General features: G+C 39.6%; 9 protein-coding genes, 2 long non-coding RNA genes and 1 pseudogene across 32 annotated transcripts in view; 7 read left to right on the top strand and 5 right to left on the bottom strand.

The window, feature by feature from the left end:
- Window positions 1–5,021: 5,021 nt before the first annotated feature.
- Window positions 5,022–9,228, bottom strand: DPY30 (dpy-30 histone methyltransferase complex regulatory subunit). Of its 2 annotated transcripts, none has more exons than XM_031593004.2 (5): window positions 9,069–9,228; window positions 8,845–8,917; window positions 8,711–8,758; window positions 7,429–7,571; window positions 5,022–5,256 (listed from the first exon to the last, which is right to left on the bottom strand). In XM_031593004.2, exons 2-5 carry the CDS (start codon window positions 8,878–8,880, stop codon window positions 5,184–5,186), a joined length of 300 nt encoding a protein of 99 aa, XP_031448864.1. In that variant the 5' UTR covers window positions 8,881–8,917; window positions 9,069–9,228; the 3' UTR covers window positions 5,022–5,183. The 2 variants fall into 2 exon arrangements, with proteins under 2 accessions (XP_031448864.1, XP_089991435.1); XM_090135309.1 differs by having other exon boundaries at window positions 9,073–9,206.
- Window positions 9,229–11,248: 2,020 nt separating this feature from the next.
- SPAST (spastin) lies at window positions 11,249–45,245 on the top strand. Of its 4 annotated transcripts, none has more exons than XM_031593024.2 (17): window positions 11,250–11,876; window positions 15,768–15,851; window positions 17,076–17,159; window positions 22,132–22,227; window positions 26,993–27,180; window positions 28,003–28,136; window positions 28,426–28,519; window positions 29,346–29,420; window positions 31,046–31,117; window positions 31,606–31,681; window positions 32,246–32,337; window positions 34,138–34,217; window positions 34,966–35,008; window positions 35,617–35,696; window positions 38,061–38,131; window positions 38,935–38,975; window positions 40,246–45,245. In XM_031593024.2, exons 1-17 carry the CDS (start codon window positions 11,480–11,482, stop codon window positions 40,366–40,368), a joined length of 1,830 nt encoding a protein of 609 aa, XP_031448884.2. In that variant the 5' UTR covers window positions 11,250–11,479; the 3' UTR covers window positions 40,369–45,245. The 4 variants fall into 4 exon arrangements, with proteins under 4 accessions (XP_031448900.2, XP_031448884.2, XP_031448893.2 ...); XM_031593016.2 differs by having other exon boundaries at window positions 11,251–11,876; window positions 15,765–15,851; XM_031593040.2 differs by lacking the exon at window positions 22,132–22,227 and having other exon boundaries at window positions 11,249–11,876.
- A 1,320-nt stretch (window positions 45,246–46,565) lies between these two features.
- SLC30A6 (solute carrier family 30 member 6) lies at window positions 46,566–61,285 on the top strand. Of its 4 annotated transcripts, none has more exons than XM_090135296.1 (14): window positions 46,566–46,869; window positions 47,651–47,737; window positions 48,562–48,646; window positions 49,567–49,609; window positions 50,409–50,474; window positions 50,882–50,962; window positions 52,167–52,202; window positions 53,248–53,342; window positions 54,161–54,209; window positions 55,054–55,173; window positions 55,447–55,549; window positions 55,812–55,859; window positions 56,432–56,500; window positions 61,022–61,285. In XM_090135296.1, exons 1-14 carry the CDS (start codon window positions 46,867–46,869, stop codon window positions 61,166–61,168), a joined length of 1,032 nt encoding a protein of 343 aa, XP_089991422.1. In that variant the 5' UTR covers window positions 46,566–46,866; the 3' UTR covers window positions 61,169–61,285. The 4 variants fall into 4 exon arrangements, with proteins under 4 accessions (XP_089991422.1, XP_031448913.1, XP_089991421.1 ...); XM_031593053.2 differs by lacking the exon at window positions 61,022–61,285 and adding an exon at window positions 57,819–60,986 and having other exon boundaries at window positions 46,631–46,869; XM_090135295.1 differs by lacking the exons at window positions 46,566–46,869; window positions 61,022–61,285 and adding exons at window positions 46,876–47,137; window positions 57,819–60,986.
- A 93-nt stretch (window positions 61,286–61,378) lies between these two features.
- Window positions 61,379–80,379, bottom strand: QPCT (glutaminyl-peptide cyclotransferase). Of its 5 annotated transcripts, none has more exons than XM_090135299.1 (9): window positions 80,282–80,379; window positions 77,649–78,808; window positions 75,391–76,179; window positions 71,901–72,047; window positions 69,720–70,001; window positions 67,069–67,245; window positions 66,142–66,241; window positions 65,553–65,669; window positions 61,379–63,543 (listed from the first exon to the last, which is right to left on the bottom strand). In XM_090135299.1, exons 3-9 carry the CDS (start codon window positions 75,724–75,726, stop codon window positions 63,398–63,400), a joined length of 1,305 nt encoding a protein of 434 aa, XP_089991425.1. In that variant the 5' UTR covers window positions 75,727–76,179; window positions 77,649–78,808; window positions 80,282–80,379; the 3' UTR covers window positions 61,379–63,397. The 5 variants fall into 5 exon arrangements, with proteins under 5 accessions (XP_089991425.1, XP_089991426.1, XP_089991427.1 ...); XM_090135300.1 differs by lacking the exon at window positions 80,282–80,379 and having other exon boundaries at window positions 77,649–77,785; window positions 78,697–79,934; XM_090135301.1 differs by lacking the exons at window positions 65,553–65,669; window positions 80,282–80,379 and having other exon boundaries at window positions 77,649–79,934.
- On the top strand, window positions 80,299–124,851 carry PRKD3 (protein kinase D3). 5 transcript variants are annotated; one of them, XR_004166896.2, is made up of 20 exons: window positions 80,878–80,963; window positions 83,932–84,969; window positions 94,919–95,057; window positions 96,729–96,860; window positions 97,541–97,698; window positions 99,838–100,027; window positions 102,756–102,833; window positions 103,985–104,168; window positions 105,694–105,817; window positions 108,740–108,817; window positions 110,217–110,493; window positions 114,483–114,535; window positions 114,904–114,976; window positions 117,975–118,081; window positions 118,665–118,826; window positions 119,268–119,366; window positions 119,562–119,829; window positions 120,775–120,860; window positions 121,634–123,310; window positions 124,288–124,851. XR_004166896.2 is itself a non-coding variant. In XM_090135293.1 (19 exons), exons 2-19 carry the CDS (start codon window positions 84,679–84,681, stop codon window positions 121,805–121,807), a joined length of 2,673 nt encoding a protein of 890 aa, XP_089991419.1. In that variant the 5' UTR covers window positions 80,299–80,437; window positions 83,932–84,678; the 3' UTR covers window positions 121,808–124,288. The 5 variants fall into 5 exon arrangements, 4 of the variants coding, with proteins under 4 accessions (XP_089991419.1, XP_089991418.1, XP_089991417.1 ...); XM_090135293.1 differs by lacking the exon at window positions 80,878–80,963 and adding an exon at window positions 80,299–80,437 and having other exon boundaries at window positions 121,634–124,288; XM_090135292.1 differs by lacking the exon at window positions 80,878–80,963 and adding an exon at window positions 80,495–80,618 and having other exon boundaries at window positions 121,634–124,288.
- Window positions 111,656–113,475, bottom strand: LOC149918954 (uncharacterized; annotated as a pseudogene).
- A 96-nt stretch (window positions 124,852–124,947) lies between the features above and the next one.
- On the bottom strand, window positions 124,948–131,341 carry NDUFAF7 (NADH:ubiquinone oxidoreductase complex assembly factor 7). 2 transcript variants are annotated; one of them, XM_031599883.2, is made up of 9 exons: window positions 131,088–131,341; window positions 130,943–131,017; window positions 130,083–130,193; window positions 128,932–129,142; window positions 128,377–128,435; window positions 127,561–127,674; window positions 126,640–126,783; window positions 126,192–126,365; window positions 124,948–125,807 (listed from the first exon to the last, which is right to left on the bottom strand). In XM_031599883.2, exons 1-9 carry the CDS (start codon window positions 131,316–131,318, stop codon window positions 125,595–125,597), a joined length of 1,332 nt encoding a protein of 443 aa, XP_031455743.2. In that variant the 5' UTR covers window positions 131,319–131,341; the 3' UTR covers window positions 124,948–125,594. The 2 variants fall into 2 exon arrangements, with proteins under 2 accessions (XP_031455743.2, XP_089991424.1); XM_090135298.1 differs by lacking the exons at window positions 130,943–131,017; window positions 131,088–131,341 and adding an exon at window positions 130,306–130,936.
- Window positions 131,342–131,358: 17 nt separating this feature from the next.
- Window positions 131,359–146,909, top strand: CEBPZ (CCAAT enhancer binding protein zeta). Its single transcript, XM_031593086.2, has 16 exons — window positions 131,359–131,547; window positions 131,627–133,167; window positions 134,098–134,329; window positions 134,429–134,600; window positions 135,750–135,838; window positions 136,332–136,385; window positions 137,086–137,188; window positions 138,243–138,311; window positions 140,513–140,579; window positions 141,609–141,709; window positions 142,487–142,547; window positions 143,480–143,688; window positions 144,693–144,776; window positions 145,287–145,348; window positions 145,444–145,525; window positions 146,330–146,909. Exons 1-16 carry the CDS (start codon window positions 131,404–131,406, stop codon window positions 146,467–146,469), a joined length of 3,210 nt encoding a protein of 1,069 aa, XP_031448946.2. The 5' UTR covers window positions 131,359–131,403; the 3' UTR covers window positions 146,470–146,909.
- On the bottom strand, window positions 146,545–148,291 carry CEBPZOS (CEBPZ opposite strand). The gene is made up of 3 exons (XM_090135308.1): window positions 148,133–148,291; window positions 146,865–146,909; window positions 146,545–146,628 (listed from the first exon to the last, which is right to left on the bottom strand). Exons 1-3 carry the CDS (start codon window positions 148,224–148,226, stop codon window positions 146,546–146,548), a joined length of 222 nt encoding a protein of 73 aa, XP_089991434.1. The 5' UTR covers window positions 148,227–148,291; the 3' UTR covers window position 146,545.
- Window positions 146,917–158,098, top strand: SULT6B1 (sulfotransferase family 6B member 1). 5 transcript variants are annotated; one of them, XM_090135307.1, is made up of 9 exons: window positions 146,917–147,484; window positions 147,756–148,018; window positions 150,098–150,180; window positions 153,420–153,532; window positions 153,776–153,865; window positions 154,802–154,928; window positions 155,580–155,674; window positions 155,959–156,115; window positions 156,959–158,098. In XM_090135307.1, the coding sequence occupies exons 3-9, from the start codon at window positions 150,105–150,107 to the stop codon at window positions 157,087–157,089; spliced, it is 789 nt and encodes a 262-aa protein (XP_089991433.1). In that variant the 5' UTR covers window positions 146,917–147,484; window positions 147,756–148,018; window positions 150,098–150,104; the 3' UTR covers window positions 157,090–158,098. The 5 variants fall into 5 exon arrangements, 4 of the variants coding, with proteins under 4 accessions (XP_089991433.1, XP_089991431.1, XP_089991430.1 ...); XM_090135305.1 differs by having other exon boundaries at window positions 146,917–148,018; XR_016464160.1 differs by lacking the exons at window positions 146,917–147,484; window positions 147,756–148,018 and having other exon boundaries at window positions 150,150–150,542; window positions 156,959–157,226; window positions 157,940–158,098.
- A 2,957-nt stretch (window positions 158,099–161,055) lies between these two features.
- Window positions 161,056–232,132, top strand: LOC116228936 (uncharacterized). Of its 2 annotated transcripts, none has more exons than XR_004166903.2 (3): window positions 161,056–161,371; window positions 230,644–230,712; window positions 231,696–232,132. It is a non-coding gene; the product is annotated as an uncharacterized LOC116228936 (long non-coding RNA). The 2 variants fall into 2 exon arrangements; XR_016464676.1 differs by lacking the exon at window positions 161,056–161,371 and adding an exon at window positions 181,713–181,777.
- Window positions 232,133–237,692: 5,560 nt separating this feature from the next.
- Window positions 237,693–248,610, top strand: part of LOC149918952 (uncharacterized) — a 12,114-nt gene continuing 1,196 nt past the window's right edge. The window contains exons 1-2 of the long non-coding RNA XR_016464677.1: window positions 237,693–237,765; window positions 246,968–247,107. This is a non-coding gene — a long non-coding RNA (uncharacterized LOC149918952). The remainder of the gene's footprint in view (window positions 237,766–246,967; window positions 247,108–248,610) is intronic.

Below are 248,610 nucleotides of genomic sequence, written 5' to 3'. Positions count from 1 at the left end.
TCCGCGACGGTCGGTTCGTTGCGCTGCCGCTTTGTTCTGCGCTTAGCGAGGACGTGCCGGGCTCCGCGCTGCTTCCGCCGAGGGTGCCCCGGGGTGTCTGTCAGTGTTCTTCTGCGGACGGCCTGTATGGCTTCTCCATCGGGGACGTCAGATCCCGGCGGCAGCGGTTGCAGGCTGACGGAGCGGAGGTCTCCGGAGGACCTTCGGCCGAAGCTCCCCGCTCGGAGGCAGCGCGGTTTCCCACCCGCTCCCGTCCGTACGGCTTTGCCGCTGTGGCACGCAGCGCAGGCTGCGGGAGTAGTGTGTAGAAGTGTCTAATTCTCGGCTTAGTCCTTCCCACCCCCTTAATGGTGAACGGACTGCTGCTATGGAGACGCCAAGCTTAGCTCAAAATGGCTAATAAGGCGAATTGGAAAGAGAAACGTGGCCAGTACGAACGGGGGAAGGGAAGAGGTCCTTTTTGCCACTGCTATATGAGATGGAGCCAGGAGAGAGGGAAGGGCGGCAGCCATCCAGATGCAGAGGTACGCTGATGCGCTGTGAGGTGGGAAATGCCTGGGTCGGCTCAGGAGATGCATTCTCCTCCTCCCCCCGTGCCATTTTGTTCTTTGAAAAATCTTGCAGCCGAAGCTATAAACGCAGGCAGAACGCACAACTTATTGGTGTTTTGAAGGGCGGAACAAAAGAAACACGGGGATAAAGGCACCGCTCGAGATGCGTCCTGAGGATCAAAAAGGCCAGCGCCGCGGCTCAGTGCTTCAGGTCATTTCCGTCAGCACCTCTGACACCGGCCTCACCACGAGGGGCTGTCATACTTGGGGCCTGCACTGAAAACAGTGTTGGTAAGGGGTGGTCATGAGGAGGTGGGCACTGACCATCCCAGCAAACACCTTATGTTTTCAAGGAGCCGTTACTGCTCGATCCCTTCAGTATGCAGTTGATATTTTAAAAACAAAGGTTGACGTGGGCTGTAACTGCTGGGTAGACTAGGAGTATTATCCCACCAAACTACTGTAACATAAAAATACCTTGGCAGTTAAACATTTTGTCTTTATAAATGGGAATTATATGACAAATCTTTTACACAGAGTTCAGTGCTGGGAATATTTCCTGAACTGACTATCAGTAACGTAAACCAACTGCATCAGAAGATAAAATAAGGGGGCAAAAATCAGAGTTGTGATTACATGCTTACAACAAAGGCTATGCTGGTGTATAGCTAAAGCATTCAGTGCGTTGTTGTCCCACAGTCCAGCAGAGGAATTATAGGTTAATTGTTCTTTTTTTTTTAAATATCTAGTATTTGTCTCTATGGTTTAGAGGAAGAGCTTTCATCTCCCTAAGCACAAAGCAAGTAAAATATAAAAACTTCCAAGTGACAGTCTAGACTATTTAATGAATAAACATTGCTATAAGATTACCATTTATAAGAGGTATCAATGCCATGTAACCCAGTGCCTTGATTATTTCTAGACATGCAGGCACACCCACACACAGTCCCGAGTGACACCATTCATATGACCACAGCAAGTGAGCTATTTGCTTTTTCAATACAATAGGTCATAGGTCGTTATCACAGCTCTAGCTCTTTCTCTACCCTATTCTTAAAGTTATATTAGAATTCTAGAATTTTCATAAGAAGATTAACTTCTCACACCATTCTTAGTTTGTTTTATAAGCATGCTAGGTTTTGTAAGTTTTTTGTTTGTTTTATTGCTTTTCTTTATCATTTTTGATTTCTTTCCTTTTTCCTCTTCAGCTTGCCTTTATAAATTTCTTCAGTATTTCTCAGCTTTGTTGTTGAATTCCCCTTGGGATGAATCCCTTTTTTCCTTGTGCTTACATTTTTAAACCTCCTTTGCTTTTTGCATTGACAGTTATTTCTTTGAATAGACGTTAGGTATAGATTAAGTCCTGTGTGGCACAAATATATTATCAACATAGATGCAAAGAACGACTGTAGCTCAGTGTTAACAGGTCATAGAAGACAAAGGCTTTTTCTGCTATCTAGATTGTGGCATATGCCACCACTTGCAAGAGCCTATTTGTTGGGGAATCTCTGTCCTTTGTTACCAAGTAGCACTACAAATCCAAAGCCCAGTAAAACTGGAGGATATCCTCCTCAATTTCTACCTTTTCCTGTCAAAGCTTGTCATCCACAGTGCTATAGGAGAAATTTCCACTGGTAAGGGTGACAGAGGTTAGTTTCTTTCATCGTTCCTCATCCCAGGTAGACATAAGCAGTAGTCAGTGATTTGTGGGTTTTTCTTTGTGAACTTTTAATCACCGCCTCCTGATCATAAATAGTTTCTTTGTGTAAGGGCTGGTAAAGAGGCAGAAATAAAAGCAGGCAGCTCTTCAGTTAAACAGGAGAAGGTGGTGCTGGGGTTCCTGGTGCTCAGCACACACAGGAATGGAAATGCTCTAGCCACAGGCTGAGGAACTGGACTCAGTGAGTGTTGTTGGAGCATGAGCGAGGTCAAGAGCTTCTCCTGCTTTGTAATTATTCTGAACATCACTTGTACAGGAACACTTACCTGTTCAGCTCAATTTCAGTCATGCTTTCTGTGATGTGCAGGGCAGGGCTGAGTCAATGCATAGACAGATCCCTCAAGTCAGCATTCTCTTAAGCACAGACCCTCACCGCACATGTATTTTTGCTGGCAGTTTTGTCCCTGCCTGGAAGCATGAAGGCAGACTGTGGCAAGAATGACTTGCTGTTTGGTGTGTACTCAGCAGCAGGGTTTTCCTGAAGTACATCCTATGCTTTGCTTGGGTGACACAGGTCTTCAGCTGGCCCAGTTTTCTAGCTCTTTTGTTTGCCTGTCTTTTGCTCTTGTCCTCTTACATGTGATTTATTTTGAGTTCTTCCCTATCTTGCTTTCCACATTGTCCATTTCCAGTTTACACCCTTCTCAGAAACTTGTTCTCTGCCGTTGGTATTCTGATTTTTTTCTCTTCACAAACTGTCATTCCCAGCTGTCATTTACCACATGAGGAACCTGTTGTTAGTAGCAGTCCTTCCTCCTAGCGTTAAAAGCAAGAAAAGCAGCTCCCCCCCCTCCCCCCCCCCAGCTTCATATTTCTTAAGAGAAATGTTACCACTTTCTCTGCAGTGTAATAGCATCTCAGATCATTTAAGAGGATAATGTATTTTTTTCTGGTTACTGAATGGTAACTTTTGCATATTGGATCTGAAATGGTCATCTGGGAAACTGTACTGTACCACTAATCAAGAACTGTTTTATTTTCTGCCTAATTTTACTGCTCTTTCAAGGGTATACTAATTCAGTTACCCAGGGGACTTCAAAGAAAGTGAAAAAACAGTTGTTCAAGAGATATGGCTTTCATCTATTTAGCAATGTTACTAAACTTACTGTTTTCCTTTATTTCTTTAAGCATTTATTTTAATCATTTGCAATGCCTTACATCTATTCTCCATTTTATTAATTAGTTCCTATTTTTATAAAAAATAACATCATTGGCAAATAGTTTGTATTTCAAAATTAAATACATTTTATCTTGAAGCCTTCAGAACTGGTGTTTTTTGTGAAAAAAAATAATACTCCTTTCTTTCTGAATTAAAATGGGACACGTGTCATACCTCTTCATATATATTTTTTTTCTTTCTTTGTTGCTGGGAAGAGCTTAAACAGGTAAATGCTTTAAAAATTTATCATTACTTTCTTCACTTTGAAAACTGGAATAATCAGACATGATCTGATAATAGTAACTCACTATCTTCCTCCTGTTATGGGATGTTTCCCATGTGGGTAGTCCTAGTTGCCAAAGACCAGTTCACAAGTAAAGGAATATGGTTGCACTTTCTTACTGATGTGTCATACCCTTCTATAAGTTGGTAAAATACCTTAAGAGCTCCTACATTCACTGCTGCTGGTAATATTTCACCTTATTTTCTTGGAGGAAGCTTCCCCATGGAGCAGCTATAGTAAATATATTTATACTATTATCTTGTGAGCATGGCTTTTTCATTCTCTTTATCTAGTCTCATTGTGAAAACAACAGCAGGTTATATACCATGTCCCAAACAGTAGTGGTGACAGGTGAGTAGCTGGCATGCTGCTGGAGAAGTAGCTCACCTGAAAGCTTGTACTGATGCTTTGAGACTTTAGGGTGATCCAAGAGCTGTTTTTAAGCTTTTGTGCAGCTACCTGAAGGAGTCCAATGTAGTCTAGCTGTCTAGTCCCTGCACACATTGTCAGTAACTTAGTGAGCCTGTTCTCCAGCTACAGTATTCAGATTTTCATGATTTTGATGGTATTTTTAAATGCTTTTTTACTCTCTTAATTCTGTCTTCCCCCTCCCCCCCCCATTCTTCTGCCACACCTTTCTAATATTGTACACTGAACCCTGTAGCCTTCACCTCTTTTGAGGGGAATAAAGGAAAATAAAAAAGCAGGAAAAGATGTTAAGAATAGAAAACAAAAAAAAGTTGTTAGCAGACCTAAGGGGGCAAAAAAACAAGGTTCAGTCTTTCACTGAGTTAGATCAGAATTATGCTTGACAGGGAAAGAATGCACAGCTAGGATTAGCAGAACAGAGAACTAAATTACCAAACTGTTAAAGTCCCTTTTAACTTTCTGTCAGCTAAATCTAGCACACCAGCCACAAGAGATCAACAACTAATGCTTAACAGCTCACTATTAATAAAAGCATCTGAAATGTTGGACACTGTCTGCAGGTGAACTTAGTTGTGTTTTAAACTGAAAACTTCCCAGTGTTCTGAATTAAGTTCTCTACTTAATTCATCCTCAAAATAAATTCTAACTACTCTTAATTTACATTGTGTTTAGATACCTTGCACAGGAAGGGTTCAAAATAAAATCAAATTAAGTTACAGACATTGCGACCACTGTGATCCCATAATAAATTGTATTCCTTTGTTTCTTGCATAGAGGTGACGTATCCCCAGTGAATTATTCAGCCTTTCATCCAGTAGTGCAGTGTCAGTATTTTATTTTGAAAGACTCTGACTAGCTAGTTAAAAACAAATGAACAAATAAAATGTCAAGTGTTCTTTATTAAATAACTCAAAAGGTAAAGCATATTGTGTGATTAAGAGAGACAATACTACTACTTCCAAAGGATTTTTACAGCAGAAAACAAGTTGCGACAAATAAGCATTTCGGCCTAGCAGCCAAATTGTCCTCATTATAATGGAGTTAATTTCGGTCCTCAAATTGTGACTTGTTTTTTAAGAGATACGCTGCTAGAAATTCAATGGGATTTGGCGGTCTGTAAAAAAAAAAAGTGTAAATCAAAAGCAATTAATTTTTGTTATATGGAACCGGGTAGGTGAAGAACTAATCACCTTCTCTGAAAAGCAACATAACTCCTCTCAAACACCTGGAGGCACTGCCTTAGGGACAACCAACTACCTAGACCAACTCAGTAAGTTTCCACTTTGCATCTGGTCAGTCAGTTTTTAAATAAGGAATCCTGGTGACCATTAGTTCCATGCTATTAAATTGCTAAAACAGTTACATACCTAAAATTAGGGTATACAGTATTTATGCTCACAGTGTACCTCACTGTAAGTTGTATGCATTTATCCATTTCTTTAATTCATACTGCATCAAAGAACAGTTTATCAGTTTTCACTTCTTTTTCCTCAAATGATTCTTGTGTCATTTGTGCATTACAAGTGTTTGCGTCGTTTCTGGCAACTACTGGGCCCTTTAGCCCAAATAAAGCACTAAAAAGTTACATAGCTTAATTATGTGACTTATGAAAAATCATCTCCTTTTTTTCCAATTATGAATTTTCTACCTAGCTCAATTTCATTATTGTATCAGAAGAGATGGAAAATGCAATCCATTATTTCCTTGCTATTCATGATTAATCATATTCCTAATATAATTTCTCTCAGGCTGCAGTACTATCTATTCAGTCACACCCTGCACAGATGGCATTCCATACTTAATGACCACCTTGTCACTCCTTTCTCTACTTTTTTGCATTGTACCAGAATATAGGGGAACTGGAATTACACAAAACATTCAAGAACATTAAAGGTTTAAATAATGACGTGTTTTTATCCCTTCAATTTCTAAATCACAGCATTCCAACTCTTTATTTACTCAGAAGATATTTTTGTAAGGATAATGGTCACCTTCTAAAGTTCATGTGCTATTATTTACAGGCTGATCTCCAAAACAAAACAGCAAAAAACCCCAAGCTATTCTGTAAAACCCAGTATCATTAACAAACTGGCACTCATTTTTTCAAATTGTTACAAATGATCCTTTCCATGATTATAGTGTTGAGCTTTGTTCACCACAGAAGTTCACCATTTACTTCCACTCTATGTCTTGCATCATCCAACCAGTTCCTCCCATATAAAAGCTTTTCTTTTTGTCTCACAGCAACTTAACTCTAATTAACAGCCCTTAGTGACAGACTGCCAGAAGCTTTTTGGAGATTTAAACTGACTCTGTCATCTGGATTTCTGTTTCCATGTGTTTGTTGATTCCTTCAATTAACACCAAGAGACTTAAAAAAGTTGTGCTGATTCCTCCCCAGATGACATTCAGTCTGCAGCAGAAATCCCACCGATGGGAACTGAAGATCAGCGTGCTGCCTTGGGAGCAGGGTGTACCTTCCTACATGCTCTTTTGTTTTGCTAGCAGCCTGTACAATCAGTTCAAATTCACAGTTCCTTCTGAGATTAAGGCACTGCTGATGGTTGTTCTGGCTATAGGTACAGTGAGGTCACTCATCCATACCAGCTTCTGAAATGTTATTTCAGCAAAACTGAGAAATGGTTTATATGCAGTGTGACTCACCAGTAGTTGAGATAGAAATTCATTTGGACAAGGTGAACTACTTTATTATTGTTAAAGAATATGCTTCTGTGTTGCCTGATAAGAGATTTGACGCACCTTGACAGAACAGTCTTTACTCAAAGGATGAACTATCATTTGTATTACTGTGTTAACACTGCAGGGTCAACCTCATCCATTAGAAAGTGTTTCAGATTTCTTAGGAAGAGCTATGTCAGGCCTGATCTGCATTTGTTTCTTTCTTTTGAATGGCAAGCAGAACTCTTTATAATCCCACACTATAGAAATTTTGTTCAAAATTAGAACAGCTTTTTCCCTTGTTTTTATCAAGTAAATTATGTGATAAAATTAATGAAAAATAGTCTTCTCCCTACAAAAACTTTGCAGTAGTAAGCCACATTGTGAACCAAGAAATTAGTTAAATAACTTTAACCATGCCATATGCAGCTAAGTGAGGATCACATCCTGCTACAATTACAGCATTTTATGAACTTGTAATGACTTACTTACATCTATCAAGCTAACAACACCATATCTGCTGTGTGACATCAAAAAAGGTGACAAACTACTGAAGTTTGAGACCTACTTTTTTCCTAAGGACAGAAGGAACATTTCAGTATCTTACCTCTCTTTTGCAAGAACAGCAAGTCCCTGTAGCAAGATAGGTACAACAGTCTGATCCAAGTAGGCACGTGTGGGTAATGATTGAAGATCCACCTTCTGCTTCGAAGTTTTCTCTGCGTTTAACTTCTCATTTTCCACTATCCTCTGAAGGAAAAGTGAATGAGTATTGGTAATAGCAGTCAGATCTACTTTGAGGTAATAGCAGTCAGATCTACTTTGAGGTAATAGCAGTCAGATCTACTTTGAAGTATGTGGGCAAATAAAGTACCCGTTTCTCTGCAAGCTCACTGAAAATAACTTCTTTACATCTTTTAAGAAAATTTAAGCGTGCATTTTTCCTTGGACAAGCTTAAACCAGAGGAGTGTCTGTTCAGAGAAAACAGTCTAGGAAGGCATAACTTTAACATGAGCAGTTCCAACTGAATGGTTCCCGCATGCCTGCACTTCCAACACAAAAGGGACTCTGTTAATGCCAAGCACTTAGAGACCATAGTAAAGTGTAGGATACTTTAAGAAAAGATACACAGAATGGTTCCAGGTGCCTGAAACATCTTGAAACTATTAACTCCAGTTAAAGAAAGGACACACTACTGCTGCCAGCATACAAAACACATTCAAAACCATCTACAGAGATCTATAGCTATACAACCTATGTGCTATGACTGCAGTGGAAATGGAGGTGTGCAGGCAGTTTTCAGGAAACTTGGCCACTCAGGATGTTTGAGAAGTTTCTGCAAAGTCTTCACATACAGCTTCAGCTTACACAGAGATGAAAGCTCACAAAGAGCAGAAAACAAACATCTCAGAGTTGTTATTCTAACCCACGCTGTTACCTGCGGCAGAGGCAGACTGGACTCTGTCTGTTCTATCAGCATAAGTAATTACAGCTAGCTTAGACTACTGTGATCCCATGTTCCCATTTACAAGGATATTAAAAAATCCCTCCCTTTGATACATTTACAGAAATGCCATTGACTCCTATTCTCTTCTCTCTAATGAAAGCCTGTCTGCCTTTTAGCAGCATGGTCTGTTACTGGCACAGACAGCCATCACAGGACACTTCTCAAAGGAATCTCATCAAAACGTTCATTACTTACTTCAGCAGCATTCTGTCCCACAGAAGCAACACAAGACAACGCACTAACAGCTGACAGTGCAAGGCAATCTGCTGGTGCAGATCCCAACTCACTTTCTTGGGAACACTGGCTATTAAGTTCAGACCCAACATTTAACCTCAGGACTGTGACCCCTGCCACACTTGAAAGCAATAAAGTCTGCCTTACCTCTACGTTTTCAGTGAGCCCATATTCAGAATGGGGGTTTTCTGGAACCTGTAAAACGAACGCATGGTCAGCAACGCACAAACGCGTATTTTACACACGTACCGACAACGCACACCAAACGTTCCTTGCCGTACCTGCGGCTGTCCCTCCATGATCTGTTCTGCCTCCATGGTTTCCAACGTGGGATTTGCTGGATTTACGGGAATCCTGGAAAGCAACAACACAAACCAGTCAGTAGGCTGAGATCGAGACGAGACAAGCGTTTCCTTTCCCTTCCCTCTTCCGCTCGCGTGTCCGCTTTACTGTGCCAGTACGCAGTGACCCCCCGCCCCGTGCTGCTGCACCGCACCGCTCTCACCCGCCTGGGTTCCGCTGCACGCTGCTTCGCCACGGGACGGCAGAGCCCGCCCGTAGCAACCACAGCCGCCGGCGCAGGTGTCGTAAATTGTTTGGACGTAAGCGAAACTGTCGCGCTGTAGCCGTCGTGCTCCGGCAATCTGCGCCTGCGCAGAGTGAAGCCCCGCCCACCTCGGCCTTCCGGGCGAGGGGAAGCGGGAGAACGGCGGCAGTCCCCGCGCCCACAGCAGTGACGTCACTTGGGCGGGGCTTATCCCGCCACAGCCCTGCTGTTGGTGGTTGGTTGGGCGGCGGGCCGCTTTGACCGCGCGCCGCGAGGGGAGGTGGGTCGGGCGGCCTGGATGCTGGGAGGTGCTCGGCCTTAAGGCAAGCAGCTCTGAGGGTAGCATTATGTTTTGCTATTATGTTATATCAGAGAGAAAAAGTTTCCTAACGGTACCTTCTATGCAGTGGCGTTTGGTGTTGAGGTAGTTGCACCATTCTGATTCCTATGACTGCAGTGACTTGCCTGCCCCAGTTCTTGGACCTTCTGCTGAAGTGCCGTGTTCTAAGTCGGGTATTTTGAGTCCCCGATCTGCAGGCTGAGCTCTGCTTTTTCACAGTAAAGTCCCGTCAGGCAGACAAGCTGATGTAGCCACTGCCCACTCCTCAATGCATGTCTCACGTCTTCACTGGTGCTCCTCAGGGCTTTTTTGCCCATCTCAGCCAGCAGCAGAAAGCCATCTGTTGCTCTCACTTGGGTTGGCTTCATTTGTTTGTCTACGGCTTTTATTTACAAAAAATACACACCAAAACTATTACTTTTATGGCAGATTATCAATTTAAGTAGTTCATGGATAGGTCCAGTGAATATCACAGCCAGCTTTAAGCAGGAAGGCAATTAAACTGACTCACAGGTGACTGAAATATTTAATAGTTATAATAACGAACTGAGTTTTCTAGGTTCTCACTAGAAGCATTATCACAATTTCTGACACGTCTACTTCTTGAACTGTGCTTTGGCTTAAAAAATGATTCCCTTAACAGGTGCACTGTTTAGTGGTGTGTAATGCTATAAACCACGACAGTCAGATGCCTTACAGAATTTACATTCTCAATGTTTTTAATAACAGTAGCTGAAGAGTCTGAGTCATTGGGTTTGTTGGAGACTCACTGTCCACACACTCTTCCCCTTGCCATTCAAGCTGTCCTTCAGTTTGTTAATAATTTATTCAGCTACTGGCTCTCCTATTGTTTTGCATAGGAATGGGATGATGCTGTACATAACAGATGGACAGTAGAGATGGTACATGGGTGGTCTGTCACATGGCTTATTATACTTGACTTCTTTGTGTACTACGTAATATCAACGCTGCTTGAAGTTTCTGGAAACTTGTTGGTATTCCAAAATCTGTCAAATTTTTAGGTAATTCAGCTTGTTAATGTATAGTTCAACTAATAATTTCACAAAATAAGAGGGTTTTTTTTTAGGTTGTTAAGCACATCATCTTTCTTAACAAACAAAGAAAAAATAGTTAATGAACATTACTGCATTTTTGGGGCGCTGATAGGTATACTAGCTCCATCTAATAATCATTCTAGTTCACAAATATCTATTTTGTTATATATTATTATGTAATTCATTCTGTAGTTTAGACATTAATAAAAACTAATACTCTGGGGACAGTGTAGATTATTGTATACAGTTGTGTAGTAGACAGATGGTCAGTCGTGATGCAGAATCACTGCCTCTGTGCTGGATGTGCGTAAGGTGCGCTGGGGATGGGATCGGAGCACAGAGGAAAGGATGTGCGATGGCATTGCACGTGGCAGGAGCAGATGCCCGAGCAGAACGTGGTGATGTATGGCTGTCTGCCATAGGTGCCAGACTCGATGTGCCAAAGCACTTGGAGGACTTGAGGTAACAAAGGCACTAAGCAGCTGGGGGGGATCTGTCTCAGTGGGAAAGACCCGTCAGGCAATAAATATTGCTGCTGCTAAATAATTGATAAGGGTGACTGGGCCAGCGAGGCATTCATCCTCGCAACGAGAGTAGAAGGCGCTGAGGTTTATTCCCAGCGTGACGTATCTGTACTTGACGTCCGCGCCCAGCTCCATTCGTCTTCCCCGGGACTACATTTCCCAGCGTGCATCGCGGCCGGCCTACGTCCGCGCAGCACCGCCGCGCCGAGCGCGTTGTGCCCGCCCCGCCCCGCCCCGCGCCGCTCTCCGCGAGCTGGAGGAGCCCCGCGGCGCCGACCCCGCCTCCTATTGTCGCTGCGGCTGCAGCGCCTCGACAATAGCGGCGCTGGGAGCGCTACGCCTGACCGCTGTCAGCGCTCCTCCCCCGGGGCCGAGCGAAAGGGGCGTCGCCGCCGCCGCCATGGCCGGTTGTTGTCAGTCGCTGGCAGCGGGTTATGGCGACGGCGGTGAATGAATTCTCCGGGAGGCAGAGGGAAGAAGAAGGGCTCAGCCGGCTCCAGCTCCGCGCCTCCCGCCGCCGGGGCCTCTCCCTCCGCGCCGTCCGGGCCGGCTCCCCCCGCGCCGCCGGCGGGGGCGGCAGCGGCGTCCCCGCACAAGCGGAACCTGTACTACTTCTCGTACCCGCTGTTCGCCGCCTTCGCCCTGCTCCGCTTCGTCGCCTTCCAGCTCGGGCTGCTGGTCGCCTGGCTCTGCGAGCGCCTCTCCCGCGGCGCGCTCATGGCCGCCAAGAGCAGCAGGGCCGGCGACGCGCCCGAGCCCGGCGGGGCGGCCGAGCGGGTGCGGGCGTGCCATAAACGGGCCTTCGAGTGCATCTCCATGGCGCTGCGCATCGACGAGGACGAGAGAGGTAGGGGCGGCGGCAGCGCCCGCGGCCGCTCTGCGTCCCGGCCGGTGCGGGGCTGCGGGTCGGGAGCGGCCCTGGGGAAGGGCGGCCCCGTAACTTTAATTACGGCCTTCGGTTCGTAGCTCTGCGGGTGCGGGTGGAGCTGGCTCCGGGTTTAACCCGACCGCCTGGGCCGGCGAGGTGGGGGCAGCCCTCGAAGTACGGCTGAGGAGCGGTGGGTGCGTTGGAGACTCGCTCCGACAAACAGGTGCCGTAAGCGGCCCGTTCGGAGTCGCTGGGAAAAGGCTCATGGTCGGGCGACTGCTTGTCTGCTTTTATTTCTACGTTTGACGGGCTTTCTCTGGTAAAAAACACTTCTCACAGCGTGACTGATAAGTTGGGCTTCAGGAAGTTGAATGCGGGGGGGAGGGTGCTGCACCTGTCTTTTGTGCTTGTTTTTGTCTGGAAGGGTAAAACAACCCAACCAAACCACAATTCTGCTTGTGTTTTTGATTTAGCTACATGAATAACAGAATCACAGAATAGTTTGGGTTGGGAGGGATCTTGAAGCCCACTAGTCCTAACCCCCTGCCATGGCGGGGCTGCCCCCCACCAGCTCAGGCTGCCCAGGGTCCATCCAGTCTTGCCCTTTGCCCCTCCAAGGATGGGGCATCCACAGCTTCTCTGGGTAGCTGTGCCAGGGCCTCACCACCCTATGAGCAAGGATTTTTCCCTTTGACATCTAACCTAAATCTTCCCTCTTTTCATTTAAATCCATTCTCCCTTGTGCTACCCCTATCTATCCGTGTAAGTGGTTGATTTTCCCTTCTGCTTTATAAGCTCCTTTTAGAAGGTCACCTTCCATCAGGTCTCCGCTGAGCCTTCACTTCTCCAGACTGAATGTTTGGCTTAAATGCAGCAGCACAACTGTCAGCACCCAGAGGCAGCCCTGCTGGTTGTGCATGTTCTAAAATCCTCAGGGAGTGTCAGCAGACCTCACTTTACCCTTTTGGCTGGGCTGTCAGTGCAGCATCCTAAAGCAGCAGTAACACTGAAACCCTTGCACTAGGCCTCTGCTGGAAGTGGCCTGCTGAGCACACTGCCTGAGCACCGCTGCACTGAGGGTTTGGGAGTGGCAGCATTAAGCTCTGGGGAGAGGAAAGCACTGTGTGTGCATTGAGGTCAGCTCAGAACAGATGTAAGGAGCTCAGTGGTGCTGATAGCAGCTCTGTGCAGTGGCCAAGGCTGAATTGCTGATATAAGATGTAGCTGTAGAACAGGTGGCTTGCTGGTTGGGAGGGGGAACCTGCAGATCTTTATTTGTCACTGACTTGTTTATAGGTATTCTTAGAGTTGTCATATTTGAATTAGCTGTGCAAGATGTATACTTAGTAGGAAAGCAGTCTTTACAGCTAATACAGCAATCACAAGTGTATTAACTATGTCACTGAGAAGGAGCTCGGTTTGCTTTAATACACAGATTGACTATCTGCTCACCTGTTTTGCTCATACCACTGTTGTATGTTGTACCTTCTAACTTGTTTGTTGTTTAAATAGCTTTTTGTAACTTTTAGTAAAAAACTGTGTTAGGTGTAGTACATGAAATGGTTGAAATTTCTGGATTAGTTAACGTCGTGTCAGTTCTGTGGAGTTCTTGCTGTTCTGGAAGCTCAGTAATTATGGTGTCACTTCTGACAGTTTCTATGTTTGTATATTTTTTGGGAAATTAGTGCTAATGTTTTGGTATTTTCAAACTCCAGCTCAGTGCTGTGTATTTCTCTGGGCAATCCCTCCCACAAAGAATGGTGTGGTGGCTACCAGCCAGAGGAGAGGGGTGGGTAGAGAGCAGGAGGGGTAGGAGTGACAACTGGTGGGCAGAGAATACAAGGACTGAGGGGGAGGGGAGCACATGGCAGAAAGGCACTCCCTCAGTAACTCCCCACAAGCAGACCTGTACCCAGCCAGGTTCTGAACAATGAAAGCCAGCTCCCACACACATACACCTGCCCTCTTCTTCCTCTACCTAAGTTTTTATTTCTGGGTGTGATGTTACACGATACGTGGTATGGCCAGTTTGGGTCAATTGTCCTGTTCTGTGTGCATTCCAGCCTTCTCGCTGGGGGAGAGGAGTGAGCAGAAGAAATCTTTGAGGCTGTGCAAGTGTTGCTCAGTGACAGTCAAAACGAATGGGTGTCTTATCAAGACTTCAGATGAAAACACAGCAGCACAGGCTACTGTGAAGAACACTATCTCGTTACAGTGAATCAATGACTTCTGAGGAGGGTGGCTTTCTTCATGCCTTAGCCCCTGGGAATGCATAAGTGGTTCTGTGTGGGTGCAGTGCTGCCCTTGCAAGCAGCTGGGTTGGTGCTTTGCTTTCAGAACTTCCTTCCCTTAGAAAGTGGAGGTGAGATTTAATGATGTGCTTGGCACACCTGGGACTGCTCCTCAGAGGAGCAAAGTGACTCAAGCAATAGCAAGGGTGGCTGGAATCACTTCACATTTCTTTTCTAATGGCTTTAAGCAGCTTTAAACTTGCACTGCAGTTGACACTATTTCTATAGGTGAGAAGGAAAAATGGGAAGAAAAAAGGCTGCAGGAGAGATGGTAGCCACACAGCTTTTGTTGTTTCACTTTCATAACTTTTCTTAACAGTCAGAGTGTGTGAGGCTGGTGGAAAAAGAGCAGAAATTAAATGATTCTCAAGGTGTGCGATGCATGCAGCTGTAGAAAGGTGCTGCTCCTGCATTCTGTGCTGGTAAGGAGGGTGAAATATGTGGTTAGCTGCACAAGAAAACCTGCCAAAAGCTAATAAAAGAGCTTCTATCTGGACAGGGAGAAGGAGTCATCTTATGGTTTTTCTCTAGAAATGTATTGAAATATTTTCCTGGCACTGAAATTTGTAGAAAATACAGCTGGGACTGAAGTTACAGAAAGGTTTGAATAAAGAGTCAACACAATCATTGCTAGCTGGCATCAATGAATACTTTTGTTATCTCTTCTGAAACCAAGGTAATAATATCTGAAGACTTTGTTCTAGGTATGTTCTTCTAGTCATCACTAAGAATATAAGAATATAACTTAAGTCTGTATTCCTTGCTGGAAAGGTATGCTTAGTTATGGCACTGCTAACTTGAAAAAGCACCTATCAGTATGCAGCAAGACAGTTTTTGACTACAGGATATCTGTAGGAAAGGAAGAATTATGCAGATCTGAGTTTCTTTCAATAGATCATTTGTTTTCATGATGCTGGATAAAACAGGCAAGGTGTAGGCATGCTGATGGACTTGTTCTTTTCAAGACTGTGTATTTTACTTCACGTACAAGTTGACATACACCTGCAGTACAGCAATTTAATGATAGAGTGAAAAAAAAAAAACCAAAAAAAAAACAAATATACCCATGGCAAATGAACTGCTCTGGACAAAACTGAACCAGAATTATCTGATATCATGTAGGTGGTACCTCAGGCTCATGGCTTTTCTTCTTGAATTTCAATACTTCTAGTGTTACTTTCGTATTAGCTATCCCTGGAAGATTAACATGCATGTCTTGTTTTGATGTTTCAGAAGGGAGAAAAATCCACACTTCACCATTTCTGTTGTGATTCTATTTCTGTGTAGGTTTTTTTCTTTCTCTTCCCCCCCCACAAGGAAAGCAATCTCATTGAGCTAGATGACATATCTTCTAAAACAGGTGAAAGTGATTTGAGGCTGGTGTAATACCTGTTGTTAATAGAGAAGCTTATTTGGAACTAGAAGTAGATATGAAGTTGACAGTGTCCCTTTAAGCGTTTCCTAGAATTTTGTCCAAATAAATCTTCACTCATTTTACTTGTTTTGTGGCATTATATGGAAGCATTCCTGAACTTTAATCCGTTACATAAAATAATGGGTTCACTTCCTTTTTAAGCAGGACAAAAGGAACAAGCTGTTGAATGGTATAAGAAAGGAATTGAAGAACTGGAAAGAGGAATAGCTGTCTTAGTTGTTGGTCAAGGTAAGCCAGTTTTGAGTCTTGTGAAAAAGATTTGCTTTGTTGATCAGTACTGCTTTATGGCTTCCTCAAAATGAGATATAATTGCTAAATGTGGTAGGTGCTAGGAATGGTTTGCTGTTTCTCATTCTTGTTTAAGCTGTGAGTGAGCACTGGTCCATTTCTCTGTTCTGCCTTAATGTTCTGGTCTGTAATGGAACTCTTGCTCCAGATATTACAAAATAATCAGTTCTTTAAAAAGAAAAAAAAAGTTTTGAGTAAAATACTCAGCTCCTTAATATTTTGGTGTTTCCTTTATGTGTTTTGATTTGGTTTGCCAAAGCTGGCAATCATGCATTAGTTCATGTTCTCACTTATTCAGAATTTTGTAATCTCTGCAGTATAAACAAGGAAGAAACAGTAAAAGCCCCACTGATTTGAATTAGTCTAAAATTGTCTTTCTGGATAGCTTATGCCAAAATAACTGAGCACTTCCAACTAAGGAGGAAGTAAGCTATCTGTGTATATGGAAACATTTTGAGCTGTAGCATAGGAGCCTATATGTAACACAGAAATAGTTGCAGTGAAGGGTTAACTAAGGATCTCTGTCTTCAAAATAATTTAAAAACAAACAAACAAAACCTCTGGGGCTGCTTCAGCAGACTGCTGGTTCCTCAGATGTGTTCAGAAATGTTTGTGAACACTGTATGCTGATGTTTCACCTGTGCAACATCACCATTGGCATTTGATACAGCCTAAATTGTGTACTTAAAAAGTTCAGCTTGAACAGATGTTATTTTAAAGTAGTAGTAATATGAATATCTCTAACTCTGAGTATTTTGAAATGTAAAGGGACACAGTCAACTGAATTTAAATTTCTTCATATTATCATAGTGATGATTTTTAGATTGTATTTGCCTCTCAGTCACTTCTCAAGCTTCTTAAAAGCCTATTTTATTTGACTGCTTTTTAGAAAAATGTTGTGGAAAGGAGCGTATATTAGGTCAGTGTGACACATAGGAGAATAGATATCCACCTCTCTGTGAGCAGTATTGTGAAACATTGCAGCAACAAACTTGAAAATCTTGATTAAATAGGAAACTTCGTTAGTTATGTGATGACATTTCTTAGTGGAGGGGGTAGCAGGTAGCTAAGGAGTGGGAGGAAGAAGGTGGATGGCTGAATGTCAGTGTTTTGCAGCTTAAAAAGTTAATTTGCCAAGTTTTAACATTGATTTTTCTTTGTAAGGTGATCAGTGTGATCGGGCTCGACGTCTGCAGTCTAAAATGATGACAAATTTGGCAATGGCCAAGGATCGCTTGCAGCTTTTAGGTACCAGTTAAAATTCATGACTTTGGAAAGTTTCTTATTATTTGCACAACTTGATGGAATCTATTTTTCTAAAATGTCTTTGTGATATTTATAGTGAAGGAGTCATTGTCTGTAGGATCTCCAAAATAAGTAATATTTTTCAATGCTGTTGAGTTTTGAAATTTCCTGCCCTAAAACTAGGTGTAAAAGCTACTGAGAAGTCTTTGTAGCTTAGCATTCCGAACTTGTAAACTGGGGAAATGTCAATGTTGGAGTTGGTTTAGCTTTTCTGTATTAGAACTGTAGTAAACTCGTGATGTGTTGCTGATCACAATCAGCCCTAATAATGCACCTTCTGTAAGTGCAACTTTTTCCTGAAATTTTGCTGTCACATAATTCTGATTATTGGTATGTACTATAGTAATAATTCTTTAGTAATATGAAGATCATAAGCTTGTGAAATACTAATTCTTGTAACCTAGTAGTGTTCTATTTTAAGTCTAGTAGGTAAGATCACTTCTTTTTAGAAGGATAATATTGCATAATTTTGGCTTTATTAAAATTGAGTGTTTGTATAAGCTGTTAATGGTCAGAGTAAACAGGGAGGGTTGGAAATGGCATCTTACTGTGCATGATATAAAGTCAAAATTAATTCCCTCAGCCTACAAATCCACAGCTTTTTGTAGAGTATCCTCTAACCTGAGAATTTTGGAAATGTGTTCAGTCAATGAAGTGGAAATAAGGATATTTAGTGTTCTTTTTAGGGAGAACTAAGAAATGAATGTACTTGAGCTTAACTTGCATGTCTGTAGCTTTTGTCTTGCACTGTGGTGTTTCCAGTTCCATTAACTCGCTCTCCTAGGAGCATGTAGAGCAGCTGGAAAACTAATGTTCTTTCTTCTGCTTATGCTTTCTGATTCTGTTGTTGTAAATGATGACTGCTGGGGGTGTTATGACAGCCACAAGAAAGAGAATCCTTTTTGTTTCCCTTGTATTCCAGGTGTCTTCTTGCCCTTTTCCTCAAAATGTGGAGGGAACATGTAGTCAAGTTTCCAGCTTCTTTGCTTTGCTGTAGGTTTTTATCTGTAGAACCTTTGTATGTCCAGGAAAGTGGCTGTGTTATTTTGTTGGGTTTTTCTTGTACTCAGGTGAGGTCAAGCTGGTATCTTCATCTTTTCTACCATAATGTGGGATCACATGATACTTGAATTCTTCATTCAGAGTGCAGGTTGAAAAGTAAATGCGTAGAATAGTGTTTACTGCTTAAGTTGGTGTCATATATGTTTTTTTGAATTATCCCAAGCTTAGTACTTAGTTCAACTTTGAGACTCTTGTTCAGTTTGCACTATCTGCTTCCAGCAGTATATGTGAGAGCTTAGGAAAGAGCAAGTGAAGACATTTGCCCTCTGTGAAGGAAAAGATGTTTTGAGAGATTTTCCAACTGTTACATCCTACAAGCTTCATCATTATAGATCTATTTAAGGAATATTTATAACATGTAACCTACTTTGAAATATTTTAAAGCTTTTTAAAATTACATTTAAATGTAAATAAGTCCATGTAAATATCATTTTACATGGACTTGGAAATTTAAGGTAGTGTAGAGTTGAATTGTATGTATTATTCTAAATGTAGCTCGTTACTTTTAGTAACAGATACCTGGAAGTTTTCTGGTGGCTTGTGGATATTTTTGCAACTGAACTGAACCTGAGGCTGTTGGAGCTGTTAGGATTCAGTGAGGTCATTTGTCCATGAATTGAACTCTGAAGATCAAGGAGTAAACTTTTTCTCTTGCTCTTGAGAGTTTTCTCTTTCATAATGGTACTTTATTGCATTAGCTAGCAAGATAAAACAGGCTTAAAGTAGACAAATGTCAAATAATTTGTTCTGTTTGACAGACAAAGATGCAAATGCAGATTGCTAAACTGAAATTTTATTTAGTCTAAGTGATGCCAGTAATATAACTCAATTTTCCGTATTTGGGTTTTAACTGTCACTTAGAAGTACTCAGTGTTTGTCTTTCAAAGTGTTGGGGCATCAGTGAAAGGTGAAGGTGATGCTATTGGTCTTTTAACATTTGAACAAGAGGATGTAGCTACTTACCTGTTTTGATCCCTGTTGCATCTGGAGTGTAAATTACTGTATTGAATTCTGTTTAAAGTTTTATTGTGACACAGTTTGGAAGTTACTCCAGGTATGCTTTAGAGAACCTCAAGGTGACTCAGTTTCTTAGCCAGCAGAACTCGCTATTGCAATTGGTTTGCCCATCAGGGGGCTATCAAATTTGACTACTTGGTGTTGGTGGATGTCCCATTTTTTTGATAGGGATTTAGTGCACTGTAGTTTAGGGAATGTTAGCTGTGCAGCTGCTAAGGTGAGTGAATAAATCCTGCTCTGATAACCTTCACAGACCTGATCTCTCCGGGATGGCTGATCACTCAAGTTAGGATCATTATATTTGATACATTTAAGAGTTACAGGAGGTTATTTGTTTTCTACAATCAATACATGAAACTTGTCATTTTTCTGTTGTTAAAAATGGATAACTGCAATGTCTGGCGTAATGTAAGTCAATTCTAATGCTGAAAGTGATTTATAAGGATATATATTCTCCCATTTTGGAGAGATTTCTGTGTGTGGAATAAGTAATTTTGGTTGAAAGGTGTATATAGAACATAATTTAGATGCTTTTCATCAGTCTCCTATCGGGTAATAATTCTGGCCAGGTATGGACATGAACTTTAACAGACACCTTTTGTGACAACCTCGCTTTCTTGGAGGTGATGGTGCTTTTGCTTTGGGGCTGTGTTATGTGGTAACTGATTTCTAGTAAAAGAAAACATTACTTGGAATGCTACGTAGATAAAAGGACAGCTGCAGCAGTGTTTATTTGGTAGGTTTATGCCAGTGTTGTATCATTAAGGAGAAATAATGAGATTCTATAAACTGTTGTTAGCCTTCCCAATTTCTAGGAAGAAAACACTGAAATGAACAGTGATAGAGTCCTCTGAATTTCCCGAGATAATGTTTAATAGCTCGATTTATTTTTGTCTTTATTCTGGAGGTCTCTGCAGCTATTCTGCCTTTGAAGAAAAGTGATTGTTTGCATTATGTAATTTCATGTGCCGTATTCAAATTGCGTGTTAACATGTAACATGCTGGGAGGAATTGTGTGAATTGAAGGTGGACAGCAGTTGGGTTGCTTGGTGGTTGTTGCAGTTCTGGAGCTCTTGAAGAGATGGAACTGTTCTGGAAGTGTAGCAATTGATAAGTATGGTAAAACCCCAATCTGAAACTGTAGTACCGAAGCAAATAGGGCTTACTGAATTCCTGCCCAAGCCAGTTGGTTTTACATTTACTCATTAGAGGCTTTTTTGTGTTTGTGTTTTGTGAAGCTGAGAAATGTTATCCAAAACTTAACTGGTTATCTAGTATCTTGCTGTGTCTTTGAGTACTAATTTTGTTTCCCAAAGTTTTGTGTGTGCTTCCCACTTAGACTGCGTCGTTGGGAAAGGAGTAGACTATTCTGCCTTTTCCTTCAGTTGTGCTGTGCCCTTTGTGTTTACAGTCAGTCATACTCAGGGAGCTTTACTGAGAAATGAAGTTTCAAAGCATGTGCTGGTTGGCAGCTGTTCTTGTGCAGCCGGCATTCTTGGTTTTACTCTACCCAACTCTTGAATGCTTTCAGCTTGCAACAAAATAAACTCTGGGTGCATGTACTAATCTGAACTTTGTATTTTCACACTTCCCTACGATTACTGACTCTTCACTCTATACTACTTCTCATTCCGTTTGGATGTTATTCTATGGATGTTAACACTTTACATCTTTACACTTAATAGTTTTAAAGATACTTCTTGGGGAAGCTAAGGTGTAAGTGGCTGTGAGCAGGCACAAGAAGAAAAGAAGTGGAAAAAGAACTGTAATAGATGAAATTTTGGAAATGATTTTGCTTATTGATTATATGATCTGCAAGCTCTGAATGGTGATTCTCCCTCTATCCAGCATGAGTGCTTTCAGTAGAATTCAGCTTCTTTTGTTAAGTTCCTATATGTTGTCAGAAGACCTCTATCCTCTGCTTAGCTGCCTGTTTTCCTACAGCTTCTTTGTGATGTGTGCCTTGCAGCCTCACTGATGGTTGTTTGCTTTTACAAAAAGGGGCAGAGTTGGGTGCAAGATAGAGGTGGGAGAGCTTATAAAGGGGCTGCTAAGTGAGAGCAGTGGTAAAAGCAGTATTGGTGAGCTGCACTGAATTAATGATCCTGAGACATAATTCTTGATTAGTGTAGGCTGTAGCCTTGCAACTCTTTGCTTTGTGCTTTGGATAGTTTATTGTGACTGGGAGTTCTTTTCTTTCTCCTTAATCTTTAATCTTATAAATCTTGAATTTGGATATTTCTGAAGCTATACTCTTAGAGAACTCAGCTTGCATGATAATTTTGTTGACTTTCAGGACAACAATAATTCTAAATCTTGAAAGACATCTTAATGATATCTGTGTGGTGTTTTCCTTGAATCAGTGAAGTTTTTGTAAAATGGTGGATGTTACTGATTCAGCAAAACATTTAATATGCAGAAAATTGAAGACTCCTTGCAGTTGGTCAAAAGTAAGGCCTTGGGGAGGACTTGCAGAAATGGGTTATCAGCACAAATCTTAGTAGATGAAATTAAATTAATCCTGACCATCGCTTTTGGCAAGTAACTGCAATCACTAAACTGGAAAGATTGCTTTAATGAACTCAGCCAGAAGTGGCTAGTTTTTAAGCAGTTTTCAGTCATGTATGCACTGACAGCATTTTCTTACTAGCTTGCTAACTGTGTAGAATAGATAGAAATACTCCTTTTATTTTTAACCTGATATTGAATATAACAAAGCCAAAGTTGACGTTTGTGTGTTCAACATACATGAGTTTTCTTGGTTCATTTTTTTTTGTTGTTTTTTTGTTTGTTTGTTTTGTCCTTTTTTCTCCCTCTCCCTCTTTCTACTGTGTAGAGAAGCTGCAGGCAGATTTGCAAATTTCCAAGCCGCAAATGGAGGTCTATAATGACAGTACTAACCTGGCATGCCGCAATGGACATCTCCAGTCAGGTGGGTTTGGCTTTACCAACACCTAACTATTCAGGGGATATTTTCCAGTTTCTGGTATGTTACAAGGAAAAAATATGCAATGCTATGTTCTGGCCCCACAAACCTTTTAAAAAACCGTGCCATATTTCTGTCTTTAAAGACTATGTAAATACATTTCATTCTATTGGTGTCTGTGACAAAATTGTTTTATTTTGTAGTATGCAGTTCTGTCTTTAAAACGACTGTCCTTGCATCCTCTCCATTAAATCAAATATTAGAGTCTGAAACTACTTATGAATACTGCATTTCAGAAAATAATTTTGATGTTATTAACCTAATAGAATTAAACCTGTTTTTGAAAGTGTTAAAAAATAAATGTAGTTCATATATTGTGCCTACATAAGCAGCTCTTCGGTTAGGATATAGTACAAATTCATGTGCATTTGCATTAAGTTCCTTTAAAATATAGGGATTTATAATCTGCAAAAGCAATATGCAGTTAGGATGGGGAGGGGGAGAGATGAGGGAAAACTGTTGTAGAAGGATGGTTTTATCCTTTGCCAGAAGACTGCACTAGGAATACTAAGCTCTCAGAAGCAAACATCTGTTTGTGTAGAAATAGAGTTGCTGTGAGGCTTGTGAATTGTCTGAGGAGTGTTTTAATCCAGCAGTCATAATCATGATTGTCATAATCATGATCTCAAATGAAAATTTATACAGTAGACCATGATGAGGTTGGGTAAAATAGTGAGCTAAGAAGCGAAATAATTCACAAGGCTTGCCTACTAGAGTAAAGAGCAATTAATTAAGCTTAATCATGTGGTTTACAGTAAGTTTTGTTTTCTTTCATTCCATTTCTGGTTCTGAAGTCTTTTTCCAGCTTATTTTTGTACCTTCTGATGTATGAGGAGTTAAATTAGTAGAACTGTTTTGTTCAGCACTTCTAGCCTATGGTATGGGGTGTTTTTGTTAAATGGCATTTGTCAAAAAAGATTTAGTAAAAACGGCTCTCAGGTATAATTTCTTACTTAAATAGAATTTGAGAACACAATCTTAAATGATCCAGTACGTCTCCTGTATTTTTAGCTGACTGGCAGAAGGTTGAATGAATGAATGCATACATGTGTATATCCACATGAAAGTAGATAGCATGTTCCATCTGATTCCGTATGAACAGTTTTTTTCTTAAAACCCATTCCTTCTAATTTTTTTGTACCTTTTTGTTAACATCTCAGAATTGAATGGTGCAGGAGAAGAAGGTTAGCCTGAGCTTTCTTCTATTACTTAAATGTGTTAGTACAACAGCATTGGTGCCTCCTGGAGAGAAGCATTTTGCCTGTTTTGCGACAGGTGTCTTCATTTACAGAAACTTCTTCAACAGAATGTTGTTCTGTAGCAGTCATTGTTAATAAATATATGGAAAATGGTATTAGTGAATTGACCTATTTGGAGTCATACTTAGGGTGATTTATGTAAGTTGGATGAGTGAAACACTTGTTCAAAACTGCTCTGCAAGGAGTAGAGAAACAGCTAGGAAGGGCCCTGTGAAGGGCATTTTCCGTTGTTTTTGTTCAGTGTCTCTCTTCCACTGTTTGAAAAGATTTCCTTCCCATTCCTCCAAGGCTGCTGCTGGGGTTGGAGAAGCTGCAGGCTGTCAGATTGGGTGTGCAGTGGAACCCTGTGCAGTAGCCTGTCTTAGAGGTGTCAGCCTTCATGCAAAACTTTTTGTCCATCTCTCTTGTTCTCATAGTGGTCTTTAATTAGATTTAAGAAGATTTAGCTGGATCTCTTTTTTTTTTTTTTTCCAGGCATGTATTTTCCATGAGTAGTTGGGTTGTTTTTTGATTTCAGTTGTCATGGTCTTATTTCAAAATCTGTGTCTGTGACAGGGGGACCGCAGGCCCACTGGCCTAAAAAGGGAGGAAACAGAACGGAAGGGGAAAAAAAACAGCAGCAATGATTTGAAGAGGAAAACAAACTTAGTTTAGTAATTATAATAGCAAAAATACAAGTTAATTGGGATTGAAACTAATAAATCAAATAAATGAGAGAGTTTTCTGAAAACTGAAGTTCTTTCTCTGATCTGCCAGGGAGCAGAAAGAAAGAGTCTTGTGACTTGCAGTCAGTTTTATCTTTCCCCCTGACCAGAAGATGGAAATGGAGCAGTGATGTCTTCTAGAAGCTATACTGTATTTCTGTTTACCTGTCCCAGAAGAACTGTCAACCATCCATGGAACTGCAGCATTAACTCTTCAATTCCTGTGCACTGCATGATGTTATAACAACAGAAATTGTAAAATCATGACATCAAGCTAGATGGGGAAGATAACTAATCTTACAAAAGACAGCACAATATTGTTATTAGAGTAACTCTGATTACCATCTTTACATTTGATCTGTTATTAGTCAGTGAGATATGCCTTCACAAAGGCATTATATTTCTTGTTCTTACCATAATATTAGTACTGCATAAGTAGCTTGTATTTTATTTATTTTCACTTGGTGAGTTTTGCTTACATGTCTTTAATCATAGGCATGGATTGGCAACATTTTCTGAGTTGCAAAAATTACATTCCTTAAAAAACCTTTATTATGAGGGAGGATCCCAAAATAGAAGAATAAATAGCAAGAAAATTGTTTTTAACACCATAATGTGGCCATAGCAGCTGTTTGACTAACATGGTCCTACTTGGAAAGCATCCCTGCATTGGCATAGTTGTGCTGCCATCCAGGATATGGAGCATGGGTATGGAGGTTCTTGTTAGCCACTGAAGTTTTCTGTTCGGTGTCTTTTATTACTTGATTGTACATAGTTGAAAAAATTGAGTATAATCTTTGAAGAAATTATTAGTAGGGGGATTACCGTGGTTGTCAAATCTGAATACTTTTTTCTTACAATTGCTGTGTATATTTTGCTGTGCAGTATTTGCAGAAAATTTATAGCTATGCATCTTTAAGATTTTCATTTGTGTAAAACTATGTAACATTTCTAGACCAGTGGATTTTTTACAATATTTATTATTATTTTGAATTTGAGGTCCAGAGACCACAAAGTACGTTTTCTTAGTTACTTTATAAAGAAATTCTTGATAGTGTATATAAGGAAAGCCTCCTTATGAAGGTGAAACTGAAGAACTATATTCAGAACTGTTTCTGCAGCACTTTGTATTACCCAGTAGGACTGACCACAGAATGTCTGTAAGTTTAGTGCTTCTGATTTCTGAAGGGGTGCAGGTAGTGTAAATAATAATGTGTTCTTAAACTTTCTTTTCTTTTTTGAAGTAACAAATTGTGATTTGTTTTAAATGTTTCTCTTTTCCATGTTTTGATCTCCCTGTGCTTCCAGATTCCTGAAATAGTCCTTACCTGTGCAATTTGTATGGTGCTAAAAATTGCAGTGTGTATGTATTGCCCTTTATAGATAGGGAAAGTTTTGGAAAAGCGTGAGGATTGAGCAGCATGTTAGAGTGAAGGAGCTGGAGAAAAATTACTGTAGCTTCTTGAAACTGTCCCATATTGACTTCAAAACCAGCTGTGCAAATGAAGCTGAGAAATTAAAATTTGAGTGTAATCTTCTGATTAAATTGGAAAAGTTAAAATGTTGAGTAGGATTTCTAACAGGTTGAGCTGTTTTTTGAACTTGAGCTTTGAAGTATGCCTCACTTGAAGAGCTTTTGACTCGAAGTTATCGTGCAGGAATGACTAAGTGAAAACTCACTTCGATCAGCTCTGGATCTTTGTGTGATTTAGTCAGGAAGCATCTTATAGATACAGTTAATTGTATTCTTCAAGTTCCCTTGTATTCTGCATGTGCATTTTTCAATACTGTATTACCCCCACACAAGAAGACAGATGCTGTGCCCAGATTTTTAGCAGTTAGCCTGGTCAGTCTTTGTGCCTGCTTCTCACCTCTTAGTCTGTGTCTGATGTTCTACACCTGTCAGTTCTGAGCCAATGGACCCTCTTTCATCCCATATCCCACAGAGAGAGTGTAGAAATAAAGAGATGTTTGTTTACTCTGGATAGGAAACGTCTTTTTAGAGTTTAATCACTTGTGGCCAAGATGTTAAGATAAGTTAAATATGTTACCAGATGCAAGACCTTTCTGCTCCATCATGGAGGTGAATTGGAGCACGTGTAGATGAAACGTGCAATGATATTTCAGTTCAGTGGTGTAATATTTTAAGATTTAATTTGGACTATGGGAAGCTGTTTCAGTGCTGTCCATTCAGAATTTATTTACCCCTTGAGATTTCTGAAGTGCAACAAAGTTGTAAGCAGAAGGCTTTAAGAGTTTATTTCAGGTATAACTATTTTAGTTTTCCCAATTTAAAGTGCTTCAGTAAAGGTATGTGGGAAGTGCTAGACGAGGCCTGATAACATCACTTAAAAATGAATGCTCTGAATCTAATGGCTTGAAATTCAATGTTTTCTTACAATGATTGTCTGTAGAAGTTTCAGGGAAGAAAAGTATTCTGAATGGTATTCTGTTGACTTGTGTCTTAGGAAATTGATGGTGTTTTTCCCTTACTATAGGACCTAGGTGTCTTCAGCTTTTATAATACGGCAAGGTAGTGTTGATACTGAGAGCTCCTGAAAACTTGAAGTTTAACTTTAGAAGAAAGCTACAGCTAATATCTCTTTAAAAGTATTAAACCTCTTTAAAAACTCCTGTTAACATAATACGATACTGTATTATGCATCAACAATACTATCTTTGAATTAGGGTTCTTACTGAAGTTATAGTTGCTAAAAATGTTCCCATGACATTTGGTTTTCTTCATAGAAAGTGGAGCAGTTCCAAAAAAGAAGGATCCCTTAACACACTCAAGTAATTCCCTTCCACGTTCAAAAACAGTTGCAAAAACTGGATCCACAGGCCTTTCAGGCCACCATAGAACACCTAGCTACAGTGGGATATCAAGTGCTTCTGTGTCTAGACCAGCAACAAACACTGCAAGTTCAACTCACAAGGTATGGTGACAACAGGTACAGTGATGTTTGCTACGCAGATCAATGTAAAATCCAGAATGAACTCTTCATTTGCTACTTTTATTGAAGTATTGTGGTATGATTGCAACAGGGTTTTGAGGAAAACAAATTGAAAAAAAAAACACACCAAGGAAAAAAAAAAAAAACAAAACTGAGCAAAAAATAAAACAACAACAACAACCCAACACCTAAACTAAATCATAAACATTGAATTTTTGGCTAAGCCTCTTAAGCTAGGCTTCAGAGTGAATTTTTAAGAGCAGGAGTCTTGGAGAGTCTACAGAGTCTTGGAGAGCAAGGGGATTTTAGTTGTAACAAATGATAATACTTTGTTTTGAAATCACATGGGACACTGAGGAAAACTGAACTGGCATAAAAACCAACTTTACTGACAGTATGTAAAAGACTGGGGGGAGTGCCTACTCCAGAACTATAGATTTTATCCCTACGTTTTCCTTCTCTTAAACATACATATGTGGTTGCATTAAATCATAAAATGGATTGGAAGGAACCTTAAAGATTCTAGTTCCATATTGCAACCAGACTGAAAAGCAAATTATTTTTAAATTGTGATTGGGATACAAAAGTAAGTTCTGTACTATTAAGGCAGGAAAATGCTGTGTTTCTTTTGTGCTATCTCTTTCCTTTCCCTCCTTATTCGTCATGCAACCCTCAAGTAAAAGAGTAGAACACATTATGACATATATGTTTAAGTATGACAGCACTATTGTTTGTAGATATTTAGTACCTATAACAGTGTGCTTAAAATGTATCAAGGCGTTTTATATTCTTCTTTCTCTCTAGGTTGCTCCTAAAAATAGCAGAACAAATAAGCCTTCTACTCCTACCCCTGCTGCTCGAAAGAAGAAAGACATGAAAATATTTAGAAATGTGGACAGTAATCTTGCTAATCTTATCCTGAATGAAATAGTTGATAGGTAAGTTTGAAGAGAAGTAGGCTTTTTGCTGCAAAAAGCCAATTTTTCACTCAAAAACCTTTATGCTCTCAGAATGAAAATTAGTAATACGTGTTTGTTGGTTTTTTTGTTACCTTAGCAAAACAAGGAATACTCAACTAAGAAATGTCTATTTCTCGAAATGTGTAGCAGTATAAGTTGTAGATTTCCTCAAAGTAGTTCTCTATAGTCGAGTACATTTAATTAGTCAGCTGCAGTTGAAGAAGAATCTCTCATTGTTAAACTAATTAGTATTCTATTTCTTTGTTAGTGGGCCAGCTGTCAAATTTGATGACATTGCAGGGCAGGAACTGGCTAAACAAGCTTTGCAAGAAATTGTTATCCTTCCCTCTCTTAGACCTGAGGTAAGCAGTTTGGTGTTATCACTGTGGCAGAGTCAGAGAAAAGAATTGTGCTTCACACGTGGAGCAGGGATTCTGATATTTTGTCTGTGTTGATTATGATAGTTATCAATAGCTATTTGACAGTCTTCCTGGAAAAAGTGTGTGTATGGAAAAAGTTGTTCTTCCATATGTAGTTAATAGGAACACTGCTTTAACTCTCCTACAGTGCATATGCTTGTGCACACATCCACGTGTTTTTAAATGGAAATTGATTGATAAGTTGCTCTGTCTCAAATAATATGTTTCTTTTATATTAATTTCATGGTATGTCTATACATGGAATGATTGTGGTGTAGTTTGACTGTTGTGTGAGCAAGTAGTGAGGTGCACTAGGGCAAGGTATTAATGAAATGGAACTTCTCTAAAAATCTGTACAGTTGTAGCACTGTTACTATTGCTACCAGTCCTATCTAGTGAGCCATTCCTGAATTTTTGACCATTTTCTTATAGAGGTAAATCATCACATCTTTTTTCCTGTATTTCCTCTTCACCCTGCCCAAGATTGAATGGCTTATGTTTCCTTTGTCGTCACAGTTAGTTAAAAGCAGTGTGTAACTCTAGGAGTTAAGCTTAATTGGTGGCTGTTAATGCTGGCAAGACAATGGAACATCTTTTGGTGTTTAATAAAATTATGGGGGGGGGGAAAAAACCACAAACAATCCTCATTCAGAGTTTAAAGAGATTACTCTCTTGAGTCCATGTAATGATCTAACCAAGTGTATATTTACTGTTTGTAACACTTCAGTTCTTTTTGATGTTAAATGATGATGATGATGTATTTTTCAAGTTATTTACAGGACTTAGAGCTCCTGCACGTGGATTGTTGCTCTTTGGACCACCAGGAAATGGGAAGACAATGTTGGTGAGGAAAAATTCTGCATATGTGGGTTGGTGGGCTTCAAATATAGCCACTGGGGTGGCTGGTGTTCAGATTTTGTGAACTTGGATGTTTCTGTGGCCTTTTACATTGCATTAGTTTGTACTATTCTTAAAGCAGTATTTTTTTGTGTAAGTTAGTTAATTTCTGCTTTACTGGGAAGCTAAGGGGTGTAATGTCTGGATGTTATGCTGTCAGTGCAGTTGGAACTTGAACCAGAACTTCTCCAACTGTATGTGCAGTAGAAATGCAATGTGTGTACATGCATCTAAGTCTCTTGAACTTTTTTGGTACATTTTACTTTCTGAAAGTTTTAAAACTCACTGCGACACTGGGGAGTTTTGTTGATGTTGAGGGGCTCAGATTAAGATCACTGTGGTTTACACCAGGGTGTTCCTGACTGGAGAGGAGTGTTGGTGAGGTTGAAATGGTTGTGCTCAGTGGGTAGTAAAATAGTATTCCTTAACTGGGTACTTCCAGATTTGTAGTAGCAAAGGGGTTTTGACGATAAACACAAGTTTGTTACTACAGAACAATACAATGTCCCTGGATGTGTGCTTGCAGTATTGCCTAAATATGGAAATGCGAAATGATGCATTTGTGGGGAAGGCCAAACTGTTCTCAACTGAATTCTCTTCAGTATCACAAGTAATATCTTAAATTAATGAGTCCAAGTTTTGTTTTCTGAGAGAGGAAAAATAATGTGGTTAATCGTGTAGCAGCAATTAAAACACTGTGTGCTCTCTATCAAAATATACAAGAAATGCAGACAGTTGTTTGAACTGGAGAAGAAGTATAGTAACAAGTTTTTTGCCTTCCATGCCATGTGAGAAAGAACAATTGCTTGAGAACTGCCTGGCACCTTGTTTTATGGTGTGCTAGGTTCAGGGGACTGGAGAGATGGCTGTGCATCAGCCAGGGAACATCGTGACAGTGCAGCTGAGCTTGGCGCGTCCTCCCTCATCACATGGCTTGCTGCAGATGCACGCTGCCTTTGCTGATTATGAAGCTGGATCTGCTCTAAAGCCCTTAGTGGAAATACGGGGCACTTTTCTTGGGCTCTTCTGTTGTGTTTTACCTATATGAACATAATTGCTAATCAATTTAAAAGAAAAAAACAGAATTAAGCAATACCGCTCTCACCCCACTCACGCACAAAAAGCTTGTATAACCAAGTAATAGTAACTTCTTGAATATGGTTATACTGTTAACAAAGAAGGTACTTTGAGTATGGTAAAAATGCAATTTTAATGAGACTTGACTCATGCTACTCTAAATTGCTTCTCTAAATGAGTTTAAGTTGTTGTCAGTGCTTGCTTATGATACACTAAAAGGAGCAGGAGACTGCTGCTCTTTGGTGAGCAAACTGTAGATGGCTGTGGAGATACTGTGATTAGAGAAGTATTAGGAAGTCTGGAAACTTCTGTAGTGATTTTGCTGCTTCCCTGTTCTGATTTGTAAGCGTGTTAGTTGTCTTTAGCATTTACATGGTAGTCCCTCTGAATGAATAAGGGTTTTCAAATCACTATGGAAAACATCAGTAATAGCTGCAGAAGTAAAGAGGCATCTTCAGTGTGATGTTATAAAAAGCGTAATTTTTTCTGTCCTAGGCCAAAGCAGTTGCTGCAGAATCAAATGCTACTTTCTTCAATATCAGTGCAGCAAGCCTAACTTCAAAATATGTAAGTAGTAGCTGTAAGCTGCTGTAATGAGAATGCAAGGGCTGTGATTGGGCCAGGATTCTGATAACTCTTAGGTGAACTGGTTCCCTATAGAAAATATGTCTTCAGAGAAATGATTTGCCCATTAAGGAAAAAAAAAATTTCTGCCTGTGATAACTCAATGTCACTGGATATTTCCTGTTTTTTTTCCTGTCACTGACTGTGATAGAGATGAGTGGTAGTTGTTTTCTCCTCCTTTAAAAAGAAGTGAAGGAAGCTTTTATAACTTAAGCACCAAAATCTGTCTTAATTGTGATCATAAGTTTGAACCTTTCTTTTAAAACAGAAAGAACATGACTGTATGTAATACTAAACTAGTAATAATAATAGAATACATACCAGTGGATTGTGTGACTTCATCAGCATTTTTTCCTGTAAGCCCTTATCTTAGGGGTCTTGTAATAAATGCTTTCTACATTCCTTCCAAAAACAGTTTATTGTCGTTTCAGGTGGGTGAAGGTGAGAAATTGGTGCGTGCTCTATTTGCAGTAGCCAGAGAACTGCAGCCTTCTATAATTTTTATTGGTAAGACCTTAAATGTTATTGACCTTTTTTACTCTTTTTAAACATACTGACTTTTTAAAATTTGAATTACCAGTCAAAATATGTTGGGTAATTCTATAGTGTAGAGCAGATGTCTTGATTATGACCTGCTGACTAACCAGTAGTTCCAAACACAACATGTTAAATTTATTGTTACTGTTGTGCTAGTAATAGGAATTAGTGCCATCAAAACCATAACAGGCTGTACAACCCTTACAGAGCAAGCCCTCTTTGGTATTAAACTTCAAGCATGAAAACAGGTTTTGCTTATCCTGAAGTACAGTTCATTATCCAGCAGAATTTTTTTCTCATTTGTGTGTAGTATTACATGTTTAAATAGCAACACATAGCATGGTAAACCTAGTCAGAAAAATAAACAAGCTTTTAATGTCTGCTTATACATTAAAGATAAAAGATCTGTCTGTCTCCTAAGGAAGAAAAAAGATTTGATCTTTCTTGCTGGAGTCCTATATTAGTAAAAGAATTTAAGCAAACATGAAGGCTTTAATGTATGTTTAACTAAGGCATATTTCCCTTTTTTTTTAGATGAAGTTGATAGCCTTTTGTGTGAAAGACGAGAAGGTGAACACGATGCTAGCAGGCGTCTAAAAACAGAATTTTTAATAGAATTTGATGGTGTAAGTATCTAGTCTAAGTATTGCGTGATTTTAGGTGAGTCGGCTAATGTCATGGGTGCCAGTAGAAGCTGCAGATGAAACATGAATAGGATTTGGCTGCTAGGACTAAGCTTGACAGACTGTGTGTGGTGTTTCTTTTTTTCTTGCTGTTAATTCTCTTTTATTTTTTACCTACATACTATAGTACTTTAGGAAATTGAGTCTGGCAGTAATAAAGGAGCTGTGAGAACAAAATTGTTACCAGGAAAGAGTGATATTTCAGGATCAGGTAGTGTTGAATCTTTGTTTGCAACTGCATGTTTTGGTGTAATGCATTTCTGGCAAAGTAAGAGGATTCAGTGGGTTTTAAGAAGAGTTGTTGCATTGGTTGTTTTTTTGTTGGAGGTTTTTTTGCTTTTCTTTACGAATTCTAACTCACCAAAGTGTGTACTTTGTCAAAAAGTAAGGTGAGATTTGAGAGATGATAATTTCAGAGAGTACTTTGGATCATTGGTATACACAGCTCTGACAAATCAGAAATACTCATTTTTGTGTTAGTGTGCTTTTTATTAAATTGTTTGGTTTTTGTTTGTATCATAACCTAGAGATGACAAGATGCATTTAAATATATTTAGCCTGCATGTAATATCACAGAATCACAGAATGGCCAGGGTTGGAAGGGACCTCAAAGATCATGAATCTCCAACCCTCCTGACACAGACAGGGCTACCAACCTCCACATTTAATGCTAGACCAGATTGCCCAGGGCCCCATCCAATCTGGCCTTGAAACCTCCAGGGACGGGGCATCCATGGCCTCTCTGGGCAGCCTGTTCCAGCACCTCGCCACTGTCTCTGTAAAGAACTTTCCCCTGACATCCAACCCAAATCTCCCCTCCCTCAATTTAAAACCATTTCCCCTCATCCTGCTGTTATCAACCCTTTCAAAGAGTTGGTTCCCCTCCCCTCTGTAGGCTTCCTTTAGGTATTGAAAGGCTGCAATGAGGTCACCCTATAGCCTTCTTTCCTCCAGGCTGAACAAGCCCAGCTCCATCAGCCCGTCTTTGTAGGGGAGGTGCTCCAGTCCCCTGATCATCTTTGTAGCTCTCCTCTGGACCCTCTCCAACAGCCCCCAATACAAGAAAGACAGGGAGCTCCAGAGCTGGACACAGTACTCCAGATGGGGCCTTACAAGAGCAGAATAGAGGGAAACAAAATGGATATTTCATTACTGTGGGGGGGAACCCACAAATGAACATCAGAATGCTTTTCTGTCACACAGCACTGATATTTGTATGGAAAAATCTTGCTCCATTTTTTCATAATATAGTGGAATACTGTTGCAGCTGTGTAGCAGTGATAATGAAGTACAGGAGGAGAAGATAATTGTGTAGAGAGACATAATAAGATGAGGAGAAACTTGTCCAGAGTGTGGTGAATCAGGACAAATAGTACAATGTGGCAATAATATATAGAAATTACTGCTCACATGTGTTCAAACAGGATTTTCTTTTAAAATAAGGCGAAGAAAATCAAATGGAATTTTCAAGTTAGGGACTTGAGATCAAGGTGGAGCTTTATTACACAATACTTTGGTGGATTGTTTTGGGCTCACTTCGACAGCAGTGAACTTGAGCACTGTGTCTTGTGCTAACTTTTTTTTCCTTGAATTTAAAGCATTCTTTAGATAAATCTGAAGCTAACTGCCTTAAAAAAAAAAAAGGCATACAGCAGAATCCTTTTGGTGCACTGAATCAGTGGCAAGTTTTTATAACTTAAATGCTGTGTACTGAAAACAGTCTTGCTTGTCTATGTTATATAGGTGCAGTCTTCTGGAGAGGACAGAATACTTGTGATGGGAGCAACAAACAGGCCACAGGAGCTTGATGATGCTGTTCTCAGGTATCAGAATGTCTCTTTTATGAGCGTGATCATGTGATGCTTGTTATGAACGGCTGGTTTTGCTGCTTAGTTTCTTGATTGTAAGTTTTTACTAATTAGGCAAAGCTGTTTGGCAAGAATAAATTTAGCTTCTCAGAGGTGCCTTTTCTCTTTTGGGATACATGTGTACAAGCATGACAGAGTTGTCTAAAGCAGCAGTGCCTTTTAAAACCAGGTCACTATTTTATAACTCTTTTGCATCTCTCATCCTGCTTTTTTTTAATTTGGAACTTGAAGTTGTTTGAATGAAATCTAGTTCTTACTCTCTGTGAATATTTGACTTCTGATGTTCCCTGCGGTTGAAGATATTGCTGTAGATTTGCCATAGGCCTTTTTTAGTTAAAAGCTTTCATGTTTGCTTCTTCATTCTTGACGAGGAAAATAAGGTGTCAGCACTGTCTAAACAAATGAATTGCATTTTTAAAAATTCCAAAGACCTCTTGTGTACAGTGAAGAGATGCATTGTTGTTAGTGAGAGTCAGTGATGTTTTTACTTCTTGAGTGTCTCCTCTTTGAGAGGAGTTTCATGACCTCAGCAAGAGTAAGGTGACACCAGCAGCTCATGCATGTTGATTTTCTTTAAACCTAGAGTTCTGCTTCCTAGAATTAGATGATGGAAGTGAAATCTTTATCAAGCTAAGTGCTAGATCTGTATGCACTAGAAAACCAGAAAAGTGTATGTGTATTTATACATGTGTGTTTTTTCTAGACGGTTCACCAAACGGGTATATGTATCTTTACCAAATGAGGAAGTAAGTACTGGTTTCCATGATTTTCTTTGATTTGAGATAAATTTTCTTTGAATCAAAAACAGAAGCCTCAAAAAACTAACTAGCCCTGGATGATTGCAGTTTGGTGATTTAATTTCTGGCCTGGCCAGATGAACTGTGTTTTAATTCTGGCAACTATCTAAAGCTGTTGCATTTTTTTTTATGCTTGCTACCAGCAAATTTAGTAGTAGTTACTCAGTATTAATGAGATGTTGCTTACATACTGGCAGGCATGGACAAGCCTGCATTAGGACTTACAGGAGCAGGTTTGGTTGGCAGGAGAGAGTATTTATTGCAGAAGGTAAAGGTAACTTTCTTAATGTGTTTTTTTTCAGTTGTACAGCAGATTAGGACTTTTGATGAGGATTCTAACGTTATTCTGTGCCTGTTTAGGTCCTTGTTCTCATTATTAGCAAATCTCTCTATGAAGAGATTATTTTGTACACTCTGATCACAAAAGCACTACAGGCAAATTTAAGTCAGTGAAGCACGAAAGCTAGCCCAATGAACACACAGTTCTATTACTGTAATAAAATTTTAGTGTACCATGAAAACCAGTTTTACATATGATAAACGTATCATCTTTTCAGACGAGATTGATTTTGCTAAAGAATCTTCTAAGCAAACAAGGAAGTCCATTGACCCAAAAAGAGTTGGCACAGCTAGCAAGGTAAGTATTTTGTAACTATACTGAATAAATATACTTATCTACTAAATTCACTCATGCTGTTTTATTCCCTCTAAATTTATCTGACACTGATCTTCGGAAAGTGACAGTACTAACTGAGAATGCAGTGTATGCATTCTGGGAAGATGTTCTACAGTCAGTATAGGAAACCAAATATGCACCAAATTACAAATGTAAATGAAGTGCTCTTTTTTTTATAAGAGTTTAGTCTTTTATAAAGAGTGCCCTCTTTGTTCCAATTGCCATATATTTTTCTTTCAGAAGAAATTAGAATTAAAACTCCTTCATGTTTCCTTACCTGATCTTTATTTTTTTAATAACCAGAACAGTTCTCTCCAGAAGGCTCAACTGTGAAGCTTATTGTAGACTACCCTGAGTTGGAAATGACCCATAAGGGTCAAGTCAGCTCCTGACTCCTCACACACCTAAGAGTTGCACCAGAAATGGGTGTTGTCCAAGTGCTTCTTGACCACTGACAGGTTTATGGAGCCATGACCACTGTCCTGAACTAATCCTCAACTTGACCCTCCCCCGATGCAGATCCATGCTGTTTCTTGGGTCCTGTTGCTGTCACAGCTCCTGCCCTGCTGCTCCCTTGTGAGGAACTGTAGGCTGCTGTGTGACCACCCCTTGATCTCCTCTAGGCTGAAAAAACAGGACTTTAGCTGCTTCTCATCCTCCCTTTTAGACCCTTCACTGTCTTTGTTTCCTTCAGATGCATCGTAATACCTTTTTTAGGTTGTGACACTGAAACCGCACCTCATACTTGAAATAGTGACTGTTTCACTTATACTCACACTACTTTTGTACTGTGCAAACACTCAGAATACAGTTGGTCCTTTTGGCTGTCAAGGTATACTGTTGACTCATACTGTGTTTACTAATAACCTCCCCCCACCAAAGAATTTCTGCACGTCTGTACTTCAGTCACTTGGCCCTGAATGTATTCAGGATTGTGCTGTCCCAGGTGCTGAATCCAGGATTTGCTCTTGTTCAGTTTCATATATCCCTTAAATTAAAGTGGCTCTAAGGTCTCCCTACTCAGAAAGGAATGAGTGGCTCCTCCTATTTTAGTATTGTCTGCAGTCAACTCCAGTGTCCAGAAATTGAGTAGTCCAGGTTACTGATTTAAAAAGTAAGTAGACAAAAAACCTCAAACCATTAAGAAGTACAAGCCATAAAATTAAGCTCAAGGAACCCCACTAGGGACTGGCAACTAGCCTGATGGTACCTTATTTACTAAACACTTTGAGCACATCCTGTGCCAGTTATTCATTCCTTGTCTTGTGTACTTGTATGGTATACAGCTAGACATTTTGTCCAGAACGATACTGTGAGACACGGTATCAAAAACTATTATTTGTAATAAAAAAAATCCTGTTTGTGGCTTTCCCTCCATTCATAAAAGTGGATAAAGTTGTCATAAAAGGATATTAAGTTAGTGAGATATGACTTTCTGTTCATGAACCCATATTGGTTTTGGTTTCTTGTTATAGCCAGCTTTAATTCTACAGTTGGGTGAGCTTTTCATATTAAAATCACTTTTAGGTAACATCTTACTTATGTTAGCAGTATCTGTGACTTCCCAGTTCAGTGGGGAGCTTTATTCTTTGAGATATTAAATGGTGAAAATAAAACTGCAAATTCTCAGAGTTACTTGCCAATTATTTCTAGAGTATAGTCTCAAACATAAGAAAAAGGTACTCCACCAGAAATAACTCTGACTGTAACTTGCTAAACAAAGACATATTGCTTTAAAGACTTGGAGTTCCTCTACTGAATTAGTAGATTGATTTAGTCCCTGGTATCCACTAGTCAGCTGTTCCTGAGGCTTTTCATAAAGAGCATACTGTGAAACTGTCACTTTCAAAACCAAATACTGCAATTAGATTTTTAGAAGTATCTGCTTTTGCCATTTGTTTGGCACCAGTATTAACTAAAAATACATACTGTTTTACTCAGAAGGTTAGTTATCAAATCATAGATTTTATGTGATATTGGATTCTCATTATGTTGGGTTATGAGACAGTTGAATTAAATGATGACAAACTAGCAGTAAGATGTTGATGAAAACAGAAGTCAAGCTTCTGTTACGAGAACAAGTCTTAAGTGGTTGCTGTCGTCTTGCTTCTCCTTACATTTTAGGCAGGATTTGAATATCTGTCCCTAAAATTTATCTGGAAGAGACTTGCATATAATCAGTTACATTGAATGCGCTACTAGTTTATTAAATTTGGAGAACAAAATAATGTCTTAAACATGTGTAATTAAAAACAAGATGATTTGAAGCACTCTTTCTCCTCTTCCCTTCCTCTCCTCTTCCTCCCCCCCTTTTTCTTCTTAAAGAATGACAGATGGATACTCTGGAAGTGATTTAACTGCATTAGCAAAGGATGCAGCACTGGGTCCTATCCGAGGTAAGCTTGCATAGCTTTTATGTTTAGGCTTCTAAAAAATTGCACTACCCTTGAAGACATTGAAGATGTTTATGTAGAGTGGTTAAATTAGTGTATGCATTTAGATATACAAATTTTACTTTGGCAGATCACTTCACATGCAAGTCCATGTTGAGAAGAGATCATAGAAATTACCCACCTGATCCTGGCTTCCAAATAAAATATAAAAAAACCATAACTTAATGTCAGCCTTGCTGATCTCACCTACATTCTTTGTACCCTCAGAGCAAAATGTTTGCTGTACTATGTTGATACCGTAATAGTACTTCAAGAAGAAAACTGTAAAATGAGAAGGGCTACTGAGTTGATGAGTTCCCACTAGAACTGTATGCAGTGAGATGCAGTCTTAGGTGTCTACCTGATTTATTTCTGTATTCTTGGCTGATAGTACTTTTGTTTGCTGAGAACTGTGCATGTTCTGCTGGTAGAGAAGGTTGTAGGTCCTAAGAATAAAATGGTGGAGGGCAGCTTTTATACTTGGATGCTTCCATTTGTGAGGAAGGATGTAGTTCTGCTAACATCTTGTACTGTATCTGTAATGAGTCACTTTGGGAGCAGCATGAATGGGAGGGTTTAATGGGAAGAAAAGGAAGGAAGAGAAAAACACCACCATGTATTTTTCTTAAGGAAGATTATGTTGTGGCAGATAGACAAGTATCTTGTTTATAGTGTTGTTCCAAATAAAAGTACATTTAGCATGTTTTAATTGTCAGAAGGAGTAGGCTTTCCTACAGAATTCAGTGATCTCTCTTTTATTTTCACAGAATTAAAACCAGAGCAAGTGAAGAACATGTCTGCCAGTGAGGTATGCTGTTCCAGCAATTGTTTTCCTTTTTGAATGGAACACAAGCTCAGCAGAATCTTTTAATGTCTCTTTACTTATGCCTAGTATCACACAGAACACAAGTTTGTTTTTTCTTGGCTGTTACATCTTTGTGATTACTTCCTTACTTAAGAAGGCTCTTTAAAACTGTGATTGGAAAGGAACATCTACCCTGAGATATCAGAGGTTCTTTGTATAGTTTGGTTGTCAAGTTTGAGTGCCTCTTTTTCTCATAGTTGATCTCCAATATTGTTAGTTTCATCTGACTATCCTGTTTTTTCCCTTATACTGAGCTGGAACTTCATGATACCTCTCAGATGACATTGGAGACCCGGCTTTTGTTTTTTTTTCAGTGTTGCTCTCTCCAAAACTTCCCAGAAGTATTGTATGAAATGTTTTTTTGTCTTTACATGAAACAAGTCTCTTAAGAAGAACCTCTGAGCAATTTTAAATCGCTAAACCTAGATGAAAAGAAATCGGCTCTTTAAAAAGTCTTCTACTCAAAAGTACTTAGAAATCAGTTTCATGTAGGGAAAACTATGAAACACCTGTTGCTTGCTATTTTGGCCTTAGATCAGAGCTACAGTCAGTTGAAAATATTTTTTTCTAGGAACTAGAGAACATCAGTGTGACTTTACTGTAAGTGCAAGTTTACTTCCAGTAGCCTATAAACTCTAGTCCCAGTGAAACCTGGCGGATCAGCACCACTTGTAACATTAATACTTATTTGATGATGCGACTGCTCTTACACACTCTTTGCCTACCTACCACTGTGTCTGAACATATCTCTGTATGAGGAAGGGCCTACTTATAATCATGTTCTCAGCAAACTGAAAGGCATGTGTTGAATCAAAGAAGTGAGATAAGATTTCCTTGGCTGACAGCCTACTGTGATCTTGAATACATTTGTTGTTTATCTTGTTTTGGGCGTGGAGGACCTTTAGTGCCTTAAGGTACGCTTTGAATGTTTTAAAAATCTCACATTGTACTTTAATCAGATTTGTGTCCTAATGTGTGCTGGCTTGCACCACCTAGTGGAATAGGAAGCAGTAACACGCACTCATGGGCTATCAAGTAACAAAGCTAACGTAGTTATCAAACATAATAAAGAAAATACTGATAATCTTAAATGACACGAGACTATTGCATCAGATTATATGAAGTATGTTAGAAGTAAATATGGAAGTACTTTTTGAATAAACTGAAGCATTTTAACTGCTCGTGATCCTAATGTCTTTTGCTTTTCTTTTAGATGAGAAATATTAAATTATCAGATTTCACTGAGTCTTTGAAGAAGATAAAGCGTAGTTTGAGTCCTCAGACACTGGAAGCATACATTCGTTGGAACAAGGACTTTGGAGATACCACGGTGTGAAACACTACTTTAAGTGGAATAAAGTGCTGCCTAAGGAGCAGGAGTGCAGACTACTGGAAAGCAGCCAAAGTTTACAGGACTTGGCAGATCTTTGAGTATCTGCGTTAAAACTTGAGAATATGAAAAAATTATACAATGTGAAATAAATCCATCAAAACCTCCTTGCCGTTTAGTGAGGATTTACACACTGTAAGTAAGAGCACAATAGGACTTTGGATAAGATTCCTACCAATCTGATCATAGTTTGAACAGTATGCATATTCTGTTTCAGTTGGAAGGCTCTGATGATATTGATCATTGGAAGACCTTTTCCCTATGTTGTGTGTTATTTTTGTTTTTAATTCTGCCATGACATTGATGTCTGGCTTCCTGATAACTACTAATAGTTGGATTTTTTTGTAACCTTTGGTTCTGCTTTTGTGTTTTTTATTTTACCTTTAATGTGCCAAATAAAACAAATTCCCTGTGCAAAGATGAAGAACAGCATTGGGGGATTACAGTTATTAAAATGTAAAATGCAGCTGGTCTGTTATTATTTGTCTTTTTGTTTAGTTTTATGTGAGTGCATTGTTCACGGAACAGTTCTAAAAAAGACCTTTGATAGCAGAACAGCAAAAAAGAAAAACTACAAAACCAATTCAAACTGCTTTTTTAAGAAAATGACTAAATAAAAAGTAGACTAAGACGTTCATTTACTGGCAGTATTTTCTCTTAATGCAATTTGTAACGCTTCCATTGGTAGAATGTTAGCTTATGCTTATGGTGTGCAACTTGAAGACCAGCTGTTTGAGAGAGTAAGTGATGCTAATTGTCAAGTTTCAGAAATGTGTTTCTACTTTGTATTTTGGTCTGGCTACAGTCATTGAAAGTGAAATTTCCATTGTGTAATTTTTTTAATCTACACATTTAACCTTTAAACATAAGGCTACATGTTTAATACATTGCGAACATTAATGTTTTTATAGCTTTCATATGTTTTGGTTTATATATTAAAGTATGAAACACTCAACTGATCTGCTTTTTTTGAAAGAAACTGCATCTTTGTACAAATACTTGGATTTTTATTATATAAATGACAAGCTATTAAAAAAATGTGAGCCTTTAAATACTGTAATAAAACATCTCTGCCTTTACTTCTAAAGGCCTGACAGCGTTTACGAATTCTGCATCAAACACTGAGATGTTTGTAAGGCAGAATGCTAGTTTCTTGTTAGAACAGTTTTAAAATTAAAAAGACAACTCTCCCAACTTAATGATATTGCAAAGTTGTGTATTGTTTACAGTTGTTTTAACTAAATTCATTTATCTGTTTCATTTTCTTTTGGTTTGAATGGCACATTTTGTCCTTTTAACTTTATTGGAAGGAGTGAGTCTTAAATATTTCTGGGACTACTCATTTGAAAATTGACTGTATTTTTGTATATGTGAAGAAACATAACTGATGCTGTGCAAATATAGTAATACCAAGAGAGGGCTGGGTGTTCCAAATACCATGCAGTGAACTAGGCAGCTGAAGCTGTGTAAAGCTTTTGAGGTGTGTGTGCAGTATGCTTGGGATTTGTATGTTTTTTTTAAACCAGGGATGCTTTTAACTTTTTAAATTGCTTTTTATTTTAATATAAGAAAAGATTGTGTTACACTAGTATGCCTTTTGAAACTACTTCTAACCAAACCACTTCTAGCCTTCTAAGGGTATTACTCTATCAAATGTGTGTCTGATATAAATGAAATGTGATTTCTGTTACCCTGAACAACCTTCCCAGAGAAGAAATGCTGAAAGAGTTTAGTTTTTCAGATCTTAGTCTTGCTTGCTTTGCCTCAATTCCACCTTCACTTGATTGTCCTTGTCTGAGATTTCTGGCTAGTGTAATATGTAATTCTCACAGACTTTGTTAAACACAGGTATTACTGTTTTATTACCATGTGCCAAATAACTAAACAGATAAGAAATGCCCTTGGTCTTCCTGTTGATCAAGCTTGCAATTTTTTCCTTGAGTTCCTTTGCAAATGGGAACTCTGAGATAACACTTCTGTGGTTGTAAGGGTTCTTAAGTATTTTCTATCAAACTCAATTTTGCTTCATTAAATTTTGAGGAATATAGTGGTATTAATTTGGTATTAATTTCAAATGAGTATTGGCAGGTGGCATTTACCTAAAATGTAAAGGTAGAACATCGCATCTGCTAAAACACCACAAGCAAGCAGCACAAAAGGTCAGAAGCCTGAGCTGCTACCTCAGAAAGGAAAAGAAAAACTGTTCAACTAGAGAGTGTCCAGTAATGATTTTTGGTATCTATCCTGCCTTAATTGTTTTCTATGTAATGGCTGAATTGAAGCTCTGTGAATGACTTCTGGAACACAGTAAAAAGAGCTTGATTTTGTTCATCTGTTTGCCCCAACAGTTGCTGTATTTTTTTAGTCCATAACCAAGTGCCATTTGGTTCATAAATTACCTTTACATCTCATTTACATTTACAGTATTTCCTGAATAGTCTCTCTTAATAATAATTCTGTTCCTCTCAGAATATTTAATCATGTCTTCTGTTTTCTGATGTTACATACACTGAGTAATTTCCAGCTCAGTGGTTTTCATCTGTGTGCTAGATTAACTGTGTATAAAAGCAAATCTAAAAACAAAGCAGGGAGAGGGGAACCCACAACGCTCATATTTTGTACAGAACATTGCAACTGTATATGTCATAAAATCAGATTATGTTCTAATACAGTATCTTGAGTTAGGATAAGCAGAACAACAGCTTGGATGCTTTTAACCTTTGTAAAGGTTACGTTTGCATTAACTCTCTAAACTGACTTTTTTTTCCCTCCCTGGATGAATCTGTCCACTGCTAATGAATGACTTGACCCACTTCTTAGAGATGATTAGGAAGCAGCTTGTCTAGCTTGCTGCACATGTTTTTTACTGGCTTAAAGTTAAACTCTTACTGGAGGGAAGGAAAAAAAGTGTTGAGACTGCTTTTTAAAACTATCTTTTCTTGTGCATCTTTGCCTGTTTTATTAAGCAGGAAATACCTGTTCTGTCTTTCTTTCTGTTGGAGGAGCAATGTCTTTTAAGGCAGCAGGTTGCTTGAAGTAGTATATTTATGCACTTGCAAGTCTTACCAGTTCTCTTACTTTGTCAGAATTATAGAATTTAATGCATTAGGAACAGGCAAAGCTCCCCAAAGCTGCTTATCAACTGTACTAAAGAAAGTCGGTCAGTGATAGTTTTGTTGAATATGGCCTTGCAACTTGTATTATTTAGATTCCAAATGTAATAGTAACACTTGATAACTGGAACGGAATCTGAAGTGGGAAGTCCTCACTTCACTAATTAGAAGCAGATGCTGATTTCCCTGTTGGATTCTTTTGAATATGATTAAAATGACAGGTTTTTACACATACAACTTCTGTGACCATTCAACTTACCTTCCAGTATAGAATAAATTGGTAGCTTTTTCTCCTGTTCTTAACAAGCAAGTTCTAGCTGGCACAGCTGTTAAGTAGTACATCTTGTGAAATTTAAGTATGGGGAAGTCAGATACGTTGGCAAATTTAACTGAAGTGTCTGCAACCGATATGGAAAGCAGCATTCTGCTTAGGACTTCCTTATCCACATATGGTGAAATTTCTTGTGTGCTAGAGTCTTCTATTGCTTTCCTACAGGACATGGATAATCGCATAGTTGTGCTTAAGTTTAGCTATTCTAATGCTTTAGTGATGTTTCTGCATGTGGCAGCTGTGGGAGATGGCAAGCACTATTGTAGGTTACAGATCTTCATTCAGTGATAGTCTTAAGCTCCTGTATTTTTAGTTCTAGGGACTTCTATTTCTGACAACTGGTAGAAAGGTAACAAGCAGGCAGTAGAGAACAGTTCCCTTAGTTGTGCTTCTTAGAGGCAGTTACCTGTTTCGCTGTTAGGCTCTTTTGAGCTGCTGGTTGGTGTTGAAGGATGTTGTTTTGCTTGCCTACTTAAGTCTCCATGGTCATCCTAAGAGATGACCAGATGACCAATAGATAAAATTTTATAAAATATTTTCTTTTAAATACTGTAACTATAATTCAAGAGGACCTGGAAGTAAACTAGTTTCCTGCAAAGACAGAATCATCTAAAGTACAGGGAAATGTGTATTATATTCTTCCTACTTCTCTTGTAAATTACAAACTGTCTTGGTGTAAACTGTTTACTTTGTCAATAACTACCTCCTGAGTTCAGCAATAATTGACAAGGTAGACATTCCTCCAGTGGATTAAATGTATTGGTTAAATGCTGCGAGTTCTGTCAGTACCCTTCAGTTTCATCTTTTTGATTTGTAAGTTCTTGACATGATGTCTGGAAACAGGTGATTAGTTATAAGACTTTGTCTTCATAAGAAAACATTTGTGAAAGTTCTGTTTCAGAGACTGGCTTTGAAGAAGATTAACTTCATAGTTGATTAATGCAGATTTATTCTTTCAGGAATGCTAAAGGCCTAGTCTTGGTTCTGCAGGGGTTGTTTTGTTTTTACCATTTGAAGTGAGAAGTACTTGATCTAATGTTTGCGTAACTATCAAAGGAGCTGAGAATATAGAAACTGTCTTTGTCACAATTCAAATTTTTATTCATGTGAATTCATTCAATGGTTTCAAAAATCTGAATTTAAGTGACAAAAGTGAAAGGTGGAGGTGAATTGCTATGCCCTACCATGTTAAATACAGCGAATAACTCCAGTTTGGGATGGGGTTTATTCTTGTCTTTTGTTGTGTTGAGGGATTTATGCTTCAGTGTTCCCTAAAGAACGTTTTCTGAAATGTTGAACACCGCTTTATTAATAAGCAATGTAAGACAGCATGATGAGCAGTCACATAGCATTAGCTTCACAATAAAATGTTGCATTCATCCTTTTCTTACTGTTCTTGTCTGTTTATCAGATAAAATGTCCAAAGCTGTGAGCCTTCTCATTAAACCTGAATCTGATTAAGTTATTACTGCTTTAATAAATAAGTAAAATCAGGTGTTGTATGCCTACTGGGTGATGGAACAATAAATACGTAAATACCTCATTTGCTTTCTGATGTAAGCAAGGGCTGCTTCCGACATTAATTTACTGAAAATATGCTTATCCTACTCTTGCTAAATCACAGTGGAAAATAGGAGCTGTTACACTAATTGTGGTCATCATGGTGAACAGTCCTGAAAACAGCAATTTGCACCAATTTACTTTGCTTCAAAATGCATAGAGGTTACAAATATCCAGACTCTGATTCTTTGAGAGAAGGTGCATAGTTAAACTTAATGAAGAGCCAAGAAGCTGAAAACAATATCCTAGTACTTGCTATATTGGGATCTACAGAGATTGTGGACTTGGCAGTGTATCCTGATCTAAGTGTGCCAGACTCATTAAAAGATGAATCTTCTCTCATTCTAGCCAAGATAGTGTGAGACGAGACTCAATGCCTATTATCAGATGCAGACATTGCAGATGGAAATCTGTTTGTTTCTGTATCTCAATGCCTTAGGGTTGCCAGAAAATGTAAGGGGAAAAAAATTATATATTTTTTTTCACTGATGCTATTTCAGGAAGTTTCCAAATAGTTTATCAACTGTGAAATCCAGTATTTTTTTCTGCAAGAGCACGTGTGGCTTGGGAACAGGCAAGAGTTACGCAACCCTCTGTAAGTCATTTTTCATTGTGTAATAGTAATGGAGAAAATATTACTTGGAATTTAACGAAAATTCACCACAGCTCATGTAAATGATTTGTTGCAGGTGCTGTGGTGTAGCAAGAGAAAAAGGCAGTGGGAGTTTAAGAAAGCTGGGACTGCTCTCACAAGCTAAGTGTGTTGTTTCACCCAAATATTGTTAAGGTCTGTTTTTATTTCTGTGAATGTATGTTGTAGGCAAAATATGTTCTTACACTGTAACGTTATCATTGTCAGATCTCACTGATTTCTAAAAGGCCTCAAACTTGCCTTAGCTGTGCAATATCATGGCAGGCCGTTGGTTCTGTTATGTGTAAAAAAATGCTGGTATCTGCTGTGCCAGTAGGTGCTGTGTGTATCTTCTGAGTTGTGTGACACGCAGTTTCTCACAATTAGCAAACAAGTTTCTGTGGTGTGTACCATACATCCGCAGTGTCACCCCAATCGTTTTTGGGGCTACGAATTTGCGGTTTTTAACTCCACGACCCGTCATAAAAAAAATATCGCCTATGCCGGCTTTAGGTATATTTTCGTTCGGAGCATTAACTGAGCGAGGGGGCGGAGAAACAAAGCTGCCCGCCCACTTTGAAGTCGCCGTGGAGCGCGGTTCCCCGCAGCGAAAGTGGCGCCGACGGTCGAAGGGACGGAGCGGCTCGGGCACGTGAGGAGCTCGTGCCGCGCCCAGGCGGCGCTGCCGTTATACGTCACTTCCGGTTCCGCGCCCGCCTGTAAGGGTCCGCTCGTTACCACAGCGACGGAAGCCCCCTCCGCCTCTTCCGGCCTCGCATGGCGCCGTCTCTTCCGGTGCGGGGAGTACTATGGTGAGCTGGACGCGTCACGGAGAGACGGGACGGGCGCCGCGGGTCGCAGCGGGATGCTGAAGGGGCTGGGCCGCCGCTCCCGGGCAGGCCGGGGGGGTTCCGGCTCCGAGCCCGGAGCGCGTCGTCTCTCAGCACCTCTTGCGGCGCCTCTCTCCCGTCCCGCTCCCGGGGCAGCCCCGCCGGGCCCGCGGTGACGTGGCCGCCCGGGTCCGCCCCGCTGCGTCGGGTCGGATCTCCATGGGCACGGGCCGGAGCGTCCCCGCCGCAGGTGGCTTCTCCGGGGCCGCCAGGGCGGCAGGTGGGGGTGATCCTTGGTGTGCTGGGGAGGGCTCGGGAACGATTTGCCCGGAGAGAGGACAGTAAGTGCTGGGCTTTTGCCCCGGGGAGCGTACGTTTGCAGTCTGTGATACTGCTTGATACTCGTGGTACCGAACAAAACGTGGGTGTGCCTGCAGATACTGAGAGCGGCGTGAAACACAGCTGTGTTGACAGGTGTGTCTGTAAGCTGATTGTGTGTGGTTAGGTAACCGGCTTGGAAGCGCCTCTCCTGTCGTGAATTCTGGTCTGTGTCAACGTGAAGTCAGTCATCGTTTTGTAGTAACAGGACGTGTATTGTTATAAACAAAACTGTTATTGAGAGGTACTGTTGAATTTAATGTTAATTTTATCAACAAATTGGAATGAGCTTTTGTTGTGGAAATAGTTCACTTTTTTTTTTTCTTTTTTTTAATTTAAACCAGGGTTTGGGTAAAATATTTCATTAAACTTTAACTTTTTTAAGGGGACAATACATCTGTTCCGCAAATCACAGAGGTCATTGGTTGGAAAGTTAACACATGAATTTAGGCTGGTTGCAGCAGATAGAAGGGTGAGTATTTCTTTTGGAAATAAATAATAAAGATATTAGTCGTGATAAGTTGAGATATGCTATTAATTTAAGCAAATTATGGGAAGTATATTAAAAAAATATAGCTGTACTTTTAAAAAGTGATTATTTTTTAAATTTAGTTTCACAGTGAGCTTATGCATTAGACAGTAAGATTATCACAGTAATGCTGTTTGCTATAAATACGCTTGTATGCCAAAGTATACAGATACTGCATGATTATTAGTGCTATGAATAGTAAGGATGCTTTTCTATTCTTAAATTGAGTTGAACTTTCTGTGAAGTTTGAGTTCTGTGGCCTGTCCCTGATAATTAGTTTTCCCCAGAACTGTGCTTATGTTTAATGCATTAGGTAGAACTGTAAGCTGAAGCTGCATGGGTGTTCTTGGGACCAAATTTCTAGCATAAAGAATGGAACCTGCTTAGGTCTTTTGACTGTAATTTTCCCTCAGAACTGAGGGTAGGAAATAGAAAGCTGTCACAGTTCTGTCTTGAAAAATCAGGTAGAAATGTGCTACAATTAGATGCAAATGCTGTGAAGGGGTGTTTTTTCAGATAAAAAAAAAATATTTTAAGTGTAGTACATAATGCTGTTTGAAAATGACTTTGGGGACAATCTGTAAAATTAAACTAGCATGTGAGATTGTTGCCCTAAAGTCAGTTGTATGTTTCTGGGAGAAACAGAGTTCTGCTTGCATGATGAAATGCTACAGTATTGTGTTTTTGTTTTTTTTTTAATATGATAGGTATATTTTTGTCTTGTATTTTACATCTTCCAAAATTTACATGTTTATTCTCCTCAACAGTCCTGGAAGATCTTGCTGTTTGGTGCTATAAATTTAATATGTATTGGCTTCCTGCTAATGTGGTGCAGCTCTACAAACAGCATAGGTAGGTGGCTCTCTTGCAATGAAACTTTTCTAACAGCTACACTGTGTTTCTGCACTCATGAAGCTCCAGAGTACTACAAATCAAAGCTCTGCAAGGAGCTGTAAAGGAGTTGAGTGACTGAGAAGCCAGGTTTGGAAGGTGCCTCCTTTTCATTTGCCATGGTTGTTGTGGAAGCATTTCTTGCAGAGGGGTGTGCAAGGATTTCCAGACTTCTTGTTTTTTTTTTTTCCATGTAGCATCCTCTTACTGTAAGACTACAAAAAACAGAATTCTAAATTAGTCCTCAAAGCTAAGCTGTTACTTAGAGAAGTAATACTGGCAACATGGAGAGCTCCTCATTTGCAGTTGGTTGAAGGCAGCTGTAATGTGGCAAAAACATTCTCTAATTTCAGGAATGCCTCTTTTAAAAGCTTTGTATTTTACCTGTTTTTGTACAGGGGCTCCAAGATGCTCTCTATCAGCAGTACTGAAAGTAGAATGCCCCATATTTTCAGTTTGTGACATAAGTTTTCTTGCTATTTTAGATGAGTTAGAGAAGCAAAACTAGTGAACCTACTTTTTCCTGTAGTAATGTATGTAAGAGATCTCTTGCTTTGGTGAAGTGCATTACAAGAAGGTCTCCCAACTTCTCTGTGTTTAAGACCTTAGTTGCAACTATTTATTCCTGGTAGCTGAATACTTCATGTAGCTGGGCATTTAGTAGAATTTGGATGGCCAAAATCAACCTGTTCATGAAGTGAGAGATGCTGGTGTTTTCAAAACATTCATATTACATGCACATACAAAAAAGAGAGTACTCTGCAGTATCAGCAGAGATCATTTGTTTAAATAGAAAATGGCATAGAGATGCAGTAGAGGGATTTAGCAGAAGAATACAAGTGACTGAAAAATTAAGATTTAAATATTTGCTTTTTTTGCAGCTTTAACTGCTTACACGTATTTGACAATCTTTGATCTTTTCAGGTGAGTTTTTTCCATTTAATCTTACAGTTCATTTGTGCCTGGTTTTGTTTATTTATTTACATAGAAAATGCATTTACAAACACAAACCAGTGAATCACCAGTGATGGAACACCAGCTGGTTTAAATGAATGTAAAATTGTACATCACAATAAATAGATGAGAAATGCTATAGCTGTGTTGACAACGATCAGATTCCTTTGTTAATTTCTTAAACTTTTGCTTTGTACTCTTCATTTGTAAGTGTGATATCAGACAATATAAAGAAGATTTTCTTAAAATACCTTTCTCTGTTAGACAGATTCAGGTCTGACCTCACGTTGCCTCTGGTAGCCCTTCAGAGGAACTCAGTTTGCATGCAAAATAAACACTATTTGTGCCTATCAAGATGTCAGTGGAAAATGCATTATATTTGGGGTTGTGACAAACTTGATTTAGGCTGAGCGATGTTCTGCATTGGATGTTGATGGTAGCCTTTGAAAGTGCAGCATGTTGTAAGTATGATGTTGGCTGTCTCTTGATATAAGCATTTTGACTGGCTGCCTGTATGGTTCTTTGCTGTCCATTTTCTGGGGACAGCTTAGATGTCTTTGCAACATCCCTTCTGTTTCCAAACAGTCTTTTCTGGATTCACTGGAAACCTCATTGGGATAGTGATGGAAGGGTTGAGTTCATGGTAAAATGTTACATTTGATAATTCAGTTCTGATGGCTGAAGCGTATGTGTGTATACTTTGGAGTTTGTGAAGGCCATACTTGTTTATTAGAGTCTAATTCTCCCCCCCCCTTTTTTTTTTCTTCAGTTTGATAACATGTCTAATAAGCTACTGGGTAATGGTGAAGAAACCCAGTCCAGTCTATTCATTTGGGTGAGTACTGTTAACAAGATTCAGTGTTTGATAATACAGCATTTGATTCATTGTTGAATATCCTTGCTTATGTTCTGTAACAGCCACCACAGAGAACTGATATGTGTAAAGACTGGTTCTCTAAAGAACAGGCACAGTATACAGGAGGAGAGGAAAGGGAAGAAACAAGAAAAAGAACTAAGAAATGTGTAACTTTAAGCTGGAAATTGTAGTCTTTCTTCTGTCAGAAAAAGGTTTGTTTGTGGTAATTGGAATTCTGGCTTAATTAATAATTGTTTCCGGTTTCTTCTCCTCTATCTCCACTTGAAAGAATTAGAAGTAGTAGGTCTATTCCACTTGCTTCTCTACAGACTGCAATGCATTCAGTGAGTTGCTGAAAGTTCTATAACTTAATTCTTAAATTTCAGGTTTGAGAGGTTTGAAGTTCTAGCTGTATTTGCTTCTACGGTTCTGGCGCAGCTTGGTGCTCTTTTTATACTGAAAGAAAGGTAGGGATCTGTTCGTTTTTCTTTTGATTTTTCTTGTATAAGAAGATAGTCCACTTTGAGCAAAAGCATATGCATTCTACAAATGCTATCTGTAGTGATAAATTGTAGAAAAAATATTGGTAAACCTAATCTCTAATTTATATTGATTACTCTGCATGGGGACTTTAAAATGATAGGAACTGGTAATTGGAATTTAACAACTGTCAGGGAAAAGACTGTGTTTTTAGGAATGATATTTTCCAAGCACTGTTAGGAATTTGATGTAATGTGTCTCCCTATGCATCTTGACTCATTAAGTTAATTACTAAAGAAAACTTTTTTCTGTAAGTTGCACCATGAAGTGAAGCAACTTCTTAATATGTTAAGGATCTGTATGTTTAAGCTAGCAATTTCATCAATCCCACAAAATTTGCTTTAGCTTTAATTTGATGTACAAGAGGTTCCAGGTGTAGGTGGTGTTTCAGGTGTTTAGCCTCAAAAATTATTTAATTCTTAAAAAATGAAAAGGCTTTTGTTGACACATAGAATGGAGGCGACTTATCTTCCTTTTTCCTTTTGGAAGGTTTTATTTTCTCTGTCAAGGTGTGTATTAACAACGCAGAAATGTTACAATGTTAGTTGATCTCTTGTCCCAAAATGCACTGGAACAGATTTTAATAATGAGACACCATGAAAGCCTCCAACTTTTCTGGCACTGATTTTAGGAAATTCCCAAAACTTATCCTAGGTTTTTCTTTGTTACAGCTGAAGGTTATTTCTTATCTCACTGGTGGATAAAAACACAACAACTTTGTATCCCCACCACAGAATGCCTGCTTTATTTGACCTTACTTAGTGAGAAGCTGTCAGGGATTTCAAACTCTCTTTGTTCTGATTACCTGTAGTAACAGTGGAGAGAGTAGCAGTATTTTCTGACATGTTCATTTACAAGCATCTTTTTAATGTGTAGACAATGCCTATGATAGCTGTTGTGTACATGGCACAGTGTGGAAATAATTGGAAAGAATCTATCCTGCTTCATCTCAGTGATACATATTTTCATAATTTCAAAAACGGATGTGCTTGCTTAAGTAATTTGTTTTTCCCAATATTATATCTGTTAGTTTTGTGTATGGATGGCAGCTATTTTTTCAGAACATAAGTATGCTTCAGTTGTCAAGTCTTTATTGTACAATGTAACTCAAATTTTCCATTGTTTTTGTAGTGCAGAGCGATTTCTGGAACAGCCTGAGATACACACGTAAGAAATTATTTTGATATATGAATACGATTCCCTTTGTATTCCTAATTCTTAGTCTGGCATGTTGTAGCAGAAATGCTGAGTCATGGCCTGAACCAGTGCTTGAGCACCTGGTAGGAAGGCAGGGCCAACCCAGGGCGAGCTTAGGTGCTTATAATACATCTGAGTGACTGGAAGAGGTGCATCCTGGCTCCTCCCCTCCCCAGACCTCATTTAAGGGAAGACATTAGGCATTTGCTATTGATTGTTCTTTGTCTCCCTATAATTTTACAAAATTTTATTAGAGGTAGGCAGTTAATGTGGCTTTTTTTTTTTTTTTTGATATTTGGAAGCTGGGGTGCAGAAGAGGAAGCCAGGTTTGTGCTCACATTGTAGGAAAGACTCTGTGTGAGCATACAAGTCTGCTGACTGGCCTCAGTGCATTTATAGTTTGCAAAGTGTTGTAGTATCTGCTGCCTCTTGCTAAATCATGCATTAGGAGGCCTGGTATGTTGGAGGGAAAGATGCTGTAATCATTAGGGAACTGGATTTATTACAAAGACGGTGATGACTGCAAAGAACATGGGAAAGGGAAAAGAAAGGGTGGAAGATGTGATGAAATAATAGTTCTAGTAAAGAGTAGGGGCATTGTGCCCTTTCTGTAGGAAAACAAATATTATTTCTGCTAAAGGAACAATATATTTATTAAACTTCAAAGGACAGTGTGTGTAAATATACAACTGCAGTTATACATATGTATACGTGTGTATATGTGTATATGTGCATGTGTACATACACACGTGTGCAATTACTCAACATTATGAACATTGTGTTCAGTGTGTTGTGATAATGTTAATGCATGATATTTAGAGATTTCATTTTTTCCTCCTGGAATGCTAATATGCTGTCAGTTATTAGACAGTATGGTAACTTATCTTACTTTCACTTTTGATTTCAATGAAAGCTGCTAAGAGAAGTGGGTATGACACTGTTAGCAGTAATTACAGCTTATTTCATGCATATTGTTGATAATATGAAATAGCTATCTTTTTTTTTCTTTCCTTAGGGGGCGACTGCTAGTTGGTACTTTTGTGGCTCTTTTTTTCAACTTATTTACAATGCTTTCTGTGAGGAATAAGCCTTTTGCTTATGTCTCTGAAGGTATGTGATTAAAATATACTAAGAATTAAGAAAAGGTTTCAATGTTTCTTTTTTTATGACAGAATAACTTGTCTGGTTAACTTCCTTAGCCTACCTGGTCCACGTTACTATTACTTCTGAGCTTAATGCAGTTCAGAATTGCATTCCAGATTTCATCACTGATTTGCTTATGTGGCTCTCAGAATTTCTATGTAGCTGTTGCTGAAAACTGAGTATCGCCATAATACTGAAGCACCCTTTATTTTTTATCTTGTAAACTCAAGGTCATATTTCAAATTTTACTTTTAAAACATTTTATTGATTTATTCATGGATTGAAAATAGATGATTATAGTAATTTCTTCTTAACAGTACTTTTACCTCCCACTTTTCCACTGTGAAATAATCTTGCAGACACTCTCACTAGCTGCTGAGACACTGAGTATTTTGAATACTAATCAAGTGGGAGAAATTGTTTTTTCCATGCTTTTCTGTATATTTTGCCATACACAATGCTTCATTTCAGTGAATGTAATTTTGTGTAAATTATGTAGTTATAATTGCTATGTATGCATTATACTTTATGTAATGTGGAGATAACTACGTTGAACGTAACCTGAAATTATGTTTGTATTTAGTCAGTTCAGGTTGTTACATGAAACAAGCATTTTACTTACTGCCTAGAAAAGCCAGACTTTGTGTTGTTAATGTGACAGTGATTCTGCTGAGATGCATTTATTTATTCACAGTGTAATGGGTTCTTCCCTTAAAATAAAACTTGAAGTATTTTCTAAAATGGATTACTTTACTTGTAGTCATTTCATTAACTTTCTTTTGAAGCTGCAAGCACGAGCTGGCTTCAGGAGCACGTTGCAGATCTCAGTAGAAGGTAAAGCTCTGTTTTTTTTAGCAGCTAACTTCTGGGAAGCAGTGTTGTTTTTGTGCATAATAGCAATTTTGAAAGATGCTGAGATGAGCTGTTGCGTTTTAGAGGTTTTTAAAGCAGCGTTATTTACTGATCCAACGTGTGGACTCCAGCCAAAGCATTATCTTTCATATTTCCAAGATGTGTCAATCTCATAGGAATACATCTTTCTGTATAACCTTCCTTTTGAATGCATTCAGTACATTGTATATAATTCTGCTTGGAAGGGGTGAGGTAAACTAGCTTTGTTTGGTACAGACCTGAATTGTGTTTCTCAACAGCTATTATCTATCTGGTCAATATATCTTAGAGTGATTTTTTTTTTTTTTTTTTTAGTTACTCTGTATAATAAGCAAGCAGCTGGAATGATTGCAGTTTAAGTGTAATATGTGAAACTGGCTATGGAATCTCCTCACCTATCCAGCAGAAAACTGGAGAGCCTGTGTCTTCCAGGCACTGATTCAAAGTTTCTTATTCATTTTAGCTTTTAACTCTCCTGCTGTACTGTTACCTGAATGCAAGACAAAATCATTTTCAGATATTTTTGTCAAGTATCAAAGTGTTTACTTTTAGTTATACTTACCTTTTTGAGTACTTACGCTGTTGATACGAAAATCTGAATGTCAAACTATTGTAAAATGTTAAGTATGAGCAGAGTTAGAAGGGCTTTTAGGGTTCTTGGAGGTATCGTTTGCTGTGACTGCAGGGTGCCACATTCTGAAGTAGTGGGTCTAACTCTTATGGTTTTTGTAGTTAGGAAGTAGTAATGAACAACTAGCTAACAACTGCTTGTTTGGTTTTGTTTCAGTATTTGTGGAATCATCCCAGGACTGAGTAGCATCTTTCTACCACGGATGAACCCTTTTGTCTTGATTGATATTGCTGGAGCTCTAGCTCTTTGCATTACGTATATGCTCATTGAAATCAAGTATGTATAGTTGTTGTTTAATGAAATTCATTTTATATTCGTTCTGTGGGAAGTTGCTTTTTCTTATGTGAAAAGACTGTTCTTGTCAAAAGCTGTATTATGTATGAATGAATTTGCAGTTGCATTAATGTATTTGCCATTTCTCAAAGATACATAGTTAAAATCTTCTCAATTTGTACGTAGTTTCTCCTGATATTTTTTCTTTCTTTTAAAGTCCTCATGCCTTTCAATAATAGCACTCCCCTTTTTCCCTTATTTTTTTTTCTTCTTCAGCAATTACTATGCTGTAGACACAGCATCAGCTATAGCAATAGCTTTGATGACATTTGGTACAATGTACCCCATGAGTGTCTACAGTGGGAAAGTACTGCTACAGGTAAGGCAATATTGCAAAGGAATTTGGGGGGGATTTCAGTTTTGTTAAACGTCCTTATCTGTTTTAAGGTTGTAAATGGGAAATGTTCCAAGAGGAATGTTTGATAAAGGGCCAGAGTACTGACAGTAGAGTGTTCAGCATGAAATAATAAGAACATATTGTGTCATATCATTGGTCTTGTGTAGGTATACTAGTTTTAAAGGCTCTGTTATTGAATCAGAGCCAGTTAATCTTTAGTGTGACTTTTTTTTTTCTTTTCAAGACAACCCCACCACATGTGTTTGGCCAGTTGGATAAACTTCTTAGAGAGGTAAGTCAGTGTATAATACATGGCATGTCATGCACAGCCAGTGTTAAGTAAGCATTCAGGAGTATAAAGAGTTTTTATGACTAATCCAAGATGATCCCTCAGGGATTTCTTAAATTTTTTTTTCTGAATGTAGAATATATGGAGTTTATTATCTAAGACAAATAGTGTCACAGAGGTATCTGGCACTTGCCTTTTCTAGCAGTGTGTGTAGTTGGTCAGTTGATTCTTCTAAGTTTTAACCTACTGTGGAAGAGGCTTACCAATGTAAGTTGAGGGAAAGAGGAGTAAAGAATGCTGTTTACAGACAGCATATCAGGTTTAGACGATGTTTCTGTTTCACAGTGAGAGCTACTCTAAGCTGAGCTACTTATATCTACTTTTCTGATGGATTTGGATGTTTAGAGAAAGTGGTAGATAAATGTTTATGTTACAATTAACAGATCTATTCCATTTTGTAGTCTGGAAGCTGTTTCATTAATGGTGTTCAGCTGTGTGAATAAGTATTCTAAATATTCTAAGAAGATCTGAACATTTCTAACTTCTCACATTTCTGGATATTTGTGGAAAATTAGGTTTCAACTTTGGATGGTGTCTTGGAAGTTCGAAATGAGCATTTTTGGACATTAGGTTTTGGCACTTTGGTAAGTGATGTCTTTATTGTCTTTAAAAAAAAGTGTATTTATTTAAATAAAAGTAGTAAGATATTTATTTTAAAGAAAAAAGAAAAATGCATTGAGTCAATGCTCAGTCTTTTTCTGTGATCTATAAAAAAAAAAAAAACTAACTTATTTTCTCCCATCTTATGTTTTTTAAAGCATTGTTGGTTAATACTATTCGTGTATGTAGCAGCTCTGAATTAAAGCATTTCAGACCTTATCCTATATTTTGGCACTCCACACAATAGTAAAGACATTTTTCAAAATGTGTTAGTGTAAAACCTCTCTATGAGGAGAAAAAACCTGTAGTCCTCTATGTACAAAATATCAGCATTTATATGTAATAGGAAAAAAAAGTGCAACACAACTACAGATGTACACTGATGTTCTACTGAAAGAAAGAAAGCCTTTTTAGTGATCTAGAATGATCATGAACAACTCAGTTATTCTTGAATTGATGTTGTGACAGACAGAAAATTAGGACCGTTAGATTTCTTCTTATTATTTCTACTTCTTAATCCTTCCATTAAGCTACTTTTTGGAGGGAGAAGGGCTTGGTCAGACCTTTGCTTGTACATTTTCTACTGGCACCTTCCAGATTGCAGTAGATTCCAGAGATCTGGGTACACTCTAAACTGCTCCATCTGACATAAAAATACCCCAAACTAGCAGTGGCTGTGAACCATCTTTTATTAAGTATGAACTGAAAAAGGATGTGAGGGGTTCATTTTGTGTACTTTTTCATTAGTAGTTCAAGGTGAGCAATGCAGCATTACTGAGAGGTAGGCAGGGATAGCTCACAGACATGTACGCTTTAAGGAGAAAGTCAGTCTGAGTTCCCTGAGGGGCAGTGCCTTTCCTTTATTCTTGCTAGTGGTTTCATTTTGAGCATCTGCCATGCACTTTGTTGACTTTGTCTTCTGTCTGCTCCAGCAGCTTAGTGATGATACGTTTTCTTGAGTGTGATATTGAAATTTCTGTGCTTGCTTCTTTGCTTGGGCATTTTTTGTTATTGCCTTTTGTTTTCGTGCCATCTCATGTTGTATTTTATAGTTCAGTTTGAAGACTCAACTTTTCCTGCATAAGGATCTTGATGTTGTTCTTGAGGTCAACACATTAGCAAAGATCAAAATCTGTTCTTGTAATGGAATTCTTGGATATGCTTCCCAGTTTAGTCAGTAATCTCCATTGAGAAAGGTCTTTGTGTGATTCTCTGCATGCTAACTTTGCTTCTTCTTGAATGCATGTGGAGAATCTTATGAAGGTGACAGTTATCACCAACTTATTCTTATTGGTTTTTTAGGCTGGATCAGTACATGTCCGAATTCGAAGAGATGCGAATGAGCAAATGGTACTTGCCCATGTCACTAACAGATTATACACATTGGTCTCAACCTTGACTGTTCAGATTTTCAAAGATGACTGGATCAGACCTACCTTATCATCTGTGCCTATTGCAAACAATATGCTGAACCTTTCGGATCATCATGTTATTACAATGCCGTCTTTGAAAGCTGCTGACAACTTGAACCCTATTACATCTACTCCAGCAAAGCCCAGCAGCCCGCCACCAGAATTTTCTTTCAATACACCAGGCAAAAATGTGAATCCAGTTATCCTTTTAAACACTCAAACAAGGCCCTATGGATTAGGCCTTAATCATGGATCCACACCTTACAACAGTGTACTCAATCAAGGATTTGGAATACCGGGAATGGGAGCGACTCAAGGATTCAGAACTGGGTTTACAAATGTCCCAAGCAGATATGGAACAAACATTCGTGGTCAATCCCGACCATAATAAACAGCATTATTTATTGTACTTAAGGGTATTGACTTAATTATTTTATTACCCAATTTTTATGAACATTTGGAATGTCAGAGCATTCTAAATGGCTGGGAACAAGTGCATTGTTCATATTTGTGAAATGGTTAAATTGCTTTTTTTTTCTTTATGTTAACAGTAGCCTGTGTAATGCCACAAATGTTTTCCAGACTTAGATACTTTACAGGTAGTTTTTATAGCGTCTACTTTTATTCGGCTTTCTACTCACTCTCCTTTTTTTCCCCAAGAATGTATCAAGATTACAGCACAACTACATAAGAAAGTAAATTTGTGACTAAGTAATGCTTTTAACTAATGAGAACAGCTTACTGAGTGCTGAATGGTTGAGAGAAAAGGAAACCGCAGATGTGCAAGACTCTGTTTTTGAGGATGTTTTGATTGCTATATTAAGCCACATTTTGGCAAAGTCACAATTAGTTTTTCCAGGGTTGCAGAAGTCCATCAGTACTCATATCGTGGCCATTGTAAGGACAATCTGGCATTTCAGATTCTAATTAATTTTATGAGGCATAGTTTTTAACACTTTTGTTGATGCCTTTATAGAAACTCAGATGGCTCAGCAACCATTTTCTAGATGTAAGTTTTCCACATCCATCTCTGATATTTCTTTTTGATATAATTTCAGAATAAGCAATATACTGGGAAATAAAGGATTTCAAACTTAAGATTTTACAAGCACCTCTTTTTTACAGTTAACCCTGTTTAAGATACAGAACAGATGTCTGTTTTGTTTCTGAAGCCAGTATTTCATTTTTCACTATGGAAAGTGTTCTCCGATTTGATTGTGACTTTGTATTTTGCCTCTTTGTATTTTTCCTGTAGTTTCAGGAGAAAAAGATTACCTACTTCTCTGCCTAAGTTTCTGTCCAGAATACTGTCAGTTCTTACAGTCAGTGCTGGAGTGCTTAACATTCAGAGCACGCTGAGAACAAGACTGCCCAACTGTCTCTGCTTTTGCATTATTGTTCTACTGTGCATATAGAAGGCCCTATTTCTTCACGGCCTTTCTCAGAAAAATTTTCCCTCTGCTTGTTTTTTCTGCTCTGCACTGATGGTGACAGGGAAAGGCTTTGTAGAAATGCATCAGCTTTTTTTTTTTCTGTCCTCTCTTGCAGTACACATCTTTTAATTCCCCAGCCAGTACCTCCTTTGCATTTTCTTCTGCATCTCTTGGCTGTTCAGGAATGGGTTGCCCATTCGTATCGTTTCACTTGCAACTCAGGGTGCTGTGTCTTGGCTTGCACCTCATTATTGTGTATCCAAAGTCTCTCCATTTGTCCCAGGTAGAGAGCTGTAGTATCTCAGGGACTCCAAGTTTAATAATGTTTGTTACCTGAAGCTAACGAGTTCGATAGAGAGAAAGATCTTGTTCTCCTGTAGAGCTGAGTTGAGAAGCAGCTGCCTTCATTTGAATTTTCAAGATCTGTGGCCTCAACATTGGCTGAGGATTTTTTATTTTTTTCATATGTGTTTTTTCTCTGCTGCCTCTGACACATGGAGAAGGGTGCCACTCCTGTGAACAAAGCAAGGTGACATTCTGCACAGAGGCCCCTTGCTGGGATTTTGTAGGCTGAAGGTAGTGTCCAGACTGCCACTGGCATACAGTAATGTAAGTTACACACGGGGGATCTAACTCTGTACTTTATTTGCAGCAACAATAATGATTTCACTGCTGTCTTTGAATATGTAACCATCAGGAAAGCATCATTTCAAAATCACTGCGCTCCGAGGTCGGCGTTAGCTCTGTAACCAGCATCCTCTCACTGCTCTGTGTTTATGCGTAGTCCATTGGATATGCCATTGCTGCATGGAGACTCACAGAAGTACAGAATGCTTCAACAGATTTCCTGTACCTCCTGGGTGCTGAACTGGGCTGCACTCTGCACCACCTGCAACAGCATAGTGCCAGCAGAATGTTTACATTTACTACTCTCACGTGGCCTATTGCAGAATTGTTCCTTACTCCAGTTTCATAAGCAACTTTTCCTTTTTGGTGACATTTGAAATATATTGTATTATATTGATTGCATGCCTACTTGTTTTTAGTAGAAAGTTAAAGCTTCATTTTATTAAAGAATAAATAAAAAATGAAGCTGATCTTTGATTTAAAATGCGAAGGGAGAATGGAATTCCAGAATTCTGAGTGCAATATAATCACTTGAACAAAATTATTTTTTTGAGTGATTGTTTATATATATATATCACATGTGCAGATGATAAAGGTTCTTTTAGAGATTAGAACAGCTTTTTAGCTGCTTTATTGTAATGAATATAATTCAGAATATTTGTTAAATCAACAGAGAGTAAAATGTCTCCTTTTATAAGAGGAAAATAAAATCAGTGTCATCCATGAATGACAAGGAAAAAAAATGGTAATTTGTGTGCAGAATGTTGTAGTTATCTTTCACTTAGGGAAATAGATGTGGTTTATGGGATATACTCTGAAGTGGCACCCATCTACTCATTGAACTGTAGTTTTTGCTGGGCCTACTACCGATGTAGATTGGTCTTGTAATATTTCTATCAAAAGCATTTTTACTGCGCCTTATCTTTTCTAATTTTATTTTATTTTATTTGTTGCTAGGTGTTCACAATCAAAACAGTTATATGGAATGTGACTATGAATTGCTAATTTCTTTTGTCTTCATTCCTGGCAATAGGATTGCTATTCCAGCGAGAGGAGGAAGAGGACTCGCTCTTGCCATCATTTCTGCCTAGAGAACAGTCTGCATTGTTACTTCCTTAGCCAGTTCTTGCTGCGTATGCTTAGGATCGCTTCACTTGTAGCTAAATGTAGAAAGTGCTGAAGAATGAGGATTGTGCATCGTTACTTTTCTTGTGATGAACTTACAAGAGGAGTTAAAGCTTGTGTTACAGCACATGTAACTAGTGTAAACCCAAACTAAAAACCTGTTGAGCTCTGACTCTTGAGTTTGTTCCCTTCCCCCTTGTTAATAACTTCATACACCTTGAGGAGGACTGTGACAAGGCAGTGACAGCTTCCCAGGAATGGTGGATTCATTTTTTACTTGACAGAAATGTGACTAACCCTATTCAAGGGAAAGTCCTTTGCTGATTTCTTTAGTTTTAAGATTACTTAAAATTCCTCCTGGTGGTTTCTGTCCCCTGGTGCAGACATTCGACAGGGAAGGAGAAACCAAACCAGGGAAATGAACTTCAACATGAAGCTGGGCTCTGAATTCTGAACTGATTGTCTGTACTGCACTGCCAGTCCTGGTCTTGTCACTAGTATTTTCCCTGGCATTTTACCAGACTCGAGTTGGTACAGACTGTCTCCTACCTGCTTGTTCTGCTTTGGCTTAGAAGCAGTGAGGACCCGTCTTGTATCATGTCTTTACTGACAATTTTTTGGGCTTTAGATCCATAGTCATGTGGCTGCTGGGCTGATATACATTTTCCATCAGCAGTTTTCAAATGAATGACAGGTCATTTAAGCTGCCAGGATGTTTAAGTTGCCCTCCTCTTCTAAAAATGACAGTTGTGTGCCTCTTGAAGGAAACCCTTTCTGGGCCTCACATGCAGTTAGTGAGGAAAGAAAATAATCCCTCTTTGTGTTGAACAACAGAGCAATCTCTGTGTCATTTCTTTGAACCAAGTGAACTTAAGAGAATGGCACACTCAAGGACAATTGCTTTCAACTGCATAATTATAATGCTGTTTCAACTCCCTGTAATAGATTTTTTTAAAAACTAGGCTTTGTCCATTTTCCAGTTACAACAACCCTCTGCTCCCATGTTTCTTAATGAGGTCTGTTTTAGGTTAACCTTCACGTTCTTGAAGAACCAGAGTAGCAGTGTGCATTGCACACATTTCTGTGTCCAGTATAAAACTTTGTAATGATGGAAGTTCAAAACGGGCAAATACTGACTTCATCTTCTACCAGCTTAATTAATTAATATGCTGTTTGATTTTCTTTTTCAGATGTCCTGCTTCTTCTGTTAACTGATGTCATTGCAGGTAGATTTGTGCTGCCATAGTGCTACACTAAATGTATTGAACAATTCCAGTAAGAAATGTACAAGTGCAGGGTTGTTAGAATGGTGAGTATCTTCTTCTGATAGAGGTTCCTGGCTGAGAAGATGTTGTCTTCTCACTCCTCTACTTAGTTCAGTCTGTATAGATAGCATATTGCTTTTAAAATGATAGCTACATAAAACTGCAGTTTCCAAAATGATCACATTCATAGTATGGCTACTTCTGACGTAATCTTTCTTACAAACAGTTTTCCTATTACTTTGGATCAAATTTTGAATGATTCTGAGGTGCACAAACACTGTGTTTGGTCATTGCTCCCACATAGCGCCTGTTCTGTGTGCAGCTGAAGCACAGTGGAAGTCCCCACAGTCCTTCCCGCTGCTCTCACTCCTCACCAGTTTCTCCATCAAAAAGTATCCAGAAACAACTGGGAGAAAATTGATTTTCGTGCTATGTTCTTATTTCCTGGTGGCCCTGCAGCCTCCCTCTTAAGGAAAGGAGGGAAGAGAACAGAGAGAGTAACAAATCCCTATTGTGTGTCAGGAGTTCTTGGAGCTGATTTCATGATCATGTGATTTGGTTCAGCCCAGAGCAAAGTTTGTTTTAATGTGATTTTTGCCTTTTTTGGTAATGCGTTAAAAAATTTCCATTGCTGAAGGCTGCTAAAGTTGGTAACACCTTGTAAAAAAAAAAAATTTAGCTGAACGCATCTGAAGGCATCCCCTACTGGAATCTTAATGTGTGACATAAAAATGGTGATAACAATGTGGGAAAACTCTGGAATTTTATTTTGGTCTATTCAGAGGTAAGATATTGAAAGATCAAATTATTTCTGGACTGAAACTAATTTTTATTTAATGCCATCTTTTATTTCTTTATATGGAACATTGAGCTGGGAACAACAGAATCAGTAATCAGTGTAACAAGAACTATCGCCGTATTTTGCTTTGCTTCAGTGCACTCTGATGTAATTAAATAACAGAAGTGAAGGTGAGCAAACAACATTTAAAATGAAGTAAGATTTGCAGCCAATGTTTCTGTCACAGGTTTAGATATTCCAGTACGAACACCTGGAGGATTTTGCTGAGGTTCTCAATAGTGGTTTGGTCAAGGTTTTCTTCAGTGTCCTCCATAGTGTGCCATACTTCAGGAAAAGGGGATGGGATCAGATGTAGGACTGGAACCCCTATGAGGAACAAAGTGAAATTTGGAAACAACATTGGAGAACTTCTGTTAAGTAAGTTGATACATCACTGCTTATTGACAGTCAGATAACTACTCAATTCACTTTCTAGAGGAAAGTGAATACCACTGCAGTCCTACAGTCTTTTTTCTTTTTTTTAAAGTCTGTGGCTACAACCCATCCGTTTCACTATTTGCTTCCTAAAGTTGATACCCTCCTTCAAGCACTTTCTTTTATAAAGTATCTGCAGCTAGTAGTTGTACTGTGATACCTGCCCTCTTTGCTTGTTTTTCCTGGATTCCATGCATTGTAGTGGTTCAAGTTGTGTTTAAGAGCTAGAGAAGGGCAGAGAAACCACTGCAGCCCCCAGTTACTATGTTCTTATGCCAGTGTTAGGATTCAGCACTTTTTTGAAGCAGTTTCGAGTCCTCTCCTTAAGTGGTAAATTAGAATGCCTGTATTTTTCTCCCAGAAAACAGAACCACTGTTATCCTCAGATAAAAGGATTTACACTTTTAAGGGACTTCATTACTGTGTGTGTGTGTAGATTGATAGATATGAGCCACCAGTATGTGGATACATGATGCAACTTCTAGATAAAAGAATTTAACTCGTTTGGCTGTTTCTTGATCCTTCTTTCAGGACGGTGGTAGAGCATTGTTTCTCTTCAACATCTTTCCTGTTTTGCTGTTTTTCCTCATTTTTCAGCCAGCTACCACAAAGAGGAATCTTTATTTTCACTGGGTGTTGCTTATGTCATTAGAAAAGGTTTTGAGGTATAGTTCTTGACCAGTTTCTCCCATGTAGATTTTCTTATGTCCCTGGATATGTATGTGGTAGCTGCATGTATTTCATTGGACCTGAGTCCTGCCTTGCAGAAATGACGGACTCATGGAGCTGAAAGTCCATTGAACAAGAGACTGTAAGTGCAGCTCAGTTAAAGGAGTGCTTGCTTAGTGGAGAGGTATGACTGCACTCGTCTGCTTCAGACCTGTGTACTGATTCAGCATTACTCAGTTGTTGTAGACCACAAGCAGATGTAAACATAGGATGTGGATATGGAAGTATCTGCCTTATTTCCTATGTAGATTTCCTATGTAGCAGCTTTGAACTCGTCTTACTTTCCTTTCGACCTTGTCCTTCTCTAGCATGCAACTAGTGTAGTCCTATGTATGGTGGATAGCTTCAACTAGAAGAATGTTCTATATTTGCTATTCTTCTGTGGCTCACCTTTGTTTAGAAGGTGCCATACCTAGTACTTGAACATCAAACCCACATCTTGCACCTGGGCAAAAGCTTTAATCACCAACCTGTAGCTGTGCAAGTTGGGTAGCATTAATGTAACCACTTTCCCTTTCTTTGTCTGCTTCCCGAAAGAAAAGAATTAACATGGTGCCAGTGGTGTAGGTGTCTGCTGGGTAGGGAAAATTTCAGGTATGCACTTAATGCACATTAGGCATATTTGTCCTTTGCTATACTTATTGATTACTATATACACCTTTTCCATCTCTGCTCTAGTAAATGAGAGTCTAACTTGAATATTTTAGCTTTTGCAGGAATTAGTGCCATCAAATTTCAACAGGTAATTGTGAGCATTACTGTAAGTTTGCCAGAAGGTCTTCAGAGACTTTTGTAATCTTTGCAAATGCAGCCCTTTTGTGTGTCTCGCTGCTTCTAGAAATAGTAAGCAGCAGGCTGGTGTGGTGTGTAGCAATAGCCCATTGGGTCAGTTACTTGTCCTTGAGGAACACTGTACTGCTGGCAGAAATTTCCATTATTTCTGTGCCATTGGAGCTGTGCACATACAAAATGATGGTAAGGATGGTTCTATCTCTGCTTTTCCTCTATGTTTTTCAAAGCTATGACTCGGCCTGTATAACATTGGAGTTTGAAGCCACAACCTGGGGCAAATAAGCTGGAAAAAAACAAGTTCATATGCATCTGTTTATTTACTAAATGGAGCTTTCGTTATTGAACTTGTATTTTTAAAGCAATATTAGAACTACCAGTACCTCTCAATAGAAATGGAACGTGGTCATCCTCAACCAAGCCTCGATGTACATTATTCTGGAAATACTGTGTTTCATCAAGGTGATTCTTCAACAGATTCATACCGTGTAGCTTCTGCTCTGTAATTCATGATGGAAGTGACTGTTACACTTTTGGACAGCTTTTGGACAATATGAGGCATGTTAGCACAAATGAATTTTTCCTCTTTGTGGAAGCTTTTTCCATTAAGCAAGAAAAAGAAGCTGGTGACCGTCTTTTGCATTTGTTTAGTACTTGGAAGACCCCAAAACTGATGCTATTACCATTGATTTACAGAAGTGAGAACTAAAACACAAAAGTGAAGCAGAGCTCAAGAGTCACAAAGTGGCCATCAGAATCATGTTTTCCAAGCGTCTGTGAATCATAGTTATTTTATTAATTAAATCTGTATGAAGATATCAATATTGAAGATGCACCAAATTTAACATTTGCATTATTAAATATTAGAACTGTAAACCTGAAAAGTAATGTAAAAATCTGATTTACATGGCTTTCTCCTTTGAAAACTATATCCTAAATCTTTAAATTAAGAGCCCATGCCCCTCTCCTTACCAATTGCTTGAAGCCTCTGAAACCATCGGCTAGTGTTTGGAAAATAATTGGGAAAGACAGGATTTGGTGCACCAATTAAATCCAGTAGTACCAGCAGGTCCTATAGAAGAAAGAATCTTTAGCAGAGTATTCTTAAAGTTACCCACCATCACACCAGCAGCAGTGAAACCTCATGACATTCATTGACAGCTCCTGACAAAGATCTGGCTTTTCTACCACAGCGCCTGATTCTCCATTAGCAGAACCCTACTCAGACCCAGAGCATCTTGCTGCCTTTCCAAGGAGGAGGGACAGACTGTCCAGTCCTCTTTCTGAAAAAGGCTGTGTTCCTTCGTTTACAGTCTCTGTGTTATATCCCTTTAAAAGAATATGTTACGTGGGGAGAAAAAAGAGAAAATTACTTCTTCCCTGGAGAACAGCATCTGTCAAGGGAAAGACATTTTATGAGTCACAAGATAGAATGACAGAAGGAAAGTGGCTGAGCAATGAGTTGGGAAACCAGAAGGGAGAAGATGACAAAATGTTTGTAGGAATCAAAGGGCAACCCAGAGAGCTTGCTATGACTCTGAGATGTCTGACACCAAGGCTGAGCTGGGGGGCTTTTTTTTTTTTCTTCAAATCATCTTATTAGTTCTGTGCTCTTTACTGATCATGTTGAAGAATCTCTATTGAAGGAGGTAGATGCCCTAGTTTATACTGTAGAAAAAAATGTAATATTCAGATTTACTACAAATTCTGATACTTGCATCGAGATTTGTGCAGGTCCGCCTGAAATGCTCTTGCCAGCTCTGTATTTTAGCATGTCTGAATTTTTCACAAGCTTGCCTCAATTAGTTTAGGAGAGATTCTTGGTTTCTTGGGTATTTGGCTTAATTAATTAAACAATTGCAACTTGCTATTACTCATTATGGAGATGAAGACACTTACCATGCCCTGGAGTTGATTTGTGGTGGTTGAACCTGGTGGATGTGGAGTAGATACCATTTTTTGAGCCAAGTGTTGAGACCCATAGAGGGAATCAGAGGGGGACCACCGAACAAAAGCTTCTTCTCCATCAAAAAAAATAAGCTGAAGTGAAAGGTCTGGTCTTGATGTTGAGCTTGTCTGTTGGAAGAAGTAAAAGGTGACAGAACTGATTCTGGCCAGAGCATTGTGTAAAGAAAGAATATTGTAGTCAGATAAGCCCTTTAGGTATGGGCGTATCTTCAGGGTACTGTATGCAAGTCTTCCTATGGCCATTAATCTCAAACATGTCATGATGACATAGTGATCAATTATTATTATTTACTAATCTAGCACAATGACACATCCCCCACCCTTGCATGATTTTTGGTTCTGGTTGAAAGTTTTATTTTTGGCTTCAGCGGATGTGAGCTGAGTATTTTGAGAAACGTCTACAAAACCAGGCAGCCAGGACATCATTTCAAGCAACAAGAGGAGACATGTCAGCAACAGCATCTGAGGTGAATGCTAATACTGTCACAGTGCCTCAAAGGAATAGTATTCCTGCTACAGTTCTGCATCAGTGGAGATAAATTATGAAAGGTGTATGGTTCGTTGAGGGACAAAGAGCAGTCGTGACAGCGATCGTTTCTTCTTCAGGGATACTTGCAGTCATTCAGGTAAATTTACCCTGAAACCAAAGAGAGAGGAATAGATACACTCTTCCTCTTTGGCCACCAACAATATCACAACAGTGAAACTGTTGAAAATATATACATGATTATTGTGTTTAAGGTCACAAAGGAGACATCTGTGTGAAATTCCTTCTCGAGGCAGAAGAAGCCTTTTTTTTTCTGTTTACTAACTGAAGCCTTGTTTGCTCTGGCAGCGCTTCCTAATAACTTACAGCATGGCTCAGCTCCACTATATGAACAGTGCTGGGAACTGTGATGTTGGCAGTTGCTGTGAATATTTTAACCCCTCTATGAATAATTTTTTCTTCAAATGGGATTGCGCGATGTGGTTAAAAAGGTGGGGTCACTGGCAGCAGTCACGTCCTGTATGGGCCACAATTCCCAACTGTCTGGAGCTGATCCAATGCAAACAATAGAGGAAAACCTCTATAGAATGTTGCTCACGTAGGCAAGATGACTATTGATTATGCCCACAGCAATGTATGGATTTTTCTAATGGCACTGCCTTGCTGTCCTTTGTCCTTTTCACGGAACAGAGCTCTCTGATAGTAGTTGTTTTCATTACATTTTGGAGGAAATGGCATTAGCAGCATCTGAATTTTAGAAAGCAGTATTTGCCGTCATTATTAGTGCTAAACATGTTCCTAGATCTGGATAATGTAAAGAGATCTCCTTGCCCTTTTAGTTTTAAAACTTACTTTTGTATAACTGAAGAAACATCAAGATAAAGATCAAGTTTCAAGTATAAATAGATTTGGCTGAAAGCATACCAAAGTCTGTTATGCTGCTGTGAGCAGAGCAAAAAGGTCACTGCTAATGGATTAAGCAGATGGGTCCCAAAGTATATTTTGTTAATGGGCTGTATGAGTGATGGTCTGTGCGAAGTGATTGGATTGCTTTTCTGTCAAATGCTGTCACCTTAATGAAAACTTAAACAAGAAATAATGTATTACCTGCAAAAAAAAAAAAAAAAATTCCAATTTTTAAATCGGCATACTGGTTGTTCCATAAGTAATAGGCAGACTTATTCTAAATGAAGCTTGTAAATGGAATCTGCATGTGTTCACACAAGTGCTTCATTTTGTAGCTAAAACCTGTGGCATATCCTTAGCATTTAAATCTTCTGATGTCAGAAGGCACCAAATCAGTTCTGGAGACAACTGCAAACAGCTGATCTCAATACCTGAACTGAGTGCATTCCGGTAGTTAGCAAAACGTTTGAGGAAGCTTCCTGTGGAAATTTGTTGGTGTTTGGCGAGCGTTCTATCAGTAGTAAATACCGAGCCAGTAGATGGCACTCGTAAGTCTGTGAAATAGCTCTGAGAGATTTTTATGCCCAGCAGTGGCAGTGCTGGAAAGCTAATTTTCCAGAGACTGATAATGTGATCATATTACTTGTCTGCATTCCTCCGCTCAGATTGCTGTTGCTCATCTAATAAATAAACGATTCAAACTGATAAAGGAAAACAGGAAGAAAATGTTGAAGTTGTTATGGGCTGGGGGCATGTGACAGTGTAACTCCTGCACAGCAATCAGTTCAGCTGTCTCCCAGTACAACAGGGAGACTTTTAAAAAATGCATCATTCAGAAAGAAATATGGTGCTTTACTTAAAAGGGTAGGAATGGCTAGATAGGATTCTGTGCTTTTTATGCATAACGAAGAATTATATCTCATTAAGTCTATTAAGTGTGTTTTCCATGGGTAAATTGCTTTCATATAGTGTATATAAGATACTCACATTTTGCATGTGAGTTTGTAATGTTATCATGTACTAAAGCACACGTGTACAGGTCTCTGTTCAGTTCCTCTGGAATACGATGGGAATTTTCCTATAGGTGCAGTGACCAGAGAATCAGACACAGACCAAAAGGGAGAGCATGGAAGTGCCCTTAGGTCTATTGCTATTGCAAAACCATATGAGAAGGAACCAAGCCAACTACCTGGATGGACTGAAGCTTGTTGTCCAGGGCACGTGCCAGCTCCAACATCATGGCACAGGGCACAGCTGAGTCGGTTGCTCCCACAAACACTCTTCCATGCCACTGTGGGCCAAAGAACTTTGAGTCGTAGTGACAAGCGAGGACCAGGTGGCGCTTTGCAGAGGGGTTGAGAGTGCTGATGATATTTGAAAATGTTTGATACCCATAGGGTGTGTACTTTTGAAAGGTATCTTCTTCAATTTCCCAACCAGCCTGGAGTCTTTGAAGGCGCTGCTTGATGTGCTGCAATTAAATATATGTATGTATATATAGCAGATCAATATTGCTGAAGAAAAGATATTGCAGACAAATTCATCAGCGTGACGTGTTGAGGTGTTGACCTCCTAAAGTCTTCAAGCCAGACTTTTCCAGAGGTAATTAGGATCGATACGTTCAAATATAAACTCAGTTGTGTCCATAAGTGTCAAAACTGGCTGCAGAGAACTTGCAGCTATTTTGGCAATTGCTATGTATAGTCTCCATAAGTAAAATATTGGGGTTTTAAAAAATATTGGTATTTTTACTTTCTAAGAGAAATTTGCCTTTCAAGTGGTGTAAGTTGCTTATGAGGCTATAAAAGACAGTCTGATGCCTGTCAATTACGGAACGAACGAAGCATTTCAGAATGTCTTAAAAATGAGACCCTTAATAAAAATTGATACAGCGAACCTAAGTAAAGGATGATTCATTTTTAGGTAGCTTCATGTTAAAGAGAATAAATCTAACTACCCAGGCTGTACTTAGTACAGGATTCTGACTGACTCTTATTAGAGGGCCATCTCTGTTGAGCAACTGATTTTTATGTGTCCCTAGAGTGCATCTTCAAGGCAGATTCCTCTCTCTCTAAATAAACATTAGCAAAAGCCTCTAAGGGAAAAAAGAAAATAGACTTTAAGGACTTGTACTGCTTTCAGTGAAGTCAGTGCAAATGCTGCCATAAATTCTGTGTTAGAAGAAATTTCCATTTTGCTTGTGGTCACCTTCTGGAAGCTTTTATGGCATCATATGGCCTACCCACCATCTGTAGGACTACATCAACAGAGCAAAGGACTTCTGTTATAGATTAAGAGGAGTGTGTAAGCCTGGGTGAAGTTCCCAGAATACCCTGTCTGTGAGTGGAACTTCTCTTCCAGGAGTCTGATGTCTTTCCCTGTCTCGGGAGGATTTTTTCTCTTCCGTGGGAGTCTACTGCAATATATGCTGTTACCTTGTAACAAAATGATCCTTTTTTTTTGAATGTAATTTGTGGTTTTCTATTCCAGGCTGTGCTGTTGTTTGTTTGTTTTTCTTACTTTTTTTCCCTTCCAGTTGGCTTTCTTCTAGTGTATGACTAAGGAAACCACAAAACTAAATCTATAGAAACAACCAGTATAAAAAAGCTACATTTTCCTCACCTACCATTTGTAGAGTGGCATCTGAGCTTATTGGAGTTAAGGGTATCTTGGAGCTGTTGAGTTGCTTCCTAAAAGGTAGATGGTTCTTGAGATGTTGCAGATGCCTTCTAAGTAAACTGGGCCATGCCGGTGCTTCAGTCTCTGGGCTGGCTGATGTAAGTAGGAGTGAGTGTGGCACACGGCCTTGGAGATGCCTGCACTGTGAGAGCCTACTCGTGCTGAATACTTGTTGCTGAAGCACAACATGCTGGAGCTCTCACCAGCCTGGGGCCAAGTATGATGTGGCTGTATTAGCCCAGCACTATCATGCTGCTGTGCTGCCTATCCAGGCTGCCCACCTGCGTGGACCTCTCTGATCCCTGCTAGTCTCACCTGGCTGGATGAATCAAGTCTAACAGGACCTCTCCAGGACAAAGAGTGGGGATGTGTAGGATTCCAGATGTTTGAACCATCAAAATCTTTCTCATGTGAGGAAATGGACAAGCACTGTGTTATACTTCAGTTACCAGACCCGGGGTCAGCTTCTTAGTTTGAAACCTGAAGCTAATGTTTCCTCTTGCCGTGCAGCCCTGGGAAGTAATGCTAGCTGAAGTGAAGCTGTGTCTTGTAGGCACTGTACGGTCTGCACCAACACAGTGATCAGGTTCATCTACCACGTGAGAGGAACTTGTCCCTTTGTGGTTCCTGAAGGCTTTACCAGCATATAAAGAATAGGTGTGCTTAGAGGTTTGCAGAACTATTTCCTTACCTGTCGTACGGCGTGATTTCCTGGTGACCCTGGGTATCTTTCTATCAGGATGGGGCGCAAATCATTCTCCCACATTTCAGAAACATCTGTTTTTTCTGCAACATTTTGGATAGCATCAGGATGCAAAATACTTGGTTGGTGAGAATACTGGAGAGAAAAAGGAAAGATTGCTGGAACTGTTACTGAATTTTTTTTAACCATAGTCTTCTTCAGAATTATGGTAAATGATGTTTCAGTATATGGGGCTATTTTGGTTTGCTGACAGTTATTTTAAGAAAGGTTTTCTGACAAAAATTTAGAAAAAAAGACATTTTTAGGCTCTGTGGCTTTTCTAGATCTGATCTCCATGTAAAATAAACTAATACTAAGAACATGGGAGAAATGTCTACCTACTAACAAAACTCTGCCTTTTATTGGGTTCTCTTTTCTGATATCTTAATTATATGTATTCTACAGTCATGTCCTCAACAGTGCCTCCTTCGAGTAAAGATTTCTTTGTGACAAACCCCACAAGCCTTATTTTGGCAGCAGTAATATTTAGCTTTATGGTCTGTGCACATTACAGGGCACAGCACTGCATCAGCCAGCTCAGTCCTAGAAGAGTGGTGCTATCGTGGCTCTACCCACAGGGGTGGAGTTGGTGTGACTGCACAGTGCAATGTAGCTCTTTCAGAGTGTGCTCAGGTCCATATCAGTGTTGTTAGCCTTGAGTTAACCTCAGAAGTGGCAACTTCTCTCCTGTGATGACAGCCAGTAGTGCTAGCTACTTCCCAAGTGCTTCTTTTCTCTTGCCTGGGGCTAGCAAATCCATCAGGGATGAGCCTTATGATGTCCTGGAGCAACAGCTGAATGCCAGGTGGGAAATCCAAGGACATCCTAAGTGTTCCTTGGGCACCAGGTTTGAACCTACTCAGACTCCAGCGGTTGTCTTCTCAGGAACTTCTCGAGCCACTTTTGGTTTTATAGATAAACATGATAGGTACTATGATAGGATATTTATATCCTACCCATTCTGTGTTTCTGTCACAGGGAATTCCTTCTGATCTCCCCTCCCATTGATATACCTTGCTGTGTTTGCTCATGCTTTGCTCAGAACTGCCGTACGAGGTTGATGAAACTTGTTATTCTTCAGTCTGCCCTGTGTTTCTTTTTTTCAGAAAATGAAAGACAGAGAAACAGGAGCAGGAGAGAACCACAGTTTATAGTGCAGGAGAATGGTATTTTCTATTTTATTCTTTTCCTGTCTTACAAATGCTTAACTGTGGAGTTGTTTTTGGGCTGCTGGTGCATTGAGCTGATGTATTCTTAGATGCACTTACTCTCACTTCAGCACTGAATGTGTTAACAACAAAAATATTAAAAAATCACTCTTTCTTCCCTGCTTCCTCACATACGTTGTTTAATCTCTGTCTAAAATGACTGCAGAAAATCATTCCTTACCTGGTCAGCAACCATGCTGACCTTGGGACCTTCTGCAGTTCCTGTAATTACCTTTTATCTTAATTACCGTGATAGACAAATATAGTTTAAAAAAAAAAGTTGCTGTCTCTCAACTTGTCACCTTTCCTCCTTCATTAGTTTGTGCTGAGCAAAGCAGGTACCAGCACAGACGTTTTCTGGACTTGACTATACATTAAGCATTTAATTCTCCTCATTCCAATTTCCCAGCTGTTATTTGTGTGAGGACCATTCCACATACATAGAAAAGGCAAAGACAAGAGAAATGTTGTCAGAACTGATCTGCTTAGGAGGAAAGAGGGAATGTAGAACTGCATGCTTTAGGAGTGGGAAGGACATCTGAAGAAGTGAAGGGCTCAGTGAGCATGCTGAATAGCAGCAGAGCTTCCCTGGTAGCTGGGGACATGGAAACGCTTTGCAAAGAAATGTTTTTGTTATAGTACAAGTGTGTGAAAATGCTTCAGAAGAAAGGAATATATTCCCACTCATAATAGTGAAAATATGTTCAAATCTGGGAAGTGAAAGGCGTTACAAAGGCATTCGTGAAGTAAAAGAAGAATGGAGCAAAGTGTGCTGGTGGCTCATTCCTTGGGATTGCTCAGCCTTTTGCTGCAGGGTGGCAGCAGAGCAGTGTGTTCATGGTAGGGCTGCCATTGAGCCATCTGCACTAAGCTGTACAAATGGCAGCTTCTACCAGCAGCCTGTACTTATCCTGCTGATTTGAGTACCTTCCCGCTTAGTGCCAATGGAAGCTTTCTTCTTCTGAGAGCTGGTAAGTTTAGGATCTGGTTTCTCCTCCCTGTGTAAGCAGGAGGGAGTGGGCTGTGCACTTCTGAGATGTCCAGCTTTTGGCTCATGCTTCCCTTCAGGGGAGAAAGAGCAGAAGGGATGAGAATCTGATGAGAAAGAGGAAGTGGTTCCTGGTGGGCGCCTGCTGGGGCCGAGGAGTTCGAGTGCCGTGGTTCTGTGGTTAGTGGGGTTACATCATGAGGAAGCAGCTCAGAGGGTTGGAGTGAGATGAGGTGCAGAGAGTGTCACTGTGGCTGAGGGGGCTGCAAAGGGTGCACTAGGGCTGCACAGCTATGTGCTCACTGCCACAGCTGAAGGTCTACCTCACACAGTTTTAAATGCATTCTTGATATGTGATAGATGTATATGTATACTGTGTATATAAATATGTACACACAGATAACAGGAGTAGAACAGAATGACAACATTTCTCCTGATTTTCAAAATTAAAACCCATAACCTCTGTTGAATGGGCAGTGAATGATATCAAGGGGAAAGCAAACAAGGACTGAATGGGAGTGATGGGGAATGCATGAAGGTTCTAGCTCTGGCTGAGGGGTGCAGAGAGTAGTGCATGGGATCAGTGGAGCTCCGTGGTTCCAGGTGAGCATCTGCAGCCACCCAGCAGCGGGGACTAAAGGAATATGATTCTGTGATTCTATCATTTTCCTTTTTGAAATCCGTGAATGCTTTAATTCAATGAAAGTCACTGTTCTGCGATCAGCTGTGTTCCATGTGATTTGGTTCATTAAGAAGCTATGCTGGCATTTTGTAATCAGCCACTGAGAGCTGCACAGAGAAACAGAGGCTTTACCATGTGTTGTTTCCTTAAGCGTTATCTCAAGAGTTTTTTTTTTCCCCCCCCACAACTTCACACAGCGTTTTAAATGAAGAAAAATACAGTATGGCCCCTACAAGATGTTAAAATACTGTATCCGTTCAAAATCCCTACGTAGTTGCCATCATCTCATCCTCTTTTTCCTAGCTCAACGTGCATCCCCTCGGGAAGAGCTGCTCGTTGTCTCCATAGCGGCGTTAAGCCTGACGGGGCTCTGGGAGCGCAGCGCGGGCTGCAGCCCCTACCACGCTGCTCCCGCCCGGCCGTCGGTACCCGGAGCGGAGGCAGCCACGGCCCCTCACCTGTGCTCGTCCCGGCGCAGCGCCCCCGGCAGCGGGCCGAGGGACAAAGGACAGACCCGCGAGGCGGCGGAAGACCACGGCTGCCCGGCCCGGCCCGACCCACCTTCTGTTGAGTCCATCCCGCGTCGCTCTCCCGCCCTTGCGCCGGGAGCAGGCAGGCGGCGGCGGCGGCGAGGCAGAGCGCCCCGGCCAGCCCCGCCATCCCCAGCTCTGCTGCGGGGAGGCAGCGCCGGACGCTGGGCGGGAAGGAAAGAGGGAGGGAGGGAGGCGGCCGCGGCGGCACCGGGCTCCTCCCGGCCGCGGCCCCGCCGGGAGGCTCGGAGGGGTCGGGCTGGACTGGGCTCTGAGCGGCCTGACCTAGCTGTAGGCGTCCCTGTTTGTTGTGGGAGAGCTGGACCAGGTGGCTTTTAAGGGTCTCTTCTGATTCAAACGGTTCCATGATGCTGTGAAAATACGTGCTGAAGCGAAATGTTGCAGCAGGTCAATTAAAATGCTGAAAACAAGCAGGCAAGCTTCTCAGCCCATGAGTCCTTTAGGTCAGGCGGTATCACTGTCCTTGGTCTGCGCTTTTGTACAGAACATCTGACCTTTGCATTGCAGAAATTCCACGGAAAGTCTCCAATTATTACACTATTCTTAGTGCTCGGGCTAACCTCAGAGGACATTCAGGTTGGCTACCAGGGAAAGGTTCTTCACCAGAAGGTGGGCAGGCACTGGCGCAGGCTCCCCAGGGTAGCGGGCACGGCCCCAGTCCTGCAGCAGTACAGGGACTGTCTGCACAACGCTCAGTTCTATGGGCTCCTTTTTAGATGGTTCTGTGTGCAGCCAGGAGTTGGACTCGATGATCCTTATGGGTCCCTTCCAACTCCGGATATTCTATGATTCTGTGCAACTGAAAGGAAAAAAGATTAAAATGAGGGCAGAAATAAAGGAGGGGAGAGGATCCTCTTGCTGCTCTCCAGCCTCACCCTGAGACACTGCGTTCTGAAAGTGCAGCGTGGCAAGTATTCAAAGCGCCTGTGAGGCTAATAGCAGAGAAGCAGAGCCATTTGTCCATTTGCAGATCTTTGAAACAGATCCACAGATTTCCTAGAAAAGCTGGTGGCTCTGCTGCCCAGTGGACAGATGGGCTCTCTGCAGCTGACATTCTTACTGCTGAGTCAGCGTCCTTATAAGTGGATACCAAGAATGTGGCTGTAACCAAGATTTCACAGATGGGGAAATAACAAGTTAGTGTATAGGAATGCCATTTTTCTGACATAATTTGTTAGTAAATCATTCCAAACGTAAAACCAAGCCACCACAACGTAGGGAGAAATGGTCAATCATTTGATCACCATGAAAGAGCAGCGTGGACTACAAAGAGTGGCAGCAGCCTCTCAGACAAAAGCCCACTGACCCAAGTGACAGCGATCTGAGGGCGGTTCAGGTTGGGTATCAGGAAAAATCTCTTCTCTGAAAGAGTGGTCAGGTGCTGGAATGTGCTCCCACAGAGGTGGTGGAGTCACTGTCCTTGGAGGTATCCAAGGAACGTTCAGATGTGTGGTGCTAAGGGATGTGGCTTAGTGGGGAAATATTGGTGGTAGTTTCATAAAGGGGTCAAACAGGATATTCTTAGGCTTCTTTTCTCCCTTCTCTCCTACTCCAATTGTTCAAACAGTCCTGTGCTCACTGCTGGTAGGAACAGAGGCATATGTATAACTGCAACGGCAGTGGGGGGGAGGAAGGGAAGCAGAAGCCCTTCCTATGCTTTCAGAGCAGCACTATAAAGAGTGACATGAGGAGAATTTGTACCAAAGTATTTAGGCAGGGGGCATGGGATGGTGGCAGCTGAGAAACTGGTTTTTGTTAAAATACGAGTGGAATTGTTTGAGGTAATTGATCTGGATGTCTCAGCATGGAGGCTGAGAAGGAATAAGGACAGTACTCAGTGATTCTGCTGCCAGTTCACCTATTAACACTTCTGAAGACCTCTCTGCTCTCTCATTTGATTCTCCAAAGAGTTTCCCATCTAACAGTACATAGAAGACTAAGGAGACAAAGAGCAATAATAAATAAAAACATAGCATAAATCAGAGCAGGTCACAGCTGCAAAAAGAATTATGTAACTACTTTAGAAAATAGTTTAAAAAAAGTTAAAACAAGCAAACAAATTTTTTTGTTTTCCAGTGATTTGTAAAGGAGAAATGCATTGTTTAATCCTACTCCATACTTCCAAATTGGTAAGGTATCAGTGGTTAGCTGCTCTTTTATCTTATTCATTTGGTTTATTAAATTAACTAACTGAAATTCAAATAGATATAGCTAGGTACCAATTAGAGAATATATATATGTATATATAGGAAGAAAAACAAGCATTACCTGTGAAAACACAATCTGTGTGCTCCTCTTTCCTATGCCCAGGCTGATGTGACAGTGCCATCTGCTGAGGTCCGGGAGCACAGCTGGCAGCAGCAGTACAAATGGAGCCTGCGCTTTCTGATGCTCGGCTCTTGCAGCTAATAGGAAAGGAGAGGAGATTCGATGTCCCTCGTTGTGCTTTCAGTCCAGCTAATATTTAGTGCTCGAAGTGGGTTCTGTGGGCTGAGATTTCCAGGCAGCCTAACCAGTGGGGCACCAGCACAAGCTGCAGCAAAGGGCGGCATGGCCGGTGTCACAAGGAGCCCAAACACCTGGGGGCATCCTAAGAGCCTGAGCTGCTGTGATGATCAAAGGCGTGATTCCATGTTTTTGAAGCCTGTACTGAACTTTTCACTGTTTCTCCAGAGGTGGATTTTAGGACAAAGTTCAGCTGAGGGCTCAAACTGAGACGATGAGGTAATTCAGAGGCACATCCACATTTCAGGATTTTATCCAAACCAAACGTGAGCCCCTAATTCTTTTTCAGTTCTGCTATAATAGAGGATTATGGGGAAAAGAGACCATGAACTGCAACAGCAATTAAATATACAGGGTGTGGGGTGGTGGGAGGAGGGGGGAATGGGAGGGGGGGGGGAAAGAACAGCTCCTTCTGCAGGCATTTCTGGTAGCTTTTGCGGATCTTGCACAGGCACATTTGCTGTGCAAGCTCAGTGTCAAAAGTAGTGAAAAATAATCATGGCACTATAGGCTTATGGAATTTCTCAGACAAATGGCCCAGTCAGCTATCCTAGGACATTGCCTTCTTTGTAACCAAGACAGATGATACACAAACGTTCCACACATCAGATTGGTGCACAGAAATGAATATATTCAGTTTCCATGTGCTGACACGGTGCTATAGAAGTAATCTCAAACTGGGATAAAAAGGATGTGTTTTCAGAGTTAAAAATCAGTTGTTCCAAATGCAGCTTTTCTACATTACAGACAATGACCCATCTAGAATGAAAACATGGGGTTTGAAAAAGTAAATAAATACTGTGTAAGTTACCCGTATTTCCTGTCATCTTGCACCTAGAGGAGATAGCAATTAGCAAAGTGCAGCTGGCTTCAGCAGGGAAAGCTCTATGCAGCGAGAACGAGCTCTGAGACTGATGTGGGCTCTGAAAGAGATGAAGGACTTCAATGAATTCCACAGGAAATCACTAATTACGAGAGTCACAAATATTTCAAAACATAACAGTTGTGTCAGTTGGCACAGCCAGGGCCAGTGCTGCTGTAATGCTGCGCTGCGTGAGCACACAGACTCCACTGGGCATATGCACAGCTGTATGTGCTTCTCTATATATAGCTGCTGACATGCAGAGCTGCTTTCAGACATGTTTTGCTCAGAGATCTTTGCAAACTGAACATTTTTGGATGCTTCAGGAATGCTCATTTAGCAGACAGTACCGCTGCATGAATATTTAGAACTGTTTGCTTTGTTTTGATGGATGCTTTCCCGTGTTCTATAATAAATCGATTTCAACTAATCCATCTTCTGTTCTCATTTCTGAAAAAGCAGATATTATGGCTTAGGGCAGCAAATTGAATGGCTCCAGCCTGGTTGGATAATACAAAGCTGAGCTTCTTTGCAAAGAAGTATAATCTCTGCGCAGCGACTGCGGTAATTCCTAATGTCCATCTGGTAGTGTCCATAAATGGCCGTTGTGGGGCTGTTACTCAGATTGTGAGAAGCTTTAAGCACTGTGCAGTGTGACTCCTTGCTGTGCTACACATAGGAACTCAGGGTGGTGGGGGTGAGCTCTGTTTGTAGTGCTGGTGCGTGGGAGACCCACTTCAGGAGGAAAAGGGAAATGAAGATTGCTCAGTTATCTGGTGCAGAACTTTGGCAAGAACATCCTCTATTCATGGAATAGCCTCCATTAAAAAGTCCCAGGGTGTTTTTTAGCATTTGAAACCAGTTAAAAGCAGAATGGGCGCTTAGCTGCTACAGTTTGGGTTAAAAGTAGTTCCAGATTTCAGCGAGAGGCTTCAGGCTAATTTTTTATCAAGTGAACTCTTTCCAGTGGGAACACAGGCTTCGTTACAAGCTGTGTCAGCTGCACTGCGTGAAGCAAGCAGAAAGCCTCTGCTGAGCTGCAGCGGGTCTTGGGTCAGGCCCCAGGAGCATAAGATGAAGGAAATGAAAAACGTTCGTTACAAACAGTGTAAGTGACAAAGCACTAATCAGCTTCTTCATCTTCTGCACGCCAAGCACAGAGCTAGAGTTCTGTCAAGTTCTGTTAGCGGCTTCCCTGCCACGCGTGCATCATTTAAACTTCAGCAAATGATGATGATAGTGGATATTGTGTTAAGGGCTGTACACAGAAACGCAACCGAAGCGAGAAGGGAGACGATGGGTTGTCTCTAGCAGGGAGCTTTGGGGCTGGAGCGCAGCTTTGATTTGGAACCAGTTTCACGCAGCGTTTGCTCCGGATACACGCATTGGAGATGCACAACCGCTAACACAGAGCAGGAATACGGGATTTGGGTGAAGGACTCGGACGGCTGAGGCGCGGCGGCGGGCCCGGCCACTCGCCGAGGCGAGGTAACAGCGCCCTACCGGGGGCACGGAGCGCGGTGAGCGGCCTCACCCGCTCGGAGCCGCCAGGTCAGCGCGGCGGCGGCGAGGCCGGCGCGATCCGGTGACACACTCGGTCAAGCATTTCCTGTGCGGAGCCGAAGGGCCGCGTCCGAGGCCGCGGAGACATCGCGGCGGCGCTGCGCCGCGCCACCCGCCGCCCGGAAAGGTGAACCGAAAGCGGCGCGGACGGAGGGCCGGGGGAGGGCGGAGGGGGGGGGGGGGCGGACCGCGGGAGGGAGGCGCGGGGCGCAGCTCGAGCTGCGGCGGGAGGAGCCGTGAGAACGCCACGGGGGCCGGACGGCGCGGGGCCGTACTCCGGCACGGCGGGAGCCGAGGGGGCTGCGGAGGTGAGGCGAGGCGAGGCGCGGGGGGCGAGCCGTCCCGTTAGCGACTCCGGGCTGCCACCGCCACGGGCGAGGAAAGTAACGGAAACTCCGTCGGGCAGGAGCGCGCACGCGCCGTCTCGCCGGCTGCGCCCCGCCGTCGGGGGGCGCGCCGGGGGCTGTAGTTCGCCTCCTCGCGGCGCCCCGGACCGCGGCGGGGTCGCGGGACTACAGCTCCCGGCAGCCCCCGCGCCGCAGCCCGGCCCGGGCGGCTCTGGTGCGTGCGGGGAGCCGCGGGGCTGCGCGGCGGGGGAGATGCGCGCGGGGCGGCTGCGGCCCTCGGGCGGGCGGCGTGCGGCGGCGCGGCAGGTGAGGGCGGGGGGCGCGAGGCGCCGGGAGCAGCGGGCGGGCGGGGAAGCCGGGAGCGGGGCCGCCGTGCCGGGGAAGGGCGGAGGCGGACTCGGAAAGTTCCTGTCGCCGCGGGAGCGGCGCCGCCGCCGGCACGGCCCTGCCCGGGGGCTGCGGGCGGCCCCAGGCGGGACGGCGCCGCGTGCGGGGTCGAGGCCGCATCATCTCCGAGCGGCGGATCGCGCGGCGCCCTGTCGGTGCGCTGCGGAACGCGTCTGCGTTGGCGTCCCGGAGCGGCTCCGTGCTTCGCTTCTACCGAGCGGGCAGCGCCTGCGGGTTTCCTTCCTTCGAAGGATCCATCCCGTCCTGTGCGGTAGCGGAATGAGCTCCGTGACAGGCTTAGCGCCAGTGAGCGCCGTGTGGAAGGGCTTTGTGCGTGCAAATGCATCGCGCTTGTGGTAAATATAGGTAGCGTTCCAGCGAGGCAGGTATAGCTGAGCTTTGGCTGCGCGTTTGCACTGATTTCCCAGAGCAGATCCTCTCACGTCGTACAGCTTTCCCGTTTCCTATGATGTTGGTTAGCCATTGCTCGTTTTCGGTTCTACCCCTAAGGCTTGGCGTTTTCTGTCTTTGGTGTCTGCGAACACAAAAGTAAGTCATCTTCAAGCAAAACTGAAGGCTTGTGAAGCTGCTTTGTTGAGAAAAGCACTTCGGTGTTACAGCTGCTGCCCTTATTCTCTTCCTGTTTATGTCCTTCGTGGGTACCCTAGTTAGCGTACTCCGTAGGGCAGAAGTGGCCCTTTCAGGTGTTTTTGCCAACAGTCCAGCAGCTCCCAGGTGTTTGTAGGTCTTACTTTGTAGATACCTGTGCTGGAAATCCAAAAGGTAGCAATTTATTCTCTCTTTTGTAGCCCCATTAGGAATTTTGATCATCGTCTCCTTCCAGTACGGCAGTTTGTGTAGCCCTGCTTCCTTACGCACCTATTAGAAAGCAGAGGCAGTGAGTTGTTGAGCTGTTATGTTGGTGAATAGGAGGAGTACATCATCTGTTGAATGAAGTCCTTTACCAGTTATCAGCCATAAGTCTAGTGAGAATAGAACCACAGAATAGTTGCAGTAGGAAGGAGCCTCATGGCCCAGCCAGCCCCACCCCGAGCCATGGGCAGGGCTGCCCCCCACCAGCTGCCCAAAGCCCCATCCAAGCCAGCCTTGAACACCTCCAGGGATGGGGTACCCACAGCTTCTCTGGGCAGCTGTGCCAGGGCCTCACCAACCTCTAAGTGAACAATTTCTGTCCGACATCTAATTACTAAATCTCCCCTCGTCTAGTTTAAAACCATTTCCTCTCGTCCTATCGCTATCACCCTGTGTAAAAAGTTGGTTTTCCTTCTGAGATAGTTTATATTGCATGTGATAAACTGGCACTCCTATTCAAAAATTTCATTTAATTCTAGTAAAAATGTCTCTGATTTATTTATTTTTGTTAATTAGTTTTTGTACTTGAGGGAATGAAAAATATCTAAGCTTACTAATTTTTGAGTCCCATATGGTTCTGTGCTTCTTTAAAAACTGAGTGCTACATAATGTCTATGTATTTGGACCATATACAGATAATTTTTTCTCTTGAAGACGTTGCATGGGCAATCTGAGGCTGCTTACTTTCAAGCATCTCGGTCACATTTGGCTAGAATAAAGTTAATAAGTGTGATTCACAGTCCTGGTTAATTAACCTGTTTTGACTCAACTCTGCAAAAATAATTGAGAACAGAGAGTAGTTAGAAACATCTAACATGACCTCGCACTAAAGGGTAAATATGATGGTGTTTAAATAGTTGATCCTATAGCTAAAAATCAATGCACTGCCAGATGTATTGAAGTGCAAATGTGACTCACTTCATTCTGTAATACAGGAGATCTGCTTGGGTCCAGATATGGTTGCATGCAGATGTTTTAGCACTGGACTTGCCAGTGCTCAAAGCGCTGAATCAGATGGTACAGCGTCCTGTAGCGAGTAGTTGCTGTCTGTGGTCATGAAAAATCACAAAAATCCAGGATTCAGTCATAAAGTGATTGACTTTAAAAGGTTGTGGCAGAATTCCATTGTAATCACACATGTAGGCATTAAGTGTTATTTTTCAAATGAACTGATGTTCTATTGCGTACTATGCAAATTCTCCTGTAGTTAGAGTTTGTGTAGGATGTTTTGAAGTTGTTTTGAATAGAAGTATAAGAATGTATCCTGAGTACATTCTACATACAGGTTTTCGGAGCCTTGGCATTACATTTTTTGGATGTTTCTATGCATTTAACAAATTTGCTTTCCTACCTACCAGCGGCTCTGCATATGCTACAGAGCAGAGCTTTGGTTTACTCTCCCCATCCCCCTTCTTTTTTTATTTAGTTCTTTTCTGCTCTGCTAAATTTCAGTACCTGAAGGGGCCTACAGAAAAGCTGGGGAGGGACTTTTTATAAGGGCATGTAGTGATACGACAAGGGGAAATGGTTTTAAGCTGAAAGAGGGTAGATTTAGACTAGATATTAGGAATAAATTCTTTATTCCTGTGAGAGTGATGAGACACTGGAACAGGTTGCCCAGAGAGGTTGTGGATGCCCCTTTCCTGGAAGCATTCAAGAGCAGACTGGATGGGGCTGTGAGCAACCTGGACTAGAGGGAGGTGTCCCTGCCTATAGCAGGGGGGCTGGAACTAAGTGATTTTAAAAGTCCTTCCAACCCAAACCATTCTATGGTTTTAAATTGCTGTTTATTAAAAGATGTAGCAATGTATTGGACAGCATGAAATCTGGTTTGTTTTGCATATCACACAGTATAAAAAGACTTGAAATCAAGTTTTAAGTAGAAAATGTTACTAATTTACCCTGTATTTGAGCAAATGGAATCAGTGATTCTTCTGCTTGAAAGCAGAGTTGAGTTAATGGCAAAGCAACTGTCTGCATTTTATGTGAAATAACTGTATCTTTTTCCCCACAGGCAGAGTGCAGCGTTTCAAAATGCTGGAGGTTATCTGGGTGAATTTAGAGATTACATTTAATGTGTTTGTGTCTTCAGAAATTCTGCTCCTGTGTTTCATGAGCTAAAATATTTTATGAAGATGAAGTTGGATACCTTTGCTGGTCTCCGAGTTGACCACGTCCTGTGAATTCAGACATCTTCTGAAGAAGGAGGAGATTTGTCAGACACGTGGACTTCTGTTGTTGCCTAAGGATACCCTTCTCTTTTTCTTTTTTTCATTCTAAAGGACTATCTGCATGAAGATGGATTTGCATTTAGCATACAGGCTGTGGGGTTAGATGAGAGAGAACGCTGTTAATGAATGACCAACATTTATTTCCATCTGCGTTTCCAGCTTTTTTTTTACTTTTTATTTTTAACACAAAAATGAAGGACAAGTATAAAACAACAGAGCTGGTGTATTTCTCTGCAGCCTTTATGTAAGCCCCTGTTGTCTGGACCTGGTGCTAAAGGAAAGCAGTCTGCTTCTGATCAGCTGATTGTGGCTGATCTGTGGAAAGAGAACCTTTAAATTGAAGCAACTTCCAGCTTCTGGCTTGCACATAATGAAAGGGAAGATGAACAAGTTTTACTGGTCAGGGGCATTTTACTGAACGAAGAAAGGGAAGGTTAGATTATCCTTGTTTTAATTTCAAACCAAGAACTGACCACATTTTTCTTAGAATTTGACTACTAGGGAGATCTCGGCAGTTTAAATCAAGTCAGATGTCAGCAAACGACTCTTCTCCCCCATCCTTACAGAAGTTTTCCCCGCCCACATGTCATGCTGCTGCACCACAAACCCCAAGTTTGTCTTCGAGTCCCCTGTCGGGACTCTCCAGCCGCCTCTCCAATGGCAGTTTCAGCACACAGAGCCTCACCAACTCCCGGGGCTCTATGCATGGGGTCTCATTCCTTCTGCAGATTGGTCTCACGCGGGAGACTGTCACCATTGAAGCTCAGGACCTGTCCCTCTCTGCTGTTAAAGACCTCGTGTGCTCTATAGTTTACCAGAAGGTATGATATAACAGCACCACATTCTGCTGATGGCAGTGGTTGTTTTCTAACAAACTGCTAGGAATATCAGTGTGAAATGCACGGCGGGTCTGATACAAAGATCCCTGGTAGATGTCTGCAGTTGCACACAAAGAGATGTAGCTGACTCCCAGGATAGAAGCTTTCAATTTGAACAGAGTAAACCTTTCTGTTGCATTCTTGCTTGTGAAATCCGATAAAAGAAGCATAGTTGTATACTCCTTTCAAGGATTGGTTTTCACAGTATGGTGAATGTGTTTTTTGCTTTCAGTGACTGTCATCAGTTTCACTAACTCTGTCATCAGGTTTTTACTAAAGTTTGTCTTTCCTACTGCTGTTATTAGGCATTCTTGGTACAGTATAGCCAGCTGTAATCAGAGGACCAATTGTGGCTACAGAAATGCACTGTGAGCCTGCAGACTTGCGTGATGCTAGCTTTTGTTGTTGTTGTTTCTAGTTGGTAATTAAAAAAACAAACAACCCCCCCCAGAAAACAACAAACAAAAAAACCCACTGAACAGCTTACACTGCCCTGGCATCGTTCTTCCTTATACCAAATACGTGCTCTGCTCTTTTATGAGAAGTCTGTTAACATAATGCCTGTTAAGAGATGGTTGACCAAAAAAAAAAAAGAAATCTTATCATACTTTTGAAATATTGGCCAGGCTGTTGCAAAATTCTGTCTCTCTGAGAATGAAATAACGTTGATATCATTTTATATCCAGGTTTTATCCTTATTTACGTTAGGCAGGTTTGATACTACTAACCAACCTGAGAAACAGGTAACATTATTTCATGCAGTTAATTATGAAATAATTGCTTTTGTCCCTAAAGGAAGTTGAGGGTAGGTTATTTTGTAGGGAATTGCTTTCTCCATGTCTTTCATTGTAATGGTTGGCATCTTTTGTTGATTAGTCTTATTAGGTAGTTGTTTTTCCATTAATAATTTGAGAGAAACTGAATGCAAATATTATATGAACTCTTGTTTGCATATACTCGCATATCTTTTTCCCCATCTCACAATCCATTGCATCTTCCAAATGTTTACAAATTAGTTGGCAGGCAAGTTGATTTCATAATAATTTTATGGCTTACCACAATGTGCTTCATCATGTTAGTGCCTTTCTAAACAGACAAGTTATGTGGGTCAACTTTTTTTTTTCTTCTTTATTTTTTTTTTCCCCTGTACTATGTGCGCTAGGTGCAATTTTTGCAGCCATTTTAGGGCCTTTTTCTTTCTTGTAACTCCTTCTTGTGTGTGCATATATCCTGTCTTCTCTCTTGAAGAAAGATAAAAACAAATACATTCACACTTACTTTTCCTTTCAGTTCTCTAGCTCAATTTCTTGGTATGGCTTAAGGAGCTTATTACATGCTGAGCCTAATCTACTGCAAAACTGGTAAAGATTTTGGGATCAGAGTTTGCCTTTTCCCATCTGGCTTTGTTTTAGTGCATGCTCTGCAGCTGATGCTACCAGTACTCAATGAGTGCCTGCTTGCAAGCAGCAAACTCATCAGGAAATGTACAGTGGATTCATCTTTCATGAGTTGCTCTGCACCCAGAGCACAAGTGGCAATATCCTCCCTCCACCCTCTGTCTGACAGTAATATATCCTGCCTGCATTTTATTCATAGATCTGGTGGCTGTTGCAAGCATATTGAATGTGTTAGTGCTAATATAAAAATCCCTGATTTGTGTAAAAAGTTGTAAACAGTGTTTTTCTTCTTTGCATATGGCTGTCTGTGAAGCTGTTGGGCATGCCTTTGAAATTCAGTGGTGTTAAAGCTTCCCTTTGCTCTGGCATTTTGCAGCTAGCTTTTACTGTCTTTTCTTGACCAATTCCTGGTTATCAGCTTTAGGATACTGTAGTTTGTTCTTGTGATAATTCTGCAATTAGCCTGCAATTTACTGCTGCACTTCTTTAATGAAAAAGAATTTTTATATTTGGAATTGTTCATAGCTTGTCTTCTTATTTGAATGGTATCTTACTCTACTAGGATTAAACAGAAGTTTCCTTACTCATTTAAATCATATCTCAGACTCGTATTTCTCTGCCTATCTTGAACAAAGCTTATTTGAGGGAGCAGTTTGGTTAGGAACTAAGCGCTGTGTTTACCTAATGCATTTTCACAGTGTTTTCTGTCTTGCCTATCTTTCTGTGTTGGTGATGATCAGTTGTGCTTCCTGTTTCAGATGCTGCTGTTCTGTGCAGCTTGTTCAGTGTTTGCAGAAGAGTGCTTAAAAGTAGCATCAGCAGAACTGAAACTAAAGAAGCAGCAGGCATGTATTTGCAGGAGAGAGTGATGAGCAATGCAAAGATTTGATGTGTCTCACAGCTCTGTTAAATATGGCCTAAACATCAGGAGAGGAGCAAAACTACTTTTTCAAGTTGAATTTGAGGATTGCTAAGTTAATGATGTTGCATATTGGAATGCTTAAAAGAAGTCCTCAGCAAAGCCTGGCTTTAAACACAATAGGGGTGCTTCAGAAGATTATTAATCATAGTCTTAATCCATCTTTTCTGTTCATTCCTTATGTGGATTGCTGTATATTGAAGTACCAGACGTACAGTTGTCAGAGAGAGTCTGAAGAAGAACCAAAGCAAGAACAGATGGGAATAGAAAGTGTGTTTAAAAGCAGAGAGCCGTCTGTAGAAGTTATAGATGGGCAGAATTTGTCCTTGCACCGTGATAAAGTGTTACAGAGACAAGTTCTCATTCTTGCGTTTAAACACTGTTTGTTCCGGATATGAAGAAGCAGAGCATGCTGCTTGCTAGTCTAAAACTAGAAGCTTACATGTGGTGATGCACCGCTGTCTGCAAGCTGAGAATTATGTAAGACAGCATATGGTGTTATAAGTGCTTTATTCCAGTTTATTTATTTCTCCTAGTTAAAGTAAAAACTGTAAATGAAAAACATTTTATTGTTCCGTTATTACTTTAGTAGCTTGAGTATTTGCAAGGCAAGTTTTTCTTAAACATGTCTTTACTTTTGCGACTTTGAAACTTCTCTTATCTACCCTTTTTGTCGATTAACCTATACTTCACACTTTTCATCCGCGGTCATATGCAGCATCCTCTTTTACATACCTTTCTTCCAATGGCCTTGCTACGTTTTGCTCTGAAGTAGGCCACTTGTTCTCCTATCTTAGGGTGTTTGCACAAAATTGTCATCGCTCTTTCTAACCGTTGCCTTCCCTTTGACTTGAGTGCTGATACGCTGCCAACCTCTACAATCTGTTTCTAATCTTCCAATCTAGTTTTTCTTTTTTTCCACTTCACTGCACCCTCTTACAGTCAAGGGGGGGCACTTCTTCTGTCCTACTGATTAATAAACCTCCCTCTGTATTTTCATAACATCTTGTGGCTATACTTCCTAACTCAAAAGTTAAAAATAAAACCAAAGCCAACCCAAATTTACTTTGTCACTCTTTTGCTTATCTTTCTCTGCCTTTATATTTCTAGTTTTCCATTCATGCTTGCTACCCTTGTTTCTTGTCTTTTATCTTTTTCATACTGAATTTGATCCCGCCTTGTATTTTTTGTGCCTGTGTTGGATCTTATCTTTCTGAGTTCACCTCCAAGAGTAATTTTTTCTTCTATGGTCTCTCTGTTTCAGATTGTTCTTAAATCATCTCCACTAATAATGTTTGCAATTCTGCTATCATCAAACCATCTCTTCCATATGTTTTTTTCACTTTTATCTTTGTAGTGGCCTCAAGATTCTCTCCTTTGCTAATATAGATGTTTGAAATGCATATTTTGCATCTGTTGCTTTTATCTCAATTCCTGTTACTTCTATATTTGGTGTCTTTGAATTGCTGTGAATAACATTTTTGTTGTCCTAATTTTCAGTCATCCCAACTTGATCACTTTTTCAAATACGTAAGTAATTTTCTGTTTCACAGCATCAAATTTGTTTTTGTATTCTTATGACTACCTGGATTTCTAGCTTTCATCATGTTTCTTTGTACTTTAATCTTTTCCACTTATCAAGTTTTTTTTTTTGTCATCTTTCTCTTTCTCTACAGTCTTAAGGTGACATTGGTTACATTAAATTTCTTCTTATCAATGCTTTCTTATTATTAGTGTTAATTTCCTCATTATTTAGTGCTGCAATATGTCATTTTCCCTTGCCTAAATTCAGGTTTTGAATTGTTAATAGCTACTTACAGTGTTTAGCATGTACTCATTTACTTAATCAGTGCTCTAAATTGTGTAAGGTGTGGAGAACACAGTCACAGCAAGTACAGTTGCATTCAAAAGGAGCTAAATTCTGCATGTTACAAATGTCTGAGAGTCTTTCTACTACTTTTGTGGTTTTGTACTTCAACTGCATTTGTAAGTGTCTAGGTCCTGGTATTCCTTGGTTGAAAATTTAAACCAACTGAGTTGCATGTGATCGTTAGTATGTATGTCTATGCTTTCTTGATTGTTCTGCCTCTCATTTTAATTAGTCTAAGTGAGATTTCATTTTTGATAATTGAGTTACGACTGAAGTCTGTGGATTCTTTGGAAAAGAAGCCAGTTTTCTTTGAAGATGAACTACACTTGGGGGAAGGGGACAAAAGCTGAGATGTGTCCAAACGTTTTGCTTTGAAAATGAGAGGAAAAAGAGCCTGACGTGTAAAACATACAAATAATGCTGTAGTCTTTTCTAACCAAGTGACAATTAACAGTTAGCTTGTATTATTTGTATACCAAAGAACTTCAGTTTTAATGAAACTGAACTGCAGTGGTTTAGATAGATAGTTCTTCTTTAATGGCTGCTGAAGAGGGTAAAAAATGTTGTGAAAAGACCAAAACATGTGGAATGACTATGAGATGTCTTCTGAAGGTTTGGACACTGTCGTAATAGTGGGGAACTATCTAACCCGTTTGTGGCAGAGGTGTTGACTTGAAGCTTAAAATGATTTCTAAACTGTTAACAGATGTTTTACTAATAAAATACTGAGAAGTAAAAGAATCCCATTGCAAGGATCATGTTACAATTGATCGACATTTCTCTCAGAGTTATAGAGATCCATTTTTAGTAATTTGATGTACTAAGAAGGTAGTGATACTGCAACCACTTTTTTTTTTTTTTTTGCACCTCCGAATTAATATTGTAATGGTTCACTGTGCTTATTTTTGAGTGGCTCTAAAATTAATCCAAACCATGCTTTGTACTCATGAGCGGTATTTGAATGTTTTTCCCTGTAGGTCTGCCTTCTTGACTTGCCATCTGCTTTCCTTGTAGGAGCTAAATAAGGCAGCGGAGTTAGAGAGCTGGGGCACAAGAAGCAAACAGGCCTTCAATAAGATGGAAGGGGCGAGGGGGGGGGTTGGGGGCACGGAGATGAAATATGTGCGGGGCAGTGGAGCATCTGCAGTGTGTTAATAGGTTTCTGTGCTGGAAAACCTAGCCAAGCAGTAGTCCAAGTGTGTCTGTACTGAGGCATCCGGAGAGGGAAGTATCTCATGCACCATGCTTAAAGCCTAGTTCTCTGTGTGATAATGTGATTTGGCACACGATTTTAGAGTGGGAGTGGATAGCTGCATAAGCATGCAGGAGAATGGATGAGAGTGATTTCAGTGAACGAAGAGACTTTCCAAGGTAATGGATGTTTTGCACCATTAGACTTGGGGATTAACTTCCAGTGATTTGAAGCATTTGTTTTGAGTTATGATGGGTCATGAGATACTGGATCTTGAAACAATATCCGCCTACGCTTTTCCCCAGTGTGAATTTTTGGCAACTGGTCCAGAACTTCGTAAAGTAAGTCCTGGAACTTGAACTAGAAGGATTTTTCAGTTACTGCCAAGATAGAAAGAAACCCAGTTGTGTTTTGCTCCAGCAATACTGGCCGTTGTATGTTGCATTCGTCTGGGGAAAAGGAACGGTGTAATGCGCTATCAATTAAAACTAGACGTGTTGTAATACTTACTTTAAGCATTCGAGTGATGCCAGTCGTTTTTCCCAGCATAGCCCTAATAATGCAGTAGTGATAACTGTGCTAGTACTGCCCCAGTACAAAGGACCACATATATTCTTCATGCACGTTAATATTCGTGTACCAGAGATGAACTTGGCACAGCCCATTGCATATGTAGACTTCCTGCAAGTGATTTCCTGTAGTTAGATGCTCTTTTGGAACTGCTAGCACTGGGAACAGTCTCCCTTTTGCTTTTAGGAAACACAGTGATATTGGGATTAGCAGTTTGTTTTCTGAGTGACTGTGCAGATGGTTTGGGCTTTTAGGCAGGAAAGTAATAGCTACATAATCCTGTAAAATAAAACAGGCTTTAAAAAAAATTCTGCTTTGAGTTTTGTCTTCAAGTTTACGTTATGAGCTCTTAACGCATCAAAGGAGCTTGATAGTGTTCCTCCTTAACAGCTTCACGTAATTGAGCGTAAGGACAGCTATAAAAGCTGTGCTGTGCTACAAGAGAGAAAAATTCAGTAGTGTGCATCTTGAGTATAGTTTAAGGTTGTGTAAACATTCTGTTAAGAGATATACTTGAGGGGGGAAGAAACACCTCAACAAAAAAATCCCCGTGTTAATTGATGAGGTTGTTCTTGGCCAGCAGTCCACACACATCCTGGCTGAGGTGCCAGCAGGGAATGCTGTATTCCTGATGGTGCTGGGAAGCAGAGCAAGGCACTGCAGGCCTGCCAGGAGCCCCAAAGCCAAGCCAAGCATGTTAGGTGGGCTATGGTGGGCCACCTGTGCTGCTCGGGGCCGGCTGTGCAGAGGGCAGCCAGCCTGGGGCATGCGGGCCTGTGTGCGGTCTGATAAGTGTGGTCTGAGCTCAGGCATATGGAAGGGAATGCTCAGGGGCTCTGTGCTTTAGGGTCTGTTCTTTTCTTACAGGGGAATGCAAGGGAAGGGCAGGACTTGTTTATCAGACGTGAAAGGTGTGGTTAGGGAGGACTGAATCCGGCAGCCTGCAGACAGCTGCAGGCCCAGGCAGTAGCAATGCTGTGTGTTCCCAGTTGGCACAAGCACAGGGGTGCCACAGGCACAGCTGTGTTTCTGCACTAAGCACTTGTGGGTGCACAAGCAGTACTAACTGCCTCATCCTGCTCCCTCTGGCAGTTCAGGATGAAGCTCTGGTAGTGGCATTGTATGCATATAAACATGCTGGGCTCAGGTGCACTGCCAAGCAGTGTCTGCTGGATCCCAGTTTCCCCAGTTGCTGGCACCTAAAATACATAAGCTGCTGAGGCTGCAGTCCCACTCTAGTTGTTGGTGCTTGGTTTCACTCACTCTGGTCTTTCTATTTGCTGGCGATATGGATACGGAGGTATTCCAACAATTTGGCTGTACAAAATGTATAGAAATGTGTTCTGAATGAAGTCTGTCACATGCATCTGCAGTAGCTGTATGCAGACAACTTGCAATACCTGTTAGCACAGAATTCTGCTAGTCTTGTTTTGGCCTGGGATTGTAATTCTGCTGTTTACCAGGATGGTGTTTGTAAATAGAGGTATTATCTTTTATGGGGTTCAATATTATGGTTGTGAAAGCAGACAAGTCATTTCATCCATGTGTAGGTGTACTCTTTTTTGAGAGATGAGGGCAGTAAAACATGTAGCCACAGTATCATAAGCACTCCCAACAAACAGCTCAAAAGGTCAATTTAATTAATGTAGAGAATGTTTGAGAATGTTGTTGCCAACTGTTCTAGCAGTGTTTAGTGGATGATTTTGCTTTTTCTCTTACAGTGCTTTTATTCCATAAAAATAAACTGAGTTTAAGTGTGCAATTTACATGAAACCCAGACCTTAGCTACAGGTGCTACAGTGTTGTTTACAAAATTTGGAATTAATGTTGATGCTGCTTTTGAAGGAATGTAACAGTAAATTGTGTTTTTAATAATTACACTTTCTGTCACAAAGAGGATTTGATTATCCATCTGTAGCTTACACAAGAAATGCTTTTTTGTATGTGATTGTGATCTCTAGTTACTGGAGTGGGATACCCTACACCCAGTGTGTAGGGATGCTCTGGCAGCTGCATGATAGATTTATGGGCTTGAGGAATGAAAAGAAGAGATGTATCTTTCTCAGCAGGAAGGGTCTTAAATTTGTGAAATATCATAGATGGTCCATAACATTTGTGGTTTGTAGGTGAGTTTGTGAACTGAGAACAAAGAGGCAATTGTTCAGACCACCTCTAAATCATCAGTTGTCCCTCCTGACAGCTGAAGTTGACTGCCAGTGTGAGTAAGAAGTATCACATTTATCTGCAGGCTGATAGCTTCTGTCTGTGCTTTCTCTCCCTTTTGTTGTAGTTGTTAGTCAGCAAGGTGATGCAGTTGATATGCTGTAATTAGAAGTTGTCTTGAGGAATAAAACTGAATGCAGCATGGATGTGTTAACTTTCTGTTATTGATGCTAACATTAAATGTGATTCATGGCTGAACAGTACGTATGAGATCGAGGAGTAATACCTCAGAGCATATATTCAAATTCTGTAAATATAACATACTTCCTTAGTAATTGAACACGGAAGGCTTTGTAGCCTTACAGAAGGAAGGGCCAGATTCACAAATATGTGGGACTGGAGGAAAATCTGTTGTGATTTGGTATAAGGGGCCATCGGAGTCCAGGCAGTAGTTGGACAGTGAGCAACCCTTTTACCTTCTGTGAGGAATGAAAAATAGCCCCTCAAGGCCTCTGCATCCCACAGAAGCCTATTGTGAAAGTTTATAAACGTACAGGACGTGCACACCAAAACAGAGAGGGCCACTTTAATATTTTGGATGAAACTGCTGCCGGAAAGAGGAAATTATTTTCTCTCTGAGTGGGAAGGGAGTGTGAAAACAATGGGCAGGACGGATACCTTCATTATGTGTTTGATTTGGTAGAAACAAATCTTTGGCTACTTTAGCTAAAGACAATTGATACACCACAGGTTTCGTGCAGTTTAGGCCCTGTTACTGATATGCAAGCTCTAAATTACCAAACTGTAGTCTGTTTGCTATCTAATCAATCGAAAGTTTGTCATATGCTATTCCATGCTTTTTCCCACACTTCCTGTCATCTGTCAAGCACTCCTGTGTGTTTATTCACACCTTGGGTTTGATTGAGTTCTGCATTAAATAAAAGGGCTGAAGAAGCTGATTGATTGATACTCATTGCTCTCCAGGGTCTACTCCTTCCCCTTTTCTCTGTGAACTGTCTGTTAATTTTTAAACTGTTCATTTTAATAAGCTAATAACATTCACCAGTATTTTAGAGAGTGGAGCAAATACAGAATAAGAAAACTATATTCAGTGAAATGTCCTGAAAATATAGCATGCTATGTACTATTTAGAGTCATAGAATAGTTGGGGTTGGAAGAAACTTTTAGGATCATCTAGTTTCAACCCTCTTGCTGTAGGAAGGACATCTCCCACTAGACCAGATTGCTCAAAGCCTCATCCAGCCTGGCCCTGAACACCTCCAGGGTGGGACCATATCTGTTTCCTATACAAATTTGGAATATTACTCTCTGTCACTGGGATGAATTTAGTTCATGCATCTGCAAATCTAATCTGCTGTGGAATGCCATCATGGAGACTTTTTTGCTTGCCTCTCTAAGGAAATGTGGCAGGTGCTCCTGGGGTGTCTGGAGCAGACTGCCTGGCTGCTCAGAATGTCTGCAAAGTGAGGCTTGTAGGTGGTGATAAGCCGAGTTAAAGATCTGTGTTGGTTTTCAGGTTGGCCAGACTGATTACGCATGTCAGAGATTAAAAACCCAAAGAAAAACCCCAAATGCTTAATTTCCTCAAAAATAAGTCAAGCAGATCAGGCTTTTTTTTTTTTCTTTTTTCTCCCCGCCCCTCCTTAGGACACTTAAAACACAGAAGTTCTGTAGCTATTATTAAAAAGAAAAAGAAGTTCAGTTTGTGAATAGGATTAGCAAAAATCATTTGTTAATTTGGAGTTTACTTTTTGTTACAGTTCCCAGAGTGTGGTTTCTTTGGCATGTATGACAAAATTCTCCTCTTCCGGCATGACCTGAACTCAGATAATATTTTGCAACGGATTACATCAGCAGAAGAGATACATGAGGGTGATCTTGTTGAGGTTGTTCTCTCTGGTAGGTATCATTCTAACAGTGGAACAGTATTTTATTCAATTACTTATAAGAAAATGGGCCCTTATGGATTATTAGTATCATGCTTGACTTGAACTGTTTTGATTAAGTAGTCTCACACAGGGTCAGTGTTTTGGGGTGATGATTTCCAGGAAAATCTGAGTGGTACTGATGCATCAGTACTAAGTTTCGTTGTTGTTTTATTGTCGTGTTTTAATCTTCTTTGAGTTTATTAATTGTAGAAGGTGAAATACAGGTAGTATTCAAGATTTGCTTTTCCAATGGTGTTGTTGGTTTTCTTTTGCTTAGATCCAGCAGTTTTTTCAGTTTGTAGCTTTTGCATTGATGGTTTGTATTGCTAGAAGCTTCATATTAATGCAGTTGCTGAATCATACCTGTAAGAACACAGTCTTAAGTTACTGCAGTGTTTGAAAAACAGTTTCTTTGAAGTCTGTAGCAGCAATGGTATTGACATGTAGTATTCTAACTAACCTGGATTGTACATGATTCAGAAATACTCCATTGAAGTCAAGTAAAAGTCAGCTGTAGACTACTTGCTAGTTAAATTGCAAATAGAAGCTGGACCAGTATTGAGCAGTTCTTCAAGGCATTAAGGAGTGAGACAGGCTGCATTCTAGAAAGACAGAAGTCTTGGCTGTATTGGGATTTATTACTTGGGTCAATAAAGTGTGATTTTCAGAGTCATAAGGCTGAGTTTCTTGGCTGCAATTCAGAACCCACTGTTTTAGGCAAGTTTAGGATGTTCAGTAATTGATCATCTTGGTTTGAACTTTTCATTGCTTCTGGTTAATGGCACATTGGGGAAACTTTTGTGTGTCTCTTCATGACAATTTCTGACAGTTTCCTTATAAATAGAGACAGACCACGAGGATCTGAGGCATTTTGAAGACAAATAAATCTCTTTCAATAGGATTTTTTAAATTGAGACATGGAAATCTGAATATTAAGTGTTATTATATATTGTAATCAAAGAATAATAGCCATTAGGGGAACATAATGTTGCCATAAGTTCAGTTTTTCTCATTCCAGAGAAAGAGGACAAAAACTCATTTTAAATGTATTAGTGCTTGTTTAAGAAACAGAAGAGGTCTAGTGAAGTTTCCAGTGTTCCATGGAAACTCTATCCATAGTTCTGTTTGGACAAATTCAATCTAATAACTTTTTACTGAGAAAGTCCTGTAGAAGATAAAAATCTAACCTGACCTTGGATTGAAAATTTTGTAAATTACTAAACAGCTTGAAAATTTACTTTTTAACAGTTATTTACCTTTAAGCTGATTTTAATAAAGCTTGTATTTTTTTTTCTTTCCTTCTTAACTTAATGAAGGAGGTTTCCCTTTAAACATGAAATGGAAAAAAAAAAAAACCAAACCAACAAACTCTGAAAATTGCATATTTTATTCCAACTCAGACTGTTGATTAGTTGTGGCTGTCAGCCTACAAAGTCTGATGGATTTTTTCCTTAATAAACAAGCTTTCTGAAAATAGAGTATTCCACACAAAATGTGTATTTAAATGTTGTACAGCATAATACTGATATGTAAACAGCTCATTAGTGTTCTTTGAGTCTGCCATTTTTTAACAAGAGTATGTGGAAATAATATATTGTTGATCTTATGACAAGAACCATAACTTTCTGCAATTTTTTAAAAGCTTTGGCTACAGTTGAAGATTTCCAGATTCGTCCTCATGCGCTTTATGTGCATTCCTACAAGGCTCCTACTTTTTGTGACTACTGTGGAGAGATGCTTTGGGGTTTGGTACGACAAGGACTGAAATGTGAAGGTAAGTCTGTGATTTTTTTTGTTGTATTTTTGTTGTGGATATTTGCATCCACATTTGCATGGAAGAGGAAAATGCATCGTCTTCAAAATGGAAGCACGTAATGTTTAGTAGTGTTGGAAGTCTGCATCTGGAAACCCGAATTCTGATCCTGACTTTAATGCAAATTGTGTGTGACCTTGGGCAAACAATTGAAGAATTGTACTTGTTTCTCACTTAGAATAAATATCTAGCTGACAAACTTGTTCCTTGCACAAGGAGCACATTCTTTGGAGAGACTCCTGAAGGGAAATCCCATTGCTTATGGCCTTCATCCAGCTGGCTGCAGAACGTTCTGCAGCCTGCTGACAGGTACCAACACTGCTCCTTGGCTCCTGTTCTTCAGAGCAAAAGAGTGATGAAAGCCTCCTGGTGGGAGGAGAAGAGAGAAGGGATATCAGCTGCTTCAGAGTCTTATACCTTGTTTCTAGAGCTGCACTTACTGGAAATCAATAAATAAAGCCAGCAGTGCCAAAAAAGCTGCTTCCGTGAATCACATCAAGAACACTGAAATAAGAGAGTTTAACAGAACAGTGTGTTTCTTTACCATTCGTTTGGATTGCATTTTTCAACTGCTTTATCAAATACAGATACTATTTTTGTTACTTTAATTTTTTTTTTGTCTGAAAAATCATTTATTTCAGGTTGTGGATTAAACTACCATAAGCGGTGTGCCTTCAAGATCCCAAATAACTGTAGTGGAGTGAGAAAAAGGCGTCTGTCTAACGTGTCTTTACCAGGAGCAGGGCTTTCAGTTCCAAGACCAGCACAAGCTGAATACACATCCTCTGCTTCTGAAGAGGTATGTAATGTGAAAGGGGAAACAATTCCTGGTTTTAAAACTTTTTATCTTTGGGGAAGTAGCTAGTGTTGTACGTGGTTAAGAATGAGTATGAGAGAGCTGGACTTAACCGCTATGATTGGTTTTACTTCATTTTTAAATCTCTGTTGAGTCCTAGACTGAGATGACTACTATTATTGTGAGAAATGGAAGGAAATGATACGTTGTGTGTTACTTTGTTCTTATTCTGTCACTAGTGGTTATGTGAGCTATGAGAACCTTGAATTTGGGAATGATAAAATACCTTGTTGCCTTTGTAATACACATTTATTCTGTAATTGCTGTATCAGTATAGAATAATTGTTTGGCTAAATCAGAACAAATTGTAAGCTTTTGTGTGGGGAGAGGTGAGAATGTTCCTGGTACACTGTTAAGCTTTCTGCAGAGAAAATCTTAAGAAACCAACCTTACCAAGGAAGGGTGCAGGGGATTAATAGCATACAGTAAGACCATCACCCATAATAGTTACTTGTTATGATGGGGTATTCCGATTGCTGACAGTTAGTCATAGAATCATAGAATTACTCAGGTTGGAAGGGACCTCAAGGAGTTCATTGGATATACTCATGAGATAGGGCAGACTGTTATTAGATGCACCTGTTTCATTGCCACTTTCACTAAAAGGTAAAAGGGGTCTTTCCCACTTAACTAAATTACGTCATGGTGGTCAGGTGAAGTCCTTGGTGACTGGAGAAAAGGCAGTACAGCACCCATTTTTAAGAAGAGTAAAAAGGATGACCCAGAGAACTACAGTTATATTAGCCTCACCTAAGTGTTGGGGAAGGTCATGGAGCAGATCCTCTTGGAAGCTGTGCTAAGGTATATGAAGAGTGGAAGGTGATAGGGATGCTTGGTTTCCAAGGGCAGGCCCTGTCTGACCAACCTGGTTGCTTTTTGTAATGATGTAACTGCATCAGTGGACAAGGGGGGAGCCACTAATGCCATTTACCTGGACTTCAGTAAGGCCTTTGACACAGTCACACATAACATCCTTCTCTCCAAATTGGAAAGGTATGGATTTGATGAGTGGACTGATCAGTGGATGAGATACTCTTTGTGAGATTGTACCCAGAGAATGGTGATCAATGGCTGAACGTCTTGATGGAGATCAGTGACAAGTGATGTCCCTCAGGGGTCAGTACTGGGATTGGTGCTATTTAACTTCATAAGTGGTATTGGCAGTGGGATTGAGTGCACTCTCAGCAAGTTTTTGGATGACACCGAGCTGAGTGGTGCAGTCAACACACCAGAGTGAGAGGAAGCCATTCATAGAGACCTAGGAAGTATGAACAGCGAGCCCAGGTGAACCTTATGAGGTTCAGCAAATCCAAGTGCAAGGTCCTGCACCTGGCTCTTAGCAACCCCTGATGTTAGTGCAAGCTGGGGGATGTAAGGATGGAGCACAGCCCTGCCAAAAAGGACTTGAGGGTACTAGTGGGTGGTAAGTTGGACATGAGCCAGCAGTGTGCACTTGCAGCCCAGAAAACTGTATCTGCATCAAAAGAAGCATAGCCAGCAGGTCAAGGGAGGTGATCCTGCCCCTCTGCTCTGTGCTGGTGAGACTTCATCTGGAATACTGTGTCTAGATGTGGAGTCTTCGAGTACAGATGTAGACCTGGTGGAGTGCATCCAGAAGAGGGACACAGAAATGATCCAAGGGATGGAACATCTCCCCTGCAAGGACAGACTGAGAGAGCTGAGGCTATTCACCTCGAAGAAGAGGAGGCTCTGGGGAGTCTTAATAGTGGCTTTTTAGTATCTACGTGGGTTCTGTATATGCTGATCCATATATGCTATTTGTGAACCTTACCAGGTTGCTCTAAAAAGCAAAAAAACTCTGTCATCAATGAATTTTAACCTTGTTTGGGAGTTATGTTCCTGTGGAAATAAATGCTCATACAAACTTTCCTGCACTTCGCAAGGCTTTTCTGTCCTTTTTTTTTTTTTTTTTTTTTTTTTAATATTGTTGGTGGCCTCATGGCCAAATTTTGCTTTCTCATCTGGTCACTATCTACTCCATCTTTTTTTTTTTTTTTTTTTTTTTTAATGAGGTGGAATTCTTTTGGTGCAAGACCTATGTGTATACCTTCTTTATTCTAGCGCTGCTGTCCAGAACCTAGTAAAAGGATTCCCTCCTGGAGTGGCCGTCCCATCTGGATGGAAAAGATGGTGCTTTGCAGAGTGAAGGTTCCCCACACCTTTGCTGTTCATTCTTATACTCGTCCCACCATATGCCAGTATTGCAAACGGCTGCTCAAGGGCCTTTTTCGTCAAGGAATGCAATGTAAAGGTATGCACTTATTTTTCTGCCACAGATATGAATCAGAGCGGTTATAATATATGAAAAAATACATTTTTTGGAAAGGATTGTGGCTCCCCTATTTTCAGTGTAGTAAACTATGCCTTATATATTTTTATGAAAACTGAGATCTAGTCACATGTGGAATGGAAATACCATAATTCAATGATAATTCTAAGCTATTAATAAAAACAGGAAATCCTTCCCTTTGTTAAATGTCTGTCTTCTACAGTCATCACTAAAGACTTCAGTATCTTTTGTTGCATTATTTTAATACAGGATAGTGATTATTATCTTTTGGAAAAAATTACAAGGATGGTACCTTTCCTGAACTAGATTAGGTCCATCAGGTGGTTTTTATTGAGCATATGTTCATGTGCATGACTTCAGCTCTCAGATTCCTCCATGCCTATCCCAGGACATAACTATGGCATTGTGCTTTTCTTCTGCCTCTTCATGATTGGATCGTACAGATCTGTTAGCTTTGTTGCAGGAAAGAAAACCGTAGTGGAGAATCCTAAAAGTTAGTATGGTAAGGATTTTTCATTTCTCTCACACAAGTTTATCACAGGTGAGTACCAAAGATCAACACATTGGAAGAGGTTACTTAGAGCAAAAACTGTAGGCTTATATCTGTGATAACTCTCTGCTGACTAAAAATATTACTGATGGGGAGTAGTTCCATTTTCCATTTTACTACTTCTTAATTTGCAGTTTTTATAGCCTGCTCAAAGTCTGCATCCCTAACTGCTTGACTTTTCAGTCACCATCTCTCCTGTATACTTGCAATAAATAAATAATGAAGCCTACAGAAGATGTTTTGCAGTTTCAAATTACTGACCATTCCCAGTGGTTGTGATTGCATATCTAACTGAACAAATGGGGTTGCCACTTCATTGTCAGGAAACTCTTCATAGAAAATAGTGTGTAGGTATATAGAAAATGACCTTAGGAAAAAATATTATGTTTGAACACAGAAGAAAAATAGGTATATTAAGAGAGATTCATTTAAGCAGCATGGTGCTATATATATATATATATCAGCAATTGATGTCAAACTGCCAACACATTTTCATACTGCTTTTTCCTATATTTTTTTTTACTGTTTTCCACTGACTTTTATTGCTCACATTCCCAAAGCTTGAGGTCTTTCAGCAGTCTTGTATTCCTGAGTATCTCAGAGCCTTGGATTTCTTAATTCCTCCAGGCTTGAATTTGAACTCTGAGTTGATCTTTGGGGCTAATGCTATAACTATATTAATAAATGAAGTCAACTGGGACAAAGTGGCCTGTACTCACATACAGATTTTCTTAGCCTCCCAGCCCTCAGTGGCTGTATGCAAACTACCTCTTGGGAACAGTGTCATGGAATGCTCTAATCTATGAACTAGACCTGGGAACTGTTTGAGATTGTGTTTTTATGGACCTTACGAGTGAGTCAATCCTAATAAGTTAGTCTTTTTAGTAGTTTCCTGGTAGGATCTGAACCATCTTGTTTGTTCTAGCACCCTTCAGGCTAGTGAAATAACCACATTTCATAATACAGACTGAAAACACTGCTATGGAAAGGACGGTTAGTTGGTTTTCTTGAATGCTTCCTCTTAGCACTTGGAAACTAAACAGGACTGTAGCTGGCCTCAGGGTTTGGCTACTCAGCTACTTAAAATGAGAAGACAATAATTTCTTTGTTTTTAAAAGGAAAGTACAACGAGCTTCTGATTAGCAAGTCAGATCTAGATCCTGTATTTTGTAATTTGGTTACTGTGATTTAATACAGATGCCACATCCCAGGGAGTTCTCAAGACCAGGTTGGATGGGACTTTGAGCAAACTGATCTAGTGAGAGATGTCCCTGCTTGTGGCTGGTGAGGGTGGTAGAACTGTATGATCTTTAAAGTTCCTTCTAGCCTAAACTGTTCCATGATTCTATGATAGCAGAAAGGGACTAAATTATCAGTTTCAAAACAGCAGTGAGGACAGTAGAGAGTTTAAAATTCATGATGCGGATATGTGGTTGGAAATTATGGTGATGCTACTAACAAAGGAAATTCCTGTAATGCTATTAATGTGTGCTGGACTGTTGGATATCAAATACTGCCTACTCAAACGCAGAAATGGCACATATCCAAGTTAGTGTTCTCTCTCCACATTTGACTTGATGTATCTTACTCTGTTAGCTTGCTGTCCAAGGAAATTAGGGCAGGCAGAAATGGAACTTCATTGTTGCCTGGCCAAATCTATGATCTGAATGACAGGGGAGCTGAACTTTGAGATTTACTGCAAAGCATTCTTGCTCTGTGGTTTAGGATTGTGATCCTAGTGCTGTGATGGCTGCAAATCTTAGGCAGCAGGTGGGGAAAAATGATAGAGATTAAAGATTTGAAACAAATAGCAATGGAAAAAAGGGTGTGGAGCAGACTAGAGGATGGGAAAAATTGCATCATAACAGAAAAAAATAGCTAGAAAGAAAGCCAGAGATTAGAAAACTTTTGTCCAGGAAGGGAAAGTGCTGACATAGTGCACTGGTCTGGCAAATGATCATAAGACATTGGGACAAGATTGTCCATTTCCTTCTGGAGGTGATCTCATCAGTACTGTCTTCTCATATGTGCAAATGTATGCATCTGAACTGAAGCTTGTGATGGAAGTTGTGATAGAATGCATCTACTTGAGTAGGAGTAAAATTCTGGTATTGCGGGCTTATTTGTCTTTTGTTTTAGATTGCAGATTCAATTGTCACAAACGCTGTGCATCTAAAGTACCTAAAGACTGTCTTGGAGAGGTGGTTTTCAATGGAGGTAAGATGAGAAACATGCTTTCAAGTACTGGCAAGTCTTTGGAGGCTTGAAAAGATCCTTCAGCTTTAGATGTCCTCAACTTTGACTGTTTTACATGTTTCTATTTTACCTTTAAGTTCCTTCACTTGAGATTGCTGAGAATTAAGATTTTACTGTGAAATTTATTTTGGTGACTTCAGTTTTACTTCATCAGCGTTGGCAAGTGAAGTATGGTACAAGAGAGGCATGAGCATTCTGGAGAGAGTTCACCTGAAGACTGTGAAGTTGATGAGGGTATTGGAGCATCTCTGTGAAGAAAGGCTGGGATTGCTTGAGCAGGGACACCTAGCACAGGCTGCTTAAGATTGTGTCCAGATGGCTTTGAGTATCTCCAGTGTCAGAGACTGTACAACCTCTCTGGGGCAGCCTGTGCCAGTGCTCAGACACCCTCACAGTTAAAAAGTGTTCCCTGATATTCAGGTAGAGGCTCAGGTGCTCTGTTTCTAGTCATGTCACTGGTTACCACTGAAAAGAGTCTGGCTCTGACGTCTTTGTACCCGTCCTGCATTGATTCCTATCCGTTAATGAGATCCTCCTGAGCCTTCTCTTTCCAGGTTGAACAATCCTAGTCTTCTCAGACTTTCCTCATAGGAGAGATGCTCCAGTCTCTTTGTCATTTCAGTCGTGCTTTGCTGAAAAGGAGGTGTTTCCCCTCTACTCAGCCCTGTTGAGGCCACACCTGAAGTAGTGTCTCCATCTGGGCTCCCCAGCGAAAGAGATATGGACATACTGGAGAGAGCCCAGCAAACCAGAAAATAACTTTCAACCTTTATGTTTATATTTTCATTTATATTTTAGAAGGAATAATATTGATGGGCTGATCACTTGTGGAGCAGAGTTGCTTAGTGAAATGCAAGTTCAGGCCTTTGAGAATTTTACTATGAATCTTTCAGTATGAGTGTTGTTTTGGTTGTGTTTGGTATTAAACAAAATCAAATTGATAATGTTGATTAACACACTCTGAATCATTTAGCAAAATCTTGAGGATTTTTTATATTCTGATTGCACTATGATGTTTATTTGTGTAAATGTGAACTGGAGAACAGTTTTTTGCCTTTTTTTTTTTTTAAATTATGCTCTAAAATAATATCTGCATCCTGTGTTGCTCCCAGAACCTGCTAGCCCAGGCCAGGATTTGGACCTGCCAATGGAGGTTGATAGCAGTGAAATGAATAGTGATGGTAGTCGGGGTCTGGATGATACTGAGGAGTCCTCAACTCCTGAAGACAAAATCTTTTTCATGGATCCATCTGACCTTGATACAGACAAAGATGAAGAAGCTGTCAAAACCATCAGGTAAGTCATAATGTGAGCTTTTGTGCTCTGGATGTATCTTCCTCAGTATTCTAAAGGAAAATTTCAAGTAAAGTGTTTCTGAGTAGCCCAGCTTTAAACTGTGTGTTTTTTCTTTTTTTACACAAATCTGAAACATAAGTAAATTAAAATAATATGTTCTCTTTAATTAGGAAAGTGCTGTGCTATGAATGTTATCAAATAAATAAAATGAAATTATTGAACCATGGTTAAAAGTATGGCTAAAGGCAAAGATGTGAGAAAGATCTTTGTGACTTCAGCCTAATTTAATTACTAGTGTACAAGTGTTGATCTAAAAATAATTACTCTAGTGACACTTTAATACTTATATTTTAATTTATTCTAGGCAGCCAATTGCTTTAACTAGGATGTGATTCTCTGAAGTCTTTCATCAGATAACTGTTCCATAGAATCACAGAATGGTTAGAGCTGGAAGGGGTGTTTAAACATCATCTAGTCCCCCTGCCCCTTGCTGTGGGTTGAGACATCTTTCACTGTATCAGGTTGCTCAAAGCCCTGTCCAAACTGACTTTGAACACTTCCAGTGATAGTTCCTTTAATCAAGTTTAGCCTTTTTAATTTTTGTATTATCATAGAATCATAGAGCTGGCCATGTTGGAAGGGACCCCAGAAGATCCAAAGTTTATGGGAAAAGGTAGCCTAGATGTGATTATCTTCAATTGCATCTTGAAAGCCTCCACCATGTCCCTGGGGAAATTCTTATTCTGAATAGCATCCTGATTTTCTTAGTGTCATTCTTAAAAATAAAAGAGCAATTGTAATAGTTCAAACAAAGGTAATTTTTACCCAGTGTCTCATGGCAAATATGTAAGGAAGAGTATGAGAACAGGAAGAACATATAGTTCAGGAAGAAGAACTTTCAATGATTTATAGCTTAAGGACTTCCTAAGTTGGAAGTAGCATCTTTTTGTGTTCTACTTCTAGGTAGAATTTTTCCATTTATTAATAGCATCTGAAGCAATTCTTTTCTGGCATGTGACAGAAAACTAGTGATTGTCAAAATGTTAGATTATCAAATCCTTGTCAAGGAACCTTGCAAGAAAGTTAATTTAATTCGATGTGATTTGTATTTTCAGGTATCATTTGAATTAAACTTCTGTTTTCATAAATTGAAAGTGTGCTTTATTAGTGTAATATTATGAAATAATTAACTTGACTTAGGCAAGAGAAAATAGTAAAAATGCCAATGTTAATTACTTTAATGCTGGATTAAGATTCAAGCAGTAAATTGTTTCAAAAGGATTATTTGTGTAGATGTCTCATTTCAGTGTGTTTCCTTTGCCTTCTGTAATGTAATGAAAGTACTGCAGTACTTGCATTAAGAGAGCTAGTGGGAGCTCAAATTTCTTATCATCTATCAGTGAAATAAGTTCTAAGAGAAGAGTAAGTGCCTGTTCTTGAAAATTTTGGGCTAGATGTATAGTACCATTATCATTGTAGTACTCTTATATTTTAGCTTAAATATTAACTGTTTTCTCTTTTTTAGTCCCTCAACAAGCAATAATATTCCTCTCATGAGGGTTGTACAGTCCATCAAGCATACGAAGAGGAAGAGCAGTACGATGGTGAAGGAAGGATGGATGGTCCACTATACTAGTAGAGACAATCTGGTCAGTGACTTTGGTTTCTTCCTACCATAACTTAAACTATTTCTCTAAACCATTGCATTTTATTTCTGTTATCTAGATAATCTGATTTACAGTATCATTTGAAATAACTTAGCAATAGTGTTTGTTAAGAGGAGGTATGATGCAGTGGAGACATCTTTGAGGTGACGATCTATCAGCACTTTTCAATTTAGAAAAAGAAGCATCTCTAATCAGTCTCAAATGAATAGCATGTTCAAGATTTCAGCTGGACTTATCTTCTTCCCGTTTGGAGGTTTTCTTCACTTACCTGAAAACATTAATTCTGTTATAAAGTGACAAGTATTGAAACAGTCAATGCTATTCCAATGATAGAGATATTTAGTAAATTTGTGTAGATATTGTGTAGAAATTTAGTAAATATGTGTAGATATGAAAGCCTGTTATTCCTCTAGCATTTTGTTCTATCTCATAGTAAACATTATTGAACACTATTCCCCATTCCAAAACCACTATTTCTCTTCATGTTAGTGGAATAAAGATCCTGGTGTAGGGGATCCTGCTACCTGGTGTAGGGATCCTGCTTTGGCAGGGGGGTTGGACTCGATGATCTCTGGAGGTCCCTTCCAACCCCTACGATTCTGTGATTCTGTGATCTGTGGCTTGGTTGTATTAACTTGGGTTTGTAAGTGTTTTCCACAAAGCCAGCACTGTTTGTTTGCAGTGCTACTAGTAATGATCTCTTAATTAATTGAACCTTCTAAGGCAAGTTCCTTGTGAGGTTTTGTTTTGTTTTTGTCTTGTGAAAGAAGATAAGAAAAACTGGATTCCAGAGAATTATCTAATGCATGAAAGTGAATTGACTTTTCCTGATAGATGAAAGAAAAGAATGAAGTTGAGAAGTTCCCACAGCTCATGGAGCCCAGTTTGTCACATTGAAACTGTGAAAGGTAGCATAAATATTCCTGAATTATTTGTCCCTACGAAGGGCTTTGTCAGAAGAAGGAATTTGGGAGTTTAGTTTATTTCAGTTGTGTTGAAATCATAGACAGCTCAGGGTACTCCAGTATTTTCACTTTCTGTGTTTGTCAACTAAACAATTGCATGTGGTCTTTAAAGTACAGTTTTGTATTAACTAGTTGTATTTATCACAAATCCAAGTAAATATCTAACATTTTAGGTGTGATTTCAGTCTAGGCTCCTTAATAGCCACAACTATCATCTGCTTGCTATGAAAAAATTAGAGCCAGATAATAGTTAGAAGATAAGTAGTTCTAAGCAGTGCTCAGGGCAGCCCTGATGTTTGGCTCTGCTTTTGTCTTTCAGCACAACCAGTACATTTTTCCATGGAATTTTATTTTTATTTTTTGGCATTGTCTTGGACAACACCTTAGCATAGGTGTTTTTTTTTTTCCATCTATCAGTTAAGCTGCTACCTAGAAGATAGCTACCAAAAGGAGGAGCAAATAAAGTTTTCTGTTCCAAAGCAAGATACTTGCAGCCAAGCAAGATTTCAGAGAGCTTCCTAGTGGCTGGAAGCTTCTGTATTATGTGTTACAGAATCAGCTGTATGCCTTGTCCACTCTCTTTCAGCAGTGTCAAACTCTTTCTTGTTCCTGTCACAACTTCAACTTTCCATTAGTTCCAAAGAGGTTTATTCTAACAGCATATCAGCATACTTTTGTTGAGCCTGGATAACAAGGTATTTCACCCATTATAGGGAGAAATTGTTGTCGTCATCTGTATTCTTGTTTTTCTCATTCTGAGCCCTTCCTTTCTCAGTATTATAGGCATATTTAGTGTTCCTGAATATCTACCAATGTGTTCCTTAAACACTCCAAGCCTTCCTTGATTTATGATTTTTTAAAAAGCATGTATGTTAAAACAATGAGTTCACCCTAATACTTTCACCCAATTTCCATTTGGTGCTGGCTTGAACTTTCATTTAGTTAAATCACCTAGCTCCATCCTAAGATGGTCTTAGCTTCCCTATGACTGAAATCATTTAAGCTCTGTATTAGATATAATATAAGGGTGTTATTTTTCTAAGCATTGTCATTCTTTGTCCAGAGCTAAGGACCTTTGATTTTTCTTGGGGAAAAAAAAACTTTCTGACTATATGAGGTTGGTGCAAGCAATTCAATTAGATCCATATAGCCATATAGCTTTTCAAGTCCAAATATCTTTCAGATGATTCTCTATTTTTAGGAATACACCTATGCTTAAGGTTATTAGGCAGTTGTGTATCAGAATGTATATGCATATTATTCTCTGATGGAAAATATTTCATTGATGGAAACTTCTCAAAAGTGGCTACATAATCTGTCTTGATTTTTATCTTAATTTTTCATCTTTTCCCTAAGACTCTCATAATCTGCCTATTTTTTTTTTTTGCCACTGTGCACTTCAACCACCTAGAATTGCAGACTTGTAGGGCTTGGGAGGGACTTCTAGAGATCACTGTGTCCAACCTCCAGAATTTTCTGTTTACAAAGGAATGGAGGACTTGTTAGACTTGCTCAGTTCTTAAACCCACGTCATGTTGGTGTGGGGGCATGGAAGGAGAAACTGTGGCTCCCACAGTTGTTGCTAAATGAAAATAATTCAGATTTTGTGAGCACATGCACACAGAGTGAAGTTTATGTTGGTAGTTGTTTTCTATAGGAGATGATAACTGTTATCACCTCTGTTACTGTAAGGTAAGTGATGTTTTTTTCTGGTTTATGCAAATACTTCTATGAGCCTATTCTTGAATTTAAAAAAAAAAAAAAAAAGGCAAGCAAATAACTGTATTCCCAAAATGTGTTTTTTGTGTATCCAGTCTAAGATGGAACTGTAGATTAACATCATTTGATTACCTTAGTTATTTAAACAATTTCTCATTAAAATAATTGGATACCATAAGTACTCCTAATAATTTATGCTTTTGTACTGTGGATTTTGTAGAGGAAAAGACATTACTGGAGACTGGACAGCAAATGCCTCACACTATTTCAAAATGAATCTGGAACAAAATATTACAAGGTAATTCATGATGAGTAATAATTGTGTTGCATTTGATTTACTTAAGAGGTTTTATGTGCTTGAAATAAATGCTTCCAAGTAGTATAATATATATTATGTTAGTTTCCCATCTTTTAAAGTAAAAAAGTAAGCAGTGACTGAAAGTTGCATGCTTATTTATTTCCCAACTGCACAACTGAAAGTTGCGAGCAAGTTTTAGAGGGAAATTTACTGTGCAGCCTAGCATTATATGAAAGAAGCTTGGCTATAAGTATGTTACACTGCAAATATAGTAGTGTGTTCAGTGGTAGAATATTCAGAAAATGTCTACAATTGTATAAACAAGATTTTTCCCTTTCTTGTCTTTCACCTTTAGGTGGGGGTCCAAATCTTGCGGTTTCTTCCTTTATAACATCTCTAAGATCAAGCCTTTTCTCTGTACACCCAGCTAAACTTGCCCAGATCCTTTTCATCCCTATCTTGACCAATGCAGTTTCTTCTTCTCAGACCTCCCTGATACTTGTATATTGCCCCGTGCATTCAAAACACAGCTGGTAAAATATGTTCCTTGCTTGTTATTCCACCCTGACACTGCTTTTAGTCCTTTGACTTGTCCCTTTGCCCCTCCTTTTTTTTACTGCTTAAATCATGGATTATTTGTCTTTGCTATTAGAAACATTCACAGTTGTTATCTCTACATTTATTTCCTCTTCATCCTAATCAGCTACTGCCTCTTAACCTCATAATCCAGCCCAGTGTTCACCTGCTTGTTCACTACTCTTGCAAGTGATGTGCACCTGTAAGCCCTTCCGTATATGTGGAATGTCCTCCTCCAACTAGCTTGAACTTGCAGCTTTTCCTTCCTTCAGATCTGTTCCCTAATACTGCTTTGTAACATGTTCTTAAACTCATGAGGTAGAGAAATTGAAAGAAATTGTTCATATTTACATGAAAAACAATCTTTTCCAAAATTGATTCAGAAATGTGAAGTAATACTTTTTGGCCAGCTTGTACAACTACATCCTCTTCCTAATGTGTCAATCTTTTTCCCTATTGCATTCTTCTCTGGCTAAACTGTATAATCTATGAATGCGGTGGGAAACAGTCATTCTGTAGTTGTGCATCACCTGTATGCTGGATGATGGGTTGTCTCATGCTGAGCATGAACGCAGTTTGTGTAGAGATTAGTGGTTGTATATTGGGAACTGTGGTGGGGCTCTCTAGGCATCTGTAGAGGAATTTGGAGAGCTGTGGGTGGGTAACAGTTTGTCTACATTTTGACAGTAGTTATGAAGCTTGGTGTTTTGGTATTTTGATATATTTGCTTTGATTTCTCTGCAAACATTTTAAGTTCTGAACAGTAGTATGTTAAAGTATTATATGTATTTTCATTTTTTTAATCTTTAATATTTTTCTTCAGGAGATTCCACTTTCAGAAATTCTCCAGGTGACTCAGCCTCGAGATTTTTCAAACATGGTGCAGGGCAGCAATCCGTACTGTTTTGAGATCATCACTGATACGATGGTGTACTTTGTTGGCGAAAACAATGGCAGCAGTCACCACAGTCCTGTTCTTGCTGCCACCGGAGTTGGACTTGACGTAGCTCAGGGCTGGGAGAAAGCCATTCGTCAGGCCTTGATGCCAGTCACTCCTCAAGCTAGCGTTTGCACAGCTGCAGGACAAGGAAAAGATCACAGTAAGCAGGCAGACAAGGCACTGTTACTCATGTTCTGAAGCTATAAATGATAGAGATTTCAGAAAAGTCTGTTTGTCTATCTTCTGCTGAATTGGGTCTGTAATCTTCCACAAGCTTCTAAGAAGTGGCACTCAAGTTTTATGGAGGGTGTATGAGCAAATCTCTTAATCTGTTGTAGCAGCAAGTAGTAGTAAAAAATCAGTTTGCCCACATTAATTCGTACTGCAGAATTTTTATCATATGAGCAGTAAGGATTCACACTTTAGTTGCTGGATGTAAAAGGGGACCATAGTTGAGATATTTCTAATCAACTTTTATAAGCATCTCTTTCCATCAGGTTATTTATATACGTACAAAAAATCGGATGCTTTTTGACATCATCCATATTTAAAAAAATAAAAGAGATCTGTAGCTAAGGAGAAAGAAGGAAGCTGGTGATGAAATGTAAATGTTGCTAGTGATGAAAAGAATATTTGCTGAGCTCTGAGTACTAATACAAAATACATTTTCTTCCTTTTGTGCCTGTTTTACTCTTCTTTCTCTAGCGTAGGATCTTATTCATTATCAAGACTCTGCTAGGCACATATTGTGCTCTTTCTCTTCAGATATCTCCTTGTCCTTTGCAACAACGGTCATGCACATTCTGTATTGACTTTTATGTTTTCATTCTTCAGTTTCCTTTCAACTTCCAGATACTCTTTAATCTTCTCTTAGTTTTTTTTTCTTTTTTTTTTCCTTTTCCTTTTTTTTTTTTTTTTCTGTAGGAGGTCCTGTGATTAGTTTCTCTGTCTCTGATATCTTGTTATACTGCATCAGCAGCAGTTAAGGGCATGTAAATGCTAATCTTAGGTAAAGGCACTTTGTGAAAATATAACTGTGGTCTGAAATGGTGAACTGTAAAATGTGTCTACTTGTATTTCTAATTAACTATAGTCAAGAAACATAGCTGTAAGAAGGTAGCTTGTAACAGGCCTTTTACCTACGTAAAATGCCACTTCTGATATGCACATATGAGTTCCAAACACCTATATACTGAAGCACTCTCTGTTCTTTAAAACTGAAGGCCTACTGTCCACGAGAGACATTTGAATGCAGTTACTTTTTCCAAAAACCCCATTTTTTACCCCTTTTTTTTTTTTTTTTTTTAATTTAAATGAAAAATTATCAGTAGTAGGTAATAGAGCTATGGGCTAGATAGAGAAGACATATTTTAGCATGATTAGGATTGTAGAAGTATAAGAAACGACCGTGGATTTATAGCGACATTTCCACATTCTTAGTGCAGACAGCTGTTCTCTTAACTCTAAGAAGACCACAAACTGTATGTCCTTACCTCTTCTTCCTGCTCACTGAGCCATCAGACGTGTCCCAAGAACCATTAAGAAAATTGTACTTACATTTAAAAAAAAAAAAAGTAATAATTCTGTATCCTCAGATGTGTTCTCTTAAATGAGTAGACCAGAGCAGGGCATTGCTAATGCTTGAAATACTTAAAGCAGCAGGGAATGTGTAGTGTCAGAATGTCCACAAGGCACCAAACAGTCAGTTTATGCCGTGTTTTTGCCAGCAAGTCATTAGTACTGGGGATACTCCTCCACTTTGACTCACAGGAAAGAATCCTTTTGGATGCTTTGCCTGGTGTTTGGGATGTTTCTTTGTATGATGTTTCTGAGGTGATAGGGAAAGGGGAGATTAAAATTAAGGTAAAAGTAGCCAATTACATAAGCTATTACCTGCTGTAAATTAGGTGTTAAATTCTGACATTACTCTTTTCTTCATAAATGTCAGCATTTCAGCCCTTGTTCATGTGGGTGTCAGAGGCTTCAGAGGCTTCAGGAAACTGATTTGGAGTAACTCAATCCCTACCTAAAGAGGGGAAGCAGATACTTTGTGTTCTGTAGCTATTTGTGGAGAGGTGTTCAGTCTGTTCCCTTAAACAGTTTCAAAAACTGTCTTCACTTTTTTTTCTAGTTAAACTGTAGCGAGGTTGAAACAAATTGTCCTTGGTAACTTTTTTGTATGCCTTCGTTTTGTTTTCCCTTATGTTCTGTAGTACTCCAGTACAGACCTGACTAACTTCAAGCAGAAGGCAGTAATCAGTAGACATGTGTGTAGCTGTAATTCTGATTAGTATTTCAGATGCAGATTCAGAGTCCTTTGAGAACTAATATTATTTCCTATCTTAAGTCTATACATTCTTTCTTTAAGATAAGGCACTGGTGACAAAAATTGGGCATGTGTTCACAGAATTGCAGGGGTTGAGAGGGGACCTCAAGAGATCATTGAGTCAAACCCCGCTGCTAAAGCTGGTTCCCTACACTGGGTTGCACAGGTGGGCATCCAGAGGGTCTTAAATATCTCCTTAAAAGGAGACTCCAGAACCTCTCTGGGCAACCTGTTCCAGTGCTCTGTCACCCTTACCGTAAAGTTCTTCTGCATTTTAGTACAGAACTTCCGATGTTCAAGTTTTAGACCATTACTCTTTGTTCTATTGCTACGTACCACCAAGAAGAGTCTGGACTCATGCATTTGCTTCCCACCTCTCTTTAGATATTTATAAACATTAATGAAATCCCCTCTCAGTCTTCTTTTCCCCAGGCTGAACAGTCCCAGATTACTTAGTCTGTCCTCACATGGGAGATGCTCCAGGCCCTTAGTCATCTATGTGGCCCCCTGCTGGACTCCTTTTAGGAGGTTCCTGTCTTTTTTGAACTGGAGAGTCCAGAACTGGACACAGTATTCTAAACGTGGCCTCCTGAGGGCAGAATAAATGGGGAGGATAACTTCCCTCGACCTGCTGGCCGTGCTCTTTTTAATAGAGCCCAGAATGCTATTGGCCTTCTTGGCCACGAGGGCACACTGCTGGCTCATGGCCAACCTGTTATCCACCAGAACCCCTGAGTCCTTCTCTGCAGAGCTCCTCTCCAGCACATCAGCCCCTAACCTATACTGAAGCATGTGGTTATTCTTCCTGAGGTGCATGACTCTACACTTGCTCTTGTAAAGGTTCCTCCCTGCCCCAGCACTCCAGTCTGTCCAGGTCTTCCTGAATGGCAGCAGAGCCTTCCAGTGTGTCAACCACTACTCCCAGCTTTGTATTATCAGTAAGCTTGCTAAAGAACAAAGCTCTTTTGAGGGTAATGAAGGTTCTTTTCAAAATCTGCAGTCTGTAGTATGTCCTGCATTCACCTTATAAGTGATTTTTTTTTTTAAATTAACATAAGAAATAGTAGGTGTCTATTTATCAGAGATGCCTGACCTCCATCTTGAAGTCAAAGGAAAAAGTTTTCTGCTTCCACATGCCTTTTCTTCCCTGCTTATCTTAATGTTATTTCTATAATGAAAACCTCATGTCATCATCTGTCGCAGGCTGACAAGAAATTGTGCACCCTTTTTTAGTACTTTTACTTGAAAATGATGCTTCCTAGATGTGCTGTTATATTCTAAAGATTGGTAATGCTTTTACAGTATATCTGTGAAACACTTTCAAAACCTTTGTTTATATTACAGATTTTTTTCTGACTATCAGGTCTTCTTACCTTTTTTTGCTTGATTTATTTCCTTTTCTTGTACATTACAGATTTTGTGCAGCATCAAGATATACAAAGTTAGTCACACACATTTGACTGTAGGGGATGCACCTAATCCTCTTATCTGTGTTCTTCTCAATTACTACCAGAAATTTTTAGTAGTTTAATGAAATCTGATACAGTTGCCACACTACTATTGCTTTTGGTTCACCAGTTCTATTGTCTAGACTCACATACTGTTCTATCATTATTATCAGTGATATGATAAAAATGGACAAATAATCTCAGCAAAACTCCCTGGGTTGTTCATCTAATCAGTCTGTGAAACTTGAGTTCTAGATTATGCTTTTGCAAAACAGCCATAAAAATAATTCATTGGGATAAAAGTCAATAATTTTTTGCTGTCAAAAGCTTAACTTTTCTATTTTCTTATTCTGTTGTATTTCTTCTTTATTGCAGAAGATTTATCTCTAAGCATCTCTGTTTCAAATTGCCAAGTCCAGGAGAATGTGGTGAGTCACATGCATTGTATAAAAAGTTTATTAATCTGAGTATTTTAAAGTAATTGGTAGTAACAGTTTATGACAGAGAAAGCAACACTCTGATATTTCAGCTAGATAAGACCACACTATGTACCTAACAGGAGGTAGTCTACTTACTTGACACAACTGTTAGTTTGTGTTAATGTATGTCTCTATATACAGTGTGGTTAAGTGGAACCACTTCAGGAAAAGTTTCCTCTTCCCTTCACTTGAGGGCAGTGATATTACTCTTTACATATTTTAACATAAAATTTAAATACAGCTTAGCCAGTACTAATTAATATGCTCATGAACATTTTGAGTATACCTGATGCTTATGATTTTTCCTCTTGCATTAGGATATCAGCACTGTGTACCAGATATTTGCTGATGAAGTTCTGGGTTCCGGTCAGTTTGGTATTGTATATGGAGGTAAGTAGAATCCATGATGCTTTTAACTAAGATGGAGTGTAACTAAACTTGTTATAATTGGCCTTTTCATATTTGCTTAGCTGTATCAATAATATCTTGGTGAAGTTGATCTTGTTAAAAGTTTTGTTTGGATAACTGTGGTATAGCCTGTTTGCATTTTGATTATAGTATTTCTTACAATTAGGTTTTTTTTCCTTTTTTTTTTTTTTTTTTTGCATATTGAGTTCTGCATTCCTTCAAAATCACTTCAGAGTACACATTGCATTTTGGCTACAATAAAATACAAAGCAGTCACTAGTCTCAGTTTGGCCTTCATGATTTTTATTTAAATAAATAATTTTTATTTAAATATTTAAAATTCTATCACTGTTGTCTGTATTATACAGTGTAAGAATTATGTATTTAAAGAGGCTGTGCAGTATAGCTCTGGTTTTTATGGATATCTGAGAGAAGCAGCTGAAAACAATTGGAAGAGTACGTGTTTTAGTTTGTGCTTTAACAGTACTTTATGCAGATGATTTCACTACCAATTTTTGTCAGCAGGATAAAGTAGAGGAATTCTTTACTGAAGTCTCAGCTTTAGTCTTGGGATGTAGTTATATCTCTTCTTTATTTAAAAGCTTCCATTGCAACATGTAACTTATTGATAGTATTTAATCACAAAAAGAGCAACTGTTAGAGATACATCATGAACTGGATGCCCTATTGTTTTTTTCATTTCTTTCTTATAAATCCCATATAACATATCTCCAATGTTGAGAAAGCCACAGACCATAGATCTAGGAAGGAAGAAAAAGGGTAACTAACGATTTAAAGTGGGAACCTTTCTGTTTCTGTCGTATTGTCTGTAGTCTGGAAATTCTGTGGCTATCATTCTTCTGTCTGCCAATGATGCTTGAGAGGCTCCTTTGTCTCTACCCCAAGATTTCTTAAAGCATATTGTGAATTGAATTATGTTTCCTTTCTTATGAACAGAATGTACATAAATACAAACAGTAGTTACATATTTTGATTTTACTTCTAAATATACTCCCCTAACCTGCCTTTTAGATAAACCTCAGGTACATATTTTTCATGCTACAGTTAATCTTTCTTTGTGTACTTTTAGCTTCTGTAGCTGTGTGTTGTTAGTTTGATGCTTTTGTTTTATGTTCTCTTGCAACCTTGTGTTTGTTTCTCAGTTTTCTTTTATACTTCAATATAATTTGATGTTTATTGAAGCTAGAGGCATTTTCCCTAACGATTTTAGGGTTTTATTTAAACCATAGCCAGGAGCTGTGATTCCTAACATCTTGCCTAAAAATTGCTGATTTGTGACAGGAAAAAGACAAAACTTCACTGATCTCTTGAGGCTTGTGGCTTTATGCTTTTGCATTTGTATAGTTTGTTTTCCTTAGGACTAATATAATTTTTAAAAATATTTCTTTTCCAATTGTTAGTTCTATTTGGCAACCTTGTTTAACTCTTTTGGACCTTGAGTAATTCCACTGTCTTACCTCTTTTAGTGGACATAAGCCTTTATTCATGAGGAACTTAAGGCAAGCACACTGGTTGCTCCATGCAGCCTTCAAAAGCAATTCCTCTGCCTTAACTTAAGCCCTGGCCAGCAGTTCTGACTGCAGAGCAGCAGGTGAGGCGGTCAGGGTTAGTAGTGAGCTGTAGCTGGGCTTTCCATAGCCCTGTCTCTAGCTGTGATAGTAGGTAGAATCCTTTGTGTTGCTTTGTGCTGTAGCTGTGTGTCATGCCTTCTTCTAAAATAGCTTCCAGACCTTACATGGAGCAGATAATAACTTTCTTTTTCTTTGGCTTGGACTCACTTTATCTGTATTAGTTTAATATTAAATGTTCTAAATTATCCAAGTCTTTCAGTGTGTCCTCCCATTAACCTCTCTGATTTGAGTGTGAGAGAAAACAGTTTTAGAAGTTACAGGAAACCTGGGTGAGCAACCCACATAGCTCTTGAAATATCCTGTGTATGCAGGATGCTTCTCACTTAGCTGGTGCAGGCTACAGCAAGGTTTAATACTGGCATCATCAGCCCCCCTTTTTTTTTTCCTAAATTAGAAACTTCTAGGGCTTTTTTATGGTAACCAGTTACCTCATGGGTGTTAGCCTTTTATGGCACATAGTTCCTTCACTTCTGCAGACTTTTAGATATAACTTCCTGAGCACATGAAGCCCATAAAAGTATCTGCTGAAACCACTGGAGATGATGTTGTTTATCTTCCTTCACATTTGTCTTGAATGTTGTTTTGTTTGTTAGTTTCTTTCTTGTTGTGTTTTTTGTATCTTTTTTATGCGAGAGGCAAGATTCTGAAGTAGGTAACACTTGCTAATGTAGAAGTTCTTTGCACAAGGCAAAAATCCACCTAATACTTCTAACATAGAATCATAGAATCATTTGAGTTGGACTAGATGGCATATAAGGGCTCCTTCCAACTTCCCTGCAATGAACAGGGACACCTACAGCTACATCAGGTTGCCCAGAGCCTGCTCCAGTCTGATCCTGAATATCTCCAAGGATGTGCTGGACATGCTCCAACAGGTCCACATCTCTCCTTTACTGAGGATTGAGGATTCCACATCTGGAATGCAGAGCAGAGGGGCAGGATCACCTCCCTTGACCTGCTGGCCATGCTTCTTTTAATGGAGCCCGGGATAAGGTTGGCTTTTTGGGCAGTGAGGGCACATTGCTGGCTCATGTCCAGCTTCCCATCCATCAGTAGTGAATCCACAATTCTTTTTCAGCAGGGGCTAATGTCAACATGTTTATCTAAGAGCAGTGTAGCAAATGGTTTAAACTTATCTACAACCCTCCTATTGAGGTTGGTCACTTCTGGTTACTCATATACCAACTGCAGTTTTAAATACAAAATAGAGTGATATTGTAGATTTGCATAGAATGTAACTGTTTCTCCAAAAAGAGATTCCTGCTGTAGTTTTCTATAGCTATGAATTGTTTGTGCCTCTTGATGTTTGATGTTGACTTTCCATTCAGGGAAACATAGGAAGACTGGAAGAGATGTAGCTATCAAAGTTATTGACAAGATGAGGTTTCCAACTAAGCAAGAAAGTCAGCTTCGTAATGAAGTTGCCATTCTCCAGGTACAAAATGATTTTTGTATCATGTCTGAGTTTTCCTCAAATAAGCCATTGCTAACATTGTGTAATGTCTGTAAGTGCTCTGAATTGATTTCTGCATCTGTTGCATGTGATTTTTGAGTCTTTTTGTAGGAAGAATCTCGTAAGTAGGGAATTGCCAAGCGTTTGATAGTGTTGATAACTTGAGGGTAGTATCTGCTGCAACAGGAGATGCACCAAGGACCTGTACTTTGGTTCCATGTCTCCCTCAGCCAACTGGAAACTGTAGTATTTTATGTTGTCTTTTATTATTGGCTCCTCTGTCTGAATGGTGATTTTGCATGTTCTGTACTCAAGCTATTGAGTGTATCAACTGTAAAATAATTACGGATAATTTGTGCTAAAAAAAAGCCTTAATATTGATAGTTTGTGTATTTCATGGATTATTGTGTATGATTCAAACTAATTTCTTGCCTCTGACATGTTTGCTTTTCATTTCTAACTCTCTGCTTAACTACTCTTTGATCTGTGCTACAATATTACTGTGTAATTCAGAATATTTCATGCTGTTTTATTTTAGTGATGTACTTCTACTACTTTATTTTAGAATTTGCATCACCCTGGGATTGTGAATCTGGAATGTATGTTTGAAACCCCAGAACGGGTCTTTGTTGTGATGGAAAAGCTACATGGTGATATGCTAGAGATGATTCTTTCCAGTGAGAAAAGTCGACTTCCAGAACGAATAACTAAGTTCATGGTCACTCAGGTTAGCATTCAGTCTCTCTCCTTGAGAGGAAAGGCTAGAGTTGTCTTTCATAGTTATGTGAGAATGGAGTTTGGAGAAGGGTTTCCTCTGTGTGAGACAGCACAAGGAGCTGTGTATCGAATGGCAGTTGAAAAAACATGGAAATAATCTGGAATATTTTTCTGATCCTCTTTCACAAGACTTAACATCATGGATATCTGAAGATGTACATCAAAACTCTAAATGTTCAAAATGGTGGAGTTAAAAAAAAAAAAAAAAAAGAAAAGAAAAAATCATCACAAAACCATTGGTTCCAGCCTATTGACTGGAAAAGTAATGCTTGTACATTATATATGAATTCTTCAAGGCTATATTGAAACAAATTTTATACTGCTTTCTGTGTGGATTTTGATGCTTTTGATCTATTTAAATAGTTATGAAAATTTTCTTTTTTTTCTATAGATACTTGTTGCTTTGAGGAATTTACACTTCAAGAATATTGTGCACTGTGATTTAAAACCAGAAAATGTACTACTAGCATCAGCAGAGCCATTCCCTCAAGTAAGTGAAGACTAAGAAATACTCATTTCCTCACTTTGTGGTTTTTGGTGGTTTTTTTTTTTGGTCTCCGTTTTGGTGCATACGATATTTAAACGATGACAGGAATAGAACTAAGTACCACCCTGGTTTTGCTCAGTAGTGCACTTGGGAGATCAGCCAGAGATTTCTCAGTTTAAAAATACATTTCTTTTGCAGGTGAAGCTGTGTGATTTTGGCTTTGCACGTATCATTGGTGAAAAATCTTTCAGGCGTTCTGTGGTGGGGACACCTGCTTATCTTGCCCCTGAAGTGCTCAGGAGTAAAGGTTACAACCGCTCCCTAGACATGTGGTCTGTTGGAGTTATTGTCTATGTGAGCCTTAGTGGTACATTCCCATTTAACGAAGATGAGGATATAAATGATCAGATTCAAAATGCAGCATTTATGTACCCACCCAATCCTTGGAAGGAAATCTCTAGTGAAGGTAAAGAAATGAACTTTCTTTATTAGAACATCTTCATGCATAGATAGTGCATCCAAGTGCTTAAACCACAAGGTTCATTGAGAGAGCAATGCAAAAATCTTGAGTAGTTTGGGTTTTGTAGGCTATGCCAAAATGGCTAAATGTGAGCTGGCATAGACATAGGAAAGGTGAAATGTTAAATACAGTGTCTTGGATCGTTTTCAGAAAAGAAGGAGCCAGAAGATTTTGTGGGGGAAAAACTGATGTAATGACTTGATTGCATTCATAGAGAGTGGGATAAATAACCTCAAATTCCTCAGAAATCCCAATGAAAAGTTAGATCTTGCCTGAGTATTTGCTGAACACTGATGTCATAAAACCTACTTTATCTAAACGATGATATCATTACAGAAATGGTTCAAAGTTGAATATGGAATTTTGTTTTGTACATTAATAAGTAAAGCAAAACCTGGATCTGTATTATTCAGATCTGAACAGTCTGGAAATGTATGAGGTTGGTCTTCAGAACTTTCTAATGCCAACTTTGTTAATCATATAAACATGACTATATGATCACACAAGCATGATTATATGATTAACACACAGCTAAGTGTGAAAGGACACACAAAAAATTACACAAATAGTGTAATTACCTTCGTCATGTTGCAACACAGGATTATGCTCAAGCTTTACTTAAACACTTCTGAGAATTACTGAAATTTTAACAGGTAATATAATAAAGCTTTTATTGTTTCTGTCAAAGGAAAAAAAAACAACATTAAAAACAAACCTCCCCATGCCTATTTTGTAGCCTAATTTAATATAAGCAAAGCCACGAATAAAATTCAGGGGCTTGATTCACTTTAGAAGAGTTCAGTAGTGTATGCACAATTCACTTTCACTGCAGCATGTGGAAGATGTGATTAATATTCAAACAATATATTTTTTTCTGTTTCTCATTGTTAGCCATTGATTTAATAAACAATTTGCTTCAAGTCAAGATGAGGAAGCGTTTCAGTGTTGACAAATCCCTTAGTCACCCGTGGTTACAGGTAAAATGATGTGTCTTCATCCCTATGCTTATAATGGACAAATAACAATTGTTTGTATGAAATCCTTCACAAGCTTAGTAAAACTACTAGTAAAGGTTGTAAAGAAACACTCATGCAGTATTTCTGGTTTTGGCTTAATATTTTACATGCTTCATTACTCTGCCCATTTCTTAGTGGTTTTCACTCCAAAGGAAAAATTGTTCATTGCTCTCCCCTTCCGTCTTATTCACTGCCTGATGCTAACATGGAGTTCCACTTTTCTGTTGCTTCTGAATAGAGGCAGTGATGAATGTGTGGAGTCTCAATGAGAACAGCACAGACACACGTTGTTCAGTGCTAAAGATGACTCACAAACTAGGGGGTGCTGTAGTTTATAGCTATTTTAGAAGAGAACTGTTTGAAATAGAATGTAATAAGTAACCTAAAAGACATTGTACAACTTAGAAGACATTAAGGGGAAAATCCAATTAAATAAACAGTACAAACAGTACTGGAACCAGTATCACTTTATGTATGTATACATATAAATAGTAGTACAGTTAGTTTTATAATAAAACTCTCTTATCTGTCTTCTAGCAGTCTTCATGATTTCTAATGCTACAGCCTTGGGAACTAGCCTACTTAATTTGGAACCTTTCTTTTTTTGTTGTACTCTGTCCTGTTGGTTTTATCTTGTTGTTATTTATATTAAAAGAGACAAATTGCTGAATTTATCTTTGGAAATATAAGGCTGCTGTTTCTTGAACTGCTTCATTAACTCTTCTGCTCCTTAGGATTATCAGACTTGGCTTGACCTCAGAGAGTTTGAAACACGCATTGGAGAGCGTTACATTACCCATGAGAGTGATGATGCACGCTGGAAGGAACATGCGTATGAACACAACCTTGAATACCCCCAGCATTTTATTATGGCTCCGAATCCAGATGACATGGAAGAGGACCCTTGATTTAGTCATATTGCTAAACTGCAGCAAGGGCCGACACTCCAGACAGAAATTGAAGATAAGTTTTGGAACAATTGTCGCTCTTTCTGAATGCTTTAATGTAGTTCAGTGTACAGAGCCTCAGAGGATCCTGTGTTGACGTGGGAATAGACTGTCATCCGACAAGCTTTCTTCCAGCTCTGACCTAAACTATGAATGGTTATTGGACAGTGGGATAAGCCCATTGGGTAACGCTGCACGCAGCTGTATGGCTACAAGGCCATTACTGAAGTCTGATGTGTACAGATAGAATGCTTTGCGTTTTTCAAGGTTTTCTTTTTTTCTTTTTTTTTTTTTGTAGCCTACACAGTAAGAATTTTGTAATGGTTTTCTAATCCCTATTTATCCCTATTTACTAGGCCATAGAGAACTGTTTTTTGTTACTTAGATACATCTCCTGTTTCTTAGACTGTGCATTGTGAAAAGAGATTGTAAAAGGAAATCAGTGCAGAATACATTAGCTAATAGAAAAACATGGCAGTTCAAGGTTGAATATGGCTTCATAGGTGAAGGAGTAATTTGCTGCTCTTAAGACAGTTGGGTGTGTCTGTCTTTGGCCTAACTGAACTTCTTCCAGATACCAAAAAAGAAAGAGAAAACATGCAACTTCTTACATTCCTCTTGAAATGCTGGCTGACAATCTGAAAAGACGACAATCAGAGCTGTGCTCATCCTATATTTTGTCTGGTAAAACAGAGCAATAAGCCACAGTATTGTGTTGCTATGCAAGGCTGATGCGTGTCATTGATACACACCAAAGGTATTTTGCCTTAAAACTACATCAGTAGTGCAGAGAGCACAAGACTTGATGTAGCTTATCCTTTCTCTCTGGAAAAAGTTTATAGCAGAAAGATGTGGAAAAATAGGGAAAAACATATGCAGCTTTCTTCTGTTGTTTGGAATAATGATGTTTTTAAATTTTCTAGTATTTTTCTAATTTTTTAAGGCTCCCTCAACTAACATCAGGAATAGTTTGTAGCTTGCTAGCTTGTATCTTAATTCTGTTCCATACTTGGATATGACAAAATCACCTGTTGCTTCCACCACGGCAGCTAGACTGGAAGAGAAAGGGCTTTCCCTTCCTTGCAATCTTTACCTGCAGCCTCTTCTCTCCCTGTTGTGCTCAGAACTGTTTTGAGCTGAATGGAGAGTCCAAAACCACTCCCTAATTCAGTTTTTTTTGCAGATGCCCCAGTTGATGGATTCCCAACTATTTACTGGACCTTGGCACAAAAGAGGAAGCAGTAATATTCTTTGGAAATGATTCCCTAGGAGCATAGTTAAAATTGACTGTATTTCAGGGAAGTTTGAGACCTTGAGTACTAAATGCAGATGGAAGAGGGTGTTTTTTCTTCTCACCTATTAAAAAAAGTGGGAAGAAAAGATTTCCTTTTGTGTGGATCAGCTGCGTTGTGCTGCTGTGGAAGGTGCTGGGTGGCTCTACACATCTCTGATATGCCAAGCTACGTAAGTGCAACTGAAAATACCTTAACACTTATATAGACTTGAACTGCAAAGGTGGGGGGGTGCTTTGAAGTAGCTCCTTTCTCTCCTACAATTTTTTTTGTGTGTATGTAGAGAGATATTTCTTTTTTTTTTCCTCCTAGTGTTGTTCAGGTAAGGAAACAGGTGAGCGGATTTACTCTAAGCTGTTAGATATCACAGAACTTTACCAAGGTGTTTTGGTGCTGGGATCTGCCTGCAGTGACAGTAAACTGGTAATAAGGTCAGTGGCAGCTGCAGAAGTGTATATGTGGGCAGGCTTGAGTTCTGAATGTCCCTTTACTTTTCCAGTTGCCCTTAGTATAACTGCAGTTGTTTTACAAGTATCTAAGTAATTTAAAGCTGAAGTCTGGCTTCCCTGTTAAAATACACCTAACTTTGCAGAAAAAACTTGATTGAATCTACACAGCAGTTTGCTACAGCTACCAGTAGGCAGAGTATTTCTGGAGTATTTCTGCCTTCCTACCATCATGCATCCTTTCTCCTAGCACATTATTCTCAGGTTTGTGCAGGGATGAGCCTGATGGGAGACTGTGCCACTCCTGCGCTGGGGGAGGTCATTCTTTCACTTTCATGCAGTCAAAGCAGTGTAAAGGAATCTGAAAAGGGCAGAATTTGACCCTTAACCTTGCTCTCCTGCTTAGGTGAGGTTTTGGGACTGATTCTTCTTCAAGAGGCACTATTTTTTTAATCTTTGGAAACAGAACAATCACATATGAAGTTGGTAGTCTAGTATTGGCTCAGGCGTGGCAAGGGAAGCAATCTTTCTTTTTTTTTTTTTCCCCCCCTCTAACTTCCACCACCCAACTGACTAAGTTTCAGTGAAGCCATTGCTATCTTCCATTCCAGCTGTAATAATATAAATACAGTCTGGTTTTAAGCTTTCGATTTTAAACTTGAGTTGTCACTGTCTATTGTTTTTTTTTTTTTTTTTTTTAAAGGGAGAAAAAAAGCCAGCTTGGTTGCTTGAAAAGCACAACACAAGAGAGGAAGGGGTTACAGTAAGAAATAAGGCCTGACTGATGTCTCTCCCCAAGAAGTCTGCTTTGTGCTGCAAAAAAAATAAAAATTATATTAGCTATTTATTCTTAACTTGTATTAAAAAGAATGCTGTTAGCCTTTGGAGTGGTTTGCCTGATGATACATGCACATATGCAGACTTAGGGGCCAGACAATGGAAGCCACAAGCTGGCAGCTGAGGAACCAAAAAAATCAGACATGCATTATAAATAAACGTTTTTCATTGAGTAGCAAAAATAGCTGAATTTCTTTATTCCCTTTTTTCTACCCTTACTGCAAACTTTGACAGCAGTAGGTTATAGTGTTTAATATCCTTACCCCTAGATGAATTAAGTTGCATTCAACATTGCTATGATGATGCTAGAAAAAAAGCTCATGTAAAATTTTATAGCCTCAAATGGACACTGTCAAGTACTTTTATATTTTTATACATCCAATTGTTTGTAAATATCCTCTGATAAGCTTGAAAATAAAATTTATTTCCCTATCAGACTTGTTCCTTGTATTTATATGAACTCTTTCTCCTGTAAACTTTTCTTAGAAGCTTCTTCATACTTTCTTGTTGGTGAACCAGTCTGGCATTAGATATACTCTGTTGTGGGAATTCCGTTAGCAGTTGCTTTCTGACAAATAACTTCTTTGCATGCTTCCTATTACCATTCTTATAAAAACATCTTCAAAGATGCCAAGGCATGTTGTTTTGAGTGAGTACCTCAGCTGCGTGCAGCTAACGTCAGTGACAAACATGATCTGATAGACAAGTTTTAACTTGATTCCTCTACACAGTATTACTCTCAGCTCAGTAGTAAGACCCTGAAACGATGTTCATTCTCAGATCAGTGTGCACTGATTTCCTGATATCTACACCTATGGTTTAAGTCGGTCAGTGAGTAAGAACACTGTGTTGCAACAGATGTGCTCTGAAAGCACTCTCTTTCAAAACATGCCTAGGCTCTGGAATGTAGGTTGGTATGAGACTGGTTGGTAAGAGGAAAATTGCCTGGAAAAAGTGTGACATTTCAGGTTCCTTCAGTTTAAAGATAAATCAAAATGTTTAGTTGTTACCTTACTGCTTACTATTGCAAAACATTTAGTACATGAAAATATAAAATGCACAGGACTTGATTGCTTTAACTTTAAATTTTTTTTTTTTATTTAATAGGTTGCTGCTGAAAGTTACCACTGTTACACATCTCAGTACAGTAATTGAAATTATTTGTGACTGAACTTACTTCAGTGAGAGTTCACTAAATCCAGCAACAGGTGGTAGGGGAGATTTGGATTGTGGATTATCTTTCTTTGTAGGACGTACAACTCTGTGATAAGGCAGTAAGGCAAAAAAATGAAAACAGTCTCCCATTTTCTTAGGGTTCATCAACATATCAAAGCTGTGGAGCAATTGCTCATGAGTTGCCGAGTCGCGTGAATTCTGCAAGAGCACCTAAAAAGAAAAAGAAGGTAGGCTGTAGCCTTTCCTGCTTCCCTATACATTCCCTCATACCTGTAATCTGCCCTTGCATCCTTCCATCTGCCCTAGTGTAACAGTCCCATAATGTTCAGTAGAACAGGTGAGCACTGGTGGAACTCGCACAGTAAGTACATACCAAAGTTTTGCATTAAATACTCCTAGAAGGAGTATGATGAGTTCACTTTGAGGGCTCCAAAGTAATATATATCTAAGGGAGGCAACTCTATGCTACCTCAGACCAACAAGTCATTTTTTAACAACTTTTAATAAGATTCTGATTGTAAAGCAGCTCTCTTGCTGCTTGAGAGTGCTGCCAGTGGATGAGGAGTGCACTATATACTGCAAACACTATTGTACCTGCAATCGGAGGTCAATGCCCATGTTTTTTAAAAACTCTCGTTGTTTTATGGGGCCCAAAGTTGCTGTTCTTCCCTCTGCCATCTTTCGAAGATAACTGAAATCAACATCTGCTGTCAGGTCTGCTGTACCTGGCGCTTTCAGTACATCATGAAGTTTGTGATTCCGGAAACCCTGAAAAATTAAATTGCAAGATTACACTCAGGTGTATTCCTGGCTATCAAAGATGTAAGTGTAGCAGGGGCTCAAGTTATGCTTCCTACCAGACAGAAACCCTGAAAGGAACTGATTAAATGAGAACTCAATTACACTATTTTATAGCTGTGGCAACAGTACAGTTTTCTGTTATAATGTCCAACTAATTTTTTTTTTTTGCACCAGAACTTAAATGATCCAAGGGAGAAAGAAAAGATAATGGAGTATTTTAGCATAGTACTTCTGGACTTACTCGGAACGTGTCAGTTTTTGTTCCATCGTGACCATAATCAGCAATCAGTGCAGCCCCACCATCCTTTTCTATACGACAGGCAAGCCTCTGGATGAGGACGCCAGCCTCAGGACATACTTCCACATGATCTCGTGTTTCTTCAGGCTAGTGCAGAGTTCAAAGACCAAAATACCTGTATTAGCAAAAAAAAGTACAGGGCAAGAGTATTCCACACGTGTCTTGTTGTCACTCATCACTGGGCACAGAGATACAGGGGTACAGTCCAGGCTACCTATAGCTTGAGCTAGTTTTTGCTAATGGTCTCTCTTTCAATTAGAGTTTTCCAAGTTCTCAATTTCTTTCATCTCCTGTACAGCCTACTCACTGGAATGACGTTTTGTAACAAATGAGAATACCTGCATAGAGTGGAACTGCATTACTGTGGTAATAAAAATTAGAAACAACACTACAGCCACGCATACACTTCAGAAAAACCTTTGTGTTAAATCTTGCAGTTGGTTTTAATCTCAATTAAGAATCCAGTGAATTTTAGAGAGAAAAAGTCTTAGACACCTGCTGTTAAACATCAGTATGGCATGTGTACCTAGTGAGTATGTACACAGAAGGCTGAGAGCCTGGCTTAGGTAGAGCCAGTGTTGAGAGGGTGATGTGACAAACCCAACACAGAACTGCTTGCTGCATCCATAAAACATCTAAGACCCGATTCTGCTAAACTTGATGTACATGTTTATTGTTGTGCTATACTTTCAAAGCACACAAGGTTTAATGCTGGTGGAAGCTTTGTAAAGTAAGAACTGTAAGCTGTGCTTAGTCACTGATGGATGGAGAGGCATCATCTTCCTGTCAAAGTAACTGAGAGGTGATATGTGACTTTAAAGAGACAGTAATGACCTATACAAACTCTGACAGGTGTAACCTTACCTGAATAAAGTTTTCTGTTGCAGGGGTCCTGGATGGTGACAGGACAAAGCGCAGCTGGTCAGGGACTTCTGGATCTATATCAACCAACACTTCATGCCAGCCTTTCTCTGTTCTCTGTTTAATTAACCCAGAGTACTCATTTTACACTCTAATAGGTGCACAGTATCTTGTTTCGTTGACTGAACTACTCTGCCAATCGTTTTCTCAAAAGTTCTAATTAAGAACATAATGTGCAATTAATTTACTTGTTATAAGTTACTTGTTGCTAATTAATTTCAGTGACTGCCTTTGAAAAGTGTGTGATAGAAACTGGTCAGTAGATTTACTAAGTCCAGGTTGAATTAAAAGGAATAAATGGTGCTGTTGAGAATAATTCTTTTGACAATTCACTGTTTAACTTACTAAAATAAAATTATTCTAGCAATAATTTTTCATAAATATTCTGAAAGTGAAGTTGAAAGTTTCTTCTGAATCGCATCTAGACTTCATTTAGCTATTCACATTGCTGCTAGTGGTACACAAAATAGTGCTGAACTAGAAACCTTATTCATGTTGTGTAGGAAATGAAGAAAAAAAAATGACTTGTCTAAGCAAAAAGAAGTCTTTAGATTTCTAAAGAGTTTTCTCCATACAAGAACAATTGCTAACTTTACAGCTGTCAAGTGAATTAAAGCCTTATTTGTCCAAGCTTAGTTAGAAACATTTCATCACCATAGCCAATGCATGTGTCTGGTTTGTTACCATCACTCTATTCTTCTCCAAAGAGAAAAGGTCATTAAGTATACAGTCACATTTACTGTATTCTTCTTGCTATACCTGAAACTTATGTATTGGCAGGGCATCCAGAAACTCATGCGCTAAGTAAAAACTGTAACCTGGAGGAAGGTTAAAAAAAAAAAAAAAAAAATCAAACATTAAATTAGATTAAAAATTAAAAATTATTATTTTTTTAAAATGTCTAAAGCATTATGCTAGTTAATGGCACTGTGAAATAATTATTATTCCCAGCTAGGATACATTAAAGGCAACATTTCTACAGCTAGCTATAGTTTCCAGTGCATAGTTGTTGTTTTTTTTGTTTGTTTGTTTTAAGATCTGTATCTCATGAAAGGACTATTGTAGTTCCTGTGCCATTATTTAGGCAAAAACACTCAATGGTTTCTCAGGTGAAGAAAAATTCGGAATGAAATATGAAATTGGGTAGCTATCCCAAACTGAAGTTATGATTCTCATTAATAAGCTTAAGTACCTGCCTTGGATTCATACATACTAGCTCCTAATTCTTGCATAACTGCCTTTTTTTTTATCCACGAGGAAGGTTAGCAGAGCTGTCCTTGGTTATCGCTGTAACAGGATGTTCAAGCCCGTTACCTTGCGGTACATCCTGAATGTCTCTGTACCAGTAAATGGGAATTCCAGTCTTGCTAATGCCTTTCATGTATGCAGATTTGTTCTCAGGGTTTGACTGCACCTTTCCTCCTGTCAGCATCTCTGCTTGGATTGCACTGAGTTTAGGACTTACTTCTACCAGATGAACAGAGACGTCACATTTACTAAGTAAAGAGGCAAGCTGGTTGAAGACCTGCAAAGGCAGAGAAGTTCTATAAGGTACAGTCATATTCTGTATACCTTCAAGAGTAAAGAATAAACATGATGTAATTAAGGGTTAAGGATAAGACTGAATTAGCTTTCATTCACTAAAACGCTCTCAGTTAACAAGACTGCATTTTGCTTCTCCAGAAGGAAAACAAAATAATATAATAGAATATAATAAAAGCTGCTACAGTTCTAACAGAGTTGGAGGACTATAACATACATTTATAATAATAAGGACATGAAATGTTAATCACTTTAAAGCTCCAACTCTTTTAAATTAACTTCTCTAATATCTGTAGAGCATTTAGCACTGAAAGAAAAACAGCTCCGTTTTCCCAAACAGCATAAGCAAAACATGTTCAATATTACATATTTCCCTGTGCAGACTTTTATCATTAACACATAAATCTGAAACTTCTGAGATACTAAATCCCATTATCAGTGTGTTTTTGAATTACTAGTATGTTAATTACTTGATAGCCATGCTCCAGTATAAGAACAAGGAGGATTAACTCAAGCAAGAAACCCAATAAGCCCCTGAAAACCTGGAGGAACCCAGCACGGATTCATTCCTGCACTTGTCCTCTCTGCTCCCTGCTGTTGCAGGCACTGAGGCCTCACACTTATGCGAGCCTGGATAATATATTCTCATACATAAGCTGTGATGGAATATTCCTGCCCTCCCTGTCAAGCAGTGTTTGTGTGGTTACATGTGTGCCTGCATTGTCCTGCTGTTCGTACAGAAGCCCGGACCCTTCTCTAAACAGTACAGACAAGCGTGTGTTTTAGTTAGAGTCAATGCTGCAAATCTGACTGCAGTGATATGGCTACTAAAGAACTTTAAACTCCAGCAGAATCTTACTTCTTTAGATCACAGTGTAGCCACTGAATAAGGCCAGAAATAGGGAGCATTACGGTTCACCTACCCGCAATATATCGTCTGTGAGGGTGCCTGTCCCAGGGCCCAGTTCCACCAGCTGGAACGCATTCTGTTTGCCCATGGCCATCCACTCACTAATGTACCATATTCCTATTAACTGACAGAAACAACACAAAGAGATACACTTTAACTCCAGAATCTGTGGAAAGTGACACCTGCCTTCTGCCTGGTAATAGCCAGGAGTGGCAAAACGTTCTCTCAGAACTTACAGATGGTGTCCCAAACTTTATAACCAGAAAGGGCTTCCCAGTCTCCTGCAAAAACAAGCCGCTCTCCCAGACCAGGTCCTCTTTCATAGAATCAGAGACTCATTAAGGCTGAAAAGACTGTGACAATCATCTAGTCCAGCCACCAACCCATCCCCACATCCCACAGTGCCGCATCCACCGCTCCTGAACACCTTCCATGGACGGTGGCTGCACCACCTCCCTGGGCAGCCTGTGCCACTGCCTCACCCCTCTTTTCAATCAGTTTTTCCTAATATCCAACCTGAACTTCTCCTGGCACAACTTAAGGCCTCCACCTCTCATCCTATCGCTGTTACCCAGAGGAAGAGGCCGACCCCACCTCACCACAACCTTCTTTCAGGTTGCCGTAGATAAGGTCTCCCCTGGGTGTCCCCGTCTCCAGACTGAACCGCCCCAGTTCTCTCAGCCATGCCCCCTAACTAACGCCTGCGCTCCGGATCCCTCACACCTTCGCTGCCCTTCCCTCAGGGCCTCAATGGACTTTTTGACCCAAAACGCAACGCGGCAGTGGAGACGCAGCCTCCAATCTTTCGGCGAGCGCCTTCCAACGGAACGAAACCTAAGCGTCGCCGAGCGGAACGCGAGGGCCGCGCGTCACCTCTCCAAATATCTGGCTGATCTCCGGCGAGGTGACGAAGTCCTCTCCGACGCCGCCGCGCCGCGTGTAGTAGCCCTGCGGGGGGAGGAGATGAGCGCCGAAGGGCCGCAGCGCTCGGCTCGGCCCCCGCCCGGCCCCGCCGCACCTGCCCGGGGTTGGTGAGCGCTTCCCGCATGTACTCCGCCACCGTCACCGGCCCGGCGGCGCGCAGCTTCAGCAGCAGATGCTGCAGCACTCCGCCGGCCTCCTCCTCGCCTCCCGCGCGCGAACGGAGCCGCGCCGCCAACGGCGCTAGGAGAGACGAGGGGAGCCGACGGCGGCCGGCGAGGCGCGGGGCCGCGGCCAGGAGCGCGCGGCACGCCGGCGGCAGCGGCATGACGGGCTGCGGCACCGCCGGCCGCTCCGTCGCGCCGGAAGCGGGCGCTGCGCCTGCGTCGCCGAGCCGCCTTCCTGCGGGTGCCATGGCCGCGCTCGGGGAGTGGGGCGTGAGGCGGCGGCCGGAGGAGGCGGCCGGCTACGAACTGGACGAAGATGATGACGACGGTGGCGGTGGAGATGCCGATGGGTTCACGCTGGACGAGGTGCTTCGCCTCGGCGGCACCAAGGTGAGGGGAGGCGGGAGGGAGCGGGAGCGCGTGGGGCCCGCGTGTGAGCCGCGTGTAACCGCCTCGCTGCCGCCCGCAGCAAGACTTCCTCATGCTGTGTGCCGTGGACGAGGCGGAGGAGATGGTGGACGGCGGCAAGAAAGGTGCCATCGACGATCTGAAGGAGGGGGAGCTGGAGGCCTTCATCGGCTCCTTGGGGCTTGGCAAGTATGCAAAGAGCTGCCTGGATGAGGAGGAGGAGGAGGAAGAGGAGGAGGAAAAGGTTGGCAGAGAGAAAGCGAAGACCCCAAAGAAAGAGAAAAGCAAGAAGGAGAAAAGCAAGGAGAAAAGCAAGAAGGAAACAAGTTTTCCTTCATCAGAAGGGAAAAAGGAAAAAAAAGCCGAAGAGCAAGTGAGCAGTAGAAAAGACAGCAAGAAGAAGCTAGCATGCCAGCAGCAATCAGTACAGAAGGAGAGGCTGGAAGAAGACTTCACATTTCATGCTAGGGAGGTGATACTGGTCAAACCTGGCGGCAAGTGGTACGACCTGGAGTACACCGGTGAGACTTCTGCTGAGCCGCAGGATCCAGCCCTCCTGTCCCAGTACAAGGCCTTGGCCCAAAAGCTGTACCAGCACGAGACAGAGCTGTACAAGAACAAGACGGAGTATCAGAAGGGGGCCTCGTCGGCGTGGATGAAAACCGTCGTGTCATCAGGCACCCTCGCTGACAGGATGGCAGCCATGACCCTCCTCATTCAGGACAGCGCTGTCCACAGTCTCCATTTTGTTGAGAACTTGGTGAACCTCATAAAGAAGAAGGGCAGCAGGCAACAGAGCCTCATGGCTCTGGACACTTTCAGAGAGCTTCTCCTTTCAGATCTCTTACCGGATACTCGCAAGCTGTGGTCTTTCTCACAGCGTCCATTTAACAACATAGAGAAAATGTCGAGTGGCAACAGAGATTCAAGGGACAGGCGGCTGATACTATGGTACTTTGAGCACCAGCTGAAGCTGCAGGTGGCAGAGTTTGTGCAGACCTTGGAAATACTGAGCCATGATTCCCTGACAGCAACAAAAACCCGAGCGCTGGCAGCTGCCCATGAGCTTCTCTGCAACAAACCTGAGCAGGAGAAATTTCTGCTTGTTCAGCTGGTAAATAAACTGGGAGACCCTCAGAACAAAATAGCCACCAAAGCCTCTTATCTTCTAGAGACTTTACTTCACAAGCATCCAAATATGAAAGGGGTGGTGTGCAGTGAGGTGGAGAGACTTTTGTACCGCACAAACATCAGTGCAAAGACTCAGTATTATGCCATGTGCTTTTTAAATCAGATAGTCCTCAGTCATGAAGAAACTCCATTGGCCAACAAGCTGATATCTTTGTATTTCTGTTTTTTTCGGAACTGCATTAAAAAAAAAGATGTTGAATCCAAAATGCTCAGCGCTCTTCTTAGCGGGGTAAACAGAGCTTACCCTTACGCTGAGATTGGTGATGAGAAAGTGAAAGAACAGATGAACACCTTGTTTAAAGTTCTGCACCTTGTGAACTTCAGCACCAGCGTCCAGGCCCTGATGTTACTGTTCCAGGTTATGGACTCCCAGCAGACTGTATCCGATAGGTACTACGCAGCGCTGTATAAGTAAGTGACAGGTTTGGATCTTTGCTAAAAGCTTAACTGCCATTTAGATTTTGCAAACTTTGCGTCCCACTGGATTAACATTTCTGATATTTACTATGAGCAAAAAATAACATATGTAATTTTTTTTTTTAACTTAACATGGGGATAAAGGATAGTGGGCGGTTGTGAGAACGTGACTTTGCACTGTTTTCTGGCAGCATGTTTTAATTCCAGATACATTTTAACACTATTTGATAATTACTTATTCTGAAATCACTTTTACAGACAGTGTGTTTTAGTGATGTAATAGCCCAAAATCCTGTTGTCTGTTTTTCATAAGGGAAGAAAACTCTATGTAAACATGATCTCTAGATGACTTAATTTGTTGAGTTGCGAAAATTTGTGTTCTAAAGTAATCTCCTTTTTGATCCTAGCTGATTATTTAGACACTTGGTAGGATCCTTACAGGCTTCTATTTAGTTGATGCTGATTTTATAAAGGGAACTTGGGTTCCCCAAGACCTTGCAATGCATTTAGAGATAGTGTCAGGAAAAAAGTGAATAGAAAGTGGACTTGCCAACACAGATATCTGGCCTGATTGTGAAGCCTGACAGTTGCCAACCATTTTCTTTTTACTTTTTTGACTGTCTGAATAGGTCAGATTAGTTTCTCACTTTGTATGTCCTCAGTTTTTAAACTTCTATGTTGAACATTTATTTCATTTACTGATACAGGTTTGTTTGTTTTTTTAACATTAATTGTTTGTTATGGACTTGCAGATATTACACAGCTGTTGACATTTTCAACATTGTTCATAATGGTTTGTTCTACTGGAGAGCAAGCTGTGACTGTACTTCTGGATACCTGTCTGAAAAATGTGGATAGTAGTTTTTGATAGCAGTTATTCTCCAGTGTGTGATATGACAATTAATTCTCCTTTGTTTTCTACAGGAAGCTTCTAGATCCTGGTTTAGCAGCCTGCTCAAAGCCATCCATGTTTCTTAATCTTATCTATAAATCTCTGAAGGCAGACGTGGTGTTACGGCGAGTGAAGGCCTTCGTGAAGAGGTTGCTTCAGGTCACTACTGGACAGACACCACCCTTCATTTGTGGAACCCTGTACCTTCTGTCTGAGCTTCTGAAAGTAAAATCAGGCCTGAGGGTCCAGTTACAGGATCATGTGGTATGACTTCTTTATTCCATAGGGCTAAGAGAGATTTTTCTAACAAACTGTAATAAAACTGAAAAAGAAAAGTTCACAAACATTTTCTTTATTATTTAGGAGTCTGATGAAGAAGAGTGCTTTAAGGATCAAGAAGAGGCTGAAGAGAATGAGGAAACGTTTGTGGATGCAGACAAAGTGGAAAGGGAAGAGAGGAGTGCAACAGAAAATTCTTCTAAAACTAATAATCTGAGTTCAGCAGCCTCATGGGTGCATCATGAGAATATGGGAGGTAAATTAGCAAGAAAACATAATGCATTCAAGTCCTAACATTCAGTAACAGTGACATATTGATCAAAACTGGTAAAATTAATTAGAACATAATTTTAGTTTTTCAAATTGATCAGAATCATTTTTTTTCCTCGTTCTGTTAGCTCAGCAATAGTGAAGAGACTGTATTCATCTTTTAATTGTTTTCTCTAATAGGTTAGTGTGTTTGTGCCTAAGTAATAAACAAACTGGATTTTTTTTCTTCCAACTTGAAAGACATTCAGAGTAACGTAGCCATTGTCAGGATGTGTGTAGGTGCATATTCAGTTGAGCCTTCCTAGAACAACCTGTCTAGTTCTGAGCCGCTTCTAGCTTTGCTCTTTCCTGATGACCTTTTCACAAAGTCATAGAATCATCAGTCTGGAAAAGATGTTCAAGGTCATCAAGTTCAAGCCATCCATCTGACCCACCAAGTCCCATCAATAAAACATATACTGTAGTGACACATCCTCACATCTCTTAAATACCTCCAGGGATGGAGACTGTACCACATCTAGGCAGCCCATTTCAGCACGACTACCCTCTCTGAAGAAATTATTTCTGATGTCCAGTTCAAACCTCTGACACAATGCAAGGCCATTTCCTCATGTGCCATCACTTTTTACCCAAGAAAAGAAACCAGCATCCTCCTACCTGCAAACTCCTTTCAGGCAGTGGTGAGGTCTCCCTTCAACCTCTTGTTCTCCAAACAACAGCCGCAGTTCCCTCAGCCGCTCCTTGTAACATTTATTTTCTAGTCCCTTCATCAACTGTGTTGCTCTTCTCTGCAAACTCTTGAGCAACTCAGTATCTTGACAGCGAGGGTCCCAAAACTGATCATAGTATTCAAGGTGTAGTCTCACCTGTGCTGTGTACGAGGGGACGGTATTTCCCTTCTGGAACAGAGAAGGGGTTTTCAAGGGCTTTCCTGGAAGCAAGTAGGAACTCACCTGTACCACCTGGTCATACTGTGGGCTTCTGGATTTAATCTTTGTCTGCTACTGTATGAATCTGTGGCCTGTCTAGCAAAGAATGATGAACAGCATTGCTGTCACGGTGAAATGAAGATAATACCCTCCTGAGTTTGCTTGAGGAAATGTAATAGTCTTCTTCTCTCTCTACTGTCCCCCAGGGAGAAAGAATGGGGTTTCCTATGATCCTTTGCACCGAAGTCCTTTATACTGTGGTGCTGAAAGTACAAGCCTTTGGGAACTGAAGAAGGTAAAGCATTCTCCTGTTACTGCATACTGTGTTTCTTAGTGTGGTCCTTGTATCAGGAAAAGAAAATTAACTTTGTTATTTTGGGAGTAGTTACCTCAGTCAGACAGAAAGGTTAAAGAACACATTGCTCAGCTCTGAGATTGTACGTGCTGTATTTGGTGCTGTTATTCCAGAGTAGGAATAGTAATTTTGTAGTGGAGATTTGATCTGTGATCTTTTTGAGACTTTTGAATCTTTACTTTTATTAATGAAGTCTTTTGGTGTTTTGTTAAATAAAATTATAGTCATGGGTACTTTTGGTTAATGCTAACGAAAGATTAGAACTTGGCATTCCTTATTTGTTTAAGAGCAGAGCCCCAGTACATGCTTGTGTGTTGTTTGGTGAGTTGCAGAGTGGTCTTCAAACACAGTGTTGTCAGAAGTCTATGACAACATGAAAAACGATGGCATTTATTTTTGAAGTAGAAATAAATAAATGTTTTGTGTTTTTCAGCTTTCTGAACATTTTCATCCATCTGTGGCTCTCTTTGCAAAAACAATTCTAGAAGTAAGTGCTTTTACCTATCTAGCTTTGAACTGTGATTTTTGTTAGCTATCTTTTGCCATTAAAAAAAAGTATAAAACTTTATTGCACTCTGCTCTGCAGGTTGCTAGAAGTTCTGCAACACTGTGGGTAACATGCACTCTAATACAAAGCTTTTCATTGAATTAGTGCTTTATCTAAATGAGACTGCTCACAGAAGGAAATAACTTTGTTGAAAAGTGCATATTATGTGATCCTTAGAGTCGTTTTAGATTTTGGTCTGTCTGCATAAAGTGCTCTAGTTTTGATGTGAGAGGCTCTGTTTTTGAAACAAAACTTTTCTTATTTAGTTCTTAAAATACTGTGATGATATCATGCACAAGTGCCTACTTAGAATTTTTATTTTCTTTTATATCTTTGGTATTCAAGTTGCACTGACTATTAACGTAGTAGTTGCAAATTATGAATCGCTGTCAATAAAAATGCTTCTCTTTTAGCACAGTACATTGCAAGGCATTTCATCACTGAAATGAAGTGAGGGAGGTGCTTTTTGAAGGAAACAGTGAAATTCCAAGAATAAAAGCACGTAAAGGAGCGGGTTAAGTGGTCAGGCTTAAATGATGAGATATCCCTAAACCTTATTGTTTGTTTGATGGACCATTTGAGCCTCTAACTGTATGTCTGTCTTTTGAAAATGAAGATCACAATTATTTTCTTATTTCAGGGAAATCACATTCAGTACTCCGGTGACCCTTTGCAAGATTTCACATTAATGAGATTCTTGGATCGCTTTGTGTACAGAAATCCCAAACTCCACAAAGGCAAAGGTGAACTTCTTTGCATTTGGTCTTGATTACTGATGGTGAAACTCTATCAGATTGTTAATGACCTATGCTTGCCAAATATTTGGAGTGCATGTGGTGCACCAGAGAAGTGACATCAGTCTGCAAGGCTGTGTGAAAGATATCTATAACTTAGAACCAGTTGCTAGCCACATAGTGCTGTCTCCTAACCAGAGTTTCAATAACTGCCAAGCCAGCAGGAATAAATGTAGGGGAGTGTAAAGACTGAGTACAGAATAATTGAGGTTGGATCATTTAGTCCACCTCCCCTGCTTAAGCAGGCTGCCCAGGACTATATCCAGGTGACTTTTGAAGATGACATCTACAGAGGGAGACTGCACAGCCTCTATCGGCAGCCTGTGCCAGTGCTTAGCCAGTCTCACAGTAAAAAGTGCTTCCTGATGTTCAGATGAGTACAAACCCCATTTCCTCACCTTATCCCCGGACCCGTCTGAAAATAACCTGACTTTATCTTCTTTGTACATTCCCTTCAGATATTTGTGCACATTGATGAGAATCTCCCCTAAGTCTTTTCCAGGCTGAATAGTCCCATCTCTTGTGGCCGTTCTTCACAGGAGAGATGCTCTCATCCTTTCATCTTTAAGGCTCTTTCCTGAGCTCCCTGTAGTATGCACATCTCTTGTACTGGGGGCTCAGAACTGGGCACAGCCCTCCAGGCATAACTTCACCAGGACCGAACAGAGGGAAAGGATCCCTTGCCTTGGCATGCTGATAACACTCTTCCTAATGCAGTCTAGGTTAACATTGATTGTCTTTGTGGCAAGGGCACATTGCTGGATCCTGGTCAATGTGCTGTCTCTCAGGGCCTTTTCTGCCAAGTTGCTTTCCAGCTGGGTGACCCCCTACATATATATTAGTTCCTGGGGTTGTATCTCTCCAATTGCAGGACTTCCTGCAGTTCTCTGCTGAACTGCATGTTTTTACAGCCTGTCAGGGTCCCTCTGGGTGGCAGCCATTCCTCTCAGCTTTGTATAAGTTCTAATAAAGTAATTTGTTTCTGATTTATGTTCTGCTACAGAGAACACCAGCAGTGTGGTAATGCAGCGGAAGAAGAAGCAGTTTATGACAGATATACGAAATCTGGCAGGTAGGCTGGCCACTTTTCTTTTAACATTATGATTAAGAAGCTGTTTTTTTGAAGTAAAAAAAAAAAAAGTCTTGGTTGATGGTTGTGAATATCCATCCTCTGTGCTGTGCTGTTTCTGTTGTCTCAATCACTGTCTATTTGAGTAGAAAAACAGTTTATCTGCTGCTGTACTACTACTTTGCTTTAGTCAACAAATCTTTTATTACCTTTTCTCCCTGTATTTTCCCTCTAGTTGTCAATTATTTTCTCATAGCAATTCTTTTTTCTTAGGCAGTGCATCATCAACCTTATACTTTCTCCTTGCCATTAGGAAATGTATAACAGCACAGGACAGAGTGCCTGAAAACAAGATGCCTTTTTGTCTACTGTGCTATTTTTGCTATCGCCTGCATGTATTTTCTGTATTTTCTCATGCTAAATTACCATTTTTTTTTCCTGCATCTCATACAAGGTGATACACTCGCTGGGTAGAGAATAAATTTTGCAGTGTAAAAAGTTTAGAGCATTGTTACAGATTGGCTTGCAGCTGGCAGTGTGACACCTTGGGGGCAAAAATGCTGCTAAAAAACATAAACAGCCTTAGAGTTTCTTCTGGCTAATGTTAATTCTAGTTAGAAGAGCAATTTGTTAGGGTATTAACTTTAGAGATATGTATGTTTACAAAAAAATAAGTTTCCTGCTCACAGATACACCATTTTTTTTGTCTGGCATCCTAGCTTTTTTGCTTCATGAAATTTCTAAAAATATACCTAGAATTATATAAAAATCTTTAAAATGTAAGCTGGTCTAGTACTAGTTAATGCACTAGTAGTATTCAGTTAATGAATTTGTTTCTGAACTATCATATGATCACATTAATTCTGCTTAATATAATTGAAAAGTGACTTACAATCTCAGAAAATGGATTTATATAACAATGCAAATCGTACTAAGCTCTTTCCTTAGATTATGTGGATTACTTCAAACAATGCCACAGCTGTGGCTTTTAGGATTTGTGTTCAGCATCTCTTCTGTTCTTACTTTGGTAGGTAACTACCTGCCTACAGAAAAAAGCTGGGTTTTGTCCGCTCCCAGTCTTTAAGTGATTATGGGCAAGGTTTGATGGTAAGAACCAGTAGTTAAAAGCAAGATAAAACTTCAGACTTGTTCCTTGAGGATAGAAGAAGTACCATAATCTGTGAAGCCTCTAACATTCCCACAGATGTACTTCCTGTAACTTTAGATCTGATGTGTTAAGCAGGAGCTTTACTAATACAGATTAACTGTTGTGCTCTTAATGATGTGTGTTTTTCTGAAGCTTAAAGAATTCTTATCTAGAATGCATTTGAGGATGTAATTTATTATTGCATTCTTTAGTTTATTCTTATTTGAAGGAACAAACTGAACACTTACCACAAGTTGAGGAAGTTAAGTATTTTACAAGTAAAATGTCCAAAATAGTATTTATATATATTATAGTTAGGCACTGCTGAGGCATGAAGAACTGAGATGGCAAATCCTCTGATACCTTCTACTATTCATTTGAACAGTAATTTTGTATGCTGATCTCTTCTCAGAAACAAACCTTTGTCACTTAGGAAATATTACCATGTATGTCCACTGAGATAAGCAGTAGCACTTTCTTCTGAGGAGAGGGAGGGAAGTGGAAGACACGAGAGGGAAAGCTTCACAGGGTCATTCATTGATACTTTAGTTGATCTGTTGCTGCAGATGTCATGCTTTGCTCTGTTTCCTCAGAAATAGTGGTAGAGTAGGGCTGGATCCATTCTTCAGCATGCTTGATGGGCTTCTGGTACATGGCTCTCATTTCAGCTGCATTGCTTCTCACTGCCAGGGGTGCTGGGCAGTAGCAGTTCTACTGTTCCAGTGGATGAGAGTTAGCTTACATTATTTCCTTCTTTATTTTTAAAATAAGAATTTAAAAAAAAAAAGTATCTCTGGGGTATGTGACTGCAAAACCTCACTTGTTGGCATGTAAATTAGAACCTGATTTTTTCCAAGGAGCCTGCTCACAGCTAGTTATCAGTATATACAAAGAACTGTTGATTTGAAGTTCTGTGATGAACTGACTTTATGCAACAGAAGGCACTGAGTATCGGTTTATTTATGTCTATAATGCTGTTTAACCATTTGTGACATCACTGAGAAGAGTAACAGTCATTTCAACTTGAAGTAAAATCAGTTCCTTTTGGCTTTTGCAGTCAATAGTAAGGAATTCCTTGCCAGAGACGAAAGCAAAATCCCAGTGGATGAACTATTTTTTCACAGGTAATGAAATATTTACGAACATTCATTTTAAGAGTTTTTTAATACAATAGCTTCAAAAAAAAAAATTTAATAAGTATTTGCTAGTGTTTCATGTGCTTGCATGTTTTGATTAATTTAAAGGACTTGTGATGACAGTTCCCTTAGAACATAATTTCAGAATTTATCAAAAGGAAAGAATATCATGAATGAAAGCAGTCAGTGCTTGGAATCCATACATCAAATAATAATATTGTTATGATAAATTCACTCTAAACACTGGGTGATAATGAACGGCTCGTGGGTTGTGATTCTTAAGTATCAGAGGTAGATATACTTAGTTGGTAGATTGTGGGGTTTTTTTTAGTCTGGGGAAGAGAGAGGGAGACCTTATTGCTCTTTTCAGATATCTGAAAGGTATTGCAGTGAGGGTGGGGTTGGTTTCTTCTCACTGGTGACAGGTGACAGGACGAGGGGAAATGGCCTCAAGTTGTGCCACAGTAAGTTTAGGTTGGGTATCAGGAAAAACTTCTTTGCAGAAAGGATTGTTAAGCACTGGAATAGGCTCCACAGGGAGGTGGTTGAGTCACCATCCCTGGATGTGTTTAAAAACTGTTTGGATGTGGTGCTCAGGGACATGATTTAGTGGAGGGTTGTTAGAGTTAGGGTAGTATGGTTAGGTTCTGGTTGGATTTGATGATCTTTAAGGTCTTTTCCAACCTGAGCCATTCTATGATTCTAAGTTGAACTTGTCACTTTCCAGATCTGCACATCTTCCTTTTGCCCTTTTATAAATTCATATTTTCAAAATGATTCCTAGCACCTCTGTGAAATTGTACTGTTTTCATCTTACAGTAGTGACTTACAGCTCAAAAAAGAAAGAAAACAAATATCTGTTCTGGGATGTGTTTGAAGTAGTTGACTTACTCTTGAAACTGGAAAAGTACACAGTTGAATCAATCTGCTGGGTTATTTTTTAGTTTTTTTTTTTTTTTTTTAATCTTATAAAGAATTACCTGTAGCTTTGTGTCTGAGAGTAATATGCTGTTTCAGATTTTATACAAAGTTTGATAAAACAAGAGAGAAACACAGGCGCCAGGAGGATGAAGAAAGTGTGGAAGATGTGGATGATGATGAGTTTGAAAGAGCATTGGGTAAAGTTGCATTTTTCCTTGTAGTAACTATCCTGGTATTTCCTGCCTTTATAAATTATTAATTTATCCTTTTTGGATAAAATAATCTGGGACATGAATGTGAAAGTGGAAGAAAAATGACTTTTCAATTCCTGTTCTATGCTATTGTAGTTAACAGTGCAGCTTGTTTCACTCAGGTAGGAAATTTTGGGTGTTTGAGTGTAAACAAACTGGCCCAGATCCGTTGATGCTTCTTTGTTCATTTCCAAGTGTAGCCTGAGATGGAAATAACCTTTTCTTGTAGCCTGTTCTATTTTTTTTACTGCCTGGTCTTTTTAAACCTTCCTTAGAGATTCTGTCATAATTCCTAACATCTCTCATGAGATGAGTTGTTCAGTTAGGGCCTTGGCAAACTTCTAACCTGGAAATTAGCCAACAGATTAGCCGTCAGGACATTCATTTGAAGTATCCTAATTAAGTTTTGTCTGACTTGGATATCATCTGATGCTGATCAGAAATTACATTCTGGAAAAAGAAAACTGTCATTATTATTTAAAGAGAGCTCTATCTATCTATTTTCATTTTGTTTTATTTATTTTTCTTCAGAAAAAAGTCCAGTTATTTTAAACTAACTGTTTTGTGGATTATTTTTCTGTGGGAGTGTGAACAATTTAATATCAGGTCCCGCTGCTATTGATGCAGATCATATAAGTTGTTTGGGAACACAATACTTAATATTTGCAATAACTTCATAATTTTTGTTTGATGCTTTGTAGTAAAAAATATTTTTTTCCCCAGATGCATTTGAAGCTGATGATAGTGCTGTTGGTGTTGGCCAGGATGACCTTGATTTTGCTGGGTAAGACTTTAAATCAGTTCTTTCATCTTTCAGCTTATCATTTTTGCAGCAAAAAAAGAAAAGGAAAAAAAGGCAATGGCAGTTGAATGCTGGGTAGTGCTGTTTTTCTGCGTCCCTCAGAATGGAGCATTGTGATTCAATGGTGCTTACAGTACCTTTGCTTGAAGCATGAGACCTATAGTATTTTATCTGTACGATGCAGTAACCTGGTAAACAAGGTGTAATCCTACTTGTTTTTCATTGTCTCTGGTTTCTGTTTGGGAGTTACCATGTACAGAAGGAAACAAAATGAGGGATAGTTGTGCTGCTGCTGTCAGGACTGCTTGTAACTGGACCTGACTCAGGGAATAAACTGTGGGGTCCAGAATCACAGAGCTCAGTTTTCAGGAAGTCAGCAGTTCATTAGTGATTGATTAACCTCTTTTTTAGTTAAAGTATCTTCAATATACCCTTAAAATCAGCATAGAAAATTATTTTTAAGAATTGAAATAAGAATTAAACTCTTACTGAAATGTTTCTGTGATCCAGATGGGTGGGAGTAAAAAATAAGAGGAGACATAAAACAACAACTAAGCATCTAGTATCTAAAGAGCTGCATTTACTTTCTGGGGAAAAAAGAAGAGGTTCCTTCCTCATACGGAGATCCAACATATTGTGTGGTTTTTGTGGAAAAGACTTCCTGAAAAGCAAAGATGTGTGGAAAGACTCAGTTTATTTAGAATAGGATTATCTCCAAAACTTCTTAAAATTACTTAGTTTTTAACAGAGTTCCATACCTGCGTGCATAATACACTTATATTTATTATTACTGTATTTGCAGAATTTGCTGTGATGTTTTACTTTTCTACCATATTGTTTGAAGGTAGATGGATATTATCTGGCAAACTGTATTCTACCATATGATGTGCTAAACCTGTTATGTATTTTTTTAGTAATATAAAAAAGAAAAGCAATGGAAATAAGAAAAGCAAAAGTGAGGAATCTGGTGCTGACTGGGAGGATTCTGATGATGAAGATGAGTTCAGTGACCTGGATGATGAGGAAGTCTCCTTAGGAAGCATGGAGGAAGATGACTTTGAAGAGGATATGGATGAGGAAGGAGGTGTATTTATGGATGTGTCTGATGATGATAACAGCCCAGGTAAAGTAACATTTAATGTAAAAACAACAACAACAAAAAAAGAAAAATCTTTTATAAATAGATTATTTAATTTGCAATTACATATTTAAATTAATATTTAGTTATCTAGGTGAAAGGTTTGGATTTTAAGTGAATAAATGTTTCTCTTGCCAATCAAGTCTTCAGAAAAACAACATTTCCTGCACAGTCTATGAGATGAAAATGGGAGTTATACATGAAGTTTAACAGTTTGCATAGAAGACATGTTTTCTTGATGCTCAAAGCATTGGCAGAACAAAAGTAGCTTTATAATGGCTACAGTACACGCATATTAAAAGATTTCAAAGAGGAAAAAAAATCTGTTCCTAACTTTTTTATTTCTTTAGGTTAGTTAATGTTAATTTTTAGATGAGGTAACTTTCTACGTTACTGGCTTGCAAATAACAGCTTACTCTTCTAATGCAACTGTGCACCCCTGTTTTTATTACCTCTGTAACGGTAACTGATTGCTGCACCTTTATGGCTTTATTGTCTTTTCAACTGAAAAGCATGGGTTACTCAGAATGTACTTTCTGTAGCTGGCAAAGCACAAATTAATGGAGTATTTCAATGAATAACTTAAGGTCACAGGACTGTGATTGAAGATAGAGCAGATAAATTACTCATACAGCTGTTAACACATGAATCTTTAATAAGACTGTTAGTTCATCATACTTAAGCAGAAAATCAAAGTTTACAAAGTGTCCTAGCCTTCATGTGTTATATATCTTAGTTTCTTACCTCATTAATATTTGGTGCTTTGGAAAAAAAGCATAAAGGCACATCACTGAACAGTTTTTAATTTTATGGCTTTAAGAAATCAAGGTTCAGTTGTGTCCACTGTGTTTTAAACTTATTTTTGTAGTAAAGACTCAGATCATTGAGATAGATTTATGTCTAAATAGATATTTTTATTGGCTAGTGTGCTTTAAATACATGCAGAAGGTGTGGGAATAAGGAACTCATTTATTATTTTTTTCTGTCAGATCTTAACAATGACAATCAATCGAAGTCTGTCAGTAAAAAGACCAAGAGAAAGAAAGATATGAATTTTATGGGATCACGTGAAGGTAAGGAAGTATTATTTCAATTTGAGAAGGTCTAATACAAACAGGCAGTCTGGAAAAATTGTAACAAGAAGTCCAGTACAGTAGATTTGTGGATCATGATTCAGATTTGAATAAACCATAGAAGAAAAGGAATTGGTTTTAGCCTTGTCCTCTAAACAATGTGGCCTAATTCAGAATAGCATTCTGCTTTTGAAGGGCTGGGGATCAAAGGAGGTGTATTTGAAGGATGGAGTTGTACTGGCAGAGTAGCTTGTGGGTCTGTATTTGCTACTAATACATATTATGTAGATTTATGCTATTTAGTTCCTGTTGGAAAACTTTCTTCCCCCCTCTTTTTAGGGGAGGTGATGAATAAAGTTTTCTAACAGTTATTTTAGGTTGTCTTATTAAATTTAAAAAAAACAACCAAACAAAAACAAACAAACAAAAAAACTGTTTAAAACACCTCTATTTTAATGTTATTGTGATTCTTATGAGACAGAAATTCAAATTCATACTTCTTGTTTGAAGGATCCAGCCAAGGAAAGAAGAGAAAACTCAAAGATGCCAAAATACTGGCAGCTGCTGAAGAGGTAAGTTAGATCAGTGCTCAGAAAAATAAAAAAAAGTTCAAGCATTTTACATGTTTCTTTGTAGTGAAATAAGAAAAATTCTTTTTTTTTTAAAGATTGGCTACCTGCTGGATGAAAATGCAGGGTCCAAGTTTGACAATATTGGAATGAATGCCATGGCTAACAGAGATAATGCAAGTAAGTACATGCTATGGAGAGCAGGTAGTTGTACTGCTCTTCTGCTTCTTTCTCTTTAGATTCTGTACTTAAAATTTTGTGATATACTTTAAGCGCGGTACACATAAGGTTAGCGAGAGCACAGGAGGGAAAGTAGCTCAATGTAATTATGAGATGATGTAGTATTTTTCAGTTAAAAGATGCACAGTGCTAATATTAACTGTGACAACTGGACTTAATAAGGCTTCAGAAAAGAGGGGGCTTTTTTGTTCTCCTTTCACACTGTAAATAAAAACTGACAGTGTGCCATCTGTCAGGCTTTCATATGAATTTTGCTCTGATCCCAGAGTATTATGGATCCCTGTGAAGGGAAGATAGCATGGCTATCTTTATCTACCTACTGGAAATATTTCTTTGTGATATTGATGAAGCAAAAGTAATTTCTCAGAGATAATACAGATGAATTAAATGTGTATTTCTTTGAGTCGTCAGTCTTTTGTAGAGCCTTTACAAGTCTTTCTGATGTCACCTGAAAAAAATAGTAATGTGGTGCATACTTGTACAGAAGAGCATGTAGCATTTAAAAAAAAAAAAAAAAATCAATGTCAAGAGCAGTCTTAAACCCCAAGATTCTGAGATAGTAGGGTGTGTATTGCGGAGAAAAAAGTTCTCTGGTGTCAAAAAAATCAGCAGTTTGCATTTTATTAATGTTTATAAATAAATCAGTCAAGTTTTAATTTCTACATGATTTATCTGTATTCCACATGATGTTCAGAAGTATCCATCAGCTCCTGACTTCTTATCTTCCATCTCTCCTCTTTCCAGATATCAAACAGATCAAGTGGGAAGTAGAGCGTGACAGGTGGCTTCACAATAGGGATGTGAAAAGCATCATCAAAAGGAAAAAACAGTTCAGGCACACAGGGCTGAAAAAGAAGTACAGAGGCAAGAAATCAAAAAGATGAGCTGGGCATCATAATGTAGGCATTTTTTACAATAACTACTGCAAAATAATTATTCTCTTTATCAGCCTATCTTACTTTAATTCTTGCTGCTTAACCATGCCATTTGGTCGTTCTCCCTTATGCCGTGAATTCCAGACCACTCATTGGATTTGTAATAAACTGAAAAACAGGAAAATCTGTTAGCTGTAACTTAGTGATTTTATGGCTAGTTTGTTTGGACATAGAGCCCTGCAGTTCTGAGATCTCCATTCATCACTCCAGACACGCCTACATGTAACAGCAAACACTTTGCAATCTCTCCTGATGTAGTTTTAAGCAATAATACAATCTGTTTTATATGTAAGATGCAAGAGAAGCTTCAGCCATCTTTCCAAAGCCAGGAAACACAAACCTACCTTCTAGAATTGATGGAAACCTCTTCTGCATTGTGTATCTGAAGTCTGACAAGAAAGATAAGCCATAGTTACTTATGGTATTTTAAGAGAAATAATTAAATACACTATTTTTCTTATTACTTTTACATAAGTTTGTCCTAGCTCTTTGTTACAGGTGTTCTTGAGTACTGCGATCCACATTTTTTTAAACTGTATCAGAAACATATTGAGGCTCCTCCTGTGTACTGCTCTATCAGATGAGTGTTTTCTGAGCTTCCTCACACTAGTGGTAACTGCAGACAAGCTGCACACTCAAACAGAGCTGAATGAAGCACAGAAGACTGACTTGCAAAGAACACAGAAGACTTATTAGGAAACTGATTTCTGACATGGCCTTGGCATTCGCTGAATCCTTTAGGCAGCTTGACTGAACCAGCAGAGAATCATGAAATGACATTTTAATGCCGTTGTAATGATTTGCAGCAGTCTGTTGAACTTCTAAGTGCTACTGTTCGTGCAAAGTGACGAAAGCCTTACTCTGAGCGCAGCAAGCCATTGCCTGAGCTCACCACACCATGCAGAACTACAACTGAAGAACTTCTACAAGGACGTGTCAGAACAAGGATACAGTAAAGAAAGGGGTAGGTGGGTTCCATTGGAACTCAGTCTAAAATCACTCTCCTGCTGAAAGGGGGGAGCTGGTGCCTCACAGCCCCAGCAGCAGGTGCCCTTGGGATCGTGCTGACCCTGGGGTGGCAGGGCTGGCTGCCATCTTCTGCAGGGGTGCAGGCCTGTCATACCACTGCTGAGTTTTGCAGGGCCCCAAATGCAAAACAAGGCGGCTGCGGCACAGATGGAGCCTCTTTGTATAACTAAGCTGGTGCCTGGCTTGCTTGTGTGTTCCCTAAGCAGTGAATCAGAAGCATGAGAGGCTTCAGGGACTGACATTACGTCATTGGAAGCTGACCCTGGCTGCCCCCTGCACTTGCCAGCTGGGTTTGCTCTCATCTGGAAAACGTCAAATCACAACGCCTGTGAGACCGAGTGGTGAACCTGAGGATCCTCTCCAGGGGCTGCAGAGCAGATGCCTGAAACGGGATTCATCGAATCCTGCCTCATCTGACGGCTGCTTCCCCTTCATTACGAAAAGGCACAAGACCCCGTTCCAGCATCAGGTAACCTGCGCTGATCTTTGCCGCCAAAAACCCGAACGCGTGCAGACTAAACGCGGCGGTGCTGCAGCGCAATCCCCGGCTCCTGTGGCACCCCGCCCGGCCGTCCCGCCGCACCTCGGCTGCGGTCCATGGCGCGGTAAAGCAGGAGGGCGCCGCCCAGCCCGGCCACCTCCAGCGCCACCAGCCCCGCCACCAGCCGCCTCCTCATGGCCTCCGCAGCCCCCAGGCCGCGCTTCCGGTAGCGCCTGTACCGGCTGCGCACGCGCAGTCAGCCCGCCCCGCCCGTTGGGGCTGCGGTGGCTGCGCGGCGCCTCCTGCCGCCTGCGGCTGGACGGGTGGTGGGTGTGTGGGCGCTGGCCGGTGTGCGTGCGGTGTGTTTGAACGTCCTCAGTCAGAAGGGACCCACGAGGATCGTGGAGTCCAATCCCTGGTTTAACACAGCACTGCACAAATCTTAACCCTGCGTCTGAGAGCGTTGTCCAAACACTCCCTGTATTCTGGCAGCTCTGGGCCGTGCCCGCAGCCCTGGGCAGCCCGTTCCGTGCCCGCCGCCTTCCGGTGCAGACCCTGTCCCAGCCCTCAGCTGCCCTCCGCTGACACGCCGTTCCCTCGGGCCCTGTCGCTGTCACACAGAGCAGAGCTCAGCGCTGCCCCACCGCTCCCTGTGAGGAGCTGCAGCTGCCATCAGGCCTCCCCTCAGCTCCTCTGCACTGCACTGAGCACACACAGGGGCCTCAGCCACACCTCACACATCTGCAGACCCTTCACTGTGTAGCATTCCTTTTGGACACTTTATAGGTTTATGTCCTTCTTGCACCTAAAACAGCACTCAGTGTTGGAGGTGAGGCCTCAGGGTGCAGAGCAGGACAAGACATCCCCTTTCCTTGGTGGCAGTGCTGGGCTGGTGCACTGCAGGGTGCACTTGGCCCTTAGGGGCTTGGCAGAGCACACTGCTAACTCGTATTCAGCTTGTCACCAACCAGAACCCCCCCCATCCCCTTCTGTTCTCCAAATTCTCATCACCTAACTTGTCCATAGATCCAAGGTGTCCCATCCGAGGTGTAGAACTCTGCGCTTGCTCTTGTTAAAGTTCCTCTGATTGGTGTTTGCCCATTCCTCTAATTTGTCAAGACCTCTTTACAAGGCCTCTCTGTCCCAGTTTGGTGTCATCTTCAAACTTCCTTAGTATACCTTCAAGTCCTATATCCAACTCATTGAAGAGAACTGCCCCTAAAAAGAAGCCCTGAGGAATCCCACCAGTGTCTGTCTGTCAGCCCAATGTATCCTGATTATTATAATCCTTTGAGCCAGCCTGTCAGCCAGTTGTTCATCCATCACGTTACACTTTAGTTCAGGTGTGTGCTCCCCATTTTGTCCACAAGGGTGCTGTGAGAAACGGTATTTTGCTGAAATTGAAAAAAGATTATATCAGCTATATGGGCAATGCTACAAAAGGAAATTAATTTTTTTCAGTACAGCTTTGTGCTGCTTAGCCCAGTGGAGGAGCTCCTCTGCCCCTCCTGAACCAGCCCTGGGCCCCTCTGCATGTCCCAGCAGGGAAAACCATGGGTAGATATGTAAGGCTGCCAGTCATTAAAAAGGAATCTTTGTCTGGTCTTGAGTGTGTTGGAAAAGCCTGCACTACGCCATAACTCAGTGTTTAATTGTCTTTTTTAATATAAAAAATATGTTTAAAGGCAGTGGGTAGCTCCTGCAGTGATATTTTGAAACCAAAATGGTAGCTCTGCTTCCTTCTCTGTAGTTTCTTTCTGCTCTGTGGTTTTGATTTCATTGTTTTCTGTTACTTGTTATCTATTTCTCTTAACTCATGGTATGAGGTTGAGTTTATTGCCAATCTCTCTCTCTTTTTTAAATTTTTAGATTTTTATTAGGGACTTTTTTTTCTGAGGCTTTTTTCCTATTAATGTTATGTAAGATTAGATTTAATATCTTGTTGCTTTTTCTTTCCCAGAGCAATTCTTTCCCAATTCAGTATTCTCTGGTGGCTGAGCTCACTAGTATTACTTGCTCTACTTGCTCTCAATGGGATTTGTTCCTAAAGTAATTTCTCCTCTGCAGATTATGGATGGGCAACATCAACCCCGTTTTCATTTTCAGAAAGGTGAGAAGGGAGGAGAGAAAGAAATGTATCAAATTCTTAGGTTTGTTTGTTTGCATTTTTTTTTTTTTTTTTGAGGTGGGGGGAGGGGGAGAGGCGGAAATACCACCAACAATTTTTGGTCCACCCCTTAAAAATGTATATTTAAAGGCACTTAATGGTATTAGATGAGCAGTTTCATGTCCCAGCAAAAGTTGGTAACCATGGCTGAGGAGAATAAAGCCTTTGTAGATGAAATAAATAAAGCACTGGCAAAGTCTGAAGGGTTTACCCTGAAGGATCTGCTGTTCTCCTACCAGGGGACTCCTTATCCAGTCACAGTGTGCAGCGCAGAGACATTCCAAGCCCTGGAGAACCTGGAAGCCAGAAGAGATGATATGGTGCTGGTGTCTTACCCCAAATGCGGTGAATACATTATAAATTACTTGCTGTTGTCTATGGTACATTAACTAATTAACTGACACAATAAGAAGGAAAATAACAAATTAATTATGGTTTTATGTTGTGTGAGGATAATGGGCATTTCTGTTACAAGCAGAGGCAGCAGGTTTTTTCCCTGCTTTATCTTAATTATGTGATTGGTTCCACTAGTTTTTAGCATGATTTATGCTTCTGAAAGGATAAAATGTTTTAGCAATCAAACTATTTTTGGCTGAAGAAGTGAGAGTAAAGACTATAGTTTTTATTTATCAATGGAGCAAGATACCTCTGCAAGTGTGATAAACTGCATTCTGAAAAGAATATTAGTAATATAATGTAGTGTAATGTGCAGAAGCAATGAAGTTACGCAGTAGACTCTAAGGAGTAGAATGTGACAGTGTGCAGCATCTTTACTTGCAAGATAATAATGATTTTCTTGGCATTGTATTTAGTATCACTATTGTACTTTGTTTTGTAATTGCATCATTATATATATATTATAATGTTATATATATTATTACGTATATATTGTAATATATTATTATATTATAGCATACTGGAATTAAAAATCTTGTAGTCAGGGGTCATCAGAAAGGAAGAAAGGTGCAATAGAAGTGGTGAGGGTAAAAAAAAACACTCTACAACCAACTTACCAACCTACCAGCTAGCTGATTTTGATCAGTGTTATGTCTTGTGTGACATGTTTGCTTACAAGGAAGGGCCAGGTTTTGATAATGAAGGAAACGCTTTCTAAGCATATGTTTCTTCTTTGAGACCCAAGCAGCAGAAGCTAAAGGCTGCTGAAAAAGCGTGGTTCAGAGGAGGAATTCAGTGCACTAACACAGCTGCTATGCTCACATTGAGCTCTAATAAGAAAACTCTTAGCCAAGATCTCATGCAGCAAAGTGAAGAGCATGGTCAGTTCCTGTGGTTTTGTTTTGGTCAGTTCTGATCTGAAAATAAACTGTAGTGCGTTTAGGCACTGAAGAAGTAAGCCTGTAGTGTTTATAGGAAATTTATGCTAGCTGTGAGACAGAACATTGAGCCAAGAGAAGGAGAGGTCACACAAAAGTACACAAGGAGGGAGGTGACAAAACAAGTAAAATACGCATCTTTGTTTTTGACTTTAATTTTGTTGGCTTTGTGTCCAGGGTTTGGCTGGACCTTATAAAGATAGGCTATGGCAGAGTTTGGCACTGGCTTTGATTTCTCATAGAGTTTGGCAAATGTGGAGTTGTAATACTGCCTGCATCTGAGGTCTGATGGCTGGCTTCCTCTGCCAGCTTCACAGATATTTTCCATGCCAGGGGGTCAAACTCTATGGTCATATGTAATTTTTAGATGATTATGAATATGTTTGATGGCCCTTCAAAAATTTAATATTGTCCTCATTCCTTTTACTTACTGAGGATTATGAAGGATAAGTTACAATAAAGTCTTGCTATATGTAGTATTTCCCCCAGCTCTCGTATGTGCAGTGAGGAGGAAAACTCAACCTGATGCAGAGACATATTTGAGGTGGGGCTGAGGATGGTTGAGAAGCCAAGAGGGAATTTAGAGGCCAGGCATTTTAGGTTTATCAGTTGTAGATTTTTATTGAAATAAAATCAGCTTTTGTGCACATTCAGCTTATTCTGGGCAGCTAAAGACATGGGTTTAGTGACTCTTAATGATTTCAGTTCTGTTTTTTTTGTGTAAATAGGAGATTGGGATAAATCATATACATAATTAAATGTCTTTTATTTATACAATGCCAAATACCTTAAGATTTCTATATATGTAGATGTATTACAAAGCGCTGTATGATGTGTACAAATTGCATACACATTATTGTATAAGTATGACACAATCCTGAGCCACTTCATGTAACAGAGGGTGGAAGACCCACTTTCTGAGAAGAACTTTCTGCTGAAAGTGTGAGGTTAAAGCTGTTTGCATCCTGTGTTCTCTGCTAGTGCCTCTGTAAGCTGTGTTCATGGGGACTGGTGGCACACAGGAGGCTGAGGCAGCTCTGCAGCCACATCTCCACAACCTCAGTGGGAAACCCTCCAAGTGCATCTCCACAAGGCCCTTGGAGGATGCTGTGGTCTGTGGTGAACACACCATTCCCTCAGTGTGTCCCACCAGCTGTCATTGGGGCATCCATAAAGATCTGGGAAACCTGAGGGCAACACAAAGCAGCTGCAGATAGGCATGGAGCATGGAGTGAAAGTGTGCTGCTCCAGCAGACCTGGCACCCAGCCCATCATGCATGGCAGGGCTTCACTGCAAGGTCATTTCCAATGGGAAAGATGCAGGTGTCTGGTGGGTTGCAGCTCCTCTAGCCCTTCTTCTGGCAGTCACTTTGTGGAGAAAGCAACAGGCACAGCTTGGGACAAGCACTGCTGGTAATGCTGAATGGATGACTCTGTTTCATCCTCGACTCAGTGAAGGGAGAGGGGCAGAAAATTCTGACAAATGAATGAAACTCCTTGTTCGTTCCTTCCTACTTCTACCCGGACACTTCCCAAGTGTTTCTCTGTAAATGACAGGAAAGCTGCTTTTATTGTCTGTCACTGACTGTTTTATGACTATATTAAAAATATATTAAACGTATTGTTGTGTCAATTCTACTCCTAATACTTTCCACATATCATTTGTAAGTGAGTCAAGAAGGTCACAGTTAAGAAGCTGTTGAGGATCTTGTTAACAGAAAACATTAATTTGTTTATAGTCATTTGAGAGCTTTAATTTGATTTGAATCTGTAATTTGATGACTATTATTGTCTGTCATGCTGAATTAAGCCATGTAATGAGAAGGCTCTGAGATCTTACATAAACCTCTCATATGTTTTGTTTTGTTCTCTGGGTTTCTTGATCTAGGTGTGAATTGGCTTATCCAGATTTTAAATGATTTGATATTTACAACTATTCAGAGTAAACCTGTAAGCACAGAGCTACCATTTATTGAATGTGGAGATCCAGATAAATATCAGGTTAGTGAAAAGAACCTGCTTCAAGTCTGTAGTTTTCTCTCCTGCACCCCCGCACACAAGTTATTAAAATGAAGTCATGTAGCAAGTAAAGATATTTCTCCTGAGAGGGTAAAAAAGGATAAATTTGGATGAGTAATGCCTCTTTATTAGGAGCTGCTTCACGCAGGCGACTCATGCTGGCAGATTGTTGCTGCACCCATGTAATAAACCTGTTCTCACTTATTGTTCTGTTTATTTCTAAAGAGGATGAAGCAGATTCCATCTCCAAGGATTTTGGCAACACATCTGAATTATGATTTCCTCCCCAAGTCTATTTTCAAGAACAAAGCCAAGGTGGGCTTTTTTTTTTTTTTTTTTAATCCTTCCCTTCCTAACAACAAACCTAATTTCACTGGCAGCACTAACATGCATGAATATTATTTTGTACCCTAGCAAGTGTTATTGAGGGAAAGGAATTTGGAGGAATTGGAACAGATTGTCCAAGGAAGTTGTGGATGCCCCATCCCTGGAGGCATTCAAGGCCAGGCTGGATGTGGCTCTGGGCAGCCTGGTCTGGTGGTTGGCGACCCTGCACATGGCAGGGGGATTGAAACTAGATGATCGCTGTGGTCCTTTTCAACCCAGGCCATTCTATGATTCTATGACCTCTGGACTACCTTAGCACAAAAGCATTAGTGGTACATAAACAAAGAACAGATCTAGAGGCTGTCACAGTGCTCAAAAAATGGTTGAGGTGTCATGCTTTTCTCTTCTATGCTACTCTTGTCTACATATAGCCGTGGTAAGAATTAATGTGACAGCAGTATCTCTTGAGACCCTGACTGTTTCCATGCAGAGTCACATTGTTAAATTTTCAATATTTCTGGTTCCAAGTCACTGAACAATGAAAGGTACATAGCAGTTAGGTACATAGCAGTTAGGAAATGTACCAGAGATGAAAGGAGGAACTAGTTAAGGAATTGGGGTTTTAACCATGTTCCAGGAGTATTTTTTCCTGTTTTGTGTATAGCTTGTTCACAGAAGTGTTTACTCTCTCCAAGGATTGCAGTTTCTTAGGATTTCAAATACACTTCAGGGCTATAGGCAAATCTTAGGAGTGGTAACAAGGCCTTTATTATGACATGTTATAAATTTATTCTCTGTGCCTTACCTAATAATGAAAATATTTTGTGGTAAGTTATTGATTGCAGAATGTTTGGTTTTACTGTCATTTTGGTTGCCAGGGGAAATAAGTGATCTAAAGTTGTTGATCTCTTTCTCCCACTCCAGATACTAGTGTTGTTTCGAAACCCTAAAGATACAGCTGTTTCATTTTTCCATTTCCACAAGAATGTGCCAAGTGTCCCCAGTTACAGCTCCTGGGATGAGTTCTTCTCAGAGTTCATGAATGGGAAAGGTATGGTTATAGTTACTGAATGTAGCTGAAGAAACAACAGAAGAAAATATTTGAAAACAACTAAATGGGACTAGTGGGAAAACAGCTGTGTCATAATTAGTTCACTGGTGGCCATACCTCATGATAAAGGAGATAGCTGAATGCAAAAATGGGGAGAAAGCACAAAAGATACTTTGCTTCTGACTATTTTGCTCTTCCAAGCAAGGGGAGTTGCCTGGCAGCTTGATAATGGCACTGGGATAAAATCCTGTCAGTTAGTAATGGAGGCAATGCTACAAAGCTGAAATGGTGATAATGGAATGACTGTTGTGTTCCCATACACGAGGCCAAAAACCCTGTAAGGAACTTAGATTTTAGATTTAGAATGATGTCTAGCTTTAGCTTTTATGAGATATCTTTAATGCCAATACAGAAATGGAGGGGAAGTACACATGGGAAGTACATGTTTCTCTGTGGAAGCCACCTATCTACAAAAGCCCAATGGAAGTCTCTATTGTTCTGATATACAGTATGGTACCACCTAAAGGACAGACTGTTCTGTTTTTCTTCATGGACGTAACTGGTGAGCCACAGAGAGCAATCCTTCAGTCAGAGAGAAATAAGTACACAATAGTAAAAAGGGTTCACACTGATGCTTTTTTCTCTTCACAGTTGGCTGGGGATCTTATTTTGACCATGCAGTCACCTGGAACAAACACATTGACGATGAGAACATTATGATTGTAATATATGAAGACCTGAAAGAGGTAAAGCAGCCACTGTGTGCTTACAGTCAAGACACATCTGAGCCCATTTCCTGAAAACTGCTGAAATTAGAAGAAAATAGCACAGGTTTCTGAAAGCAAAATCAAATATCCATTTAGGAACAAGTTGAGTCTGGCTATATGAAAACCGAGCTCCCGTGTAACATACAAAATGTACTGTGAAGGAAGATGGTGTTAGTAGGTAATGGCCATATGTGTCCTGAGTGGGTAGGTCCTTTTTTAGAAGAAGCGTATAATATGACCCCCTCTCACTGCATTATTTTCAGAATCTGGCTTCTGGTGTAAAGCAAATAGCAGAATTCTTTGGATTCTCCCCAACAGCAGAGCAGATCCAGTCCATTGCAGACAGGGCTACTTTCCAGGCAGTGAAGAACAAGGCTCAGGAGACTCATGGTGCTGTTGGCACAGTTCTTTTCCGCAAAGGTAAATTTGTTTACAGCAAACAAGAAGCATATTTTGCAAGGTTTGTGAATGGTAGTGCTGTATCTTGGACAAATGGATTTGGATGAGTAAGTGATTAATTTTTATGTATAATTTTCGGGGTTGGAACTTAAGAAACACTGCTGGTGCTTCCAAATGCTATCAACTGATTCCATTGTAAGTGCCAGTATCATTCAGTAAAGCCCTGCATAATGTGGTTAGCAGAAGTGCCTTCCAGGTATAACACCCTTCGGTCACGGTTTGCAGCAAGCACCAATTAAAGCAAAGAGTTTTATTTTGGTTTCTGTGACTACTGGGGGTACCCTGGCACTTGATCTGCAAAGATTTTTCTTCTTGGATTTCCTAAATAACCTTTGTGGTTGTGTAGGAACCTCACTCAGTTTGTTGAATCCAGATACTCTACAGGTTGAGCCATGCCTTTTAGCCATGGATCACGCTAGAGCTGTAGACCCAGAATACCTCTGGCAGTGAACTCTCCAAAATCTTGATCAAAAGTAGATTGCAGCTCAGAGTAGTGTCTGATTGTGGCACACTACTCTCTTGCAGTTAAAAGCCACATCTTTGAACTTTTTGAGTTCTTTTCATAGCTGCTGATCATCTTTTACAGACTTCTGCAACTGTGTAAGGCACAAGGCAGACCAGTAGCTTCCCATGTCCCACTTCTGTTCACATTCTCTTAAGGACACTGAAAGTAAAGCAGCACAGTGTATTCTTTTTTAAAAAATGAATTATCCTGAAATACGACACGAGGCATGACTTTGTCTCAAACCATACTCCCTTGTCCTTACAGTCAGGGCTATTGTTTTACTTTTCTTTATATTCCAGGTGTTGTTGGGGACTGGAAAAATCTTTTCACTGAAGCTCAGAATCAGGAAATGGATGCCAAATTCAAAGTATGCTTAGAAGGAACCAAGCTGGGAGCAAAGCTAAAATATGATGTGTACTGCAAGGCCTGAGCTTCTGCTATGGAGAAGTCTAACATCTAGGCTGCTTTTTGTTCACTTTCATGTAATCAAAGAGAAATTAGAACAATACCTGTTTTATAATTTATATGCAGTAGTTGAACCTGCGGAAATCACTGGAAATGTGTTTGGTAGGTTGGAAGTGACCTTCCATGAGATTTTTTAAGCCAATCATTAGGTGTTTTCTTGATTTTCAGATTTGGAAATGTGTAGTATTTTGGTTTAAAATGAAATTTCAGAAGGGTTTTTTTTTGTTGTTATCACTTTCTCTGTAAGATAGAAAGTTTCCACCTCTTTTGGCATGAATATTTTTCATTGCTTTGGAATGAAAAACAATGAATGTTAGTGGAAGTTCTAATTCTGAGTAATTGAAGGAATTGTCCTGGGCAGAAGCTGCTCATGGAGGTTGGAATGAGGATTGAAGAGCAAAGTAGAACATACAAAACCAAACCAAATTAGAACAAATTGTGTTAATACCAAAGAAGTGAAGTTGATGAAGCTTTTCAAACTAATTCCAAGATCCATATAAGTGGAAAATACAGCTGTGTTCCTTATGTATTTGCTTCAGCTGTAATAGGCCCTACTGGAACAGTAGGTCAGTGTCATTGCTAAGAAATATATACAAAGGAAATTCAAAAGACTGATTGAGGATGATGTTGAAAAAGGAATACCAATCTCTAGTAAAGTAGGTTGCATGAATTGCTTGACCAATAATAGCCAGTCTATCTGCTTAAACTGCCATCTTTTTCCATTTAGGATTTTACTGAAATATTCCAGGACAGTTAAAGAGAAAATTCTGTATCAAGATGCTAAACAGACTACTTTTATGTTTTTACACCTTTAGATCAGCAAGGTTATTTAAGCTGAGGTTGCTTAGCCACATGAAGTAATATTTTATGGATGACATTCTTACATCAATAATCTGCAGACTCTTCTCGGCACGTACGCACATACTCAGTGATTACCAGCTAAGAATGAGCATTAAAGCATGTTGAATATAAAACTGTTGAGTGTGAGGGGCAGCTGATTTGTTTGCAGCTTTCTGTGTGTTTTAGTTTCTGTTCTGTTAAAAATGAAAGCACATATGAAATCTAAATGTCATGTCACTAAAGAAAGAGAATTTTTACCTTCCTCAAACACATTCAGAATTGAAAAGCACTGTGAAATGTTTTCAAATGGTGGCATTGAAGGTCAAACCCAATAGCCCACAGTGTTTATGGCTTTTGACATCAGCTAAACAAAAAAAATCAAACCCAACAGAAAAATTAAACTCCTCATTGAGGAAAATCACCGGTCATATATTCTATTCTTTCAGCCATACACACAGACAACAGTTTTGGTTCTACATTTTCCATTTATATTTTGTATTATATATACGTGTTCCCATTTATACTTGTTATTATGGAACTTGTAGTAAAAACTTTAAGTGATATTTTTAACACATTAAAGAATATGTTGGATCATTTGCCTTTTAATGAAGAAAATTTTCACTCTCTGACTACAGGCTTTGATTTTATTATTATTATTATTTTATTTTTTTTGTGACTTGTTTCACACTTTAATTTTCTAGCAGTTGTAAGTATTTATAGTATCTATATTATGGTAACTGGTAAATGCTGCTCTATTAGTACTTTTGTCATCTCCATTTCCCTTATGAGCTGCTCAATAACAAACATAAAGCAGGAAAGTATATTAAAATGATCTTGAAAAAGAGAAGTTGGAGGTCTTGTTGGAAAAGAGAAGCATAAATGTATCTTTCTAATGCTCCCTTGTGTGTGTTCAGGGTGTCAATAACCCAATGGAAAAGAATTCTGGTACTGAATTGTAATAAAGGTACAATGGAATCAAAGCAGACAGAACTGAGCTCAATTTTCTCATTTACAAAATGCACACATTTTAGATTGCAGCATTATGCAGTACATTAATTGGAAAGATAATTAATGTTGAATTACAATACAAGTGCTCTAAAAGTACAAGGTACATATGACATTCAGAGGAACATCAAATAATTCTTTTCTGAGGGTATGCTGGTTATTAGAATGGGTGCCAAATGGATTTATAATGAAGGGGGATGTGAAACACAATCATACCAATCTCATAATAGCAAATGCCTGGACTTGTATTCTAATGTTGTCTCTTTAGGAAAAGCCCTAACACCGATCTCTATTTTGGCTGACACCTTTGGTGGGGAATATCACCTTCTGTTCTGCGCTTAACATTCTGCAAAGCTTGGCAACATCCACAAAAGGTGCTGAAACGAGACTGGTCAGTGGTTGTTCTGAATGATAATATTGTCAGGATTGTTGCAAAGGAGAGAAATAGAAAACAACGTAATGAATGACAGCATATTCTATCAGTGCTATGTCTGAGCATCTTGCAGAAGTGCTCTGGTAAAATGTTGTTTACATTCAGATACTTATAATATGAAGCAATTGCCAGTATAATAGTGTATAGATGGTTAGTATTGACACAGTCTAGGTTGTGCCTTATTACTTAAGTCAGCCGGAGCCAGCTAGAATTGAGGTTCTTGATGTGGTACCGGGACTGGAGACCAGCTGGTGAGAGAGCAAGACTTGGTGTGGGAGTTCTGGGTAAGAATGATGGCAGAAGGTATCACTGCTGACAGTGTCACACGGGGAGAGGGTGCTGTTGCACAGCCACCTATGAAAGCATCAAGGTGTGTCTCTGGCACTCCTCTCTTTCATGTGGCTCTTCTCCGTGCCACAATCAGTAAAAACCAGATCTTCTTTGTCCAAATTGAAAGGCAGAGTGAGCAATGAAGTGACCATCTGGACTCTCTGCCCTCCCTCCTTTCTTTACAAAGCTGTAAAGATGTTAGAATAAAAATATGGTAGGGAGATCAGGACAAGGGCCTGCCATGATGTGTGTTTGATCTCATGCCAGGTGCTTGGCACTGTCTGGCTTTGCAGCCAAATTAGGGTCAGCTGGTGCTGGGTGTGGGTTGAGTATCAACTTGTGCCTTCTCCCAGCTGCCTGAAAATGTAACCAGTAGAAATGTGTAGGTGTTGTGCTTTGTCTTACAAATACTCAGTTTACATCTGAATGGAAAGTTTTCCGTAAGATCATTTGGCTTCTGCAAAACCTTTAGAAGCTTGAGGAAGATAGAAAAATATTCTTTGACTTGGCTCAAAATGTGAAGCAGGCAGGAAATGAAAGAAGGCTCTGAAACTAGTGTCTTGGGAGGTTTGTGTACTTGTGAAGAATGTAAGCTTATTGGCATATGCATGTTGTGTCTCCAGTGAGTTCCCTGCTGTTTTGCATTTACAAGCCAATGAAGCTGTTTTCATTACTACAACACTCATTAGCATTCCCCCAGCAGGTAAATAAGTCATAGATTCATTATTATGTATTTCTGCTGTATCCATAGGCAAAATATTTATATTCAGAGGAAAAAATAAAATACAAGATAATCCACATTAGCCGTGTGCCCAAAAAAGTAGAAACAAAAGCAACAACAACAAAATCCTACTGAAAACAACCAGCCCCCCAAAAGGAGCTCTTATGAAGAAAAAGGAAGGATGTATCTTTTTACAAGGCACAGAGAGTGACTGGAATAGTTGCTGCAGATTTCCAGACTACTTTTTTCTTTTATTCTTTATACATGTACTTATGCTGTGTATGCTTTTTTTTCTTTTTTTTTTTCCCCCAACACAATCCACTATCTTTTTCTCGTTGGCATAGAATTATTTTTGTTTAGAGTTGTTTTGTTTTATTCTGGCAAGCTGCAGGGTTTGTCTTCACTTGCAACTTGCAGGCTTCTGAGCACCTATCTTTCTAGTGGCTTTGGCACCAGATACACTGTCACTGTGAAAGATTTATCTCAGTGTTGCTGAGCTGGGCTATTGCTTGGTAGAGCCTGCCTCTGCCGAGGTGCCGTTTAATAGCCATCCAGACCTCTACATGAAACAGGTTCAAGAGAATGGGAAGTTATCTGGAGTAGGAAAAAGGACAGTGACAGAGATTGGGCTTCCCTGTGCTTAACTGCCCTGAGGTGGAGTTGAGGCCTAGATGCCCAGCAGTGCCACCTTAGACCTGAGCCCTGCGGCCGTCACCGCCCCCAAGCGAAAGTTGTGGAAGGAAAGAAAATCACTTCTCCTCAGGAAAGTGGAAAAGCAGGGTGAAGGAACAGAGCACTGCAATTGCAGCCCAGGTGTGCATGCAGGGCAGCTGGAGCTGAGGGCTGGTGGTGTGCACCTGTTGGCTGGGGAAGCTCTCCTGGGCTGTCTGGTGGATGCTGCATAGTCTGCTCTTAAAGGTAAGATAAACTGTTCTTCTTTATTATTTGAAAAATATTGTTCAGCTCTCAGACCATACTGGAGCAAATATGTGGGGGAATCAGTTCCTTATGACTTAGTCCTGTCAGGCAGGCTCTGGTGTCTGTGGTCACGGTGTGGTGGTGGGACTGGGCCTCCTACCCGCTGTACACATGTGATGGGTGTATTCCTGCACAGCCAGAGGCATGCAGAGCAAAAAACATTTTGAATGCCATCTTTAACACGTGTGTGTTATAGAACCTCTGCAGAGAAACAAATGTGTTTGAGTGCTGTGGTTTGTTCAGTCTTCCGTACAGCAGAAAATAATGCTCAGTGTGGAGGTGTAAACAAGGCAATAAACAGTCTTCAGCAGTTATCAACTGTGAATTTCTCTGTGGCATATAATTGTTTTGCAAGCATTTTTATGCCTGTCTGGCCCCTGTGCCCTGTCTACTGTCATTCTGAACAGGATCTGAAGCACAGGAGACAGAGTGTGTATTTTGTTTCTGAATGATTTCAAAGTTTCAGTGCAATGCAAGATGGGCCCTCTAGGGCTCTCTCTTGTTGCATTTTTCACTGACAGTGTTTTGAATAGTTTACAAAATAGGGCCATACAAGTGCTTTGTCCATAAATGAATTGTGTGCTGAAAGCCCAAGGGCACAGAAAGAGAAGAAAAATGCATTAATACAAAAAGACAACTATGTAATGTAGTAGACTAGGTATCATTATTAACTGCTGTAAATACAAAGCTATTTGCCAGCATGACAGACTCTCCAGAATAGCAATAATGGAAGCAACTCAAATTTGTTTCAGAAGGAAAGTTCAAAGTTCAGAATTAAGTCAAAGCTATTGAGGGTAAAAGTAAGAAAAGAGAAGGTGTTAACTTGGGTACAGTGATGCGGTTGCTGCTGTTTTGTAGTACAAAAGTGAAGATGAATGCTGATGTACGAAAGAAGAATGTATATCAAAGGAATCAATATGGCAAATTGCATTCATTGAGTAGGAAACAGTACAGCTTGAATTAAAAAAAGAGAAATCAAACCAAATGTGGCATCTGATTACAAAAGAATGAACATAAATACGGAATGAATTGAAACAAAAAAATCCCCCAAAGTTAGGCTATGATCCCTTTGGGCCAATTGAGTTCCTCTTGCCTACCTGCCCACGGATTAAATTTGCATTAAATTTGCATTCATTTACATAAATGAAGATGAAATTCTGTTTTATGATACAGAGGCTTCCAGCACATCTCTCTCAGTGTTGAGGAGGACAAGGACACAAGCAGTAATGAATTCTGCTTTCCGTAATTGGCTGCATCCTGCTCTTTGCCTCTGTAACCCACATGTGGCAGCACAGTTCTTTGCTGTTGCATCCTCTGCATGTTGTATGGCCAGCCCACTGTCTCCTGGGTCAGTGTTGGGGATTGCTTCCTGGGCATAGAAATTATTGAGACACTAGAGAAGTTTTGAATGAGCCTAAAGAGAGGAAAGGAACTTAAAAAGAAACACATCCACTTCCCGCCCCCTCTTCAAATAAGGTAATAACCTTTGACATCTGCTGGTTACAGCCCTGTAGAAGTGACACTTTCTTTTTTTGCATCTGGAGCCTAAAGGGAGAGGTGGATGCCAAAGCACAAGAAGTGCTTTCAGGCTGTGTGTTCCAGCTTCCCATCTGTGCCTGTCTCTAGGAAGGTGGTTTTGCAGATATGGTGTGTTTTGCAGACTTTTCCAATAGTTCTGTGAAACTGTCTGCTCTCCCTCTGCCTCTCCCATTCAGTGTACTGGATAATATTAACCTTGTTCTTGGGTATTTACTTCTCATTCTCTGCATGTGAAGATCCAGCTTGCCTTGCTGGGTTGTTTGGTTCGTAGGTTGATTGCTCTGAACTTATGGTTGCTCACCTTGAGGTGTCAATGAGAGCACGTGCATGCTTTGGTTTGGGTAAATAGCCCTGTATAATCTTGCAAGGGCAAGCAGCTCTCAGGCATTTACTCTGAGGTGCTGTAGTTATGGCCCATTGCAAAGGAGCTGTTTTGACTTGTTCACTTGACTTGTTCACTGAAAACCTGGTGCCTTTTTCTCTAAGCTCTGGGGGTTCACACCAGCTCTGCCTTCCCATTGCCACTTTTCCATGTTATCACAGGCCTTTCGTGCTGCATTCATCTATTGCTGGTGATGAGTGGTGTCCCCTAGGAGTCCAACCTGGGATCATGCTCTTCAATATTTTTATCAGTGACTTAGTGGGATGGTGTGCGCCCTCAGCAAGTTTGCTGATGACACCAAGCTGAACTTTGCAGTGTATACAACAGAAAGAAGGGATGCCATCCAAAGAGGCCTAGACAGGCTTGAAAAGTGGGCCCATGTGAACCTAATGAGATTCAACCTTGAGTGAGGGAAATCCTAGATATGTGTATAGACTGGGAGAAGAATTAATTGAGAGCAGCCCTGTGGTGGAGATGTGGCACTAATAAATAAGATGCAGTGACAGGCTGGATGTGGCTCTGGGCAGCCTGGTCTAGTGGTTGGTGACCCTGCCCATGGCAGGGGGGTTGAAACTAGATGATCTTCGAGGTCCTTTTCAACCCAGGCCATTCTATGATTTGTTCTATGATTCTATGACAGTCTTTGGCCTGGGGACAGTACTGGGGGGGAGCTGCCCTTGCTGCATGTAGTGGAACCCTGATTCCTGGCTGGCCCAGAGCCCAAGTGCAGATCCTCTGAGTGACACCAGAGCTGATCAGTGTGACCTGGGGGAAAGCTAGGGTAACTCAGGTGACTGGCCTCAAGCCAAAACAAGGTATCCTGAGGGTGAACGTTGGGTATGCATATGTTGCAATGAGTTTACTGCTGGGGAGCCTAGGAAAGTAAAGTGGCAAACGGGTCTGATTTTGAGAGAGCCTGGAAGATGGTGGCTGTTATTTGTGTATTTCAATATTGATACAAGCAGTCACTAATCTTTTTAATGGGAAATCTGAGTCTAATTTGATCGCATTCTGGGATGATTATATAAAAATTGCTTTCTTTTAGAAATGTTTTTTTAGAATCAAATGAAATATTACACTGCTGAGTTTTGCAGACTTTTGGTAACTTTATAAGAACATAATGGTTAGTTGGCATTTAATTATGCATGTAACTAATCCAAAGCAATATTGGGTTTTATAAAGATAATTGGTAAGTTGTCATGTAGGTGGTTGCTCTAAACAGCTTCCTAGCATTTAGAGGACAAAAGAAATTGCACATAAATAATAGGTTATTAGAAATAAATTGGTATACATTTATTCATAGCATCAGAAATGGCCAATTCAGCTCACAGTGGAATTCTTCAGAAAACTACAGCCACTTTATTTGCATAAAATAACATCTGAAATTTACAATTGGCTTTGTTTCCCATCTGTAATGTCTTACGTAATTACTGCAGCAGTCTGCTTTTGAAGAAATCCATTACAATTTGAATTGCATTCATTCTGATGCTGTGAGCAATTGGCCATATATTCAGTAAAATGAATTTGTTGTTTTGACCCCTTAAATCTGAGTAAGACATCCTAAGGGGATAGACTCTTGACATCTTTGTAGCCATCTTCTTTCTATAAAACTTTCATCCTATAAAACCCTTTGCATACAATTTATCCTCTAATTAGGGGCTATTTGAGAATGGAAAGAAATTTTAGGCTTGTATTTTCCTTTAGAGGGTGTAGCTGAACAGTGTGGATTGTTACAATAGCAACAATAACAAAACCGACTTCCCCCCAACCTTCTTTGGACTGTAAATGTTAAATTAAATATAGGAGGAGAGCTGTGCCACATTTTGCTGTTGGGTAAATGCTCTCCTTAGAAATAGTATCAGTCTTCTGGGATGAGTTTAGCATTTTTATTGTTCTGCTGTGTGTTGAAACACGCTCGCAGCCCTTTTTATCAAGGGGAGCAGGCAGGAATTCATGTTGGGCTCCTTTTTTTTGTGTGTCATGGAACAGCCAGATCGTTGAGGAGCTGGCACCGCTTTAGTCATTAGGTATTATTTTCATTCTATCCATCTGATTATGAAGTTCAGTCAGAATTAATATCTGAGAAGATCTATCAGACCTTTGGTGGTGGAGCACTGGAACAGGCTGCCCAGAGAGGCTGTGGAGTCTCCTTCTCTGGAGATATTCAATACCTACTTGGACCCTGCCTGTGCAACCCACTCTAAGGAACTGCTTTAGCAAGGGGTCAGACTCTATGATCTCCAGTGATCCTTTCTAACTCCAATGATTCTGTGATTCTGTGAAGGTGCCCTTGAGCAAAACATAACATGATCATGCCCTGTAAGCATTAAGGCATGCATGACGCTGTTTGTGTGACAGAGTACAGAGTGAAAAGAAAGAGTCCAATATATTTTAACACTGTTACAGGGCAGAGATGCTGAATTAAAGGGGAAATCCTGAGGGGCAACAAAATGTGTTTGGTTGTGCATAATTTTGTCACTTTTCGTCTGAGAGCAGTAGTCCTGGGAATGAAACCTGTCAGCATTTATGTATCATCAGTGGTTACAAGGTGCTGGACTGGATGGGATGTACTGGACTTCTCAGTTGTTCTTTATATTGCTTTTCCTAAAATATGGATTCAGATTCTCAGGGATTCAGGTGGTGCCCTGATGCCAGGCATTTTTTCATTCCCACCTTTGCTGTCCAACCCACAAACCAGAAATGAAGCAGTCTTTACCTTTCTGCTTACTTAACTGGAGCGATTATATCAGTTTTCCCCTCTTGTCTTTCTGGGACACCCCACAGGAGATTATATCCCAAATTTTATTTCCTTCATTGGAGGTCAAAACCACATCTCCCAAGAGAGAATGAAAGTGCCATGTTGTAGGTGCCTGTGATATAAGGGAACTTAGTGACTCACCAATTGAAGCTCTTGTACCTAGCTAAAACAATTAAAATTAATTGGGTAAGACAGAGGGAACACGACATTGTCTGTGCCAATTTACATGCTTTTGGGAGATGTGAGGTGAGGGGCTGAAACATTAGGAAAGGAGTGGAAAATTACTGAGTCTCTTGTATTATGCATAGTACATTAATCACTGATCTCTACATTCTGCTGTGCTGTGCGTGGTGTGCAGATCAGTCCGATGGGTGCAGGCAGCCTAGTGCATGCCTATCAGGCAGGCATGCGAGCTGAGAGGTCCTCAGGGAGGCTGAGGAATGTCCTCCTGCTAATCTTTGCAGATTTAGACATGGGAGAATGGAAATACATGGGCATGTGGGCATGAAAACAATACGAATCCTTAGTTAAATGGAAATTTATACTCACAGAGTAAAGCTTATCTGGACAAGCTCATCTAACTCTAGCTGGATGTGACAGCAGTACCCTGTCTCTGTCACCTTGATGTCCCTCAGGACCAGCAACAGGACTGCTGGGAAATACATGGCAAAGAAGAGAGGCTGGATCAGCTTGAGGAAACAAAAATTTTGACAGAGGCGTGGTAGGAAAATGTAGCTGAGGGTTTCTAAAAAAATTCTGTACGATGCACTGTTCTGCTTGCACCTTTTTGTCTATCTGTCCTGTAACTTTCAGCCTCCAGCATGACTTCCTGTACCATATCTGAAGAATCATCTGAAGAATCCCATTCTCTCATGCGTGTGACAGCACAGCATAGCATTACCGCTGCTTTGTCCCATGGCTCCTTGTCAGCTTCAGTACACATAAAGCAGAATGGAAAATATAGGAAAATAGATGATTTGTTTGCTAGCACTTTGCCACTGGGGCCTAGAAGGAGAAAGTGGGGACGATCTCTATTTCACAGTGTAACTTCTAGCATATACTGTCCTTACAATGTGTTCTGGACAGAGGGAGCTCCAGGACGTGCCAGCATCTCTCAGCACACAACATCCCTGGCAACACCAATATCCCAGTTCCCAGTTTCTAAACCATCTTCTTGTTCTTACTGTTGTTTACACAAAAGTACATTCAGAAACAATTTGTGCAGAATTAGTACTTGTGTAAACTTCTCATGATCAGTCCTACTAATCCCCAGATAAAAGCTGGAACTGCTGTGGAGCTGCTTATTGACCAGCTAAATAACAATTTATCTCCAGCATTGAGTTCACTGATTTTTGGGCTTTACCACTAATGAAGTTTGACAACGTTTTAGTTGTAGGGGGATTTTAGGATTTATACTGGTGTTACATGATTAATGCTAAGAACTAGCTAATTATATTACACAGCTTTCTGTTGCATATTTGTTTGTAATTCTGCTTGCGTAGAAGGTAATGCTCTGAATCTAGTTCGTCCCCAGTGTTCATTTGGAATCAAAAGTAACTGATTTTAACTTTTTCCTGATAAAATGCTTCCATTGATTTCTCTAGTACCTAAAGCCCCGCTTTAAGAAAAAAGCACTTAAACACGTGTTTGAATCAATCCTATTCAGAAAAACATGTGAGAACAGGCTTAGTTTAAGGTCCCCAGTAGACTACATGGATTTCTTACTGCATTATGAAGTGCTTATGTCTATTAATCATGGTCTTTATTATTCTTCATCTACCATTCCCCTCGGTCTCTGGTTGATAATAATGCTCTCTTCAGATAAGTTTTTGTTTCAAAGGTGGGATAACTCCAATAGATTGTTGTCTGGACTGCTCTCCTTGAAGATAAGAATGCCTCCTCTTCTTCTCACCTTCTTTGCTTTGGGTTCCCTTGTCTCAAGGGCTGCAGCTGTTCTGGTGGGTCCTGGATGGAAGTAGTCAGAGCTGCTCATCATCTGATGATGCCTCCCAAAGCACTGTGCGGGCCAAAGGCTTACTGCCAAAGAATGCCTCTTGTTTCTGACAACATCCTGTAAAAATACAGTATGTTCTGCCCACAAGGCATTGTTAGTTTTCAAAAACGTATTCTGTCTGTGATATAATGTTACCTGAATTGTGATGTACCAAATCCTTATTTAGGAAAGAAGTCCAAATGCTGGATCCCCTAAGATGTGGGCATATTTATATCCGGGAATTGGGCTGTCCTGTTCTAGAGATTGTGACCAGCTGAAAAATGTAGATCCAGAATTTTAACCATGCTCTCTAACAAAGAATGTTTGGAATTAGTTTCAGGTTTGGGCACCAGTTCCTCAAGAGTCTCTTTGCCAGGATGTGTTACTAGCCTGATCACTTCTCTTATCTGAGAAACATGAAGACATTTAGTAAAATATCAATAGAAGCATTTTTCTTGTGGAGCATCACAGAACATTAAGGAGAGTAAATGGAGAGTGAGGGAAAAAATGTTTCACTGGCTGAGGTGCTTCCACAGCAACAGAGTGCTTGGTACAGTGGGGATCAGCTTTCTTCTTTAGGTGAAACCACAGTGTAACTGGAAGAGAGCAAGATCATTCTTTCCTCCTTCTTTTAGTGGATTATTATAAAAGCTTGCCCTCCAGCTTGCTGTACAAAATGCCAACATCCACCTTCTGAGAGGTTTTCCATACTTACACGTGTGCCACAGTGGGAAGCAGTAACTTCTGCCGTGGTCTCCCATCTCTATGTGAGCTACTCATAGAGTAAGTTTGACCTGTACTGATTCTTTTTTATTTTTATTATTACTGTTTTTACTGAACGCCCTACATAACAAAGACATAATATATGGCTGACATTTAGGATGAAATTCTCATCTCACTGCAGATCTAATGAAGTCTTTTCCATCTCTTGAGCTCTAACACCATGTGAGACAATGTTGATGGAGACAGAAACTTCTGTTGCTTATCTTCAGAAGATATTTCTTTCACTATTTCAGGAATATAGGAATTGCCCCTTCAGGATTACTCCTGTGGTCAGGATACTTTAGGGTTTGGGGAATTTATAAAACCTGCAGGAGAGAGTTCTACTGAAAGTTTCAGTCTAACCCTTAATAGTGTAATGACCTAAAGATTGGCTTTGTAGCACCAAAACAGTTCAGATATTGTTATATTTGTTTCTATCAGTTTATATAGTTTGAATCATCTTTCATTAGGACAAATATAAATGGGTTTCACTTCAGATTGCTTATCTAAGTGCTTTGTAACTCTGTAAAAGTATGAGCTGTGCCTGGGACACAGGGGATCAGTGGTCATCCAGGGCTCAAATGTAGCTTTGATACAGCCATTGTGTGTACTGCCAAAGGTCAAGGACTACAACATGTGTACGGAATGGTATGTGTTGTTTTGAACAAGATAAAGATCGCAAGAACAGTTCATTTACTGGTGAAGTGTAAAAGCCTTGGTGATCTTTTGAAACTGAGTGCAATTGAACTCCAGTATTCATGGAAACTTCTAAATACCTCAGTGTTTTGGGAAGTACTCTTATCTTCTGGCATTATGTGGTATATTAAGCAATAGCAAGCATTTTGTTATATTGGATATTTAAAAATATCTGTGACAGAATGTGGAATGTATATTCATACATTTTTCTGGATTTCTGTGGGATACTAAGAACACTCTGAGAGTGGTTATTCCAGGTTGCAAACTTCCTTCTGGCTGCAAACTGAGTCTTTGTCTTCCTCCCCACTGTGACCTTGATTGCAGTAGCTTGTAACACTTCTTACGTATATTTTCTTGAACACATCTTGAGGACCCATTTACTTTCTGCCAGTGTTCTGTGGAAAAGCCACTGTGTGGCACACTGCCTGAGATCTTGAAACCAGTGACTGCCCCTCTCATTCATAGTACTGGATTGTGGATGCTCTTTACAGCTCTGCCGTGTGTCTTAGTTTCAGTTGGGTTGGAATTGTTTTCTTCAGAGTGGTACGACGCTGTGTTTTGCTTCTAGGACAAGAACAACATTGATAACATGCATTTACTTCAATATCTGTTTAAATTAGTGGCAAAATACAAAGTAGATTCTGAAAACTGTCTTTTAACAGTATTTTTTTCTTACATATGTCAAAATCTAAAATACAAGGGTCTGAGCCTTATTTAACTCAAGTCTTTATTCCTTTGATTAATACAAGTCATGTGTTTTGTCCTTAGCTAACATGCAATTCTGAGTCACCTTCCTTTGCTATTCCATTGCTTTGATCTTTTGGGATGCTTGCAAGCTGTTCTGGTTCCTTTTCCCATAGAGAAGGTTTATAGAGAAACTGAATAGAGACAGGTTCTAGGGAAAGTTATGTACTAACTACTGATATTTGGAACCAGTATTAGAAGGTTATTTCCCTTTTGGAGGTGCATATTGTAATTATTACCGAGTATAACTTTCATTAGATCTCAAAGAAGACAGAGGCATTGCATCCCTTTTAAACCTTTTTAAACAGTAACCTTAATATGGGTCATTACTCTTCTGAATTCCCTGGCAGATGTTTAGGCTGACGAATGCCTCAAAAGGCATTTTTTTAAATTACTTACGTGCTGGCATTTGTTCCATGATTAAGTAAATCAGTGGATGCTTAAAAGACCAGTGTGAGCAGGTTTCACCTCACTGATTAGCATTGGTAACCATAACCACAGTTGCCATTTGCTCAGTTTTTATGGGTGTGTTTTTTCTTAGGCAATCTGACTAATAGCAAGGGATGGCCTTTAGGATGCTGCAAGTGGCTTTTTATCTGCTCAGGAGAGCAGCCAGGATCAGCTTTTATTCCTTATGAAGTGTGAGTTGCATTGGTGTTAGCTGGAGATGTGGGGTGAAGTGCAAAAAGCTCCTAACCCAGACCTCTGCCTCTTGCACTGAAGATGAGCCAGGAGAAGTGGATTTGTGCAACATATATTGTAGTCCTGATTTTGTTATGTGCCTCAAGCAAATTGTTTCTTCTTTTGTACTTTAATTTTCTTGGAGCTGCAAGCAGACTGTTTCTTGTTCAGAGGCACAACAGGTCCAGCTTTATTCAAGCTCTGATCCTCTGGGCAAAATCTCTATATGGGCTTCTGGAAGCTCATCTAACTCACTGGGTAAGCTAGTCTGTGGCTCCTGTCAAGCCAGTGCAGCTCTGTCTTGTCAAACATTGTATGCCTGCAGGGTTTCAGGTTTGATCCAAAACTGTATGGGTCTCTTTTCACTAATTCCACTGAGCTTTGGATCAGGAATTTAATGCTTTGTGGGATGTTTTTGGTGTGGAAAGCTTGCAGTCATTTCTGGTATGTCAGTGCACTTATAAGATTCTGACAGATTCCTGTTTACAGGTTTTGCATTCTAATGATTTATAAATTTGTAAAATGGAAGCACAATTATTTAGGTTTCCTGGGGATGCAGTCCTAGACACACCTGGTCTGAATAGATGTTTAATTTATCTCCCAAGTTCAAGTATAAAATCCTTTCAACTCTCTGGGGAGATAGAACAAAAATGGTTGTGAAGTATTGAGCAGGGCCAATTACAGAAATAGAAGGGTATTGTTGGATGGCTGTCTGCAAAGCGCTGCTACAGATACAGAATAAGATGGTTCAGAGGTTCTGTATCAATCTGTCTCCATAGCAGACTTGTTAGATCATGAGATGCAATTTTGAGGCATGCAGTTTTGCAGACTTAGCTGTAGATAAATAACTTCTGCATGCAAATTGTTTTGTTTTCCTCTTTGCTGCAGGGTTTCTCCAGTTAATCTCTGAGTGATTCTACTGCAGTGCTCAACTGTGGTTACTGTTTTAGTTGCCCTACAAGTCTGGGGACTCCCATTACAGCTCAAGGCTCTTTGTGCAGAAAGGTAGTAGAGACAAGGCCTGGTGCAAATCAGAACCTGTGCTTGAGGTTGAGCATCTAGGATTCAAGGAACAGAATTTACCAAATTATTCAGCACAAAATCCAAAATATGGACTTTATCTGAAAAATCAGCTACCAGAACTGAAAAGGAAGTCAGTCATGAGTAAAGTACAGTTGAAAACAAGTTCCACTCTGTGTTTTCGCAAACAGTAAGCCATAAGAAACAATTTAGTTAATCTTTGTTGTATGTTTTGGATTAGGCCCTGACCCAATAGCACTTGTTATTTTTTCTGAATCTTTCTCTTATAGTACCAAAATGCATCAGAAAGTTGAACTCAAAATGGCAACAATAAAACGGTATTCAGAGAAGCAGAAAAACAAAAGGGAAGGAATATGAAGTTCAGTTAGTTCTAAATTATTTATTTTTCCAGGTCAGTGAAATACTTTCACCATCTCATAGTCTTTGTTTGATAAAAATTATTCTCAGGAAGTTTTTATATTTATGATGGGGGGAGGGAATAACTTAAGTACCTACAGCTGTTGCTGTTGACTTTGTGGGCACCATGAGTTTTCTCAGGGGTAATTATAGATCTTTTCAGTACTTTTTTTGTTGAAAAGGCAGACGGGTGGTCATTTTCTTTCCACACATTTTACTTTTTTTCTGTATCTTTTTATTTCTGAAGAATATTTGTGCTCCCACTGAAGTGCCCAAATTATGGAAAGCAAGGATAGCTAACTAGAAGCTTGCATGGTGTGTGTGAAAATCAAACTCTATAACCACAGAGTAGTTATAAAGCAGGTATGTTTAATCAGTGCTACACACATGCTGGATGCAGGGGGGATATTCCCACCTAACCTGCATACTGGAGGGCAGGAAAGGCACATACTTAAAGAGCAAGCTGCTTACATATGCATTAGATGTCCAAGGAAAGGCTGGGTTATTACAATGAGTCCCCAAAATGATTGACATCCCCCCCCACAGCTCTTTTACACACGTGTATCTTTGTGGTCTTTCCAGTGAAGGTCATCACGTTATTTTCTTGGGCTTGGGTTAGGATGGAGGACACTTGGCTGGCTTTGGTTGGTCATCTCATTGGCCACAAATCCATTTGCCAATCCGCTGCTTCTTTGTTAATTTGTGGCTTTACTGTCCGAGCCTGCTTCCTTGCATTCCAGAGATAGGATAGCTAACCATGTTATTTGAAAAAACAGGAGGCCCACTGTCTGCACTAATTGAGTCTGTAGAAAAGCATCTGTTATCGGCAGCGAGAACCTGGCTTAGCCTGGGCAAATCTGCAGCTGCCGATTCAACATCTCATGAAGGTACATAACTTATAACCTAATTTGCTTTCCTTAATTCAGTTGAATGGAGCTGTATGTGCACGTAACTGACCCTATGTATGAGAATTGTTGAGTCACAGCCTGAGCCACTTGATTGATCACCTGAGGAAAGAATTGAGTCAGCCGTGTGAGCACAGGTGAAGGAGATTCACCTGTGTGACTGGAAGACCTAGACCCCACTTAAGGGCTGGATGCAACTGGGGGGGATCTTTTTCTGGAGATTCTTTTTCTGTGGAGTCTTTCTTGTGAAGCTAGATCTTTGGATACAGGTCAGCATTCCTTGTCTGTTTGTTTCTTTTCCCATTTTCACCATGATAATCTTTCCAGCTGTAAAACTAACTGTAACACCCTATAAAAGAATTTTTTGCCGAGTGCTTACAAAAAGCTTATTAGTTATTCTTGACATTTTGGTGTGATGAGCTTTCTCAAACAAATTTAAAATTAGCCCTCATTGCATGGAAGACATGGGAGAGTGTGAAATGTTGACAGTAATTGCCTTGTCAAATAATCCAGAGTAGCAAGACATCGGATAAACAATTTTTCATTGTCGCATCTGTGTTATTGTATTACTGTACTCACTACCTTTCATTTTGAGCCTTTTCAGTGTGATGACTTAGATTTGACTCTACTTTTGATGATTTGCCCGAATTCTGACATCCTATATATTTTAAAGCATGTCTAATGGTCAGAAGTAAAAACCCTACTACCTAACTTTCCCTCACCTGAGTTTTTGAATGACATTACAGCTTCAGCAGTGGATTGTGGTGGCTTCCACTCAGTCTGGTCTTCCCTGAGTTCTGTTCAATATGTAAATTAAATTAATATTTCCTAGCCATTGTTCGTCTCTGCCATTGAGTTTTATTTTTGAGAATGAATTGGTTTTGAAAAAAAAAAAAATTTCTTTTTTTCTAATTCCTTTTTAACAAAACTATTTTATGCCTGCAACCTAGTATTTGGCAAAGAGGCAGTATATAGGTCAGTGATTCCTTTTGTTTTCTCCCCGTAAATCTAGTCATGCTTGCTGTTTTCTCATGTACAGCAGAGTTGTAGATTGGCAGTACATTTTTGGAGAGGCCTATGTAGATTCTCTCAACCTCCTACCGACTGAGACAAACTCAGGCAGACTGCAGGATAAATATTGTCATTCTATGGCTCTCTATCCTGTGACTCAGGTACATAGCCAGCACCACACAAATGCCAGCCACTCAGACTTCCCAGTGCTGACATTGCTGGATGATTCAGAGCTCTCTGCATTGAGGGGATTCTGGTGTGCTTTGAACTTGAAGACTTTTTCCTGGCTCTTTTTTCTCTTCTTAGTGATTTTCCCTCCCCTCTCCCCCGCTGTTGCCCTTCATTGTCTCCTTGCAATGTCTTTGGTAGCTGTATGATTGGAAAATAATGGCTGTGTAAAAGTGCTCTTTAGCCAAGTTAATAATAGTGAATGTTTATCTGCTGAATCTTCAAATCTGAGTATGTTTGCTTGATAATCTTCTGGTTTTTGGCAGTTGCACTTTTGTATACTATACTATTTGTATGTGCGATTTATATATATATATAAAGATATCGTGTCTCTCCAGTGCTGTCTATTACAATTTGGTTTGACTTTTGCTACCCAGTTGGAACTACAGGTGTGAGGTTTCTGGTGAATCAGAATGGGGCTGGGAGATTTAAGCAGGACCAGGTGGGTGCCCTTGTGCGTTATATCTAAAGATGATCACTAGATGGCAACGTTACATAGCTGAAAGGACCTGTATGCTCCTGTTCCAAATGCAGTTATCTGCAGATAAAATGGTTCCTTTCACTCATGTTATTCAGCCAGGACGGAAGATTTCCATGAGCCTGCTGTAGCTTACACAGCCTGTCTCAGGGATTAGATGACTATGTAGAGACCTCCTGTTAGTCATTCTCAGGTGGCTTAAGGACAGGCCATTCTGCACCAACATAACCCAGTGACAAGCTCAGCTGTACTTAGTGTTCCCTGGGTAATGGCTTGCATTTTGGATAAACGTTCTTTTAGAATGCTATTTAAAAAATAAAACAGGCTGTTCATGCTTTGTTTCCTAATTACAATGTGCTTCTAAAGTTGTAATGATGTCTGACAACTCCAAGTGTAGTTTTAGATAGAGGGCTTACCACTGATGCAGTTTTGCCCACTCTGTGGTTGTAAAACAGGATATGATTTCTTGTGTAACCCTTTTAGAGGATGACATGAGCAAAGTGCTTTCTAGGTTCTACAAGTAAACAAATTGAAGATGAATGGCGTGTAAGACAGATTCTTAAACTCTGATGCGATAAGGCAACAAATTGTATGTGCCAGAAAGAGTGAACATTATCTCTAGTAGAAGCCTTGTGCTGAAAGTAGTGCAATGTGGATTTTTTGGGAAGTGTGTGTTGGAGGGATTAGAGGCCAAGTATGCACCAAGATCTCTTTGTCATGGATTGATGGGAGCTTTTGGTCAGAGATGCTGTTGAGCATCACACGTTGTACTAAGCAGAAACTTACTGGGGCCAAAAGTCTGTCCCTGAGGCTTCTCAAGATACCAAGTGTACTAGGTATCTTCAACTCCTGCACTGGTGCTTTCCAGAGATGAGGACATGGAATCTCTTTGAAATGTTTAAATGCAGTATTAGAGAAACAAATTACAGACATTTCTAGAGAAGTCATGGGAAAATATTTCTTAACTATAACAGAACAAAATGAGATGGTTCATTTGTGGGTTAAGTATAGTATGGAGATTGAAGGCTCAACAGTAGCAAACGAACATTGTAAAATAGTGATTTTTGGTAAATTTAATGAGGGCAATGATCCCAAAGACACCAAGTTCATGAAGTTCTTTGTTCCAGATTTACCATACTACACAGACATTGTTTCTGCAAAGTGGAAATTAACAGACTGGAAGACCACATATATGCACTAGGTTGTTAGTAGTTATGGGATCCTTGTATCAAAAGTAAATGCAAGGTGTTTCTCATAAGCAATTTCAGCTATTGACAGAAAAAGATTTGTGCTCTGTAGATGCTCCTCTTTGATACTTTACACATTCTGATCATCCCATCTTTAATGAAGACAAACTCAGATTAGAACAGGTTAGTACAGCCCCAGAGAGTTCAGGAAGAGACTACAAATTTTGTTGCTTAACCAGAAAAATGAAGGCTGAGAAACTGAGTGCTTAGGGGAAATGGTGGCAGGGGAAGAAGGGGAGAGAGAAGCTAAAGAATCACATTAGTAACAGAGCAAATGGATGTAAGCTAGGTGTACATTCTGGCTACAAAGTGATTTTTACTGTTGGGGCCAGGAGGACTAAATTAACTTCTGATTGGCACATTGAAGGTAAGAAAAATTTGGCTGATGTTTTTCTTGAGTGGATTATGGGGTCTGTTTGAGAAAACTGATCTTGTCAGCTCCTTTTTAGTTGCTTGTGTTTGAGGAATGAATATTTGATGCTCTGCTGAATAATCATGCAATAACAGATTATACTCTGGCTCTGTGTGAATCTGTTTTGGAAAGGGTTGTATGCCAGATAGCTCAAAGTGCTGCTGTGCTTCTGACACCTGTTGTTTGCAGGACTGCTGGGGGAATATTTTTCAATAGCAATATTGACTATGTCCTGATACGGGGGTTTCAAAAGTGCAACTCCACCTATCTCCTGATGATCCTACTGGCACGGACTTAATCTTTCCTCTTATCTGTGCAAAGCTGAAGACCTCCTGTCAGCAATGGAAGCTGCCTGTTTTAAGAAAAATGAAGATTAAAAGGGCTAGATTTAAATCTCCATTTTCACTCCGCTCCGGTGGTCTGGGACAGAAAGAAGCTGGTCTGAGACTTGCCAGGTGGAATCGAGAACGCCAAGACTTCTATATTTCTTACCCAGATCTTCAGCTCTGTGTGGCAGCTCTCCTTGTGTTGTCTGACTTGTACACCTGAAAAGGCAAGGTTTGATGTCCACTTCACAGCCTAACACAAGATGATAACATCAAATCTGTAGCTGCTGTTTTACCTTTCTGGTGTTCTGATCCCAAACTCAGCAGTAAGGAAAAACTCCTCACATCGTGTGAGGAGGGAGATGAGAAAGGAAGGGAGGCATTTTACGTTCCCATATTTTTAGCATATCTCACGTAAGTAGTGGAAATTCAAGGCACGTAGACACAAGATTCCAGGTTTTTGTCCGTTCATGGGAATCCACGCGGTTTGCACAGCCGTCCATCGGGAGGAGCCCCGAGCCCGCAGAAGGTCCAGCCGTGCGATGCTGTCACTGCGGCACCGCTCAGGGCCGCCTCGGCTTGAAGTGTAATTAGTTCTGAGGAAGAGTGTTATCAGCCTACTCTTTGGGGAGCGGTAGCATGTAAACACTTATTAAAATTTTTTGGGGGGGTCATAATTCTGTCACGAGTCAAACTTGACAGTTGCAGATAGAAGAAGAGGTTATCTCTCCACGGGGACTGTTTGTGTTTCCTTCAGAAGATTTACATCAAATGATGCATTTCCCTTCAGTCTGTGAGATCGTGGGAGGATAGAGGACACTTGTACATTAAGGAAGTGCATTGCCTTTTACACTGGATAGGATGTAGGCAGCACAGATTCTTACAACCAAGATTTTTCTTTTGATAGCTTCAGGAAGAAAAGTAGTAGGCATTAATTGACACAGACATCAGGTCTTTTGTTTTTTTTTTTCCCCTCTTCTCTCTTTAAAAACTGCTGCTCAGCAGCTTTTAAATTAATGTATCAGAAAGGACAAAGGAAATGTGTTTTCAGCTCTGTGATGTTTCGAAGGTTTGCTTCATGCCTTTCCCTTGGTTTCCTTCCGGTAGGGAAAGGGCATTGCTTTCTGTCATTGCTTTTTGTTCCAAAGCTGAGCTCTTTCTGTGGAAAGGTCTCCCGTGTACTGGCTCATGTGAGAGGGATGTGGCTGCCTGTGTGTTAGGAGAATATCCTGGGATGCATTAGCCACCTTTGTGTTTTGTAATTGGGGAATGACTCCAGTAGCACTGCTGACACAAGCCTACCCAGAGCCAAGGCAGATTGGTAATTGCTTTGGGGCTATCTGCCACTGACTCTGGTGGGTGCAGCCTGGCAAAGGGGATTCTGCTGGACACTGTTCTGCTGGTTTTGCAGAACAATGTGCTTCCTTGGACAGGGTGGCTTGGAAAGACGGCAGGGTGATAGCCATATAACTTCCTGCTTTCCTGTCTCCTGTTTCATCTATTCTACAATGTTAGTGGCAGAATTCCCCCAGATATCAACAGGATTGGGATCAAAATCTTCCAGCCTTTTATTTTTTCCTTTTCTGATTAAATCACATTTAGAACGTGAGTGGGAATTGATGCGCAACCTTCTAAAATCACCTACCACTCCTGTTGCCGGGTGAATGCACAAATACACTTCAGAAGAAGGGAACCAACGTGTTCTTAAAGCCTTACTTTTATCTTTCTGTTGCACGTTGCTGAACCAAATGTCCTGAGGTAGTTGACTTCACTTAGAAGCCTAATTCTCATCTCACTAAACTTTTATTCTGGGGTGGCGCTGGTAGCCACTATTTGATCTTGCTCATGTAAGTTTTACAACGACGTGTCTGCACTGGCAACAGCAATGCTTCTGCTGATTTGGAGGGATGGCTGAGCTGGCTCCAGGAGATCCCAGCATTCACGGGACCTGCAGATATCAGTGTTGCTGTTCCTGGACACAGATGCCTCTGGGGAAAGGATATGCGGCTGTTCATCACTGCTAAGTGAACACACACAGAGTATAGCATTTTCATTTTTATCTACTTAAAACTGTGCTCTGTTTCTCAGTGCTCATTAACAATGATAACATCATCTGATTGTACCAGCATGATCTGGTCTTCTGTGATTGATTAAATGCAGAGGTAAATTTGAGCCATTAAATTAGTTGAAGTGCTTTCTTACAAGTAGACCGTGGAAAGTAGAAATAATTGCTATCATACAGAACACCACAGGGATCTTTGCCCTTTACCTCTGTTGAGGCTTAAATATGTTGTGGCATTTTGTTTTCTCCGTGGCCCTGTAATGAAGAAGGATTAGTTTGTGGTTATGGAAAGGAGCACCGTGCGCGTACGTGTCAAGAGATTTGCGCTGCGCCTTGGCTGCTTCTATCAGACTCCCTGCTTGTGTTGAGATAAGCATCTTTGCCTCTGCTCTCCATCTGTAAAATGAAGCTAACGTGACTTTGCGGTTGCCTGGGGACACCAAGAAGTTCAGTACAATGTTAAAAGCCGATAATGACCACCAGCAAGGAGCCTCTGGAGAGGGATTATACCAAACAGTTAGTGCAGCTCAGTAGAAAAAAACTTAAGTCCCTCTATATTCTTAAAAATGACCAGGAGCTTGCGCTGCAGGGATCGTAGAGGGTTTTGAATATTGAAGAAATGCAAGGCCAGATTTGGAGGCGGTTCCCCTTTGCACATCCAGAAATGAAGAGTTTTTGGCTGCCCAGGGCTAGAGATAGAGCACAGGCACTTCTATAGGGCATTGACTCAAAAATCAGTCTTTGATTCCTCTCAATAGTTTACAGAGATGTCTGGCTTGGGATTTTCTTGAGAGAGCAGCCTGTGTTTTTCCATTGAACTTAGGAGAAGGATTTTTACTTTCCTTTTTGTTCTTAGTGTATACTTGCTCATTTACAAACTTAGTTCTCTTTGAATTCCCCTGCTCTGCTGGAGCAAGTCTACAAGCCCTGGCCTCTTACAGTCTTTCCAGCTGCAGTGTAAGCATTACTAATCGCTTTTTGGATTCTCATACTGATCTGCCATATAAAACCAGAGATTCTCGCTGTGCAGAGGCTGATGGACGGGCTCACATCTGTAATTGGTGCACTTTAAACTAGCCACTAAGATTAAATGTTGTATGAGTGGCTCAAAGATGTCTTTCTGTGACTAGTGGCAGAAGAATGATTTGGAGTCTATGAGAAAGCTCTTTTATGGACAGATAAAGAACTTCAATTGTACTTGTAATTAATGTCTTTTTTTGGGGGGGGGATGTGTGGAGAGTTGTTAGTTTGTGAAGGTGAGGTGTCCCCCTTCCCCTGCCAAGTTGCCTGCCATCAACCAGGCAAGTATAGTATTTGGACTGCATTTCAATACCTGGAATGCTGTGATGGAGATGAGGTTAACTTCCCTCTTCCCTCTCAACTATGTCTTGCTCCAGTAATATTGGTATTTCCTTCAAACCTGACACTGCTTTTCATAGATATCTGAAATGTCTGTTTGCTGAGCTATGCAAAGAACATAGGACTGGGTCCTCTGGTTCTGAAGCCTATTCCAAATTGAAGTGCTTGTGTTCTTTGCAAGCCCAATTCATTTCAGTTCCGTCTGGAAAATCTCAGTGGGATAAGACAGCATCATGCGGTGTTCAGTCAGATTTCTTTAGTGATGTCTCTTTCATCTTATCCAGATGAATAACAAGACCTGGTTGTGGCTTAGTCTTGAAAGGCAATAAAAATGAACTCAAGCCATCTTACTTCTGCTGTGTAAATTGTTAGCCTTCCTATTTGTTCCAGAATCAGATTTTTTTTTTCTGTTTTCTGGCCATTGGTGGTGCTGATGCATGGGAGAAATGCAATAACTTGCATTTTGTAAGCAATGTTGATAGTGTGGAGCAGTGACTAAAACAAAGATGGCTATTCAAGTATATAATAAATTAGGCAATGCAGACATGGATGTGATAAGATAAAAATAGGTAGCATGAAGTTGTGCTTACTAGGGCAGTTTCTCCAGAAGCGTAATCAAGTAGCTGATTCTCCTGCCAGTTCATTCTTCTTTCCCTCCCTCCTTTCCTCCTCTGTACTTTTCTGTCTTCTCTCCAGCTGAATTTTTGTGTGCTTCCTTTTGTCCCAGCAGCCTCGAATCCTAAAGACCAATATCTTTTGGGGAGAGGTTATTATTTAAAATGAAGGGATAACTCTGTAAATAGAGCTTGATTTATTATTCTTTGAATGCACACCCAAAGGAGCCATTCTGACTAATACCTGCTAAGTACCCAGTGCTGAAAGTCTCATCTGAAGTTTTTGAGTTCACCTGAACTACTTCTGCAGACTCTTCTCTCTCGAAAGGTGCTGACATGAAGCATGCTACTGGAGCAGGAGATTGTGGACACTGAAGTACACTTAGAAGATGTTTATTTGAAACCTGTGATTATTTTGAAGATGCATTTGAAGCAAATGCTTCTTTTCAGCTAGGGCAGGGAGATGGAGTGCAGGGGTGTATAGTAACTGTTGAATCACGGCGTGAACCACTGATTGAGCACCTGGGGAAAGGAGCTGGTCAGCCCTGGAAGCACAGGTGAAGGCAATTCAGCTGTGTGACTGGAAGGGGTGGAGCCTGGCTGCACCTTTCTTAGATCTCATTTAAGGGCTGACTGCCACTGGGGAAGGATTTCCAGTTGGAGATTCCTCCCTTGTGGAGTCTTTCCTGTGAGCCTAGATCTTCAGAGATGGGTGAGCATTTTTCCTTTGCAATGCCATTCCATCCACGCTGGTCCCTTTGCTGTTATGTTCCTCTATTGCCTTTCCACCATGTATGTCTTTTCAATTGTGACAAGAAGTGAGGCTTGTGCTGACCTTCAGCTGAGTCCCCACTGCCATCCGGCAGCTGCTACGTGCTCAGGATGGAGCAAGGGTATAAAATGCTTCTTACTTTTGGGAAGGGCTGGATGGGGAAAGCTCTGCATGTCTCTGTATGCTTCTTGAGCCTTTATGAGCTTCTTGTGCTTCCTTGTTCTCTCTGGCTGGCACAACTGAGAGTGTAATGCCAGATTTGTGAGGAATACACTACAACCCTTGAGGCTGTGAGGAAAAAGGAGGAATAGCGTGACTTCTGTTTTCTTACAGGTTTTTGGTTTCATAAGATTCTTACCATTTATTGTTTGGTGTGAATGTTAGGGTTGTAGTACAGTGGAGATCACCCATCTGTGACTATAGCTTTGCTGCCTAATTGTGACACTCTCCTCTCACCTCCTGTTTTCTTTAAAAATAAGAAAGGCTACAGTTGGGAGCCTGAGATTTTTTTTTCTTTTAAGAGAAAAGTCAGGTCTTCCCTCTAAGGAAACACCTGGAAAATTAACATTTACTGGTGTGCCAAATTAGTTCCTTTGAAACAGCGAGGTGAGGGATGTTGCTAAGTCAAAGACTCAAAGAGGATTTCTTCAGCTTAGTGCATGGCTAGCAGCAACTCCCTCCCCTTTCAGGTAGCTCTGAGGGTAAGATCAGCATTTTGTTTTATATCGATCACTTCTTCCCCACTCACCAGATTTATTCTGGATTGATCTAAAGTCCTGAATGCCAGCAGTAAAATGAAGCCTAGAAAGGTTTGAATGGAGTAATAGTGGAAGAAAGGTTCAACATTTGGCTGTATGTAGCCTTGGTTTTGCTGCTTTGAAGTTTGTTTCATACCCAAATGCAATCTGGTGTGCATCTCTGCATATCTGTGTGTTGGTTTGAATGTGGTCTTTTCTAAATAAGAAATACCTGTCCACTAATGTTTACTCCAGCTGTCAATTTCCTTGGGAAGGTTTGGGACTGGGAAATGATTTAGACTTTGGATCTTGTGCTGCTGAGCTCCCAAACAGATCTTGCCCCATCTGTTTGGTATTCATGACTCTTACTCAGGAACCACATGCAGGAGATGAATAAAAAGGAGGCAACTTTTGCAGTTACGTTGTGTCAACCTCTCAGCACACTGTCTTGAATAATTACAGTTGATGTTTTAATGGAAAACAAACCACTCTCACAAGCTTTTGTATTCTGTACTGGGAGATGAGGGAGAGCCTGGAACAAGAGGCTAGAACATTATCTACAGAGCTACCAACACTTCATTTACTTTTTGTCTGATTTAAGATTTATACAAATAAACAAAATGGAACCTTCTTGACAAGAAATATGATTTGTATTAAACAGGTCATTAAGCAAGGCAGCTGCCTAGTGCTGAGGCCTGATTAATGCTTTTGTATAAAGATTTGCCACGCTCTGCTCTTCCAGTGCTATTATAGTTTTGCATATTTTAAAAGGCAAGATGCCGTGCTGATTATGTCTGTTCTGCTTCATCTTTTACCCATTAAATATAACCTAGTGTGCTCAGTAAGAAAATGCATAGTTCAACAAGAATACCATCTTCTGGTGCCCTTTTAATATTTTAGGAGGAATTAGAGATGTTAAATGCTTGACTTTGATGGGGCCCGTAAGGTCCTATGCTGCCCCATAATAGGAAATTTATATTCATTCATTTGGTGGAACTTTATCTAGGACCCTCAGCCCTCAGTTTTGCATCCGGCATTCCAGTGTGATACAGGGCAGCTTGAAGGGGTTTGACTATAAAACAGTGTGTGTAGCTCGTGCATCTTTTTCATAGAAGGAAATTTACTAATCTGAGACTGCCGGGTTGAGGAGAAGGTTCTATATTCATTTTATAACATTTCTTATTATTTCTTTTTTATTATTATTATTGGAGGAGAGGAAAGCCCTGTAGGGTTTAGATGTGACATAAATGTCAGCTTTCTTCTAATGAAGAGCTTTACAGGATGATTGCTTTCTGCACTCAAACCCATGGCAGAAGTAAGCCTAAGGAAAAAGAATAGTGTATTTTGTAACTATCCTATAGTGTCTCACAGTCACCCAAGGAGAAACTAGTGTAGGCAGTCTCTCTTGATCATGAAAGATGGGTGGGTCCATGGCAAGTCTTCTGTTACCAGATTTCAAATTCAGTACCAGTTTTTACCTCTGGGTTTGAGCTATTTACAATGGGTTTAATTTGAAGTACCAAATGATGGTTGTAGGGAAATAGGGCATTTTCTGCTAGAAGTATTTTTGAAAGAAGTATATCAGGAAGTTTTATGAAATATTTGCTCTCCTCATCACCTAAGCAGGTGGACCAAACAATCCTGTTGTTGTGTATTCCAACATTGGACATCTAGCACGGTGTCAATAGCAGAGGAGGCTGTGAGGCTGTGTTCTGTGATTCTTCCTTAACAAAAGATAAGAGGGTAGCTTCAAGTCTTAATACCCTGATTATATTTCTTCAAATTAAGAAGTTAATCTATTTTAATCTCACTACCTTCCTCCTAGCCCTATTAATTCAAGAAGACTATGTATGTGTCCTCAGAAGGTGAGGAAATATATTTAGTAGAAAAAAACTTACTTTGCATTTCCAGATGTTATTATTTTGGATGGTCATTGGATCACGTTCTGCTTATCTTGATTTGTTGCATTAGAAAATACCTATAGCATCTGAAAGTGCTTCTAAGGCTGAATCCTTCTGATTTCTGACAATTACTGCAGGAGTGGTAAAGCTGCCAGAAATGGGCTTTTTGTTCTTATAAAGTGAAGTTGCACAAGAAAAAGGCACAACATAAGTAGATCAGCTGTGCAACTTGAAGAAGCTGCTACTCTAATCAGGATGAAAATGAAATGTTACTTCACTGTGCTAGGGATAAAATCTGGCCTCTTGATTCTGCCTGTGTAATGTTTCACATCCATCCACAAACAGTGAAGGAATCTTCCTCAAGATGAGTCTAAATGTTCATCTTATAAAAAGCTGTTTCTGCTGGTGCCTGGTACTTCATGGTCCAGGGAAAGATTCAAGCAGCTTCTAATGCGATGGGAAGGACAATTCCTCTGTGTTTAGTGGCTGTGGTCTGTATTGTGATAGACTGTGTGTCAGGTAAGACCTCAATATGCAAAGCATGTAGACAGCGATGTTGACATTTCAAATCCTATGAGTACTTTGGTAATACAACATATCTGGAAAGGAGTGATCTACAGGAACAAGGAGATAAGGGGAAAGTGATGGTCTGTATAAAAGAGGGATCAGTTCAGAAGCCTGTGGCAACTGTGAAGGTGAAAGTTAGAGGAAGAAGCAAAGTCAACTACTTTGTAATGTTCTCTCTTCTCTGCATTTATTGTCTCCTACATCTAAAGTATACAACTTGGATGTGTTAATTCCTGCCATAAGCACTAGGTTAGTTTGCTGGAATACAAGTCTTGTGTGAATGACCAAGCAGCACATTCTGTCTCTGCAGGGCATATTTTTAGTGCAGTGTTTTGGGGAAAGAAGGTGCAATTAGGACTAACCCATTAACTATAATAGCTCTTGATATATCATGCTGACTGCAGACCCCTGTGGGGGTCAGGGCATTGCCAATTAGCCTACATCTGTCCAGCAACAATGTTCTCTTTGATCTCTTAAGTGTAATCTAATTTTATTTGTAAGTAAAGCTGGAAAGTGTGGTCTGAAAGAGATAAACGAAAATGTTACAAAATAGCCCTGATGTGGCCCTGAATTTGGTATTGTAATTGCTGGAGGATATGTTTTTGTTGATGCTATATTTTCTGCAATAAAGTGACTTAAAACTTGCCAGCAAAGGTGGCATAACTCGAGCTGCTGGGTGCTAACAATTCTCTCAAGTAATAAATGAGATGTCTTCTGAAAGAGAGCGTGTGCTATGACTTGGGGACAGGCATTTTATATGGTAATATCACAGTATTTTATTCATGGCTGAGCTAGTAAGGATGTTGATGGAATAAAACAAAAGGTAGGTCCTTTGCACTGAGCCAGAAGAACTGCTGTGGAGTCAGATGGAGACAGCAGGCAAACTCAGCATGCCTTAGCTGTGGTCACTTGGCAGGCAAGGTGTTTTTGACTGCAAGTTAACTCCTCTTTTAGAGGAAGTTTTGCATTATCGGAATCATAGAGTATCTAAATAATATTATTTAAAGATTACCTTGCAGGTGGAGTTTTCCTTTGCTTCAATTTGTCCCTGAGCAGAAGGCAATCTGAAGTTAATGTAGCATGTCTGGTAGGGAAGCTTCCTTCTGTGGATACATGGAGAGTGAACTGTTTAGCTGGTCTCCAAAAGCAGTAAAAGGAAGCAAATGCTCCAGAATTTGTCATCATCAGGGACTGCCATAAAAGTAAATTCACTTTTCCTGTAGCTCTTGTGCATGAGACTGGTAAGGAAAAACTATTGCTCACTGAGTGCAACACCAACAAATGGCTTGAAACGATTATTATTTTTCTTGCTATTATTTCTTGTATTTACTGAAGAAGGGAATGGCTACACGGTCACATTGTGTTACAACATTACTGAGTTGGTTTCTATTGATGAAAACAGCACCACTTGGTGTGCTGGGGTCTCCTGCACCATGCCCAAAGGCATGGTTGTGAGCACTCTAAAAGCATTTGTTTGACAAATATCAGTAATCATTCAAAATCAATATATCAGAGTAAACGAAAGTTGAAGAGGTTTTTCTAACCAGTTACAGACAAACACAGAATGGGGACCCTCAGGGTTTTTTTTTTTCCCCAGGTTGCAGGAACTTGGGCCACAGGCCAAATGTGTGTTTGTTCTTTTTAGTGGGTTTAACAGTATTTCTTGTCATTATGCTATGTTCGCCTTATCTCTTTTTTCATGTTTAGAGTATTGTTAATCAGGGTCTTCACTGAGTTATAATGATTATTTTAATAATTACTGTTACTATTTTATAGTATGGTAGTAGTTTGCGAATAAACAAAAAAGGGGGAATTGGGGGAATACAAGAAAAACTGTTTGGAGGAGCAGATGTGGAGCAAGATAAACAGCATGAGAACCAAGGACACCTCTAGAAGAAGAAGTAACAAATTACGGCTCTGATTGGATAAGAGCCCACATACGTGGTTAAGGAGTATTTGTAGAATACTCTGGCATGTAAAGGTGAATGGGAAAGTTGTAAGGGTGGATGGGAAAGCTTACAAAAAAAAAAAAGAAAGCTTGTGAAGGTGTATGAGTGATATGAGAACTGGAAATAAAGGATTTGAATAATGAAAAAAAAAAAACAAAAATCCATCACTTCCACAGTGTGCCACTTTGTCTGCAGGGGGCACTTTGACTTTTTGGCTAGTGGATCTTTGATCCTGCTGCTGTATACTGAATATATTGTGGCTTGGGGGATTCTGTGTTGCTTGCTCCCCAGCTATCATGCATCAGAATGGTATTCAGTTTGCTGCATAATACCTTCACAATGTTTCTTTCGGTGTTTCTGAACCTAGTTTTTTTTTTTTTTTCCTTTGCTATTTATCTTTATACACGTCTGCTACAGCCTCATCTGATTTCCTTGTGGTTAGGGAGGCTCTCCTGTGACCCCACTGAACTTGGGTAGTTGTGGCTTTATGTATACTTTTTTCAGTAAACCATTGGACATGGTGTATGTTTCCATTTGTGATTTCTGGGCATTGATCCCAGAAAAGAACAGAGTGAGATGTGTCCATCAAATTTCTTTATTCATGAAGGAACACGAATATGTAGCTTGTGCTTATTAGAAATGAAGTAGTAGCATGTACTTTTGTCTCACAGAATGTAGTTTAAGAGTGAGCCACAGTGGCATGTGCAGGATGTTCAGCCTAGAGCTGGATCTGCAGGGAGTACTGCAGGCTGGGATCATCCAGCAGCTGAGAGGGAATGCTGCTGTGCCATGGCACCTGCCAGTAGCTGAGCTGGAAACCTGGCAGGACTTGATGTTCTCATTCACCAGCACTAGGTAGAGGTAAATTTCACATTCTTTGTGACATGAGACAGAGAATTTTTTGTCCAATTTCTAAAGTATTGGACAGAATGGCATCCTGAAAGAGAGCATCAAGACAATATTACAGTGTCTTGTACTGTAAAATGCAGTTACCAGGTGTTATGTGGGATGGTCAATGATGCTGCAACTTGTTGAGGTCAGGTTGCTGCTGCCTCCATGTGAGCTATTTGCTTTAATGTAGCTTGAGTCTGTGGCCAACCTGTCTTATTCTATTTGCTCTGTTTCTTTCCTGCCTACTCTTGCCCAGCAGCAATGTGGCTGAGTGAGGCTGATCAGATGCTCAGCAGTGGTGCTGGCTGCCAGTTCAGAATGGGACTGTATTTTGTAAAGGGCACAATGTAACTCCCAAACTACAAATCATACATTGTAGTTTTGGTCAGCTTTTCAGTGGCTTTATGCAGTGAATGAGAATGTGCATGTGCTATACAGGTGCCTGTGAAGTCAAACAGAGGGAGGCTTTGAAAAAAAAAAACAAACCTGACTGATAAAAGCTCAGGAACAATACCAACTGATAACAAAATTAAATATTTCTGAAGTGAAATAGCTTTGGAAATATATCTGAGAAATATTTTGGAAAGTGCTTTAAAGTATTTATTATGTTTCCCAAGACAGACTGAGAAGGAATAAAATTATTTTTGATGAAACAAATTGATCTCTCATCGCTAGATGTTTTCTTCCTCCAGAAACTGATGAATTTAACATTGCGTTAGCTTTTGCAAATGTCACATGAAATAAATGAGGAGAACAACTTGGGAGAAAAGCTGTAATCAATCACAGGGTACTGCAGTTCTCTCTTCTCTGTTGCTCATCTTCCCAGGAAGCAATTTGAGGAGTGGAAGATTGTAAGCATACAGAAAACAAAAACAAATACCCTCTCCTCTTTGAGAAGGTCTGTTAAGTTGGTCAACAACAGTTGTCTTCCTGCAAAAGAGAATTTGGAGGCTACAGAGTAGTTTAAATTTTTCTAGAAACATCTTTCAACTTCTTTGAATAAGCAGGAATATGAGTGGTGTTTAAATGGCCCTTTCTGTGAACTGCTAGTTAACTTCTAAAGCAGAAGAAAAGTAATGGGGAAAGAAGCAAAATAGGAGCGTGTTAGGAAAAGAAGCCAACATTTAAGATGACAGCTTGAGGTCAGACTATCTGATCAAAATAAGCTTAAACCGACTTCTGTTATACTACAAAACTGTGCTCTCATGTCTTCCAGGAATGGTTCCACTGACTGTCCCACACATGCTGTGTGATCTCCATCAAGGTGATCTGCTCTGTAACCTTCCTTGGCATCAAAGTCAGGCTGACAGGCCTGGATCCTCCTTATGAAGCTTCTTGTAGGTGGGAGTCATGCTGGAAAGTCTCCAATCCCCTGGGACCTCAGTGGTTGACCAGGAGCACTGAGAGATGGTGGGAAATGGATTGGCCTCATTTATGGAATTGGAATCACCTCTGCCAGTTCTCTCAGCATCCTTGGGTGGATCCCATCTGACCCCATGGGTTTGTGATGGTTCAAATGGAATAGTAGTCTCTAACTGTTTTCACCTGAGTTGTGGGGAGTTCATTCTGTTCCCCATCCCAGACTTCCAGATCAGGGGTTAGAGTACCCTGAGGATAAGGATAACTGCTCTGACTTTTAAAGACAAATGTAAAGAAGGCATTGAGAACTTCAGCATTTTCATTATCCTCAGTGGTCGTGTTCCCCACCGCATCCAGTAAAGGATGGAGATTCTTCTTAGCCCTCTTCTTACTGTTTGTAAAGAAATTTTTTGTTCTCTTTTGCTACAGTGGTCAATTCAAGGTGGGTTTCTGCCTTTCTTATTTTCTCCCTGTGTATCTTAGTAACTTCTTAGTATTCTCCCTAAGTTGCTCATTCTTCCACAGCAGGCAGACTCTTTTTCTCTCTTTTTCCATCTCTCTTTTTCTTTATTTTTTCATCAACTGCAGTATCCTGAGCCTTCAGAAGTCTGCTCTTCGATAGAGAGATGGGAAGGGTGCTGCTGTTAGGATAGCTGCCATCTGCATCTGTATGCAGTCTGCATTGTTGACTTCACCATCAGTGTGGTTCATTAGGTGATCTTTTCTCTGTGTTTCTGCATCAAGCACTAGAGCTGCTGTAATACATCTTTGACTGCTCTAAACATACCAGAGTACTGGGTCAATAAAGAAGTCAGAAAACATCTGTAAGCAAGGAAAATTCCAGTGAATGTTATTTTCTTAGCTCCGACTGCTGACAGTGTTGTCGGGGGCTTGCTCTGTGTTCTGCTGTCACTTGCAATATGCTCAGATATGTAAGGATCTTCATGTTCTGTAATGATCCAAGACCTTCTGTATCACTCTCCACTGATCTGAAAAATAAGCAATTTCAGAGGAGTTGTCATCAAAGCTAGGAAAAGCTTCTGAACAGTGGAGTTTCTTTTTTTTTATAAAAATTCCTACATAACCCCTCTGTCTGAAGCACTGGGAGAGCTCGGTGAGTTCAGTAGGCAGCTTCAAACAATATCGCACCACAACGTTGAGTTCTTCTGCTGTGACCTTTCTTTTTCAGAAAGTTTTTCTTTTATTTTCTGGTTCAGATCACAACATGGGCACATGAAAGCACCAAGGGTAATGGCTAGCAAGGCTTCTAAATTTTAGATTCATAGAAAGAGTTAGAGTGCAGGACTTCTGCTGAAACTGTCAGATGAGATAAAGTGGAGATGTGGATAAATCCTTTTCACTAGAAACTGTGTAACAATCTTTCTTTGGGTGACAAATCTTAAACTACCCTTACTGAGTTTGGTGACAAACATGACCGGAGAGCACGTACTAGAGATCATGCATCTTAATGTTTTTCCATGCATGTTCTTCTATAAACTGTAGGAAACGGCATCAGGAGTTTAAAACTTTTTGTATGCTTGATGTCAAGATATCATTTCATCTATAGGTTTCGTATCAGCACTGATCTGAGAAACTGTCCTGGGTCAGCATGGCCCAAGAAACCAGGTGTTGCCTATAAGACATCTATAAGGTACAAAGGCAAACAAGTTCTAAATGTAAATTAAAAACATGAAGGGCATTCTGCAAGCATAGGATAAATGGCTTCTGTTTATGTGCAGATGTGCTTGTGTGCACTTGGTTTTGATTTGGAAGCATTAAATACATTTTAGAACTCAAAAGATTGGGCTGATAGAGCAGATGCTGAGAAAGAATTACGTCTGGGAGAAGTCAGCCACAAAGACCATCAATAAGCTGTACCATAAACTGTTTTCTGACCTTATACAAAGACTGGCATTGCTTCCTTCCAACTTGTGTTTTTGTTTATAGTAACTTGTGTTACTACAAGTTCTTTTAACACTTTAAAAATGTTGTATTCTTGTTCAGAGTAATCTGTATAAATTTATCTGTATAAATATTTTTCCTGACTGATGTCTAGATGAAATGCATGTGCTTCCACTAATATAATGGGGTTAGTGTCTATTTCTTATAGAAGAAAATTTTTCTTCCTTGTTATCTGATTAATTCTTCTGTGTGTTCCAGTATTTATCTACCTTTTCAAGGAGTCACAGGCATGAACAGTACTTTTTCTTAGGATGCTTATTTCCACAATTACTTTTATTCATACCTGTGCTTCCCATTTTGATTTTGATGAAGTCCTATGATATCCAAATGTCTCAGCATCTCCAAATCTGTTTCCTATATTCCCCTCTAAGTAACAGCTTACTGCTCCAAACAAGGCTCCTTAGGTATTACTTTTCCTGCTATTATCCTACTCCAATTTCTTTCTTTACACTTTTTTTTTTTTTCACCTGGAATCATAGAATAGCCTGGTTTGAAAAGGACCATAATGATCATGTGGTTTCAGCCCTCCTGGCCTCGAATGCCTCCAGGGATGGGGCATTCACAGCCTCCTTGGGCAACCTGTTCCAGTGCGTTACCACCCTCTGTGTGAAAAACTTCCTTTAAAAAAAAAAAGTGTCACTCTCTTGTTCTTAATGTCATTGCAATCTGCTTACCTGTTGGCCTCCTTTGATTGCATGAGGTAGGTAGTTTTACTACTCAGAAATATGTAACACAGATACATATGTATACATATACATGTAGCATAACTTGCATGGAACTGCTTCCTCTGAGCTGTCCATCTTCTCTGAGCATCTGCTATGCATTCTTTCCACTGAAGGCTTGTTAGCTCTGGTACCTCGTTCCTTTCCAGTTTCCCCATTTTTTTCTATCCTTTAAGAGAGTTACCAATATCCCTTATTTCCCTTTTCACATCTTCTTTCTGAATTCCTGTGTGTCTTGATGCTCATCTTCTTATCTCTTGCTGTTCAGATTCTAGAGATTTGTTATCTTTTTAATTCCTACCTAATGCTGTGCATGTTGTTTTATTATTCAGGATACTCTCTTTCCGTAGTCATGGTTTTACCTGCAAAGACTCTAACGGTTCCGTATGCCCACTTTTGTTTTATGCATTTACTACTGACAAAATGACTCCATCTCTCTGTTCTTTAACATGCCAACTCTGTTGTTATCAAGTAACCTCAGCACTACAGTGACAAGAACTATCTCATATTTGGAGCTTCAGCAACTGGGAACTGCCTTTCTGTATTTCTGGGTCATTTGTTTGTGCCTTATCTCTATTACCTTTTCTTTCTTGTATTTTTTTTCTTCCTCTCTTAGCCTATGGTATTCTCTGTCTAACCAGTTTTTAATCTTGTAAATCCATTTGAAGCTAAAGCTGTTATATCGTACTTGCATCCCTTCAAATACATTACCATATAACATCTATAACATCTTTATCTTGCAATACAGCAAAGTACAGTATAAACGCATGCACTCTTTCCAAATATTCTGTGTGTGCAGACATGTCCAGAGGGAAGTACTATGACTATCAAACAGCCCACAACTACCCTAAACAAAATAACAGTATGCATGAGTGCAATGTGTAATGCTGAACACCAGAGAGGGAATTCTAGTGGAAAGTATGTATCTACAGAGAGTGGAGCTGCTAAATTCCTCAGAAGTGCTGAGATACACGATAGAGACCCAGCCTGTGCCTATTACTCGCTTTGTAGAGATGGTATTTCTTGTTATGAGTACTGGGGGATAAAACTTTTGAACTCTTAAGATGAGAAAAATAGATCTGATGAAAGGTTTAACATAGGTATATAAGATACTTCTTGAGTTAAATTAGATGCAAAACATAAAGCTACACTTTAATGGTGCTGCTTCATGTGCTAATCAGTCCCACATTGGTTGCTTGACGATGCTGATGAAAGCTGAAAAAGAGAGGAGTTAGAGTTACTTAGAAGAACACAAGCATTAAAGGAGGAAACTGTATATCACTGAAATTTTAGGCCCTGGCCCTTTGAAGTGTTACTCATTATTATAACTAAATAATGTGTGAATTACTTCAGTCATGCTGAAGTTACATGCTTAATTTTTAGTACTGCAAGTATGAAAACCTTTGCATGTCCAGGGCTGATAGAAATATGATCTGAGGATCTAGTTGTAGGGCAGAACACAGAATGAGCAAAGGGCAGTCAGTCATCCTAAAATACAACGTATGTGTAAATTCTACACTTCTGTCCTTGTTGTAATACCTTATTGTAAATGAGATTCTTGTTAACAAGTAGTGAAAGTCTTTCTACAAACACAGTGCTGCTGGGTTCTGCCCTGATAAGTTTTACAATTTATTTTTTTTTAATTTAAGATAAAATAAGCATGATAGACAAATTGGATGATGGAGTGTGGTCAATTAAGTAAGTTTAAAACAGTGCAGACCAAAAGCAAAGTTATGCTGCTGGCTCTGTAATGCTCAGCAGGAGCTTAACCTCTGACAAGACAAACTGGTAAGAGTGAGAAAGAAACAGACTTCATCAGACCAATACAGACCAACATCGAAGTCATAGCACAGGCTCCAATGTTCAGAGGCTAATTAAACCATGTTGGCACTCTATAAGTTTAAAACAAAACAAAACAAAAAAACCAACAAAACCAAAAACGGGAATACAGCAATTTTTGGCTTTTTAAAATGATTGGACTTCATAGCAAAATTCCTCCCTGTTTCTCCGTTTTTCTGAGCATTTCTGTTTTGCAGAAGGGAAGACTTCTCATTCAGAAAGGTCCAGGGTGTGTTTTACAACAGTTTAAAACAGTTGCTACTGTACTCTTACTTATTAATCAAGTAATCAAGTGAACATGTCTTCTTAAAAACAAGCTATTGACAGTTTAGGGAAATTTTATATCATTATATTCATGTATTTGCAAAGCAAAATTCTTGAAAATCTGTGGAAGCACAGTGAACAGCTGAGATAGGCAGCAGCACAGGGTTGAAAAAAATTTACCCAAATGGATCTAAACTGTAAGCATTTGATAAACAACAAATGAAGTGAGACACAATAAATAGAAACAGCACCTGGAGGACTGCATATAAAAAAAAAAACCAACATAGCAAAGCAGGCTAGATGATGAATTTTAACAGCAATGTCTGGATCATTTGATTTTTTTTTTTCCCACCTATTTGGTTCTCATGTTTTCATATTGCAAATTATATCTGAGTTGACAATGCTTAGATTTTGTAGGATTATACTTCTCCAGGTGTGCATTTAGAATACTATTGTTAAGGATCGTTTTTAAACCCATAACGATCTAAAATCCTTAGCTGCTGAACTGCTCATTTCTTATTGAAGCAAACAGAAATTGTAACTTTTCATCACCTGTTTGTGCATAAATCCTAAGATTGTGTTTGGTTTTCTTTGGTCTTAACATGGAAAATTCCCCCAAGAAATTAAATGTATGAGAATGAGTGGCTGGGACAGACTGGTAAGAAAGAAACACAAAAAGCAAAACACAAAACTGGCACATGGAAGAGCTTGGGTGCAAAGGAGATATGAGAAGTTGTGGAGAAGAAATTTGAAACTATTCCAAATACGATAAAAGCGGGAAACTAAAAAGTGAAAAAGTTGAGGAAATGGTGAGACTTGAAGTTCAGGAAGAGTTTAAGAAGCAAAGAGGTTATACGAACAGAAAAGCATATAGGAATAGAGACTGTAGCTCAGCTCAGATACCTGTCTTTAGGACTTACTGAGTCAGAAAAGCAAATAGCTTGTGCTACACTAGAATAGAGAGAGAAATGGAATTTCAATGCTGAATATACTTTCTTGTTAAAATCAGTGGAGTTTGTTCAACGTGGAAGCAAAATTATTGGCATTATCTTTTGCAGAAATAACCTAAGCTGAATGTCTTGAAAGGTTTTGTGTGCTTGCTACTGCCTTGAGTTGCTTCAGGTGATACCTTTCTGGGTCTGAGACATTCCAATTCAAGATCGTGAATGCTTCCCAGTGCTGCTTCTTACAAGACGATTGTCTTCTCAAAGGCACATCTTCACCTGCTTAGCAGTCTGTAGGCTTTCTCTCTCCAGTGCTCTTCTGTCCTGATTGTTCATATGTCACAAATTTTGATTTATGCTTTAGGTATGTCCTAGGAATGCAGATGTTTTGGAATGGCTACAGAAAAAGTCACCAGGAATCAACAAAGTCTTAAGTAGCATATAATGGAGTGCTGCACCAGAAAGGCCTGCTCTCTACAGTGTTGATTTTTGTACTTCAGGCAAGGGAACAAACAAACAGACTGTTTTTCATTTGCAGACCTGGATTTGCAAGCCCTGAAATTGCTGAAAGTTCCTCATGAAGAAATCTGTGGTTGATAGGTTTATACTTCTTTTCTGTATACACAGCCTAATGGAGATGTTTTCATGCTGTGCTTTCATCTAAAGGCTGCTTTAATATTAGCAAGGCAGCAACAAATCTTCTTGTCTGTGATGTGACGCTTACATATGATGCAGTGCAGGCTTTGGCTGATGTAAGAAGAAAATACTTTGTTTGAAATAAAGAAGATTGAGCTTATAACTAATTATTTTATTTGCATTAAAAAAATAGTTCTGGATGAAATGTTTTTCAAAACAGAACTTGACTACTTTTCATTCTGAGATAGATTTCTCCTTCACCCTCTCTGATGACCTGAGGGAAAATGTTTAGGCTTTGGGCTGACTGAAACAAAAGCAACTTTGTTTTTTGATAATAAGTTGAACTTCTGCATAGATCAGTTTGATGGAAGTTTGTTTCTACCCCCATTCTTGTGGAAGTTTCTGTGCTGTAAACCACACAATAATTTTCTGGCCACCTCTGATCTAAGTGACTGTCATTGGTATTGGGGCATGTAGTATCTTGTCTGGGACTCTTCTTGTAGGAAGGAGAAATGCAGGTAATGATGGTGTTCTGCTGCTTTCACAGAATCCTAAAACTCTTTAGTCAGTTTCTGATCAGGTGTAAGCTTTTGTAGATTCAGTTGATTGTGTCTAACCAGAAGAGACGTATTGGTGGAAAATCATGTACTGCTGTGTTCTTTTATTAAACTGGCACATTACTGAATCAGAAACAGCATTTTGCCAACTCCAGACTTTTTTTTGGTCTTGGTTTTTAACTTGAAGTTTTCCTTTTTTTCATGTGTCTGAACTTATCCCATGGTGGTTCTTAGGCATCGCCGCAAGCAAACATAACTTGTTCAGTTCTCTGCTTTATTCCTGTTGCAGAATGATGGAAAGCACACACTCTGACTAGAAAACAGTGTCTTGTGTATTTAATTAAACAGGGAATGTGTTGAGACTGTAGTAACTTGCAATCTGTGCTGTTCTGTTAACATCTGAGGATTTTCCATTTTGCAAAGGTACAATTGTCCTCGTAGCTGACTTTTGGTATAAACACATGAGGCACACAGAGTCGATTATGATAGAACAAAATGTCTGCTTAGTGGGATGAGGACTTAATCATTTATAATCTCCAGGATGACAGCAAAGTGCTTTCTCCATATACCCCCAAATAGCTTTACTTAGAACTTACTTTTTTCAGTCTTCAACCTGCCATCACTTTATTAGGATGCCTCTCTTACAAGAGTGGAATCCCTCAAGGTTTTCAAATGGTTTTGGGAGTTGAAAATTATAAGTCCTTCTCAGTGTTTTTACTGAATTAAATGCTGGATGCATAAAATGGACATTGAGCACCTGCAATCCCCTTTGAGAATGCTAGATTTCAGGATTTTGGGAGGCTTACGTTCAGCAAATTAAGTCCATTATCAACAGTAGCATGTGAAAATGTTGTCTTTTGTTAAAAGCAGACAAGAAAACCTGCAAAATTATTTACAGGCATAATAGCTAAGCCTTGTAATTGCTGCAAATTTATTCATCAGAACTACCCTTGACATGCATGAAAGTGTCAGTGGATAAATTAGTTGTAGAACACAGGGAAAACATCTGGGAAAGAACTGCTAGATTCAGATCCATTTGTGGTGCCGTGGGATTACGAGAGTGCTAAGGGAATACTTACTGAATCTTTCATGATTGTAATTGAGGGCTGGGGAGACCCCCTCCCCTGTGTGCCATTAAACATTCAATACTGTCATACTCTGTATCAGGAACATAAAAGCTGTGAGGAAAACACTTCATTTAGTGGGATCACTTCTCATAGTAATTTTCATAGCTTTTTTCTTCACAGAAATAATTATACCATGTAGCCGATAATACTTCCACAGGCTGTTCTGAAATAAAACCCTTATGTTTGAGTGATATATTTTCAATAGGCACCTGGGTAAGGTAGAGATTCAGTGAAGCAAACAAAGAAAAGGGAAAAGTGACCAAACATGGAAGTGAGTGGGCCTCTCTTGATTAAATGCTTCACAAACTTCCTGGGCAAGTCTGCTCCTGTTTGCTTCTTGACAGTGGAAGAAAAAAAAAAAAAGAAAAAGAAAAAGAAAAAAAAATTGGCAACAGAAATGCAAGAATAAATGCAAAGGTCTTCAATTGATTGACGGGGAAGCCATCGCTTACCTAGGAAGTTCAATGCAGTGAAAATAGTGGAAGTGAACTCTGTGGGCTGTAGTCTTCGTACTTACATTCTTGAGCTGCTTTTATCTGAAAATGTCATTTTTGATAAATAGTGCCCATTGTATATTGGGAACAATCATGGTAGTTGGGGAAATTGAAGACAGTGAGCTTCGAAGAAGGAAAAAATATTGAAAAGAAACTTTAATTATGTTGGATTCAGTTTTAGAGATGGAAAATAGCGCCATTATCCATCAGGTAGTTGACCATCCATCATTCCTTTTCATCCACTCTTACCACTAGAACATTTGAAATGCATGGTCAAAGTGCCAAAGAGACACGGTTACAAATATCCCTTGGAACATTTAGGAAATGAAAAGAGTGGGTTATATATCTTTAACTCACTTCTAAGATCTGCTAAAACAAATGGCTTCTTATTAGATCTATTTGGTACTGTACTACTACTTTTAAGTTGCCCAAACTTTGTGTCTCAAAGTACAACTAGTACAACTTCCACTTTCCACTTCAGGTAGACAAATCCTATGTAATACAAGATTTAGACCTTCATAGGTTTTAGATGTGATTAATTGTACCTGGATCTGAAAACTTGCCCAACACTTCTCAGTGATTTAGTGTTAATAACAAATTTTTAAGTAGCTTTTAGTGGTTTAGCTTTAGGTTGGTTAGGTTGGTTGTTGTTAAGACGGTTTTCATGTTAAGAATACATTTCTAGTCTTTGGCATTTAATTTTTTTTTTTTTTTTTTTGCCTAAAACCATGGGCATGTCTTGCCTGACCAATCTAGTCGCTGTGTCAGTGGACAAGGGAAGAGAAGAGTCACTGATACCATCTATCTGGACTTCAATAAGACCTTTGACAGTACCCCCCATAACATCCTTCTCTCCAAATTGGAAAGGTATGGATTTGATGGGTGGACTATTCAGTGGATAAGGAACTGGTTGTATTATCATATCCAGAAAATAGTGGTCAGTGTTGGAACCCAGCTTTCCTCACTTTTCATAAACATTAGGACATATTTCATGCACTGTGTACTGATAAACACAAAAATAATCTTTGAGTATTATAAACAGAGAATACTGACTATCCTGGGAATATTCAGATTTGAATCATTAATTGACCCATGGAGGATGTGGAAAGAAGAAAACACCTTCTCTTAGAAAACGCAGAATAATCTGGATGTGTGTCTAAAATGTTTAATCAAAGTATTTGAAAAGAGAAAGTTTGGTTAAAAAAAAAAAAAGAAAATCACTGAGCAGTCAGCTTAAATGTGGCTCTGGTGAATTATTAAAAATGTTGCTCTAAACTACAACGTTTTTAATAGCCACGATGTTGCTAGTACGGATGTGCTGATAATTGCTGTTCTGTAAATCTGTCAGACAGGAACGGAAATGAAAAACAAGAGAGAGAGATTGAGTGGCACAAACAACCCACTTAGATCTCACCTGGTTAATAACCTTGAAAAAGTTGTTGGAAACAAAATTGAGATTCAATTATATTTAATGAGTAAGAAATGATTACAGACATTCATTGTTCTTTTGGTCTAGAGAGTGGAGAGATTTGTGGACCGTGAAAATAAATAATTCTGTGATTAGCATGGATGTTATCCACAATAAAATCTGAGCACTACAAATCTATTATCGCATCTTTTCTTTGTCACTTGAGAGTTGTGTGCAGTACCTCAATGTACAGTTGTCAATCTTTGGACTGTGACAAAGCATTGGTGTTTTAGCTTTGAGTAAATCCTACTGTAAATGTTCATGTTTCTGTGGATGGTGAAAAAGAACTTCTATTCTTTTTTATTTAATTATCGTAAGTAAACAGAAAATTTGGTGCTCGGAAATCCTTGGAAGTCACGTAAAAGCGAGGTCAGATGCAGGTGACTCATAAGTGCACAGCTTTGTTCCATTTTATTGAATAATACTGAAGAATGATTTTTTTTTTTTTTAATCATTCTTAAATGGAAGCTTCTGCAAGCATGTAACATCAGGTATTGGTTTGATAGTCTCCTTGGCCTTAGCTGTGCTGGTTTGGCATTTGTAGTCAAGCAGAAGATCACCATATGACTTATATGACTTTCTTGATCTTTGATTCTGCTATGCTACCACTGTACGGCTCATAAATCTGGAGATCCTTTGAACTTGAAGCAAGTACGCTGGACATTACTTCATTACAAACGCCTTGCATATAAAATACAAATTCTGGCATCCATGGTTGAGCTCTTCTGGTAAAGGTTCTGGCAAATAAAGAGCATAGGAAATTTATTCTGGTTAGATTGCATTTCATATTCCAAAATATGCATATTTCACCTAGCGTTCATGAAATCTTTTTCTTTAATGCTGATATTTAGTTTGAAAGTTTAGCAGAGCAGTTGTGCAAGTACTGCTGCTTGTTAACATGGTTAAGACCCTCATTTTTTTTTTAAAAAAAAAAAACAGGGAGAGATGAAACAACCCGTATAGGTCATTTGAAGTCTCAGAATGGAAATGGGATTTGAACTTAGGTCTTAACAGGTCACGCTTTGATCTGTCCTGCTTTTGCAGTCTCAGATAAACATACTTTTGTAAATGGTATAGTAAATTTATACTACTGTCTGCTCATTTTCCAAGTTACAGTATTATAGAATATTCTGAATTGAAAGGGACCCACAAAGAATATTGAGTCCAACCCCGAGCTCCACACAGCACTATCCAAAATTCAAACACTATTTTTGAGAGTGTTGTCCAAATGCTTCTTGAACTCGGGCAGGATTGGGAATGTGACCACTGCCCTGGGGAGACTGGGCTCTGTGGACTGGGAACCATGCCCACCACCCTCTGGTGCAGATCCTATTCCTAACATCCAGCCTGGCTCTCCCCTGATATGGATCCATGCCATTCCCTCAGACCCTGACACTGCCCCTCTGCTATCTGTGAAGAGCTGCAGCTGCCATGAGACCTCCCCTCAGCTCCTCTGCTCTGGGCTGAGCAAACCCAGTGCTTCAGCTGCTCCTCAAACATCTCTTCCAGACCCTTCACCATTTTTGTAGCTGTCCTTTGAATGCTCTCCAATAGGTTTATGCCTTTCTTATGTTGCGGCACCCAACCTTCACCCAGTTCTGGGGGTGAAGTTAGGCAGTGCAGAGCAGAGTGGGACAACCCCTTTCCTCACCAGGTGGCAGTGCTGGGCCTGGGGCAACCCAGGGTACAGTTGGCTCTTTGGGCTGCCAGGGCACACTGCTGACTCAAATTCAGCTTGCCAGCAGTCAGAACCCCCACATCCCTTTCTGTTGGTATGCTCTCTGGCCTCTTCCTCCCCTTCCCCTGACCCCTAGTCTGTCCCTTTATCCAGGATTGCCCCATCCCAGGAGCATGCCCTTGTTCCTGGTGATTGCTTTGTCTGTTAAGATCTCTCTGCAAAGCCTCTCTACCCTCAAGAGAGTCAACAGCCCCTCTTTATTTATTATTATCTGCAAATTCACTAAATGTGAATTCAAGTCTTGTGTCTAGATCATTTGTAAAAATGTTAAAGAGAACTTGCTCTAAAATGCAGCTTTGCAGAACCCCAAAAGAGGCTGGCTCCCAGCCTGGTTTACTGTAACCCTTTACGTCTGACCTGTCAGTAATTGTTTACCCATTATATTTTGTATTTGTTTACCTTTATGATAGACATTTGCCTTGGAAATGTGAGAGGGTCCTTTAGATCAAGCTTAGTCGCAATCAAAATTAAAATAGACAGGAGGAAGAAGCTGCTTTCCTTTACATTGTTATTTTATGCTAAGTAACTTGCTACTTCATTTCCTTATGAGAGTCAATGCATATTTACAGCTTTTTAAGCTGGTGTTTCAGTTAAATGACCTCTATGCTTCGCCACTGTATTTTTCAAAGTGGTCATGAATGAGGACAAAGTATTTTTTTTGAAGTGTTTTGCAGAAAAATTAGAAGGGCAAGAAAACAAATGGGTTCACTGACAGCATTAGTGCCTCTGTTTCGAGTACAAATTGCTTATAATCCATCTAGTCCTCTTGTGTCTAGGAATTATTTGTTCCAGAAGTTGTAGCTTAAGGACCTGATACTGGAACTGAAAAGTCTGAAGATAAACTTTTATTGAAAATGGAAATGTGACTGAAGTCTTGGTGAATCTTCATTTTTTCATTTTCTCATGATGGTACTAGAAGACTGGAATAGATTGCCTTTATGCAGTCTTTTTTTCCCTTAAATCTAGAAGATATTTTTCCCTACTTAAAAGGGGATAAAAAATACTATGCGTCATTGAGTACAAGGTCTAAATTGTGTAAATATGGAGAAAGAACCTCTGTTGGACTGACAGTATCCCTATATATTAGGTCAGAATCATTTTCTGGGGAGACCCACCAAAGTGACTGCAATAGCACTGGACTAGACATTCACACTGGTACAATCTTGAAGTTTACATGTTCTTATTGGCAATGGTGTATAGGAAAATGTTTGAATTAATGTCTTTAAAAACCATTCAGTGATACAGTGCTGCATAGGAAATCTGCAGATTGTCTACAATGGTGCTGTGGGAGTCTCTAATAAAGAAAAGCTGTGATAAACTCAAGATAAAAAACATGTTAACCAGTGCTTAGTCTCCCCTTGTGCATCAAGTCAGTCATTTAATTATAAAAGACAATCAGGTTGGTGAAAGTCCACGCTGGACTTCTGGACTTTATCCCAAACATCTTGTTGTTCCTTTGCTCAGGAATAGCTTCTATAACGACTTGTTCCAGGATTTTCCTAGGAATCGAGGTGAGGCTGATCACCCCGTAGTTCCTCAGATCTCTCAGATCTTTCTTTTTTGCACATTTGTAGTTGGTTTTTTTTTTTTTTTTTTTTTTTTTTTTGTCTCTTATACATTAGGTGTGACTTTCCTCACAAGATCTCCTGGGAAATGAATATATACCAATAGTTATCAATTGATATGAAAAATGTTTTGTTTTGGATGGGAGTATAAGTTAGAACACTGAGACGTGGTTTTGAAATCTTGGATTAATTCTTGATTTGAACTTCATTTGATTCCTCATTTGAATAATGTTACTGCGCAAGACCCAGAAAACATCATCATATAATCAGTCCAAAGAAGAGAAATCAACAGAGAGATGGAGAACACTTGAGAACTGTCATTTCATTTTTTCATTCCTTGTAAGATGCACTTATTCTTTGATTTAGTTTGCAAATTATTAACCTCTGGCCCCAAACACTCAATTTTATTCTCTGCCAAAATGTTGATAACCTCATTTTAATTACTTTTATTTTAGTCTGTGTGCCTTACTTTTTATGAATTTCCCAGTATATAGTTCTCTTGTCTACTGTGCACCGCTGACTTTACAGTGATACCTGCTATCCTTACATCAGAGATTTAAACCAATAATGATGAAATACTAGCCTTACAGAGCCTTCTAGAGGTAAATCTAATTACATCATTAACATTGCTGACTGTCACTGGGAATTTATAGACAAGCATTTTCCAATATAGCATTTAAAGAAGTTGTCTCTAAATAAGAGCTTCCCATTTTATAGCTTACAATGGTACCGTGCCTTGTGATCTTTACATATTGTTTAGAGATATAATAAGTAAAATATATAAGAAGCAAAAGAAAAAAAAATCTTCTAATCCCTTCTTGTTTAAGCAGCAAATGTACTTTTCCTGAGAACCTGCGAGACTTCCTTTCTTAGAGCAAACCTCTGATAATTTTCAGTCATTTTATGGTTAAATTTGGCTTAGTTATGGTTTAACACATATTAACAGATTACTCATGTAACATTCACACCTAAAATGTTTCTGTTGGATCAGGTTAGACTCATTAGAAGGTAATTAGTCTTGTTGCTCTTCTCTTTAAACACTGACACAATATTTTTTTCTTCTTTCTTCATGCTTCTGTCTTCCTTAGTTCCAAGTGAACTTTCATCATGTTCTAATTTTGATGCTTCATCACAGGCTATCCTGAGGCAAATAATCAACAAAGTGTAGGTACTATAGATAATTTAATGAACCTGAACCTGATAAAAAGCCCATTATTTCTTAATTTAAGTAGTAGAGAAGGACTTTCAAAGCAATTACAGAAAGTAAAGTTAGTATTCCTGGATTTCTTGAGAACGAGGAAAAGAAGTGATCAAAGTGAGAGTTTGAGAGCCCTGTGAAGGATTTGGCAGTGGTCTGAGAAATGGCTAAGGGTAAGAGAAAAGTTAAACAGAAAGTAGCTCAGAGTTAGGTCAAGTAGGATGGATAAAAAGTCAAGAGATAAAAGGAGAGAAGGCAGTATCCTAAAGTTCCCAGTGAAACCAGTCTGCCTCTGGTCTATTCCCTGTCTGGCTGAGAGAACCAGGAGTTGCAGTGCAGATTTTAACCACAGAAACTCCTGGTCACAATTACTTCTTCCTTCCAACTCTACAAAACGTTTCAGCCTCACTAGAAGTATGTGATTACTGACTGAGCCTGTTGGGTAGGAGACCTATATTTCTTCTTATTAATATAATGATACAAAGAGCTGTGAGATGCTACAAAACATATTTTGTTTTCTATACTAAATCTTCCTTTTTGTTGGGCCATTGGGCAAAAATGATCGAAAACTGAGATGATAAATGTACTGTTCTGTGAGGACAGGACTATTCTAGCTTGTTTCTTACAGTGAACTGAGGTAGCCCATCAAACTATGATACTAGCGGGAAAGTTGGCTAAGCAAAATGGAGCCCAGCAAACCTGGCAGGCTAGAAGTCTGGTAGATTGCCAGGCTGTAGGAACAGGAAAGCAAGAAGTCTGCATGCTGACGATCAGGCTACTTGCCTTGCCTGCCTCAAAACATTATCAGCTACATTAATATGTCCTTGCAGAGCTTTGTGGTTCTGTAAAATGATGTTTCCTAGAGGCAAAACACTGTCAGAAAGATTTCTGCCAGTTCTACACCTTTCAAGGAACAGATCAGTCATAGAGAAATCGCACAGCTGTTTTTTGGTTTTTTTTTTTTTGGATGGACTCTGGTACTTGTTTTGCAACTGAGATATAGGATGATGTATCATGTTGCATTTTGCAATTAGCAGTTAAATCTGGCTACCACGGCTGTTAGCTTTAATCAACTTTTCATTCGATTCAGTCAGATATATACAAAATATGATCATCATCTTCTTCCAAACATCAATTTGAATTCGTCCACAGAAATAGACAAACTATGAAAAATGCTTGCTCATCATCGTTAATTGTAAATGCATCCAGAAAGATCCTAAACAAGCAAATGTTTGGCACCAACAATGGTGCCAGCAAATCAGAAATTGACAATGCTGATTGAGCAGACAAGTCACCAAAGGGAAACTCTTTACCCAGTCTAATGACTAGAAAAGATTAAAAAAAGAAAAGAAAGAAAGAAAGAAAGAAAGAAATTGGGACATTCTAGAGAGACTCCACAACCTTGCCTTGGTATTTGGGACCATCTCTCCAAAATCTGGAAAACCCAGGATACTTAAAGAGCCCAGGAAAACCCATGCTCAGCACACCTGGATCTGCTATGCTAACGTTCTTCACTCCTCTTTACTGGACCACATCATTTCTCCTGCTGAGGAGAAAGGCATGATGCCACGCCACCCAGCTTTTCTTCCCACAACATGGCGGAATTATCTAATTGGTGAGCTGCATACATCTGAGATAAAAGTGCTTCAGCATCCAAATCTGCTTAGTTTATACAATGTCAATTGGTTTTAAACCATGAATGTTGGAAAGGTAATCCTCACGTGGCTTGCTGATAAAGGAAATGGATGATAATCTTATGAGATAATAACAGATCATTCAGCATGCTAGCTATTGGCATGCAACCTTACAGCAACATGAGCACTTCGATAGATTGCAATGAGTGGGAGAGAGCTTGAACAAAAACATTGTTAGAATCCCTTCATGATAAATGACTGAGTGCTGCTTCCAGTCTGTACTCCAAATAAATGTTTCTTCACATGTTTTACTATGCACTGCATTTAATAGCTGTGTATCCCCAATTCTCTCTCTACTTGTATGGAATAGTCCAGTGAGTATATAATCACCAGTAATACCTGACAGATGTCTGAACTTTGCTAGTGCAATAAAAACAGAAGCATGCATAATGGACTTCTGGACTGCCCTCTCTCAAATTGCAGCTATGAGATGCTCTATAAAAGGGCCAGCTGCCAGTCTGCCAGAGAAGGAAAGCTTTAACTTGGAGCACGTCAGAAAAATGCTACCATGATTCCCTTGCTAGCTTGTAACTGGATCCCAGGTGTGCTTCAAGAAAACCCTGACTTGAATTGTAGCCAGGAGAGTAGGTTAATGGAAGGAAAGCCAAGGTGTACGTAGCCAGGGACAGGAAAGTCTGTTTTCTACGCCTTGCAGTCCTATATAACCCAGCATTAAAATTAAAAAAAAAAAAAAAAAAAAAAAAGAGGATGACTCATTTGACTGGCTGGTAACATGCAGATCTCTCAATCAGGAAGCACACCTTTAACAACATATAAATGCTCCCTAACCATTAAAAAAAGTAATATGTATATATATGTATGTATACGTCATTAAAGTAAGTTTTCAGATCTGCTTTCTAGACAAGCAAAGAAAATAATATCATTTTTTCTTTTTGCGATTCATCATAAAGACGGTTTCTGCAAACACTGACTGTGTTCAGTAAAAAGAAAGGCTTAAATCAAAATTTAAGTCCTAAAACCTGAAAGCGTGAAAGAATTTTATTTCAAAATCCAATCTGATCTATCCTTATAGTTTGGATTTATAGCTAATTGAAGCAATAGTTAATTAAATCCTTGGCAAGCAGTGCAGGAGAAACAGATGATGTTAAAGCCGCTATGATAAATTTTAAGAAAAGATGTCTGAAATCCAGTGGTAAGCAACCTTAACCTTCAGAGAGTTAGTGCAGATACTAATGTAAAGGCAGACATTTTTATTTTTAGAATGGTCACAGCTGAAAGGTTTAAAGCTGGGGAAAGCTTCCCTTATTCTAAGAAACACCTTAGAAGCACAACAGTGTTTAGTACATTGCTAAGAGCTACTTGACATTGATGTCAAAAAGTGAATGAGCTTGAAAGGCTGTGGGGGGCAATTAATCTGAAAAGGTTGAAATTTTTGTGTGACTCTTCATGGTGGAGTGCTTCTGCAGGAAGAGGATACAGAGAAACATTTCAATACAGGTAGAGATTTGTTATCCTTGAATCCTTTGAGCATCTGCATGACTCTTTGTCCTGGACAAGGCAGATGTTTGGCTATTGCAGTTGGCATGCCTATTTTTCAATGAAAATGTGTCCTTTGATTTGTGGTGCAGTAAATAGCTTATCAATGTGTGGTTCAGAATTTTTAACTCATTGTGGATGTGCGCCATCAAAGCTGAATGGACATTTTGAATCAGTGAGTACTGATTTGACAAAACAAACTGAACGTGGCATTATTACTAGCAAAGACATTATAGCGTTAGTCACCTTCTACTTTCTGATGTTTTGGTGTCACTTTCAATGGCAGATAATGAGGAATGGGAGAAAATAACACACTGCTGCCAACATAGTTCATTGGGTTATCTGATCCCAATATTAACAACTGTGCTCAGACCATTAATATCAGTATTTTTCCACAGCTCCATGGTGGTAAGGCAGCTGAGGTATTGCCAGTTCTTTTTTCATAGTGACAACTGCAGCTAAATACAGCTTCTCAAGTCCTCCCGTGGAACACTGACTTGTCAAAGATAACTGATGTAGCAGGAACTGCCCCCTGTAATCTGTACAATTGTTTTGTTCTTTTCAGCTGTAATATATTTTAGGAAACCGAAGCTATAATTTTTTTTGGATTTGTATCTCACAACTATAAGCTCTTTTAAGTTTAAAGGCTCATAGGAGCTTTCTCATAAGTTGATTTGTTGGAGTGTAATTTAATATATTACCTAATGATTTTCTTTTCCTGGCAAATTAGTCAGTTGCTGCGTACCTAGTTGCCTGTTTTCACAAGCTTGCAAGAGTTTATTTGTCTTTGATACATCTCTACTGATCTCAAATGTACTTGAAAATTGCTATGGGGAGGAGAGGAGGCAAAAACCCAGGCTATGTCTCTCTATCTTCTCTATTATTTCTTTTACAGAGTATATTGCGAATGCTTATCTAAACCTGACTAATTAGAATTTCCTAGCATAGTTAAGGGTGTAGACTTAATAGCGGACAGTCTTCAGAATGTATATTTGTGTGAGCAGTAAAAGGCAGTAGGGGATGACCATGGCAGCAGGCCTGAAAGTTTCCAGCTATCTACAGTGAGAAGACAGCATGCCAAGCATGTAAGCAGCACATTCCTACTGCACAGCTATGTACGCTCCAGTTCTTGAAAGATGGTGCCTATTGCAATGCCAGAGCAGCAATGAAGTAGTAACTTCATTATCCTTCTGTCTCAGAAGGAACCACTCATGAGGAAGTCCCATGTTTAGGAACAAAGTGATTAAGAAGAAAATTAAATTTTAAATCTAAACTTTTAACTGTATTTTCCAGTCTTTAACTGCATGGCAGATGATTAATCAGGATTTGGTAGCATTTACTCTTCATTTCTTGCTGTGTTTCTTGTTTAGAGATTGTTATGTATTACCTGTTAGCAGATGATAACCTGGGCTTCATGTATTAGTCAGGGAGAAACACTCTGATCTGCCTTATATTGTTTGGAGGTGTACAATTTTTTCTTTTCCCTTTGCTTTTCAGGCAGTTTTGAAAAGCAACATGATCTTTGATTCTATCCTTTAAAGAAATCAAAGTTTGTATATTCTCACAGGTGAGATACATGGAGATTTTTAGCACCATGAGATAACTTCTAGTCATTTTGTGGTTTTTACTGCATCTGTTTTATCTTATATTCACCTGCACTTCTTTTTCGGAATAGGTTATCTATAATGCAGTAACATTTAGCTTTTTAATTCTCTTTCATGTATGGCCATTTGGGAAGTGTCTCCTGTGTTATACTTTTGGAAGTATGTTCTGTTGTGATTTTGTAGGAAGCCTTCCATGCAGCAATCGCTACACTTTCTTCCAAAGTTTAATTAAAGTATTTGATCTTCTACATATGATGTTTTACTTCCTCAGAAAAGTTTCAGACTCTGCAAGGGTGAACTGTGATCCATTATTGGATACTATGTCTTCTGGGCTTCTGGACTCTGTGGGAAACTGGACAGGAAAGTAATTATGGTAGCAGGAGTGACTTGTGAAGTAAATGCCATTTATTGAAGCAGTCTCTCAGGATGATGGCACAGCAGAAGTCAATGGTACATGAACAAATAGGTCTTTGATATCAGTAGCAAACCTTCCCCAAGATGAATCAAGTAAAGGCACATGCTGCAGCAGTAGTGCATAAGTCACTGCTCCCTTGCCAAATTCTTTGCCCTATACAGATTCTATAAGTGCTCTTTTGTTCAGACAGTTCATTGACATAACTCACAATTCAGACATAAAAATGATCATAGTGTATTTGTAAATTCTCTAGAGTAATAAATCACTGACTAACTTGTATCATAACTTTGTGGAGGAGAAAGATTATACGGTAGCAGAAACAGTAAATAGGGCTTGACAGCGATGGAATTAGCAGGTCTTGTGGTCAAGACACCATGTCATTTTTGTTGAACAGTACATCTTAAGCAAAAAATACTTAATATTTCTTTCATAGGTGCCAATGAATAAGTTTCTCATTTGTTCAACTTTGTATCTCTGGATATACAGTAAAGAAAAAGCACAAGTGATAAATACTGAGTAGTTACATTTCCAGTCCAAGGTCTAAGATGCATATTGTACATGGAGAAATATAATCTTGTGCAGTGCTGCACAAGTAGATTTGCACTAGTATTGGACTGAATCCGTATTTGGTGTCTCAGTGCAGCACTAAATCCTAAATTTGTATCCCTAAATTAGGTTTACTATTGTAGCTATGCAGAGCATGTGTTTTTGTTCTGTTCTGTACTTTCGCTCAGTTTCAAATGCTCTAGGCACAAATGCGATGGTCCTCTCAGCAGAGTCCCATAGGTTTTTGCAAGTATGAGTCCAAGGTCATAACTGGATGCAGTGACAAAGTTACAATGGTGTATTGCTTAGGGTGAACAATATAAATACCTGGGTATTCATCTGTCAGCATTTCACCTCTTCACATCTTTTCACTCAAAGTAATTGTGCAGCAGATACATAGCTAAGAAGAAGCAAACTGTATCATACAAATTAAGCCAAAATGTCTTAGTGGACCTTCTGTAATAATATTTGAGTATTCTGAATTTTTACTGCCTTTGATAGCAAAACAAAATGAGTTTGCCAGCATGAAGTTGTGATTAGTAAAGTTTAGTTTCTACCTCTCTGCCAACATTCTGTGTACACTGCTCTGCAAGGCAAGGGCTGTACAACAGGTTTAAGAAACCTGTCCCAGTTGGATTTGGACTTTACACTGATAATTGAGAAACATGCCTCCCATTCTTTGAAAAGAGTTGGGCATGGAAGAAAGTCTGTGCCATATATTCATCTAAAATGGACAAATCCAGCAAGTGTGCTAAAATGCTTTGCAATTGCACACTGTTATGTAGCAATGCACAAAATCAACGGTAAATGACATCTCTGTATATTCTGCAAATATCAATTTTGTTTTTTTTTCATAGAAATGCATGAAATGCAGTTGCTTGGCTTTGGTTTTCTCCCTTAAAACCATGTGCAAAGATGCACCATTTTTGGCTTTTTGCATTTATCGGCAAGACCATTTTGAAACTTCAGTTTAACAGAAATGTTACTCTGGATTGTTTTCAGGGAGTTAAGATGCAGATAGTAGGTTGTGATACAACTGGTGGGCTGTATCTTTTCTATTGTATGAATAAAACACTAGATTGGATTTTGTTTCTATGAACAGACCCTTTACACAGCATTATTTTGTCAGCACTGTCATAGTCACCGACATTACAGTTTGTTACAGTAGTGTGCAATACTGCAGCTTTGTGGACAGATCTTTACATGCCTGCATTGCATGTACCTCACTGTATTATGCATAGCATACCTTTATACAGGATACTAAATTCAGCAATTGTGCTGTGTCAAAACCCATGTTCATGTACAGCAAACCAAGCATAGAAACTGGCTCCCCAGATCATTCGCTGCTTGTAATTAATTACCTTTAAAGCAGGGTGAATGAGTTCAGGAAATGCAGAGACTGCAGAGCCAGAATCCAACCTTAATAAATCATCTCTGTCTCCTGATTTAGCAAGAAATACCACCGTGGCTAATACAATGTACATTGGAATATTTACGTACAAAGTTAAGGGTTGTGCCTGGAACAGTGCGTGTACTTGCCTGTTTGTTAGAGGAAGCAATGTACCATGCTCCAGCAAAGTGTTCTTTTTTTTGTTGTTTGTTTCCTGTAGTGTTTACGCCAAAATTACTTTGCAGGATACCCAGAGTCGTCTGCAATGTGTGCTGCAGATCAGAGCAGTTAACTGGTTTTCTCTGTAAGTCTTGCAGTTTGCAGAACTCATGCTTTGTTTGTTTGAAGTGTTGGCATTTTCCATCAGCAGTGCTTTGCACTGTGGCATCTATCTGGATGCCTAGCTTGGGCAATGCTTCATGTTATATAACTTATCCCTTTCCCTTCTGCTGTTGCTGATTTTAGTCTGAGTGACTAAGCAATTTTCAATATAAGTTGTAACTTTAAGATAAATTTTGAAGCATTTCATTTTCCATTCTTCCAAGTTTATATATGACGGTGATACTGGCAAGGCAGAAGCATCTTGTTTTTCAAATTTCCTGAGTTTTATCTTAGACTGATGAAATTTACAGTGCCTGGTTGTAGAATTTACCTTGCAAATAAAATGTCCTTAAAATGTACATGTAAGTACATGTAAGTACAGCAAGAGGAAATGTATACAACACATACTGAGCTTTGGTTTCAGAACAGTCTAAATAGAGCGTGGTTCCTCTCCTGAGAAAGGTAATTGTCACTAAATCTAAGTATATAGCTTTGCAAAGGTTCTATCTCAAGCAGGAGATATAAATAGCAGACTCTATAAATTTGCAAGGGTGACTCAGCCTTTGCCCAGGCAAAGCAAACCAGGTAAACCTGAGCTGTACACTATAAGATGGTCTCCACATCTCTCAGTTTTTGGTTCCCTTCTCAAATTTGTTTCTTAATGCTTTGCCAGGGCTGAGATATTCCAGAATAACTGGAATTACCTGGAGTACTTTACTGAGATTCCTCCTTCCTACTTCAAGGCAAAGATAAACTGAAAGTTTTGGAGATAAACTACACTGACAACAATTGAAGCTCTGAAATAAAAGTGAGTGGGAGAGAAGACCCAGTGTAAAAGAATATGTTCATATTAAAATAGTGACTTCTACTTGATTAATAGGATTTCAGTTTGGAAAAAGATTGCTTCTTCCTAAGTTAGTTTATTAGAGCAGTCAGCAACTTGCAGTTAAAATGCTTCACCAGTGTGCTAGAAGATCCATTTCAACTCTGTGAGCAACTTTTCAATTGCATGAAAATGATGGATACCTTCATTCTAAAGAGCATGTACAAGGAAGGAAGCTAGTATGGTTGAATTGCTTGAACATTACTTCTTATCATCAATGCTAATTTACTAAGATTGGAAGACAAAAAATTCCATAGCTCATTCTGAAGAAAAAATAACTTGTTAGGCTGCAGAACTGTATCAAATCACAAATTTTTATTCTGAATTCCTTACTCAGTAGCTTGAAAGCTTGAATATGTTGCTTTTGGAATTAAATTCTTTGGAGAACTTCCCACTTAACTTCAATACACCTTCCCCTCCCTCTGCCAGAAAAACAACTTTTAAATGTTGTATTGCTGACTTGCATTTTCTGGTAGCACTCTTGAACTTTCTGATTGTTGTTTTTTTTTTTTTTTTTTTTGTGTGTGTGTGTGTGTGTGTGTGCTCTTTGGAGCAGCAATACAAAAGAAGTAAAAAAAGCCATGCTTCTAGCTATGCATGCACCACAGACCTATCTACTTCTTTCATCTGTGGAATTCCAATATTGTTGGAAATGCAAGAAACATTCACAAAGTGAGTTTTCTGGTAAGTGGTGTAATACCGTCCAATTTCTGATACAATAAGTATACCTGACAGGATTCCAATAAAAACTATCAGAAAATTACCAATTAAAGTACTGCAGTTTCGAAATGCATTTGTAGATTTCTCAGTTTCAACATGCAGTAGTGGGACTGGAAGACGCTGCAATTGCAGAATTTAAAGCTAAGATGTCTTCTGTTTGAAGAACAACAAACAGAAGTGTGCAGAAAAAAAATACTGCATTTGTAACGTACATGTCAGCTTACAGTAAAATGATCATTATTAAAAAAAAAAAAATTAGGGATAGGATGCTAAACTGTTTTGAACTTAATTTGCAAAACTGTCGAAGTTCAAACCGACACAGTGACTCCAGGTGTTAACATGCCAATAAAGCAGGAAAGTGTGCAGATAGAGCAGTTAATGTGTTTTCATTTTAAAGTACAAATTATTATCAATGCCAAGTCCATTTAATGCTTTGCTCATTTTTTCTTTTCAAACTTGGGCCTCCTGGCAATATGGTATGCAAGGATAGATGTTCGTTGCATCATAACCTAGGAATGAACTTTCCTGTCTCCTCCTCCCCCCCAGAAGCACTTTGCCTAAGGAGTAATCACATGAAAATCAGTAGGATTTCTCACTCAGCACAAGCACTGTGGGCAGAGCTGGACTCTAATTTAAATTTACATCCTCATTCTTCTGCCCATTTCCTCTCCTGGTGTTGTTCCACTGACACACTAATAACATAAAACCTGCATGCCTGATACAAATTCTAGTTCTGATATTACTAGAAGGATGAAGATGTTATCTTTAAAACCCACAGAGTGTTTTCCCCATCCCTTTCGAAGCAACAATTAAATAAATTTGCAAAAAAGGAAAAATCTATTGCCACATCATAAAAAAAAAAAAGGGGGGGGGGAAATGCGATGTAGGTCTAGAATATACCTATTGTAAAACCAGTTACTTCATGTTTCATGTTTGCTAGTAGAATAATATGAAAACCATCCTGCACAGCAGTAATGACAAATCATATGAAGTTTTCATTCAGTTCTAAGCTGATTTTGACTGTGATTACATGGTTGTTGTTGTCTTGGGCATGGAAATGATTTAGAAAGGAAAGGATCATGCTAACTATCTAGTAATTCCTCCCTTGTGCTAGGCAGTAACTGAAGTGCTAGCAGAACTGTGTGTTACTCTATGAATTTGTTGTGTGTATTTCTTGCATTTCTAATTATAAAATTACTGGACAATGTGTGAGAAAAATCAACCTTTCTGGTATTTGAGTAGTAGCACAGAGAACTCTATATTGTCCAGGCTTAATGGATAAACACTGCCTGTTTGGATTTGTCCTCAACTGCATTTATCTGATGGGAATTGTTTGTAGGACTGAGTTCTTACTTATATCTATCCTGCATTAGTGTGCTTAAAGTATTGTGAAGAAACTATCTGAATCTCATAGGACATAGCTACTGGACTAGGTTTTTACAATACAAATTTGTGGAAATCTGTAGAGATGAGCACTGCTGGATTAGGTGGAAACCACTGACACTTTTGATATGGCTGAAATCTGGTCCTTTGATGTTTAAACCCAACAGTGCAAAACTCTCTATAAGATCTGAAAAACTGTATTTCTGGTGTAGAGAAGTCATCTTTGCTTCTGAACTGGTACTTCTGGGGTTCCTCACCAAGAGCCAAACAAAACACTAATTGACACTTAATATTGCCAACATCAAAATAAACACCTTTGGAAAGCAAAGTCTGTTGGCAATTTCTTGTCTTTGCAAACTTAGCTAAATTTTTGTTGCTGGATAGAATATATACTTTGAGACATACATTTTACTTATTTCTAGAAACTACAGTCAGTGTTTTGTTTCACATTGCATTGGGGGGTTTATTCAGTCGATTAAAGTTTTTCTGATTTATATCTATATCACTTCTGCAGTAACAGCTTTATCATGGTTATATTATCATTATTACAGTTCAACCTTATATTAAAAAAGAATCTCACAACTCTATACTCTATATATTTCTACCTAATATATCCAATGTTCATAGCTTTATATTTTCTATTTCTGTTACTCAAAGCCAGTTCCTATTTTCCAGTTAATACTGACTGGAATAACCCTTCTGAGTCAAAAGTGAGCAACCCAGTGCGTTCTCCTGCCCATAATTATTTTCTCAATGCCAAGAGGCAAGACTCCTAATTAAGTGGGGACTTAGCATTTATATTTTTTCTGCCTGCAGTATACAGAGCATTAATGAAATCAGCACTTTTTACCGTGAAGAATCTGGCCTGGCTGTGGTACTGAGGTTGCAGCTTGCTCAGAGGAATGGCATGGACAGGCTGCTTTCCAGTTAATCATGTCAGAATAACCAATGGTTACTGGCTTCTGTGTTAGGCTCTAGGCATCCTCAGTGCATACATCAGGTGTATATAATGGTTTTCTTTTCATATACAAGCCTTTTCAAATAAAAAAAACTCCAGTCCTACATCAGTGCAATGCTTTAAAATAAATGTTCTAAGTGAGAACAACTCACTGAGTCCTGGAAAGCTAGTGATGAAGAACTTGAGTCCCCCTTCTTCAGCTTGGCTTTTAAGAATGCTCTCTAAATAGTTAGGTACCTAGCCATGCAGGCTTGAATATCTCACCTTTGGAAGTGAGACATTCCTGCTCCTTCTGAAATCTATAACTCTTTTTCCACGGGTTTCACTGAAGAGTTCTGATTCACAAAGTTGTCAAACCAACAAGAAAAAGGATTAGCATTCACGTGCTAATTGCATACAATATTTTACTAAAAAGCAGTGAAAAGTAAATGGATGGGTCTTACAAAAAGAATAGTTGAGTAACTGCTAAATGTAACTAATCTGTAAAGAGGATGAAAAAAGTGAAAATAATTACTGAATAATGGTTTATTTCAGAAATGTTAAATGTGATATTCATTTGGAGCTTCCTACTAAAGCAAGTCATGTAATTGGTGAGGTCTCCTGATTTTGCTTGTGTGTTTGAAAATAAAGGCAATAAAGGCACTCTCTACTGAGACCAAAAATGTAATAGCCAAATCAGGATCAGGCTCCTTACAGGTAGAAGACTCCTTTGTCAACCACTAACATTCAGTAGCATTACTTCCCCATAATGAATGAATGTAGAATTTGTCCAGGAGTCATCTTAGTCAATATCTCACTATATGTTTACAGGTACTGCATTTCATTTGTATGTTCTCCACACCAAATCATTTTTTGTAGCATGACATTTGCAGGCATGTAAAGAATCATTGGACCTCAGCTGACTGAAAGACAACAGGAATTCCAATCTGCTCCCAAATTCCAAACAGAGAGGGACAGTGTTGGGCATATATAGATGGTGATAGGATTTGCTTTGAATATTATGGGATCAGAGAAAATTTGTGGAGCTCCAGTGAACTTCACAACTAGAAAGAACACAATATTTTAATTTGTATAAAATGTCACAAGATGGAATTAACCTTGGTTTACATCCCTTGAGTGCCTAGTCTAAAAGATTTATAGTTAATATGATACTAACTATTGCAGAATTGATGAAATATTGATCATCTAAAGAGTACAATTTAGAATAATCTGTCAGACTATTCTCCTGTTAAACCTTTTCTGATGTGTGTTGTAAATATTGCTTTGTAAGTACCTACTGTTAAAAGAAAATAGTTTGATGAGAGAGTAAACAATGTAAGTTCAGAAGTAGATGATAGATAAGAATAGTTCATACCTATTGTTTTATTGCCAAACCTAGCTATTCTTGAACAAGTGATGATAGGACAAGGGGGATTGGTTTTAAACTGACAGAGGAGGTTTAGGTTAGCTATTAGAAGGATGTTTTTCACACAGAGGGTGGTGAAGCACTGGAACAGGTTGCCCAAGGAGGTTGTGGATGCCCCATCCCTGGAGGCATTCAAGGCCAGGCTGGATGTGGCTCTGGGTGGCCTGGTCTGGTGGTTGCCGACCCTGCACACAGCAGTGGGGTTGAAACTAGATGATTACTGTGGTCTTTTTTAAACCAGGCCATTCTGTGATTCTATGAAGTCAGTATTTGATGCTAGAAAACCTGGAGGGTAGAACTGTCCCAGAGAGGTGAGAAACAGGTCCACTTTCTAAAGAGTGACCTTGAGCCAAATTTATGATATTCTGTCAATGAGCAATTCTTGCACAGGTCTGCTATCTCCACAACTCCTTTGTAATCCCTGTGTTGGTCTTCTGTGATAATGAACCCCAGGGTACACCTCATTGCAGACTTGTTCTAATTTAATGTATTTTTGCAGTAGTGAATGTATTACACAAAAAATGGAAACAATCTGCAGAGAATTTACTTAGAGAGGTGCACCAGAAAGATTATGTTACCTCCTCCGGTGATGGCTTATCTTTTCAGTTATTGAGGGTAGCACAGGGTATTTGGAGACATCAGATTTAAGACGGTCATAGTCTGTGAATTTGTAATAGTCCCCAGTTGTGTTTTTTTTTTTTCTGCATTCTCACAAGCAGCTTCCTCTAGTAATTATCCATCTTCCACTCTCTTCTTTCTTACTTTATTTTGTCCTGCCCTCAAGCAGAATTAAATCAATACATAGAGCTGAAGTTTATTAATTCACTACAGCATAATTCTCTATTTGTGATATCCTACCAGAGCATGGTAGAAGGCCTTAGACTATTGAGACCTTATTATACTTCAAAATCATCTTTAGAAATCCCTCTGTCTTATAAAATAGTTAAAACTGAACTGTAGTAGAAACAATCCAAATACCTATTCAACAGTCTCTAAATAAAAAATTGTGGAACTTTTTTTTTAGTCAATTTACTTTTTTACTAGCTTGAATATTCAATCAATTTTACTAGGCATTTTTAAATGAAATCTCTCCAAAAACTTTTGTATGCATTCCTATGAGAAGTTTAGAATTTTATTTTGCACTGAAAACATGGAAAAACTTTTGAGGTGGAATTTTAACTACCTGACAGTATCACATATATGGTGGTACTGCTAGAGTAATCATAGAATCACAGAATGGTTTGGATTGGAAGGGATCCCAAAGATCACCTAGTTCCAACACCCCTTCAATGGCAGGGCTGCCATCCACCAACTCAGACTGCAAAGGGCCCCATCCAACCTGGCCTTGCACACCTCCAGGGATAGGGCACCCACGGCTTCTCTGGGCAGCCTGTGACAGTGCCTCACTGCCTTCTCAGTGAAGAGTTTCTTCTTAACATCTAATCTGAATTTCCTCTTTTTTTATTTTAAAACCATCCCCCTTATCTTATTGCTATCACATGGTGTAAAAAGTCAGTCGTCTTCCCACTTATAAGGGCCCCTCATGTACTGGAAGGCCACAATGAGATCTCCCCAGAGCCTTCTCTTTTCCAAGCTAAACAAACTCAGCTCCCTAAACCTTTCTTTGTAGAAAGGTGCTCCAGTCCTTTGATCATTTTGTGGCCCATCTTTGCATCCATACCAACAGCTCTGCATCTTTTTTGTGCTGGGATCCCCAGACCTGGATGTGGTTATAGATGAGGCCTCACAAGAGTAGAGTAGAGGGGGACAGTTTCCTCCCTTCCCTGCTGGCCATCCATCGTTTGATGTAGCCTAGAATTCAGTTGGACACCTAGGCTGCTAGCATACACTGTTGGCTTGCACTGACTTTTCATCCACCTGGATCCCAAGTCCTTCTCCACAGGGTTGCTCTCAAGAAGTTCTTCTCTCAGTCTGTATGCATATCTGGAATTACCCTAAACAAATTGCATCGCCTTGCTCTTGAATCTCATTAAGTTCATGTGGGCCCATTTGTCAAGCTGCTTTAGGTCCCTCTGGATGGCTTCCCTTCTTTCTTTTGTATCAGCTGCACCACTCAGTTTGGTGTCATCGACAAACTTACTGAGGGTACACTCAATCCCTCTGTCTATGTCGGCTGTTGATCACAGCCCTACATCTAACCAATTACTTATCCACCAAATAGTTCACCCTTCAAATCCATTTCTCCCTAGTTTAGAGATGAAGGTGTGGTGTGGGAACATGAAATGAAAAATAATAGTGATAACTCTCATTAATCATAGAAAACTATAATTTTATTGTTGTAATAGGAACCAGAAGCATGTTAATAGTCTATTAGTATTACAGTTCACTTTTTTACTTATTGATGTGTGACCTTTTCAAGTTTTATGACAAGAAATACCAGGCGTTTATTTTGATCCAGGAATTGTAACAAATCCATACATTTTTACAAACTGAGTCTGAGCATCTGAGAGGGAAATGCCTGCTTTTACAGTTGGAAAATGAATGTAATGGTTTATACAGAATAAAGTGTAGGCTTTCCTGTTGTGCTGTTAAACTCTTGTCTAAAAAACCCCACAAGTCTATTTTGGCATTAGTACAACCATGAGGGCCTGGTGTAGGTAAAACATTATGCACTGCTCTATTGCTTCTCATTCAGCAGAGTTGTTATATGAGGCACTTCTATTTTGTGACACAGTACTTCTCCCACGGCACTGAAGTATTTTTTCATTTAGTGTAGTTAGTGTAGCTTGTACATTCCAAGAAATAATTCTTTAAAATTCAGCACAGCTTGATGTTGTACAGTGAAAATGGTTTCCAGATAGTCTTAAGTACCGTTTGATTTCAGGATTGGTATAGGCATGCCATTGAATAGCATACTTTTAACTACACCTGCAGAGATTTTATGTGTTGATGCTGCCTGTTGTGATAGAACTAAAAAACCCCTCAACATTCAACAAAGACTTACAGTGAGTTATTTTATTCTTTTTGTATCTGAAGAGAAACAGAGGATTTTATGTTGAATTAAACTATGGCTGAAGGGCAAAAATATGAAATGGTGCTTTACTGAAGCATTGTTTCCAAGGTCACAGCTTGTTTTTAATGAAACATCTGCAAAAAAGAAATATTTCATCTTTCTGCTTTTCTCTTCTGTAAAGATAAGAAGAAAGTCTTAATTTCCTAAATTCTACATTTCAAAATATACACAATGCAAGAGAATAATATATTTTTATTTTTTTAAATAATTTAAAATGAATACTGACTGATGTATAAGTTAAGTGTTTGGAAGAAAAATGCATTGTTTCACTGGAGTAATAAATTATACCAAAATGAGGTTATTTTTCTTCTTTTATATACGTAGAATAGAAAAAAAGCACCTAGCTATACTCCATTTCAGGCTTTTTTAATGTCAGTGTAAAAGATATGTGTGACATTACTCTTATAATCATAAAGAGAGAGGCTATTAAAATGAAATTAGAAATGCTGATGAATAGTATTTGGATAAAATGAGGAACTCTTCTAATGGATTTTTTGTAAAATTTTAATGAGTTAAACATTTTATAAAGAGATAGTTCTGTTATAAAAGTTGAAAGTTGAAATAAGATAGAATTACATTCATGTACTTGATTTCAAATATGGTATGATGGAATGCATACCTTTTGTACTTGGTATATTAAAAGAAGTATCATTATCAATTGAGAATGTGATTTCATATGTTATTAAAAGGGTAAAAGGGAAATTGCTTAAACTTTGATTTTAAACATGTGGGTAAGATGATGCTGTGATGCAGTGGAGGTTCAAAATCGTTTAAGAAAAGCAAAGCGGTGAATAAATGACTTGACCAATAAAGGAATACGCTTTACTGGAAAATTAAAACCGAACTTTAAAAATAGATTAACTATTATAAAATGTAATGCAATTTAATGTACAAAAAAGATTAATTTTCTTCAATATTGGCCAGCGATGTATGGATTAATTCTTTTACATTAACAAAACTTTACTGAAGTCTGGATATATTTGCAAATATAATACTTCAAGAATATTAGGAACTAAAGAGCAAATAGATCTCTTTGAGAACTCAGTTTGGAAGGCTACACATCCACAGTCTTCCTGGAATAGCAAGTTGTTCTACCACTGTAACCTACCAGAAATGTTCAGCTATTAACAGAGAGGTGGTTTCACTATTCATAATCTCAAGCAAAAAAAGCATTTACACAGTATCTCCTTATTGCCACAGCTGAAGGTCCTGAATAAGAAATCTCTTAAAGCTGAGGATACTTGAATTTCTAAATAAGTGTGATACTGCCTGAACAATGTGCAAGTTTGGACAAGACATGAAACAGATGCATGCTCAGTCCTTACTGATAAATCAGTACCTGTCAGGGAAGAAGGAAGGTAAATTGCTTAAGTTCTACCTTCAGTTTCAGAATACTTCCATGAACTTGGGAAAAATACCAATGGTCTATTTATCCTATGATATATCAACGATAATTTACAAACGAATGTAGAAAAAGGAAGCTTTCTAATGAATGGGAAGTATACTCTTGATATCTGTATCTTTACACTGATCATCTGAACAGGAAGAAGTTCGTTCTAATGGAATTCTGTAGTGCTTGGCATACAAAGAACTGAGCAATCATTGTGATTTCATTGGGAAGAAGAGGTATGCAGTGCCTCAGTAAGTCAAAGCATTTGTAAGAAGTATCTGGAATAAGGAATAAAAACCTAGCAATAGTACTGTCTTTATAGTTGGACCAACTATGCATGTCACTGACCATTGGTTTTTTTATCATAAAGCCTTAATATCCTAAGTTGGATTATATTTCCATTAACATGATTGTGTGTTGTGTTTTTGAAGGCTAAGTACATCTTAATATAAATACATCCATATAAACGTGTATTCTGACAGGTACCTCAGCTTGAGATTTGTACTTTATAAATGCAGAGCTAGAAAGCAATACTAACTTTTGTTCATACTGTAATGAAAGCTAAGCATATCACAAATGTTTCTGTCATGGATTAAGCCATTGTTATCACCATAACATAGAATCTGTTGTAATAAAATTTAGCATGCCCTGTATGTGAGTAGAAGCTAAGGTGAAAGGCAATTGAAGATATATATTGCATCTGGTACCAGCTGTGCATGCAAAGGAACCTGTTCACAAAAAAGGCTTAGTAAGAGTTTTATGGGTGTGTTAGACTGTATCCTATGCACACGACTGAAGAGACGGGCTTTGCCATTTTTGTCTGCTCAAATACTTATTCTTTAGAATTGGAGCACAACAACAGCTAGGCACTCAGTGTTTTATCTAATAGGTTTCAATGAATACTCTATCCGCTACATAATTCCAAAAAGGTGATTCTTCATTACCCACCACATACAATTTATTCTGTTTTTCAGTTCATCTTTTGTTTTGAGATAAAATTCTTCCAAATGAAAGTATAATCAGTTCCATTTGGATAAGAGACAGGAGCTCCCAGTATTATTTTTCTCTCTTGTATGATATTTTTAGATCCTGTAAGTTTCAGAGCATAAACAGTCCTCTTAGAATCATGTTGCTCAAGGAGGCACCTTCACTATGAGGACATGATGCCAGTATATGCACTAGGTGTTCTCTTCTGCAGTTACTGGGAAAAGAGGCCTTGTGACTGGGAACAGGGCCGTATTAAGAGCCATGTTTTGTTTCCAGCTAGATATTAATTTCCCATGTGGCCCCTACTTGTCTTCCATGTCACTGTGTGTTTCCTGATAGGCAAAATAGGATTATGCTTCATTTCTCTCTCTCTCTCTCTCTCTCTCTCTCTTTCTTTCCTTTATTTTATTCTTACGTAAATGTAAGTGCTTTTGCCTCTTGCAGTATGATGGTTCAGTGTGCAGGATATTGAGCTGTTAAGGAAGAACAGCATGATAGTCTTTGCCTGAGACCATCAGAATGGCATTCTTAAGTACATATTTGCTGGGTTGGGTCCAGATTTTATAACATTGTTCATTATAGGGGGCATTGAAGAGTCACACATCTTAAAATACTCAACTGTACATGACTATGCCATTGCTGTTGATGTTGACAATGTCTTTTTATGGCATACTTTTTTTGGCATTTTTACTGATATGTAGATGTCATAGTGAGGGCCTTCCACAGTGTTCTAGCATTTGTCTTGCTGAGCAAAGCAATTATAACGTAGTATAGCAGTTAAAAACTTCAAATAGCTTAGCAAGTTCATTGGAGAAATAATTTCTTAGTGAAAGGGCAGAAGGAAAGAAAGACTGGAAAAATTACAAACATAATTAAAGGAGAAGTGTGAGGAGAGAAGCTGAAACGTCAAAAAGAGATGAATTCCCCTTTAGCTACAGCTAACTTTTTTTCTCTATCCATCTATCCTCCCTTATTTTCCCACCTCCTCAGTTTATTCCTCTTTTCTCTTCAAATGCTGTGACCTTTAATTTTTACCATTTTCCCTTATCAATTGAGAATCTCAGTGCAGAATCTTTCTAGCATTTAAGAAAAAAATGTAGTGCTATTTTAAAACTGGTGTTGCTAAATTGCACTTTCCTCCCCATACCTCTTGTGCTGCTTCTGTGTCTGCCTTTCTTTATCAAAGCCAGTTCCTTCTGGAAAGCGATCAGAAGCAAAGAATAACTGGGAGGTACTTCTGCAAATTGCTTGAAGTTAGTAGGAAACTAGGTGAAGAAATACATTAGAAACAGTATCAGGAGGAAGGTTTAAGAAGGGCAAAACCTGACACATCAGCCTTCAGAACAGCAGATCATGCCCACATGACTCTTACACTACTCCGAACAGCTAGGTGCACCAGGGAAGGGCTTTTCACAAATAGTTAAGATTGGATGCTATTGGAGACAAGCAGAAATATCTATCCCAGGGTAAAATTTCTTCTGTCCCATGAAAGGGTGCCATGAAAAGACATGCTCCATTGTCTCATCTGCTGGTTGCTGGCTGTTTAAAATCAAGAAATGCTTTCAAGCTGATCCTGAATGCTGAGCAGGATGTGGATCCAGATCAGCAGGATTCTAATCCTGCCCTCCCCGTGCCAAAAATAACAGAAGTTTTACCCAAAACCGTGTTGATCCCAAGTTTGTGACTGTAACCAAAATGCACACTGACAAGATAAAGATGATGTAATGATCTGTCTCAGGGGTGCAAACCAGAACATTAAACTGGCTATCTGATAAAAGTGAAGTGGGTATGTACAGAAGAGTAAATGTTGATTGAGTAATATACTACATAAGTACTGTGACCTGACAGCTTTATTCGTATCAGTGAAAGAGGTTTTTTTTTTTTTTTTTTTTTTTTTTTTTTTTTTTTTTTTCTGTACCAGTAAGATCAATGAAACCAGCAGGTTTACTCCAGCCGTAAGGTGCTATTTGAAGTTAGTGATCTAGGGCCAGATTTTCTGAACGATGTGGCTTTCATTCAACTGCTGTTTTTACACTATCATAAATCTATTAATTCCTCTGGTTTACCAAAATAAGTGAGATGAAATCCATCTTTCCTACTTCCCCATATACATTAAAAACTATTTCCTTTAATATCATAGCAAGTTAAGACACTGTAAATTTTAATTAGATTCTATTCCACTGTTTTTTAAGGCATTAATATGCCTGAAATTAGAAGTCAGCAAGAAGAGTAGCATTTTGTAGGGAACAGAAAAATCTATTTGTGCCCCGAGTGCTTTCATCAATATAAATCAGAAATACGAACAGTGAAAGAATACTATCAGACTACTTATCCCTGTAAAAAAACAATATAATTACTACTCTGTGTGAATTTTTATATACTTTTGTATATTAGACACTGCAATGCAAGTACTGCTTTGGTAAATGCCTTGCTGTAATAGGATTTTGAAAATAGAGAACCTCTTCTCAAAGAGGATTTATAGCTGTGTCTCCAGAGTTAGTAGATAGATTTTGAAAGCTCACCTTAAGAAACAATTTGATTTCCTCTAAACCAATACACTAAATTATCAAAAAACACTTGGTAACATTGATTTTGAACTTATTTTAAAGAAGCACTTAGCTATGCTCTGGCTATTGAATTTCTGAGTGTAACACAGCAGTGAGAGGGTATCTCATGAGCACATGGTATTATCTCACCTTGTGACAGCAATTGAAACAACATACAGTGACAAGGCATAAGATAGATAAATAGAGATAAGTGGAAATGAACATCAGGAACTAGAGTAAATCATGCAGAGGTGTCCCTTCCGTGAAGTGGTTTTCAGCTGGCAGTATGAAAACAGTCCTCTCAAGCTCAGGTTTACTGCTTTCTTCCATACAGACTTCTGATGGTTTCCTGCTTTTTCCTGCCCTTCCTACTTACACAGAAGTCCTTCTATGATTTAAAAAATATTTATGTATGTATGTATTTATTTATTTAAGTGAGAAGGAACAACCATGGCAATTGCCAGGAGTCCACTAAGAGAAAGTAAGAAGTGGCTCCAGACTTTTCCCCTCTCTGGTGACCTGTCATAGAACCTGAGGGAATGGCAAGGAGCTCAACAGGATAGGTTGAGCTTGGATATCAGGAAAAGGTTCTTCACCAAAGAGTGGTCAAGCACTGCAACAGTCTCCCTAGGGATGTGATTATGGTGCCAAGCTCACTAGAGTTCAAGAAACATCTGGACAGTGCTGTTAGACAGATAGTTTGATTTTTGGGTGGTTCTGTGCGGAGACAGAGGTTGGACATGATGATCCTAAAGGATCCCTTCCAACATAGGATATTCTATGATTCTATGGAAGGCTAAGCCTTGTGGTTTTCAGGGCTGAACACATCTCATCTTCCAATCTGAAATTGTGCACAGATGGACTGTAAGCACATTTTAAATTGGTATAAGATTTGAGAATGTCTTCCAGTTCAGCCAAGCCAGGTACTGCTCCAACATGCTGCACTTCTAGAAATGACCAAAGTGTGTATGTGTGTGCATTACATACTGCAGCCAAATCTCACACACTTTTGCACAGATGTCTTGGCCCACTGTGCTCATACTGACACTATTTAGGGAATGCTGTGCATGTGTGCTGTTCACATGTTCTAAACTTTGCAGTAAATTCATTGCCTCTGTTCATGTCCCTTTTGCTTCCCCCTACACCTTGTATTTATGTCATGAATGAAGAACACGTTCCCGTATCTGAAATTTCCTGGGAACATGCGATTTGCTGTGCACAAAGCAAGCAGTACATGCATGTATACCTCTGACAGGGAATTATGGACAGAAGGACATGAGCACAGACAGGGTCTTCTCCTTCTGTTGTGGTGCCTTGTAAATCTGAGACCTTCTTGCTTGCCACATTGTCTAAAACTCACTGCTTCATCTTCCAAATTTTCCAGTAAGTTCAGTCTTGGTTTTGCTTTTAGCAATTCAGGTTGCTAAGTGATGGCAACACAGTTATCTATTGCCCAGCAACTTAGAGGCAGTAGATGGCTCTGGCTAGCTGACTCCCTAGCAAGTGAGCTTGAAGAAATTAATATTCTTTGTTTCATATATTTAGGAGTCGCAATGGGATCCTGCAATCAAAGTTTTCTTTAATTACTAGTCACAGGAACAGTTTGATAAAGACCAGAATATGTTGGATATTCATGGGTAGCATTTTTTTTCCTCAGAAATGAGCTTTGATTTCTGAATACAGACCGATGAGGCAAAGCGATAAATGGAATAGATAACTTTGTTTGCTGCTAATAATTTATCAGCTCTAATCAGGGTGAAACATATCCATTAAAATGTGTGCGGAAATGTGATGATAGCATTAGGAGTGCCTCGCTATTGTTAATTCATTCAGCACTCAGTGTAATAGCACTAATCATAATTAACTCCTCTAGTACTAATATGGTTGTCATACAATATGTACAGTATTTGCATGAGAATTCCACTCTAGATTCTCATTAATTAAAACACCATAAAAATGTCAGTGCTTTAATTTGCCTTATGCTAAGTACTACAAGGCTTCCAAATTTTTCCTCTTAGAATTTATCAAAATACTGCTGCTACATTAATTTTAGCCAGAAATAATAGTTTGTAACCACCTATTTATCAACTTATTACTTTAATATTTAAAGCTCTTTCATTTTTCAGGGCATTTGCATTTGCTAATGGACAGAGAAGGAACATTAGCTTAATATAGTAATGTCTGAGGTTCTATTAGGCCAAATGTCATCAATTTTCTGAATAGGTTTCGCTACCATTCTTCATAAAATGCCTATTTTCAGAGCTTCCTCCCCCAGGGACAGTGGATCCCTGAGGGGCCAACAGTGGCAGATGCTTCCCAGGGTTCCTCAGGGTCCCACCACCCCAGCCAAAGGTAGGCCATCAGGTGCACTGGGACACAGCAGAAGCTGTAAGCACTAACATGGCTGAGTGAGGTGTGGAGATTTCAGTTAAAAACAGTGCTGTGTGCCTGAGATCTCCCAGCAGTGCTGTCAGAGCCACCAGGAACAAGGGGCAGCCCTGGCTGAACTGTCCTCAGGTTGGCCCTGATCTCTGGCAGCCCACCCTGCAGGAAGAAATATGGTCTGAGGCCTTTACCTAGGCAATTTTGAAAGTGAAGTAAAAAGGCAACTGGCTGTTGTATCAGTGGCTTTAGTGCTCTATGCAACTACACCTCTGCAGAAAGTTATTGTGAGCTCTCTGAAGGTCTTTTCATTGCCCCTTGGCTTCTCCCATCCTCCATGTTGCTATATAGCTTTGATGAAGTTGGCTTTCAGTTGGCTTATGGAAATCTATCATCAGAGCAACAACACTGAGAAATTCTGAATTTTCTTAGTCCTTGGTAGCAGCAAAAACTGGTAGCTACAAGGTGAAAATGATGCTATTCACAAGTTACATATGCTTTGGATATGGTTACAACAGCATGGAAAAGGAATGGTTGTGTGCTTTTTGTGTTCACATCAGTGTCCATCAGACCTTCTGATCAGCTATGAACAGTCTATGGGATTGACATAATGTACTTCTCAGAAAGTCTTCTAGAAGCTCTGATTCGGCTCTTTTCCACAGGAGTTTTGCTGTTAGATTGAATAAAGCATGATGTTACTTACTGCCTTTGGCAATGGCAACATGAGCAAAGGACACATAGGACGAAGTAGTCTAAAAGAAGTAGCACTTTGGTATCTAAAGAGCAAATCTACATTGTGCATTGAGCCTTGGCCAGCTGGAGGCTTGCCCTCTTACAGGGGTCACATTTAGTTTCCTCGTTCTTGTAAATGTAGCTCTTTGACAGCTGAAGAAGACAGAGGTTTCCTGGAAGGTGATTGAGAGATGCAAAGTATCCTTGTGTCTTAACATCATGGTGACATTAAGATTCATAATGTGATTCCCTCTCTGGAGTAATTTAGTTTATTCTGCTCACTGCACGGATACCTTAACTATAGGAAATACCAAGTTAGATGGTGTGAATGTGGTGATAAAACAATGATCTTGCTGGTATACATAGGGAAGGCTGTGCAAGCATGATCCTAGTATGATACATCTGAAAATTAGTTTGTGGGCTGCTAAAGGAGTTGAAGTGCTAAGAGTCAATTCCTACAGTTTAAGTCTGTGACAAAGATATCTTGTTATTCAAGACCTTAAAAAGTCATTAGATGAATCTTAATTCCTCAGCCCAAATGCAATTAAAAAAATCTCAGGGTGTAGAAGAAATGCTAAGTCAGGGCTTGAAACAGTGCTTGAACATCTGATGGGAAGGCAGAGCCAACCTGGAGGAGCTTAGGTGCATGCAATGCATCTGACTGACCAGACCTCATTTGAGGGTTGGCAGTGGAGGCAAGGGTATCTTGATGGAGATCCATGTGTACTTGAGGTCATTCTGAAGATAAGTACATTCTTTCCTTTGTTTCTGTGGCTGTTGCATTTGAGCATATCCTCGTTTGCTGTAGCCTAGGACCTTGCTACTCTGCTGCCTTTGCTGCATTTTCCGTTGTGTTACACAAGGATTTTCTTACTTGTTTTTAATTCTTGTTACATTTTAGTTCTTCAGAATATGTTGTTCTGCCACTCAGATATGAAAGCTGGATAACGTGGTTTCCAAATTATCTAAAGAATCCTGGGGCTGAAAGTAAAGCATTGAACTGCCTGTAGTCACACAGCAGGCTGCTTCAGGGCAAGACTATAGTATAAAGTTCAGAGTGAGATGTTTAAACCTGATGTGGTAAAGATGCAGCTGTTACAGCTGGTGTTGTATCTTGAGTGACTTGATTGGCATGCAGTACCTGGATGGTGCTGGTAATCTTGGTCCAGGAGGCTGTATCTCCATACAGTTCTAGAAGAGCTACTTCTCTATACTTTCCTAAATGTCAAATGTCCTGTTATGATGTTTTAATAGATGTGACAATTATTGCTATAGAAGCACATAAACAACATGAAATCTAGAAGCTCTTTATTTTCAGGATCTGCAAGCCAGCACAGGGTTAATTAAAATTCACATTTTTTTTTTTATTTTCATGCTACCTCATTTATATTCAGAGCATGTCCTAGGCAGGTTTATTTTGATAGATTGTTATCCACAATAAATTGAAATACCTTTCACAGTGCTTCCTGCAAGATAAGAAAAAATTACTGTAGTTATATTCGTAAATCCTAGGTGAATATGCCAGTAGATTGATTTATGCTGTAGGTTTCCACCTTAATTTAAGCATGCTGAAATGAGCCTGAAGCTTAATCGTTTTTATCAGCTCTCTAAGAAAATACTGGAAATTATTAATTGATCATGTATGTTTAAATATTTATACAGCAGTAAAATAATCATTCTTATCACCAATACACAACATCCATCCATCAGTTCAGGCATTTGCTATTCTCTTTGTTTTCTTTTCCCACAGGGCAGTTTGTGACATGATTATAGTATGTCTATGGTATAGTATTATACAAAGAATACTGTTTTGATGCCAGTGCTATTAAAGTAGCTCTATATTTGTGCTGACACTTGTATCAGACCAAAGGGCTGAATAAATGGCAGGTCCCAGAAAAAGGCCCCAAATCTTGTACAATGAAATGTGAAAAAGAGATCTAAAGGACCTTGTCCAAGAGAGATATATCTTTCTGAATATAAGGAAATATACAGGAGAAAATCTTAGAATTGCAGCATCCTTAGAGTTGGAAGGAATCTCTGAAGGCGGTCCAATCCAACTCCCCTGCAGTGAACAGGGACACCACAGCTAGATCAGGTTGCCCAGGGTCTGATCCAACCTCACCTTGAAAGTCTTCAGGGACAGGGCATCAACTGTGTCACTGGGCAACCTGTTCCGTGCCTCACTCCCCTCCCTGTAAAAGGTTTTTTTTCCTTATATGTAACCTAAATCTACCCCTCTTTGAGCTTGAAACTGTTTCCCCTTGTGCTATCACCACAGACCCTGCTGAAGAGTCTGATCTTGATCTCACTCGTGAGTCCACCATTATTCCTATCCAATTAGGTTTTTACTTGTGGTATTTTTCCTTAAGAAGTTACAGTTTGCAAAGGCAAAAAAAAAAAAAAAAAAAAAAAGTAAGTAAAGAGGAAAAAAAATGTAGCCAGAACTTAAATATAAATATATGTTTAAATATATAAAATCTTTTTGCTCTTTTTATCTACACTTTTATACAAGATGCACTTTTGCATGCTTCAGGGAGATTTGTTTTAGGGGGCAATAGAAAATGTGAGAATCCTATCCTATGTTTAGCTGGTATTGCTGAGGCATAAACATAACCAGTCACTGGCATCCGATTTCCAAGCAAAAGTTGATAAAATGTCTTCCCCTAGTGTGAAAAGCTCCTCAGGGACTGATAGCAATCTGATCTGGTTTAGGTCACCTAAGATATGAACAGTCTCCTAGAGGATCTCTTCTCCCTCTGTAGGCTACCAGAGTGCCCAAACAGTTGTTCCAGCATGGAGGTATTTAAGTATCTGATAAGGTGGCATGCAACTGGGCCTACATCTGCAAAATGTAAAGATAACTTTTTAAAGACTTGTAAAAACTTTTAAAGCTTATGAAGGATGGATCATTCTAGTGGTTGGTTAGCCAGATCAGTCAGGTCTACACATGGCCAGACCGGGTTCTCCTCGGGGTGAAATTTGAACTCTTTGTTTCCCTCAGGTCTTCCTTAAAGAACTGTCTCTTCTCAACTCCGTACAACATCCAGCACAATGGGATTTGAAGCATGAGGTAAGCTTTTGTATGCTGTCATAGAAACACTAATAATTTCACATTCAGACTTCCTTTTATATGTAAAAGTGTTGTGTTTTGAAGCTGTCTTCTCATGCAGCAGAGAGGCAGAGCCATGCAATTTTTACACGCTCCCTTGTCATGAGGAGCTTGTAACACATAAGCTGGAGAAAGCTGAAATGCTGGAAGAGTTTGTAAGAATCCTGACAGAAAATTGATGTATTTAGAATTCTTCCTACTGTTTTTACTGGCAGCCAACTTACGTTCATTTGTGAAAACTCTTTTTTCTAAATTGGAATAAGGCTAGTGATTGACACAGATTGGCTGCTTGCTTAAAATCTCTGTCAGTGAGGAAGAGGCCTTTTGATATCTTATGCTGAGCAGGGATTTTCCTATTTTGAGAGTCAGAAGTATGAATCTTGAAAGCATGGTTTGTGTTCAAAAAAGTGTTTCTCACAGTGTGACACGTTTTTAAATTCTGTGCTCTAATGTGTTTTTTGAGTTCCTATCTGCTTAGAGCTATTGCTGAGAAAACAGGGTTTTGCTGCTGCAGAACTCATGTAATGGCAGAAGGGCAAAAGATATCTACTTTGCCTTTTGCAATATCAGTACAACTATAAGAAAGTCCAGAAATATACAGTTAATGAAACTTGTTTTCTCTTCCTTTTTCCTGTGCCCCAGTAATGAAATGAGCTTGGTTGCCTAGCAGGTCCCTACTTGTCTATTTGAATTCCACAGGGATCAGATCTGATGGGGTAAATACTTACTGAAAGTTGCATAACTGAGATACTGTATTTCCTTTCTGGGGCTGTTTGCAATTTTTGAAGAGATGGAACCAAGTTTGGTAGGCCTGACTCATTGTTTTTGTATATTTCTTTCCCATTTATAAGCTTTATACAGTCTTTTATGTACCTGTTTCATACTTGTTCTCAAACCCAAAGGTGGGCTTGTGAGAATGATGGTTTATTTCTCTCTCCTATCAGCAGGACCAAAGGAGATATAACATCTGCCCATCAGCCTTGTCTATATTCTTATCGTGCCATGGATAAACGGGAAATCTTGCAAGATTTTTTTTTGCCTTAAAAATTGCTGTGTACTAAAAAAAAAATATGGTGTGATGTGTGTCTTATGTACTGATCTTGTTGTCAACTTTTAAAAGTATTTGTGTCTATCTGCTTGGACCCATCTAAATGCATTTACTTAGCTGAAAAATTGTACGGCCAATTCTTAGTAAGAGTGATGTTGGTAGATACCATTTAAATATTTCACAATATTGCAATCGAAATAAATTGTGAGCCTTTTATCCTTTTGAGTACTTCAAAGCTTGGTTGTCTGTATCCTACCTACCCTTTCTTTTCTGAGATAACCCAATCTTAATGGGGGACTGTATTTTGATGGTATTTCTGGTATACTTAAGATCATGCAGTAGGAAGCAGGGGTTTTTCAAGCTCCTTTCTGGTATGGTCTACTTTTATAGGTGTCTTCTGCAAAGCTCTGCATACTACAGCCCTACTTTGTTTTGTTTTTTTTTGCTGTGAGAAGGCATTAACACTGCTGGAGATAGAGACCGAGTCATGATAGGATTTGCACCACCGTGTTGTGAAATTCTCCTGCAATATTGTCTGTGGAATTGGCCACTCACATCCAACAGCACATATGGAACAAAAGATTTTTGAGAGAAGGACTGCAGTACTGCTATACAAATAGGGGATCCAAAATCTTGGCTTGCCTGGAAAATGCAAGCTGAGTAGTGATATTGTAACAATCTATAATGATGCAGATTGCTCTGAAAGTAAAGCCTTTTCTTTATTTCCATCATTAGCCATGCATTTTCACCAGCAATGACCAAGAACCTCCATGCAACGCTTTAAAAAATAAAAATAAATAAAATAAAAAAACGGCACCAGTGGAGGTGACTCTGTTTCACAACAACATTGCTAGGAAAATGTTGCCCGTGCAGTCCACTTTTCATTGACACAAACAGAAGTCAGAGGTTTCCAAATCTGGATTATTTGGTGGGTATGGTAGGACAGTCTTCAAGGCCAGGTTGGATGGGGCCCTGAGCAGCCTGGTCTAGTATTAAATGTGGAGGTTGGTGGCCCTGCCTGTGATGGGGAGGGGGTTGGAGATTCATGATCCTTGAAGTCCCTTCCACCTGGGCCATTCTGTGACAGTCCAGCCAAGATTAGCAATGGTCTCCTCAGTTTTCAAACTGGTATGGAGTTTGGTGTTATTGTGCTGTGTGAGAAAAGTTGCTGTCTTCTTTGGCCTGACTCTGGAAGTTCAAGCCTTCAGCTTAGTCAGTGTCAAAATGTAGCAGTTGGAGTTGATGGTTTGTCTGGGTTCCAGGGAAACCATAAGGATCACCCCTTTCCTATCACAAAAGACATTCACTGCACATCACTTTACCTGCTGAGGCTTGTGTCTTCAGCTTCTTTGGTGGAGAGTTACCACTCCGTGGACTGCTGCTTTGATTCCAGCTTCTAGTAGTGACACCATGTTTTCTCACTGGTAATGACGTGATCCAGGAAACTGTCACCTTCAGCATCATGTAAGTTCAGTATGTCCTGAAAACCTTGTATATGGTATTGATTCTCTTCCTGTGTGAACATTTGTGGGACCCACCTGCTACAAAGTTGATAAATTCCAATATTGCCATCGTTGTTTCCAATGCGTTGGTGCTGATGCTCATTTCTGTATGTGGTTCCCTGGTTGTAATCCAAAGATTTGCATGGATGAACTGATCAAGACACTTTTTATTTTGTGGTGTAACAGCTGTGCATGTCTGTTCAGAACATGGCTTGTCTTTCACATCTCTGACACCGCTTGCGAAACTGGTCATCCACCACCTCACTGTAATCACACCCACTATTTGGTCTCTATAACTGTTCAGTAAGCATCAATTAATGTCAGTGGATGCAATTTTTTCCACGTGGAGGAATTCTGTGGCACCCTTTTGCTTCAGACACCCTTCCATATCAGATGCCATTTTGTCAGACTGCTCCTCCACTGTCATCTGCCACAGGGCAACAGCATGTAACAGGATACTGGTAGAAAGGTTCCACCTCTACTGCCTTACCATCAACATCCACCTCTGACATTGTGGACCAGCACACTAAAATAGGAGGCATTTCGTTCAGAGCAGCCTTTAGGCAGTTACTTGTAGTGTCTGTAAGGGAAAGTAAGTGTCATCATATAGAAAAGGAGGTAACTCATTCCTTTTCCAGAGCAAAAATGCAGAGGTAAAGTGTAAGATTTTTAAATAGTTTATCATGTAGAAATAAAAAGAAGAGTGCTTTCTCCATGGACCTGGTTCTATGGGCTAGAGACAACAACTTCGTCATTTGAAGACCTTCTCTTGGGAAAGTTTGAGAACGTAGATGAAATCCTGATCATACTGAAATTAGAGTTTTTGGCACTGACATCGGTAAGGCTAATATTTTATCCCTTTTATTTTACAATAGTTCTGTGATCATAAAGTGCAAGATATGTACTTTTTACTATAGCTGCACATGAAAGCAGGCTTAGAGAGTTATGTATATACCTTTTGTAAAAAAAAAAAAAAAAAGTGTATGGTTTCTTGGTTAATATACCGCAGGATTTGTTGGTGGGATATGAGCTAAAAGAATAAATTATTAAGAGACTATTGGCACTAGGAAAAATGTGTATAGTTGGGACCAGATGTTAAACTGGAGTTTCAAAATTAATATTCTGTGTGTAGAATGGTCATGCAAGCTGAAAGGCTTAAGCAAAATACAAACCTTCCGGCAGAGATGAAGAACTCAGGCCTTAGTCACTGAAAACTGGAAACTTCTCTCAGGGAATGCTTTCAAACTGTGAAATGGAGATAAGAGCATTCCTTTTATTCTCTTTTCTTTTTTTCTTTCTTTTTCTTTTTCTGTTTTTTTTTTTTTTTTTTTTTTTTTTAATTCTTTATTATTTCTTTCTGTTCAGGCCAAAGACTGGTAGTAATTTATTTATGTGGACTTTGTTATGAAGAGCTGTTTGTGGGAACTCACAGTACAAGAATTCACTGATATTAACCAAGACAGCACTTCTCTGTAATGTATTTCCTAAGGAAAAATGGAACTGAAGTTCTGAAGTATAGTAAGTCAGATGTTTCTCAGTGTCTCATGTGCTTCATACGATATTTTAATGAAACAGTAGTGTATTTCTGATCATAGTGATCATAGTACAGAAACCACATAACTAGAAAAGTAATTTCTGTTGTAACAGGAACAAAGGTGTAGCAAACTGTTTAAATTCAGTTGTTTTGAAATAGAACTGGCTTCTTTCATGGATGGTGCCTTTATGAGTTGCTAGTTTGGTCCCTGGATGGTCTACTGCTTGAAACATAGACTTCCTGCATGGTGTTTTTGTGTTTGCCTTCTTTGCATCATTTCTTCTCTAGTATTTCCCTTGTTTCCTTTGTTTCTGATTTTTCTTTAATTTCACATTCATTTCTGTATTTTCATTCCCTACTAGTGTTGCTAACATCTGAGATTTAGTTGAAATAAATGCATGTGGTGTATGTGGATGTTATGGTTATTTCTCTCTCTCATGCAGAGGGACACAGACACAGAATGAGAGGAAGATGGAACTAAAATTCCAATTCTTTACTTTAGAAATTTTCAATAATTCAAACTAAAATACCTGCTTCAGATCTTTCCCACATTATCCATCATGGAGCATCACAGATGGACAGATTTGCTTAGGTTGGAGGGGACCTCAAAGGTCATCTAGTTCCAACCCCCCTGCTGTGGGCAGGGCTGTCACCCTCCAGCTCAGACTGCCCTGGCCCCCATCCAAACCAGCCTTGGGCACCTCCAGGGAAGGGGCATCCACAGCTTCTCTGGGCAGCAGTGCCAGGGCCTCAGCACTCTCGTGAAGAATTTCATCCTAACGTCTAATTTAAATCTCCCCTCCTTTAGTTTAAAACCATTTCCTGTGGCCCACTCCCTGATAAAGCATAATATAAAGCACTTACCTCTGCACCAATGCTAATACACATGAATACAAATCCAATAATGCCCATTAAAAATAATAATTCCTTTCACAAATTTATGTATCAACTATATATTGCCCTAGGGTCAGCCAGTTAAAGTTTTTTTTCTGATTATGTAATTCTCCTAACTTAATATCTTCATCTGAGATTATGATGATGATTTAAGGACTGATTTCTCTATCCTTGCAGACTCCTTCAGGTCCCTAGCTTGATAGTACTCCTTAATCTGCCATATTAAAAATGCTTGATTTCTGATTATACCAGAGTTTGAAAGTTGATTGTTATTTTCTCTATCCCCCATTCAGAGCACCTAAATGAAGTGGTCAGGATATCAAAACTGTGTATCAGTTAGAAGCTCAGTAAGGATGACACTTTTTTGAAAAGGGAAAGAGTCTTTTTCTCTTAATTAGGATGGCAACTCTCTTTTCCTCAAATGTCAACACCTAACATTGTGAAGAGACCAAAAATAATTGGGCCACTACACAGTAAATAACTGTGCAATATTACAGTTTTACAGAGCAAGAAATACTTTGCTTGTGCTTCACTTGGCTTTTGCTTTATGAGACAATAAAGTCCTGGCAAATAAATGCCGAGACCTCATCCCAAGGGAGCGGTGATGCCTCTCTGAAGACTTCTGCAGGGCTTGTTTATTACCTCATAAACTCAAAGCCAAATGAAGTTGTTATAATGTTACTTTGCATATAAATTATGCCTCCCCTGTCTATCTGCAGTTATGCATACTTCTTACTGCCTATATTTCTTTCCCTTCTGCCTGTTCTCCTTTACAGTTCTAGCTGCAGATGTTTTCCTTGGTGAGACTAGACCCCAAATATATGGGAAATGTCACTACTGCTAACTATACATGTTTACAAGTCAGAACTTGGGCACCAAAATCCTAAGGTAGAAACAGAAATCAGGACATGTTGCATATACCTTCTGGGATAGGAGTTGATATGTTGTATCTATGTCTGTAAGTTTTCTCTCAAGATGTGTGGGCTAACAAATAGCCTATGTGGAAAAACAGAAAGGAAAATGGAGGCTTAATCAAGTATCTTTAGGGGCTCAGGCTTCAAGTACACTGTGAGATTTGATAGCACTGAATGTGTGTTCTTAATGTCTTACAAAGGAAAACGTCAGCCATGGGTGATCACTGAAATGAATGTCAGCCTTACTTCAAAGCTGACTGTAGGGAAGCTAGAAACCAAGTTGCTGAGGAAATGAAAGAGGCCATACAGGAGCAGATGGATTCTCCTGTCTGAACAATAAAAAACCACACAGGGCTCTCCCTGTCACTGTTAACACTGTTCAAAAATGCAAGAAACAAGGAAGTAGACACAGTTATTCCAGGTAGTTCGCAACTGTAGCAAGATATAATGAGATCATAGGATAATTAAGGCTGGGAGGAGACCTTTGGAGTTCTGTAGTTCAACACCCTGCTCAAGACCAGGTCAGAACAGGATGCTCAGTTGGGTCTTGAAGATCTCCAAGGATGCACACTGCACAGCCTTGTGAGGCAGCCTGTCCTACTGCCTGGGTGTCAGAGTGAAAAGATTACTCTTATATACTGTTATATACTTTGAGCCTCTTTTCTTTCAATTGTCTCTCATCTTCCCTCCATACATGTCCAAATGATGTCTCGACTTCAATATCTCAGAGGTACTGAAGGGTCAATACTGAGAGAAGACAATGAACAGAGGGAAATGTAAGACCATATCTGATGATGATGATGATTATTATTATTTTAACCTCTCAGAGCTGCAAAGCTCTGAAATCTATTGCTAGACTGATTTAAAACTATTGGGAATATGTTGTATGGTAACTGTTGAATTACAGCCTGAACCACTGATTGAGCACCTGGGGAAAGGACCCGGTCAGACCTGGCAGCACAGGTGAAGGCAATTCAGCTGAGTGACTGGAAGGGGTGGAGCCTGGCTGCACCTCTCATAGACCTCGTTTAAGTGCTGACCCCCATGCTGGGGAAGGATCTCTTTCTGGAGATCCTGCCTTGGTGAAGCTTTCCCCTGTGAACCTGAAATCTTCTGATATGGGTGAGTAATCTTCTCCTCTTCTTTTATAACACTTCTCTATCGTGCCTGTCCTTCCGTTATCGCACCGTTATTGTAATACCTTTCCCCCTGTATTGATCTGTCTAGTTGCTACTGTAGTAAAAAAGGAATTCTGCATTGATGGCAGAAGGAAGGAGGCAATTTCCTGTTATGTCCTTGATACCATATAATTCCATTCACATTTTAGAGCGTATGACCTGATGGTGTTATATCCTTTGAAGGTTAGAAGCACTTATTTATCCACCTATGCCAGCTTATTCTTAAACCTGTTCTGGTCAATAGTCTGTAGTTATATTAATGCTGTTTATGAAGATTTCATTGTGAGGACTCTTACAAATTGTGGAGTATAGGCCTTTATGTTTCATTTTGTTAACAAACTCATCAAGGGGAGATGAAATGTGAATACTTCTGTTTTGTTACTACTCAGCTCTCCCTGGTCCTCTATAATTTCCAATATAGTTACAATTAAGATTCATTGCTTATTTTCTGCATAGATGATTGTGTGGTAAACGCTGAGAAAGCAGGCATTATTTTACAAATGTTACAGGTTCATTTATTTATTTTTATAATGCTTATGTTGAACTGCTAGTATAGTGCAGTGAGGCTTGGAGAAGGGCACTTTGCAGGAGGGCCCTCCTGCCCTAGCTTCCCTGTGTTTGCACCAGCTGAGTCTGAGCATTAGGTGAAACAGGTGCATAACCTGCATCCTATTACTCCTTAATTACCTTGTTGAGATAAAATAAAGCTGTGTTTGAAAAGGGGCTGAAGGGTGCTTTGTTGAGTAAAGCTTTCTAGGGGCTGAGTGTAGAGTTACGAGTGTGTGAGCTTCGGAGAAGCAAAGGCTCAGGACTTGCTGAGGTACTTTTGGAGTGCCTAAGATGGCGGTATGAACTGTAGAGTTTGAGTACATTTTTGCCTATGAAAAGAACAACTTTCATCTTGTGAGGATGGGGAGTGCAGAACAGGAGTCTGCCTCTGTGATTTGTAGTAATGCACAAACTGAATGCAGAAGCAGCTTCTGGTGTTAAGGTGGGTAAATGACTGAAAAAAAACCTTTGGCTTCTGATGAAGCTTATCCAGGGTTAATGGTGGTGCAACACTGTGTGTCTGGTCAGCTCTTCAAGTACAAGATAGTATCTTAGAATGAAGATGGAAATTCTTGAAGTGGCTTCTAGGAATGTGAATTTGGTTACACTTAAAGGTGTCTGAAGAGTCTGTGTATGCTCCCACTGAGGCAATGGAGAAATACTGGGTTAGCTAGGCTTTAGGTAAACACATAGCCACGTGCCTTGTCATCTGAAGAGAGGAAACAACAGAATCTCAGAGTTATAGGAGTTGAAAGGAATCTCCGGAGACCATTGTGTTCAACTCCCTGCTAAAGCAAGTTCCCCACAGCAGGTCAGTCTGATCTTACTTGGGGGAAACTTCAAGTGAAAGGAAAACTTAAGCAAATAATAACTAATGTTAACTGTCTTGGGAAAATGTTGTGTGATTCCATATGAAAGTACTTTTTGTGTATGACTGGCCAAGGAAGTGTAAGTACTAAGGAGGCAGGGTTAACTTGCTAACTAAATTAGCCCTATAGCTATTTGTGACTTCTTTAATACTTTTCCTAATACAGTTTATTTAACATAATCTTTTCTTACCTAAATATATGTGTATATATACTTAAGCGTCTCTGTGGCAATACAATGAAAAATGCTCTCTGAGAAAAAACATCAAACATTCTGTGCTTAGAATAAAGGCCTATGGAAGAAATGAGCTCCCTCAGAAATAAGCTCCTGTGGAGTTTCATGTCTCAGCTATCATGAAATAGAATATCTCAGTGAGATGACAACTGAAAACTCTAGAATTTCTTAAGAAGAAAAAAACTCAATTTAAGTTTGAACTCTTATTTTCTAGTGAAGACTAAGGGGGTACTAGACTACATTCATAAGCAATATTTCTAGCAGTGAAAACTTAAAAATCCAGTCTTTGGGTTCTTCTGTGCTATCACACAGTGGTTTTTTTTTTTTTAAATTGTGTGAATTGGAGTCTCGCAAGCTAACAGATGATCTCACTGTTTCATGAGCCCTAATTCTAACTTTATGAATGCTTGGATTTATTTATACTACTCTTCTTAGCATGTTTCCATCTAATGTGGATTTAGTTTCAGACACTTGTATGTGAATATCATTGAATAATATCTTCATTTATAGTAAGTGTAGCTTATGTTATTGCTTGACAAGGTTTCTAGAACATTCAGCAGCTATACTGCGAGACTGCTATGGTCAACTTCAATTCCCATTCTTATCTTATGTCAATTAGTAGTTTAGCAGTGAAAAACCTAATTAACTTGTTATACCTACAGTATGCTGCCTTGTTACAATAGATTCATGTTTAAATGTTCCTGGGAGACTTTTATCTCTTCAAAGAGTATAATTAAATAACAAGTTTACATTATTTCTTTTTGAAAGATGGCCAACTTACATTTTTCATGAAGATCTATTTGCTATGCTTTCAGCACTTCTCTGTGAAGTCCTGTAAAATATCTGCTTTAGTTTTTTTTTTTTTTAGTAGTAAGAACACTTATTCCAGATAAAATTAACCTATCTGAGGTATCTCTGAGTTTTCAAATGCTTATGTGCAGTAATGGCTTGTTTAGAAGTATATAGTATTTCTCTCTGCTGGGACCGAAGCAGACTTTTATAACAAATCCAGTTCTCTCTTCAGTATTGGAACTTTCCTTGGGTTGATAGAGAGGTGGATATTTTTAAACAATGACTTTTAGTATAAAATACACAAGAGTACAGTATTTACTGGTTGTACTTCTTTCATGTCCTTTACCTTGTCAATTCAAAAGGGAAAAAGAGATCCCACCCTTTTTGCTAGCCTTTGTTATAATAATTTAGACCTTTCAGTTATTGCAGCTGAGTAACTGATCTTGATCAAGTGTAATGAAGGGAGGCTATAAGTAAGCTCACTATGTTAACACAGCTGCTACTAAATACACTTCTACATGCAGGGGAGTCAGAAATCCATGGCTGATCCCTTTGCTTTCACCTCAGTGAATCCTAAAAATCAGCATGAGCAGTGAATACATGTTAATGCATTGCTGCCAGCAAGTGGAGCACTGCAAATAACGGGAGATGATAAGCAACTTGCTTTTCTCCTGATAGCATTTGCTGAGGGGCAGTGCCAGTTAAGGCTGGCAGATTGTTTTTAGTAATGAAACTCTTGACCTAGGAAAGCTATCCAAGGAGCTTTAAGAAGACTGTCCCTGGTGTAGTCACTGTAGCCCTTGAGCTACATGGCTGCTGCTTCATAATCTGGTCCTTATAAAGTTGCTATATGGCTGAAAAGATGACCTGCTGTCTGCCTAGTGCCTTCTGTCCTGTTGTGTACAGAGCTCGAGGATTTGCAGTGAATTGCCTTCAGCTATTAATCAGCCTCTGTTTGTTTACTTTCTCTAGCCTGCGTGTTAGCACTGTACCTTGATTAGTCATATGGGATATACATCTATCTATCTCATGGTAGGCCATGAGGCTTTTGTAGGAGATTAGCAGCAGGTTAACAGGCTGTCGAGTTAACAGTTACACAAGAGAAGAAATGGCTCTAGTATTATAAAGAATTTTTCAGGTCTTTAATACAGTAAATGATGTATTTGGAGGAGTGGCTGAGGGGCTGGGAGTTCTTTCTCTTGGAGATAGGACAGTGGTGGATGAGGGGAAGACCTCATTGCTCTCCCTCTAAAAGGATGAGGCAGCAAGGACAGCGTTGATCTCTTTTTCTCAGATGTCGTATGGCAAGATGGGAGGCAGTGTCCTCAGACTGTGCTGGGGGTGGGTTTAGATTGGATGTCAGGAATGAATATCTTCATAGAAAGGGTGGTTGTGTACTGGAACAGACTGCCCAGAGAAGTGGTGGAGTTGCCATGTCTGGAGATATTTAAAAGATGTGTGAATGCAGTGCTTAGGGATGTTATTTAGTGGTGGACCTGTGCTAGGTGGATGGCTGAACTTGATGATTGTAAGGGTCTTTTCCAATCTAGTTGATCCCCTAGTTGATTCTCTGCTGAAATTAGTATAGATTTACTGTTTATTCTAATGGGATATTCTTCAAGGGGGCTGATATCTGTTTACACCTGAAATGTCAACTGAGTATGTGTCTGAAGATTCTTCTGTGAGCAGGGTAGGTACAGAAGTAATAATTCATGTCGAAGCATGTACTCTATTGGAACAACACAATGAAGCTGCTTTTGCTTGGAATGGCAGGTTCTAGAAAATGCTGCTACTAGGTTTCTTTTGTTGTAGTAGGTGGTGAGCTTTGGTTCTACTCACTCTTTCATGAATTCATAGGAAAATCTTTTTTTGAGGTAATTTCTTACTGGAAAGTCTCAAAGTTTACCTTCAATTAGTGATCTTCAGCTGTTGCTTTCATCATACCTTCTCACTTCCAAAGAGAGGAAAACAATGGCTGTGCAATGCAGGTACTCTGAGAAAAAAAACAACAACAGAAGTTTAAGCTATTGGAGCACAGCTTGGATAATTTCTCAGATGTTTCCAAAACTACTGAAGCCAAAAGTTTGTCAGTGTTCCATGATGATTTTTCATTAGCTATTCCTGTTCACTTACTTGCAAAAATTAAACTGTTCAGAGAAAAAACAGTTGCGTGGCTGAAATAACTTGCTGGTGCCTATGACATCTAGTCAGAGCTCTATTTTTTGCAGCAACGTCTTGTTCACTTAATTACCATCAGTGTTGGATCATCTACTTTCTGCTTATGTGACTGTAAATGTATTTGAATTCGCAGTGAGCCCTTAACAAAAGGAAAACTGATTTCAGACAGGGCTCTTGTTTTTCATGTTGTCTTTACTCTCACTGCTTACTGAAAATTCTTTTTGTGCAACAGGAATATTGTTTATTGTATTGCTACAGCAGTTGTCTTCATAGTGTTCAGGATGTATATGCTGTCATTTGATATACAAATGTGCTTATGCTTTGATATACTTGATGTACTTTTTCTCCTTCATCAAAACCATTTGACAGAATTTTGATGAGATTCTTTCTTTGACAGGACAATGCTGTTGTTTTGATGTACAGTCCTTTACTGAGATTATGGCTGTGTTTGTATGCTGGTACGTTTATCTCTTGAAATAAATTTGAAAGAGAAAGTGCTGATAAGAGCATAACAGTGAGGGATTTCAGCAAACTGATGGTATTTTGTAATTAAGCTTAATAATGATCCATCAGAGGCTTCTGGACTGAGATCTGGTATAAACTGGGAAGGAGTACTTCTAAAAAGGAGAAGAATAAGATACAGATCTTGGCTCCATGCTGTATTCAACTGCCTGCTCAAACCTAAAAACATTTTTCACCAAAGAAAACCATCAAAGGATCCTGTACAACAAAATGCAAGTAGCAACTATCCAGTAGCAGCTTTAAGGCTGTGAGCTGGACTGTAGGTGGATGTGTCCTTTGTGTTTGCTGAATGATCACTGTAGCAGAGAACTGGATTGTGAAAGTTGGTAATGCTATCAAACTAAAACTGATAGCTGTATGGGAGAGGCAGATTTCTTCCTTGGCAATCACCAAACCCCACTTGATGATAAACGTTCATATCCAGTTTGTCCTTTAGGAGAAAATTCTGAAGGGTGAAGTGCTTAACCATTACATTAATACAACATTCGTTTAAAAATGAATGCAGCGGTAGCTTAGAAGCTGATGGGAAAGAAGGGAAAGTCACAGATTGGGAAAATGCTTGTTAATGAATTTCTGGAGAATCTGAGCATATTCAAATCAGCGGACATGAAATTTAGCTTAGTGTGCTCAGTGAGCTGGTTAATTGGATTCAATTTCAGTTAATTTGGATAATTCATAGAGGACAGGTAAGTTTTCAAAAGGACAAATATACTTGCTTGGAGAAAAGGGGCGGTGTGTGAAAAGGGACATGTGAAACATGGCCCAGTGAGTTTAATTACAAGACCTAAGTTGTTCTAGGGGGCCTAATAAATAGGGCAGCAGGCTTTGTCAGTATCTGGAGAACAGAAAATATTTATGGAGAAATGTAAAACTGATTCAGTTTCAAGGCAGAAGTATGCAATGTTTTGATGTGTGTTGGAAGTCTACATGGGCATTTGAATTTGGGAAGAGGGATAAAAATCCTTCCTCTTGTCTTCCTGTTTGGGTAATCACGCATGAGGGTACCCGGGGTTAGATACCACTCACTGAGAATAAATAGCATTATTGCAGGCTCTTTCAAGTTACAGTGTCTGTCCTCTTGGCAGAATATGCCAAGAGAACAATATCTGTGTACTGGGAAAACCTGGATTTCCTGAATCACAGAACGAAGTCGGATGATAGCAGGATTTTGGGGCCACTCACTTCAATACAGTTGCTGAAAAACGAAGAGCTAGCTGTTACTGGCACCAATGGAGGAAAAGATTAGATAATTCTTCTACAGTGTCTACACTGAAAAATCACGAAAACTGTTATGAAGAAACATGGAAATTGCAGATGATCACAAATAGCAAAGGACAGAAGTCTATAGGCAGAGAAAAAGAAGAATCTGAAACCTAGCAAAGTATACTGCTTATTGTGGTTTTATATATATCTATCTTGCCTGGTCTTATTTGCCACAGGCGCTATTGCAGTATCAGAATTTCTAAGCAGTAGACCAGAGTGAGTAGAAAGGACAAGAGGGATGATGGTCCTTCTGTCAGAGTGCTTCTGCTATCTCATCTGTCACACTCATACAGCAGATAGGCTGTCAGCCTGAACACAATTGATATGGCCAGTGTTCTTTTAATTTGTGCAGGTGCCTGTATGCTAGAAACAGTGATACTGGCACTAAAACAAGAGCCCTAGGCACTGGTACAAATATGTAAATGAGTAACATGTATTTCTCCCTCAACGTAACATGAAAGAAAATATGTTTTTATAGAGACTGGGACAAATTGTAGTTAGAATCAATGTCTGCTATCTTCAGAAAAGAAGTATATAAATGAATCTCTTCCAATCTGATATTTAATTTACATAATTTCAATCTCTATTTAACCATTATTAGGTTTAAAGAAAACAGCAAAAAAACAACAAAGCGGCTTACCTCGTGAGGAGGGAACTGAAGCTGAAGCATTAAAGGGGAATATAGTGAAGGTTTTGACTGGTAGATTGTGTTGAAAGATGATGGATGAAAGGGTGCAGCTGTCCCATAACTTACACCCCTAGGAGAGTTCTTCTGCCTTCACGCAGATTAAAAGAGGAGCTTAGCTCTTTGTATTATTAGTATGAAGGCAGAAAATTTGAGTTCTCGTAGTGCTAATGGGCTTTAAAAAAACCCAAAGCCTTTCTCTGGAAATAGCAAAGCTGACTGGAAAACAAGGTTACTTTTTTTTACCTGCTTCTGGGCAAATGCTGGCATTTATAGTATTGCTGCAGTACTGCTTTTTTGTATGTTTTCAGTATTTAATAACAGTGATTTTTTTTTTAAGTCAATATACTCTTTCCCATGAGGTGGGCCATTCCTGTCACAAAGGTCTTTGAGAGCAATAGCTCTCTGTCAAAAACATAATGTTTGCTGAGTATGTATTTCACTGGGGTGATCTCAGTGTTATATTATTTATCTTACAGTCTATAAGCTTGGAAATAATTAAGTTTTTTTGCTGTTCTTTCTGTTCTACTGTCAGACAGTGGAGCTTGCTTTAATTGAGACTGTTGCAAGTCAAGATGATATTTGCAATAAGTGGGAGTGTTTATCTGCTCCTTCACAGCTCCCCACTGTAGCTCAATGATATCTGCTCAGGTGGATGTTGTAAAGTATTCTCCTTCACAAGGTGATTTGGGTGTAAAAACTCCTGAGTGCTATATTGAGAAAAGCATTTGCTATAGCTGAGAGGAAACTCAAAGCTAAGAAGCTGAAAAGCAAGTCCTTTCTGAAGTCCTCACCTCTCCTTTCTTGATTGAAGTTCTCAAAAAGGCTTCATTTTTTGCTTGAGTTCTAAGTAAATCTGCTTAGAGCTTTATATGTAGATGTCCCTGTGTGATCAGAAATGAGATCAAAGCGTACCACACATCTTTGTAGCAGGAGTGTTTTCACTCAGGCCATTATAAAAGGATCTAGACGGCGTTATGCTGGGAAATATCCTATATGAAAAGCAGTGTGAATAGTCTTTTTTAATCATTAATCTTAGTGATGAACCATGTTCTTGTAATTGGACAAATAATTGAGAAAAGTGAATGTTCAATGCTGCAAATGCTCTTGTTATTAATAATAGCCTCTACAGCTTGAGTTGTTGTGCGTGATCTTGAAATTGGTATGTGAATAACACTGAGTTACGTATCCCTATAATGTGTGCACAAATAGTAACCTCATAATAACCCACTGTGCAGCTATGTGCCCAGGGACATGAGATCTCAGTGTCTGCAAATACTCAGATCTCATCTGAATGACATGCAGTGCTTTAGAACAAGGCTTGATCAATTGGGAGTGAAGTGTCATTTCAAGAAGTCTGTACTTGGGTGGTATTTCATTGCTGAGCAAAATAGTTTGGGCTGAAGAGCAGCTTGTAAGTATTTTGATATGTTTCTACTAAATAAGATTAGATTATCTGCTTCCACTATCTAATATGAAGTTGAATATTTAGAATTCACATGGATGGCACGCAATAGCATTTTTGTTTAGAGGCATTTGTTATTAAAAAAAATCCAAATGAAATTCTGGAAGTGACATGCTGCCTGAAGGTATTTATCCAAAATACTGATTGCAAAAACTTCACATTCTAGAATTATTTGGGAAAACTTGCTCTTTCCAGAACAGAAATAGTAATGTAACCATTGGATGGCTTGATTTGGAAATAAGCTCAGAATATCTGGTCCTGACCCACTGTTGTGGGCAAGGCTGGCATCCACCAGCTCAGGCTGCCCGGCGCCCCATCCAGCCCAGCCTTGAATGCTTCCAGGAATGGGGCATCTGCAACTTCTCTGGGCAGCCTGTGCTAAGGTCTTATCAACCAATCAGTGAGGAAAAAACCCCTCACATCTAAGGTAAATTTCCCTTCTTTTCTTTAAAACCATTCCCTGTTATCTTATTGCTATCTGCCTGTGTAAAAACTTTGTCTCCCTCCTGTTCCCTTCAAGTACTGGAAGGTCACAATGAGGTGTCCCCAGAACCTTCTTTTCTCCAGGCTGAGCAAGCCCTGTTCTCTCAGCCTGTCTTTGTAGGAGAGGTGCTCCAGCCCTCTGATCTTTGTGACCATCCTCTGGACTCACTCCAGCAGCTCCACATACTACTTGTGCTGGGGGCCCGGACTTGGAAGCAACATTCCAGATGTGTAGTATATGACACAAGGTAAGAAAGAGAACTGCTTCCGGCAAATTCAATATCTGTGTTGGGTGTGGTGTTGCATGTAGACTCCTTAAATCTGTTGGTGCTGCAGAAATAATTATGTTGATAATACAATAGTACGTGTTTTGTATAATGTTTTTGGCTAATCTAATAGCTGTGACTTGATATCATGTAGGCAGCCACTGGTGGCACAGTAAAGAGTAGACAAGAAAATCCTTCCTATGTATCAACAGTGAGTGGTTGCCAAAAGAGTCATCAAGGGCTGGCACATCACTGTATGACCTGTTTGGTACCCTGAGACTGGGCCAGGCCTAGGAAACCAGGTTCACTTACCTGCAATGCATGGTTCTTGATAGTTACTCAGCAGTTTCTGAATCCAACACCCAGTCTTTATGAAACTGCACGGATGCTGTGGGAAGGTGAGTGTGAAGCTGGTGGCACATGGTGCTCTGGGTTCTTGATGTAGGAGAAATGGAGAGGGCAATTGTGGAGTTGTTGCTCTGATAAGTCTTGCTCAAGTTTGTTTTATTTTTTCATTTGTTTTACTTATGATCTTTTGCTTTCTTGCAACTTGCAACAGCAAGTCTGATTTCAGTCTTGCCAAATGAACTTTCGCTTCTTCTCTATCAAATGTGCTTTGTGTTGTGTGGACTAAATAAGTCAGTTTGATATTGAAAAGTTCTAGGGTTGTCTTCCCCATGGATGCACTGTGTCAGAAAAAAAGCAGATGTGTCCAGGCTGTGGGAAGCAGACTGTAAAAGGGACGGTATAGTAACTGCTGGGCAGGTGCCTGCCTTTTAGAAGGGAATTCTCTCTCCCTGGTACAAATTAGCACTCTGTCTTCAAAGAGCAGATGGTTGAGAGGCATCCCATGGTGTGGATATAGCCGGAGGCATTGCAGTTCCTTTTTAGAAGGCAATTGAATGGCTAGATAGAAAGAATAAACACAAACTTTCAAATTGCTTTTAGTCATAGGAGCTGTATGTGTGAGATGTGTAACAGCCTCAAAATGTGAGGGATTTAGAAGTGAAGCTCCCTACAGTACATCTACTTGCCTTCAGGAAAACAGTTCCTTTCCCATGGTAAGCAGAAATTGCAGTATGCTGCGCTAGTAACTGCTGTCCCCATGGCTTCTGTTTCTCTGTTCCCAGTGGCAAAGGCACTTCATTTAACTCTACTAATTGCAGTTATTTAATATAATGCTGCTATGTGCTGGGAGAAGAGAGTTTTCCTAAGCCCGTAATGTACTGGCTTGGGGCAAATGTATCTCAATGCGAGCAGCCTTTTTCTTGAAATACAGCTTACTAGGGATGTGTTTCTTATGCCTCGGTATTGTGGCACCTACGGTCAGAAGAGTGGTAGAAATGTGATTGTGCACACAGGATCTTCACTCAAGCACACTTTCCTGTTCTGGAAAAGGAACTGAAACTTTGAGGGACTGTATGAGTGTTTCCAATAGGGAACTTGGAAAAACAGAGTTCCCTCTGAGCTCTTTTGTGCTTATTC

This window comes from Phasianus colchicus, chromosome 2 (assembly GCF_987193195.1).
Source record: "Phasianus colchicus chromosome 2, bPhaCol1.hap1.1, whole genome shotgun sequence".
Classification (NCBI taxonomy): domain Eukaryota; kingdom Metazoa; phylum Chordata; class Aves; order Galliformes; family Phasianidae; genus Phasianus; species Phasianus colchicus.
The sequence above is the reverse complement of the archived record's forward strand: the minus strand, read 5'-3'. Positions and strand labels throughout refer to the sequence as shown.

Bases quoted from the DNA above. Each gene is read 5' to 3' on its own strand.
- DPY30 (XM_031593004.2), bottom strand. From the start codon at position 8,880: ATGGAGGCAGAACAGATCATGGAGGGACAGCCGCAG. The intron at 8,759-8,844 runs GTACGGCAAGGA...TTCGTTTTACAG, and splicing joins TCATGGAGGGACAGCCGCAG to GTTCCAGAAAACCCCCATTC. The intron at 5,257-7,428 runs GTAAGATACTGA...TTTTTTTTACAG, and splicing joins GCTGTTCTTGCAAAAGAGAG to ACCGCCAAATCCCATTGAAT.
- SPAST (XM_031593016.2), top strand. From the start codon at position 11,480: ATGAATTCTCCGGGAGGCAGAGGGAAGAAGAAGGGCTCAGCCGGCTCC. The intron at 32,338-34,137 runs GTAAGTATCTAG...TATGTTATATAG, and splicing joins TTTTAATAGAATTTGATGGT to GTGCAGTCTTCTGGAGAGGA. The intron at 38,976-40,245 runs GTATGCTGTTCC...CTTTTCTTTTAG, and splicing joins AGAACATGTCTGCCAGTGAG to ATGAGAAATATTAAATTATC.
- SLC30A6 (XM_031593053.2), top strand. The intron at 50,963-52,166 runs GTAGGGATCTGT...TTGTTTTTGTAG, and splicing joins CTTTTTATACTGAAAGAAAG to TGCAGAGCGATTTCTGGAAC. The intron at 55,550-55,811 runs GTAAGGCAATAT...TTTCTTTTCAAG, and splicing joins GTGGGAAAGTACTGCTACAG to ACAACCCCACCACATGTGTT.
- QPCT (XM_090135299.1), bottom strand. From the start codon at position 75,726: ATGGAACCGTTTGAATCAGAAGAGACCCTTAAAAGCCACCTGGTCCAG. The intron at 67,246-69,719 runs GTAGTTGGCTTG...TTCTTCCAACAG, and splicing joins ACAAGCTTCAGTCCATCCAG to ACAAGCTCAACATCAAGACC. The intron at 66,242-67,068 runs GTAAGTGTCTTC...TTTCTTCTATAG, and splicing joins CAAATCAACTCCAGGGCATG to GACCTGCTGGTACTACTGGA.
- PRKD3 (XM_090135293.1), top strand. From the start codon at position 84,679: ATGTCAGCAAACGACTCTTCTCCCCCATCCTTACAGAAGTTTTCCCCG. The intron at 104,169-105,693 runs GTAAGTCATAAT...TCTCTTTTTTAG, and splicing joins GAAGCTGTCAAAACCATCAG to TCCCTCAACAAGCAATAATA. The intron at 119,367-119,561 runs GTAAGTGAAGAC...TTTCTTTTGCAG, and splicing joins CAGCAGAGCCATTCCCTCAA to GTGAAGCTGTGTGATTTTGG.
- NDUFAF7 (XM_031599883.2), bottom strand. From the start codon at position 131,318: ATGCCGCTGCCGCCGGCGTGCCGCGCGCTCCTGGCCGCGGCCCCGCGC. The intron at 128,436-128,931 runs GTAACGGGCTTG...ACCTTCCTCCAG, and splicing joins CATTCAGGATGTACCGCAAG to GTTACAGTTTTTACTTAGCG. The intron at 125,808-126,191 runs GTACAATAGTGT...TTTTCTTTTTAG, and splicing joins GCATTGACCTCCGATTGCAG to GTGCTCTTGCAGAATTCACG.
- CEBPZ (XM_031593086.2), top strand. From the start codon at position 131,404: ATGGCCGCGCTCGGGGAGTGGGGCGTGAGGCGGCGGCCGGAGGAGGCG. The intron at 138,312-140,512 runs GTAGGCTGGCCA...TGGCTTTTGCAG, and splicing joins AGATATACGAAATCTGGCAG to TCAATAGTAAGGAATTCCTT. The intron at 142,548-143,479 runs GTAAGACTTTAA...GTATTTTTTTAG, and splicing joins GATGACCTTGATTTTGCTGG to TAATATAAAAAAGAAAAGCA.
- CEBPZOS (XM_090135308.1), bottom strand. From the start codon at position 148,226: ATGAGGAGGCGGCTGGTGGCGGGGCTGGTGGCGCTGGAGGTGGCCGGG. The intron at 146,910-148,132 runs GTGCGGCGGGAC...CTTTCTTGTCAG, and splicing joins CGCCATGGACCGCAGCCGAG to ACTTCAGATACACAATGCAG. The intron at 146,629-146,864 runs GTAGGTTTGTGT...CCTGTTTTTCAG, and splicing joins GTTTCCATCAATTCTAGAAG to TTTATTACAAATCCAATGAG.
- SULT6B1 (XM_031593124.2), top strand. From the start codon at position 150,305: ATGAGCAGTTTCATGTCCCAGCAAAAGTTGGTAACCATGGCTGAGGAG. The intron at 153,533-153,775 runs GTTAGTGAAAAG...TTATTTCTAAAG, and splicing joins GAGATCCAGATAAATATCAG to AGGATGAAGCAGATTCCATC. The intron at 155,675-155,958 runs GTAAAGCAGCCA...CATTATTTTCAG, and splicing joins TATATGAAGACCTGAAAGAG to AATCTGGCTTCTGGTGTAAA.